Source organism: Phascolarctos cinereus, unplaced genomic scaffold (assembly GCF_003287225.1).
Source record: "Phascolarctos cinereus isolate Bilbo 61053 unplaced genomic scaffold, phaCin_HiC Scaffold_1;HRSCAF=81, whole genome shotgun sequence".
Classification (NCBI taxonomy): domain Eukaryota; kingdom Metazoa; phylum Chordata; class Mammalia; order Diprotodontia; family Phascolarctidae; genus Phascolarctos; species Phascolarctos cinereus.
Window position 1 is genome coordinate 44,703,307 of NW_027555514.1, and position 288,358 is coordinate 44,991,664.

General features: G+C 40.8%; 2 protein-coding genes across 12 annotated transcripts; one reads left to right on the top strand and one right to left on the bottom strand.

Moving 5' to 3' along the window:
- The first annotated feature begins 12,665 nt into the window (after positions 1-12,665).
- TRAK1 (trafficking kinesin protein 1) lies at positions 12,666-152,842 on the top strand. 9 transcript variants are annotated; one of them, XM_020987374.2, is made up of 16 exons: positions 12,666-12,942; positions 50,715-50,909; positions 99,675-99,751; positions 103,117-103,233; positions 104,810-104,910; positions 106,573-106,681; positions 109,460-109,538; positions 111,825-111,955; positions 114,434-114,508; positions 115,094-115,231; positions 119,545-119,621; positions 121,285-121,521; positions 123,380-123,696; positions 131,208-131,546; positions 144,519-144,621; positions 149,627-152,842. In XM_020987374.2, exons 3-16 carry the CDS (start codon positions 99,701-99,703, stop codon positions 150,408-150,410), a joined length of 2,658 nt encoding a protein of 885 aa, XP_020843033.1. In that variant the 5' UTR covers positions 12,666-12,942; positions 50,715-50,909; positions 99,675-99,700; the 3' UTR covers positions 150,411-152,842. The 9 variants fall into 9 exon arrangements, with proteins under 9 accessions (XP_020843033.1, XP_020843025.1, XP_020843027.1 ...); XM_020987366.2 differs by lacking the exon at positions 12,666-12,942 and adding an exon at positions 19,883-20,045; XM_020987368.2 differs by lacking the exon at positions 12,666-12,942 and adding an exon at positions 19,885-20,045 and having other exon boundaries at positions 131,208-131,423.
- Positions 152,843-174,700: 21,858 nt separating this feature from the next.
- CCK (cholecystokinin) lies at positions 174,701-194,221 on the bottom strand. Of its 3 annotated transcripts, XM_020987376.2 has the most exons (4): positions 193,591-193,844; positions 189,899-190,080; positions 187,643-187,900; positions 174,701-175,461 (listed from the first exon to the last, which is right to left on the bottom strand). In XM_020987376.2, the coding sequence occupies exons 3-4, from the start codon at positions 187,896-187,898 to the stop codon at positions 175,328-175,330; spliced, it is 390 nt and encodes a 129-aa protein (XP_020843035.1). In that variant the 5' UTR covers positions 187,899-187,900; positions 189,899-190,080; positions 193,591-193,844; the 3' UTR covers positions 174,701-175,327. The 3 variants fall into 3 exon arrangements, with proteins under 3 accessions (XP_020843035.1, XP_078007853.1, XP_020843036.1); XM_078151727.1 differs by lacking the exons at positions 189,899-190,080; positions 193,591-193,844 and adding an exon at positions 193,897-194,221; XM_020987377.2 differs by lacking the exon at positions 189,899-190,080 and having other exon boundaries at positions 193,591-193,849.
- Positions 194,222-288,358: the final 94,137 nt, after the last annotated feature.

The window sequence follows — 288,358 nt, forward strand, 5'->3', positions numbered from 1 at the left end:
AGCCAGTGGTTTTTTCTACTTCCCCAAAATGACATTTCCACTTGCAAAAAAGAAAAGTTAAAGAAAAGTTTTTTTTTAATTTAAAAAGAGAAATGGGATATCTGTAGGAAGGAATCAGTAGAGAGGGAGAGATTATGCTAGAGAGAGGGGGATAATTGGTGGAGCAAGGTCCTGAAAGAAACAGGAATGGGATAAAGGGAAAGATGGAGGGGTTAACCTGGGCAAGGTAGAAAACCATTGCTTCCCTTGATACAAGAGAGAAGAGTATGGAAGAAGACCCAGAAATTTCACTGTGAGGTGGAGGGATGGATACCTTCTCAGTAAAGCAGAAGGGCAAAGCAGTTGAGGCTTTGAAGAACTGAATGTTTGGAAATCTCTACTTTTTTTCTCCCTTTTTATTCAATTGAACAAATATTTTTTAAGCACTTGTGTGCAACGCATTGAGGGAAATTCCTATCTAATTTACAGGTACATCTTTCCTCTACCTTATCTAGGGGCAAAAGGAAAGCAAACCAGTTCCCCACAAGGAGAGACCTTGGGAAGATATTTTATACTAAATTTTTTTTTAGTGGTTCCTTTGTATTTTGAAAAAACAATTAAAATATCATTTAAGTTAAACTTGCTCTACCCATCATCCTCTACCCAAAACCCATTTCTCCACAAATCTGTAAATTGCTTTTTTTCCATACCCAACAGCTAGCCTTCTCCTGGATATTTTATATCACTTAATCACTTGTCCAGTTATTTCAGGAACTGGCATTACATGTAAGTGAGTGGTTGTCACAGAGGTTAAATGAGGTAGAGAAAGAGAAGAGTGTAGAACAGCCCTGCTAAAGCTGTGTTTCCCTTAGTTGCTACCACAACACTGTCCCTTCCCCACTCTCTCCCCAGCTTTGGCACAAAATGAATGTTAGATGCCTGCTTTGTTTTGTTTTGTTTTTTTCCCAAATTTTATTTATTTTATTCTGAGCATAAGAAATAAAATGAGCATTTCTATAGCATAGTAGAATAGAGGATTACACATGAAACTGCAAATCTATTATGTACAACTTGCTATTCCTTTTAAATATATTATGAAGTTATCATGTAACCTTCCTCGCCTGTCATGGCAACCATTAGACACAAATATGTGTGTATATATATGTGTATGTATGTATATACATACACACACACACACACACACACACATATATATATATATATATAATATGTAAAATCATTCTATGCATACTTCTATTTATCTCTTTTTTCTGGATGCAGACAGCATCTTCATATGTCCTTTGTAGTTAATTTGGGTATTTGTAATACTCAAAATGACTTAGTTGCTCAAAGTTGCTTTTAAAACAATATTGCTATTACTATATACAATATTTTCTTGGTTCTGCTCATTTCACTCTTCATTATTTTGTTCAAATCTGTCTATGTTTTTCTAAGATCATCAAGGTCATCGTTTCTTATAGCACAGTAGTATTCCATCATAATCCTATACCACAACTTGTTTAGCCATTCCACAATTGACAAGCACCCCCCCAATTTCCAGTTCTTTGACACCACAAATAGAGCTACTATAAATATGTTAGAACATATAGACTCTTTTCCTTTTTCTCTAATCATCTTTGGAAACAGATCTAGTAGTGGTATTGCTAGGTCAAAGGGTATATAGGGAGTTTAATAACTCTCTCAGCATAATTCCAGATTGCTCTCCAAAATAGTTGGGTTAAATGCCTTCTTTGTACTGTTCAGTAGAAAGTTATCTTTCATATGTGAAAGTAGTGTTCCTAAACCCATATCAGCTGGCTTTTCACTTTGAGTAGTTTCCTGAAGAATGGCAATTTATGCTGGACCCCCATCATGAAGGAACTTTGGGCCAAAGCTGGGGCAGACTTATAGTTAAGTGTCCATGGACCTCCCGTTGGGACCAAACTTGTCACCAGCTGGGCTAATTGGGACTTAAATAAATAGCCTTGCAGCTATAATAACCCTTCACTTCTCTGGAGGTCACTTACCTGGCAGCCTCAGCTATCTGGGACATATCTGAGAACCCAAAAAATAAGCAAAGAACGCCTCTGAGGTGCCAAGTGTCACAAAGTCTATAATATTTTAAATGAAGCTCTTGCAGGTAACTCAGGAGGACCTTGTAGACCTTTGCTCAGATCTCTTTCACTTTTTTTTTTGGCCCAGTTCTAACAAGCTTGTTAATGTGTATTTCCTTTCCAGAGAAAGATTAAAAAGTTTAAAACAGGCCAGGAAGTTAGAATTGGATGATAGCCATGAAAGGTAGCAACCTGACCTTGAAGAAGGAGGGGGGAAAAGCTTTTTAAAAACAAAAATCAGAATCTAATACCCTTGAATAATAAAAATTTTAAAAAAGCAAAGCAATCTGTGACCATTTAGTAGAGGTGAGTTCAAAAGGCCTCCATAGCTCAGTAGCCCTTGAGTACATCACTAAATATGTTCTATATGATAATGGATGTTAGTGGTAGTGACTAGAAGACATCAAGAAATAGTTAAGCTCTGCTTAATTACTGTGCTTAAGAAGGCAGGGAAGACATAATGCATTTTTGAGGAAAGATTTTCCTCCAGAATGCTTAAAGTGAATCAGGTTTTGGTGTTTAAAGAAGTAAATTTGAATTTGTGGAATAGTGTATTAGCTGATGGTACTGGATGAAGCTGCTTGGTAGCAAGAATTAGGCAGTGAACTTTGTTTGCATGTCCTCTCCTCCATTAGGCTGTAAACTCTTTGACAGAAGTGGGGCAGTTCTGGCTCGACTTTGTGTCCCCAGGATTTAGCATAGTGCCTCCATCATGGTAGGTTCTTAATAAATGCTTACTGACTTTTAGGCATCTAAGGGGATTGTGTCCAGTTTTTTCCCCAGGGCCGCACTAAAAGACCCCTGTTTTATGAATCAGTGGCGGTTGTTTGGTCTGGTTGAGTGCTTGTGTCCATTTTGGGTTGCCATAATTACCCATCTAGACGTCTAGATCACAGGTGCTAGGTGCAAGACTCAAACAGGAGGTTCTGATTTGCTGTAGAATCCAAGTACAAACCCCACAGTGGCTTCCCTCTTCCCAGGTGATGGCTTCTGGTTTATCAAGACGGAGAATACGTTAAAAGCAACAGATTAGAATAAAGAAGGCACATTTCTGTTGGTCATGCAGTCTCCTAAAACGAAGTGGTCTGTGGCCAATAAGACAAGCTGTTCTGCTTGGAGAGGCAACTTGTATGAATTCTAATAGAATGCAAGCTTCTTGATAGCAGGGACTGTTTCTTTTCTTTTTCTCTTTTCTTTTGGTCTTTTTATTCCCTAGCACAGTGCCTGACCTATAGTAGGTGCTTGCCTCAGTTTCCTTACCTGTAAAATGGGGATAATAGCAGCAGATACATCCTATAATTGTTGTGAGGATCAAATAAGGTAATATTTATAAAATATTTAGCACAGTGCCTGGCACATAGTATATGGTATACAGATATTAACTGTTATTAAAAAGTTTGTTAATTGACTGATAGAGGATGCCCTTGGAATGAAGAAGACCTGGGTTCAAGTCCTATCTCAGTCATAGATTGACTGCGGGATCAGGAGCAAGTCTCGTAACCTCTTGATACCCCAAGCAGTTTTCTAAGACCATAAATTGCAGACTCTGGAGCAGCTAGGTTACACAGTGAATAGAGCACTGGGGCTGGAGTAAGGAAGACCTGAGTTCAAATCCAGCTTCAGACACTTATTAGCAGTGTGGTCCTGGACGAGTCACTTAACCCTGTTTACCTCAGTTTTCTCATCTGGAAAATGAGCTGGAGTAGGAAATGGCAAACCACTCGAATATCTTTGCCAAGAAATTCCCAAATGAGGTCAGGAACAGACAGACAGCAACAATAAGTTGTTTATCTGTGTTACTTTGGGACATTTCCACACAAAGAATTACCTGTACTTGTGGAATCACTTACCTTCTCTTCTATCCTTCCCTCAAAAAACAAAGTTTTTTTTTTTTATAAATCTAAGCCCAGGTGGACCTGGAGAATGGTTATTAATTTAAGATCACCTCTCTCCCCTGTTGCTGAAAGGCTTATTAGCCATGGTATTTAAAGCCAAAGTAGGCTGCAATTCTGGCATGTTTTCTTATTCATATTCACTATTGATTCTAGAAGGAGCCATTCATACAAGACTTTTTCTATGTAATTTATCTCTGTGATGAAAACTTAACTTAGCTTGAGGCCAGCAATTAGAGAAGCGAAGATTTTTTCAAAATCATAATATAAATCCATGGCTCCTGCATGTATTGGGGATCTGAGTGGAGATATTCAAATATAAATGTTTTGGAACCTCCTTGGAAACTGAGCAGCAGTCTGGCCACATTATTATTCAGCACACTTGGCCCTGACTCTCTCAATCTTTTTGCTGAGCCCCTCCCTTTGCAGAGGGAATAAGGTCATTCCCTTGGGAAGCCCATGCTTATGTGAAAATGGGAGCTCCTTCCACAAAATGCTGAGCTGAGTGGAAAGGCTGGGAAGGGAGTCTTTTATGGACCGTGCAAGGAATGACGTGCTAAGCTTGGAATTGTGAAGAGGGATCTAGGAGGTTGACAAGAATCATTCCTTCCCACTCCCTCTCCTCTTTGGCTCACATTCCATTTATAGGACCAAAGAGGACAAGCTTGGAGGGTGTTAAGTCCAACCCCTCATTTTTCAAATGAGAAAATAGAAGCTTCCCCTGTAGGAGTGCAGTGATTACTCCATGGTCACGCAGCCTCTTAACTAGTGGGTTAATTTGCAATTATCTTTCAGTTGTTTCAGTCATGTCCGACTCTTTATGACCCCAGTTGGGGTTTTCTTGGCAAACACACTGGAGTCATTTGCCATTTCCTTCTCCAGCTCATTTGACCAATGAGGAAACTGAGGCAAACAGGGTTAAATGACTTACCCAGGGTAGCACAGCTAGTGTCTGATACTGGATTTGAACTCCTGAAGGTGGCAACTAGTTAACTAACTAGATGGTTAACTAGTGACTCCCAGTCCAAGGCTTTTCCCGTCACACCACATGCAGGCTGGAACCTTTCAGGAACCTTTAGGCCTTGTGATTTTTTCCCCCTTTCTTTAACTCAGAATTCTGCCAACCTCGAAGGAGCACTAGCTCTTTTACCAAAAATTTACATGGCCCTTGATGCTCTGCAGAGTCCTTTACATCATTTCATCTGGTCACCATGACAATATGGATTTAAATAAAGATTTCAGCATGTTAAATCTGGGAGTTAAAAAAAGAGAGAGAGAGAGAGAGAGAGAGAGAGAGAGAGAGAGAGAGAGAGAGAGAGAGAGAGAAAGGCAGGTAGCTCTAGTTCTTCCACTGGCTAACCCTGTGACTTTGTATAAGTCACTTCCCCTCCCTTGACTCTCAGTTTATTTTTCTATAAAATGGGAATGATCAATACTTTGGTCTGCCTTCTTCTATATATATGGTGGTTTTATGAGGAACCAAAGTAGTTAAAAGATGTTGAAAGTGCTTTGAAAACTGGAAAGTGGCCAAACTTACTTGACCCCAAATCCTCCATTCAGACTATAATCCGGCATTTTAATTTTTCTTATAGCAAAATAGGGCAGCTTGATGGTACAGTGTATAGAGTGCCCCATCTAGAGTCAGGAAGACCCACCTTCATGAGTTCAAATCTGGCCTCAGACACTAGCTGTGTGACCCTGGGCAAGTCACTTAACCTTGTTTGCCTCAGTTTCATCATCTGCAAAATGAGTTGGAGAAGGGAATGGTAAGCCACTCCAGTATCTTTGCCAAGAAAATCTCAAATGGAGTCGTGGAGAGTTGTACACAACTGAAACAATTAAATAATAACAATCACAAAATACATTTTTCTTTACAATCATGCCCTTTTTATACACTATGGTTTCCCATTTCACCTTGTGGGAGAAAATGGGGACTACACCTATATCCCAATCTTCCTTTCTTTCCTCTTCCCCTCAAAATTGCACTATTATTAATCTTATAGTAAATTTAAAATCCTATTTTCACTTCAAAAATATTACTTTTGAAGTTGCTTTCTTTCATTGAGCTTAGGGCACCCCCCCCACCTGTCTACTTTTTTTGAGTCTCATGGAAAAATAATGTAGCTTTCCAAGCTGTCCTGTTCTTTTTGAGAACCTGTTATCCTTTCTAATTGTAGCAGTTATTGAGAAGAAAATGTAGTGCACTGCAGGACAGGACTAAGTCTTTGAAATATTTTGTATTTTTTCCTGTATCATAGCAACCTCCACAGAAGTGTTACTTTGAAGTCTTATCCTAGTGTAGAGGTGACCCTAGATCCCCCCTCAAGAACTTGACTATAGTCTACAAACTGAGTCAGCATTCCTTTGGATCACAGAGCAGGGCATGGTGTACTCTCAGTTGGAGTGTAAGATGTAATCATCAAATAGCAAACAATAGTTAAGTACCTACTATATACTAGGCATTGTGCAGGTGTTGGGGATTGAAAGAAGATCAAAGCAAAAACAGACCTTAATGTTCATAGGGTCAAAAAACTTACAGTCTAGCCATCTGTCTCTGTGTGTGTATACATACATACATATACATATACATATACATACAAATACGTGTGTATACATATATAAAGATAGATATAGATAGACATATAGATGTATAAAAAATAACCGTAAGATGATTGGTGATGGCGGAGAACAAGCAGAGCTGAACCTTGAAGTAAACTTGAGATTGGAGAGAGGGGAATAAAAGGGAGCCCCCCTTCCAAGCACCGCCAAGCTATCAAGGCGTTGAGTACAATCTGAGCAAAAGACTTTGCCATCTAGACAAATACCAGTCTACCTAAGTTTAGAAGGGCTCATTATCACCTGAGGGTTGGCCACCACGTGTTTTGTTTTGTTTTTTTAATTCTTGCCAGTGACCTATAAGATGGATAGAAACACAAAAATGCATTTCAGTGCTCATTCCCCCCTTTTGTTCCTAGAGGAAGACTGGCAGAAAAGAGAGCAGAGGACAATGAGAATCTTCTAGTTCTTAGTGTCTATGAATAATTTAATTTAACTGTTGACACTTAATGGGGCAGTTAGGTGGAATAGCGGGTAGGGTGCTGGGCCTGGAGTTAGGAAGACTCATCTTCCCGAATTCAAATCTTGCTTCAGATACTAGTTGTATTGACCTTGGGCAAGTCACTTAACCTCAGTTAGGTTTGCCTTAGTTTCCTCATCTATAAGATGAGCTGGAGAAGGAAATGGCAGACCACTCTAGTATCTTTGTCAAATAAACAAATAAATAAAACAAACTCCAAATGTGGTCACGGAGAGTCAGACATGATTGAAATGACTGAATAACAGCAATGGTAGGCAACATGAGATCCTCGTCCAACAGTCAGTGAACTGAACCTCAGCCTAGAAGCTGTTAAGAAATGGATCCATGAAAAGGTAGCCTATGGGTCCTTCCTGGAAGGAAGAAAAAAGAACTGAAATTGTTTTCATCTCATGTCCAGAGGTGACGGTTAGCAGCACTTGGGACACTTGATTCATGTTGAACATGATCAAACAGACCATTATGAAGAACTGTTGTTGATGTACCAACATCCTTTATGTAGGATGAAGTAGAGGCATTCCACAAAGAACTTGACAAGATCCTCTACATTAAGTCAATAATTGTACCTCCTACTTCACAGGCTGCTCTGAGGATCAAATGAGCTAATGTTAAAAAAGTACACCTTCAGATGGTTTAAACATCAACTTCCTTTAGCATTATTACCTTGGTGACTTCAGCAGGAGAGGGTCACAAAGCAGGATTCAGGAGCGAAAAATGAGAATTTCAGCCAAAGGTTAATGATTTCTCAGAAACTTCAGGCCTCAACATCCTGAACAGTCACTTCAAAGCGAGTCAGAAGATGCTAAACATGAAGAATGTAGGATATGGAGTCACTATCAGTCATTGCCTGGGTTTCCTAGGGAAAGCCACTTTGCCTCTGAGGGCTTCAGTCTCCTCATCTTTGGAATGAGGTGGTTGGAGTAGATTGCATCTGAAGTCCCCTCCAGCTACAGATTTATGATCCTATGAAAGCAATGAGGAATGCCATACAAAATTTGCCCTTATTTTAACAGGCAGGAAATATACAGTCACATACATATATAGTTATATATGTAAACATATATACATATACATGCACGTATACACACACACACATATGTTTAGTCGTCGTTTAGTCATTTTTTACTCGTGTTCAACTCTTGGCGACCTCTTTTTGGCGTTTTCTTTGAGAAGATACTGGAGTCATGGAATTTGGCCAAAGAATAGATACTGGAAAGGAGATACACATTGTTATAGCTGCCTTAAAATTCATACCCATAATTTGTTAATCTGATAATTTTTTAATACTTTGAGGTTTACCTCATTATTATTGCCTCTTAGAAATCCGATAATCTGTTAATAGTGTGAAGTGTACTCTTAATTAAAAGGCATTTATTAAGATGTTACTATGTGCTAGGCACCATTTTAAGTATTGAGTATATGAAGAGAAATAAAAAACAGTCCCTGCTCTCAAGAACCTTACATTCTAATAGAGGAGTCATGTAGGTAAATAGACATAAATTAAATACAGAGTAGATAAAAGGTGATTTTTTTTTGATTGGAAGGCAATAGCAGCTAGGAGGATGGGAAGGGGCCTCCTTCCCAAGGTGTGCTTGAGCTGAGTCAAGGCTAGAAGCCAGGGTTTCTAAGAGGTGCAGGTGAGAGAGAAGAGCATTCTGGGAGAAAGAAAGGAAAGAAGGGAAGAAGGGAGAAACAACAAGTAAACCTTGACAGCTAGTAAGGAGCCTTGTCATGATGAGCTTTAAATTCCAAACAAAGGCATTTAATTTATATTTTATCCTGGAGGTAATAGAGAACCTCCAGGATTTAGTGAGTAGAGGCGTGATTTGGTCAGACCTGCATTTAAGAAAGTAATATTGGCGTTGAGTTTAGGATGAATTGGAGTGGATGAGCTAGAGGCCAGTTCAGAAGCTATTTAAATAACAGCACTGACCACTGGGGCAGCTGGTGATGCAGTTGATAAAGTGCTGGGCCTGGAGTCAGGAAGACTTGAGTTCAAATGCAGCTTCACTTACTAGTTGTGTGACCCTGGGCAAGTTGTTTAACCCTGTGTGCCTCCATTTCCTCTTCTGTAAAATGAGCTGGCGAAGGAAACGGCAAAGGACTCCAGTATCTTTGCCAAGCAAACCCAAATGGAATGACAGAGAGTCAGAACATTGAAGGGAAAGTTGGTATGGACAGAAGGAGACAGATGCTGGCTTCCAGAGAAGTCTGTATGCTGCCAAGCAAAGCAGCTCTGAAATTCCTGCAGGTTTCATATTAAAGGGCAACAAGGCATAACTCAGAATAGAAAATGATTGTATCTGTCAGCAATTATGCATAAAGAGTGTACTTTGCCCTTCAGGACTATTATTTCAGCATTATTCACTTCAGGTCATTGCTTCTCTGCTCGGTGCCTGGTTAAGCAGATCTTGTTATGGACAAAACTCCCATAATTTGGATACAAAACACTCCTACAATCCCATATAGAATGCAGTTAAGTCTGTGTTATTATTACTTTAGATCTGCCAGTCCCAGTTGTGGAAAAAGGTCTTCACTTTTGGAATCATAACCTTCATAGAAGGTGGCATGGTATAGTGTGAAGAGAACACTGCAGAACTTGGAAGTCAGCAAACCTGGATTTGAATCCCAACTCTGACATCAATTAGCTCTGTGATCTAAAGTCAAGTTATTTGGTCACTCTGGGCCTCAGTTTTCCTGTTTGTAAAGTGGTGATTATACTTATAATCCATACCTCGTGGGGATGTGATAAGAAAGCACCTTGTAAAACTGAGTAGGTCCAAAGATTTTTTTCCCCATTGTGTCATATTGAATGGAATCTACTCATAGTCAAGTAGAAGTAAGCTGCTTGAGGGCAGGAACTGTTTTAAATTTAGTTGTTGTGCCCTCAGTATCTGGTCTATGGTGGACCTAATAAATGCTTGTTGAGAAAAAGCTTTTACAGTGGAGAGGAAGAGGAGGGAGTGAGAGGGAATGAGTGAATCTTATTCTCATCGGATTTGGCTTAAAGAGGGAGTAACATACACTCAATTGGGTATGGAAATCTATCTTACCCTACAGGAATATGGGGGGAGGGGGGTAAGAAAGCAGGGGAATGATAGAAGGGAGGGCAGATTAGGGGAGGGGATAATCAGAAGCAAACACTTCTGAGGGGAGACAGAGTCAAAAGAGAGAATAGAATAAATGGGGTGGGAGGGGATAGGATGGAGGGAAATATAGTTAGTCTTGGGGTAGTTAAGTGATGCAGTGGATAGAGCACCGGCCCTGAAGTCAGGAGGACCTGAGTTCAAATCTGGCTTCTGACCACACACTTGACACTTACTAGCTGTGTGGCCCTGGGCAAGTCACTTAACTGCAATTGCCTAAAAAAAAAAGAAAAAAGAAAAAAAGAAATATAGTTAGTCTTTCACAATATGACTACTATGGAAGTGTTTTGCATGACTACATATGTATAACCTATATCGAATTGCTTACCTTCTCAGTGAGAGTGGGTGGGGAGAGAGGAAGGGAGAGAATTTGGAACTCAGAGTTTTAAAAATGAATGTTAAAAGTTGTTTTCACTTGCAACTGGGTATTAAGATATACAGGCAATGGGGTATAGACATCTATCCTGCCCCACAGGAAAATAGAAGGGGAAGGGGATAATAGAAGGGGGTGGTGGTGATAGAAGGGAGGGCAGATTAGGGGAAAGGGTAGAATGCACTATGTCTTGGGGTGGGGGGAGAGGAGAGGTGGGGAGAAAATTTGGAACTCAAAATCTTGTGGAAGTGAATGTTGAAAATTAAAATTAATTAATTAATTAAGAAAAAGAGAGAGAGAGAGAGAGAGAGAGAGAGAGAGAGAGAGGGAAAAAAATGCTCGTTGAATTGAATCAAATTAAAAAGGTAGAGATCAGGCATGTTAGAAAGTGCAATCTGTTATCCTTTTGAGCTTGCTCAGTCCATTCTTCACCCTTTTCACTGCTCTTCTCACAAATTAATATGGTTTTAAAATAATGTTAATGGGCGTTACATATGGCCAGCACATTTAAAGGCAACAGATTAAGGAAGAGAATTCTAAGTCTGAGCAAATTCATTGATAAGAAGTAGGAAAGTTCTAATCCCAATTATTTTGAAGTATTTTTTTCAAATCTGGCATCAGACACTTACTAGCTAAGTCTAGTCACTTAACCTTGTTTGCTTCAGTTTCCTCATTTGTAAAATTAGCTGGAGAAGGAAATTGCAAACCACTTTAGTATCTTTGCCAAGAAAACCCCAGAATGGGGACGTGAAGAGTCAGACAGGACTGAGACAGCAAAATTCTTCTCATAATTTGAAGAACTGTGCTGATTATAAAGCTCATAAGTGATAAGGTAATACTTAAGGCAATGAAGTAACCATATTGAAAATTTACATCAAGACTATGTTACATAATGTATCAAAACCAAAACTTCTTCCTGTACCAATTAATTGTAATGCCTAGAAGTGAAGTCATCTTTAAAGGATCCTTGCTTTCTTAAAGACTTTAAAAAAAACCCATATATATTATGTAATATTAATATGCTTTTAGATTAGGTCCTCCTTATTTATGGGCAGAGCTGTTACTATTGGCAGCAAAAGTTCTCTTGAACATTTCAGGAAGACTATTGTATCACAGAATTTTAGAGTTCAAAGGGACCTCAGAAACCATGTAATCTGGTCCATACCCATAGATTGTAGATGTAGTATTTGTCAAATTATAATTTAATAGTTAGATTTTGCTTCTTTGACCCCTTTGAGGGAAAAGTATTAGCTTTCTGGACTTAAATTTCTGTTCACTTGTGTGGTCATCATATTAAATGTTCACTCTTAACAAGTCAAATCAGCAAGCATTCATTGAGGACTTACTCTGTGCCCATTACCTTACAAAGTCCTGGGTGTATTTTTGTTGTTCAGTCTCATCAGTCTTCTCTGACTCTGTGACCCCATTTGGGGTTTTCTTTGCAAGGGTATTGAAGTGTTTTGCCATTTCCTTCTCAGCCCATTTTACAGATGAGGAACTGAGGCAAACAGGGTTGAGTGACTTGACCACTCAGGTTTTCCTGACTCCAGGCCCAGTGTACTATCCATTGAACCACCTAGCTCCTCCTTTAGGGATCAGAAAATTTACTAACTTTAGGATTGTTGATTACCACACCTTTCCTGTAGCCTTAGGCACAATTGAGGGATTGATTTAATTTGGGAACTGGGGAAGGTAGTGTTAGGATGGGGAAGGTGCTGAGGCTTGGGTTGGTAGGAATGGTGGGGAAGCCCAAAGGGTGGGATGTGTGAGCCATGAATGGTTGTAGGTGGTTGATTTCAGTTCTGCCTCTGGTATAGGTGTCATTGGTTTATCACTCATTACTTATTCTGTCCACTTGGGGAGGACAAGTCCCTGAGTCTTGCCAAGAGACTTCACATATTCTCCCTGAGTCTTTCCTGCAGACTCACCTGTTAACTATGAAAGGTCATTTATGTTTCTTATTTACTTGTTTAAGTATCTGTTTCACTAGATATGTTTGTGAATGCCTTAGACACAGCAGAACTTACCTCGTTCCTCTACTGATCTGATACTCTTTTTGCAGACCCTTTTCAAAGAGCTGCTGTGTCTACAAGACTTAGACCTGATCCCTCCAGCTCCCAGCACTGGTCCCCCCATGGCAGTTTGCATATCCCAGTGAAACCTGCCAAGCTGGACGCCACAGCTTTGCCCACCGACATCTTGGCCACCGCTGTGCCCCTTCCTGAGACTTGTGACCATGAGGTCTTAGCCTGCAGCCCGGGCATTCACGAAGAACACTATGTAAGTGAAGCCGTGGAAGATGTGTCCGATTGCAGGAAATACCGAGATGCCTGCACCATTACTGGTAAGTGGCACCTTGAGTGGAGCTGCAGCGGGTGCTGTTACTCGTGCCTGGGGAGGTGTGAGATCTGATATGTTCTGACCTCTCCCTCCATTCTTAAAAATCTTCTAAGTGTTTCTAAGATAAATGCTTGGCTTGGCATCGAAGCCCTCTACTATCTGTCTCCCAAGATTCTCTGAGGCCTTTTTTCAGATTCCTCACCTTCATTCCAGACAGACTAGGCTGCTAGCTGTCCCCTGGACCTCATGCACTACATTGTGTCTCTTGCCTCTTTGCCTCACACAAATGGTCCTCAATGCCTGGAACGCTCTTCTTCCTCCCCTCTGACCCTTCAAATCTCCAACTTCATTCCATGCATAGCTTTGGTGTTGCCATCTCCTACTTAACCAATCTCCATGTCTTCAGTGTTTTTTTCCATTTTGAAATTGTTTTATGCAATTTTGAATATATAAATTGTATCTGTTTGCTCGTTATAGAATCCCTAGTTGTTTTCAAAGCTCAGCTTAAGGCCCACCACCTATGGGAGGCCTTTCCTTCTTATCTCCATATTACTTTGGGCTTCATGTACAGCTTGTTTTCCCTGTAAAATCTCCTCTAGGCTGGTAAATTTTGTTTTTTTTTTGTGCCTCCAGCACTTCAATCAATCAATATTAAGTACCTACTATGTGCCAGGCTTTGTGCTAAGCCCTGAGGATAAAAAAAGAGGCAGAAGACAGTCTCTGCACTCAAGGAGCTGGCTGTGTAACAGGGGAGACAACATGGAAACAAATAAATACAAAGTAAACCATGTACACAGTAAATGGAAATCACTAGCAGAGGGAAGGCACTAGAATTAAGGGGAACTGGGAAAAGCTTGGGAGCAGGGCAGGTATGTGTTACAGTGGATAGAGTGCCAGACCTGGAGTAAGGAAGACCTAAGTGCGAATGTGGTCTCAGACACTTACTAACTGTGTGATTCTGGGCAAGCCACTTTACCCTGTTTGCCTCAGTTTCCTCCTCTGCAAAATGAGTTGAAGAAGGAAATGGCAACCCGCTTATCTTTGCCAATAAAAGCTCAAATGACAAAGAGTCAGATATGATTGAAACAATTGAACAACGACAGGAAAGGCTTCCTATAGAACGTGGGATTTTAGTTTGGACTTAAAGGAAGCTTCTTCTAGTGGAGGGAGAGTTTTCCAGCCAGAGAAATGCTTGGAGCCGAGGAATGAAATGTGATGTCAGTGGATGGAAAAGTATGTGTCAGGGAATAAGGTGTAAGAAGACTGGAAAGGTGGGGGAGTGGGGGGATTAGGTTATGAAGGGCTTTGAATGCCAAGAAGAGAATTTTGTATTTACCCCTAGAGGCAATGGGACGCTCCTAGAGCTTATTGAATTAATGGGGGGTGTGGGGGGGAGTAGAGAAACATAGAATAGAGATAGTGAGTCCAGGATAACTCTTAGGTTGTGAGCCTGAGGGACTGGGAGGATGGTGTTGCCCTCTACAGTAATGGGGTGGGGGAGGTTGGGGTGGGAAGATAATAGTTTTGTGTTGTACATATTGAGTGTAGGATGTCTACTGGATATCTAGTTTGAGATATCTGAAATGTAGTTGGGTGTATGAGATTGGAATTCAGCAGAGAAGTTAGGAGAAGGTGAGTGGATTTAAGAATCATCAGTATAGCAGTGGTAATTAGGTCCATGGGCCTCATGAGGCTGATGAGATCAGCAAATGAAGTTTTTATAAAGGGAGAAGAAGAGAAGGCCCAGGACAGAACTCTGACGGATACCTATGGCAGTTTTTTGGTTGTGTCTGACTCCTCATGGGGATGCAAAGAAAATACAAACATTTCTTCCCTAAGAAAGGGTGTGGGCGCTCTAATGAAATTAGAAATCTAAATTCTTAGTGATTGATTTGCTTAGGTATTATACCCTCCTACCAGAATGTAAACCCCGAGAGGGCAGGGATTATTTTTGTTCTGGTTATACAGTCCTTGCTACTGAGTAGAGGCTTTGTTAAGTGTCTGTTGAACTGAATTAAAGTTACTTCAGGCATAAAGCCAGAGAAGGCAGGGCCAAACATGAAATAGAAAATAATTGAAGGAAGACATTTGGTACATATTAGGCCCTTAATAAATATAACAGATTTTATTGATTGGTTGATTTGTAAATCTATAACATGTCTTGTTTTGTACCCCTTCAATACCCTTCAAAATGATCCTGGACACAGAGCCATTGGAATTGCATATCGGTCAGTCAGTATCATTTATTGATTGCCCATGATGAACCAAGGCATTCATCCATTCTGTGCATTGCAATGCTTGAAGAATCTGCAGAACTCTTGACGTGGGGACTTCCTCTATGGAAGCAAATCATGGCTCAGAAAAGCGGCCTCCATGGGTTGCCAGATGAGTTTCCAAATTCTGTGAGCTAGTTCACAGTAAAATGTTATAGTTTTTATTTTTGTCCTTCATTCTCCAAGAGGCCTGGTGACATCACAGAGTGAAGTCTTGACTTATGTGAATTGTATTTAAGTGAGGCAGAGCTGTGCAAAGTCGTCATCCTTGCTCTCTCTTACTGAGTCATCAAAAGTCAAGACAACTGGTGATGGCCTGGGATGCAGTTTCCTCATTTGAAAAATGAGTGAGTTTTAGCTCCTTAGCTCCTCTGGATGGGGCCCCCTCCTCTTCATTTGGAAATGCTGGTTAGTAGTCATCAGGCTATATTGACTTGTGTGGTCTTAGGTACTGGTATCACCGTGTCTGAGAGACACAAATTCCATGAGTGGGCCAGTATGAAGGCCAGGAGGGGAGTGAATATGTCATAAGGCTGGAAAGGTAGAGGTGCCAGGCTGTGAAGAGATTTAAATATTAAACAGAGGAGTTTATAATCCTACAAGTAACAGGGAGCCATGGAACTTTGGGGTTGGGGTACGACATAGACCTGTTTGGTGGCGGTGTGGAAGGAAGAGGGATTAGAGTCAGTCAGTAAACATTTGTTAAAGAACCTGCTATGTGACAGGCACAAGACTAAGGCTGGGAATGCAAATATGAAAAAAAGATAGTTTCTTCCCTCAAGGAGCTTAGTCCAATGGGGGAAGATAACATCCAAAAGGAATCTAAAAGGGGCAGGGCATGGTAGAGAAGTCCCAAAGTAGTGCAGCCAGATGAGAAATGAAGAGATGTTCTGAGCCGAGCTCCTGCCTTAAATGGAGGGTTTGGAGTTCAGGGTCCCATTCCCTAATCCAAGGGATAGGGGGTTAGCGATGAGGCTGAGTGGGAGTGGGAGAGAAAATCAAGGCAGGAAGCCATGGCAAGTCAAGAGGCTGATGAGGATCTGAAGTGAGAAATGCTCCATATGTGGGATATTGACAAGACTTGGCTATACATTGGATATGGAGGTGATGGTGAGGAAGAGGATGCCAGTGCTTCAAGCCTGGGTAACTGTGAGGACAGTGGTGTGTTTTACAATAACAGAGACATTCAGGAGAGCAGAGGGTTTGGGGGGGGGAGAAAATGAGGTCAGTTTTGGCCATATTGAGTTTGAGACCCATATGGAACATCCAGCTGGAAATGACTAGTTGGTATTTAGTGATGTGAGATTTGCTCAGGAGGCGGATCAGGGCTGGATCTCTCCATCCGAGAGGGAGCTGTCTCCAGATAACTGAACCCAAGGGAGTTTTGTAAAGGGGAGGCACCTAATGAACATTTGTTTAGTCAGACTGAACAACAGACCCATGCTTGACCCCTTTGCAATTTGGAAACTATCAAGGCTTGTACTTCTCTAAAGAGCATAGCCTTAGAAGAGCTGAGGCCACCTTTGCATGACCAACGAAGCACTGGAGCAAGACTTCCCATGGGGGGAAAGCAGCTAGTGGGCACGGTAGAGAGAGTCTTGGACTTAGAGTCAGGAGGACCTGAATTCGAATCCAGCTGTGTGACCTTGGGCAAGTCACTTAACCTCTTTCTGCCTCAGTTTCCTCGCCTATAAAATAGGAATAATAATAGCATCTACTGTCCCGGGGTTGTCATGAAAATCAAGTGAGAAAATGTTTATAAAGCACTTTGCAAACCAGAAAAAGCACAGGTTCCTGTAAAAAGCATGAACATCAGTGGAGTTCATTTTGCCTGGGAAGACTTAAATGGTTGCATTCACATACCAGGCTCTTTTGCAGAACCCCATGACTGAGATTAAATTTTAATTAGAGAGAAAGGATGGTGGATCAGTGATATATTCTCCTCAGCCATTTTTGTTTTTGCCCTTGAGATTGCAAGATTAATATGAGTGGGCTGTCTGCATTGCACGCACACATATGCATACAGAGAGAGATAATATGATAACATTAGTAAAAGTATAATCCAGGAGCGTGTGGGAACTCTTTTTTTTTTCCAGCCATACTTTTTGCTCCATCTTAATAGTGGAAACAGAACATGCCTCCAGTCAGAGTCGTGTTTAATTTCTGACATCAATTGCCTGCGTGCCCCAGACAGTCAGAGACACAGCTCTGATGCCAGCACCGTCTTAGTCCAGGACCATTGGACGAAATAAGGCACTTGCAAGTCATTAAACATTTAACAAGAAGCAGGTTTATTTAGCCCTAACCCAGCGAGAATGTGCAACAACATGCTGGGATGGAAGAACCCTGTCCTGGGCGTCTGGAGATCCAGGTTAAGGGCTGCTTGGTGATGAAGTAATCAGTTCACCCCGCTAGGAGCCCTCAGTTTCCTCATTTGAAAAACGAGAGGGTTTTAGCTCCTTAGCTCCTCTGGATGGGGCCCCCTCCTCTTCATTTGGAAATGCTGGTTAGTAGTCATCAGGCTATATTGACTTGTGCGGTCTTAGGTACTGGTATCACCGTGTCTGAGAGACACAAATTCCGTGAGCCTGGAATTTTTAGGACCTGGAAGCTGCCTCAGGAAAGCCAGGGGTCATTTAGGTCCCAGCTTTGTCCTGGGCCTACCCCTTTTTGGCTGGGAAATAAGGCTATGGCAGGGAAGCTAAGGCTGTATAGGTCCCAGGGGCAGCTTGGCCCTATCACATCTCACAGAGCAGACACTGATCTCTGTTGGTGAAGGGGGTTCCTTATACCAATGACAGGTCTGATCCCCTGAAAATGTGATTGATAATCGGGATGGAATCAAAGAATTTAGACCCGGAAAAGATTTTAGAGTCATCTAGTGCCATCATTTTATGGATGAGGAAGATGAAGACTTGTCTAAAGTGACACAGGGAATAAATAGCAGAGCTGGGGCAAGAACACCGCTCTCTGGCTCCAAATGCTGTGATTTCCTCCACGCACCTCTAAGGAGGAAGATTTCCTGATATGGCAGCCTGGTTAAAATAGTTTTAGTCACTTTGAAAGGGAAAAAAGGCAGCATGGTGTAGTGGGAAAGGCACTAGGGCAGCTAGGTGGCGCCATAGTGCATAGAGCGCTGTGCCTGGAGTCAGGACGACTTGAGCTCAAATCCAGCCTCAGACACTTACTAGCTCTGTGACCCTGGGCAAGTCACTTAAACCTGTTTGCCTCAGTTTCCTCATCTGCAAAATGAACTGGAGAAGGAAATGGCAAATCATTCCAGTATCTCAGCCAAGAAAATCTCAAATGGGGTCATGAAGAGTCGGACATGACTGAAACAACTCAGCAAAGGTCACAAGACCGGGCTCTGCTACTAATTAGTTGTGTCGCCTTGGGCTGGTCAACTAACTGGGCTTCAGTCTCTTTGTGAATAACCCTTCTGTCTCTATAGCAGTGAGTTAGGGTCAGAGTTCAGCTTTTTGTGAAAAGGGGAAGGGGGGAGGCGTTGCAAAGCAGCATGATGTGGTGGAAAGAATGCTAAATTTGGGGGTCAGAACCTGGCAACCTTGGGCAAATCACTCAGTCTCTCTGGGCCTCAGTTTCTCCATCTGTAGAATGGGAAGAATTTGACCTGTCCCGTGAGAAGTCAGCTTCAGGAGAAGGGAGAAACTCAATTTTTTAAAGTAAGAAGTTGAAGAAATAAAGCTTATTTTTATGACGATCTTATATGAAGTTTCCCCTCATTTGTTTTGAAGGGGTGTCTTTTAGCAATATACAGTACGGGTTACTGTCTCGTTTGGTCCTAAATCTGTCTGTGGCTAGAGCCAGTACTGGACTCTCTGTCAGGAAATCCAGTGTCTTGGTTCCAGCCTTTTACCACTCTGCGTTGTGTACCCCCAAGCAATCCTCTCTGAACCTCCTTTTTTCCTCATCTTTAAAAGGAAGAGGTTGAAATAGGTGATCCCTAACTTGCCATAAATAGTGAAGTCCCATTTTTTTCCTTATCTTGGAAATAGGCTAATTGTTTAAAGCTAATAAACCTGTTAGGGGCATAGCTGGGTGGTACAATGGATAGAGCACATCTTCCTGAGTTCAAATCTGCCCTCAGACACTTATTAGCTGTGTGACCCTAGGCAAGTCACTTCACCCTGTTTGTCTCAGTTTCCTCATCTGTAAAATGAGCTGGAGAATGAAATGGCAAACCACTCCAGTTTCTTTGCCAAGAAAACCCCAAATAAGGTCACAAAGGGTCAGACACGACCGAAAATGACTGAACAACGACAAAATCCGATAGAGTATATAAACTTGGACTTTTCCTAATTTCTGCAAAGAACATTTCAGGGGACTATGTTTGTATTTGGCTTTCAGTACAAATAATACTCAGTAAGTTTACAGAGACTCAAATGGTGGAGTGGGCTTGTTCGGGGAGGGGGAAGGATCACCATGGGGAAAAGAAGCAGGGCACCACAAAGACCCTCCCTTGAGCCATATTCTAAGTACATGGTTTTCTGTTAGGGGTGTTTTAGCAGAGTGCTGAGAGGAGAATTTGGGCAGATGGCCCAGAGTTACATAACCAGTTGTGATCTTTGGACAGCTCGAATTCCGAAGACCTGCCCCGGCATATAAACTAAAAGGGACAGGAGTGGGCAGGAGGTAGTTGGGTCTCCGCTGCTGCTGGGCGTGGAGGCTTTGCTCACTTGGTCCTGGGGTTTCATGATCGGTCACCAGGTTCTCTGATTGTGATTTTTGCCCATGGCGTTGGTGGCACAGGAGCCCTTAATCACCCATTCTTTGGTAAGACTTCAGCCCAAACTGATAAGGACAGATAATTTTGGTAAGTAGGACTGACTGCAAGCTTTTTTTTTCTTTTAAAAGTTGTCTTCTGTGTATTCTTAGCACGACAGTGATGGAGACAGAAGTTTCTCCTTTTTATGTCTTATGCTATAGTCTGCTCTTGGACCTGTGGAATGATGTTCTCAGGGGAGGTGCCTATTTTGAGGATGCAAGGTTAGGATCTTCCGGTTCATTTAGGGCTTGGGGGCAGGACGTGTGTGGTGGGAGGAGCTCTAGATTTGAAGTCCGGATAGCTGGATTCTAGGTTCGGTTCCCATCTCTTCCAATGACCGGTGACTTCCTTGTGTGTGGGGAGGCAGTAGAAAGAATCCTGGATTTGCAGCCAAGGTTCTGAGTTCAAATCCCCACTCTGCTACTAAAGCTGCCAGATTTAAAGAGGAATTTTATGGAGTTCAGGGTAATAGATTTTGAAAGTGCTGTGGTTCAAGGGTGATAGGGATTTCAAGTTAGAACTAGAGGGAACCTCAGAGGTCAGCTAGCCAAAGCCTCTCATTTTATGCATAAGGAAATTGATGCTTATAAGGGTCAAGTAACATTGTGATGAAGACGAGAGTAAAAATAACCAAAAAAAATAGAAAGACTAGGATTCAAACCTAGGTCCTTTGACTCCAAATCTAGGGTTCGTGGCCATTCAGTCAAAATAAGGTAGTGGAATGAAATTTCTCTGATATAGAGTGGGGTTACTTAGTTAATTAGTGGTTTGGAGGCTTTCCACTTGCTGAGTTTTTCTGTCTGTTCCAAGTGGACGGCCCTCTTCTTTCCATCTGTGCCTGGTGAAATCTCACCCATTCTTGGAGGCCTGTCTCAAAAGGTCAAGTCTTCTCTGTGTGACAGCCTTCTCTGTCCCGCTGGATGGAAGGGACTTCTCCCCACTCTGAATGGGCAACTGCTTGTTTCGACAAATTAGCACATATTGCCTTTTACTATGGTTATTTGTTTGTGTTATAGTGGGAATCCTGCTGGGGGAGTTAGGAAACCTGGGTTCTGTTCCTGCCCTTGGCCCTGGTGCCAGCTAGTTACCTCACCTCTCTTAGCAGAATGAAGGTTTTGTCTTAGATGATCTCTAAAATCCCCTTTGGCCCTAATGATCCATCTGTGATTACCAGACTTTCTTTCCTTTTAGGTTTTAAGTTCCCTGAGAGTGGAAGAGATCATTCAGGTCATTCAGTGGAGGCAGCTAGGTGGTGCCATGGTGCACAGAGCACAGGACTTTGAGTCAAGAAGACCTGAGTTCACATTCTGCCTCAGACACCTGCTAGTTGTGTGACCACAGCAAGCAAGTCACTTATCTTCTGTTTACCTCGGTCTCCTCAGCTGTAAAATGGGGATAATATAAGCACTTACCTCTCAGGGTTGTTATAAGAATCAAATGAGATAATATTTGTAAAGAACTTAGCACAGTGCCTGGCACACAGTAGGTGCTATATAAATGTGCTATTATTATTATTAGTCAGGATTAGGAGAGTCTGGGCCGGTCACAGGTATGGAGAAGGGGGAACCAGCAGGGAAAGAGTCCAGTCTTTGGTCCTTTCTAAATCATATTTGTATCACCAATACGCCAAGAACAGCTCATTACACACAGTAAGGACTCAATAGTCACTGACAAAAAGGAATGAAAAATAGACTGTGGAATGGAAGTCAGAAAGCAAGAGCCTCTCCATTGCCTTTTCCCCCTCTCCCTTCCAATGAGTGGAGAGAGATTGGCTCTTCTAGTTTCCCAGGGTTTTTCCAATTCTGCCTATGGTGAGAAATCCGAATATGCCAAACTTTCATTTCCTGGGCTCTTCTTGCCCCTCTCTTGGTAAAGTGCTGGTGTCTTTCTGCTTTCCCTTAAGCTATGTTCTGATGTCACAGCAGACCCTTCCAACAATTCCTGCATGGGATGTCTCAGCCCTGGTGGGCACAGGCCAGGACAGGCCTGGATGAATAAAGCAAAATTTATTCCTGGGGATGATTCGAAGGTTCAGGCCTCATGATCTGCCATCCCAAAGTAAGCTAATAAGCATTTTATCTTTAGCTTATAAGTCCCCTATCGATTGGTTGAGAGTATGTGGAGAGGATCTTACACAGAAACCATGACTTTTAAGTGCCTCTTGATAGGAATGATGGAAAAGCCCCCTGATTTGGAATCCCTAACTATTCCTTTAGCCATGGTAGATGCAGCTACCATGCTGGATTTTGCCCCTTTTTGTATTCTCAGAGCTTAGCACAATGTCTGCACATTGTAGGCACTTAATAAATGTTTATTCATTAATTTTTTTCTTGAAAAGTTTCGGGAGTAGAAATGAGTCATTACATATTGTTGCAGTTAACATTAAGTCCTACATGATGATTTTTCAGGGACAATATTGATGCACACAAATACCATTTCAGACTCCAAGCCTTTCCATCCACCCTGCCGCTGAATCCTCTTGTCTTTTTGTGTCGTCTGTTTCTATTAGAATGCTTTCTCCTTGAGACCAAGGACTATCTTATTCTTTCTCTTTGTTTCCCCATCTATTAGCACAGTGCTTGACATTTGGTGCCTAATAAATGCTTGTACATTAATTCTAAGACAAATCTGTTGTCCAGTGGAAGAAAAGAGAACTAGACTGTGGAATATCCAATTCCTTGACAGAATGAAAGAATGTAACCTCTAATCAAGGAAAATAACAAATTCTTCCTTTCCCTTTCCTGATCTTTATTCTGTTCATCACCCGCAAATGATAAGTTTTAGCTGGTTGTTTATGGAAACTCCTGTAGTATCTGAAGTAATTATGTTGGGTTGATGACATATTCTTAGGTTGAGTAATTTTGACCTTGGCAAAAGAAAAAGCAGGCATCAAGAACCAACTCTTTTCCTCAATCTGTTCTTGCTTAAACTAAACTAGACGTTATTAACGTCTTCCTTGAGACGGCTGACAAATGAACAGGATCAGTGTTTTTACTAATATTTTAGTAGCGATTGATTCTTAAGACCAGAGAGTTCAAATGTGGGGAGTTCCCTCTAGATAGGCTTTTGTTCTTTGAGAGTTGCCTGCAGGTACTGAAAGGTTGAGTGATTGGACCATGGTAACCCACATATGTCAATAGAAATTTGAACCAAGGTTATAGGGTTGTAGATTTAGAATTAGAAGGGACCTTTGAGGTCCATCCCCCTTATTTTACAGATGAAGAAACTGAGGCCCAGTGATTTGCCTTAGGCCACATTAGTGATTGAGCTCAAATTTGAACCTAGGTCTTCTGACTCCAAATCAAGAGTTCTTTCCAACGTGCCGCCTGGCTCCAAGGACAGTACCCTATACTCAGAGTACACTTGCATATTACTTTGAAGTTTATGGCCTGTTTTAATACACCATCTCTCCTTTGACTCTTACGATAATACTGTGAGTAGCATTATCCCAGTTTTACACATAAAGAGACTGTGGTTCACGAGGTTAGGGGACTCGCCTATAGTCATAAAAAGAGCAAGTGACCAAGCCAGGACTCAAGGACTTGTGATTTCCAGTCCAGGTTCTTTTGGGCTGTACATATAATAATTATGTCTAGTGTTATTGTGGAAAGTCAGGGAATCATAGGAGCACAGCTTTAGAACTGGGAGGAATCTTGAAGGTCATCAAGGCCAACCTCCTCACTTTACATAGGAGAAAACTTATCCAGGGTCACCCAGATAATTTCCTAAATGAATGAAAAAAAGTTATCAAATGTTTACTATGTATCAAGAACTGAGTTGCAAAGGTGAGATGGAATTAGAACCCTTACACCAGTGGATAGAACTCTTGGCTGTGGAGTCAAGGAAGTCTTACTTCTAATATATCTTTGGCCATGGGAAGAGTGACTTAACTTCTCTCTCCAGGCAATACTCTAAGACCATAATTTATAGACAATAATGAAAGCACTGATCCAGGCCAAAAATCGTGTGATAATCCCTTGAATTTCAATAGAACTTTCCCATCTACCATGTTATGAATTTAATCTGTGCATAAGCCCTTAAAATTAATGGCTAGACAACTGTTCATTTATTTACTCTGTTACTTGAGATCATCAGAACAGTGTTGTCAAACATATCTTCGGTTGCTCTTAGATTAAAATTTAAATGGGAAATATTTAACAAAATAAGTAAGAATACAATAGAACATAGATGATCTTTTTTTTCAGGCATAGAACAGCAATTTATTTCTTTTTTTAAAATTTTATTAATTTATTTTGATTTATCAACAATCACTTCCATATGCTTTTGAGTTTAAAATTTTTCTCCCCCTTCCTCCCCAGCACCCTCCCCAAGACAGCGCACAATCTCATATAGGCTATACATTTACATCCCTATTAAACATATTTTCACATTAGTGAAGTTGTAAGTAAAAATTAAAACCAATAGGAGGAACCATTAGAAAGAGGAAACAAAACTCAACAGATGAGAAAAAAAAATGATAGCGATTCAACTTCCATAGTTCTTTCTTTGGATGTGGACAGCATTTTCCATCACGAGGCCTCTGGAGATGTCTTAGATCCTTGTAGTGCTGAGAAGGGTTCAGTTTATCAATATTAGTCATCGCACAATGTGGCTGTTATTGTGTACAACGTTCTCTTGGTTGGTGATGCTCTTTTCTAAGTTAATATGGCACTGTAGGGATTCTTATGTACAGTTTAATGATCCCATTTCTATTTGAGTTTGATACCAATACATTAGAGTATTTTAGAGTATTGTAGAAGCATGGTGTTAGCTCTCATATTCCTGATCTGTAAGAAAATGGAATATTCATTTAATTAATTAAACTTAGACTCAACTGAGTTGTTAAAGGTAATTGGATCAGGAACCTCATTTGAAAAATAGAGCACTTGATTTCTTCTCTCTCTCTGTCTCTGTCTCTGTCTCTCTCTGTCTCTCTCTGTCTCTCTCTCTCTCTCTCTCTCTCTCTCTCTCTCTCTCTTTCTCTCTCTCTTTCTCTCTTCCCCACCCCCCAATATATATGCCATATAATAAGAGACAAGCTGTTTCATATCTCTGATCCTCTGCTCATCTGTAAAATGGAGATAATACTAATACTCACCCTATCTGCCTCACCAAATTTCTTATTTTATTCTTAATTCTTCTAAGAATTAAATAAGTGATACCGAATCTCTTCTCTCCCCCCTACTTCCTTTTAGCCCTGTTGAGTGTGAGGATGGGAGCAGGTGGCAGAGAGGAGCAGTCCAAGTCCTGAGGGCTCTGAGCCTGCCTCAGATGAACACCCCTGTCCTGCCTCAGGCACCTGGAGCATCCATGGAGGATCCCAGTGGTTCATGAACCATTGACCCCTAGCCAACAGCTGTTATAAACCTGCTTGCTCTGCGCATACAGCTAACTATTCCCACTCATGCACTCCTCATTGCTCTTGCCTCCATGAGCAGTGCCCTTTTCCATTGGCTGGCCCATGACTCCTGAGGGGGGAAAAATCACAGCATGGATATGTGGAATGAGCCTCTGTGCCCTCTTCATCATTTACCCAAAGTCACATTGTTTCATGGAAAAAGTAAGATCTAAAGTAGTTGGGTTCTTTTTTTTTTCCTTCTCTCTAACAATGGTGTTTTCTCCTGCCTTGATATTAACATCAATGATTTGCATTGATGGGCTTCTAGAACTTGCCTGTGGAGGCTTAATTTATGGCTTGGGAGTCATGGTTTTCGAGAGTGATGGCATCATTCTTTTAGCCCATGCCATCTGACACTTTTGTGGCCATAGTGGGGCAGCACATTACTACATTACTTGTAAATACCTATGCCAAGATCCTCCAGATACTTTATGATCAATTCTGCACGAGGTCTCCAAACCATGATTAGTTCAGTTGTGAAATTAGGGGTGGGGTAAAGGAGATGAGGAGGAGAGAGTAGATCATTGCAGAGAAAAAACAGGAGAAAAATGAGCTGCACTGACTTGGCTAGATTTAAAAAAAATACAATAACTGTGAACTGAAATGATATGATTTGTGTTTGGGTTCCTACAATGAAAAAATGAACTACTCTATTAAATGTCCATTCTATTTAATTTTGAGAGTCAATACAGTATCTCACCCCTCATATCTAATCAGTGGTCAAGTTTTTTACCATCATAGCATCTCTTAAATATGCCCCCCTCTCTCTTGTGATACTGCCACCATCTTGGTGCAGGTCCTCATCATCTCATGGTTGTAATCTGCAGGTCTCCCTGCCTCTGTATAGAATTGGCCAGTGGATATTTGCAAATGATGATTTTGTATTTTAATCCTGTTGATTTTACTGCATGGATTTTCTAAATTAATAAGTAAAGATGTAAAAGTTAGTGCTTAAATTATTTTTATTCTTTTAAAGAACTATTTGTACCACTCAATCCATTAGCTTTTTGGAGAATCATGGATATAATTCTGACTACCTTTAAAAAACAACAACAACAACAACAACTTGTCTCATTGTGGCATAACCTGGTTGTTTTTAGCTAAAAACTTTAGGTTTTTCTAAATTTTTAAAATATTTTCTTTGAGAAGACATCTGCACAGTCATTCATTCATTCATTCATTTGGTTGTAAATCTTCACAATTGCACAGTCATTCATTCATTTGGTTGTAAATCTTTACAATCACTGATAGTATATGTCTTCTAGTAGCTTTATTATGTTGAGTAATTGCCAGTTTTTAAAAACTGCAGATTCAAAGCTTTGCCCGCCAACTTATATCTGTACAGTCAATGCAGCTTCAAAACATGAGGTCAAGTGTAGTTTATATGAGATGGAAAAATTATTTTGACCTCATTAACTTTAATAGAGATCCGCCTCTCCCCTCTGCCTTTACCATTACCTCAGGGACCCTGTGGATGATGGATAAAGGGATACCTCTGTATGAAGGGTCAGTATTAATACAGTTAGGACAACCATCTGTTGAAAATGCTTGAAAATTATGAAGAATTAATTGGAATGGTCATTGTCCTCCCCACCCGAAAACAATTAAATAAGATAGAGTTATAGAATGTTGGGTCTGCAAGTATTTTGGTGTTCATCTGGTTAAAATATCTAATGATAGAGAGGAAGAAACTGAGACGCAGAAAGAAGGGTCTTGTCCAAATCCGATCATCAAGTTTGTAGCAGAATTCAAATTTTTATTTCTCCAGGCTCCACAGGGTTTTCTGAGTCAGGGTTCTTTGCGTACTTGGTCCTCACCCTTCTTCAGCTCTTCAGCCTTTCACACTGTTGATCACACTCTTCTTGTTGATACTTTTTTTCTCTCCAGGTTTCCCCTGACAGCTGTTCTCTCTTTGCTTCTCCTCCTATCTGTCGGACTGTTTCTTCTGTTTCCTTTGCTGGATCTTCACGCGTGTCACAACTGCAAATTGTGGGTGCCCCATAAGACGATGTCTGGGCCCTTTGTATTGTTCTCCTGTGTTATTTCAGGGTAGCTAGGTGGCCCAGTGGATAGAGCACTGGGCTTGGAATTAAAAAAACTCATCTTCATGAATTCAAGTCCAGCCTCAAATCCCTACTGTGTGACCCTAGGCAAGTTACCGAATCCTGTTTGCCTCAGTTTCCTTTTCTGTAAAATAAGCTGGAGAAGGAAATGGCAAACCATTCTAGTATCCTTGCCAAGAAAACCCCCAAATGGGGTCAAGCATAGTTGGAGACAACTGAACTCGTTGAACAATAAAAACTATATTATTTCACCTGGTAACCACATCTCCCATGGATTCAATTAGTAACTCTCTGCTGATGACTCTCAGATCTACTTATCCAGCCCTAACCTCTCTGCTGACCTCCAGAGACTACCTGTTATGTATCTCCTGTTGCCTATGTACACTAGCAACTGGATTTGCTATAAACATCTTAAACTTAACATGTCCAGAACTGAACTCATTCTCTTTACCCCCAAACCCTGCCCTCTTCCTAATTTCTTTGTTATTATTAAGAGTACCATCATTTTTTAAGTCACTTAGGCTGATAACTTAGATGTCATTTTTGAGTCTTTACTCTCACCCCTCATGTCTAATCAGTGGTCAAATTTCCTACCTTCTTAACATCTCTTGAATATACCCCTCTGATCTCTGATACTGCCACCACCTTGGTGCACCCTCATCACCTCATGTTTGGACTATTGAAATAGCCTGCTGGTGGGTCTCCTTGCCTCAAGTTTTTTTTTTTTCCCATTTCAGTCCATCTTCCACTCAGCTGTCAAGTTGATCATATTAAAATGCAGATCTGACCATCTCTCTCTTCTTACCCTAGTCAACAAACTCTAGTGGTTCTCTGTCATTTCTAGGATCAAATATAAAATTCTCTGTTTGGCTTTCAAAGCCCTTCATAACCTGACCCCTTCCTGCCTTTCCAGTTTTTTTATGCCTTACTTCGCCTGCCCCCACTCTGGGATCTAATGAAACTAGCTTCCTTGTTATTCCTCACACACAACACTCCATTTTCCACCTCTCCCAATTCAGAGCATTTTCACTGGTTGTCCCTCAGTTCCTGGAACTCTCTCCTTCCCTATCTCTGCCTTCTAGCTTCCCTGGCTTCCTTCACATCTCAGCTAAAGTCCCACCTTTTGCAAGAAGTTTTTCCCAGTCTTCCTTGAATTTATCCTGTATCTATCAAGTTTGTAAATGGCTATTTTCATGCCATCTTCCCCATTAGATTTTAAGTGCCTTGAGAGCAAGAATATCTGTCTATCTATCTATCTATCTGTCTATCTATCTATCTATCTATCTATCTATCTACATATCTATATCCTTTGTATCTTTGGCACTTAGAACACAGTGTCTGGCTTATAGGAGGCAATTAATAAATGCTAATTAACTAACTTCTCTCATTACTCTTGGCTCCAGTTTCATAAATCAGGAATTGAAGTAGTCTTCCTTTTCCGTGTCTAACATGTAGATGAAAGGCCTTTGAAAATGATATTGCTAGTGTAATTATAAGATATTGCTATCCTTAACCTACTGTCATCAGGATAAGGTTCAATTTTTCCTTATGTTTGAAAACATTTTCGTAGGTTTCATTTCATTTTCATAGGTTTAATAAAATATCTGTCCTTATCAAAGGCTTAAGCCTTTAACTCTTCAGGCTTGGATTAAGAGCCCATTCCCTTTTAGGTCATCTGAAGAGAGCTGATTTTTCCCCTTTTTTTCTGAGTATGGAATTTTATCATCTTCACTCTTGCCCTCTCCTTTTCTTCCCTAAACTGGCTCTCTCTTCTGACTTCTTTATTTCTCTTAATATCTAGTCACCCTAGCTTGAAATTTGAGTCATTCTTCAAATTCCCCTCTTCTTTGGCCGACTGTGACCTACTTGGATATGGGTCACCGGGCTCTTTTGATTCAACCTTCTCAGAGGCCCTTGCATCTTCCTTTTCCTTTTCTGTTGCCATAGCTACCATCCTGGTTCATGCCCTTATCACCTCATGTGAATGACTACAGTAGATTCCTCATCGATCTTTCTTCGTATCTCTTCTGTCAACATTCTATCTTGTATTCTATGAACGGATTCATTTTCTTAAAATAGGGCTTTCATTGTAATACTTTTCTCCTCGGGAACTATTAGTTCGTATTCAGAATTGGTATTCAGTGCCCTCTTTAATCTGACGCCCTACTACATCTTCTAGCCTAATGTCCTCTGTGAATTCTTCCCTTCAGCCAAACCAGTCTCTATCCTCTGCCTTCAAACATGCCTTTCCTTTTCCACCATTGTGCTTTGGATCATACTATTCATGGTGCCTAGAATACCCTCCCTCTTCTCTGCCTTCTCCAAGCCTGTCACTTCTTATTGCCTAGCTCAAATACCGTTTCTTCCAAAAGAAGGCATCCTGCCCACAGTAATTTCTCTCTTTCCCTTCCTCTCTCCCCCTCTTTCTCTCTCTCTTCTTCCTTTTCTCTCTCCCTCCTTCTTTCTCTTTCTCTCCCCTCCCACTTTCCCTTCCTCTCTCTTTTTCTCTCTCCCCCCTCTTTCTCTCTCTCTTCCTCCTTCTCTGTCTCTGTCTCTCTCTCTCTCTCTCTCTCTCTCTCTCTCCTCTCTCTCTCTCTCTCTCTCTCTCTCTTCTCTCTCTCCCCCCTCCTTCCTCTCTCTTTTCTTCCCCTTCCCTCCCTTTGGAATTCCTAGAGCTCTTCTCCATTCCTCTCATTTGGCACTTATGTATAGCTTTGGAGTATTAACTATGTTTCCCTGTGTATATCTGATTTCCTTACTTAAACTCTTAGCTCCTTAAAGGCAGGGATCATCCAGGCCTCATACTACTTTGTATCCTTGATACTGGCTAACCCAATAGCCTGCACATAGTAGGCAGCTTGCACATACTAGGTGTTTAATGAATATTCTTTCAGTTTGATAATGTTTTCCACCCACCTCTCCTTGGAGCCTGGGCTGAGAAATACCCAGCAGGCCTCACTGCTTAAAAACTGCATCAGTTGTATAAGCTAGCTCATAATTGAGCTGGGGAATTATCCTAGTTTTTCAAGGGAAGGCCTAAGGCAGAGGTGGGGTGGGGCTTTTTTTTTTCCCCCTGAAGCAGCAAAATATTCCTTTTTCTACCTCAATTAATTTTCTCAAGTGAGATTGAATGTAATATAAAAAGGGCCCTTGTTTCTGCTGGCTTAGTATGCTTGAGTGCTTTTTCAGCATGCTAGTAAAGAAGCACCTCCTTTCTCAGGCCTTTAATTAATGCTGGCTTAGGCTGCCTGCACGGATGTCTCTTCAGCTGTGTGCCTTCTCCTTTTTGCTGCAGCCAAGACTGGTGTCCAGTGTTAATGAAGGGGTTTTAACAAATGCTAATTTGTGATGGGCTACAGATTGCCTGAGAAGGAGCTGGGAACAGGTGAAAAGCAGGTTTTAATCGGTCTGGTGGGGGAGGGTTTGGGAGGCAGGAGCCCATCTCTAAAAATGGGTTTAGCAACATGTGCATGACCTACATATGAAATATGGGTTGTGCAACGGAGTTGTTGTGAGAGGGTAGTTGTCATGCTAATAATAGGAATAGTAGCATTTACATAGCACTTTAAGATTTGCAAAGCACTATACATATGTCATTTTATTTGATCTTCACAACAGCTCTGTGGCAACTGCTGCTATTATTCCCATTTTGCAAATGAGAAAACTGAGACTGCCTCCCTTCTGTGAACAAAATCCTTTAAAATTATTGGGAAAAAAATATGATAGAAACAAGGAGTCAGAAGGAATTGAGTTAAAGTAGGAGTAGGAGATGGGCAATTTTGAATTTGATAAGTGCAAGAAGAGCCACTTACAGAAACCCTTTCTAGCTTGACTATGTTACTTCTGTTCTATAGCCTAACCAAGCTGGGGCTTGGGCAGCTAGATGGTGCAGTGGATAGAGCCTTGGGCTAGAATCAGGAAGACTTATTTAGTTCAAATCTGGCCCCAGATACTTCCTAGCTGTGTTCCCTGGGCAAGTCTCTTAACTCTGCCTAAGCTTCCTCATCTGTAAAAATGAGCTGGAGAAGCAAACGGCAAACCACTTCAATATCTTTGCCAAGAAAACTCCAAATGGAGTCATGAAGAGTTGGACATGACTGAACAATAAAAGCTAAGCTGGCCTTCTTTGCTGTTCCTTACATGTCACACTCTTGTCCCCATGGCTTTGTGCTGCTTGTCCACCATGGTAAGAATGCACTCCTGCCTTGTAAAATCCCCCTCTCTTTTCATCAGATTGCTCTTCACGTGACACCCTCATAAGAGGTCTTTCCTGATCCACCCTCTTCCTTAGTCCTATTCCAACAATTTTTTTCACCTTATAATTATTTTGTATGAATATATTTATGTGCATGTTGTTTTCCCTAATAAGCTCCTTAAGGTCCAGGGCTATGTTTTACATTTGTCTTTATGTCCCTAGCACCTAGTTTAGTGCCTGACATACACAGTAGGCACTTAATAAATGTTTGTTGACTGATTTACTGCCAGGAATAGACGCCAAAAATAAAGGTGTACAAGTGACTGGACATTGCATAGAAGATACATTGGCCAGAACCGATGCTTATGCCTAGGTAACCACCACAGAGAAAGGCTTTATTTTCTAGAGATCAGGTTCTTAGGTACTTTTTAGTGGGTTAGAAGATAGAAATAGAGCAGAACTTTGAAGAGAAGTCAAACTTATTGGGAGGGTAAGGATTGACCAGCAAAAGAAGTAGTAGGCCCAGAAGATGTTAAATTCTATGACTTAGCCCATTTCCCGGTACACAGTAGGTTCTTAATAAATGCTTGTTGACTTGAAGCAGTATTTTATGTCCATAATTTTGCTACTTGTATGTACTTGTACATGGTAAGTGTCATATAAAAGAAGCATAATATGTTGTTGATACAGGATTGATCGACTCAGGAAGTTAGGAGGGAACTGAGTTCAAATTCTTCCTCTTGACCCTTAGCAGCTTTGTGACTTTGGGCATCTGTCTGTCTGTCTATCTATCTATCTATCTATCTATCTATCTATCTATCTATCTATCTATCTATCTATGACACCAGAGAACTTTCAAATTGTACTACCAGACCTTGATTCCTATTCTGCATAAACTCATATTACTTGAGAACATGGAATGAATGGCAAAAATTACCATGCATGGTGGTAGCACCATCTAGTGTACCTGGGAAGTTAGTACCTTATTTTTGGGAATCTTATAATCCTGACTCACTACTGGGTTGTTTTTTTTTTTTACCAGTTTTGAAAAGGGATAATTAAAAAGAGAATTTTTGTTTTTTTTCCTCCAAGAAGTAAGGGCTGAAAAGTGTTGACAAAAGATCAAAGAAAACTATTTAAAATGGGGTGTGTATGTGGGAAAGAGACAAGGACAGGTCATATATAGAACTTAAAAGATTCATTTTTTCCCCTTGTTTTTTATTATTATTAATAGTATTGTTATTATTATTATTATGCCCTTATTCTTTCTCCATCTTTTAAAAAAATCTAAATAGTATTTTATTTTTCCCAATTACATGTAAAGACAATTTTTAATGTTCAATTTTTGCAAGATTTTAAGTTCTAAATTTTTCTCTCTACCTCCCTCTCGTCCCCCCTCCCCAAGATGGCAAGGAATCTGACATAGGTTATACATGCGCAGTCATGTTAAACATATTTCCACTTTAGTCATGTTGTACAAGAAGAAACAGAACAAAAGGAAAAGAAAATGAAAAAAAAAAACCAAAAAATGAAAACAGTATGCTTCACTCTGCATTCAGATTCCGTCAGTTCTTTCTCTGGTTTCTCCATCTTTTTTAAACCATTCTCAGTTACTGAACACAGTTGATTTAAAAAAATAAAAAGTTGCATTGATGTATATTTTGGTACCAGAGCAATTTTCCAATAGAATCACTTGGCTAGAAGCAGCTAGTGGCTCAGTGTATAAAGTCTTGTAAAGTGGGGATAACAGCACCCTACCCTTGCAGGGTCGTTATGAAGGTCAAATGAGATAATATTTGTAAAAACACATAGCATAATGTCCAGCACATAGTAGGTTTGTAATAAATACTTATTCCCTTCCCTCCCTAGAATACTTAGACTTCTTAGCTAGGAAAGGCTTTTTGACCTGGTTTCTACTGTTGGCAATGAGGTTTGAACTCTGTGATCTTTTCATTCAAGAAACCTTATTTAGGCTATAGCATTGTTTTTTTTTTTAACATTTACGCATTTAACTTTTTTATTCAATTGATTTTTTAAAAAAATCTCTTTATTATTAGCTTGTCAAATGTCAACAGACATGATCATTTCTATAGTCACTGAAGAACAGAAAAGATTATATATGAAACTGCTGCTATATAAATTCTTCTTCCTTTCCCTTGTAACAATGAAAAAGAATTGAACAAAACTAACCAATGAAGTAATCCTGTCTAACAAGGTATCCCATATTCCCCACCCAAAATGCCCCCACTCTCTCTACCAAGATGGAGCTTCATGTTGCATGAATTCATACTTAACCTTTTCCCAGATTTATTGTTTTATGGCATCCTAAAATTAATTGTTGTTTGTCCTTTATTTTCAAAGATGAATGATATCATGAGGATGTTGTCTTGACTCATGTGTGAATTGGTTATAAGTGAGGCAGAGATGCACAAAGCCATCAGCCTCACTGTCTCCTCCAGAGTCATCAGAGTCCAGTGGCAAGACAACGGTCAAGATGACTGGTGATGGCCCAGGATGCAGTGGATGGCCTTGGCATCTTTGATGTCTGACCAAGCTCTAAGCATCTGCTTCAGCTGCCTTCATGGCCATTGGAAAAAATTGTTCTCATCCACCCATTCTGTCAAGGGAAGTCTTTACATGCTTGGGGCAGACATCCCCTCCTCCCAACTCACTAATAGGTTTGAGACCCTTTGGTTACTTTCCATCTGGTTTAGCCCATCTGCAGAGATGGTTTACCAGGGTGTGGCCACTGTGCATGCTACAGCTTCTTGGAGCCACAGGTAAGAGTTGGGTGAATCAGGTGGACACAAAGGTGGATGAGCAGTCCTGAGGAGGGCTTTACAAGCCCTCACACCAGAAGGGCTGGTCCTCCTGGACACGCCATATACATATTACTTAGAAGAAGTATGGAGTAATAGATAGAGAGCTGGTTTTGAAGTCAGAAAGCCCTGAGTTCAAAGTGCAGAACTAGTGCCAGTCTATGTAGGAAAGGGAGTTTTCTCACTGGGAGTTTATACTAAGAAATAGTAGGTTCGGTCTAGAGAGAAATTTGATTAAAATAAGGCATATTCTGGAATTAAAGTTTGAGACAGCTAGGTAGGACTGGGCCTGAAGTCAGGAAGACCTGAGTTCAAATCCATCCACATTTATTAGCTGTGTGACCCTGACAAGTCACTAAGCCTCTGATCGCCTCATTTTCCTCATCTTTAAAATGGGAATAATAATAGCACCTACCTCCCAGGGTGGTTGTGAGTATCAAATGAGATAATAATTGTGAAGCACTTAGCACAGTGCCTGGCACACAGTAGTTGCTATCTAAATATTTATTCCCTCCCCTCTACAAAAGGAATCTATTTCAGCCTTACAATGAAAACGTTTACACTTGTAACTTTTGTGACTTGAATCTGGATTCGTATATGCTCTTGAGAGACACCAGATGCGTTTTATAGCACAGCCAACTTCTAAATAAATACCTCTAGGGTTCTGATGACTGGATTTGGAGTCAGAACGCTGGGTTTGGAATCAGAGAGCTGATACTTCCTGTCTGCGATACCACTGATATCTTTTCTGAGCCTCATCTATACAATGGGTATAGTGACCCCGTCTACCTGACGGATCATCTAAGGAAGGTGCCTCGTACATCTTAAAGCTGTATAGAAGCATGTCATGAAGCTGGCAGATCCTTGTCGGTTGGTTGATTGCTGCCCGGTCCATATTCAAAGTCTTTCCAGTTTGGTAGTACCTGCAGAACTGGTGGCAGCCCAGGGCCACTGTGACAATGTAATGAGGAAGCAGAGGGTGCGTAAAGTAACCCAACATCATTAGAGGGTTTCTTCATGATTCAGAGGCATCATTAAATTTTTAAGAACAATAATAACTAGCAATCATATAGTTTTTTAAGGTTTACAAAGTGTTTTATGAATGTATACAAAGGACTTTACCCAGAAAAAAATAGACATTTGATCCTCACAACAACCCCAGAAGGTAGGTGCTGTTATTATCCCCATTTTACAGATGGGGCAGCTAGGTGGTGCAATGGATAGTGAGGGGCCTGGAATCAGGAAGATGAGTCTTCCTGTGTTAAAATCTGGCCTCAGACACTTCCTGGCTGGGTGATCTGTGGGCAAGTCACTTAACCTGTTTGCCTCAGTTTCCTTATCTGTAAAATGAGCCAGAGAAAGAAATGGCAAACCACTCTAGTATCTTTGCCAAGAAAACCCCAAATGGGGTCACAAAGAGTTGGATATGACTGAAAATAATTGAACAACAATATTTTACAGAGGAGGAAACTGAGGTAAACTGAGGTGAAGTGACTTGTTCAGGGTCACATAGCTAATAAGTGTCTGGGGCTGAACTTGAACTCAGGTCTTCCAGACTCCAGGCTCAGGGCTGTATCCATTGTGCCACTTAGCTGCTTCTAAATAATCTAGATAATAGTAGCACCCATCTCACAGACTGAAGATCAGATAAGACTATACATTATATACACACATACATATGTATGTATGTATATATATGTATATATATACACATGTATATGTATACACACACATTTATATACAGAGAGAGAGAGAGAGCTAAAGTACTTCAACCCTCAAAAAAGTTTCATATAAAAAACTGGCTTTTTTTTTACTTAAGTCTTTTAAAAACATTTTTTAGTTTCTTGCCTCTGTGTCCCTTTTTGCTGATTTCCTGCCTCTAACAGTCTGTTTCTCTTCTACCTGTACCTTCCCCAGTTGTTTCTGGTCACACAAACACACAGTCAATTGGAGTTCTCTTCTGTCTGTGTTTGACTGGGCTTTTGAATCCAGCCCCTTGGTGCTCCCTTTTGCTTGGATGGCTGAAGTTGCCTCCTTCTCCTTTAATTAATCTCAGCTGGTTGTTGGATGGTTTAAACCTTTTAAAGTCTTAACTCTGATCAAAGCATTTCCAGCCTTAAAACTTTCAGTGGCTCGTTGTGTGCTGTATAAAAGCGTAAACTTGGATTTGTATTCAAAGCTTTAGCTGATTTGATACTCCACATTTTTGCTTCAGTCAAACCAGACTTGTAAGAGGTGAAACATGTTCACAAATATTGGACTTTCCCTTTGCCACACCCTTTTCCTCTCCTTAAATCCTGTCCTTCAAGGGCTATCCCAATGCCCATCTCCTTCATGAAGCTTTTCCTTCCTCCACCCCAAAACTAGATGATGATGTTTCCCTTATCTGAACTTTGTGTGTATAGTATTTTGTGCTCACCTTTTGATTTTTGCTCTTTGTATCCCCAAAACTTTGCAGAATCCTTAGCACATAGTAGTCAGTAATCATTTATTAAATGCCTACTGTGTGCCAGGAACTGTTAAGCACTGGGGGTTAAGGTAAAAAAGGTAAAAGGCAGGGAGCTCACAGACTAATGGGGGAGACAACGTGAACAACCATGTAGAAACAAACTACATTCAAGATAAATTGGAAACAATCAACAGAAGGAAGACATTAGAATCAAGAGGGAATAAAAGACTTCCTGTAGAAGACAGCATTTTAGTTGGGACTTGGAGGAAGCCAGGGGGCAGAGATGAGGAGGGGAGAGCCTTCCATGCATGGAAGACAGCCAGCTAAAGTGCTTGGGAGTCAAGAGATGGGGAGTCTTATTTGTGGAGCAGCCAGGAGGTCATCATCACTGGATTAGAGTACATAGTAGGGAGAAAGGTTATAAGAAGACTGGAAAGGAAGAGGTGGGGCAGGTTAGGAAGAGCTTTGAATGATAAGAGTATTTTATATTTGGTCCTGGAGGCATGGGAACTGAGTAGGGAGGGACACATTCAGACCTGTGCTTTAAGAAGAGGTTAATAAACCCTTGTTGATCAACTGTTTAAATCCTGGATCCTGAATATTGAAGTTTGATAGTTCAAGCCTCCTTTCCTTGTTTATCTTGTGTATTGCTCAACAGAGTCTATGTGGCCTAGGGGGCAGCCACTAGTTCAGGGAACTTGCTCTATTGCCCAAGGCTGAACTTTTAGCCTTTTTTTGGTTAACTCCTCTTTGAAAAGAAACTCAGTTGAGTGACCATCTTGGATTCAGTCTTTTCCTCAGGTACGTCCTTTATTTTTCATCTTTTTCATCCAGTTAAACTTATTTTTAGCCCAGGTGGTATTATCTTTTAAAGAGCCGGGGTGAGGCACTGGAATATAGATGTCCCTGAGAATGTTCTACCCTGTGTTTTGTCTCCATTTTGTCTGTGTGGCTTTGTGGAAGGAGAGCTGGCTTTGTGGTTAGAATACTGGGGTTCAAATCTCAGCTCTGTTCCTTTCTACCTGGGGAACCTTGGCCAGGTTACTTTATCCCCTCTGGTGTGTCATCTGTAAAATAAGGGAATTGGACCAGATGATATAAAAAGTTTATAAGTGTATAAGTCCTAAAGTCCAACTCTCAATCCCAAGAATGTCAGAAAAAGGCATTTAGCTCTTTGAGTGACAGTCTTCTCTTTCCTTCTTTCCTTCTTCCCTTTCCCACCTCTTTTTATAGCTCTTTTTCTGTCTGCTTTTTTTTTTCCTCTTCTGAATGAGCAACTTGAATGTACTAAAGGAAGGAGGCGGCTAAAAATCCCTCTTTGCTTTTGCTTTTGGAGGCGAGAGGGAAGGAAGAAAGGAAAATGGCAGCATTCGGAGCCACAAGTCAGGTCAAATAGAAAAGGTGTAGGTAAAGCAATCGTATGTGTTAGGTTCAGGTCCTAACTTTACTGACTTTATCGTTGAGTCATTTCTTCATGGGGTTTTCTTGGCAGAGACACTGGAATGGTTTGCCCTTTTCCTCTCCAGCTCATTTTACAGATGAGGAAACTGAGGCAAACAGGGTTAAGTGACTGGCCCAGGGTCACTTGCTAATAAGTGTCTGTGGCTGGATTTAAACTCAGGAAGATGATTTTTCCTGATTCCAAGCCATTTGAATTCAGGTCTTCCTGACTCCAGGTCTGGCGCGCTGACTGCTGTGCCCACGTAGCAATATAGGTCAATGATACCCCAGCAGCTGTAAAAACAGAGTTGAGTGACTTGCCCAGGGTCATATAGCTAGGAAATGTCTGAGGCGAGATTTGAACTCAGAAAGACTCATCTTCTGGACTCCAGGGCCAGTACTCTATCCACTGCGCTACCTAGCTGCCCTGTAAATTATTGTTTGTTGTTTTTCTAGATCATTTCCAAGGGCCCTGCTAGTTAATTTTTTTGGCTATAATTGAGTTGTCATTTATAAAATGATGAAAAATAATTACCTGGGGCATTGTTCCTCGAGGTTATGTCACTTTTGTAGTGAGTCTCAATGGACGCTAGATGGCAGTATCGGCCGCCACGTATTGTTCGTTGAATGACAACTTGGCTTACTTGCAGATAGGTGTGCTGTACAAATAAAGTGAACAAATAAAGGAGAGAAGCTTCTCTTCTGTTTCCATTCTTGGGAAGGGACCCACAAAGTATTTGTGAGAGTCTTATACTGAAGGCAACATGACAGAGTAGTGAGATCCTGTGACTAGGACAAAGTAGCTCTGGGCTCTTGACCAAGTCACTAGGCTTTGTACTTAGAGGATCTGGGTTCAAATTCTGTCTATGCTACTTATTACTTGCTTGTTACCTGTGTGACCTTGGGCAAATCTCCTGACCTCTTTGAGTCTCAGTTTCCTCATCTATAAAATGAGGCAATTGGATTTAGCTATAATGTCTAAGGTCTCTTCCATCTCTAAAGCTAGATCCTACGATCTTATGATTTAAAATGCCTGGGCCTCAGTTTCCTAATTTGTAAAACTGACCTAATCTGGAATCTCCCCTTATTTCCTATAATTCTAAGAACTCTTATAGTAAACTATAATTAATTCTTTTCTACAAGTATTGCTAGAATTCTTTTTTATCAGTAAGTCAGAGACCTCTGATCCTATTGGGTTGGAAACTGCTTCTTTTAGCAGACATTTAAATATGCCTGTAACATATAATAAATATAGTCTTAGTCACCCGAGCATCAGAGAACTTAAGGGACTTGCCCATGGTCACACACCTAGGAAGTGTCAGAGCAGGAACTTGAACCCTGGTCTCCCTAATTCTAACTTTCTCTGTTCTGCCATGCTTCCTCTCCCCCCTTTTTGATCCTATGTGTATGTACATATGTTTATACATATCTTTCCAATTTTCCCACATTAAGAAGTACCCCATACATAAAATAGTATGCTTTTTCTGCAGGAAAAATTCTTAAGACAGAGTACAGGGTTTGATGGAGGAACTAGATTGGAATAATTGATTTATCCATTATCAAATAAATGAGCTCCCCTTGGACTGTGATGATGGTGTTTGTAGGACACGTGTCAGGTTGTTTGTGTGTAGTGGTGACAGAATGCACTGAACCCTCCCCACTGACAGATGGAAGCAGCAGCTTTGCCCTCATTAGCATCTGTTGCCTTTTTTTCTATGTTAGCTGTAATACTCAATGTTTAAAAAAAAATCAAGATCACTAACTCTCTGTAATCGACTTATTAGCATATTTCATCCAGGAAATGGGTAGTTTTTTTCTTATTATTATGCTGTAAAATATCATTTACAAATCCCCAGAGCCATAACGGGTATGGGGCAAAAGGGGCTTTACTCTGGGGCATTGATATCTAGGGCACTGAACTTTACAAAGCATTTCTTTCAAAACAACCCTGTGAGACTCATAATGTCTTATAGATGACAACTTTCAGAATCAGATTATCTGGGCTGGAATGTGATTCTAGGCCTTTTGTATTCTTCCTGTCGTACCATCTTTGTTGCACAGACAATTGATTTTTACCATCTATAAATGAACTGTCAGAGGTAAAATCAGCATAATACTCAGTGCACGAGAACTTTGCTTTGGCATGATCTGTTAGAAAAAAAATTATTGGCTCCCAAAATGCTTCGTGTTGGATCTTATCCTAGGCAGTTTAAAAATACCACGAGAACCTAGTTATGCTGTCTCATTTGTGATGCAGTCAGCATGCACTTGAACATAACTGTCTACAGCAATATTGCTGCATATGGTCATAATTTTAGATCTAAAAGGAGGCTGAGAAGTCAATCAGATTCAACCTCCTCATTTTTTCAGATGAGAAAACTGAGTCCAATAGAGGTTATTTAAGTCAATAAGCATTTTTAAAGCAACAACTGTGTGCCAGTCACTGTGCTCATAAGCCTAGGGATACAAATAAAGGCTAAAAAAGGGCTCCCTCCCCTCAAGAAGCTTATAATCTAACAGGGGAGGCAGTGGAAGCAATATGCAAATCATTTATGTACAAACATATAAATATGAGAGGATAATATGGAGATAATCACAGAGGGAAAGCGCAACAGAATTAAGGGGAAGAGGGAAAGGCTTCTTATGCTGAAAAGTGTCTGACCTGAGTTCAAATCCCACCTCAGACACATAAATACAGTACCCTAATCCATGGAATAGAGGTCCTTCCAAAACCCTGTTTAAAAAAAACCCAACAACACAACTGATCAATGGCTTACTCATCGAGAAGTGAGGAACAGGCATCTGTGTCAGGGCATTTCCCATCCTTCTACAATGTACCTGTTCTTTCTGGTAATGAGGCAACAGGTAATAAGGATGTACAAAAAAAGCCCTTTTTTGGGAACTGTCTCTCAACTATGGGATCATTTTCCTAACATCCTCTTTGGAAATACAAACAGGACACAGCCTTCCATTATAGCTCCTTTGAGAATTATAGAGCGAGTACGACAAAATCAGATCTGGTGTGGTGTTTGCAATTCTTTGTTCAGGTTTAATCTTTTATTGCACTCCCACCCCACCCTTTCTCCCCTCCCTGGCTCATTGCTAAGCTCATGAAAAGATAAAGTTTGCTATTACTCACTTAACATTGCCAGCCTTCCAGACACTGATCACACCCCTGTCTTTAGATGCTCTTCCTATAGGTGATTTGTCCTTTTCCATATTGACCCAACTTAGATCAGGAGAGTATTCTATATTATCCTATTTCTTTCCTTGAGCACAGGCCTCTTAGAATTGTTTCTTCTTCCTCGGAATCTGTCACTCCTGTTCCCATGGCTGTGTCCTTGCTGAGGCTGGTGGTACTGTGAAGCCACATAGGAAGGATCAGATTTCTAGTGCATTTTAAATGATATCCATTTATTCGAACCCTTCCCAGCCTCTCTGCAGCCTCATGCCTCTTCTTTGCATCATGCACTGGATTCTCTGGATTCTGGTTTTTGCAGATTTGCATCAGGGTCTTGGACAGAGAGGCCTGTTCTCTCAACAGAGACTTTGTTGTTTGGGCCCTGCTTTCAGAGATGATTATGCTGCCCTCCCATTTTCAAGCCTTTATCCATTGTCTTGGGGCTATCTTCTAATCTGACTTGCTGGGGAATGATCACAGTCCTTTTCACCCTTATGTCTGGGAGCCCAAGCTCGCTTTCTAGGTAAGCCTAGGTGTTTCTTCAATGCCAAAATCAGACTAATTGTTTTTCTTTTCTTTTAAACTTGGTTTCTCTCTCACAATTGCTCAGGTACTTTGAAATGAAGGAAAATGGCCCAGCAAGGAGCAAAATAAGATACTGATTATGTCTCTGTTTCACTTCCACCTTTCTTCCCTCCCCCACCCTCCAGTTTCTCTGGAGGATTGTTCCTGTTGGGCATGGAGGGGAAGAAAGGCTGGGCATTTTTCTTTACTTAGCTTCCTTTTCATTAGTGACTCTTTGTAAAAATCTCAGGTGAGCAGGAAGTTAAGAGAAGAAGAGAGAAGATTTTTGTAATCTGCTCAAGCTTGAGAATTTTCTTTCTTCCCCTGCTTTTTAGAATACTGATGATAATAATAGCATTTATATAATGTTTTAAGTTTTACAGAGTGCTTTGCTCATGTTGTCATATTATCCTCCTGGTATCCCTGGGAGGTTAGTGCTGTTATTGTTTACCCCCATTTTACAGATGAGTAAACTAAGGCAGACAGATATTAAGTGATTTGCTCAGGAGAACACAGCCACTAAGTGTCCAAGGTCAACTTTCAACTCAGGTCTTCCTGACTCCAGGTCTAGGACTCTATCCATTGTGCCGCCTAGCTGCCAGTACTTTTAATGTGAAGCAGTGGTTGACTTACTTGAAGGATCCAGAAGGAGAAAAAAAATCCTTACATCTGGAATGTTTACTGAATGTGAAGTCTGAGGGATCCAAATTCAAATCTAAGCTCTTCCAACTCTCAGTTTCTTCATCTGGAAATTGAAGAGGATGGACTCAAATAACCTCTAAGGTTTCTTCTATTTCTAAATTTGATCATCCTATGACCGATGATTCCATGATCTTCTTATACCTTCCCCTGCCTTCAAAAGTCTGGCTCTGAAATCATCTTCATCCTTTGAGACCAACTCAAATGCTCCCTTCACTATGAAGCCTTACCTGTTCTCTCCTTTCCCCGTACTCTCATGACATTTGTCCTGGTGTTCTGTGCTTCTCATAGGCACACGTTGCTAACTACCTGTTGGTCATTCCAAACTATATGTCTGAAAGACATTTCAAATTCAACCTGTCCAGAATAGACCTCATTATCCCCCCCATCCCCCATTGTTTGGGTACCACTATCCTAGTAGTCACCTAAGTTTGGAACCTCAGTGTCATCATCAGCTCCCTGTTCTTTCATTCCACATAGCCAATAAGTTGTCAAATCTTGTAATGTCTTTCTCCACAACATCTTTCACATAAATCTCCTCCTGTGCACTCTCACGGACACAACTTTAATTTGGCCCCTCATCACTTCTTGCCTGAGTTATTGCATTAGCCTTCTGACTGTTCTCTACTTCAAGTCTCTCCCTGTTCCAATCCATCTTCTACACAACCACCAAAATGATGCTGTTTAAGTATTGGCTCTGCCTATATTACCCCAACAATAATCTCAATAAACTGCCATAGCTCCCTATTATTACCTCTAGGGTCAAATATGGTATTTAGAGCTCTTCACAACTAGTGCTTTCTACTTTGTCCGTCTTCTATTTTTCTCCCCTCCACACACTTTGTGATCCAGCTGTTGTGGTCTAGGGGTGCTGGGAACCCCGAGATACAAGGGCAAAAGGTGTGGGTCTGCCTCAAAAGAATTAGACTCAAAACTTCTTTCAGTCAGAGACAAGGTTTATTGTATTCCCAATAGAAATGGGCAGGATTTTAAGAATCTGCACATTTGTGACCCTTGTCACAGTACAAGCTGGACAGATTTTAAGAATCTGAGCAATGTAATGAGGGCAAGATGGACGCTTTGATACAGAAAGATTGTGGGAAGATCTGGTTGTGATCTAGGAGTGGCCGATAGCCTGGGGTGACTTGGAGGTAAAAGAGAAAGGGTCTATTTCCAAAGGGTAGGAAATAGGCTGGAGTGGGACCAGGTACAGACAATGAGGGCCACAATGAAAGGGCACTTAAAAGGATGATTGACTGAGAAGGGCCTGGTGTCTCAAGCCCAAAAGGGAAAGTATCGACCTATCACAGCTATACTGACCTACATGCTGATCCTCACTCATGACACTCCATCTTTCATCTCAGAAACTTTGCAATGGCGAATGTCCATGGATGCTTGGTCCACTCCCCATAGCTACTTAGTTAGGCTTCATCTCAAGGCATTTCCTGGTCCTTTCAGCTGCTAATGCCGTCTCTGCCAAGGTTACTTTCTATCTACCCTATATGTATCTTGTATGTATCTACTTATTATTTACATGTTTCCTTCACTAGACCATTTCTAACTTAGTGTTTCCTTTACTACAGAATCTGAGGACAGCTAGTGCTTAGCATAAGGCCGGCCCAGGAAGTATAGGAGGCTACACAGTAAGCAACTAAGAAATACACCTGTAGAAGTTTTGGCCTCTGGAGCTAATTCTTAACTTGGAATTTAATCCCTCTTTATCTATCCTGGAATTGAATCCCCTTTTGTCTGTGGGTGGTGACTGCTCTGGGGATTGGGGGTTGAGAGAGTTTTAGAAGTTAGTTAGTTAGCTTAACTGGTTTTAGCTCTTTTATTTTTTCCTTTTTAGTTTTGGTTATTTAGTTTTTCTGCTGAGATTGCAATATTAGGTCCCTCACTAGTTGCCAAAAACCTCATTTCATGGAAGATGGTTCTTTCCTTGTTTCCCCTAAGTTGGGCACTATCTCTTACCCATCCCTTCCTTTCTTCAAAATCATTATATAAGTCAGGAGGACCTGAGTTCAAATCTGGCCTCAGACCAAACACTTGGCACATACTAGCTGTGTGACCCTGGGCAAGTTATTTAACTGCAATTGCCTAAAAAACCAAAACTACAAACAAACAAAATCATTATATACCAGGCTCTGCTTCCCCCCTTTTCCGCCTTTACTCTGTGTGCCTTCACTGTTTTCCCTGCTTCTTACTCCATTCTGGCGTTTTCCTGAGCCGTTCTTCCTGATGGCTACTTTCCCCTTTTGCCTCCTCATTCCATGAGTGTATATGGTTGTTGTTTTTCTTCTTTCTTTCTCTCCCCTACCAGTCTCTAGGTTCCTCTCTGGCATTCCCAGTTTTGCAGGAATGCTGGGGGACCCTCAGCTTTCTCTTGCCACTACAAATGCCATTCAACCACCACTGAGCTCTGCCACTCCCAATGCCAGCCTCCCCTTCCTTGCAAGCTTGGAGTCTCGGCAGAAGATGATGTTTCCCTGGTAACACAGGCAAGAAGGCCTGGAAGCCCCATCCAGCTGCTGCTTTATGTGCTTAAAAGTCGGCTGAGGAGTAGCAGACATCACAATTCAGCCGCAGTACCTGACAGACCTCATGTTGGAGGCTACTGATTTTATAAAGACTAAATCCTGGCTCGGATTTCTTGACTGTGGCCTGCCGTACTGCCAGGCAAAGTTTCGTGGATTTCTGAGTGAAAGGCATCCCACTTTCCTCCATTTAATTCAGTTCAACCAACGTGTGGTAAGTTCCTACAGTGTGCCTAGGCACTATGCTAAGCACTGGAGATACAAAGATAACAATTGACAATCCTTGTCCTCAAGGAGCTTCCATTTAATGGGGGGACAGAATGTAATCATGATGCTGATGCTGATGATGCTAACTAGCATTTATGCAGCATTTTAAGGACTCCTTTGCATATATTCTTAACCCATTTGATCTTCACAAGTAGGTACATGAATTATTGTTGTTCGTTCATTTCAGTTGTGTCTTCATGATCCCATTTGAGATTTACATGGCTAAGATGCTAGAGTGGTTTGTCATTTCCTTCTGCAGCTCTTTTTTACAGATGAGGAAACTGAGTCACAGAGAGGTGAAGTGACTTGCCTAGGGTCTCAGAGCTAGTAAGTGTTTGAGGCAAGATTTGAACTCAGGTCTTCCTGAAACCATCACAGCAATGCCTGACACAAAATAACCTGAGTTTTATAAGACACTTTTTTCATTTGATCCTTAATAACGTCACTCTGAGGTAAGTACTGCAGGCAATATCCCTGGATGAGGAAATAGGCTTTGACAGGTCAGTAACAATTATAAGAATAACCTTTGCAACCCTGAAAGCTTTAAGTGACTGGTCTGTGGTTACTTGACTGCTAAGTGGTGGAGGTAGGATTCAAACTCGGGCTTCTCTTGACTCCGCTTCCAGAATTCTTTCAAATGAGCCACTGCCTTGCCTGTACAGGGTATGTGAGAAAATGAAGGGTAATAGGAGAAAGAACAGTGGTTGCTGGAAAGATCAGGGAAGGCTTCACAGAGGAGGTAGAACAGAGCAGAGCTCTGAAGGAAGAATAGCGTATTTTGAAAGACTGGGAACCAGATTGTGTGAATGGCCAAAGGCTGAGCTAGACAGTGGAGTTTGATGTCTGGTCTAACTGAAGCATCAAGTGTATAAAGGTGAATAATGAGAGTCTGGAAGTGGAGGTTCTAGTCATAGTGGAGGTAATTAAGTGCCAGGCTGGGGAGCCTGTATTTTATCCTAAACTATAGACAGTTGGTGAGCCTGATAGCGACTTGGGCAGACTGGACCTTAGGCAGATTATTTTGTCAGATCGGAGAGAGTGGAGATTGGAAGTAGAGAGACCAGTGAGGAAGCCATACCAGTAATCTAGGGGAGGGGAGAAGGCCTGAACTGTGGTGGCGGCTGTGTGAATGGAGAAAAGGTGATGTACATATGAGAGATAGCACAGAGACAGAAAAGAACAACCGCCTGGCAACTCTACCTTTTTGGCTGTCTCTAATGCCTGTTACAGTCTACCTTGTATTGTATTTAGCGTATATCCCATCACAATGGAGGGTTAGTACTCTTCTACCTGGGAGGACAATTGGAAAGGCTTTCTGGAGGACATAGCATTTGACCTGGACCTTGAGAAATGAAGGATTGGGGCAGCTAGGTGGTGCAGTAGATAGAGCTCTGGCCTTGAAGTCAGGAGGACCTGAGTTCAAATCCAGTCTTGGACACTTGACACTTACTAGCTGTGTGACCCTGGGCAAGTCACTTAGCACCGATTGCCTCACCAAAAAAAGAAAAAGAAAAAAAGAGAAGTGAAGGATTGCTCATTCTCCTAGGTCAGGTTCCCTGAGTCTTGTCTTGGCATCCCTGGTGCTTTACATGATTCCCTTCTTATTATAAGGACTCAGAATTTGCTGAATGGGGCTTCTGTTCTCTGAGAGCTCTCCCTCTGTGCTGGAAGGAACAGGCACAGAGTTAGAAGAACAAATGTAGAGGGAGCAAGATGCATTTGGACCCTGCCTTGCTCTAGAATTCTTATCCCTGCAGTCAGCCTAGGAGGGTTTGGAGAACGTGATACCTCCTTGGCTGTGCTTTACACTGTAAATAGGTTGACCTTCAGCACAGTGAATGTGAAAGGGGAAATCAAATACCAGCTTGGTTTTTCTTGGTGAATCTGGCACTGTGACAGAGTCTTTGCATGTGACAGTAATACTAGACAAAAGAATCTATCTCTCTCTCTCTCAAACACACACCCATAAAAGCTAATTTTTTATGTCCCATTCCCCCCCCCCAATCAAAGGCAAAGGAAAAAAAAAAGTCCGACTGTTGAGCCCATTTTTGTCCCTGGGAGCTCCCTCCCCATGGGAATGTGTCTGTGTACATTTATTGGTTTCCTGGTGACAGAGGCTGGCACTGCTTTGGAAAGGTTGGGCTTGGGTGGCTTGTGGACATGCTGCAGCTGCCCCATCCTATCACGAGGCTAGCTTTGTTCACTCTTTAGCCAGAAAATTTCGACCTATGGATGGCAGCTTCTTGATCTGAGTGCTCTTTTGGCATTTGATAGGGACTTTCTGGTGCTGGTAACCAGCTAAAGAGCCCTTTAAAAAAAATTTAGAAAGTGTGTCCTTCATATACAAACCAGCTAGGGAAACTAATGAAGCAGTTAAATGTTTCATGTAAAACATTTGGTTTGTTATTCATTCTGAGCATTCTCTTCCCAACCCCACCCTCCATCCTCCCAGTGATGGGAAGAGGTGGGGGAAGAAATAAGAGACATCATCTGCTATTGACTTGGGAGGCTGCCTCACAGGCTTGTGGCTGTGACATAACACCAGAGTCTTAGGCCTTTCCAAAGTTAGGATGCTATTTTACAAATGCCTAATTGTAATAGAATCATTCAGCCTCTCTGGGCCTCAGTTTCTTCATCTGTAAAATGGACAAGGTGACCCAAGATCCCTTCCTGCCCTATGTCTATGGTCCTATAATTTGTATGTCTCTGATGGTTTTTTTCTTTTTTTCTTGAAACCTGGAGGTTGCTTGGATGGCCTGTAGGTGGCTTTCAATGTTAAGCTTCCAGTATATTTAGCAAAGTTTTTTGGGAGGTGATTTACCTTCTATTTAAATACATGTTCTCAGTTAATATAAAGATAAAGAAGCTTTTACTTTTTTTCTCCTTTTATAGGCATTCAGGAACCTTTTAGTTCATTTTATATAGTATGACATTTAACAAATGTCATTAAATACGTGACTGGAAGAGAAGAAAATAAAGCTGCCTTGGGGTGGTGTGACATGGGCTTAGGCTTTTGAAGTTCTCTTATCTGATTATGCCAACACCCTGTACTGGTGACCTAAAACAGCCCTGGCCCTTGTGCCCAAACAGGGTTGGGCCAAGTGGTGTCCAAGGTCTCTCCAGGGTCCTTGTCTGAATCCATGATCCAGTGATTACAGGTGAAGGCAGGATTGCCTGCGAGAAATTGCACTGGATTATTTCAGTTGGATTCTACCTCCTAAAGGTGAACTGCTAGTCGGTAATGTTAATGAGCCTTCTTTCTGTTTGTATGTGTGTGCACTTAGCACACTGGCTGGCATATAATAAGTGCTTAATAAATGCTCATTGATTGTCTTAATAAGAACAACAATAATAGTGATGATAACAGCTAACATATAAAATGTTTTAAGGTTTGCATGTTATCTGACTTCATCTTTACAATGGCCCTGTGAAGTAGGTGTGATCATCTGTCATTGACTTGGAAGGCTACCTCACAGGCTTATGGCTGTGACATAACACCAGAGTCTTAGGCAGGCCTTTCCAGAGTTAGGATACTTTTTTACAAATGCCTGATTGTAATAGAGTTATTGCTATTGCATTATTTCATTTGTATCTGACTCTTCATGACCTCAGTTGGGGTTTTCATGGCAAAGATAGTGGAGTTTTCCATTTCCTTCTCCAGCTCATTTTACAGATGAGGAAACTAAGGCAAACATGTGCCCAGGGTCACATAGCTAGAGGCCAGATTTGAACTCAGGAAGATGAATCTTCTTAATTCCAGGCCCAGGACTCCATCCACTGCACCACCTTGTCCCCATTCAATAGACAAGATGAAATCTGAGAGAGATTAAATGACTTTCCCATGGTCACACAACTAGTAAGTGTCAGAGGCAGGATTAGAACTCAGACCTTCCTGATCCCAAGTCCACCACTAACAATAATAATATTAATTTTAACTTGTTAATAATAATTGTATGTAATAATAATAATATATATAGTATTATATACTAATATAATACTTAATTCTAACTTGTTAATAACATATAATATAAATCATATAAAATAATATCATATATAATTTATTAATTAATCATATAGTACATAAGTGTTAAACACATGCACTTTATATTTAGACACGTAGTAATATTAATAACAATAATAATTAGGCATAGGGACTGCTTATGTGATTGCCTTGGTACAGGGAACTCTCAGGTGAGGAAATTTCTGCTACCAATACAAATTTCTGCTATCAATACAAGCACCGTCTCTGCACCTTACAGTCTTTGAGAATTGCCTACAGGGGCAGCTAGGTGGCACAGTGGATAGAGCACCGGCCCTGCAGTCAGGAGGACCTGAGTTCAAATCCGGTCTCAGACATATAATCTTCCTAGCTGTGTGACTCTGGGCAAGTCACTTAACCCCAATTGCCTCACTAAAAAAAAAAAAAGAGAGAGAGAGAGAGAGCATTGCCTACCACAGAGGTGAGGAAGCTATAGTCTCAAGGCCACATGTGGCCCTCTAGATCCTCAAGTGTGGCCCTTTGACGGAATCCAAACTTCACAGAATAAATCCCCTTAATAAAAAGATTTATTCTATTAAACTTGGACAGAGTCAAAAGGCTGTGCCCAAGGACCTAGAAGGCCACAGATAGCCTTGAGGCCACAGCTTTCCCACCCCTGGCCTAGAGCACTGAGCAGTCAGGTGACTTGGCCAGGGTCACAGGGTCAGAGGCAGAATTCTAACCTAGATTCAAGTGAGAGGTAGCATTGCTTGTGTAAGCTGGAATTGAGATCTAGAAGAAAAATGAAACTTAGGAACTACCTCCAAGGAACTGCAGTCCCCTTAATTAAGAAACATGCCAAAATACCCTGTAGCTCCTAGGTGGGGCTAGCTGGGTGAGTAAGCTGTGTTGATAGGCACATAGCAGAAGCGGAGTAGGAGGGATGTTTATGGATGTGAAAACTTGTAGGGAAAAAGAACACAAAGACCATTTAGCCCAATCCCCACCTCATTTAGTAGATGAGGAAACTGAGTCTCAGAGAGGGTTTCAGGCTCACCCTAGGTCACAAAGCTCCTTATTCCCTAGGTACAAATGGGTCGTCCCTGATGTCTTCAATCTTTTCTTTCAGATGTGTGCAATAGTACCGATCTTCCCGAAGTTGAAATCATCAGTCTGCTGGAGGAACAGCTGCCTCATTACAAGCTGAGAGCAGACACGATCTATGGTTATGTTCACGACGACTGGCTTCACACTCCTCTTATTTCTCCTGACGCTAATATCGACCTAACAACTGAGCAGATAGAAGAGACGCTGAAGTATTTCCGTAAGTGGCCATCCTTTTTAGGCTTGAAAGTATAGTACTGTTCTGTTCTGGTGTCAAAGTTACCATGAAAACTGGCCAAATCCACTTTCAGATGCGATATTGGAGATGCTTTACCAATTAGCACAACCAATTAAAATATTTTATTTTTCAGTCGACAAGCATTTCTTTTCTCTCTTCCCTTTCCAAATTTAGAAGATGAGAAAGAGTAACAAAACTGCTTAAAAATAGTCAATCAAAACAGATTTGTGCATTGGCTGTGTCTGTAAATGTTTATTTCATTCTCCATCTTGAATCTATCACCTCTTTGTTGAGAGGTGGGGTAGCAGAGGTCATCTAGAATTCGAACTGGCTATTGCATTGATCAGAGTGCTTAAGTCTTTCAAAATTATCTGTCTTTACAATGTTGTTATTCTACACATTATTCTCTTGGTTCTGCTCACTTTGCTCTGTATCAGTCCATATAAATCTTCTGAGGTTTCTCTAAAGCCATCCCTTTTTAACATTTCTTACAATACCAAGTATTTCGTCACATTCAGCCCTTCCCCAATCAATGGGCACCCTCTGAGTTTCCAGTTCTTTGTCACTACAAGAACTGCTAGAAGTATTTTTGCACATGTGGCTCCTTTTCCTCTTTGACCTCTTTGGGATCTTGGCCTGGTAAGGGGGACAAAGGGCATGCAAAATTTAGTGACTCTTGGGACATAGTTCCATGTTGCTTTCTGGAATAGGAGTACTAATTCAACAGAATCTCTTTTTTTCACCTATGGTGAAGTTATTAAAGAAACTGTTACAGAGTTGAATTAATCAACCAGTCAACAGTATTTATTAAGTACCTACTATGTCCTAGGAACTAGAAAGACAAACAGGGCATATATTATTCATTTTGCTAAATATTTCCTAATTACATTTTAATCTGGTCCTGGGGGCACTTGGGAGTATTGTGGGCCTCCTGTTTCACATGTATATAGGGCAGCTAGGTGGTGCCATAGTGCATAGAGCACCAGGCCTGGAGTCAGGAAGACTCTTCTTGACCTGAGTTCAAAACCAGCCTCATACACTTACTAGCTGTGTGACCCTGGGCAAGTCACTTAACCCTGTTTGCCTCAGTTTCCTCAACTGTAAGATGAGCTGGAGAAGGAAATGGCAAACCACTCTAGTATCTTTGCCAGGAAAGCTCCAAATGGGGTGATGAAGAGTTGGACATGACTGAAAAACGACTGAATGGGGAAACTCTGTTTTTTATTTTATTAAGGTGGAATTTGAACCCAAGTCTCACACAGTATTAGATTTACTATGCCATGCTGCTCTCTTGATTTCAGTATCAATGTCAATATTAATATAATAATAATAATAATTTTTAAAAAAAGGCAATTGGGGTTAAGTGACTTGCCCAGGGTCACAGAGTTAGTAAGTGTCAAGTGTTGGTCTGAGGCCAGATTTGAACTGAGGTCCTCCTGACTTCAGGGCCCTTGCTCTATCCATTGTGCCACCTAGCTGCCCCTATAATAATAATAATAATAATTATAATTATAATAACAAGTAGTGTATGTGGCATGATATTAGATTGAGGAGCTAGATTTAGAATCAGGAAGACACAGATTCAGGGCCTGGCTTTGACATACACTAACAGCATGCCCCTGGGCAAGTCACCTGTTTTTGCTAATGACAAGTATTCTTTCTTCTGTACAGTCTTCTGTCCCTCCGGAAAACTTGATAATATATGATTTGTCCCTGATGAATTTAATCTTTTGTGGTAAAGGGAGTTTCCACATTGGGAGTTCTCTTATGGTCCTGAGATCTTACAAGTCCAGAGCCCGAACCTTCCCTCTTCCCTCCTCCCCCAAATCATAATAACCAAGTTATAGGATCATAGATACAGACCTGCAACAAACCCAAGAGATGATCTCTTTCCAGTACCTTCATTTTACAGATGAGAAGACTTGAAGCCTAAAAAACCTAAATGAATTGTCTAAGATCCACTAAAAAGTAGGAAGTGAGATTTGAACTCAGGTCTTCTAATGTCAATTTCAGCCATTTCCTGTCCCCCCCACTCTCCCTTCTCTGCTTCCTCCCTCCCCAGTACTATCTCCTATTATAATTATCTTGTTACCTAGTCTCCGGGATGGTGAAATTTGGATTCAGTCAAAGGGCCGCACTTGAGGACCTAGAGGCCTCAAGGCTGCAGGTTCCCTACTTGCCCTAGTTTGTTATATTTCTTCAGATTATGTTCATCTACAATATGTCCTTTCATGATGGTAGGTTAGGTGATGGCTCATCAATCTGGATGTTGCTGACTTGAATTTGGCAATAATTCAGACCACACTGAACTGACAAATAACGTCTGTCCTATCTGATGAAGAAAAGAACAACAAAACATTTCCTAGCCTCTTAAATAATCAACTTCAGTGGTATCTATTTACACATTGAGTATTTAATTACAAATGATTCTTTGGTACTCATTAACATGGGCCCAGGAGCCCTGCCTGTTCTAGGCATAGTTGTCAGTAATTATTTTGCTTGACTGAAATAATGTGGCATTTCTCTTTAAAACAAAACAAAACAACAATTTCTATCCTTCAGTGTGCTTATGAATTCATTCTAAATGCATGTAGCTTTACTTGGTTATTCCCAATTAGCTCTTCTTCTGGCTGTTGGCTTAAAATGACCTGTGTGTTTTGTCCTTAACACACATGCCTCACACACCTTGTGGGGGCAGGAGACCATGGAGGGTGAGTCCATGCTGGAGCTGAGAACAATGTAAATATGATTCTGTAATTTATTAATGATGGAAGGTGACCCCTGTGATATACAGAAAGCACCTTACCAGGTCACTCACTTTGCTTATGCTGTCTGTCACCAGGCAGCTGGGATATTTTGGGCAAAACAGGGAATAAAGTCCTTGTTAGTTGACTTTTACTATTTTCTTTTTGCTTTTGGAATGAAAAAAAATTTGTTCCCTCCCACATTTCTTCTAGACACACTCACTACCCCAACAGGCAGAATGCTTTTGCTTCTGGGGGCTACCTCTGAACTTTCCATGGCTGTATAAAAAGAGACCCCCTGAACTGAATGCAGATCAGAGTAGTGACCATTTTGGAGACTGTATTTATCATCAGAAAGTGTTCAGAGATCTGAAAGTCAGACAGAGATACCTAAAGAGGGACACGAGTATGTCCTCACTTGTATAGTTAAGTAAAAGCTTTCCTTCCTGATGGATTTGGAAGAATTACAACGAGATGCCAATAAGACTTTGGGGACCCGCTCTACGCCCTGTCTTATGCTTCATTTAAATTGAATCCAAGGATAGTTATGCATCTTACTGATGCTCTGTGGTCCTTCACAGTGGAGAGCACATAGTAGGTACCAATTCTTCCAAGATGTGGGCCCTCCCTTCTATCAATGTGGCTCGCAACTTTCCCCTGCTTTTGTCTCATACCAGGGTCTCATACCCTGGCAGTCATCACCCTCTGGGGATGAGGCTTTCATACTTTCTTAGTCTGGAACTCAGACAAAATGCTGTGCCATCTTAAAAACTTTTCCAGTTTAGTAGGCCCTAGCCAAAATCCCACCTTCCACAGGAAGCTTTTCCTAATCCCTTTTACTTTTAGTGCTTCCTTCTGTGGATTATTTCCAGCTTGTCCTGTATATATTTTGTTTATACATAATTGTCTCCTCCATTAGACAGTGAGCACTTTGAGGGCTCCTTTGGCCTTTCTTTGGGGAGGTGAGTGACTCAGGGAATAGATCCTAGACCTAGCTTAGAGAAGTCATTTAAACTCTGCCTCAGTTTCCTCATATGTAAAATGAGGATAATAATGACACCTACTTCAAAGGATTGTTGTGAGGATCAAACGCCATAATGATCATAAAGCTCTTAGCAAAGTGCCTAGCACACAGTAGATGCTTAATGAATGCTTATTGATGGATGAATCTAATTGGCCTTGAACTCTATTACCAAAGCCTTAAAGAAAACAGGGTCACCTCCAAGGCATAAAATTTGACATTTTGTAACGGTCCTGAATTGGCTCAAATATGGGTCATTCTTCTGGAAATCTCATTGTTGAGTCTTCCTGATCCCTTTTGGGGTTTTCTTGGCAGAGATGCTGGAGTGGTTTGCCATTTCCTTCTCCAGCTCATTTGATGGATGAGGGAACTGAGGCAAACAGGGGTAAGTGACTAACCCAGGGTCACATAGCTAAAAAGTATCTGAGGCCAGATTTGAACTCAGGAAAATGAGTCTTCCTGCTTCTAAGCCCAGTGCTCTGTGCACTGTGTCAGTCAACAAACATTTGTTGAGTACCTTCTGTATACCTGACACTATGCTAGGTGCTGGGGGATCCAATATAAAATCTGACTACCTGCTCTTAGTACAATGGGTAGAGAAGCCATATTTTAAGATGAGCTGGAAGAGACCTTAGAGGTGAGTTAGTCCAATTCCCTAATTTTACATTTAAGGAAAGTGAGGCCTAGAGATGTTACATGACTTACCTAAGGTCATACAATAAATATGGAGAGTCGAGTCCTGAACCCAGGGCATATACATAGGATGTTGGTTTTGGAGTCAAGAAGATCCAGGTTCAAATTTAGTCTATCTGTGTAACCCCAGGCAAGTCACACTTATCCCCTCTGGGTCTCAGTTTCCTCATTTGCAAAATGAGGAGTTTGTCCTCACTGACCTTCAAGATCTCTCCCAGCCCCACATCTGTGATCCTGTTTTTTTTTTCTAACTACAAGTATTCTCTCTTCTGTACCACGAGACTTCACACCAGGATATTGAACATAAAAAAAGCTTTCACAATAAATGTCTATTTTTATAGGTAATTTTTTGTAATTGCTTCTTGCTTAGCCTACTGGTATGGCCAGCTTAAATCAATTTACTAGTGATTTAAACTAGACAAAAGGCTTCTTTTTGTCTACCTCCCAATCATGGGAAAGAGGCGATAATTAATCTCCAATGCCTGCCCGATACTTTCCATTTCTAATCTTACATGTTTTACTTTAAAAATAACTTCTCTATCAGTGAAAGGGTTTCACAAGGATTTTGTGACTGCTGCCGGGCAAATCAGAGGAAAATCTGGGTTGTGTGTCAGAACTGATTAAAGAAAAATCTCCTTCTCTCCCTTCTTTTCTCTGTGCCCGAGGCTTTGTTTTTTGTTTTTTTTTTTTGCTTTGATAAAACCAGCTCTCAAATAGCAATAGTTGAGTAGAAAGAAGACTGCCATTTTACTGAATGGTCAAATAACCTTTTCTACAGGGAGAATGATAGATCTCTTTTTTATCTTTTCTTTTTTCTTTTCCATCTTTCCTTCCTTCCTTCCTTCCTTCCTTCCTTCCTTCCTTCCTTCCTTCCTTCCTCCCTTCCTCTCTCCTTCCTCCCTTCCTTCCTCCCTTCCTCCCTTCCTCCTTTCCTCCCTTCCTCCCTCCCTTCTTCCCTCCCTCCTTCCCTCCCTCCCTTCCTTCTTTCCTTCCTTCCTTCCTTCCTCTCTTCCTCCTTCCCTCCCTTCCTCCCTTCCTTCTTTCCTTCTTTCCTTTGCTTCCTTCCTTCCTCCCTTCCTTCCTCCCTTCCTTCCTTCCTCCCTTCCTTCCTTCCTTCCTTCCTTCCTTCCTTCCTTCCTTCCTTCCTTCCTTCCTTCCTTCCTTCCTTCCTTCCTTCCTTCCTTCCTTCCTCCCTTCCTCCCTCCCTTCCTTCCTCCCTTCCTCCCTCCCTCCCTTCCTCCCTTCCTCCCTTCCTTCCTTCCTTCCTTCCTTCCTTTTCCTTCCTTCCTTCCTTCCTTCCTTCCTTCCTTCCTCCCTCCCTCCCTTCCTTCCTCCCTTCCTCCCTTCCTCCCTTCCTCCCTTCCTCCCTTCCTCCCTTCCTCCCTTCCTTCCTCCCTTCCTCCCTTCCTTCCTTCCTTCCTTCCTTCCTTCCTTCCTTCCTTCCTTCCTTCCTTCCTTCCTTCCTTCCTTCCTTCCTTTCTTCCTCCCTCCCTCCCTTCCTCCCTCTGTCCCTCCTTCCATCTCCCTCACTCTTCCCTCCAGTATGCATCATGATTTACAGTGAGCCTGGAGCAGTTTGTAATGATGTAAATAACCAGTGGCATAAATGAATATTTAAGCTTTCCACAATAATTTTGCTCACTTTGGAATATCTCCCTTACCCTGAATGCCTCCTTCTCTCACATATCTAATTAGCTGCCAATTCATGCTGATCCCACCTCCACAATATGCTTGGTACATCTGTCCCCCTTTTGCTACTCATGGCCACCACCCTCATTTAGGCCCTCCTCCTCTCTCACCAGCACCTCCTATTTGCTCTTCTCACCTCCATTTTCTCTCCTTGACAACCCCTCTTCTATACAGATGTCAAATTATTATTCCCAAAGCATTAGTATGGTCATGTTGCTCTGCCCCTCAAGAACCTGTCATAGCTCCCTTTTGCTTCTAAAGATACAATGCAAGCTCCATTGGGCGTTTAAAGTCCTTCACAGGACCTGCCTATCTCTGCTGACTTATCACACACTGCTCCCCTTCATGCTTTTTTAAATAATTAAAGAACAATGCAGAATCTTTTATTTTTTACACCCTTCATTCCATTGTGCAGCACTGAAGATAAGGTTTGATGGAGAAGAGTGGAAAAAGCCTAATTGTTTTCCTTCTCATATTTTCATTAAGGATATCTCTAGCTTGTACATATATCATTTTCATAAGTAAATATGTAAGAGAATATATGTACATAGATACAATACTATTAAGATATATAGAGAATCAATACAGATCTTGGGCCAGTCACTTGACCTTTCACTGCCCACAGGCAGGACTCTAAAATCTTCTAATACTGATGATGAATCACAGGTCTATTACCCAAAAAAAGAAAAAAAAAGGAAAAGAAAGTATAACCGTAGGTTTTTTGTTATTCAGTCATTTCTCAGTTGATTCAGACTCTTCATGACTGCATTTTGGGTTTTCTTGGCAAAGATACTGGAGTGGTTTGCAATTTTCTTCTCCAGCTCATTTCACAGACAAGGAAGCTGAGGCAAACAGGGTTAAGTGACTTGCCCAATAGTCACACAGCTAAGTAAGTATCTGAGGCCGAATTTGAACTCAGGTCTCCTGCCTCCAGGCCCAGCATTCTATCCCCTGTGCCACTTGGCAGCCCTGTAATCGTAGATACATATATACATAAATGTGGGAGGGAAAGGGGAGCGACTTCTCTGTGATGAGAGTCAGGGCTTCAAGGTTATGCTGATTTTTAAAATCAGTATTAGATAGGACACTGGAAGAAAGGACCTACATCTGTGGTACTTAAGTAAACAACTAAAGAGCCTGCAATTCCCAGGAAAAACCAAGCTATCCTTACTGTGTGGGAGTAAGCCTCAGTGGTTTTCTGTACCAGACTCACCTACAACATCTATCAGCTAAAAGGTGACTTCATTTTTTTCCATGCCCCAGGTCCTCTGGTGACCTTGTCAAGAATGCCAAGAGAAAGAAGCGGGTGCTCCTGGAAGGCTTACCAATCCTAACTGGCTGATGAGGGTGCTGGCTTTCTGAATGTCGGCTTCTTAGTGTTTAGCTTTTCTAGGCCGTATTTCACTCACCTAGGGTAAAGAAGATCCCATAGGATGAAAGCAGACAGTCCAACCCTCTCCTGCCCCTCATCTTGCAGGAACCTGAGGCCCAGAGAGGTTGTACCTTCTCCTGGGTCCCACAGCTAGTAAGTATCTGAGATAGGAGATGAACCTGGCTCTTCCTGACTCCAGAGTCCTGCACCACACCGTCTGCAGTTCAACAATTAGTTCACCTTTTATGGCTTACTCTTGAGTCGTTCCCTTTGAAGGGTTCCTGTTCTAGATGACTTCTTTTTTTTTTTTAAATTTAAGAGCAATGGTCAGAAAACATCTGGTGTCTGTCGTGCAGACTGTCTCCTGGGTCCTACTTCCTTTCAATCCAGTTTTTTTCCTGAACGAGCTTTTTGGGTTTGAAATTGCCCGTGGCCTCCTTGGTGGTCTTGGCACGGGGCACTCCCATCTCCCAACTCTGAAGTGTTTTTTTCTAGCTGTCCCCCATGCCCAGAACTCTCTCTTTTCTTGTTTCTGCCTCTTGGCTTCCTTTAAATTCCCAACTAAAGCCTCCCTTTCTACAAGAAGCCTTTCCCTCCCTTGTTTCTCTCCAATTTATCCTGTTTCGATCTTGCCTGCATGTAGCTGTTTGTAAATACGGGTTGCCTCCTGCATTAAACCGGGAGCTCCTTGAAAGCAGGGACTGTCTTTTGTCTTTCTTTGCATCCCTAGCGCTTAGCACACTACCTGGCACACAGTAGGTGCTTAACAATTGCTAGTTGACTCTGACTACAATGAATTCGACTTCCTCTTTCTTGCTGCATCATTGTGATGATGTAGCAAGATCATTGCTCCCAGATTCTTCTTTTACGTGGGCTTTCGCAGTCACAGAGTAACGTAGAATAAATCTGCATTTGCCTCCGTAAATAAGGTGTTCTAGCTCTGGCTAAACATTAGTGGGTATGAGCTTGTTGGATTTGCACTTGCAAGTGTCTCTTGCCTCCCTCCCCCCGTAGTAATTAATATAGGACATTCTATTCCTTCTGCCAAATTCTCCTTTCTCCCCTTCCCTGGCTTACTGGCAGGCATGTTCCTTTCCTCTTCCTCCTCTCCCCCCAACCAATCAATCATTCTCCATACCTCCTTTGTTTACTTTCATTATACAGTCATTAACATTCATCTGCATAAATAACCCCTGCACCTGTGTCTGGGCCAAAGTTAGTATCTTGGTCAGGGGCTGATCATCCCTGGGCTCACATTTAGGCCCTGCTGCCCTTTGGGGCTGCTCCCCATCATTTCCTTTCTTCCTGCTTCAGTTCAGCCCAGACAAACAGGCATCCCTCCATCTTTAGAATGCAGCCATGTCTCCTATCAAACCAGGAGCCAGGTGTGTTACCATGCTGGCTCCTTAGAGGTAAGCCAGACCCTGTCAGCCCCTTGTTGACTATACCAATGAGAGGAATGAGCTCTGAACTTGAGGTCAGGACACCAGAGTTAGAATTCTGGCTTGTGCCTTTTGATAGCAGTGTGACTTCAAGGAAACCAATCAGCCAATCAACAAACACTAGCAGATGCCTCCTTTGGGGGCACCAAGTCAGAATCAAACCATTCCTCCTCTCAAGGAGCTTGCATTTTATTGAGAGACAGTTGCTATCATATTTTTCTCACAACTCTCTTTTTCCTTTCTTCCTGCTTTAATCCAATGCAGACAGACTGGCACCAATCTTTAGGATGCAGCCGTGTCTCTGGGTTTGGGAAATTTGAGAAACTCCAGAAACCTGAATTTCAGCATTCATTGGCTGAATTATTTTACCTCTTTAAGCCTCAATTTCCTCATCTTTGAAATGGAGTTAATAGTACCTTGGATAGCTACTTCTCAGGGTTATTGTAAGGGTCAAGTGAGATCATGGTCGGCACCATGTAAAATGCTTAGTAAACCTAAAAGCATTCTATAAATGTCAGCTGTTATTTGCCTGTTTTTGATATTTAGAGTGAAAACATTAAAAAAATCAATACATTGAAGAATTTACTGTGTTTGTTTTTAAAGATTCAGATGTCAGGCACCATTCAAAGACAGAAACATCTTTATTCTTGTCCTTTGACCAAAGGTCAGAAGCACAAAGCTGTCTCATAATCAGCATATTCTCATCTTCAAAATAGCCTTGTTGCTTATGGATCAAGTGATAGACTTGGATTTGAAGATGATACAGCTGAGATGTTAGAATCTAGGGATGGGAGGCTAGCTGGGAAAATGGGTTCCTGACTAGCAGAGCCTTCCACTGACCGCCATATTTCAAGATGTATGATTTTGTCTGTATGGCTACTCTCCTCCACCAATGCAGATTACAGTTACTCTGTATGGTCTTCATAAGACGTTGTTGCAGAAAAAGCCCACCTATTGGCCTAGCTAATTGTGGTGAGCCTCTCTGTACTTAGCAAGACTGGTCCTCACATCAAGACATCAGGCCATTATTCTCCAGGTTGATAGTTGAAATTATGATAATAGACAGGACTTTTTCTCCATGCTGAAGGAGGATTGGTTGAAGGACTTAGGGTTATTTAGCCAGAGGAAGAGATGATTAGGGGTTACATGCTTGCTGTTACTGAATATCTGATTGTCATTCTGCTTGGCCTTAAAGGGCCAAAACTAATACCAGTGTTTATAAACTACAGGAAGGAAGATTTTAGGTCAACTTAAGTAAATCTAAGGTAGTGGAGTAGATAGAGCACATAGTCAGGAAGATCTGAGTTCAAATCTGGCCTCCGATATTATCTGTAAGATGCTGGGCAAGTCACTTGACTCTGTTTGCCTCATTTTTTCGTGTGTAAAATGAGCTGGAGAAGGATGTGGCAAACCACCCCAGTATCTATGCCAAGAAAACCTCAAATGGGGTAACAGAGAGTCAGGCACAACTGAGTAAAGACTTAACAAAAAAAAAGTAAAAACTTCTAGTTTTATTATTTTTTAGATTTATACCTGTGGTTTCACTGGTATAGGGAACTCCTGCTACAAAAACAGATTGTCACCTGTTCTGAAACTCAAAGGCTCTTGGCCACTTACTGTTACCATAGGCAAGTTACTTCCCTTTTCTGGGCCTTCATGTCCCTATTTGTAAAACAAAGAGGCTGACATACATGATCTCTAAGATCTCTTTCAGCTCTAAAATCCAAGATCCAGAATTTTTCAAGTCATCTGGGGAGAGATCCTCTCACCGATGAGGGGGGTTGTAGTCATGAAGCACATCCCATAAAAGACCCATAAATCTAACCACGCTCACACTGTACTGTCCTTTGGATCGGGATCTGTTATTTCATTGGCCTGAGCACTCATTAATTCATATTGCTGATTAGTATTTATAATTTTGTCTTGGATAGTGACCTGGGGTATTGAGAGATTGAGACTTGCCCAAGGATATGTAGGCATAATGTCAGAGACAGGATTGAACCCAAGTCTTCCTGACTCTTAAGGCAAACACTTTATTTTCATATACTATGCTTCTGTCTTTTCCCATATATATTAAAAATGAATTCTGTGTTCTCCACATTTACTGAAGAATGACAGGAACCTGATAATAGGGAGCAACTGAAAATCTTCGAGTAGGGGAGTGACCCATCAGATTTGTGTTTTAGTGAAGTTATGATTTAAATTTTTTTTATTAATTTATTTTGATTTATCAACAATCACTTCCATAAGCTTTTGAGTTTAACATTTTTCTCCCCTTGCCTCTCCCCCTCCCTCCCCAAGACAGCTCGCAATCTGATGTAGGCTATACATACACATTCTTATTAAATGTATTTTCACATTAGTCATGTTGTAAGGAAGAATTAGAACTGATAGGAGGAACCACCAGAAAGAGGACACAAAACAAAACAGAAGGAAAAAAATAGCAAATAGTATGCTTTGATCTGCATTCAAACTCTGTAGTTCTTTCTTTGGATAGCATTTTCCATCTTGGACCTTTGGAGATGTCTTAGATCCTTGCATTGCTGAGAAGGGTTAAGTCTATCAAAGTCAGTCATCGCACATTGTGACTGTTACTGTGTATAATGTTCTCCTGGTTCTGCTCACTTCACTCAGCATCAGACCATACAAGTCTTTCCAGGTTTTTCTGAAGTCTGCCTGTTCATCATTTCTTATAGCACAGTAATATTCCATTACATTCATATACCACAACTTGCTCAGCCATTCCCCAGTTGATGGGCATCCCTTCAATTTCCAATTCGTTGCCACCACAAAAAGAGCTGCTATAAATATTTTTGTACATGTGGGTCCTTTTCAGGTTATGAGTTTTTTTTTCTTTTGGCTAGGCAATGGGGTTAAGTGACTTGCCCAGGGTCACACAGCTAGTATGTGTTATGTGTCTGAAGCCGGATTTGAGCTCACGTCCTCCTGAATCCAGGGCCAGCGCTCTATCTGCTGTGCCATCTAGCTGCCCCACATGAGCTTTTTAAAAACATAGATTCTAGGTCACTGATTTGACTTGCATGGCGGAAAATTTTGTGAGCTTTCTAATACAAGAAGTTTGCTGGACATGGCACTTTTTGAACTCAAGATTTCCTTTGCTGGCTACCTTGAGAACTGATGCTCTTGTAACTGCAGCTGTGTTGGCTCTGAGACAAATATACACATGCAACATGATCCTGAATAGCTGTAGTTACAGAGGCTAATTTTTCTTTTGTGGTATGTGTGTGTAAAATGATCTTTGTGTATATGACTGCCCATTGTGTGCAGTTAGTTTGTACAGTTCTTTGGTTTCTGAGATTGTCTTCATTCTATTTGTTAACCCTGCTGGCCAATTACAAGTTGTTCAAAATATAATAGCATTTTTCCTGAACTATATGACATGTCAAGAAATCACAAATATTTTCTTTTAAGAAAATTGTCTTTATTTTTATTTTTTTTGCTTACTTTTGGGTTTTTTTTTTTTGGAGGCAATCAGGGTTAAGTGACTTGCCCATGATCACACAGCTAGTAAGTGTCTGAGGCCAGATTTGAACTCATGTCCTTCTGATTTCAGGGCCGGTGCTCTATCTACTGTACCACCTAGCTGCCCCCAAAATTGTCATTATTTTAAAAAAAATAAAATACTTAAAAGAATCAGACAAGAGACTATGTTAATCCATTAGAACTATATGGAAGGCAATAAATAACCTAAGGGATTTTGTTTATTGTGGAAGAGAAATAAAAATATGAGTCATTTTAATTTACTTTAATGTAGACATTATGTATATTATTCTTGAAGTACTTTACTCTGAACTAGTTCATCAAAATCTTCCCATGTTTGTCTAAATTAGTCATTTAAAAATATATCTATACATACACACGTACATATATGTGTATAATTGTTTTTAACAATGCAGTTGTATTGCATCATGTTCATGCGCTACAGTTTGTTCAGCCATTGAACAATCTCTGGGTTCCCACCCTGTTTCTAAGTTTTTTGTTTTTCTGTTTTTTTTGCGATCACATGAAGTATTGCTATAAGTATTTTGGTATGTATAAAATTTTTCTTTCTTTTACCTCCTTGGGGTTTTGTCAGTGGGCATATTTATGCCCAGGGATCCCTTGGGGTCAGAGGGTATGAACAATTCAGTGACTTTTCTTGCCTGTTTCCATATTGTCTTTCACAGTGGTTGGATCAAGGCACGGCTCCACCCGGCATTTATTAGTGTGCCTGTCTATTCATAGTTTATCCAGCATGGATTCCTTTCATCTTTATCTTTGCCAGGTTGGGTGTGATACAAAACCTTATAGTTGTTTTAATTTGCATTTCTTTTATTAGAAAATTGAGGCATCTGATTGTTGATTGTTTGCAGTTCTTCTTTTGCAAACTGTTCATGTTCTTTGACCATTTATGTATTGAAGAATGCCTTTTGTTCTTACATACTTGTATCAATTCTTTCCCAGAGATACTTCATGCAATTTCGTTGTTTCTTCCTCCCAACACCCTCTTCTTATTTACAGATTTAGACTTAGGACTTTCAAGGTCATCTGTTCCAATCCTTCATTTTGCAGATGAGGAAATTGAGGCCCAGAGAGATTAAAATCTGCCCAAGTTTGAATAAGTATTAAGTCACAGAGTCAGAATTAAAACTCAGAGCTTCTGACTCCAGATATGATACTCGTTTCACTTTTCTAGCTGCATTGATTTTGTTCAGTCAAAAGCTTCTCAACTTCATGTAATCCAGAGTGTTTGATCTTTCCTCATCACCCCAGTTCCTGGTTTGGTTAAGGATTTCCCCCTCTAGCTCTAGCTGTGTGTGGGCTCATTGTTCATTCTTTCTGATGATACTGAATTTATCTTCCTTAAGAGGGAAAATGGATAGGAAGGGGGACACAGTGGGATGGAAGGATACTTTGCAGATGAGCAATTTTCCTTTTTCAGCATGTTGCCTAAGGCAAAGCTGGAATGCTGCAGGAAATACATTCATTTACAGCTCAGCACTCTGTGATCTGTCCCACTCCCACATAATCAGCACAGACTTCGGTGGGTTAGGTGGAGGGTTGGGTACTGGAGGATCACAACTGGCTGTGCTTTGAATGTCCAGTTCATCTGTAGTCAATTCTTCATTAGCTGAGTGAGCACCAGGTCACAAGCACCTAGATAGCTAGTTCAGTCACCATTACTCTATTGAAGGTTCTGCTGACATAAGGAAGATCCACAGATGTCTGTGGTTCCCTTTCCCCCTTCCCCTGAGGTTCAGATTACTTTTAATGAGAGTCACAGTCAGAGATGCTGCAGATTTTGGCTGTCCAACTTTTATTGAATTTCATCCTGTGTTTTTGAACCCATTGTACAAAAGCACAACCTTTCTTTTTCCTTTTTGATCTGTGGAGGGAGTGAAAAGTGGAGGGGAACCATACATGTGCAGTGAGGGGTGGTTTTATACCACTCTTGAAAGCAGGTTTAAAAAAAACAGACGGAGAGGGAAGGGTAGTTAAGGATACGGGGTGGCAAGCTGTTCATTAACACCATGCCATCTGCCATCAGTGTAGAATGACTGATGGTGACTGTGCTTAAAAAGAAAAAATCCAAGGTATCCCAAAGGCACCCTGTCTTATTAAACTCATTATTATTTCAAGTCAATCAAGAGAGGAAAAACATTTCTGTAAAACATTATTTCACACTAAGCTTATCTATTGCCTTAGGAGCTGAAGATGAGAAAGAGGTTTTTTTTGTTTCTATTGGGCTTCAGATACAAAGAGTTCCACTACATTGGATAAGCTCAACTGATATGTCCATTTGGGAAGATGATTTTCTCCTTTCCTTTTTAAACTTTGGAATGTGTCAGGCAAAGGCTCTGAACTTTTCATTTTGAGGAGTGAATTGACTTTTTCCTTGAAACTTGTGGTGAACAACTGGTCCTGCCAGCAATGTGGAAGGAGCTGGCTAGGAATGGGTGACCACCAACATTTCTGATTATCTCTATATTTCACCCACTCTGACTCCTCTTAAACTTGCTCTTCATTCTCATTGATTTCTGGTTCCTTAGTTCTTACTTCTACTCCATTTCCATCTTTTCACGGTCTTGACCCTATAGTTAACTGGTATAGCAAAGTGCCAGCCTCCATCATTAAATCCCTTGCTCTCCTGTCTTACTATTGTTTGCCTTATATGCTTCTACTTCCCGGCTACTGAATGCTGATGGAGGAAGCCAGGCAACTGCGCTAACTGGATCTGGGTTGCTCACCTGTGTATTCCCTCCTGCCCAGTCATTCTTGCATCCCTGGTTAACTCTCCATCACACTTATATAACTATTCCAAAACTTCTTCTCTCCTTAAATCCCTAATGCCAGTCATTCAGCAGAGGACCTTGCCTCCAACTTTAAAGAGAAAACAGAGTCCCTTCATTTCCCTTTGTTTTTCACATCAAAACATCTATCTTCTCCCACCCTCCCTTCTTTGCTCCTGTCTTAGTGGGTGAAGTGACCTAATTCATTTCCAAAACCCCTCTGATTTTGTCCTTGATCCCATCTCTTTCTATTTTTCCTTGGTAGTTTATTCTGTTGTTCATTCAAGTATCTTTAGGTAACCCCTCTCCTTGAAATACTTGAGTTAGAGTTAGGGTCAGAGTTGGAGATGGAGGTTTAGGATCAGGGTCAGAATTAGATGAAGGAGGACCCGGGCTTGAATGTCAGCTCTTCCTCCTGTTTTCCTGGGTGATCTTAGAGGAAGTCATACTGCCTTCTGTGGACTTTAGTTTCCATATTTGTAAAATGAAGGGGTTGGACTAGGGAACCTCCAAGCTCCTGTTAGCTCAACATGTATGATTTCCCCTTGATCCTGCCATGGTCTTAAGCCATCATCGTGTGTCCTGTCTCTCTTTCACAACCAGACTTCTGGAAACAATTCTTGCCTCCACTTCCTCACTACTCATTCACTTCTCAATCCTTTATAGTCTGGCTTCCAACCCTTTGCATTGTTTTCTGCCTCTACCAGGCTACCGAAACTGTTCCCTCCAAGGTCAATCAGTCACATCATCTTTTTTTTTTTTCTGCAAAACACTTTACAGATATCTCATTTGATCCTCACAACAACCTTGGGAGGCAGGTCTATTGTTATCTCCACTCTACGAATGAAGGAACTGAGGCCCAGAGTTGAATGCTTTGCTCAGGGGCACAGAGCTAGGAAGCATGTAAGGCAGGATTCAAACTATGGGCTTCCTGACTCCAAATCCCGGGCTGTATTCTCTCAACCCCTTGGCTTGGAGAGTAGTCATTAAACATTTATTAAGCACCTGCTATGTGCCAGGAAGTATGCTAAACATCGAGGCTACAAAGAAAAACAAAAGACAGTTCCTACTCTCCAGCATCTCACAGTCTAATGGAAGTCACCAATGACCTCATGATTGCTGGATTCAGTAGGCTTTTCTCAGTTCTCATCCTATTGCAGTATTGAATGCCTTATCACCTCTTCTTTCTCTTAGCTGCTTTTTCCTGCCTTGGCCTTCATAGCTTTGATTTCTTCTAGACCGCCTCCCACTTGTCTAGTTGCTCCTACTCTGCTTCCCTTAGTTACTCATCTTCCTTCCAACTGCTACTCCATGCTAGAGTCCTTTCATGCTTTGTCTTAGGACCTCTTCTCTTTGTACTCCCTTGCTAGATAATTGTATCTGTTCTTATTGGTTCAGTTATCCCCTTCATGCAGGAGAACCCCTAAATCTATATCTCCATCCCCAATCCTTTTCCGCATCTCTAACTGCCTTTTGGATATCTCTCCTGGGATGTGCTGCTGGCATCTCCATCTGTTCATGTCCAAAACTGAATTTATCATCTCACTTTCTCCTAACTTGCCTATTTCTATTGATGGCACCACCACCCTCTCAGACACCTAGAATTGAAACCCTAGGGTTATTCATCTTTGACTCTTCCCCTTTGTTCCCCCCCCCCAAATTGTCACGTCCTACAGATCCCATTTCTGTCCTCTATCCGCTCCTCTCTTTTCACATTGCCATCATCTCTCATGTAGCCTTCTAACTGATTTCTCTTCCTCCCGTCTTTCCCCTCTCTCCTACATGCTTTACACAGCGACAAAATTCTTTCTTATTATTTCACAGTGTGAAGCATGACTTTCTCAATATCTTCAGAGTCTTTCTGAGAAAATACAAATTCTTCGTTCTAGGACTGAAATCCTTCCATAGGCTGGCTCCAGTCTCTCTTTCTGACCTTATTTCACATCATTTCTCTGTATATGCTTCACATTTCTGTTGTGTTCCACTACTGGATCTTGTCCCATCATCTTCCACCTCTGTGCATTAATGCAGCTCTCCCCGGCTTACAATGTATATTTGCTGTTGTTCAGTTGTGACTTACTCTTCACGATGCCATTTGGGGTCATGGCAGAGACATTTTTCTTGGCAGAGACACTAGGGTCATTTGCCCTTACTCCAGCTCATTTTGCTGGAGGCAAATAGGGTTAAGTGACTTGGCCAAAGGTCACATAGCTAGTAAACACCTGAGGCTGGATTTGAACTCAGAAGATGAGTTTTCATGGTTCCAAGCTCAACACTTTAGCTATTGCACCACCTAGCTGCCCCATATTCTTCTTAATTTATTCCTATTAAAATCCTTCCTCTCAGGCTCACCGGATAAGTACTCTGTCCCCTAGAAAGCCTTCCTTTTCTCTCTTCCTTTCCTTTCACCTTTCCATCTCCCAGCTGAGAGCATTCTTAGTGCATTTTTTCCCCTGGATTTCTCTTTTGCCCTTACCTATGCTCTATCTCATATTAATACTATTTTTATACACATCATATCTTTGTAAACTTGTTGAGGGCAAGTATTGTGTTAGTGCTTTTAGCGCCAATGCAATTTACTACATAGAGTTTGATGATTAACAAATGTTGAGTTGAATTTAATTGAGTTAACGTATACCTGATCTAAGGAACAGTTGAGGAGCCTAATCAGCGGCGTTAATTGAAAAAACAGCAACAGATTCTGTGCTGTTCACTGGGAGGATGATATTGGATGATTTACTGAGCAGCAGAGTTAAGGGTGATTTGTCAGTTCTCAGTACTGGCAAGTGGAGCCCAGTGTTGGGCTTTAGATCACCAACTGACTCTATTTTCCTGTGATACTTTTGTGGGTGCATAGTATGGCTGTTTTTATGTATGGTTGGTAGGAAATCAATGAATGACCATATATTTGTTAATCAGATATTGTGTGTTGGCCACTGCATTCAGTCTTGGGGATAGAAAAATAAAAATGAGAAGGTCGGTGCCTTCAAGGAACTTACATTCTATCATGGAAGACAGCATGGGTATGTATCAGTATTGTAGAAAATCCTCAAAATGAACACATATAACATAATTTGGGAGAAAGGCAGTAGCAGCTGGGGGAGATCAGGAAAGGCCTAATGGAGCAGGTGGTAGGTACCAAGCTGAGCTCTGAAGGAAGCTCTGGGATTCAAAGAGGGAGATCTGAGGAGAAGGGGCTAGGGAATTGAGACTACTACTTGAAGCTGATGGTGACTTTTGCTTTCTTATGTACTTTCCCACCCCCACCCCCCATTATGCTAAAATTAGAGTAAATGCTGATAGCCTCAGAACAGGCTACTAGATGGTATAGTAGAATATTCTTGGAGTAAGGAAGACCTGAGTTCAAATTCAGACACTTACTGGCTTAGCTGGGTTATCCTGAACAAGTCAGCTTTGGTTTCTTCATCTGTAAAATGGGGATGATAAATTTGTGCTTACTCACAGGATTATTGTGAGGATCAAATGAACTGACTTATGTGGAGCTCTTTGCAAATTATTAAGAGCTATATAAGTGCTTATCATCATCATTACCACCACCACCATCATCCTCATCATTACTGTCTACTATATTTACTCTGGATTTTATTATAGTCAAATTGAGGTTTCCCTTGTTTCAGGCCTACTTTTCACTACTCGATGAAATATGTCCCCATAATCTTCATTGCCTCAGTCTAATTTTTTTTTTTTGTAAGGCAATTGGGGTTAAGTGATTTGCCCAGAGTCACATAGCTGGTGAGTGTTATGTGTCTGAGGCCAGATCTGAACTCAGGTCCTCCTGACTCCAGGGCCTAGTTGCCCCCACCTCAGTCTAATTTTCAAGTTAAAGGATTGAGATGGCATTTCTACATCAAAGCCCTAATTCTGGCTTTTGGAATTGAATCTTCTCAATTTTTTATTTCCCTTATCAGGTGCTTTTCTTTTAAGGAAGTCTGTGATCTTCACTCTAGTGAAGCCTTCCTCATTTTAAAATTTGCCCTGTGAAGCATGTGTTTCATATGGTACTCTAGTGAATTGGCATTTTATTCCTTTTTAATCAAATTCCCATTTTTGCAAACTTTCTGTGATGAGCTCTTCAAAACCAGGCAGAAAAGCCCACTTAGCCACCTGACTTTTGAGGAATTCTTATGTATGTGTGTGTATGTGTGTGCATGTATGCTTATACATTTATACATTTATGAGCTCAGCAGTCATCTTTTGAATATATATTATGAGGGAAGAAAAAAAAAGGCAGCTAAGAGCTCCTCCAGTGCCTTTTCACTTATAGACAAGTAATAATTCTTGTCCGGTAGCTTCTTCTAAGGCCATTGCTGGTGCAGTGATACCTCTGTTAATGAAGAGGGCATAATGCAAAGATTCTTCTTCATCAGGAAATTTCATAACCCAAGGTAGAAATAATTGAGGTAGGCAGCCTGAGGAATAGTTTCAGGAATAGGTGGTAGGAGGTGAGGAGGTTGCTATATTTCATCAGTTTTCATGCTAAACAAAATAACACTAAATGTATCAGAAAATTATATATACACACACACACACACACACACGCATACATATATATGTATGAATTTACATATGCATATATAGCAACTGGTGAAAGAAATACAATAAACCTCCTATATAGCACACACGTAACACATATGTATATATATACATATAACACATATGTATATATACACACATGTGTGTATATAATGCCATACATTGAATTTCTGAGTTTTAGATTGTTAGAAGAGAGGGGTGTAGAGATACAGGTTGCTAGGTAAGAAGTCTAGAATGAATAAATACAACAAGCATTTTTTTAAACTCCTATGTGCTGGGCAATTGTACTAGGTGCTGAAAATATGCAGACGAAAGAGAAACAGTCCTGTCCTCAAGGAGATTACAGCCTATCTGAAGGGCTTGCCAGGAAGCAGAGCTTTTAGCATGAGCTTCATGTCTCAAAATAATCTGGTGAAAAAAGGGGTAGGGGGACATACTTTTATAGCCACATTAATAGGCTCCTTACGGGGGCAGGTGCTGTCATGAATTGATTCCCCCCCCCTTTTCTGCTTTGGAATGGGATTTTGTAGCTGTTGATACAACTCAAATGTATTTTTATTTTCCTGGATATGGGCCGTGACCCGTTGCCAACTCTGTAGCCTCTGCAGGAAGGGCAGAGGCCAAAGGGCTGAATAAACCTCCCCGAGAGGGTGGTGAGGTTTTTGTTGTTGTGGTTGGAGACTCAGCAGGACCTGGATGCCTGGCCAAATAAGAGTGAGAGCCACGTGGCTGCAAAGGCCTGAGTGTTAAGTCACTTGGGGAAGGCACTTGCTTAGCTCAGTAAGTATCGCTTATTTCTGTTGTAGGGTCCTGGTTGTGAAACCTTAGTGTTGGTGCTCATTCATTAAAACAAAGAAGCAAAGCGCTCTTGAGCATCTCTATACCATTGTGGTAACGATGGAAAGATTTTTAGCTTTCTTTCTGTAATGAACAAATCTTTATTAAAAATGTGTCCAGTCCACTGGATTGTAGGGTGTGAGAAAGGGCGTATATATTGGGGCCAGGACTTTAATGACAAAAAGTTTAAATTTGAACCTTGAGGTGACAGGGAGCTACTAGAGTTTATGGAGAAAGGGTATGACATTATCTGCCCTGTACTTTGGCTGCTTTGAGGAGGAAGAATTAGAATGGGGAGAGACTTGAGGCAGGGAGGACAATTAGGAAGATATTGTAGTAGTCCAAGTGAACCAGAGTGATAGCCGGGAGTGGACAGGCAGTGAGAAATGTTGTGTAGGGGTAGAAAGGATCAGGGTTTTGATTGATATATGGGAGGTGGAATGAGATGGAGAGTTGAAGTCAAAGTTGATATTGTGGGACTGGAGATCCAGCAAGTAACCAGAGCTGGGGATGTATAATGATGTTTCAGCCACCATAATTGGAGATGGAATGTATTTAAATCTAATAATTAGCTTTATTATAAAGTTCTCCTTGGTTGTGTATTGTATTTCTTAAAACCACGCAAGTGTTTTGTTTCCCTGGGAGCATGGAAAAGGCTCATACAATATGGATATTTGTGAGTAAACCTTTCCTTTGGAGGGAACTTTAGAAAATGATGACTCACTCACTACTCCTCCCTCTGTTCTCTACATTCTCAGCTTTTTTTTTTCTAAAAGGGCTAAGGAAAAGTTAGTGTTCATACAGGTAAGAGTCAAAAGATTCCCTCCCCTTCCCCTATTTTTAAAAAATGTTATTTTTCAGACTTGGAATGTGTGATTACAATAAACCTCCCATACAGCAAGGAAACTTTGAATAGATGCCTTTGTACCCTGGGGCAATATATCAGACAAGGTGCGTGCTTTTGTCCTAGATTATTTTATTAGAAAACTCCTATTTTCTCATTTCATGCACCCAAATATCTCTCAAAGTAAATAGCTTCAGCATCCATGGAAGACATTTCCTGCATCCCTGCATCATTTGCCGAGCCGACCAGTCTCCATGGCAACATGTCTGATTGAAAGATGTGTGGAGAGCAGGGAGGCGAGGATTGAGTTAGGAGCACCAAGTGGTGGTGTGTGTCCCTGACGTCACCTTCTCAGCCTTTTGATAGGATGATTTGGTCTACTCCCATTCGAGGGCTCTGTACAGACCTTCTTTATGAGAGTGAGCATGCAGTGTGAGGGCATTGGCTTTGGAAGTCTGCCTCCTTGGTTTTTCTCCCCCTCACCCCTTCTAGTCCCTTCATTTTTTTTTCTTTTCCTTTTTTCTTTTCCGTTCTGGCTTTCGTCGGTCACTGAGAATGTGTAGCTTGCTTTCAGGCTTTTGGGGGCTATGGTTCAGCTCAGCCAACCATAAAGGCAGAAAGGCATGGCTGCGTTTCACCTGACCTCAGAAACACGGCAAAATCAGTTCTGAGAATACTGACTATGCAGAAATTTATCGAAGCGGATTACTATGAACTCGACTGGTATTATGACGAATGTACAGATGGTAATTATGGGCTTTGCAAGTATGAGGTTGCAGGACGAGTGCATTGTAAGCCTGGTGGATGGATCTGTATCCTTCGGTTGGGAGCTGGGAGGGGCGGGGGCGGTGGCATTGATGCAGCAGGGCTGTGTGACATTATGAATTCCTTTTCCAAAGCATGACCAAGGGTTTTTTGCAGTGGAAGAATCATCCGTCGGTAGGTCTTTCTGAACAGATTCTCAGGAAGAGATGATAGTTTTTGACCTATTAGGCACAGAAATGTTTGTGGTTTGTAAGTTCTGTTGAAATACTGTTTCTGTTGAGGGTGTGTGTGTGTGTGTGTGTGTGTGTGTGTGTGTGTGTGTGTGTGTGTCTGCCTGTGCACGTGTATACATGACAATGTGAATGTGTGCAGGCTAAGATGTGCCCATTATCCTTTGTGCTGTTTGGGCACAAAGATGAGAAGGGTGTCAAGCATTCCATCAGGCATCTCCCTCCACAGACATCCTGGGGGTCAGCTGAAGGCCCAGAAGACTGTCTTTCTCATGGCTCCCAGTGTATTTATTTGGCTTGGGATGATGAGCAGTGAGGAGTATGGGGGTGGGGGACCACTCAAGGAATTATAATACTCCCTTGCCAGAGGACTGAAGAGGCTTCTCTTACTTAGGAGACCTAGATAGGATCTTGGATGACATGTGTAGTTTGAAATGGGATCTTTGGTCATTGCCTCATATGCTCCTTGTTTTAAAAGATGGGTGTGGTGAGAATGGGAGGAGGAAGAAGAAGAAGAGGAGGAGGAAGAGGAGGAGGGTTTGACAACTCTGGGCAGGTCTGGAAGGGAATTTATGGAGTGGTATAAATGGAACTGTCCAGGACTGAGTAGTTCTCAGAAACAGTTTTAGATGGATGGGTCCCAAAGCACTTTAGATTTTGTTGCTATAATGTGAAGCACTGAAATTCTGTATTTGTTTGCTACCTTGAACACCTTGGTTTCTTTTTTTAGAGGTGATTCTCTCAAATCACAGCCCTTCCGGCAAACTTTTTTTAAAAAAATTGCTTGAGTAACACACAGATCTTCAAGAGGATATGCATTTTACCTGCACATATGTGAGGAAAGGCCAAAGGTGGCTATGTTTGTGTTGGCATCCAGGATTCTGTATGACCTTTCCCCTTTGAACGTTTGTCTTCAGAAGATCCTCACATCTGATTAACCTGAATGATGTAACAGACTAGTAAACTGGCCTGGTTCACAGCTGAGGGAAGTAGCACAGTCATGAAGTCTTTCTTATCAGCTGGTTTCTGCTGTGAATATGTGTTAAAGAGGAGTCCTAGGTGTATTTCTTGGGCAGTGGTGTTGGTGGGATGACACACCTTTTAAATTTGCTCAGTAATTCTCTTAGAGGGACCAGAGCAGCCTCAGCTTATGAGAACCTGGTACTATGGGCATGCATGTGCTTAGGAATGATCAGGTGAAGAGGGTGGTCTGAGGGGAGAAGATTAAATTATATTAGAAGTAAACCCATCCTTGCCGAGACTGGCCAGGTATCAATCAGTTGCTGGCGGCTGAAAATTGCTGAAGGAGTTCATTGCCTAATTTCCCCTCTCTTTCTGAGACTAGACCCCAAGTAAGTACAGGGAGCTTTGTGGGAAGGTCATGGGTGTGATTTAAGGAGAGGGAGAAGAACATGGAACTCAGCTCTCAATATATTGGGTTTAGTTGAAGGTTATAAGATCAGAGACCAGAACTGGAAAGGATCAGAGGTCATCAAATATTCCCTTATTTTACAGATGAGAAAACTGAGGTCAAGGTTACTCCATGTCGGTATAACCTTAAAAACATAGTAAATCTCTATATACAAATATTGTATATTTGTGTTTGTGTGTGCATATTTATGTGTGCATGTAAGTGGAATAGCATCATTTTATTTCTATCAGTTTATTTCTATACAGAAGGGCATTACAATAAAGTAGTTAGAATTCTGGATATGACACTGGAGAGAATCAGGTTTTCATCTTATCTCACAAGCTTACCAGCTACGGGACCTTGCTCAAGTCATGAACCTCAGAGTCTCAATTTCCTTATCAGCAAAATGGGGATAATAATAATAGGGGATAAATGGGGATAATAATAGGACACATCAGACTGTTGGGAGGATCCAATGAGAAAATAGAGGTAAATGCTTTGCAGACGTTGAGTACCAGCTGTTACTGTTCTTATTATATGTACCATATGAAGATGTAGGTGTTATAAATGAGACATGAATCTACCTTAGGAACAGACATGAGAACTTTACTTAGTAGCCCAAGGAGAAGCGGTGAATGAGAAGCAAGAGAAGCCTGTGGGTACAGGTCAATACAGTCCAGGAGTTGGAGGTGAGTGGGAGGGAAGGTTTCCTGTTGTCTTGGCCTAATTATTACTTGAGCTTTAGACACACCTGTTGCCTGGTGAAAGCAAATCATTTGCCACAGTGAATCCCGAGGGTAAGAGGAGACTTATTCGGATCCTGTTTGTTGGGGGAAGAATTTCTTACCTTGGATTCTCTCTTCATTTGACTCTTTTTTCTTTCCTGGTTTGATATTTCCTGATCTCTGCCCTGAAACATCAAAAAGGAAAATGGAAGAACTGAGTGATTCTCCAAGGGGTAAATTCTGACTGATGTCAAAGTTTGAATGGGAGTTGAGTCAGATATGTATGAGAAGTTTTCTTCTCACCTAAGTGGACAGAAAGATAGTGGTGATGGGACTTAATCTTTTTGGACAACATCTATCCTTACATTGCCACAGGAATAATTGGGGCAAGATGGGATGGAAAGGAAATACTACTCCTTTGATGTCTCCTGGGTGTGATTTTTATAAAAGTAGTACAGAAAAAATATTTCATAGCACTTGTTTCCTGAAATCAACAAAGGATCTGGGTAAAGACATTCAATTCCACAGAAATATTTTAATGTAACTCATTAACTAGTCATTGCCCATTCTGTTCTGCCAAAAGTTCATAATTTGTAAAGTCTATATGTGTTTTGCATAAGCCTTTAACCCAGAAAGTTGCAAAGCAGAATTCACAGTAGCAGCTTGGTCACTTATCTCCCTGCTCTTCCATTGAAGGACAGTTGAATCCATATGGCTTAGATCCTGAAAGACTTAGGGTACAATTCATTTTTCCCCCATCTGTCTCTCCCACCCCTTCAGATAGTTGAACTTTTTCATCCCTCTAAGTCTTCTGTTGTTTCATTATGTAAACCCCTTGAGGACAGTTTAATTTTTGTCTCTGCAGCTGGTACATAGTAGGCACTTAATAAATGCTTGTTGATTTGATTAACCTTCTAGATCCTTCTGTTCTCCATAGTTTGGGAAGGGAGATATTTTTAGGAACTTGAATGCCTGGCAACACCCATCTATGCTTCCTCTTCACTGTCCTGTACCCTTTGAATGATTAATGAGAAAAACTTTTAGTGCATTCCCCAAGCTGATGGCAAAGACAAGTTCAATTTTATTTCAAGAAGACCTTTGTGGTCAAGTAGAAATGATTGTGTATTTTTCACCAAAGAGGCAGACTTCTGATTGGCTTATAAAGTCAACATCTTATGTGCTCTGGGGTAGGAATAGGAACGTAGGAGTGTCATTTAAGTATTTCACTTGAAATGTTGACTGTGAGAGTTGTTAGCGCCCTAAAAAATGATAGGCTACATTGAATTTTTTCCAATAACTTGGTGGAGTCTTCATTTGATTTTTTCTTTTTAAAGAATATTGCCATTTTGTCTAAAGCTTACTCCCCCCACTCAAGTTTTAGCAGTGGATTTTTTGATAGTTGCCACTGCCACTCCTCAAGAAAAAAAAAAGGAACAAGATATGAATAGAGAAAAAAACAAGATATTTGAAATTGGGCTATAAGAATCTATTTGAGACTTGGGAATAGATCTAGTGCTTTTAAGTGGTTTTCTTTAGGCATTTTAAAAGGCTGGTGGAGTGAACATCTTGTTGAGCCTGTAATTAAAATGATTTTATGGCTAGTACACAGGTTGTGATGCTTACTGTCTGTGTGACCTTGGCCAAGCCACTAATCTCTCTAAGCCTCAGTTTCCCCATCTGTATAATGAGGGATTTGGACTTGATGATTTTTAAAGTGCCCAGCTCAGTGTTTGCTCCCTTCTTGCAGGTTAAGGGCAGATCTCTATCCCTAGAGTTGATTTGTATAATTTGCTGTATATCCCTAGTGTAAACTTATACTGGCCCCATGTAACTGAACTGTTGGGTTGTAGATGGATTTGGATTTTTATAAAAGAAAGCCTGCCAAGGTACAGGTGCAGATTTGGAGGTAAGGAGAATCTGTTTCAAAACATATTCTCTGAAACCGACAAAAAAAGATCTGTGTAAAGTCATGCATTGATAGAGAGGTATCAGTGCAATATATTGGCCAGTTATTACCCATTCTGGTCTCAGATGAGTTCTGGTAGGGTGTCTGTGAAAAAATCCAGGTAAACTCGGGATTTTTAAGTTGTCTCAAGTTTCCTTTCATTTCCTTTCAAAAGCCAAGAGACGGATCCTTTGTCATTTTCAGAGACTTTGATTCAAATTCATGTGTTTAAGTTTTAAACATACTTGGTACCTTTTCAATCAGTCACCCTAGAAATAGATCATAAAGGTTGTCCTTTCTCAGATTTAGTTCAGACATAAAATAGTCTGAGATAAAGAAAATTAAAAAAAAACAGAACTTTTTATTCTTTTTAAAAAATAAGTTTTATGAATTTTTTTTATATCGACATAGTTTTTCCTAGTATTCCTTTTTCTCCAACCATCCCATATAACAAGTGGGGATTTTTTAAAGAAAAAAAAAGAGGGAAAAAATCTGCATAATTGATCAACACATTGAAAAAGTCTCAAAGCGGGTGGGAGGCTCTTCTCATATCTTTTTTTGAGCCAACTTTGTATACTTTGAAAGAATGCTTTGAGCAGTTACAGAGTGCTGCAAATATGTATTTGTTGATATAATTCCTTTTGTAAATTAGATTTGAGATTTGACTTTTCTTGTTTTACTGGAGGGAATATTGAAAAAGAGGCGACTTTTCCTACAAGCCACCATAACACCAATAATTCCTGGCCCCCATATCGATCACCCCCAAATAACATGGGCTTCTTGCTTTTGTTTAGGTTTTTAGTATGGCATGTCAGTGTTCAATAAGTCTGTGAGCTCCCCAACACTTGGCGCAGGGCCTATCATGTTGTAGTCGATTAGTAAATGCTTGTTGACTTGATTGAATAAATACTAAAGATGAGGATGAAAATTTGGGTAGTATAGTAATCTTGTACTCTTAATAATTTTAATTATGGAAATGTGATGCCACAGGTACCACTCTCAGAGTTAATAACGCAAATATATCCATACTTTACTGCTTTGTTTCAAACCTCTTTCAGATGGCAACTGAATGGCATAAACAGTGCAACACCCATATAGCCATTGCCTCTTGTGACAGCCTGCTAGACAGGTGTGTAGCCTTAGCATGGGGGTAACTGTTAAGCTGAGTGGCAGCTAGATGCATCTGGCCTGAAGTCAGGAAGACTCATCTTCCTGAGTTCCAATCTGGCCTCAGTCACTGACTAGCTGGGCAAGTCACTTAACCCTGTTAACAGTTTCCTATCTGTCAAACGAACTGGAGATGGAAATGGCAAACCACTCCAGTATCTTTGCCAAGAAAACCTCAAATGGGCTCATGAAGCGTTGGACTTGACTGAAAACGGCTGAACAACAATAACTGTTAAGATGCATTGGCTTTTTATAAATTATTGTTTTATAGCTTTAGATATAAGTTAGTGTGAAGATGACATCAAAGTCTGTTTTTTGGGGAGTATCCATTGCTAGGTTTTTCTGCCATCTCTTTACTTAATGACTACCACCAATAACAAATAGGGCAGAGAAATGTTTGTAATGAGCTATGAGTGAGATGAAATGAGTCATCTTGGGTCCAGAACCAAGGCTGTTCTAGATACTGTCCTTAGCTTCTAGGATCATAGAGTGTAGACTTATAGGATCGTAGACTTAGGGGGGCCCTTAGGACCCAACGCCTCATTTTAGAGAAGTTCTTGTTTCTATGTTCAGAACCTAGAAAGTGTGACTTATGGTCAGGTCAAATCGACATACATTTATTAAGCACTTACTGTTTGTCAGGCACTGGACTATGCAAGGCAAACATAATCCCTGCCTCCAAACAGCTTACAGACCAGTGGGGGAGAAAATATTTGAAAAAAAAAATCCCGATGTATGATCTTCCTTGCTCCTCCATGGAATCCTTTCGCTAAGCGGATCCATGCTCTTATTGGTGTAGGGACCTTCTGGTGTGCAGTGAAGCTGGTCCAGGTCTCATACTATGTGACTCTTATGCAGGATCTCAAAAGCTTCTGTAGGTCTCCTCAAAGAGATCCTCACTGGAGATGTTCTTCCTTCTGGTTTGAATGGAAGTTCCTTGAGGGTGCAGTTTGTTTAATTTTTTTGTATCTGTATTGTGAGCACCTAGCCCAGGCTCTGTTCACTGTGTTGTTTTAAGGAAAATCCTTGCTGAAGCAGAGCTCTTTTTAGTAAGGATCCAAGAGACGATAGTATTCTAGGCTTGTTAGGAACACCAGGTGTTCCATACCACAGGTATGTGGAAGTACCAGTTAATAAGAGAATACTGGCTAATTAACTGACTACCAGATATATAAGCATGGAATGTTCTTATAGTAGTCCTGGGGCTCATCTTTGCTTCCTTTTCTATCTCAGTTTAAATAATCAACCTCCGAGTTTACTTGGAACGTTTTGTGAATATATTTCCTGGCCCACTTATCTTACTAAACTGGCTTCTTTTCACCCATGCATAACTTGAAATAGTGCTACTTACGTTTTTTTCAGTTGTGACTTTTTTTGTTTTTGTTAATTTGGGGATATATCTGACGAAAGTACTTTATGCTATATTTCTATCATTAAAAAGAACATGAATAAAAATTAAATTGGGCTTGAGAATTACTTCAGAGGTCTAAAGATAGCTCAATCTCAAAAAATATGGTTGATATCAGTTGATTTTGAGACAGACTTAGGACATGGAGTTGTATGCATATGTCATAAAGCATTCTATATTAAACATTTAATAATAATGATAAAATGCTTTAAAATTTGTCGAGTGCTTTTATATACATTATCTTATTTGAACTTCACAATAATCATATCAGATAGACACTACAGGTATTGCATACCATTTTACAGATGAAGAAACTGAGGCTTAGAGAGAAATAATTTGCCTGTAGTCACCAAATAAGTGTCAGAGATGGAATTTGAATCTAGCATTCTATTTGCTATGCCACAGTTCAGTTTATCAAGTTTAAGGAATGAACTTTGAAAGGTGAAAGTTGTCATTAAATAGTAGATTGGGTTGGTCATCATTAGTCAAGGGTAGTCTGAAATTATCTTGAAAGGTGAACATTAACAAAATCGTTATGAATGAAGTAACATTTTAAAAGGCATTTTTAGCTGGATGACAAATAAAGGGAATTGTCTGATGAGTAAATTTGCAGTAATGGCTTGTGCAGTTGCACATAATAGGTATCAATAAATATTTGTGGAATGGATGAGTTCTGCATAGGTTCTTAGGATCTGAGAATCAGAGCTAGAAGGGAAGCTAGAGACCAACCCTCTTATAAAACAGATGAGGAAACTGTGACTCAGAGTTAGTGACTCAGCCAAGGTCACAGAAGCCATAAGGATCAGATACCAGTTTGGAAACCAAGGCCTCTGAGTGACTCTAGATTTAACAGTCTTTCTTCATCCCACCCTGAGATGGAATGGTTTGCTTACCTTTTTTGTTGAACTATTCAGCTACTTTAATGATGATAGCTAACATTTATACAGCCAGGCACTGTGCTTTACTATTATTATCTTATTTGATTCTGACAACATCCCTGGGAGGTTGGGGGGGGGCGCTACTATTATCATCCCCATTTTACAGATGAGGAAACTGAGGCAAGCAGAGGTTAAATAACTTGCCCAGGGTCACACTACTACTGAGTGTCTGGGTTTGGATTGGAATTCAGGTCTTCCTGACTCCAGGCCCAGTGCTGAATTCTCAGAGTCATTTCGCTGCTGGAATTTAAAGTTACCTCTTTAAAGTTGATGCTAGGTATACACGATATTAACGAGCCAATTAATACCTGCATTTTGCTGATATTCCCATGCCCTCTTAATAGGAACACTTAAGAATTTTTGTTATAATGGACAATATTAACTAATACGAGGGGCGGCAAGGTGGTGTAGTGGATAGAGTGTGAGGCCTGGAGTCAGGAAGACTCTTCTTTCTGAGTTCAAATCTGGACTCAGACATTTACTAACTGTGTGACCCTGGGCAAGTCACTTAACCCTATTTTCATCAGTTCCTCATCTGTAAAATGAAGTGGAGAAGGAAATGACAAATCACTCCAGTGTCTTTGCCAAGAAAACCCTAAATGGGGTCACGAAAAGTCAGACATAACTAACAGCAACACTTTATATCACTTTTCTTTTTAACCTATATGGAACCTTTTTACCATTATAGATGTAGGATAGATAGATAGATAGATAGATAGATAGATAGATAGATAGATAGATAGACAGACAGACAGACAGACAGACAGAGAAAACCTTCCCTTTCCATTAAGGTCAGTCTTGCCAAAATTAAAGGAACTCAATGCAGTCTTAATGGCAACTTCCGTCGAGCTAGCTCTATTGCCCTTCTCTCTGTGATCATTTATTTCTTCTGCCTTCTGTAGAATCCTCCCTCTTGGTTACCCACTAGGATTCCAGCAGTCTGCAAGTCTTTAGTGACCCTGAGTTCACTCCTTAGAGAAAGGCAAAATATATTCCCTGATGTAATGCTGTTAGGTGCAGAGAACCCTGGTCGGGTTTGCTCAGGAGAATTGTGAGAAGCAATTTGAAGCTTCTTTCCACAAAGTCTACAGCTAAGGATGCTTTTCAGACCATTTCAGGAAAGCGTTTGCTTTTCTCATTAGAAGCGAAACAACAGATGGGAAACATGGTTGTTATCTGAAGTGGATGTGCAGGAAAACTATGGCTCTCTTGCATTGTCCAGAATCAGCACATATTGGTCCCCCCCTTTTTTTCTTTTATCCAGCTATGGAATGAATAACTTTGCCTTGTTAACCGCAGCGTTCGCATACTGCAGTATTTCTTACAGAGTTACCCTGAGAATTGGCTCTGGGAGGAATATAGAATGCAGAGAAAACTGCAAAGTGCTCTTGGCATAGAGAGGCAGGTATGCAAGTAGGACTTACATCTTTATTGCATCTGTGTTTTGCAGGATATAAAGTTAAAGGCTTCCTTCTCTGCATATTATTGTCATGCAACTGGAATCCCAGTTTTGCCTAATCTCTCGGCCCCCCTCCCCCACCACCCCATTCCTTAATGCAAGGTGTAGGTTTGTGTGTGTGTGTGTCTTCAGCACACCCATACGAAATCTGTCACCCGGAAAAAGTTAGGCAATCATTTACCAAGGTGACTTACCTACAGATTCCCCACCTCTAAACAGGTTTAGCTGTTTAAGTATCGGTCTGCATTTCCCTATGCAGTTGCTATGAAACTTGTAGGAAGCTACCATTATCCAGGGTTCCAGAGGGGAGGGAGGTTATGGGAGAAGAAGATAGGGAGCAAAAAGCTTAAAAATTGACAGTCTCCTCTCCCAATCTACCATTTTGGAATCTTGGTTTAGAAGAAGCCCCAAACCACTGGCTCTTCTGTGCAATAGGAGGTTAGGCATGTTTTAAGAGGGTGATGGCTCTTTGCCAATTCCCCTTCCTCTCCCTCATCCTGATCCTCATCCCCCCAGGCAATCTGCGATTCCCTTTTAGGCGAGAAAGTTGTGGGGCACGACAATATAGCCCTTTGCACAGATAAATCACCCAGGATATTGGCATGGCATGGTCGCTGCCCAGGAGAATTTCCAGGCTGCTGGGAGTGTGCTTAGGTCACTGCACAGATGGCACCTCCACTGAGGTGGCTGGGAGGTATCCCAGTGTCAAAGGCTTAGGACAATGATCCGACTTTAGCAATGTCATTGAAAGAATTGGGAAATGAAGAAGAGTGTTTTGAGTACGACTGTGACAATGAACCGAGGAAGCCTGTCCTCGTTAAGCATGAAAGCCTGGACCTCTTGGAAGAGGGTAAATATGTTACTTTGTCTTAAACTTCTGCTTTTTCCTTTTCCAAGCCTGATGGGCTTGAACATTAGTTTATTCTTCTAGTAGGCGGTTTGCTGCCTCAAGTTAGTTTCTTGTGTCTTCATAGTGTAAGTTGGATTAAGTAGTGGCTATAATGTTTGTGTTATTTTATTTTGAATGGATGGAACATCTCTAAAAAAATGCAGATTAGAGTAAAAATACAAAAGTTTTTTCTCTCTAGTTAACCTTAGGGACTTCTACTTGTAACAGGAGTTTTTAACCAGGGGTCTGTGAACTTTTAAAATATTTTGATAACTGTATTTCAATATAATTGGTTTTCTTTGTAATGTCACGTTTTAAACGCATTGTTCTGCGGAGTCCACAGGCTTCCCCAGACTGTCAGAGAGGTCCATGATACACAAAAGGTTAAGAACTCACTTACAGCCTTGAAACAGGGGCTTTCTGATTAAATTAAGATTTGTAACATAGAAATCATAGAATTCTCTGGGTAGAATGGGAGTTCGAGGAAAATCAATACAGCCTTGACGCTTGTATTCCCAGCCCCTCATGCCTGGACTTAATAATTAATTGTTGATTGCTTTGATCTTTGGAAGTGCTTTCGGCTCCTGTTCTTCAGAATAAATAATAGGGCAGTCTTTCAAAATCCAGATTTATGGGTAATGTGTTTTCAGGTATAGGCATAATTTTTATTTGAAAAGATGTTAATAATTGGGCTCATATTCAGTGTTGTCATAGAAAACAAGGAAGATGACAAGAGAAATCTAGCCAGAGGACTGGACATGGGCTTGAATAAAGTCTGGCTCATTTAAATTGATGGAGAATTGAGCCCATTACGTGCAGAAAGGTGAAAGAAGACACCCATTAGGCAAACTTGAAATTTTACTTGGATGAAGACTTTGCTCTGAGATTGGAAATGATTGAGTAATGTAGAATTATGTAATTAGGTTGTAACTGTAGAATTATGACTGGGTTCAGATTCGTTTACTAACACAAGTAACAAGATAATATTAACAAGTTATTATTATTTATTGATTCTAGCTATATGATACCCTTCTTTAAATTCACTCACTTTGCCCCCCATCCCTCCAAATAAAATGATTTTTCATATACAATGAAAATGTATACTATATACAATAGTATGTGAAAAATATTTTCCACATGCAATGGTATATGAAAAATAATTGTCATATACAATTATGCATATGGAAAAATAAGATTTTATATATGATTATGTATATGAAAAATAAAATATAGACAGAGACTGGTGGGTTTTTGTTTATTTGTTTATTTTTGCTCTACTTTGAGGTCCTAATTGCTTAATAAGTGCTTCCTGTTTGATAGTTGTTGTTTTAATTAAATTGAGTGTGCATTGTTGAAGTGAAATTATTCCTTAGGATTTTTTTTTTGGTGGGGGGGAATAACTCAGTTTTCTTTAAGGCTTTCATTTTCTTTGGAATTTAATTTACTCTCAGTCATTTAGTTCTCCTACCCTCTCTCCCACTCTATTTAGTGACGTTTCCTTTATCAGTAAGTCCCAGTTTCCTCAGACTTTTTTCTTGTGTGGCACTGAAGGACTATTGAGTTTTCCTTGGGGACGGGATCTGAGAGGTCTTTAAACTGGAAGGACCGGTATCTCCTTCATTCTTGTGGTTCACACTGGGTTCCACCTCTACTATCTGCTGAACTTCTCCCAGTGCCATTAGCTGCTAGACCATAAGCTTCCTGAGGGCAGGGACGTCTTTTGGATTTGTCTTTGTCTCCCAATGTCTTGCACAGAGTAGGCACCTAATAAATACTTGGTGGATTGCACAGGATCATAGATAGTCTTTTTTTTTTTTATCATGCCTGGGATCTTGGGTTGTATCATGGTGGGGTAAATCCTTTGTGTTTTCTTTGCTAGTTGTTGGTGATGCCACTAAATTTAAAAACCTGATAGTGATTCAAAAGGAACTTGATTTGATGCCCAGAAAGATGCTGGGGATGCAATCTCAGAGTTGAAAAGGCCAATCTGTGGTTAAGAATTAGGGTTTTCTAATACGAATCTGTTTTTCCTGGAAAAGTAAGTGTGGTGGGTATCTCTTTCGATCACAGAGAGTTTTACACAGTCTAATAAAGCTAAAATTTAAAAATGGTCTCTTAATGACTGAAACTATGGTTTAAAATTTTTTTATTTTATATATATTTTTAATATTGCCTGCATTTTATACTGTTTCCCTCCTTCCTGTCCCACTTAGAGAGCCAATCCTTATAACAGAAAATGAACAGAATAAAAAATAGTTTGGAAAAACTAATCAATACATTGAAAAAGTCTGAACGTCTCTGTAGTTTTGCATATTCATGGTTCCTCCCTGCTTCTGGAAAGCAGGGAGGAAGTGAATTCCCATATCTCTTTATTTGATGCAAGCTTGATTATTATAACTTAAAAGCATTTAGTTTCTGTGGTTCTGTTGTTTTGCCTCTCCATTTACGTTGTTGTAACAGGCTTGTATATGGTTGTGCTGTTTCTGCTTGATTTACTTTTCATCCCACATTTCTCTGCATTCACTGTAATAATAGTTTCTATTAAGAAAAATTTAACCTAAATTTAACACCAGCTAAAATCATCATTTCCATATAAAAATTGGACAAAGGATTATACAAGAAACTGTGAATCTCTTACATACAGTTTGCATTTTATTTGAGGCATGATAGAATTCAACTTGGAACTTTCAGAGCTGTCCTGCTTGTCCCTTTCCTTCTGCTTTCTTTTAAGCATTTAAAAAAAAATTCTTCGATGACCCCCTTGTTTTTTTTTTTTTGTCAATTTTATCACTGGCCCTCTTAACTCCCCCTGCCTCAACTGGGGGGAAAAAGACAAAAACAAAATCCTTGTTACAAATATGCATAGTCAGGCAAAACAAATTCCTATATGATGGCTTTGTCTGAAAATATGTGTCTCCTTCTGTACCTCGAGCCCACCATCATTAGATGGTGGGTAGCATGCATCATGTACCTTCTAGAGTCATTCCACTGATCAGTTCTTGAATTTTTTCAAAATTGTTTTTCTTTACATATTACAGTTATCATACATGTTATTCTGCTTACCTCTATTCATCATCTTTTTTTTTTTGGCTAGGCAATGGGGTTAAGTGACTTGCCCAGGGTCACACAGCTAATACATGTTATGTGTCTGAGACTGGATTTGAACTCAGGTCCTCCTGAATCCAGGGCCGGTGCTCTATCCACTGTGCCACCTAGCTGCCCCATCATTATTTTTTTTTTTATATATAACGCAGTAACGTATCATTAGGCTCATGGGCCTAAATGGTTTAATTATTCCCCAATCTGTCCAGTTCTTTGCTATCACAAAAATAGTGCACTATAAGTAATCTTGTTGTTATATATCTTTTTGGTTTTATGTATTTTTATATGGCATATATAGTTTATTACTATATGCTTTTGGGATTATGACTAGAAGAGAAATCTCTGGATCATAGGGTGTGGACAATTTAGTCACTTTCTTCTCAGAATGACCAAGTGCTTTCTAGAATGATCAAATCAACTCACCACTCCACCAGGAAGAGAGCATTAGTGTGCTTTACACGGTATAGACAGGGGCATTTATTTGTTGGGCAGTGAGTGTATGTAGGTGAGTGACTGGATTGTTGGCTTACCCCTTTCCCTAGAGTAAAAGCAGTCAACCTTTTTGCCTTGGTCTACTCAGGGAGGCTTGGCTGCAGCTAGAAAGGACTAAATGCTGTCACCAAGTACGTTTGCATGAGAAAGGTCCTAGCTTGAGAGAGAGAGTAGGAGAGAGATTTTTGTAACAAGTAGCATATATTCTGATATATCTCAGATTCCCAACTTTCTCCAGGAAAAACTTTTAATGAAGCACAACTTTTGTGGTTTTTCTCACCTTTGCACTTTCTCTGCTGCCACAACATAGCTCCAAAATCACTCATTGAATTGCCAATTAGTGGCATTCAGGATGGCTATCGAGATAGAAGGATTTGCCAGGAACCTGTATTGTGGAGTTTGGTGTCTCAGGTCTTACAGCCTGTCAGAAATTCATACTAGTGGAGGCCAGAGAATGCTGTCTTGGATGAAAGAGAGCTTGGCGTAATGGAGACTGGGCAGCTGCTTGAATCTTTAGGAGGAAGAGGAGTGGGTACTGTGGAAATAGTTTTGGATTCTGTGAGACTGTAGGCAAGTCACATAGCTTTCCAGGCCTCAGTATAGTCATCTGTGAAATGGGAGGGTTGGAGTAGGTAACCTCTAAAGTCTCTTTCATATTTAAATATCTGATACTAGGTCCCCTCTGAAACATACTAGCTATGTGATCCCTGGCAAAGCACAAGCTCTCAGTGACTCAGCAGAGGGGATTCCCACCCCAAGAGTTTCCAAAGTAGATGAAATCATATCCTAAACATCCTGGATATTTTGTTAAAATTTTTTGTAGTATCTATATATAATAGCACGTATGTTCCATCGAAAATTCTGAAAATTTTGTTAATCTCTTTTCCTCATTTCCCCTCAACCACATTTAAAGTGTATAAAAATTACACGAGTCTTAGAGCAGATGCTAGGTGGTGAGGGGTTAGTGTGCAGGGCCTGCAGTCAGGAAGACCTGAATTCAAATCTGACTTCAGAGATTTACTAGCTGTGTGACCCTGGGCAAGTCATTTAACCCTGTTTGCCTCAGTTTCCTCATCTGTAAAATGAGCTGGAGAAGGAAATGGCAAAACCACTCGAGTAGTATCTCTGCCAAGAAAACTCCAAGTGGGGCCATGAAGAGTTGAACACAACTGAAAAAATGACTGAATAGAAAAGACAGTTTTTATGTGAGAGAGCCTTTGTGTCAAAGAACGTTTCTTAGGTTTGGTGGAGTGCTTTAACATCATTAATTATGCTTCAATGAGGAATTAAAAAAACCCCAAAACCCAATATAGGGATAGAGCCTTGAAAGATTTGTCTGAATAGCTTGGCACCCTGGGTAAGCAATGTATTGGGTGTCTGTGTCTGAGCACAGGGGGACATTTCACACAGGAATCTTCTGTTGGTTCCAAGGCTGGGGAATTAAATGAATAAGTAAATTCCTAGAGATTGAGAGGAATTTCCCTGACAACTGATTTTCCCTCTTACAGTATTCAGCGTCTGTGCCAATGCTGTGTTGTACAGTGAAAACGTCCTCAGGTCAGCTTCCAGAAGAAAGGGAAGGATGAGGGCTGGCAAAGACCAGCCACAGGTCCTCTCTGGTAGAGCGCTGGGAGTACTCCAAGTGTGTTCTTATTGTGCAGGCGGGGTGGACCACAGAGCCAGATGTGGGGCGTGGTCATGTAGTTCAAGTCTGGTCCCTAGAGGGGCAAATGCAGAGGGTAAGGCTGGAAATTACCCCTGTTTGGTTCACTGTCTGTTGGGTCACTCTGTTGCTATTGGAAATTTATTAAGCCGTCTCTGTTGACCAAATAGGCATTTGGATGTCAAAGAATCTGGGTTTGAATTCTGGCTGTACTCCTTACTGTGGCCTTGGGCATGTTATTTATTGTCTCTAGGCCATAATTTGTCTGTCAAATGAATGTTTAAAGGTCCCTTCTGGTGCTAACTCTATGATTTATGACATGATGATCCTAGAACTTTCAGGGTGAGTCTCCACATAGTTTCAAAGGTACTGAGTTGGCCTTGTGTGCTATTCTGAACCCACCCCACATTTCAGACATTTAATTTCTCTACTGGCAAAATGCTCAGCTAGGTGGTGCAGTGGCTCAAGTACCAGGCCTGGAATCAGGAAGACTCATCTTCCTGAGTTCAAATCTGGCCTCAGACACTTCCTAGCTGTGGGATCCTGGGCAAATCACTTATCCCTGTTTGCCTCAGTTTCCCCATTTGTAAAATGAGCTGGAAAAGAAAATGGCAAACCATTCCAGTATCTTTGCCAAGAAAGCCCCCAGATGGGGTCATGGAGAGTTGGACATGACTAAACAACAATAATTGGCAAAATATGGCTCTGTTGTAGATTTTCAGTTGTTTTTATTCTCAGTTCTATGTTTAATTTTAAGTAACTATCTTTTTTAACCTTTACTGACTAAACATGTTGTATCTCTAGTTCTTGGTACATAGCAGGTGCCAAATAAATGCTTGTGGATTGAGTGCGCCTCTCTGCCTCAACACCCTCTCCCCTAGTTCTGTGCACCTTCGCGTCTGCCTCCTTGAAGCCTCCATGTTTCAGAGTTACCTTTCGCTCAGCCTTCTTTCAGAGGGGAAAGTGGTTAGCTTCCCAGTGTAGTGTTAATAACTAATGAATGCATAGTAGGTAACCAGCCTCTTTACCACTCTGAGAGGCTAACCTGCCTCTCCCTTGTAGCATGGAGACATCACTAAACAAATATTGTTGGATCTCCAAGTGTAGATAAATTGAGACTGATAATTCTGCTAAGGAATTTACAGCTCACTCGCCTTCCTTTACATTACATTTATTAGAGCTTCTCAGGAGTTCCTGTTAATAAGAAACCAGTACAGACCAAATACTGCCTTGTTACAATGGCAGTGTTTGTGCCAAGAGGATGTTTCCAGTCAGCAGTCCAAGAGAGAAGCCCGACCAGGATATTTGTGTCTAGGCCTAGGGTTTATAACAGTGTATTTAATTTTTTTAAATGTGGTCATAAAACACATCATTCTTTGGCCCGACCTCCTCTTCATCCCATCTAGTCAACATTGAAATTTGCTCTTTATAAACCACTGGACCTTCTTCCTTTCCTGAGAAAATCTCTATTTATGACTGGGCTATCCATGCAATGAACCTCTAACTAGGCTAGACACAGCAGAATGTTTCTCAGGGTGGCCACCCAGAGGTCTTGATGTGAAGCTGGCCTGGTTTGCCCATTCTGCTCAAGGAGTAGAGGAATATTTAATAAGGAAAAACCTTTGAAGAGCTATTTTTTGTAGGACTCATTCGGGACATGTTGGCATCTTTTGCTGTGGTTACTAACTTAGGATTTCACTGGGGCTTGGTTATACGTGTGAACTCCCACTGACAATGCAGATCACAATTTACAGTCACAGAGAGTTGTCTGAAACTCTGGAAGATTAAACCAGTCACACAGCTGGTGAGTGTCAGAACTTAAAAACATTATAGCGATGAGAGTAGCCAAAGGGGGAAACATTACAGGTGAAGAAAAGTGGGGAAAGAGGTCCATGTGCAGGGTGGTAGTCTGGTAGATAATCCTCTATCACTCACCTCCGTTTTTTAATACGAACAGCAAAATATTGACCTGAGAGCCAGCTGCAAGCATCATGGCCAGTGTGGGATAGTCTATTTATTTACAGTTTCTTGTGGATAGTGAAGTGTCCTTGTATTGATGGTCTGGTAAATCTTGATAGGAATTTGAAAAACAAACTAAACCCCTCCCCTCCAAAAAAAAAAGGTTTAAAAAATGCTGCTGAATTAATTATTTTGTAAAGATCTATTGAATGTTTAATCAAGATGAAGGTTGAGTTTTATAGGTGTATTTCAGATTTTAACAAAAACAAAACTGGGATTTTTCTTTTAATGATAAATTATATAAATTATTTTAATGTTCCAGATAGTGTTAGAATCATCACAGGAATCCACTGCCCTTTCTTTCTACTGTGACATATGGAAAGAACAGTGGGTCAGGAGTTGGAGGATCTAGGAAAGTCACTTTACCGTTCCTGGCCTCTGTTTCCCCATTTGCAAAACTGATCTCTTATCCCCTATGATGGCTGATCTCTAGCCTTTCCAGCTTTAAATAGAATATATGATCCTAAGGTACATAGCGCTGGCTCTTGTCCGTGACTTGGGAGTGCTGAGCCAGCAGGAGGGATCTTACTTGTGAACACATTGGTTAAGACTTAGTAAATATGCGGTTTTTTTTTAAACCCCAGACTTAAATAGGGCTTAATTTGGCCCAGTGGATAGAGCACTGGGCCTGGAATTAGGGAGACTTGTCTTCTTGGGTTCAAATGTGGCCTCAGATATTTTCTTGCTGTGTGGCCCTGGGCAAGTCACTTCACCCTGTGTGTCTCAGTTTCCTCATCTGTAAAATGAGCTGGAAAAGGAAATGGCAAACCAATCCTGTGTCTCTGCCAAGAAAACCCCACATGGGAGTGTGAGTAGTCAGCCAGGACTGAAACAACTGAACAGCGTCTTAAGGCTTACAGATCAAGTGACAGGGGAGGACTAATTACCCCATTTTTCACGACGTTCTTCCGCCTACCTTTCTTTTCAAGAGAACTGTTTGTCCAACTCTGATTATAACACTCGACTAGGACTATTACCATAGCAAAATATTTGCTGAGCCTGGTTCCCTAGAGTGAAAAAACAAACAGAAAATGAAGTAGGCCTTCTTCTCATTCCTTACCTTCCGCCCTGCGGCGTTTTGGGAAGGTGGAAGGAACCCCGGGCTTGGTTTTTGAATTCTAGCTTAGTCATTTAGCACTAGCTTTGTTATCTACGGTAACTTTTGGGTCAGAGCCTTACTTCTAGGCTCCTTAATTTTGTGTATGTGTGTGTCATGGACCCCATTTGTCCAGGTGGTGAAACCAAGAATATTTGTTTTAAAATAATTTTTTAAAATGTTAAATTTCATTTTTTGTTGTTGTTGTTCACTTGTTTCATTTGTGTTTGATTCTTTGTGACCTCATTTGAGGTTTTCTTGGCAAAGATACTGGTGTATTTGGCTATTTCCTTCTCCAGCTCATTTTACAGATGAGGAAACTAAGGCGAACAGGGTTAAGTGACTTGCTCAGGGTCACACAGTTAGTAAATATCTGAGGTCAGATTTGAACTCAGATCTTCCTGACTCCAGGCTGGGCGCTCTATCCACGGTGCCACCAGCTGCCTATAAATTTCATTTAGTGATCAGTAAAAATAAAAATGTAATTTCTTCCTCCACATCCCAGTTCACAGACCCTTGACATTTATCCATGGGTCCCTTGGGAGTTTGTGGCCCCTTAGGTTAAGAACCCCTGCCATACAGCTAGAAGCAAACATAGAGTTCATCTAGACCAACCCTTTTATTTTACAGGTCAGGAAGCTGAGGTCCAGTGAGATGAACACCTTACCTAAGGTGGTGTAGGTAGGAAATCTTCAGTCAGTGTCCGAGCCTAGGGTTTAAATCCAAGTTCTCATCTAAATTTAGCAGCCTTACCACTGTATCACATCCCTTTCCTTTACCTGACCCTGGCCTCTTAACTGACACCCCATCTTCACTGGCCCTCTCCTGTACCTGGAATTCTTTCCTTCTTCATCCTCTGTCTCCCAACTTCCTGGCTTCCTTCAAGTCTCAGCTAAAATCTCACCTTCTACAGGAAGCCTTTCCCTGTCCTCCTTAATTCTAGTCCCTTCCCTCTGTTATTTTTTCCCATTTATCCTATCTCTCTTGTATGTACAGCTGTTTTCATGTTGTCTCCACCATTAGACTGAGTGCCTTGAGAACAGAGACTGTCTTTTATGGAAGAACCCAAATCAATCCATCAGCATATGTTTTTTTGAGTTCTGATGGACTTCTCTGTAGTCGACTAGCTCAGTAGTGTCTGAGGTGGGATCTGAGCCCAATTCTTCAACTCTGCTCTCTTCTCCCTACGATATGCTACTTCTAAAGTAGAAATTCCCAAGCAGTAGCAATCATTGATGGTTTCATAAATGGTCCAGGAGGCCTTGAAAGATGGGGAAAAGTTGCATAGGCAGAGCAGGGGTAGGGCATTTCTGGAAAGGGGAAAAAAAAGTTTTGATGCCATGGTTTCACAGAGTGATGAGAAAGCTTATGGTTGAGTTGGGCCAAAACATGGAATTCAGTTCAATTCAACAATTGTTAAGTGGGAATCTTTGAATGCCACTTTAAAGAGGTTGGACTGTTTCCTATAAGAAATTGGCAGTGATTGAAGTCTTTTCAGTAGGACAGCCCTTGGATCTGAGATGAGCTTCTTGTATTCGATTAATTTGACCATAGCGTTGGAGGAGAGATAGGATGGGGTAGAGTCTGGTGCTGGAGCAGTCAACTAGGAAGCATCCAGCAGAATCTCTTCCAGGAATAGCCCTGGCTCCATATTCAATCTGTCTGTGTTGGCAGCTTCTCTTCTAGAAACCTGAATCTCTTTTGCATCTCTGGGGCAAGTGGCTGTCCATCTTCCTTAAGATGTCTTAGAGGCATATGTGGACAAGGGGCTTGAGATTTCCTGAGGCAATCCATCCTACATTTGGACAGTTCAAATATCAAGCAAGGCCATCTGCCCTCATGTAACTTCCACCCAATGGTCCTGGCTTCTGAACAGTCTGAAAGAAGTCTTAAAAAACAGAAAAGGCCAGGATTAAAAAAAAAAAATCTGTGATCTAATCTGGCAAAATGTAGATGGAGCAGAAAAGAGAAAATAATGGGATGAAATGTTTTTGAAGATTCTTACAACAGAACATGATTTCTATGTGTGAGTACGGCTGTGTGCTTTTTACACCGTGCACAGATGAAGACTGTTCTTTGGTCTCTCCTAACACCACTTTCCTATTTTCACAGGTGACTGTTTGTGACTCTGCCTCCTAGACTTGTCTGTCCTCAGCTAAAAAACATTTGCTCAAGTGGAACTCTTTCTGACCTTCCATCTCTCTCTCTCTCTCTCTCTCTCTCTCTCTCTCTCTCTCTCTCTCTCTCTCTCTCTCTCTCTCTCTCTCTCTCTCTCTCTCTCTCTCTGCCCCCCCTCCCCCTTCAGTAAATGTTTGCCATTATTCCTCTCACTGAAAAGCAAATGCCTCTGAAGTCACTTTTGTTCGTATCTCTTGCTTGAAGTCATGAAGCAAAATTAGCATCTTATTCCTTTTTGTGGTTGCAGTTATTTCTAGAAAAGTGTCATGTTGGAAAGGTGCATTACATCATGGGCTGTGTCCTTCAAAAGCCTCCTCTTGCAATGATTTAGGTACCATTGCCTGGTGCTATAAAACTAGGCACTTAAAAAATGGAAGGAGGGGAACTGTTTGAGTGATCCATCACTGATTCTTTCAGTCAGTCATTCCTTTTTCTAGACTGCCAATGACATTGATGGGAACAAGATGGTGCCTCCTCCCTTTTTCCCCTTCCACAAGCCTTATAGAAACATAGACTAGAGGGGCAGCTAGGTGGCACAGTGGATAGAACACCAGCCCTGGAGTCAGGAGGACTTGAGTTCAAATCCGGCCTCAGACACATAACACCTACTAGCTATGTGACCCTGGGCAAGTCACTTAACCCCATTGCCTAGCCAAAAAAAAAAAAGAAATGAAAAAAGAAAAAATAAAGAAAAAATAAATAAAGAAAAAAAGAAACATAGACTAGGAAAAAAAACCTTAGAAAATTATTGAGATAACTTCTGTGCCTTCATCCAAGACTGCATATACTTCTTCTAGATACATGCCTATTTTTCTCTCACCGGAGAAGGGGAATTCACAACCTTATTTGATAATGTCAGCTCATTTAGAATGGAATATTTTAAACTAAGTTTGGAGAAAAGTGGCTGACTAGAAGGTTTTTACTGTTCAGATTAATTTTCTAAATGATTTGAACTTAAAACTTGTTGCTCAAAGTGCTTTGAGATTCCTGTAGCAAAAGTCATTCCGCCCCGCTCCTGATCCTGCAGTTGCTATCGCTATGCGCTACCTCCCAATTCCTTTGTATATATCTTGTGTCCCCCCCCCAATAGAACTTAAGCTTCTTGAGGACAGGGATTATTTCATTCTTGTCCTTGGATTTTTGACATCTAGTCTAGTGCCTACCATGTAGAAGGTGCTTTCAGTTGTTCAGTCATTTTTAGTTGTGTTGAACTCTTCATGGCCCATTTGGGGTTTTCTCGGCAGAGATACTACTCGAGTGGTTTGCCATTTCCTTCTCCAGCTCATTTTGCAGTTGAGAAAACTGAGGCAACAGGGTTAAGCAACTTGCCCAGGGTCACACAGCTAGGAAGTGTCTGAGACTGTATTTGAACTCAGGTCTTGCTGACTCAGCACTTATTCATCATGCCACCTAGCTGCCTTAGAAGATGCTTAGTGCTACTTCATCGCAATATAAACAATCATTTTATTTAAGTCCTTCCTTCATAAAAGGGACTCAATGACTATAATGCAAATGGGGCACATTTTTCTTAGGGTACACATTTTGATTTAGGTATTGATCAATCCTGATAGTTACTGAATCTTCTGAGCAGACTTAGCTAAGCTGTGGTGACTCGTCCTGTTCAACACTTTCCATTTTCCTAGAGTCTGCCATAGTAACAATATCCTCTTCTGAATTTTGAGGACACTTAGCTGACTTTCATTATAAAGCACTCACCTCAATGACTTCTCTTTCATGATTGGAATAATCAGGCTCTGCTTGGAAATGTTACTGGTCTGTGGAGAAACACATATTTATAATGATACCAGGGATTTCATTATTGGCTGTGTATTAATTAGGTCATAGCTCTGGAGCTGGAAGTCAGCCCAGAAGTATCTGATCCTGTCATTTGACACATGAGGAAACTGAGGCCTGAAAAGTTTTAGTGACTTGCCTATGGTCACACAGGTGTCAGATGTGATATTTAAATCTAAGTCTTTTGATTCCATAGCCATGTAACAGACACTGTCAGATGATGGATGGGTAGAGACTTTGTGAGAAGCATAATTTAATACATATAAAATCAAAATACTATTATGTGCCCCTTTTGGGGAGAGCAGTAAGTTAGACTGCTGTCAGCACTTAGCATAGTGCATGGTACACAGCAAGCACTTAATAAATGCTTTTTGATTGACCAACTATCCTGAGATATAGAAACCTTTGCTCTGATTGGCTAACGCTTTGAGAAAAATATAATTCCAGATTCAGGTTTAATGAAGTCACTCTTCAGCTTCTAAAAAGTGGCATCTCCAGTGGTTTACAGATGCCAAAATGTTACCACTTACCCATTTTTCTCATCTCAGTTGTGGACATATGATGCATCGTATGGTGTGCCACAAGTAAAAATCAATGTTCATGAGCCAAACCTTTGCCTGTTGCAATGATCGGGGATGTTTGTTCTTTGCCTGATTGTCCATTAAATCACTAACTCTGAAGCATTTTAGTGTTTCTTGCCATACAGATCATCCATATTCATGAATAAGTTGATGACTTTGGCCATGCTAACTCCCTATGGCTCTGTGCCCTGATAAACTCCCACAATAGGCTCTGTAGAAGTTCCCCAGAAAATAAGGTGTGGTCATCCTTATTCTCTTCCCACACCTCCAAATAAAGGATGTTACTTGACCTGTGGATCTGCTAGACTGTTGGACTATGTACAGTTGGTGTTGTCTTTTCACTAGAAAGGACTATAGGTATTCCATTGATAGATGGTCATTGCCGTTGACCACCAAGACCCACCCTCCGATAAAACTTTAGTTTGATCATTAGCCCTTTGAAAGCCAAGTGAATGTTGAAAATTGGATCCCTGGACTGCATAGATGGGTCAAGTTAAATGGAGGGAATGCTTGCTCAGATGGGAACCTTTTCTTCTATCAAACTCCTCTTCATTTTGATAGGACCTGAGTTCAAAGGCGCACTGCCTCTGCCTTTGTGATTTTAGTCACTTAATCTCTCAGGGCCTCAGTTTCCTTATTTACAAAATAAGGGGGTTGGATGAGATGACCTCCAAGGTCCTTCTCAGAAGCTGCGATCGTCTGATGTTTTCCTTTTTGCAAATTGCTCACTTATTTCTTTCCCAGTTAACATTAAGCTCCTCGACTATACTGAAACACGATCCTGTTTTGCTTATTTGATGAATCTTATTCCTTTTGTTCACTTTGATTCATGGCATTGACATGATTCATTACACTTCCCCCTCATTTATATCTAATAAGAAATCATTGGTCAACAAAATCTTTAGTCTCGATTTGTGATTTGATCTTTGTAAGGAACTTCCAGTATGGAAACTCCCTTTAGCAATACAGATTGGCAACTATCCTGTACCTTGCAGCTTTGAGTCTGGGTCACTGACAGTTTAACTGACTAGACCATAGTCACACAGCCAATATGTGTCAAAGATAGGACTTGAACTCAGGTCCCCTTGTTGACAAGAATAGCTTGCTGTCAACTATATTATACTACCTAAACAGACAAAAAAAAATTGGCCTTTCTGCATTTGAGCAAATGATGCTCCTTAAGAGAAAGATGTGGGCACATTTTGCCATCTGTTATTGGGTTAGTTTTAGTTACTGGTAGGATGGGAGGTAATATATGAATGGCAGCATAAACAAGTGGTATATAGTAAAAATGGCATACAATAAGCTCTTAAATTATGCTTGTTGACTGACTAGGGGTACTAGTTAACTGATTTGCTCAGGGCCACACATTCGATACATGTCAGAGCTGTATCTAACCTAGTTCTTTCTGGTGGTAACTAGTCTCTAGCTGTTACACCATATTGCCTTTCATTTTTCAGGAATGGGAAACCAAATCTCAAAGAACTAGGTGACCTGCTCAAGGTCACCAACCTTGGTAGATATGGGTCTAAATCCAGTGTTTTGGACTTAAAAATTTCAGCAACATTCTCACTAACATGCTCAGTAGCCATGCTCCATCTTGAGCTGTACCAAGGCATAGTATCATGGTTTTACATGATGAATGATTCATCCTTTTCAATGTATGGAAACCTGTTCCCAACTAGAGTGTGACATACTTTCACGGGTAGTGCACAGAGAGTGACAATGTAAAGTAATTTGAACCTGATTCCATTTACACCAAATTAAACACCTTCCACTATCGTCAAGAAGACCCATTGACTTATTCTTAATTGAAACTCTTGTCTGACATTGAGAAATGGGCTGCCTTGAAGCACTATGCTGGAGCAGGCCATTTAATCAGGCAAGCTAACTCCCTTAACACAGTGGTAGGTTTTTAAGCACTAAAAATGCCCAGGAAAAATGAAAATGTGGAAGATATACAAGCAGCTATTGCTTTTCAATTGTTTGCTTTCATTTTCCTTCCGTTAATTAGAAATCTCCCTGGAGGGTCAGATTTAGAATTGGCTTCAAGGTCACTCTGCCTCCTTCAGGTTGAAAAATCATTCCGTCAGCTCTGCTTTCTCCTGGGTTATTTATTAGAATAATATTTCCACTGGCATTTAATAAAATATTTAGAGCCTATCCCATATCAGGCCAATGTTTTGCAGCTAGTAATACCTTTGACACTGACTTTGTGACATGCTCCAATCCTCAGATGTCCCCCATGAGTGATTACTGAATTTAGATTATTTAGAGAAGTGAAACTAAGGCTTAAATTTTTCCAGTTTTAGTTTATCAGTTAGCATATATTAAGTGCCTTCTGTGTGCCAGGCATGATGTGATAGGCAGTGGGATTGCAAAGATAAAAATGAAGGCAGTCCCTCCCTACGAGGAGTTTTCATCTTACTGAGGGAGACAATATGTTTGCATATGTGTGAGTGTGTAATTATATGTGTAAAATATATGAATGTGTAAAGAAGATCAATAAAAGGTAGTTTGGGGAAGATTGGGAAAAGCCTCAAGAAGAAGATGATGCTTATGTCTCAAAAAATTGTGCCCTTGAAGGCCCTGAATGGATCATTTTCCTAATCCTCCTCCCTCTTCTTTCTGCATGCTTTAACAAAAGAAAATTATTTCAATACAAAATAAACTAAAAGCAATGATTAGCATGCTTAACTCTGTAAATTGACAGTTTGTTGAATTTCCCCTCTTTTGGCAGTTTTTTTTTGAGGGAGGGAAAATGGAGAATAATATTTCATCACTAGCTGCCCCGCTCTACTGCCTACATCCATCTCCTCTGGTCCCTTGCCTCTCCTCTCCCCCCCTCTCTTTTGCCGCCTACCTCCTCTTCCACTTGACTGCAGTGATTTCCCGATGCTGAAAACAACAACAAAAAAATAGCTCATCCTCATTGAAAAAAGTTCAAGTCTCTTATAGCTGAAAAGTGGAAAATGATCTTGAGTCTTGATGACTTAATTGAAGACAGGTGGTCCTTTGGGCAGAATCCCCCGGGTACTCTTCAGACCTACTTATGTGTCCTAATTATGGAGGCAGCTGGTGGTACAGTGTATGGAACTCTGGGCTTGGGATCAGGAAGGACTAACTTCAAATATGGCTTCAGCCATTTACTACCTGTGTGACTCTGGGCAAGTCAACCTCTGCCTCAGTCACCTCAGCTGTAAAATGGGTTAATAATAGCACCTACCTCGGAGGGCTGTTGTGAGGATCTAATGAGATAGTATTTGTAAAAGCACTTAACACAGTGCCTGGTATGCAGTAGGTGCTAAATAAATGCTTATTCCCTTCCTCCCTCACTAATTTCTGAAGTCAATGCCCCAGGTAATGGTTTCATGGTCTTTTTTTGTTTGTTTCTTTCAGTTTTATGTGCTGAGAGAGTGGGCCAGATGACTAAAACATACAATGACATAGATGCCGTGACACGTCTTCTTGAGGAGGTAAGCTTGTCTAGGGACCTGGGTAGGAGCCATTTGTCATGAAAACATTATTGTTTGTTATGTCAAATTCTGCATGGGGGGAGGGGAACATTTGTTGCTGCTACTATTGTTGTAGGTGTTCCTTGCCGCCTAGTAAAATGAGATAGAAGTACAGATCTGGGACACAAATTCGGAGATTTTTTTTTAAGATGTCAATTATAAAGGCATGTTTGTAACACTATATGTATTTGTGAGTGTTTTTCTCCATGTTTGAGAGGCAGACATGAGCAGAAGAGGGAAGGATGAGATTGAGGGTCAGCTAGTAGTAATTCATAATCCTTCCTGTGCTCTCTTTCACGCTTATACACATGCTTACACTCTCACCCTCTACATACAGCATTTACTTTCTGAATTGACTGGAGGCTCTCCAAGGCAGCTTTGGAGGGCAGCCCCGGGGCACTGGGAAGAGCACAAGACTTGCTAAGGAAGACCTGGATTTCGGACTACTTGCCAGCAGGGTAGTTATGTACGAGGCAGATCACGTAACCTTTCAGAGCCTCAGTTTCCTCATCTGTAAAGTGGGGATGATGCTAGCACACGCCACTACTTGACAGAGTTTGTGGAGGAAAGTACTTTGTCAGCTTTTTAGCACTCTGTGGGTTTCCCACTCCACTGGGATTCATCACTTTGCTCAGCTACACCAACTTAAAATAAAAGCAACTGCAGGAAGCTATAAATTATAGGCTAATAATATAGCATTTCATGTGTTTCTCAGAATTAAAAAAAATACCTCTTCCCCTTTCTCATAATATCCTATTTTCTCATTCGCATTATAATGTAATACACAAATAATTTCCTGGAAGATCTGTCCTTTCCCCTTTTATTTATTTATTTATTTATGTATGTTAAAGAAATAAGTACTAATCATGTTAGGTAGTTGTCAGAAAGAGGAAAAATTCCTTTTTCTTGTACTTCTTTCTCACTTTCCCCCATATTTGATTAAGGAAGATCAAAGCAGCTTTTTTTTTCTCAGTAGAACTTAAGAGACCATAATGCAACTTTTCTTAGTGATTTATTTCTCATCAGACTTAGGTTCCCCCCCTTTTCAAATTAGATATAACCATTTTTATCATTCATTTAATCTCTATCAACAGATGTCAGAAAGAGGGCTTATTGTAGCTGAGAGCCCAGGGCAAAGCCCACACCATTCCCTTTGGGAATGGGCACTTTGATTTGCTCTCTGAGCCCTTTCCTTGTACTACTCTTCTAAAAAATTCTTTGCCTCTACTTCCCCACTGCTTTTTGCCATTTCTCTTGGGTTGGAGAAGCCATGATTTTTTTTTCCTTCCTGATACAGTTTCATTGCTCTGGCTGAGCTAGGATGTATAGCCTTAAACTCGTTATCATCAATGAACTATATATATTCTCTAAATTAAAGAGAGGACACCTCAAGGAACTTATATTTTAAGACAGATATGTTGATACAGTAGAATGTACTGTACCACAAAGAGGCCAGGGATTTTTTTGTGTTTGTATCCCCCGCACTTGACTCATAGTAGGTGGCAGATCTGCCACTAAGTGGGGCTAATGGATCCTGGGTAAGCTGGTGAATTATGTTAATGCTATTTCCTCATCAAACCAATCAACAAGTATTTATTAAGGACCTACTATGTGCGGTCACTGTGCTATGTGCTGGGGATACTCACCTACAAGGTACTTCCCGTTTCACTCATTAGAGGAACCAGTGAGACAAGCCATATGTATCTACTTTGTGCTTTTTTTATGTCACAGCCCTATCATGCCAAATTCCCAGTGGACTCAGGTAGAAATGTTTGATGTGTTGCTGCCTTGAAGTTGAACTAGGAGGAGCACGTCTGCCTCAGGAAATGGAATTCTGCACCTTAGGCATTCACCAAAGGTTAGCCAGTGCTGGCCTCTTAAATGATACTCAGATCTTTGGTAGGCTAATGGATTGGCCAGAGCTTGAATTCACTCACAGATTCAACTTGGATAGTGTTACTAAGTACAAGATGGCCAGAGGTCTGGACTCTGGAAAGCGACATCAGAAGCAGATGAAGAAACATTTCAGTCAAGGGTCCTTTGTGATAAATAATGCAACCAATAAAGATAAACCTATTAAGACAGATGAGATACAGATGTGCTTGGATCATAAGGAAAAGTCATCCAAAGAGAAGACAGTACCTCAGATGGCCCCCATTTTTGTGACCAAGGACAGAGAGTGATGGACTGTTAAACCTCTGTGCCACATAGACTAAGGAAGTAAAGTTCCCAGGAGCTTTGTTGATTTAACTCTCCTAGTTTACTGCCCTCCAGACTTCTAAGGCCACCAAACATCTTTTCTGTGCTTACTGTGTATTCGCCAATTTATGTATCTGTTGTCTCCACCATTACAATGTAAGAGCCTTGAGGGCAGGGACTGTTTTGCATGTTGTTGTTTCCCTGGTCCTTAGCACTGTGCCTGATATATTATAAGGATTTAGTAAGTGATCATTGATTGATTGATTCCACTGAGTCCAGCCTTTAGAACCCACATTGTTTCCAGAATGCAGATGTGATTTGTGGGACCTGAATTCCCTTCTGTAATGGTATCTGTCAACTGGACATTAGTATCCAGGAGCTGCTTGATTTAATGGCAGCCTGGTGGCTTTATAAAATTAAGTATATTCCTTTGCATTCTCTTGGGCTCCAAATGACCACGTGAATCTCAGAAAAGTAATTGTATATTCTTAACCATTTTGCTTTGAACTGATACTATAGGCTGACCATTTATTGGAAATTGAGATTTTTATGTTCTCCTCATTTTAAATATTTCCCGAAACTCATAAAGTCTAATGACTTGCAGTTGAAAACAAAATTCTTGGGTTCCCTGTAGACATTTCAGTTCCAAAGAATAAAGAGTATAGTAAGAACTGTGGAGACAAAAACCTTGGTATAACATGCTCCTTGTATCCTTATTACCAGAGCTTGGCTCTCTTACTGGAACATTTTGGTTTTGTCTGAGAAAAAAAATGGGGGTGAAAGCTGTCACCCACATAAAAGTTATTAACAGAAATCTGATCCTTAGGAACAAAAATAGATTTTCCAATTGATCTCAAGACCTCCCTTTCATTTTTATGCCTCAGGTAGACAGATGACAGCTTTCCCGTATTATGTGTAAGGATCTATTTGAGGGGTATTAAATAATAGAAATGAACAGTGAATAATCATTCGCTATTTTAATATACGATTCCTTCCCCCCCCCCCGTGCTTTCACAAAAATCTGTTCGGGGGTGGGGAGAGGGAAGGACTTTGGGAAGATTCAGTGTTGGTGACTAAGTGAGGGGAAAGGTGTTGCATCACCTCTCTTTTCCTTTTGTCTCTGACAGAAAGAGCGGGATTTAGAATTAGCTGCTCGGATTGGCCAGTCATTGTTGAAGAAGAACAAAACTCTGACGGAGAGGAATGAGCTGCTTGAGGAACAAGTCGATCATATCCGGGAAGAGGTAAGACCATCAAGAATGGAAGACCCCAGATATATGGCTGGATATTATGATGCTATGGTAGAATGTAAGCTGCTTGAGGGCAGAGACTTTCTCACCATTGTATTCTATATAGTGCCTAAGCAGAATTGCAGTAGCTCTAAAGAAACATGGGATTTGCAAATTTAGAGCCATCTCCACTCCAAGTGTTCATGTGGACTGTTTGTGCCCGATCTGTGGTAGAGCCTTCTGAGCTCGTGTTGGTCTGATCAGCTACAGTCAGACATACTGTACCCTGACCCCAACATAGTGATGTCATTTTGGTCCTCATTGAGACCAAAGGGCAACAGCCAACCAACCGACAGTGCCTAAGGAAATACCTAGGAAAAGTCTCACATATTACGGTCCAATATTATGATACTACCATGCAACATAATCACCTGGAGGCCATAGACCTTTTCAGCTTTGCATGTATATCTACAGCACACCTCTTAGGCAGATATCTAGTACACAGTAGTCACTTAATGAATGCTTATGGATTGCTTGATTAGAGGGTGGTATATTTTCAATCCTGCCCCTCCCCTCATGTGATCATATTATTGAATTTGCCCTCCTTCTTTCCACTGGCCCAGAAATAGTGACCATATTTTACATAATTACAACTTTAGATACAATGAATTCAAACACATCAGCCACTTCAAGGATTAGTTTTTCACACTAATTGGGATCTAACTGTATGTCAAAATCTCCCATTGCCCTTTTATGCCCCTTCCCAATCTTATTAACATAAGCAAGAATAAACTCAGGTGAAAGGCATTTTGGTGTTTCTTAAATAAGATGATCTTTCTCTCTGTGAAATTAGTCAGTTCTTAAAATAGAGATGAGGAGGCATTTGTGGCTTGTCTGTACCCCTGCTGGAGGCCTTTCCTGTTCCCCCCAGGCATTAGAACCTTCCCCTTAGAGGCTACCTTACATTTACTCTGTATCTATCTTGAATATATCTACAGTTACCCCTTCCACATTGCAACTTTACCCATTGTGGTTATGATATATCATGGGTTGGCATAAGACATTTAATGGGAATTTTTGGGGAGTTTTGCGGAAGCCACAGACAACATGGAAGGCTAGCAGATGACAAAGAAAAAGTTTAGAAACTCAGAAATGCAGAAAATATATGTATAGTATCGTGTAATATCAACATATTTTATCTTTTAGTACCAGAATAATTCAGAATTCTTCTCTGATACTAACAGAGAGCCAAAAAATTTTACATGGATTTTCAAAAATCATGAGGACACTGCATTCCTAACCCCCACTACATGGAAGAGATAACTATACTTATACCATAGCTTATGCCATTAGAGTGGAAGCTTCTTGAGGGTAGGGACTGTTTCTGCTTTTTCTGTGTGTCCCAATGCTTATTATAGGGAGGAGCACATATTAAGTAGTGGGTCAGTTGTATGGAGATAAGACTGTTGGTTTTGACCAATGGTAAATGACTGCTGGGGAGGTTTGGGATAATATGGGAAATCTGAGTATCTGTGGGATCTGCACCTCTCCTGCAAACTGAGTGAAACCTGTCATCCTGCTCTCTATTCAGGTGTCTCAACTGCGTCATGAATTGTCAATGAAGGATGAGCTACTTCAGTTTTACACCAGTGCTGCTGAAGAGAGTGAGCCCGAGTCTGTCTGCTCAACGCCGTAAGTTAATATCCTGGCCCTAGAGCACAAAGCTGACAATTTACCTTTGATACTTGGAGGGGAGCAGGGGGTGAAGTCAAGTACCTTAATAAAAGGGTTATTTCGGGGTGAGGGATTAGTGGTGGTCACTTGGTCTAAACATCTGGTCATAGAATCTAGGTTTACATGCTGTACCTGCTGAGCCCCTCTCTCTGGGCCTCAGTTTCCTCATCTGTAAGATGAGGGGACTGGACTAGATGATCTCTGAAAGCCCTATTCATGATTTTGTGCTTTGACTGATTCAATATTGGGGCTAGGGGATATGGAGTCAAGGCTATACAATAGATGTTTGTTTCTTTTTTCTAGGATAATAGAGTATTTTTAAGTAGAAATTTAAAATATGGATTTGGACTTTTGTACTAGATCTGTGATTTCATTACTACAGGAAACTTTAAGTAAAGAAAATGTCTACCTCTGCAGATGAGCTCCTCTTCCTCAACTTACAGTCTTAGGGAGCGTTCTGAGATGTTAATGGACTTGTTGATGGTCACACAGCCAATGCGTATCTTCGGACGCCAAAGCCAGCTCTTTATTCAATGTACAATTCTATGTTTCCTCTCCAATAAAATGAGCAAACCTAGCCCAGGAGTGAATGGCACCCGGCGCTAAACAGTTAGATTCTAGAAATGGCATGTTGTGAGGCAGCATGAAGATGTCATAGTTACCCCCTTGGGACCACAGCCAGGTTTCTCATCTGTCCACCTGATCTCTTGGCATCCAAGCCCTTGCTAACTGCTGAGCCGCTTGCTTCAGATTGTGGGAGTCTCAGGGCATTCGCTATATTGGTGAAGCCCAGTTGAATTATAGCTATAGGAAGGAGGAAAATATTGAGGCTTAAGTATTTACAAACCTGTAAGTAAAGATTGTATTGATTTATGAGGAATAAAGGAATGGTTATTTTTATACCTGAAGATTTCTTGAGATAATATTTGTAAAGGCACAGTGCCTGGTACATAGTAGATTCTTAATAAATGCTTGTCCCCTTCTCCTTTTCATGGGTAGAATGTTCCTTTGCTGTTTTTGCTAAGATAGTGGAAAGAAATGTAGGTGGACAGCAAATTAACACCCCCCACCCCAATAACTTGTCATGATTTCATCTTCAAATAAATTTTGGCTGTTATCTTTTGTATCACTACTTCTCTACCTCACCACCCACAGAACCATTTCCCATAATAAAGAATAAAAAAGAGAGGGAAAAACAGTTCAGCAAAACTAGCAATATGTTTCTTTTTCCCCTTTATTATGTATTTAAGTTTCAGCAATGAAAAAAAGCAAAAAGTTAAAAAATAAAAAACAAAGCAAGAGAGAAAGCTAGGCAATATTTGCCCCCCAAAACCTGGCATATTAACTTGCATACCTCTAGTCCCTCACCTTGGCAAAGAAGTTAGGGGAGGTACCTTCTTCTGTTACTTACCTGAGGCCAACCTTAGTCTTGGTCTGCAGTTGGTCTATAATGAAGCTTCATTGTTTTGTGGTTATATTCGTTATGTAGATTGTTTTCCTGATTTTGCTTTCTTTACTTTGAATCAGTTTGTGTAAATCTTCCATGCTTCTCTGTAGTCATCATTTTCATTGACTATCACAGTACAGTAACATTCCATTATTTCTTTTTTTCCAAACCAGGTTGAAGAGAAATGAATCTTCATCCTCTGTCCAGAATTATTTTCATCTGGATTCTCTTCAAAAGAAACTAAAAGACCTTGAAGAAGAGAATGTTGTACTTAGATCAGAGGTGAAGTCTTCCCTCCCCTTATCTCTTCTTGCAAAGACTATACTTTCCTTATCTTAGGAGAGCAAATACTATACATAGCAACTAAACCAGATCTCAATAAGTCATCTAAAGCTAAGGATAATTAGTCACCTTAAATACGTCACTAATAATGTCATCTGTTATTTGTCTGGTCTATTAATCCCAGAGTCATTGTAGTGTGGAAGTGCTCCCAGGTTCTTGAAAGCTGTGTTGGTAGACCACAAATTCTTGTCAATCCTGTGCAACCAGAAAGGCTCAGAGTTGTGGCTGAGTGATAGATTAGGCCATGTGATTTTTGTTCAGGGAGCAACCTGCTAATAATCCCTGACACTTCTTACGGGAAGCCTTTCCTGATCCCCTAATTTGTTATGGCAATCTCCTTCCTCAGATTCCCTTGTGTGTATGGTACCCTTCCCTCCCATCCCAACCAGTAGAAACTAGGTTCCTTGGTGGCATGGACTGTGGGAATGTTTTGTTTTGTTTTTTTAATTTTTGTCTTCATATCCCCAGTGCCTAATATGGTGCTTTGCTCATTGTTTTTTTTTTTTTAATGGGAGTTCCCAGTGAGGAAATGACTTCCTCATTGGCAGTTATTTTGCAGTTTATAATCTTAGAGTATTTTTTAGGGGTACTGATAGATTGAGTGGTTTTCCCAGGGTCACACAGACAGTATGTATTAGAGAAGGGGCTTAGACTCAAGTCTTCTTGAGTAAGAGGCTGGCTCTTCTACCTACTGTGACAGGATGCCATTCACGTGTGTGCTTCACATGTGGTAGGTGTTCACTAAATGCTGGTTGGATTGTGCTTATTTGATGTTTTACAGTGTATAAGGCACTTTCCACCCATTATCTCTTTTGATACTTAAAACAGTTTTGTGAGACAGCAAAAGCAGGTATTGTTATCTCTATTTTATAGATAACAAATCTGAGATTGAGAGATTGAGACAGTTGCCAGGGTCACCCACGTAAGTTCAGAGGGACTCATCACCACAGGGTTGCTACCAGGTGATGAGTTTTTTCAGCCACAGAAACTAATGAAGTTGGACTCCATGCAAAAGTACAGGAGGATTGTGATATGCACCTCTGGGCAATCAGTTGGTGAAGTACTTATTAAGACCCTACTAGGTGCCAGGTACCGAGTTAGGATTTTTGGATATGAGTACAAAAAAGGAAATTGATCCCTACTCACAATGGGGGAGACAAGAAGTCCATACAAAATTATGCACAACATAAATATGAAATTAATTTATATATATTATATATATATATATATATATATATATATATATACACACACACACAAAATGGCACCCATATAAAAAAAATCATCCTATGAAATATTAATTAAAAACAAATCACATGCAATTCCACGAGAGAGTAACTATAATAGGTTCTGGCATGAGTCATGAACTCAAGGTCACTTTTCTCATCAACTGGTAGAAAGCATATTCATTTCTTAGTGGAGGGAAAGGCCAGTTCTACAAACATTCATTTATTACCTCTTAGATGTTTGGCATCAAAACATTCAAAAATGAATCTTTTAAAAACATCGACTTTTATCAAATTTTAAGGGGTTTAGAATTTAATAGGAGAGAGAAGCACAAATGATTATAACACATAAGTCAAGTTAACATGCATTTATTGAGCAATTACTCTGCTAAATGCTGTGAATCTAAGCAGAAAGAGACCATGGCTATTCTCAAAGAGCTCATGTGCTAATGGGGGAAGGCCATAAAAGGGAGCTGAAAAGTAGAGGTGGAAGGAGGAGGGAGGAAAGGATAGACAAAGAGTAGACAAAGTCCTGTGGAGATGTGTAATAGTACAACCTGGAGAGGAATGAATAATATAATTTGACAGTTACAGAGCTCTATGATATAATTTGATACACTATGTTATCATATTATAGTATGACAAGTATGGAGCAGTAGCAAAACAAAGTATGGTGGAAAAGGTTATGGCCGAAGCCATCAGGGCAAGTTCAGTGGTGGCTTTTCCCTCCCAATGTTTAAGGAGAAATGGCTAGAACTGAGAGCAGATCTCATGTCGATCATGTCACCAAGAATTTTCAATCTAGTCTGCCAGTCAGTAACCATTCATAAACACCTACTATGTGCCAGGCACCATTAGGTGCCAGAGAGGCAAAGACAAAAAAGAAATAGCTCCTGCCTTCAAGGAGAAGTGTTGTGAGACATAGTTTTCCTGCCTATGGATTTTTACAGATCTGAATTGTATCTAATTTCAATAAATGTCTGTATGCGAGATGAGACTATAGAACTAGGTTATCTATCCCATTCCCATGGTACACTGTAATGAGCATTGAATTGGGGGCCAGGAGACCCAGGTTCAAACTGCAGCTCTACCACTTAGTAGGTATATGACCTTGAGAGAGTTGTTCATTGCTCTCCTGGCCTCGGTCCTCTCATCTCTAAACGAAGGGAGTTGGATTCGATGACCTCAGAGCTCCCTTTTAACTTGCACCCTTTTCATCATGGTACTGACTCCTCGTGGTACAATTTCATTATCTGTTTTGTACTCGGTAAAAGTGCCTTTGTGATACATTCACCTTTGGTGAATGGAGAGAGGGACTTTACTGGCTCTTTAATGGAGAGGGATCCATAGGTAGAGACGTGCTAAAGATGGCAGCCGGAGGTTTGCTCAAATAGTCCCTAGACTGCTAGTTCTATACATCTGTGTTTGACAGACTACATAAGAGTGAGCAGCTAAGTCATAACCATGGGATATATGATTCCGTTTTGTACAGGCCTGTCAACTGAAGACCGAAACAATCACTTACGAGGAAAAGGAACAACAGCTTGTTAATGATTGTGTCAAAGAGCTGAGTATGTATTTTTCTCCACCGTATCCCTTCCCCCTTGGCATCTGCCACTGCCCTATTCAGGGACATGCTTAATACATCAAACCAGACATTTTCCCTTTGCGTCTCCTTGTTGCCCTCTGCTTCTGTTCATAAATACCACATTGGTATTTGCCCATTTCCTTGGAGAATGGTCTTAAAAATAATAAGAAAGGAAGTCTGTTAATTTCCTCGTTTCTGATAATTACTAATGGAGAATTTGTGAGAGGTGGATGAGTGAGTATATGTTAGCTGATCAGTTCCACTGCCCTTTATTTCTCTCTTATTTAATTACAGTCTCATCTTTCTTCTGGAAACTTTGAGTGGTCACATGGAATAAGGATATGAGAAGTTGCAAAGGGACCTGCCTATAAAAATGAGTGAAAACTGTCCTTACAAGCGATTTGTTTTGGAATATGTCAGACATTTTACCCTTGAAAAACAAATATCACGTTAACTTCTATTTTCACAAGTTTCCGCAATTAGATAAGAAAGTTAGCAGAGCGCGTAGATCAGCAAGATGCTAAATGAATGTGTAAAAGACCCTACCCCTGTCTGATGACTAGAAAGCATGGCTTTTTATATAGATTTTAAAGACTCCTGGGAAATTTCTTGGTCCCTGTTAGATGTAATAATAATAAAGATGATAATGATAATAGTAATAGCTACTATTGCCAGGCCTTCTGTTGAGTGCTTTACACGTATCTCATTTGATTGTTATCACCATCTGATAGTAAGTACTATTATGTTCCCCATTTTTTGGTTGAGGAAATGAGGCAAACTAGGTTAAACAATTTGTCCAGACTCACATGGCTAGTAAGTTTACCTTCTCCTTCTCTTCCTCCTCCTTTTTTTCTTTCTCTTCCTTCTTTTCTTTCTCTCTTCCCCCTTCTTATTACATTGTGGTTTTAAAGTTAATTTAATAAATGTGGTTCCTCTTGAGGGTCCCATAAATCTTGAAATTCTATGTGGGTGTGTGTCGTTAGAGATATTGATGGTGGAAAGTGAAGTGACTGAAACGAGTTGGCCGGATGCTATCGTTGATGGAGTAAATGGACTTGAAGTTGGGATGAGTTGAATTCAGACACTTAGCTGGGTGACCCTGGGCACATGATTTACCCTTTCTGGTCCTTAGTGTCCTTAGCTATAGGATGAACAGGATGGTTTTGATGACTTGCCAGGTCCGTCCCACTCTTTGATTTTGTAAGAATTGTGGTAGGTTCATTTGGGGCAGAATGGAAAGCTCAGACAGCTGGATGGTGGCAAAATTATAAGGAGAACCATGGATCCCTATTTCACAGACTGGTTTCCTCTCTGTTGCACTGTGCTGGGGTAGCCAAGTGGTGCAGTGGGATAGAGTGCTGGGCCTAGAATCAAGACGACTCATTTTCCCAAGTTCAAATCTGGCCTCAGACACTTAGGCCTGTGACCCTGGGCAAGTCATTTAACCCTGTTTGTCTCAGTTTCCTCATCTGTAAAATGAGCTGGAGAAGGAAATGGCTAACCCCTCCAGTATCTTTACCAAGAAAGTCCTAAATGGAGTCACTAAGAGTCGGATGTGACTAAGAACAGCTGAACGGCAGCAACCTCAATGCACCATGCTGTCTTTCACATATTCTTTATGACACAGCACTGGATTTGAAGTCAGGAAGACCTCAGTTAGAATCCTGTCTCAGATACTAGCCATGTGATCCTGGACAAGCCGGCTAATTGCTGTCTGCCTCAGTTTCCTTATCTGTAAAATGGGGATAATAAGAATAGCTCCTACCTCCCAGGGATGTTGTAGGAGCGAATGAGGTAACATATGTAAAGCACTTCGCAAACTTAAAAGCATAGTGTAAATGCTAGGGGTTATTTGCCTCCTGGCTAAGCATGCTCATCAGTACAAAACCAGTGCCCTGGTTTTCATTTTTACTCTTGGAGGTCATTTGGATGTGTAGAACAGTGGACGAGCACTTGGATTCTTGTCCTTTGGAACATAAACAAACCAGTTAATTTCCCATTCCCATGGGCCAGCTTTCCAACCTGTAACATAAGACGTGTGATCAACATGTTCTTCACCAATCTTCTAAGTGTGCAATGTAAAGATGGTCACTTCTGAAAAGTGCAAAGAAAGGAACGATTAAGATAAAAGTATTATCTTGGTTCTTAGCGAGTAACTTCTGTACTGTGGACTTGTTTGAAAATCCCTTACTGTGGCCAGCACCATCAGGGATCCACAGATATTGCTCTTCTGACCTCTCCGTCTTTATCCTTGTGTGATCTCTCTCAGGGGATGCCAATGTCCAGATCGCCAGCATCTCGGAAGAGTTGGCCAAAAAGACTGAGGACGCGTCCCGGCAGCAAGAAGAGATCACCCATCTTCTCTCTCAAATAGTGGATCTGCAGAAGAAGGCCAAGGCTGTAAGATCTTGGGGTTCCATTTGTTTCTCATAGAGTGATGGCCCTGGGGCACAACTCGATTGTTACCCTTTAGTTTTATGTTTTCTAGATGTCTTCTTAGGATCCTACTTGGAAGGGACCTCACAGAACATCCAATCCAACTCTCTCATTTTTAGCATTGAGGAAACTGAGGCCCCAGGAGATTAAGGGACTTGTCCACAAACTTACACAAGTAGTAAGCATCAGAGGCAGGATCTGAGCCCAGATCTTCTAAGTCCAGGACCAGTGGTCTTTTCATATTGCTTTACTCCTTTGGAGAAAAAGTGACTAAAATTTGAAAATGGCATTGAGCCTTTTGGGGCACCTCTGTAGAAAGCACACAATAAGTCTCAGGATTTAGAACTGGAAGACCACTTAGAGAGTCTTTAGTCCAACACTTCCATTTTACAGATGAAGAACTGAGGCCCAGAGAGTGACTTGCCCAAAGTTACCCAGCTAGTAAGTAGAGCCTAAGATTCAAAACCAGGTCCTCTGACTTCAGAGCCAATGTCCTTTTAAAAAAAGAAGAAAAAAATTATTGATACCTTTTCTCTTTACATTTAATTCATTTCCAGATATCCTCATAGCCACTCAGTGACCTTTTCCTTGTAATTAAGAAATACAGAAGACAGCTGAGCAAAGGCAACCAGTACAGTGACCCCATCTTACACTGTATATGTTATTTTGTACCCCAAATCTCCTGCCTCTGCAGGAGTGGGGTGCTTTTCTTGAGCCAGATTGGGCATTATAATCGCTCAGCGCTTGGCTTTATTTTAACGGTCTTTTTTGTTTACACACGCGTCCCTGGTCCACACTGCCTCCCTTGTCCTGGCGTGCTGAATAGAGACGGTCATGTTGACTAACTCTAGAGATACAAGTGTGTGTTCTGTCTCATTAGAATATTAAGAGAACAAATAATTTGTGAAAGGAGTTGGGCAGAAGGGCAGAGGCTTCAGAGATACACATTTAGGCTTGTTGTGTGGAAAGGTTTTCTAGTAGTTAGAGCTGTCTGAAAGTGGAGTGGGCCAGTTCAGTACAGAGGAGAGCTGACCAAGTAGGATGCCCCTGTAAAGGTCCACATTGTGTTAGACACCATCAGAAGCCTCTTCTGACTAGAATAGCTGGTGTTTCTCTTAAGCCATAGGATTTACCTGAGTGCTCAGGTGACTTGGTAATCTCATTAACAGGCAGGTTTCCTCTGGGAGTACAGGTCCCGGCTCACCCTCACCTTTGTGTTTTGTTCTGTTCTTCTCCATGCCCTCTGACACTTAGATGTGGTCATGGGCAAATTGAAATCTCTGTGGGCTTCATTTTTTCCTCTTTTGCAAAATAAGGGGATTGGACAAGACCTCTGAGGACCCTTCCACCTTTAGGTCAATGAACCCAAGAGCCCTCCCATTGGGTCTCCAAGGAAGATCTAATTACATTCCATTGGAATGAGTGCAGCAAATATAAACTGTCCAAAGGGTAAGATACTATCCTTTGCTTTCAGTATCCTTTTTCTATTATTAACTTGCAGTATTTGATATAGATGCAAGATCTTACAAAAGACGTTGGTTCAATGGGAAGGAATAAACTCAGGGAATGGTACACTGGGTCGTCCTACTCATGCTTCATCCAGAGAACATTTGACCTTTCTACAGTCACTAAGGGACATTTTATAAAAAAAAAAAAAAAAAGACAGCCATTTTTACATTGTCCTCTGATAGAATGTGAGTTTCTCAAGGGCAGGGACTGTGTCATATCATATATATACACACATATTTATATGTGTGTGTGTGTATATATATATATGTGTGTGTGTATATGTATATGTATATGTATGTATATATATATATATCTTAGTATTTCACAGTGTTGGGTACATAGTGAGTGCATAATGCTTATTACTTGATGGAAACTAAATCTGAAGCAACAAAAATAATTAAAGGTTTCTTGTTTTTCAGTTTTTCTTAAAAGGCAATTGAGGTTAAGTGACTTGCCCAGGGTCACACAGCTAGTAAGTGTCAAGTGTTTGGTCTGAGGCTGGATTTGAACTCAGATCCTCCTGGCTTCAGGGCCACTGAGGGTTTCTTATGATTCCCTTGGTGCCTTTGATAGATACACTCTGGTACTACCTAGGAGCAGCTCTTTGTGCTATCTTGAGGGTAGAGGGTATGGATTTTTATTTCATAGAATTAGGAGAGAATGTGCTTTGAATTTCACATTAAGAAAAAAATCCTTAACAAATGAGATAATTTTCCTTTCCTAGAGAAGAGAGTTTGTAAGAGATTTGACAGGAAAATGATGAGTCAGTTACCAATAAGTTCTTTATTAAGCTCTTATAACATATCAGGCACCGTAGAGCTAAGCTTGGGGGTACAAAAAGAGGCAAAAGATGGTGCCTGCCCTCAAGGAGTTCATAGTCTAATAGGAACTGCACTTTAACTTAGAAAATACATTTTCTTTACTGTGTTTCAGTGTGCTGTTGAAAATGAGGAGCTTGTGCAGCACTTGGGGGCTGCTAAAGATGCCCAGAGACAGCTTACAGCCGAGGTACAGACGGTAGCTTTGTGTCATTTGGGGTTGGAGTTTGTTCAGTTTTTTGTGTCTTTGTCTTTCTGTTTATTTTGGCAGCCACTTCTTCCTTAAAAGTTTCTTTTAGGTCATTAAGTAATTTATGACCTTGGTTTGATTTTATGCCCAGCTATAATACCTCTCTCTCTTATTCCATAAGAGCCATTTAAGTCAGGCCTCATTTACAGTAGTGTGACTTGAATTAAGATTAAATTAAAATAAAAAAAATTTAAATTATAAACATTGTCACCCTATCCCCTTTAAAGATAATTCAACCTTATTTGTCGGTGGTAATTTTTTAGGCGATATTTTTGTAATCTTCCTAATTGTTGCAGAAGGCAATAAATGGAAAAATAAAAGGATTTTCAGGGAAGGGAGACTTTGGGGGTAATTGGGCTCAGTTCTGCAGAGGGCCAGTTAGGTGTGTCCCCATCTTTGACCTGTTTATTATGCTGGTCTCCTTCTTGGGGGAATGTAGTTGTAACTTTGGCACATCTGTTTCTGGAATGTTTGCTCTGAGAGGAGCAAATCGAATCATCTGGGATCTTTCTGGATTTCTTACAGCTGCGGGAGCTGGAGGACAAGTATGCAGAGTGCATGGAAATGCTTCACGAGGCGCAGGAAGAGCTGAAAAACCTGCGCAACAAATCCGTACCAAGCACCATCTCCCGACGTTATCACTCCCTGGGGCTCTTTCCCATGGTGAGCAGCATCGGGACTGAACTGGGACATATAGCAGGCTTTTTGTTTTTTTAAACACCACCACACTTCAGGGTTCTCCTAAACAGGCCAAGAGAAATCCCTTTGGTGAACAGAAGGCATTTATGTTGACTCGGGCTCCAGATGGTGTAAAAGTTGCCTGACCTTTGCCAGAGTTTAAATGTCCTTATAGGAGAGGATATTTCCCAAATCTGTTCCCCTGGGGTAAAAAAGCAATTACCAGAACATACAGGATCTGTGATCCTAGGAGGCCTGAGTTAAGCTTTAGCCTGTTTGGACTTCTCCCTGGACTTTGCCACCCAAAGGAAAACAAGTTTATGGAGGCTGGAAATAAAAGTTTGCTGTGTATGAGTCACAGCTGGGCACAGCTGGGGGCTTCTTGTTAATTGGCTTAGAAAGGCTGATTGTACAGAAGTTCTCATCTATAATCTCCACTGTACCACATCTGGTTTAATTAAAAGGGAATGGAAAACCCTTGCAGATTCAGCACTTACTGGTTACTTGGCCTGATGTTAATAGGGTAAAGGGCTTTTGAGTACTTAGAAAAAAGTGTTAGAAGTAGCCTGGAAATTTTTACTACTCTCTTGGGTATTTATCAGTTCTAATAATGATGGTTGTAATTTTCATGCAGGGTCAGGGATCTAGGGAAAGAAAAAACCCCCCATCATGTGTTAGTTTATATTTTTTATTCTTATATAAAATGAACAAAGAGAAGAACATGGCATAGTGGATAGTATTATTTGCCTCAAAGCCAAAGAGATCTGTGTTCAGATTCTGCCTCTGGCATATACTGGCTATCTGACCTTGGGGACAAGTTATTTAACCTCTCTGTGCTCTAGGCAACTCACTAAGACCATACATTAGAGAACAGGTAGCAACCTGCATTGATAGAGGGAATATCCTCACCTGGGAGCTCCCAATACCAGTAAAATCGTGGGTCCAATCCCTACCCCGATGCTTTCAAGCTCAGGGTCCTGAGCTCATGCCAGATGAGACTTGGTTGAAGGAACTTAAGGCTGTTTAGCCGGGAGAAGAGAGGCATGACAGCTCTCTTCACATATTTGAAAAGCCATCAAGTGGAACAGGGCATAGATATGTCATATTTTCCCCCCCGAGAAGACAGAACAAAGTGAAAGTTTCAAGATTTACACTTAGTGTCAGGGGGAAAAAAATCAAAAGAGCCATCTAAAAGTGGAATGTGCCTCCTGGGGAAGTCACACATTCTTCTTCACTAGAGGTCTTCAAGAAATGGTTGGTTGGCTTCTTGTCAGGGGTATTGTCCAGAGAATTCCAGTTCAGGTGTGGTTTAGAGTAAATGGCCGTCCATCTTTGGCTCTCTGAAGTGACTTCTTACCATCTTACTGCTTTTAGTTCTGGTCTCATTTATTTCAGGGCTTGAAATTTGTGGGCCCACACTACTTTGTGTGACTGAAGACAGGTATTTTTCTTCAAGATATTGATAATTTATGGGAACAGTTAATATCTTAAAGCATACATAGGAGAGCATTGACCTTAAGTTGGTTATAGGTAGGCAGGAACACTCCTCAGTCCTGGGGCTGTGACCTGCATTGAATACTGAATATGGGAGATGAAAGGATAGTTGTTGTTTTTCAGTTGTTTCAGTCTTGTATGACTTTTCATGACCCCATTTGGGATTTTCTTGGCAAAGATACTGGAGTAGTTTGCCATTTCCTTTTCTAGCTCATTTTACAGATGAGGAAACTGAGGCAAACAGGATAAAGTGACTTGCCCTGGGTCACACAAGTAGTAAATGTCTGAGGCCAAATTTGAACTCAGGGAGATGAGTCTTCCTGACTCCAGCACTCTCTGCACTATGGTGCTACCTAGCTGCCCCATGGAAGAATAAAGTCACAGCTATTTCTTGGAAACCAGCTCTTTGTATACCATTACACTATTGGATGTACATAAGGGACGTGATATACTCCGTGCTTTGAGAAGCTTACTGTCTCATTAAGTAAAACTAACCTGAAAGCAAGGCAGCTTGGTGGAGTGGAAGGGGAGCTAGCCTTGGAACTAGGAGAACCTTTGGGCAAGTCACTTCACTTGTGACTTGTATGGGAGGATAGCATGAACACAGGCACAGAGGGGAGAAGACATATGTGAAGTCAGCAAATATTAAGTGCCTACTGTGTGCCAGGCACTGTGCCAAGTGCCAGAGATGCAAAGAGAGGCAAATGACAGTCCGTGCTCTCAAGGAGCTCACGGCCTAATGGAGGAGACAACATGCAGACAACCATGTAGAGACAAGATATATCCAAGATAAATTGGAGATAATCAACAGAGGGAAGGCACTAACATTAAGAAGGACTTTCTTACAAAAGGTGCAATTTCAGCTGAGAACTGAAGGAAGCCTGAGGCATAGTTGAGGAAGAAGAGAATTCCAGACATGCAGGGCAGTCATTAGTGAAAGAGGAGAGTCAGGAGATGGAGAGTCTTGTGCAAGGAACAGTAAGGAAGCCACTGGAGAGGAGTGATAAGGGACCATACCAAAATGGCAGCAGGGCCAGAGAGGAGAAGGGGATGTTGTGTATGAGAGATATTCAGAAGTAGAAGAGACAGGACTTAGTAACAGATTGGCTATTGGATAGGTAGAGGGAGTGGGAGATGGTGAGTCCAGAAGGACTCCTAGGTTTCTAGTTTGGGGAGATTGGGAGGATGGTGGTGCCCTCAACCGTAATAAGTTTGGAAGAAGTGGGAAATTTATTGTATTCACTTTTGGACATCATGAGTTGTACAAAGGAACATTCCTCACTCTGGTCAGGTGACAGAGGTGATGATCCTTGTGAGAACACTGATAGCAGATTTAATTAACAGACGGCATTTTGAATCTTTTCCAACATCCTCTTTCAGCATCCAATTCCCTTGTTTATAAGTCACAACATGTTCTTTAAGATAAAACCAAAGAGCCCTTTTGGAAGTAGGAAGAACTTGCCAGGTGCCAAAAGTTAGAGAAATACAGTCTGGGCTAATTATTTTACTGCTTTCTGGCAGAAACCTTTGGCTAGGGAGAATTAGTTTTGGGAGACAGAGCTGCTTCTGCTTCTGGCCGTTCTGGTTCTGAGCAGTCAGGCTAGCTGCTTTATACTTCTCATAAGAACTGACAGCCTGGATATATCTTTTTCATATATTATAAGAAGCTCTGTTCATATGCTGAGACCCTGACTTCCCAGATAATGTGCCAGTGGGCCGCCAGCTTTGGTAGGTGTTTATCAACCTAGAAAGCCTTTCCTTGCAGGCCCAGTGATGATTTGTTGTTTGAGGACTGGCAGAGCAAACTTTGGGAAGAGGCCTATTATGGGAAGGTCTGCCACCAGGTGGGCAGTTTTCTCTTTGGCCTCAGCAACTCATGAGTAAACACCATTTCTGATGTCATGGATGAGTTGTTTTCTGTAGTGGCTGAGTGAGTGCCCCTGCCCAGAAAACTCTAGGTTCTTTTGAGGTTTTAAAGAACTTGTAATATTAGCCAGCATTTATATTGCACTTTAAAGCCAATCAGATGTCCATACCAAGTGCAACATCAGTATGGTGAGCCCATAGGAGCTGGGGGAGTGAGAGGACACCAGGCTGACTAAAGAGGGTGGTGGTGAACCAGCCTAGGTCAGAAATGGAGCAGGTCAAAACATCCATGCCGATTAGTAGTGGTATTGGCCCTGTGAGTGGCTGCTGCTCACCCCAGGCTAGGGAGACCCAGTCTCAAAACAAAACAATAAATAACTTGCTACCAAATTTCTTCTCGTTTCCTGGATACCTCCTCATCGGTGGCTATAAAATCTTGGGGGTTCTTTTCATCTGCTTTGTGAACATGAAGAAGTCACTTGATTTTTTGTTTCTTAAGTTTGCTTAAGAGATGGGAAGAGTAATCTAATAGGTAGAAGACTTGCTTCCAAGTCAGGGTTCCAGCTTTGCCTGGAATGGCTGTTGGGTCTGTGACACTGGACAAGTTATTTCACTACTCAACACCCCATCAAAACTCTCTGACAATGAGTTGCAGAGCAGTTGCTGATCCACTTTGGTAGAAGGAGTTTCATCTCCGAGAGCTCTCTATTCATATGAAATTCTTGGTCCCATCCCCTACCTTCTCCTCTCCCCACCAAAAAAAGTTTTTTTCCTCTTGTATGAGTTCCTCCCAAATCATACTATTCATGTTAATCATATGAGTAGTATCCCAGCTACCCCTCTCTTTGCCAGGGCCATCAAGAGGATAATTAAGTTGCCAGTTACGGGATTGTCTCAAATGAAAAATACTCACTTAGATTTTTTTGGGCTTTGCCTAGGACTCCTTGGCTGCTGAGATAGAAGGATCGATGAGGAAGGAGCTACAGTTGGAAGAACCCGAATCTCCTGACATAACGTAATAGCCTGACAGCTTTCCTTCTAATGCTCACCTTGACCCTCTCATTGACTTTTAGCTGGTAGTAAATAGAAATGGCGACTCAGGAGACCATGCTTGACAACAGTGCTTCCCTCCCAGAGTGAGGGCAGTAAGGAATGCTCATACCTGAAAAATGGAAAGCAAGGTTTTCTAATCTAATATTTTTAAAGAGGAAATGAGAGACAGTTATTTATTTGACCAGAATTGGTTTTCCCGTTACTTTATTGGGTTTCTCTATGAACACTGGCTGGCATAATCCTTTTCTCCTTCACACTACTGAGTTTGCTTCTTTTATAACAGAACTTACAAACATTGATGTGGTATTCATGAAGATCTCCTTCTCAGAGAGGAGGGGTTCTTACCCTGGGTTTCACGAACTTCTTTTTTATTTTGATAACTATTTCAGTGTATTTTGTTTCCTCTGCAATCCTTTTATTTGAAGCATTTAAAAATATTCTTCTGAGAAGGAGGAAGGGGTCCATAGCCTTCACTAGGCTGTCAAAGGGATCTGTGACACACAGAAAAAAAGTGAAGAACCCCTCTTTTTCCCTATGCACTAAAATTTCCAAAATAGCACTTCCTAACTGTGTGACCTTGGCCAAATCCCTTAACATATCTGAGCCTCACTTTCCTAGCATAGAAAAGGGATATGGTAGTAACTTTCAATGCGTGACCTCTGTGATGGAGTTGTCCTAATGCACCAATGAATGTAATGTACGTGAGATGATTTGAAAATTCTAAGTTTACACAAAGAGCGCACCCTCCAAAGCTATTATTATTGGAAAGGAAAGGCATTTAAAGAAGCTTAGATAAACAGGTACACATGAATGCCCAAGCTTTCTTTCATAGGCTTGTTAAAGTCATTTTAATGCAAGTAGTGCTCTTTTTTTCTCCTTTAAAACAAATTAAAAAATGAATAATTCTTCACTTAGAAATACCTGTCCTCGTTTGGCATGGTTCCACTCTTTTGACAAATTGCTCAGTTAAAGCATCTGAGTGTCTTGAAAAGCTGCTCAGCCTAAAAGGAGGAGGGTGACCTATAGCAAATCTCTTCATTTTTTTAATGTATTGATTGAGCTACACTCTAGAAATGCAAGGCATTATTGGATTTTGCAGCATTTCCTTTGGGCACAGACTCACTATTTAGGGCCTTCATTTCAGCAGGAGTGATAGCTAGCATTTGTATAGCACTTTTCAGGTTTGCAAAGTGCTTTACAAATATCCTGTCTGAGCCTCGCAACAACCCATGGAGGTGGAAACTATGTAAGTCCCATTTTACCGATGGAGTAACAGTCAGAGGAGCGACTTGCCTGGGGTCACACAGCTAGTTAGTGCCTGAGGCCAGATTTGAGCTTGGGTCTTCCTAACTCCAGGTTCAACGCTCTATCCACTGTGCCACCAAGGGCTGCACTGTAAATAATTTCATTGGGAAGGATTATAAATGAAAGCAGAGGTTTTTGAGCTTCTTTGTAAATACCGTGCACTCAGAAATATTTGTAGGGCATGGGATTGCTAGTTGTTTGGTATTAATATTTGGAGGTGACTGAGTTAATATTCTCAAATGCCATTTTTCCTGGATTCTGGCCCCCACTGGTGCTTGCTTGTTTGCGCTTTCACACCAGTTGTACTTATTTCTCTCTAGCCATCAGAAGCGCGTCTTTGAGGCTGTGAGGAACATGAATCAAGTGGTCAAGCAGCGCTCCCTGACCCCCTCCCCCATGAACATCCCAGGCTCCAACCAGTCCTCAGCCATGAACTCCATCCTCTCCAGCTGTGTCAGCACACCAAGGTCTAGCCTCTACGGGGGTGACATCACCAACATCGTGATCGACAATAAAACCAACAGTATCATCCTGGAAACGGAGTCATCAGACATGGGGTCAGTGAGGCTTGGTGCTATGGTTTGGGTGCCATTTTGGTCTTTGGAAGGATCTGGGTTATGTGCCTAAGCATGTGAACTGGTCAAATATGGGCACTGCAGTTACCAAATCTCTCTAGCCAGTCAGTTTATGACACCTTTGCTTGAGCCGATCCTAGATCTAGAACTTTTGATGTCATCTTGTCCAACCCCATGATTTTGAAAAGAAGAAACCTGAGGCTCAGAGTGGATCAGGAACTTGTCCGAGGTTATAGAGGTAGCAAGTGGCAGAGTCAGGATTCAAATTAAAATCTTGTTAACTTGAGTTCAGCATTTTCCCCACTGCACCACACTCTCTGCATTTTGAGTGAAATTAGAAGGAGTGGTAACAGGAAGCTGGGAGACCAGCTTTTGTCTATCAAATGGAAGGGCAGGCATATGAGACTATTTTTCCCTTTCTCAGTTTAGCTGTACTCAAATATTTGGCAGACAGTCCTATGGGCAAGCAGGACATGAGCAACTCAGTGGGCCAATCTTGTTTATGGTGTAAGCATGATTTATATTTGCATGTAGCTCAGAGATTGGTGTGATAGAGAACTTAGCCCTTCTAGGTAATTTTGGTTTTCCTTGGTAGAATTCACCATAGGCTACTCATCCCCCTTTTAGAATCCTTTGCCCTGCACACTTTAATAATAAAATATAGTAACTTTAGCTATATTAGGTGAATTTATCTATATCTATATCTATATCTTTGCAAATCTTAAATCACTATATAGCTGACACTGAATAATAATAATAATAATAATAATATAATAATAATAATAATAATAATAATGCTTCCATTGTGCTCTGTGGTATTCAAGACAGTTTCCTTAAAACAATCCAAGATGTAGGTGATGCACATTGGTTCTTTTTTATAGATGAGGTATTAAAGCCCAGAGGAGTGAAAGGATTTTCCCAAGGTCACACTCTAAATAAGAGGGGATTCTTGTTTTTGGTGTGGGTTGGAACAAGATGGTGTCTGATTTCCCTTCTAACTCTGAAATTTTATGAAATGTTGTACTTGGCTTCCTGATGGTGAGATCAGGTCTGGAAGCTACCTCATGTGCCTGCCCACCTCATTTGAGTGAGTAATTGTCCTTTAAAATAGATTTGAACACGGGCAGACTTTTTTTGGGACAAATGATCAGTCAAGGCCCATTGGTCTACAGTGGGTTTTTTTTAAAATGATGAGCAAATCTCTCTGCTCATTTAATTCAGGAAGGAAAAATAAGCGTAGTTCTGTCCATTGACAAGCATTTATAAAGGAGTAATTATGTGCCCCAGGTACTGTGATATCTGCTGGAGATACATAGCCTGAAGTGAAACAGAGCTGCCTTCAAGAGGCTAACATTCCAATGGGAGAAATGATGTGTAGATAACTGGCTAAATACAAGAAACACACAGAGTAGATGAAGGCAGTCTCAGAGAAGAAGGCACCAGATGGGGGCTAGGGAAGGCTTCCAGCAGAAGCTAGGACTTAGCTAAGTTCTTAGAAAATCACAAAGAGCCAGTTAAAACAGTCTGCAGGTTTCCTATCCTGCCAAAAAAGACTTTTCTCCAATTCTACCAAAGGTGGTAAATTTCATAGGTAGGCACATGGTAAATTATTTGCATACGTACCTGAATTTTTTGTGTGCGCTTGTGTTGTGGGCTCATTTCTTTCAGTTAACCTGTTATTCTTTGCAAGTAGCTTTTCTTAATTATAAGCCCCAGTAGTAGAGTTTCCTACAAGATGCAAGAACTGACTGAGTTTATACATTTTGAAGTTCCTTTCCCTAGACATTCTTCTCTCTCTCATCCTCCCATCTCCCTCCCCCTCTATCACCCACTTTTCTAGAAATGAGGACAAGAATAAGAAGCCTGGAACTCCAGGGACCCCCGGCTCCCATGACCTGGAGATAGCGCTTCGGCGACTGTCACTTCGGCGGGAGAATTACCTTTCGGAGAGAAGGTTCTTTGAGGAAGAGCAGGAGCGGAAGCTTAGGGAATTGGCGGAGAAGGGCGAGCTTCAGAGCGGTTCCCTTACCCCGACTGAAAGCATCATGTCCCTGGGCACCCACTCGAGATTCTCGGAGTTCACCGGATTTTCTGGCATGTCATTCAGCAGCCGCTCCTACCTGCCGGAGAAGCTCCAGATTGTGAAACCCTTAGAAGGTGATAACAAAGGGCCTCGGCCTCTGTCCGTCATTCTTGGTGACTCTCTCTGGTCCTTAATCCACCATCGTAAATCAGGAAACCTCTGTAATACATACTCCTTTTACTTTAAAGATAGCCACCCCCGATGCTGGTTTGAAATCCATTGAGGGTGACTTAACATGGAAAACCGTAGCCATTTATTGTTGAAATTTAAAAAGCAAGTTTCCCCTCAAACCCCTTGAACACCAAGTGTACTTTTAAGGGCTGAAAAGCAATTCAGTCCAAACTTAATAATTGTTAATTATGTTTTTCATTAATTCTTTTTTCCCCCTATGTTTCTGAAATGGTAGAGAAATATAACAAGGCTATTTAGGAGTTCATAAATGCATTAGATCATGCTTGGGACTTTGGAAAGAGCAGAAAATTTGTGTCCATGCTTTGATTCCCTGAATATGGGTTTCAAAACCAACTAATTTAGATCAGACTTTCATTGGCCAAATGAAAATGGTCTGTTTGCTCCATTGTCCTGTCTTAGAATGAGCACAGTGAAGTTTAGTTGGGGATACACACATGTGCGCGCACACACACACACACACACACATACACACACAAACACACACACACACACACACACATGCACACACATACATACTCTCTCAAAGATAATGGGTTTCTGTAGCATGGAGAGTATGGAAACATTACAATGGAAATATTTCTTATACTTAATTCCATTGAATCAGTCTCTTCCAGTGCTTACTAATACTTGTTTCAGGAGCACTGCTGGTGACTGAATTTGGAAAAAACTCAACTTTTCTTATTTCTTCTTTTTTTTTTGAGATTGGGTCTCCGTATCTCACCCAGGCTGTAAATGCAGGAACTACTCAAGGTCTTCAACCCACTACCGGTGGGCACAGGAGCCTTGACCAGCTCCATTTAGGTCATGAGTTGGTTTGCCTCTCCTTAGGCAACTTGGTGACCCCCAATTCCAGGGGCTTACCTTGTTGATGTGAACACCCAGTCAGAGAACTCCTGAGCAGAAGAATCCACCATCCTCAGTAGATGGGATTGCAATCATGCCCAGCCTATTTTTTCTTCTTTTGAGATTATGATATCCCAACCTCCACCTCCCTCTGAAGATTTATATGTGTTCTTTTATGACATTTTATGCCATTTTTCCACTGGAACCTTTTATCTTTGTCTTGTAACTTGTCTGCATGTTGTTCTCATCAAAGATGTATAGTACTTTCTCACAGTAATCAACATTTTGGGCCTAAAAGCAGTTTTAGAAAGTGTTCTCCTACCCCCCAAATGCTGCATTAAAAGTGCTCCTTTGGACTGATTCTGCTTTTTTTCACAGTAGAGTCTTCTGTTCTCATTAGAAATTTTTAAGTAATTTTTTTTTCAATTAACAGGCATCTGTTTTCTCTACCCTTCCATCCCTCAGTGAAAAACAAGAAAAAAGAACCCTTGTAACAGACATGCATAGTCAGGCAAAATAAGTTCTCTTTGAATATTATTCCATTAAGTGTCTTCCAGCCCATTTTCATTTAAGTTGTTTGTTACTTGCAAGCATTGTGATTATTTCTGGCCTCCAATCTTGTCTTTCTTTTTTCTTTCAATAAAATCTTCCATTTCTGTAATCTTTCTATCTGCCTTTCTTTTCCTTTCCTTCTCTCAAGAGTTGATTGTGTTATGTTAGCTTTATCATTTCACTTCCCTTTCCCCTTCCTTAGTTGAATTGTTCATCCCTTTAGGGTCGCATAAGGGTATCTCCTTTAGATTTATTGTTCAAACTCAAATACGTAACATTGGGTGGCTTTTTCCTTCTTTGAAATAGGTTAGGTTTTTTTATACCAATTACACAAGTTTGTCTTTACCTTGTTTTCCTCAAAGGCCCCTTCTAGTTCTAAAGCTGTGACCCTCTGACCTCCTTTGATCTCATAATTTAGTTTGGGAGTGAGTGTTGGGCAAGAGTTTTAAGGTAAATTTAACAAAAAAGGAAAGATACATTACAAGATAAATTTTACCTAGAATGTCCTGCCACCTATTCTATCCCCAATTGAAACAGAATTCGTTGGCATCCTAGAAACAAGTATTATCCTGCTAGTCTAGTCTGTGACTTCTCCGATGGTTCCACTATGATCGCCTAACTAATTAGCTTGGCAGTTTTACCAGGTCTATCTAGGCTTTGTGTCCCTCTTTCTTTTTTATATATGAAAAGTTTAATTTGAAAAATCCCCATGATTTCAACTGAGTATCCCAGAAGCCATGTCAGCGTGATGATATCCTGAGTTTTAGATCATTTGTACCTGACCTGCTGTTTGTGGCTAGTTCTGATATCAACAATCTTCAATTCCTCTTTTCCACCCATTTATACCTTTATACTCTTTATACCATGCTCAGGTAGAAAGCTAGAGAACATGGGCTATGATTTAGGGAGCTGAAAGAGTTTGGGTTAGGGCTGTATTAGATAATCTCTCATCATTCTTATCCATGCCTCTCTCACCCGAATGTTTAATTTTGTTTAATTTTCTGTTTGTCGCTCTAAGCTGGACTAGCTGAACTGAATTTTTTTAAAGTTCTGTGTTGGAGAGTCACCATAGACAGACAACAAGTTTGTCAATTTTCTCCTATTTTTTGTTGTGTTGATTAGTCGTGTCCGACTCTCGAGACCCAGTTTCTGGTGTTCTTGGCAAAGATACCAGAGTGATTTGCCATTTCCTTCTCCAGCTCATTTTACAGATGAGGAAACTGAGGCAAACAGGTTAAGTGACTTGCCCAAGCTCACACAGCTAGTAAATGTCTGAGGCTGAATTTAAACTCAGGAAGATGAGTCTTCCTGACTCTAAGCCAGATGCTCTAGCCATTGCACCACCTAGCTGCCCTTTCTTATATTTATCTTGCCCTGGTATCTTGGCTAGATGGAGAATATAGCATTTAGTCTGAAAACATTCACACATTAAGGAGAAAGTATTGTTTTCTGCATTTAGCCCTCCTAAAGGGTTAAAACCCAAATGAAATTTCCAAAGGAAGGAGATTAAGTGATAATTAGCAATAGGGCACATACTTTCAAGCTATTTATTTTAGAACAGATGTATTTCTATGTTTGGGGTATATGCCTTTGGCTTAAATCAATTTTATAAAACCTGTGAGTTGGCTTTCCTCTGTTAAGATGGCAGCTACAATGCAGGTCAGTGTGGAAGGAGGACAAACAAAGGAGGGATTATTGACAAAGACGTTAATTTTTCTTCCCCATTCATGCCTTTGTGTTTAACCTAGCTGTTAGTAGGAAGGGAAAGGAGAGGCTTCCTTTTTTTCCTTTTTCCTTGTTTACCTAGCCCACATATCATCTGACTCATGTTCTTAATCGACTAAGAGGTGAACAAGGCAGACAGGTTGCTGATTTGTTTGTTTGTACAACCTTAGTATCAAGTGCCCCCACTTGCAAGGCTTTTGCCCCCAAGGAGGTATCAACCTAAGGGTGTGTGTGTGTGTGTGTGTGTGTGTGTGTGTGTGTGTGTGTGTGAGAGAGAGAGAGAGAGAGAGAGAAGAGAGAGAGAGAGAGAGAGAGAGAGATATGATGGACACAGTAGAAGAGGAATTCCTCCAGACTCAAAACAGATACAATCCAAGAGGTTAGTAAAGATTCAAAATGGTGGCAGGGCAGGGTGGGATGACATGTTGCCTTCTGGCACAGAAACCAGGATTGCCTGCTGTCCTAAGTGTTGTAGATTCCTTTTAGAGGGCTGTTAGTATCTTCCTGAATTGTAACTCCTAAGAGGTGATACTTAATTTGAGTAATAGCCCATGGTAGTGTGCAGCTAAAATGTTTAAGGTGGATCTTACCATTTTTAATTTAGGACAAATAAAAAGCGACTTTGCATAAAATCAAAAAGCCTTCCTGGGACTTATGACTGGTGGGTATTCGGCCTTTATGCCCTTCTTCCTTGTGTAAACACTGGATGCTTGTGTGCCATTCTGTTGGAAGATCTAGGGACATGGTATACAAAAAATGTCTTTGAAACTTTTGTTAGAAACTGGATTTAAGCTCTTACTAAATTTCCTTTGGTAAGCAGCTTCAAGTGGGCTCACATGCTTTAATGCCTTGAAATGATAGAGCATCTTAAAAAACTTGAAGTACTTTCTGTAGCCTAATTTTTAATTTAGAACCTTCCAGTAAGGTAAAGAGAGGGTTGTTGCACCCATTGTCTAGATGGGCAAACTTGAACATGGGGGCTTGTCAAGGTTACACAATGAGTTAGTTCTGAGTGTAGGGCTCCTCTCTAGTTGAAAGCTCTGTCTATTAAATTGCCTTTTCCCTCATGATTCTCTAAGTCCCCTAGTACCTTTCAAAAGAGTTGGGAAAGTCCAGACTGAGTCCTGTGACCTGACTCCATATTTTTTTTCTGGGCTCTGATGCACACGGGTTTTTGCTTGTTATTTCAATTTTTCTCTCAGTAGAAAGTAATTTATCAGACTCTCCCAAACTCTAGGAAATCCTCTTAAACATTATATCTTTCCATCTTTTAAATGGGATGTTTTTTCAAGAGTTAATTTGTAAGTATGGTCTAGATACAGATCTTTGATTTAATCCGTGTGTGGGAAACTCTCTGTAAGGAAATTCTCTTTACCAATGAAGGTTGGTATCTGCTCTGTAGCTTATTTTAGAGAGTTACCCAGAACTCAGAGAAGCTAATGGTTTGCCCAGTATCAAACCATGTATATACATCAGAAATTCAACTTGACTCATGAATTCATAAATCCAAGGCCAATGTGATATTCAGTATTCACTTCCCCATACTCTAAAAGGATCGAGAAGTTGCATTAAGTGATTTCTGGTAATAGTTTGGATACTCTTGCCAATATAAGATCCTGAGCCAGGTGACTTGAGGTGTACCTGAAGTTTACGCACAAATAAGTTTTGTTGCCAGGAATAAGAAGTTTGGCCTGATGCCAAGGATGTCAGTAGGACCCACTATCGTACAAGTGAGGGGATCCGCAGAAAGGAGTTGGCTTGATCCTCTCAGTTTACACTAGGGAATAAGATTACACTCTGGCAAAGTGTTGCCTCTGTAAGGTCATTCCAGGAGAATCTCCTAAAATAGGGCCAAGTAACCTATAATAGCATGGGTGTCACTGGGTTAGTTGATAAGGACTTATTGTTTCCTACCCTTGGCAACTTTTCTCCATACTTTTCCCCTGTTTTTCTCCTTCTCACCTTTCTCTGTCTCTTTTGCTGTGGCCTTATATTTTTTTCCCTTCTTTGTAGACAAGGTTCTGTCATTGGCAGAATTGCTAATAACTCACAGGTCTTACAAGCCTGCTGCCTTCTGGCCTCCGAGCTTGTCCATTTAATGACAGCAGAGTGATTTATTAGGAGCTTACTAGCCACTCAAGAGTGACTAATCTTTTTGTTTCTTGTGCTTACTAATTACAGAGCGAAATTATTTGGGAGTCAGTCCTGCAGGAGAGACAAACCAAAATGTCTTTCTTTTTTTGGGCTGGACCTACAATTTCACTGATGTATGGAACAGTCCCCTTAAAATATGACAAATAATAAAAGAGTTTGAAAGCAGAAAATCTACTTAAATGCTAGAAATCTCCCCAGCTTCTAAATAGAATAGGTGTTTTTCAATTGTAATTCCTAGGTACGGTCTGGATATAGACCTTTGATTTAATCTGTATGGGCACTCCCAGTAAGGAAACTCCCTTTACCAAGCCATCTTCTCTGTAACTTAAAACATTAGAGAGTTACCCATCACACGGTGAAAACAAGTGGTTTGCTTAGTGTCAGATCACCTGGTTATGTCAGAAATAGAACTTAGGCTCTTAATTTCCTTTGTTAAGTAGCTTCTCGTGGGCTTTCATGCTTTAATGCCTGGAAATTATATTCCTAAATCCAAGGCCAGTGTGATATCAACTATGCCATACTGCCTTGTCTTACTTTTGGGCATAAAATTCATTCTATCAGAAAGCTGTATTTAAAGGTCATGCATTTCTCTTTGGGTAGGAAATAAATATTTGCACCAATGTGATCTGAATGTAGTAATTAGGAAGTTTTTGTTCTCCCTTGGGTTACATGACTTAGCCCAGTGAGGTCCTAGCATTCGTTAATTTTCTCCAGTTAAAAAGTCTCCGGTTTCTTTGTTTTCTGCAAGAGATTCAGGAGATGAGATTAATCAATGACACAAAAGTACAACATACTGTTTTGTTTATGTGTGTGTGTGTGTGTGTGTGTGTGTGTGTGTGTGTGTGTGTACATACATGAGAGAGATGGCGGGGTAGGGAGTTATTACTCTCTCCTTTCCTGGGACCACAAATGACTAATGCATACTGGCTGGTTGGGTTTATCGTCAGGTTCTAATGTTATTACAAACCATATCTAATGTCATCTGACATTAGATTCATGTGTCACCTAATAAATCATCTCTGCTGATTGCTGCCTTGTATAGAATTACCCTCTCTGTATCTATCACGCCTTTTTTTTCCCTGCCCCCCTCTGCCCATGCGCCATCCCTAGAATGTCAGTCACCCAAAGATGGAGCTGACAGGTATAGTAGGGTATGCTTAGCTAATGAAGACTTCAGCCCTTTCTGTTAGTCTGTTATGTAGTCTTTTAATGATTATTTATGTGTGTGTATGTAATATCCTATTTATATACATATAGAACATGCATACATATATACATACATGCATGTATATATATGTTTTATATGTGTGTATATATACATATATGTGTATATATTTTATATATATGCATATATATATATATATATATATATATATATATATATATATATATATATATATATAATGTGCACATAGGTATGTAGATATATAGGCTGATTTTTCTCATTGTTTTCAAACTACCCTTGACTTGAATGACCACCATCTTTTCACTCCCAATGCCCTTGTTTCTGCACAGTTAATCAATAAGCCATGTTTGCTTGAAATTTTCACACTCAGCTTTCTTTACGGATTCTTTTTTTGTTTTTGTTTTTGTCCTTTCTTCTATTGCCTAAAATAGCTGGCTCTGGATTTTTCATGTTTAAAAAAAAAAACCAAAATGCAACACTTGCCACCACAGGGGTTGGCCTACTATTGCATTTATAGTCTGTTTACTTTAAAAAAGAAAATTCCCTAAGAATACAGTACTGTGTGATTATGTTATCCTTTTTGTGCTTAGGAAGAAAGTCTGTGACTAGCCCCTACACATTTATTTCTCACTGGAACACTAGTTTTATTTTTCAAAAGAAATTGCATTTGATTCCCAAAGTTTATGATGCTTCCAAGAATGGTATTAAGAACACCGTTGCATGTTAGGAAATGATAGTACAACCACACCTGCACAAAAACTCAGGTGTGTACATGTGGTCAGGTTGGATCCATCTGGTTTCTCACTAAATGAATTGGGTTTTGGGCAAAAAAGATTATTTGGCAATCTGTACTAACTTTTTCTTCTCCTTCCCTTTCTTTTCCTCTCCATCTTTCTCTTTTTTTCTCCTCCTTCTGATGTTCTCCCTTTGAAGGTTCTGCTACACTTCACCACTGGCAACAGTTGGCCCAGCCACACCTTGGGGGCATCCTGGACCCCCGGCCCGGTGTTGTCACCAAGGGCTTCCGGACCCTGGACGTTGACCTGGATGAAGTGTACTGCCTTAATGATTTTGAAGAAGATGAGACAGGTGACATTTCTTACAAGGGCCTTGCTACCTCCATGCCAGTTCAGCACTCAGAGACCTCAGGTGAGAGGTCGCAAGTACAAATGACTCTTTCAGACCACAAGAATTACCAGAGCCGGTCTCAGGCATTCACAGAGGAGAATCAGGAGCCGACGGCGGCCGATGATGATGATGATGAGGGGTCTGGTGAGGGAACCACATTAAGTCCTGTAAACCCAACACCTTTACAGGATGCTGAATTCTGGGCCATTCTCACATCTTTCCAGGGTGCCATCCATAGCGATGCTTTCTGTGTAGCTTCAGCACGTCTGTTTGGGTGATAACTACAAAGCACTCCCATTTTGTTTTTGAGTTGTTCTTAAAACCAAACTCAGAAATGTCCTGTCTCTTAACAGCTAGATATCTGTGGAGCTTTGGAGGTGCATGCTGTAACAGAGCTGCCTTTAGTGGGACAAGGAAAGGCTGCTAAATGGATGTGCCCATCGTGGGCCTCGAGGTCCCCAGGGCTGCTCTTCCGCATTGTCACATGTTGCTCACTTTGTGTCAGGAAGGAGCTACCAGTGGCCAATGGTGAAGTCTGGCACCTGTTTTCAGTGTAAGGAGAGGCCAGGTTGGGAATTTAGAAATTGAGTAGGAAACATATGCAGTTGTAGACTGTACAGAAGTAATTTCAAAATAAGAAAACTCAACATTACGAATGAACTCTACAGATTCAACTTTTCATTTGATGAATTTTTTTTTGAGGGAAAATGATCATTCAGATCCTGTTCTCTCTCCCCCGGTGATTATGGATTTTTAAGGTTCTAGGATCACCTTTCTATTCAAATGTTGGATTTTTGAAGGGAGGCAGCATGATATAATGAACAAAGAGCCAGCCTCAGAGTCAGAAAGAGCTGGGTCCACATTCAAATCCTACCTCAAAGACACATGGAGTTGTGTGACCCTTGACAAATCACTTAAACTGTATGTGCCTCAATTTACTCATGTATAAAATAAGGGGGTTGGATTTCACTGACCTTTTTATCATCCTGTCTCTGACGTATAATGGCTATGTGACCCTGGGCAAGTCCCTTAATCCCTCAATGCCCCAGGTAGCTAAGATTTCTAAATTGTAGAACACTTGCTAATATACACTGGTGAAATGGAGTTCCCCATACCAGTGAAATCATGGGTTCAGAGCAAAACCCAACAAAGGGAATTATCAAGGTGTCACTATAGGAAATGGTCTATTCTAAGTCATGGCTGCAAGGAAGTGAGGCTCTCTCTCAAACAACATGATGCCAGGTCCTAAGGCTTTCAAGCCATTTGTTCAGTGCTGGCCTTGGCTCAGTCTATTCAGTCATCCATTATAATACTTCCAGCCTAATCTAGCATCGACCTCATGAGCCTGGACCCAGGGTGTAGAAACCATAACATGCAGTATGCCTTCAACAGTGTTATATTCTCTGTTTCTGTATATTAGATCTTGAAAAACGCATGTGCGTGTCTCCCCTCCCCCAAATATGAACTAGCCTCATCCCCATTCCCATCTTCTACTATGCAGAAGCAGTATGGTCAGCCCCTAAGCCCTGAGTTCCAGAATTTCCTTGTTTCGTTCTATAATCCCCTTCCCAGAGCCCAAGGGGATCTCATTTTCCTTTGGTGTTCTAGGAGGTCTACCAGGCTGACTCAGAAAAACGAAGAACTCTGCCTGATGAGCAGCCCTAGGGTAATGTGTTTCAGCCAGGCTATTGGCATGTGGTCAGGAGTTTGAAGCATCATTTTTTTTTTCTGTTCTAGGTAGTCAGACCTCGTGCTCAGAGCCCCTGGGATCATGGATCCACAGTGTTAGCATTATGGTGCTTTGCTTTAAAACTACTCAGCACTCGGCTTTCCCCTGCCGGGAAGGAAGTGAAATTCCCATGATAATGCCTGATTTGGCATGATCATAATGACAATGATATATTATTGCTTGAGTAGCAGAGTATAGTGGAAAAAGGAAAATTGTAGGATCATAGATCTTAACTAGAGGGGACCCCATGGGCCAATTAATTCAATCCCTCTTATTTTACAGATGAAGAAACTGAGGCTCAGGGAAGTTAAGTTAATTTGCCCAAGGTCACAAAGGTGGTGTCAAGAGGAAGGATTTGAACCCAGATCCTTCAGCTAAAGAACCAATATTCTTTCTGCTGTTATTGCTTATTTTTATTAGCAAAGGTGACAAAACATCACTCAGAATCCATGGCGGGAAATCATCCTGAAGTGGTCCCCAAAGGGGCTCCTCCTTTCCTAACCTCCATTCCTGCGTTCTTATAGAACCATTTCTTGGTTCTATATTCAGCACAGATCATCTTATTATTCAAGTTGACTTTAGGACAAGAATTATGGTAGAAATGCTTATCTGATTGGAAACTTTTTTTTTTAAAGCAAGCCTGATGGGACTGAGAATTTATTTCACTGGGGACTTTCCTGACATCTTTAAGAGATGAGATGCCTGTATGACTTATGGAATGCAAGTTTTGGGCTGTCATTATTAGTTTGAGAAGCTGAAATTTATAGCTGAAATTCCTCTAGCTTCTCACATGCAACATTATCCACTGGGCAAGATAGCTTTCTTAGCAGTCACCTGTACTTTCTTCTTCTCTACCCCACATATCCATCAAAGCCATTATCCATGGCTTTGATGAAATAATAGCTGTGTTTGCAAATGCTGTTGTGTGAATGAATCACAAAATGATCCTGCAAAATCTAAGTAAGCAAAGGCAGCGTGCAATTGAGGAGCTGGGAGAAGGTGTAGTACTAATGAATCAAATTACAAAAGGACTTTCCCTGGGGTAAAGAAGGTAGGGCTTGCCTTCCTACCATTAACAAAAATCACATCATTTAATCCCCTCTTCCAAGCTTAAAGCAAAATAATATATACAATTTTATCTTCCATCTGAGACTGTGGTTAGAAACCTATTGTTAAAACTTGGCTGAGGGATCAAGGTAGAGAACTGGGAATAAGAAGGAATTTATCCTCTCTGGAGATCAAACATCAGCCATCACATCAAAGGTAATTCAAGGAAGGGCTATTTAAGTCAGCTGTCCCAAGAGTGCTGATGGTGAATATCCCCTTGAGATACTTCCTGGGTCAGGCCCATCTTTTAAAAAGAAATTTGCCAAGCATAACTTACCTAACTCTACTCTTGTAGTGATGGGACTTTAATAAGTCTTGGAATATGAGAAGTAAGAGATTCTTTAAAAAAAAAATCATTGGATAGACCTTGTACGAATCTCCAACAGTATACGTGGGTTAATGAGTTGTAGCTATGCTCGGCCAATACAGCTTGAGGAGGGTCTGTTTCTGGATTCCTATTGGGTTCCCGTGGGGTTTTTATTATTGTTCCTTCTCTTTACTCTGGAGGCCAGAGGCCCTCAAGAGCAGAACTCAATCATCACTAGTGACTGTCCTTTTTGTCATGCTAAAAGATACCAGTAGCCTCTGCTTGGGAGATTCCACAAGATGAAGTTGACCGGAGTCTTCCCTAGCAACTGACATGTTGTAAGCATGTCTCAAACAGGTTTCCGGAGCCTATGGACTCCAATGGAGTAAAAGTTTTGAGCACTTTTTAGGATTTATTATTTTTACCTGTGTTCTCTTAAATACCACTGCATTTTTTAATATTCTGCTCTTCAAAGGAAGAGTCTGTGTCCTGTGTTTTGACTAATGTGTATTAAAGCAGAAAATTTTAATCTTTAGGTTAAAGTTTTATTTTGTTTCTGTGGGGTGTTTTATGTTTTAATGTTTCTAATGGAGAGTCCAATTTTTTTCTATAAAATGGAGTTGAATGTGCTGGCCTCGGAGGGCCCTTCTCACTCTAAATCTTTGATCCTATGAAAAATACAACATAGTATTAATTTTTGCTGTGCTGACAAGAATATAGTCAATACACATTCATTGTAAGCACCTACTATGTACCAGGCACTATGGTAAGTGCTGGGGATACAAATATGAAAAAAGAAACAGTCCTTGTCTGAAAGGAACTTACAATCTAATGAAGGAAGACAATATCCAAAAAAGGAAGCTGAAGAGGGGTAGGGGAAAGATACCCAGTGCAGGGGCTTTAGGGGGAGGGAGTCAGTCAGAGAAGTCCCATGGGTCAGCCAGCTGAGAAATGAGATCTCTCCTTAAATGGTGGGCTGGAGTTCATGGCCCCCCCTTCCAATCAGAAAGGCAGAGGATTGTGATGAGGTGGAGTCCCAAAACTGATGAGATCTTGGGGGATGATGCAGTCATCCCCCAAATGAGCTTCTTGGGTGTCATGATGGCAGAAGTCAGCCAGAGAAGCCCCAAGGTGGTAGTGCAGCCAGGTGAGAAATGAATTATGTATACACATATGGTATACCTAGATTTCAGCGAAGAGGCTACATTTGAAGGATCATGCCTACAGAATGGAGAACTGAAAGGCCACTCTTATGACATTGCCCAGTATTATTTATGACAGCTTCTTAAAGTAGAGAAGAGCTAGAGGTCAGTCATAGTTTTATAGATTTAGACCTGCAAAGGACCTTAGGGAATATCGAGTCCAACCTCTTTTTTTTTTTTAACAGAGGAGGAAATTGAGGCCAAGAGAGGGTAAGCAACATAGTCTAAGTAAAAGACATCAGAAGAGGAGCATGTATTTTAACCCTCAGATACTTGGGGGTAAAAAAGATTGAAAAATTTTGTGGTATTAAAATGAGTCATATAAAATTTTTTTTTTCGGCTAGTAATCTCAATCTATCTTCCGGTAAACCATTTTTGCTTCATTTGTCCAAGGGCAGTTACATTTGTAGGAACCATGCAGGGAAGGGAGAAGGTGGAGACCCATTGGTGGAGAAGCCAGAAAGGAAATGAGTTCCTCAGCTCTCCTACTTAGGCTAGTAACTGGTACCACCCACTGACTCAGTCATCCTCAGATTCCGTAAGGGAGGCTCAGCTACAGGAAAGGATGATGAGGATTTGCAAGAAACGCTATCATCGTTTACATGAGTCAGAGATAGACCAGGACAGCTTCACACCTCAATCATTTGCCAGGCTATTGGCATGGGTACACCCTCTGCCACCCTGGGCCCTCCATGCCTTCTGGTCTGTATCTTTGCAGTGAGCTGCCTTACCCACTATATAAAGTAGTCAAGGATATAGAGTCCTCGATAATCCCTCCAGGTCTAGAGTTAGCTTCTCCTTTCCATGAAGAATAGAAAAGAAAGGAAATAGGATGTTTTGACCAAGAGTTATCCCAGGATTCTGTAATCTAGGCTTATTTGTCCAGCCGGTCACATACAGAGGAGGGTTCCAGTCATGTGCCACCATCCTTAGGATGTTCTAACATCATGAGATTCTTGAAGGCCAAGAGGAATAGATTAATGGGGATAGCCAATGATTCTTTGATGAAATCACGGGCATATTTCTGAAAAATGACATAAAATAGGGTGAGAATTTGCCAGTGGAATCTGCTTGTAGTCCATGGGCAGGATTCTGTTCTGGATTAGATGGCGTCTTCTAGAGTAAGGGGCATTGTGGGTGAAGATCTGACTTTGTAGTTAGAGAACCTAGTTTTAGATCTTGACTCTGCTAGCTCATCTGTAAAATGAGTGGTTTGGATTAGGTCATCTCTGAAGTTCCTTCCCACTCTAGAATTATAGTCCTAGCATTGGTTATGATCCTACATTAATTCAATCAAGCAAGCAGTGAACATTGATTAAGTACCTATCCTGTGGTAGCCACCAGGTGCTAAGCAGGGGATAAAAAAAAAGGGCAAAAGACGTCTCTGCCCTCAAGGAGCTTACAGTCTAATTGATTTGATGAAGCCATTGCCTATTTCTTATCGAGGAGGTACTAAGCATCATGGTAAGGAAAAGAACACAGAAGCCATTAATATTATGTTATAAATATAAATATGAAAACCCTCTTGAGCCATTATATTATAAATAGTGAAACAAAACAGGCAAATATAATCTGTATAAGCCGCAGGAAAAAAAGACAGACATTGTTTACCAGGACTTTTAAATTTTGTAGCTTCTACCAGTTAAATAGTTTAGTGGTGACCATGCTTAAAACAAAGCGGAAATTATTCTGGTTCTGCACATGCAGAATTAAACCAGGATGGACTCTAATAGTACCTGGCAGTCAGATAGTCAATCAACAAATATTAAGTGTAAATGTTTATGTGCCAAGCATTAGGGATACAAAGAAAGGTAAAATAGAGTCCTTGACCTCAAGGAGCTTTCATTCTAATGGGGGCGATGACATGCAAATAGCTATATACAGATGAGCTCTACTGGTGTCCCAAAAGTCTTTGTGCAGTTTTAAGCTCTTAAAGTTATTTAAACTATTAAAGCCTAAAATTGCATGAAGACTTTTGGAACATCTGGTATACAATGTAAATGGAAAGTAATCTCAGGGAAGGTGCCAGAAGTGAGCCAATTAAAATGATATCTTAGTGTGGTTTATTTTAATGCCCAATGAAGTGATACCTGATATAATTTTATGTACTGTTCTGTAGACCAACCCAGAAAAAACACAAGCCACTTTCAGACCCAGTATCACCTCAAAACTTGATTTCATGAGAATGACGTCTTTGGTGTTTCCCAAAATCCAATAAGCACCTTTGGTGGGTACAGAGCTTGACAATATGAGGTCACCCCTTCCCAGGTCCTTGTCAAAGATACGGTACCTGGAACAGTTACCATAGGTGCAGAGTGAACGAGGGAGCCCCACCACTGCAAACACTCCTCCTATCTGGAGACCCATGTTTTACAGGGAATAGGAAACAAGAGAAGTGACTATAGCCCCAAGCATTTGCAAAGCCCAGGCTTGCTGGCCCAGGTAATAGACCAGTGACTTTAAAACAGTATGCTGTGGCCAACTTCAGAACCATAGACCTCTCCAAGGCATACGCTGGTCTCTGATCATTAATTTCATTACATTCATTTCCCAGAATGGAAGAGGATAACCATCAGTAATCCTTGCTGCATTCATACTGTGCTAGAAAACACCTTAACTATGATTATAGCTATAGGTTAGCTATGCAAGACCCAAGCAGAAGCCTTTGTTCAATGGATCCAAGTCAGTTCAACCAGACCCTTACCCAGCAGAAGTACTAGGAGAAGCTTGTAGATTTGGGGACCAATGTATCAGAACCCCTCACCATACTGAAAGTAGGCCAAACGTTCAGAGTTTTTGAAAAGCGTTCAGACCTGATAAAAGAACCATATTTCAGAAACTACTTAATGCCAAAGAGGACATTAACTTTCATGCCAAAACTAGAGCTTTGACTATTGGCCTGAATGAGTGAGCAAACTCACAGAGTTTCTAGAGATGTTTTCCTCCTTTCACTGTTATTGAACTTGATCTTCACTGAGCAAATTTGGCCAGCGCTCCATAATGAGATGAGGAAAATAAAAAAGTATAAAGGACTTTCTGCTCTCCATTATTTTGAGTACATTTGTTTATTGATTTGGAGATAGCTAGGTGCCACAATGGATAGAGTGCCAGACCTGAAGTCAGGAAGAATCATTTTCCTAAGTTTAAATGCAGCATTAGATATTTCTTACTAGCTGCATGACTCTGGGCAAGTCACTTAACCCTGTTTGCCTCAGTTCCTCGTCTGTAAAGTGAGCTGAAGAAGAAAATACCAGACTACTCCAGTATATTTCCTTAAGGAAACCCCAAATGGGTTCATGAGTTGGACATGACTGAACAACAACAAATTTATTGATTTTTTTTTAATAAGAGACTAGATGACCTAGTGGGTAGAATGTTGGCTTTGGAGCCAGGAAAATCTGATTTTCAAATCTGACACATACTGGTTTGTGACTCTGGGCAAATTGCTTAATTGCTCAGGGCTTTTTTTTTTTTCTAGCAGGGCATTTTCTAAATGTTTTTAGATACTAAGGGTACTTGCAATTTGCAGGTCTAATTCTGTAGCAAATGTAATAAAGATCTCATGTCCATTTGGAATATATATATTTAGACCCATTTTTGTCACAAAGCAAAATGGGCTTTTATGTACCTACCATTTAGGTTTTTCAGACAGTAACATTTTAATGGCTTAGCCCTGTCTGACTACGCTGATGGTGCAATCTTCATTAACCAACTCCCCTGGTGGCAGTAATTGGAATTGCAGCCTTAGTGCCTTGACCAGACTTGCCTTAATCCAGTCTTGGCTTAACCACCGCCATCAGTCTAGCTTCTGCTGTTCTACATCACAGAAAAGTTCACAGTTTCATTAAAGGTGCAAGATAAAGAGGAGGAAGAGGGTCATGAAGCTTGTAGCATTTGCCCACCATGTAACATTTCAACCATTGGGGATTTTTCCATCTGTGTAAAATTGTCCTCTAGTTCAAGTGTGGGGAAGATCTCCATGGGTCTCAAGTAACCGATCCCAGGCCTCATCTTCCTTTTTAAAAATGCAAATTAGTGATATTCATGTCCCCAGAGTTGTTTAGGTGTTTGTGAAGTTCTTTGAAGTCTTAAGAAAAAACAGTATTGTGAATAAAATAATGTTCTAGTCTGTGTGTTTTTGTATGGCTAACTTCTCACCCTCAATCCCACTCCTTCACCTCACTTTATTTTCCCATGAGTTTATTTTAAAAGTTTTGTTAATTAGTCCCTGAAAAATTCTCAGCTTATCCTTCCTTATGGGAGGATGAATGAACTCACTATTCTGTTCATTGGCTATTGGTAACAATTTATGCTATTTCCAAGGCTACTTTAAAGGAAAGAGGTGAAATCACGGAAACAGCCGCATAAGGATCAGAGGACCCAATCTCACAGTGCAGGTGTTTTAGCTTGATTACAGTAATAACATTGACCTTCCTCAATGAAATCAGATCCTCCTCAGTGCCTAAGACACCCTGGTAGAGTTTGTTCTTTTGGGGCCACCTGGGGGAGAGTCCTTATCTTTGGCCTGTTCCATTTATGGGATTGACAGAGGCTGCTAGGGCACAGGCCCTCTCTAGGTAGCTGGGGAAGGAAGAAGAGAACGTCAGGCAGGCCCAGACTGACTCCCCATTTCCAAACCCTGACTTGCTGTGGGTGGTTGAGATAGAGCTGTGACCCAGATGGGTCCTTCTGGGAGCAGAGACAGCTTGGCTATGGTGGAGTTTCTAGCTCAGCAGTGGATTTGGAATTGAGTTATTATGGCTTGCTAAGAGCCTCTTTGTGTCCCGGTGATTGAAAAATATTGTCTACAAGTGTATTACACCAGTTAATGTTTGAGGGGCCCTGGGGAGGGCCTTCTGAAGAGTTTCTCACAAGGCAAGGAGGACAGAAAAATCATTTTGTTGTGCCCTTCTAATGACCTTAGATTATTCTACAGAGAACTACTGGGGTGTGAAATTGGGAAAACTACATATCCAACTAAGTCACTTATAATTTTATCAAAGGGCACAAGTTTGCTAGGGAAATGAATCAGGGAATGAATCAGAGCTGGAAGGGACCCTGAAGATTTCTTTATCATAATTAAAGGACCATATGTAACAAAGAAATAGTCTTTAAAAAAAAGAAAGAAAAGAAAAGGTAGTATTTGGAATAGTAGTAAAAAAAAAACAGCTAGCGGGTTTTAGAGACCTAGGTTTAAGTCACACTTCTGAGGTGTAATGTCTGTGACTCAGCAAATCAACCTCTAGTGCCTCAGGCAACTAACGCTCTTAAGTTAGTATAAACGTCGGAGCAATTGCCATTCTGCACTAATAGAGGGTGTTTCCTCATCATTAGGAATTCCCTGCCCTGCAGATTTGAACCGCTCCTCCTAAACTCCCCAAACTGAGCAAGGTGATATGGTTTAACAGATTGAGTATTGGGCTGCAAGTTAAAAACAAAAACAAAACCAAAAACCAACAAGATCCAGGTTTGAGCATTGCCTCTAATAATGATGAGCTCTGTGACACTGGGTGAGTCACTTCTACTCTATGTGCCTCATGCCAGTCTTTGTAACTGATAAAGAGGCTGTGATCAGCCTTGTTGGAGGGAGTCTCATTGTCAGGATCTTTACCAAAGCCTAAAGGTTGCTATTGGTGGATCAGAATCACACACAAGTGGTGAAAACTGGGGGGTAGAAGGGAAGAGCACGTTTCTCTTCATAAAACTTTAGCGGAATTTCCTAAATAAAATACTCAGTAAAAGCACCTGCCCATGTTTATGCTGCACCCTTTAAACCCAGACCATTAACCATCTCTGATGCGCCTTGAAGTTGGCTCCCTAGCTGGGTTGAAAAAGAGAACATTTTAAGCTATTTAGCCTTTTGGTCCATGACCTCTCTGACAGATAAACCCCTGATCATTACATGTAGGATGCCATCTCTCTCCTTTGTAAAGAAAGTGCCTCTTTACAGTTGAAGGTGGGATTCAGGGAATGGAATGTGAATTTTGGAAATCATCTATTGTTCGAGAGTCTGGCTTCCTTAAAAAAGAAATGTAGACGGCGGGTGTAGATGCCCATGACTCGAAGTTGTATGTCTTATTAACAGCTCTGAACTTAGCTTTTGCTATGTGACAAATCTTAGATGCTTCCTAAGTGTCCAGTGATATGAGATCACTTACTCTCTTTATTGTTAAAGGAAGGAAAGTCCTTCAGCGACATGGCAGCCTCTATTGACTGATGGAGGAAGACCGAGTCCGAGCTTTCCTAGTGGTATTTGGGCTGGGGTTGAATCTTTTGGCTTTGAATCTTGATCTCTTTCACTTGACCTTCTAACTTGTCTCAGTGGCTTTGGGAGAACAATGACCTCTGTACTTTTAGCAGCCTTTTCCCTGTCCCGAATGGGTTTTGCTTCTGCTAATGCAGCTATGTCTTTCAAATGCCCACTTCAAAGGAAATGTTGCAATTCAATTCTAATCCCTAAAGGGTGGAGGATGAAAGTGACCTGGTGCCCCTGTATCCCCCCTCCCCCATCTTTGGCTGTCTGGGCCATGTATTTTAGAAGGTGTACGTTCATGATTTTAAATCCAGCATTGCTTCATTCAATCATGTGTGTCATCTAGCAAAGAACTGTTGTGTCTTGATAATCTCTAATAACTGTATTTTCTTTTCTTCCTTCCAAATAACCTCATGTCTGTTATTTGGGATCCTTTCCTCAGCTTTTCTGTGGCTTTTCTTTTTAGGCCTTATCACAATAAGAGAGTCGTGATTGCTAGGCTACCCTTCCCTTCATAGCTTTTCCCATTTATGTGTGTGTGTGTGTGTGTGTGTGTGTGTGTGTGTGTGTTTGAAGTAGTTTCAAAGTTAGCCAAGTCCATCATACATTACATTTATTGGTTGAGAAATAAGATGAGATGGAGGCTCTTTTTTGGACCTGATTTCTCCCCTACTCCCTACTCTGATGCCATTTGTGGCATGACTTATCATGGCATAGTGGCAAGAGCCCTGGATTTGGAGCGAGAGGTTGTGGGTTCAAATCCCTGCTCTGCCACTTACTGTTTGTGTGACACTGGGCAAGTCACTTAATCTCTCTGGGCCTCAGTTTCCTCATCTGTAAAATGAGAGATGACCTCTAAGGTTCTGTAGTTCAAAGTTTGCTCCAGGAGCATAAACAGCCAGCCCTATGCGCAATAAACTTCAAGTATACAACTATGTGTTGTATTGAAGTGATCAGCAATGTCACATTGACCCTCCATTGACCCACCTTAGTCCTCATGTTCTTAATCTCATCTTCCATTGTGTACCTGGGATATTTTTTGCCTCCATTCCCTGGTTTCCTCATCCATTCAATTTGCAACATATGGTTTTCATTTCTGTTTTCCTTTCATAAATTGAAGAGAAAATGGAGCCCCTCCAGTGAGCTCTAGACCCAAGCCAGACTCTTCTAAAAGAGCCACCACAGCTTTTTAATTTGTGAACTGGGCAAGTGGGCCTATGATACCAAGTTAAAAGTCTGCTTCTCTGAGGAGGTCTCTGAGGGCTGAGTGGGATGGGGATCTCTGTGAACAATATGTTGTGCATGCCATTTGGAACAGTCTTTTTTTTTTAAAAAAAAAAAGAACCTTTAAGTTATGAATGAAGAAATCCTATGCAATCATGATCTCTTTAGTAGAACATAAAATTGATTTCTTAGCAAGCTTCTCAGATGCATGGCGGCTCTTAACCTTTCTGATTTCCTTTGCTGTGGATCCTATTCTGTGGGGCACTTGACAACAACCTTCCAAAAAAACCTTTGAAAGAAAGATAATTGGGCAAATTGGCCAACGTGACTTCCGTTGGTTTCAAAAAAAGATTCATCAGTTCAAAGACCATCCATGAAAGCAATGGTCCTGCCAATGCTTGTCACTACTATGTTGTAGGCAAGGCTTTCTTTCAGCATTCTTGACATTGTTCATCATTGATTGGATGAAGAAACGGTGGCTTTCCGAAGTGAAGTCTTACTGAAGATCACCCAGATAATGAGTGGCAGAGCTGAGATTTCAACCTAGGTCAGCGCTGATCAATGCATGCTCTTGTCAAGTTGTTGTCAAGTCCCACTGAGGGTTGCAATAACAATTACAGATGAGCAGTAGTGGAACCAACTTCTGAGAGCCTCTTTTCATGAATGAAAAAGGGAGCAAAAGGCTTCCCCCCTCCAAAGCCTCCCAACCTCTGTTGGGTGAGCTGCTTAGAGAAATAATGCTTGAAATAACCCTGGCATGCCAATATATCTCCAAATGAATGCTCTCTGTCCTTCCCTGCTTGGAGTTCTGGCATCTGTTTGAGTCTGAGAAACTTTCTGGAGTGCTGAAAGAGGAAAGCAGTCTCCATTATACACAACAAGGAACCAAATTTAAACACAAGGCACATTGGCCTTCCCACCCCCAAGCTGGATCCACTATTGAAAAGAAATATGATGGGATACCTTTACCTGGATCAGGATGAAACCTGGAATCCATCCATGCATGATCAGGGTACTCACCAGCCAAACCTCAGATTTTCGATTGTTTTTGAGGGATCCTCCAACTACCAAGAACGTTTGTGTTTTCACCTTCCTCGCCTAGATCCACCTGAAAGGTATCTCATCACTCTTCTTGCATCTGTTGAAGACTGGAGGATCTCTCTCTCTCTCTCTCTCTCTCTCTCTCTCTCTCTCTCTCTCTCTCTCTCTCTCTCTCTCTCTCTCTCTCTCTCTCATATCTATAGATGTCAAAGAATTTGTTTTGTGTGTGTTTTTCCTTTTCCTTCCAATATAGCGCATCATCCTGGGAAGTGTATGTCACAGACCAACTCCACTTTCACCTTTACCACATGCCGCATCCTACACCCCTCCGATGAGCTCACAAGGGTCACGCCAAGGTAAGGGATGACGGCCCTGCGGTAGAAGGTTGGGTGACTTCAGTAAGTGACTGGCAGTGCTTGGTCTTTCCAGTCAAAGGCACAAACCAAAGTAATTGAGTAAGGAAGAGGACCAACCACCAAGAAATTTGGTAGTTTGGAGGGACTGAGGTTAATATCCTCATCCCAAAGGCCTGTTAAGCTCCTTCATATTCCCCCTCCGGGACTCTGTTTGGAATCAGACAGCTTTCCCTTCTGAAGGCTGTTCAGTGATTCAGCTTGGCATGTGTTGTGGGTAGAATTCTGAATTTGGAGTCTGAAAACTTGGTTTCAAATCATCTTGCCACTTACTAGCTATGTGATCTCTCTGGATCTCAGTTTCCTAATCTGTAAAATGAAGAGTTGGACTTTCTAAGGTTCCTTCCAACTTTATATCTATGTTCTCTCTATCTAGGATGGATTTAAATCATAAGTTCATTAATTTAGAATCGGAAGGGAACTTAGAGGTGATCTAGTCAAACTTCCTCATTTTATAGACAGGGAAAAACTGAGACCCAGCCATGGTCACCTACAAAGTGAGCAGAGCAAAGGTTCGAACCCTGCCTTCTGACTCCTAAACCAGGCCTCCTTCCATCATTCTGTACTGCCTCTCAGACATGCAGAATTTCCTTCTAATTGAGCTCTGTATGGTAGAAAAGATCATATGACCCTAAAATCTTGAGTGACTAAAAGGCCAAGAGAATGCATTCTTAGGCCACTTTTAAATAGACTAGTCTCGAGATTGCCGGGGACTCTCTTGTTGGAGCTCTGCTTTGAAGCTACTCACAGTAGCATGACATTTTTCAGAAGGGCGTAAATTTTCACCGTGTCCTGAACCTTAAGGACCAGTGCTATATCTTGTGCATAGAGCCAAGAAGACCTGAGTTCTAATCCTACCTCAAATGCTAGTTATACGACCCAGGGCATTCTCCCCATCTCAATTTTGTCACCTGTAAAATGATGGAATTGGGATCAGTGGCCTCTGAGGTTCTCTTCTGGCTCTAACTGTACACAGCTGTGAATCTAATGCTTCAGTGTTCATCGATACCCAATAAATTGAGAGCTGAAAGCCCAAGAGCATAGCCCATTCTCAACCCATGGCCTGCTCACCTTGGCCTCAGCTGAGAAGCTGTGCAGTGGGTACTGGTGAGGGGACTTGACTTGAACATTTCTCTCAATATGGCCCTACCAAAGGCTCCCAGAAATCTAGCTAAAGGGAAATTACATTTACACCACAAGAGAACTTTGTCATAGTGGCTACAGGGGCCAAGGAAGATGGCCTGCTCATTTGAGGCTGGGGCCAGAATGGACCTGCAGTGGGCCTGAATGGTAGGGAGGGGAGACACGAGATCCTTCTCACCAAGAAGCTCTTTCACCTATAAATAATTCTTCACAGGTCATGTGAGGAGGAGGAGGAGGATGAAACAGCCTTATGTCACGTTATGCTGAGAGGAGATATAGGGCAAACAGTATGACCCAGTCGGTCAGGGGGTGAGCAGCGCTATTGGCAGTTCCCATTCCAGCAGGGTCTTGTACAATGAGACTGTGTGTGTTTGTGTGTGTGTGTGTGTGTGTGTGTGTGTGTGTGTGTGACAGTGGCTAACCTGAAGAGATTAGATGCTGAAGGCCATTTTGTTGGCATTCCAAGCTAATATTTTAACAGGTCATGGTCCTAACATTTCCTTTAAAGATGCTCCTTCCTCAAACTTCACAGGAAACTGACATTAATACTAATAGATACTCAACCCCACAGCTCCCATTTGGTGGAATTGGGCCAAGGGCTCTTAACTGTTTGGTGTCATGGACCCCTTTGGCGGTCTGGTGAAGTTAATGGATCACTTCTCAAAATATTTTTTTTAAACAATAGAATAAAAGACATAAGATTACAAAGGAAATCAGTTATACTGTAATAGTTATCAAAATAGGGGTTTTTTAAGTTTACAGTCCCCAGGTTAAGAACCTTTGAATTATGAAACTGTTTTTAAATTTATTTTATTCCTTTCTTCCTGTAGTACCTTGCTTTCCTGTCCTATAAGCACAACTACTAGCAAGATTTTTTTCAGTCAATAAAACAGGGCCCACAAAGGCATTCTATCCACAAAGCTGTGGTCATTAATTCTGGTGATACACTAGTAATCACAATTTTTTTTAAAAACCGTGAGTTTAAATAGAGAAGAGCCCCTTGTCTTCAGTCATGAGGTTGGCTTTGTTATTGCTGGGTTTTTTTTTTTGGTTTGTTTTTATTTAGTTGAGTATGTACCTTAGAGTTAGAAATTACATAGAAAAACAGGGAATGATAAGGGTTGGTTTTTTTGTTTAAAACCTTAAAAAAAATTTAATTTTATTTTTTAAAATACTCTGTAGTTTTGGTAGGATGCACTTCATATAATTCCACCTCCATTACTCTTTTTTTAATATGCATTTTAACAAGAATGAGAACCTTCAGCTGTGGTTTCCCATCCTGTGTTTTCCAACCATTTTTCCTCCCCTAGTGTGGTGATGCTTTTGTGTTTATGTGAGGGTGTGCATGTTGGCTGTTCATTCCACTCTCACAGACTAACAACCCAAAGGTGATGCAGCTTTGATCTGAAGTTCTTAAACCTATATTTTGAGGCTTACACATCTTTGAGTTGTAAGCATCTTTCATCCATGTCTTCCTGTCCTCTCCACTCGTTCAGAGCACTTAAGCGAACTTTCTCTCAGATGACACGATTCTTTCTCTCCTCTATTCTGGAGTGCATACAGGGCAGTCAGCAGACTATGACACCTTCCTGCTTCTGGTCAAGAAGCCTTCTTTTTCAAGCATTCACTAAATTGTGGCTGATTCCAGCCACAGTGCTGATCAGCTTTCTTTAGGTAGCTTTGGTAGTTACAGACAAGTCCACCAGGTGGCATAAGGAAATAAATTGTGATTCAATATTCCCAGGTTTGTCAACAGTGTGAACTCCATTGGAAGTGTTTTTGCTTCATTGTCTCCCTTGTTCCACTCCCTTCCTCTTTCCCCCCTTCTTCCCTCTCTTGCTCTTTCTCCTCCCTCCCTTCTTTTCTTCCCTTCCTCTGTTCTTCCTCCCTTCCTCTCCTTTTCCTCCCTCTCTTGCACATCTTCCCTCCTTTCCTCTGTTTTCCCCATCCTCTCTTCTTCCTTCCTCCTTTCTTCTCTTTCTCCCTCTCTCTCTCCCTTCATCCCTTCCTCTCCATCCTTTTTCCTCCTCTTCATCCTTCCTCCCTCCCTCCTCTCCTTTCCTTTCTTTCTATTTATTAAACATCTACCCTGTTCTTCATTACTTGGTTGTTATGTTAACCTTAGTAGTGACCAGACAGAGCTTGTTAAGGGTGGATTTCCTAAAGTGTTTTTTTTTCTTTGCCAGTTGTTCAATGCTCCTATTTAAAAGGGGCCTCTCCCGCTATTGTCAGTAGTCTTGATAGCATTCTTCATTCTCTCTCTGTATATATCTGTATCTACCTATCTATTCTAACATGTGAATAAATGCACATTTGAGTGACTTTCTTGTACCATTTGGACAGCTATCACACACTTTGCTCTGCTGGGTAGGGTTGCTAGTCAGTCTTATCACACAGGTGAGCACAGGCTAAAGTGTGTTTCCTTAACATCCTTTTTTTTTTAATGGACAAAAGAACTGATGTGAAGTGGGTAGGAAATAAGAAAATCAGGCACTGAGTCATGTAGGAAAAGCATTTTGCCTCATGGCTTTCTCCACTCGAGTGATATTGGGAAGAATCTACCCTTATTTTTAGGTTTTTATGTCTTCTATTTTTGGCATGGCTGATCTTTGCATGGGCAGAATAGACAGTGGCCTGTGTGGTTCCAGTAAAGCTAAAAAGACATCTTGCTGCTTTGTGGTATTTCCTCCTTATCTCTTTTCCCCCCTTCCCCCCTTGAAAAACTGCTATGATACAGATCATTTATAATTTGGTGTTAATAGAAGCACTCTGGAACTTTCTTCTGATGCCTCATTGAAATATAAAGATGATTCTGTGTTCTCAAAAGCTATACCAGCAGGGAACCATCTTGGCTAGGCCTTACCCACTGGAAAGGCTTTGAACCCAGGCCTGGTGACAAAACTGTGTGTTTTTGTCTGCCATCCAGGGATCTATCAGTCAGCTAAGGTCAAAAATATTTTTACCCGTAGAAGCTTGGTCACCAAATGATGATTTTAATCACTTCTAAGACCTAGAGGCTTACGCTGTGTCTTTACGAGGGGGAGTGCCCACTCCAGTGAAATCTCATCCTTTTTGGACAATGGAGGGACTTTAAATCAATGTATCACTTTTCTTGGGTGTATTTTCCCTTAAGCTATTGACAGTGTGGTGGCATGTTGGACAGTCAGGAACTCCTGGTAACTATATGACCTTGGGCATACACCTAACATCTCTGAGCTTCAGTTTTCTCACCTGAAAAATGGGGATAATAACTGTAATACTTATCCTATAGTGTTGTTGTGAAATTTAAATTAGATAAGATGTTTTACTTTGCAAACTTCAGAGTAATATTTAAATGCCAGTTGTTATTTCTACTATTATTTTGTTGGGTAGATGAAGATCACTGGACTCCTGTTAAAAGGTTATTGCATAGTGGGGAGAGAGAAGAAAGGAGTGTATAGAGAGATTGTTGGAGGTTTTACAGTTTTGCTCAGGGTTGGCCTTCAGTGCATCCAGTCATCCATTCCAGAAGTAATTATGAAGCGATCACTCTGGGCAAGGCACTGGAGATAAAAATATGAAAATTAAATAGCTCCTTCCTTCAGGGAACTTGCGTTCTGTCTGTAGGTTTATACTGAGAGTCCCAAAAGTCTCAGTGCATTTTTGGCTATTTAGGCTTGCATTTTGCTTCATTGATGCTTGAGACTATACAATTTGGGCTCAACCCAGTATCAACAGATTGGTGTAAATTGACCTACTAATTTCCCCTGGGATTTTGAGGGTGTTTCACGTTGAGTAACTAGGTCTGATTTTCTTTTCCTTTTAGCCTTAACTCAGCACCGACTCCAGCTTGTGGCAATTCTAGCAACTTGAAGTCCACTCCAGTGGGCACGCCATGCACTCCTCGGCGACTGAGTCTGGCCGAGTCTTTCACCAACCTCCGGGAATCCACCACCACAATGAGCACATCCCTCGGGCTGGTGTGGCTGCTGAAGGAGAGGGGCATCTCAGCGGCCGTGTACAATCCCCAGAGCTGGGACCGGGCTGGAAAGGGCTCCCTTTTGAACCCATACTCCCCTAAAATGGCTGTGATCCCTTCCACCCCTCCAAATTCACCTATGCAGACACCGCTGTCTTCCCCACCGTCCTTCGACTTCAAATGTACCAGTCCCCCTTATGACAACTTCTTGGCCTCCAAACCAGCCAGCTCCATCCTGAAGGAGGTGAGGGAGAAAAAGAATATCAGGAACAGTGAAAGCCAGACTGAGGTGTCTGTCTCCAACCTCAATCTGGTGGACAAAGTCAAGCGGTTTGGCATAGCCAAGGTAGTGAACTCAGGGCGCCCTCATGGCCCCGCTTTGGCGGAAGATCAGGGACCTCTTGTCTGCGGGCCCCAGGGGCCAACGAGGGCTCTCGGGCCTGAGGGCCTTCCCCTCGGCTGCCCTGTTGTCACGAGTGCCATTGGAGGCCTTCAGCTGAACACTGGGATTCGAAGGAACCGCAGCTTCCCCACCATGGTGGGGTCCAGCATGCAGATGAAAGCCCCTATGACTCTTACTTCTGGCATCCTGATGGGTGCCAAGCTTCCAAAACAGACAAGCTTGCGATGAGAGGAACTTGGTTCCTTTTCTTTTTTTAAGAAAAAACAAAAACAAAAAAACAATATTTTCCTTTAACCTCCCAGTCCTCTGACCTCCCTCCTCACTCTGTCTCCCCACCCCTACCCCAGCCTCTGTCTCTCTCTCAGTCCCTCCTGAGTAGACAAATCAACCTTGTGCCTAATGGGAGAAGAGTGTAAACTTTGTATAGTATGTAAATATGTATCAGAGACCTTGTATCTAATTTTATTACTCTTCAGATATCATAAGAAATGGCCCAACGCTGCAACTGCTGTATTAAGGATTTAACTTACTGACCTTTGACAGGTCTTTTTTAATTTTTTTCTTTCCTTTAAAGATGCACTGAAAACAAAAACCAGTTATTATGCTGTGGATAGAGGGGAAGTCAATCCTTTGGCTTGCTGACTGTGATTGTAGGCATGGTACAGTCAGGATGGAAGGCTTGTCAGATGACACCAATCACAGTGTGTCTTCATTCTGAGTGAACTAACGTTCGATCTCCTGGATGAACATATCATGAGCCTGATCCTTTACTATATACAAAAAGAAGCAACCAAATTCATATTTATGTTGGGACAGCCTGATTTTATTTTGCTTCTGCCAGTGGTCTAGTTTCTTCAGAGCCCATGGCTTCTCTACCTGGATGAAAGGTTGTGTCTTTGCAGGGAAACGTTTGTGATTTTCCTTATGCAGAAAACTTGAAATCCCATTTCTGTAATCCACAGGTAGGCCAAAAGTCTAGAAAGAATGAGAATGTATGGATTAAAAATAACACCACCTTTTTCCTTTAAACACATTTTGCAAAATACAGGCAAGTCATGGTGCTGGCTGAGCATCGTGTTACCGCATGCTCTTGTGGCACTGAAATACACACGTCACAAGGTTATTTTCATCTTGTATCAGGGAAAATGGCAACTGGTTTCTGGGAACCACAGCCTCTAAGCAAAAATAGTCTAATGATCTGAGCCAAAGATCCTTACTTAAATCAGAGGGCCTAAAGGGGAAATATGGGGATATTCTGGAGAAAGTGTATTATCAGGGAAGGGAAGACCCACAGCAAAATTGAGTAACAGCACAATGCTATGAAAGAGAGGCTATAGAATTTTGATCGTTAGGTTTTACTTGTAGAAAATCAGACTATTTCAAAAAGCAGGGCTGTGGGATTTTCCTATGATCCATATCCTTGCCTTTTCCACAGTAGCCACTTTTGAAATCCAAACACTTGAGCAGCTCCAAGGTGCGACCACTTAATGCCCATGTTTTTTCCTCCTCTCTTCAATAGAGGGCATTGTATCAATGTGATTTTCTAGCCTATGGGCTGTTTTTGTTTTTTTCCATTTTCTGTTTACCTTTGTGTCTTGTGCTTGGAAAAAGATAGAGTCACTTTCAGAAAGAATGAAAAATGAACAAAATGGTAGGTTCTGTTGAATGTTGCAAATGTGGAGTGATTTGGGAGAGTAGTGGTCTTATTTATAAACAAACACATACATATGTATACACATACTGGAGTAAATAACTAAAGTAAAAGTTAAAAGCATCTTCAAGATTCATTTCAGAACCACAAACCAAAGATTCTGTTAACATTAAGTTGAGGAATCTTAGTATTACATGTCCAGACATAGCAACAAGAGTATATTGTAATATGCTCAACCTAGGTAAGTAATGCCTATGAAAATTACCTTTGCTATTGACTCCCTATGTGTATGTCTCTGTACATAAGTTTATCTACTTTTTAAACATCATCTAGTCCAATTCCTTTTCTTAACACCGATTGTATTTCTATAAAATGTTTCCTTCTAGGAAGGTGGTTTATTTATTACAATCAGTTACCACACTTTATGTCACAGCATTGTTGCGTCTTACTTGAAGAATTAGTACTGGTGATCTTTTGCGTAAATAATATTGTCATCTTTGCCCCTCTGATAGAAAGAGTCGTCCATCCCTGAACGGAATCCACATAGTGTTATGGACACTTAGGATGCTTTGATAGAAAGCACACAAGCAAGTGCGGCTCAGATTTTCAAACTCCTATTTATTCTCTAACCCTAAGACATTTTAGTAAAAGTGTGTCCTCAGCTCAATGTGCTGTTGTATGTGGGCACTTACTGCAGATAACTTAACTATCTTTTGTTTTTTAAATTTGAATGTATCTTAAACCTGTAGCTAGATAGGATAACAACAGGAAAACCACAGACTGAATGGACCATTTTAAGTACCCAGAGCGAATAACCAACCATACATTACCATGAGGGAATTAAAAATGTAATAATAAATCATCCACTTGGGAGGCATAACAGACGTTAGCCTACAGAATAAATGGTAGACATTGTACAACCACTCCCATAAGATGTGTTGTAAAATACATCAAATGCTACAATAAAATTTTCTTATCTAATGAGTATCAATAAAATAAGCTTGAGTGATCTGGTGTGTTATTCAGATGCATGTGGTTTTTTAACTTCTTTTCTGAGGACCTCTGTTGAGAATATCAGTTGTATGTGTATTTTTACTTCTCTAAATTTGTAAATGTGTGTGCATTTATATATATGTGTGTGTAATATAATATATGTGACATGTAATATTATATATAAAAAATAATGAACCATGTTGAAATGGGTAGCTAGGTGGTGCTTCAGTGGATAGAACACTGGGTTTGGAATCAGGAAGACTCATCTTCCTGAGTTCAAATCTGGCCTCAGACACTTACTAGCTGTGTGACCCTGGGCAAGACATGTAACTCTCTTTGGCTCAGTTTCCTCATCTGTAAAATGAGCTGGAGAAGGAAATGGCAAACCCTTCTAGTATCTTTGTCAAGAAAATCCCAAATGGGGTCACAAAGAGTCGGATGTGACTCACCAATAGTAACGAACCACATGTTGAAATATTTATTTCCCATCTACTAATATTGTAACTCATCCATTGTTGCTGACCAAAAGACACTGACCATCTTCATTGCAAAATTCTCCTTGTCCCCCTTTGTTCAGGTATGTTACTTCAACACGTTGATGAATATGAGCCCAAGGTGACCCTGCAACCAGGATCACAATATCCCTCTGCTCTGCTTTTAAGCAGCCCCCCGCTTCAGAGGGTAGAGCCTCTGGAGATGGAATGAGTGAAGTAATAGAAGTAGGAACAGTAGTTAACTCTTCCATTATCTTTTTTAAAGTGAAAAGGGTTTTATGTCATATTCATTTCTAAATATTCTCCCTTCCTCTCATGCCCAGAAATCCTTCAATTAACAAAAACCACAACAAAAGTAGTTTAGCAAAACTGCCATATCTAGTATATCTGACTGTTGATGAAGCATTCTATACCCAACAAGTAGAGGGAGGTGCGTTCTTCTCTAGGGCCACACTTAGTTCCGCTTACTTTCTACAAACAGGATTTAAAGTCACTCCCATTCCTCTTTTCCTCAGTTCCTTTTTTTGTTTGTTTGTTTTTGTTAACTGGACCAGATCCGAGGTTCTTGACTGAGGGTCCACAAAAAAATGTTTAGGGGTGTTTTGATAGCTATTTTAATGCAGTTCATTTTCTTTATAATCCTATGTGTTTTGTTTTATGCACACTTAACACCATTATTCTGAGAATAGGTGCATAGGCTTCCCCAGACTGGCTGCCAAAGAGATCTCTGACACAGAGAAGATTAAGAACCTCTGGCCTAGGTGATCTGGAAGATCCCTTCCAGCTCTCCCCTTCTACTCAATGACATCTGGTTATAGCTTCTTCAATCCTCTCAGCAGGCTATCAGTATCTCTGGATATCTGCCACTTACAATTGAAATTCATCAGAAGGTAAATCAGATGAAGAGAAGAAATTTTGAAGGTCCTTCAGATCAGAAGACAGGGAGATATACAAAGGAAATCACCAGTTTTTGAAAATTTGAATAATACCTTTACGTACAAGTCAGTGCTATACTTTGGAAATCAGCTATGGATATGATCCTTAGCTATGAATGTGACATTACCCAGGATCAAATCCCAGGATGTTCTTTTATTGACTTATCTCTTTATTTGTGCTTCCTCCCACCCCCTGCCATGAAATTGAGGACTGGGGAAAGTGGGAAATTTAGAAGTGTTCAATGATGTCAGTGATAAACAGTTTTTGTATCTACCAACCCTATAGAGATGTTGGGCCAAAAGGCTTCCTAAATGGTAAAGCACTGTAGAAATGTGAATTTCTACTGTTGCACAATGGACCTGTGTGCATATGTTCTGGACGCAATGGACAGATGTCTGTTCAATTCAACGAACATGTTGGTGAATGCCCTCTACGTGCAGGGTACCATAGTAGCTACTAGGGGAGATACGATGATTCAAGACATGCTCCCTATGCCCTGAGAGGTATAAGAGATTGACAGTTGATCATACAAAGACCTGGGTTCAAGTCCCACCTCCCCCACACATCAGTTAACTTGTCATTACCCCCAGACAACTGAAGTAGCAGACAGATGCCAGTCTACATTGGCAAGGGGAGTTTCCTCACAAGGAACTCTCTACACTAATAATAGCACAAATCCAGGGGAAAAATACAATATTTAGTCTATTGTGGAGTAAGGTCTGGTAGGAGATAGTTATCACACAACTAGCTATAATATAAACATTAAACAGTTAAGTACACGAGAGACAGTATGTAGTTGCTGCCTGAGGTCTGAGAGAAGAAAGTTAAAATGGCAGCTAGGTGGCGCCATAGTGCATAGAGCGCCAGACCTGGAGTCAGGAAAACCCATCTCCCTGAGTTCAAATCCAGCGTCAGACACTTACTAGCTGTGTGATCTTGGGCAAGTCACTTAACCCTGTTTGCCTCAGTTTCCTCATCTGGGGGAGGGGATGCATTAATCAGGACTTCATTGCAAATTTGACATTTGAGTTGAGTCTTGAGGCAGTGTAACGCAGCGGGAGGTTGCTGAATGGAGAATCTGAGAATGAGAGTTGAATTCCTGGCTACCCGTGAGATTCTGGGCAAGTCCTGGACCTCATTTTCTTCCTCTGTAAAACAGGGCTTGGACTAGGCCACCTCTGAGTTCCCTTCCAGTCCCAGATCTGTGAGGCTATGATAAAATGGGTCAGATGTCACTAAGCAGAGACTTGGACATTGAGGGGTGGGCAGGTCATTCAAGGCATAGGGAACCATGTGGGCAAAGGCATGGTAATAAAGCTCAAAATGGCACGGGGGCGTGGCAGGCCGTTCACTTGCCTGGCCTGAGCATGAGGTGAAGGTGTGGGAATGGCTGGGATATCAGGGTGCCATCAGCTTGTCGAAGGGACAATGCTTCAGGGGAGAGTGTGGCAAATCCTACTGACATTTGGTTTGGTGACGTTGATTATCTCCCATTTGTCCTGCCTGTATCTTGTTTGTACGCAGTTGTTTTCATGTAGTCTCCTCAATCAGACTTTGAGCTTGAGAGCAAGGCCTGTCTGCCTTTCTTTGTTATCTCCAGTGCTTAATAAATGCTTATTCATTAATTGACTAGTATGGTGCCTGGGTTGTACACAGTAGGCACTTCCTAAATGCTTACTGACAGAACTTAAGATCTTGTGCTAGCAGAGACCTCCCAGACCATCTAGTCCAACATTTTGCAAATGAGAAAATGAAGCTCAGCGGGGTTAGTTAGTCAACAGACATTTAGTAACCACTTACCATGTGTGTGGCACTGGTAACACTGGGGAGACGATGAAAGGCAAAAGCATGATCCTCACTCTCAAGGAGCTTATGTCTTAATGCAAGCAACTATGTAGCAGAAGGAATATTTTGTATTTGGTCCCGGAGGTAATAGGGAGCCAATGGAGGTTACTGAGTGTTAGCAGGGGTGGTGGTAACGTGATCAGATCTGCCCTTTAGGAAGCTGACTTTGGCAGCTGAGTGGAGGATGGATTGAAGAAGCGAAAGACTTGAACCAGGGAGACCAGCCAATAGGCTATTGCAGTAATCCAGCTGTGAGGTGATAAGATCCTGAATCAGTACCGGCTGCGAGCCGAGTGACCTGAGATATGGAGCTGGAAGGGACCAACTACTCCGACCATCTCAATTTGTTGTTGTTGAGTTGTGATCCCTTTGGGGTTTTCTTGGCAGAGATACTGGAGTAGTTCGCCATTTCCTGCTCCAGATCAGTTTACAGATGAGGAAACTGAGGCAAACAAGGTTATGGGACTTGCCCAGGGTCACACAGCTGGTAAGTGTCTGAGCCTGGATTTGAGCTCCTGAAGATGAGTCTTCCTGACTCCAGGCCTGGTGCTCTATGCACTATGGCACCACCTAGCTTCCATTTTATACCTTATTTTACAGTCAATCAATAAACATTTATTAAACTTAACCCTGATTGCCTCAGTTTCCTCATTTGTAAACTGATCTGGAGCAGGAAATGGCGAACTACTCCAGTATCTTTGCCAAGAAAACTCCAAAGAGTCAGACACAACTGAAATGACTCAACTGAAACGAGGCTGGGCACTGCGCAGTGGGGATATAAAAAGAGGCAAAAGACAGGCCTTGCCCTCAAGTAGCTCACAATCTGATGAGGAAACTGAGAGCAAGAGAGGTTACGTTACTTAATGCTCCAACTAGTCCAACCATCTCATTTTGCAAATGAGCAAATGGAGGCCAGAGAGGTTAAATTACTTGTCCAGGGTCACACAGGAAGTAAGTAGCAAAGCCAGGATTTGCACTTAGTAGGACAAAGAAAGAGGAGGCTGGAGGTGCTCAGAATCTTTGCCTACTTTGACTGTGAACAGATGAATAAAAGTTGTCTGTGGGGGCATCTGAATTACTTACTGAATCATTCTACAAATGCCTACCAGATGCGAGACATTGACCTACATGCGTGCAGATTGTGGATCCTACGCTTCATGGAGCCTTGGTGTTACAAAGAACTTTTAGAAGGTCTTCTTGTCCAAACTGCCCCTAGCCAAGAATCCTGTCCACATTATTCCTGATTAGTGGTAACACATCCTTCACTGGATGAGAGTCAGAGGATCTGGGTTTTAAACCCATCTCTGCTACTTAATAACTGCATGACCTTGGGCAAGTCAACTTTCTTCACCCTTTACATAATTGTAAAATAGAGATTTAGGATCCCCTCTCTACAATCCCCTCTAGCTTAAAATCTTGTCAATATCACGCCACTCAGGCACAGCTTATAGCACAATGGATGACAAGAAAGGAGCATGGGGTCTTGGGCACCGCTTGCCATTGTCCTGGAGACATCTGCCCCTTCTTGTGGCACCGACCTACTGATTAGAGGTGTGATTCATCCATAAATTCAGAAATGCCTTCATCTTAATTATGACCTGTTTCATTCATTCAAAGTTGTGCTGTGTTGCTAAAAGCAGCTAAAATTATAGTCCCTCTCAACGCAATTAAATTTGAACATCCATGAAGCCACACAGCTTACTATATGCCGGGCACTGTGTTCAGCACTAGAGATACACACTGAAAAGCTATGCAGCTAAATGGAAACATGCAAGATATAGTCAGGATAAAGGCTGAGCTAGCACTGGGCTAGCACTGGATTTTGCTAGTGGAATGATCTCAGTCCTGGGTTTTAGGTGTCCTTGGTCAATTTGGAATGGGAGGAAAAGGACACTCAAACTCTGGCCTAGTGAGACCTCTGTGTCGGTTCTAAGAAAGATGCCCCCTTCTCCCCCAAGTACTCCCCATTTGCAGTCAAAACTACACGGCACCACATTTGAGAGGAAATGCAGCAGAGAGCACCCCATGAAGAGAAGTCTTTCCTCCTGTATCATTCTTCCTCAGGTAACAAAGTTTCTGATGATTCAATGTATCACTGGAAAGCATTTTTACTCATTTACAGACATTACCGCCTTCCAAGGCTGTAGATCCCATCAACTATTGTTTTCTTCTTGCCAGCGGAGGGCACTTGGAGACCAGTGCATGGTTCAAAGAAAACCCATAGAGATCCAATTATGCCAGCAGCTTACATTTTAAATCTGATATTTTCCCATTCCCTTGATGGGCAACCTTGAGCAAATTTACCTGCTTCTCTGAGCCTCCAGGTTACAGAATCACAGATTCCCAAAGTTAGAAGCATCGTAGGAGTGGGACCATCAAGAATGCCTTCAGCCTGAGGGAAATTATTTGACTTGCCTAAGGTCACACAGCTAGGAATATAATAAGCAGAGCAGGTGTGTATTTCTACTGTATCATGTTTCCAATCCCTTGATTTTATAGATGAGGAAAGTGGTGAAATTATTTCCTCAAGGCCATGCCTCTAATAAGAGGCAAATCTGAACTTCTAGTCTCTAAAACAATTCTGTGTTTGGGGATGAGAAGGTAAGAAGGTTAAGATGCTGAAAACTTACAATGAAAGTAAGATGTTCATTTGAGTACCGTATCTTCTAATGTTCTGGAATTATTCTCCTAGAAAAGCAAATCTGGTACTCTGGGGAAAGTTCTGGACTCTGCCTACTAACTTCCCTGACTTCCTTGAAGTCTCAACTAAAATCTTTTGTTCTCCATGAAGCCTTTCCCAACCAATCCCTCACAGTTCTAGTACCTCCCCTCTGTTAATTACTTCCTGTTTATCTTGTGTAAGAGGGTGTAAATAAGTAGAAAAATACAAGATATAGCCAGGATAGAGGCTTCTCAAGGCAAAGCCAAATAAATACATATGTACACATACACATACATACATACATACATACATACATACATACATACATATATCTGTATACATATGTACACACATATATACATGCACATGCATTTTGTATATGTATATGTATACACACATATACATTATATGTGTATTTATATATTTTCTGGCACATTGTCTCTCCCGTTAGATTATAAGCTCCTTGAAGGCACAGAATGTCTTTTGCCTTTTTATATCCCCAGAGTTTAGCATGGTGCCTGACACATGGTAGGCACTTAATAAATGCATATTGATTGACTCTGGGAATAAGGAGAACTTTGCTAATTGGTATTTGCATGACTTTGGGTGAGTAGCTTGACCACCCCAATTCTCAGTTTTCCTCCTCTGTAAAATGAGACAAAAAACCTTTGCTTTCCCCACTTTACAGAGCTGTGAGGAGAGTACTTTGTGAACCCCAAGGTTCTATATGAATGTCAGCAATTAGTATTATTTGTCATAGTTGAATGAGAGGATATGCATGACTCATCTTTTGAACCCTAGGTAATCTGATATTGACTATTTGATTTGTGCCCAGAAATGGAAAGTGAAGGCCAATATCTAGTGATGAGCTGGAGCAGGTATGAACCCCCAGGAACCAACTGTTAAATTTTCAGTGTGTGAATTTACACCTTAGAAATCAGCAAATGCTACACATCAGGGCATGATTTGTTGTTTTGTGGATTGTCTAGATTTAAGAAAGGAATATAACAAATGTTAATAATGCAAATTGAATTTAGAAATGTGTGGAGGAACAATTTTTTTCAGAGCCTAGTTGCTAAGTATTTACCAGCACATCCCTCCCTATGGCCAGTGACAGAATGTCAGAGCTAGCAGAGATGTTATGGCTCCTCTATTGTTGTCTGGGGGGCCTAGTGGGTAGAATATTGGATTTGGAGTAAGGAAGACCTGAGTTCAAATCTGGCTTCAGACACTTATTGGCTGTGTGACCCTGAGCAAGTCACTTAACCTGTAACAACCTTCAGAGGCTATGGTAGTATACTTGCCTCCAGCAAAGATGGGACTGAGTGAAATCCATATGTCCTGCCATGAGCAAACAATTTTCATGCAAAGATGCCACAACCAAAGTAGAGGTATGAAGGACCAAGGCCCTGTAGCCACACCTAAGATTTTTAAGTAGGATGCCAGGAGCTAGAGGCAGAGATGGCAGGAGGTGCCAATACTGGGAAATCTTCTGGCATCTTGCTAACTTATGAAAAGACTCATCAAATCCTTTCAAGAAATGACACTCAAGTAATACCAAAATATCCAAGTCATTTCCCCACTTTCCAGGTACACCGTCTAGAACTGAGTAATTATTTAAAAATGTGAAATATTTCAGCTTCAGCAGATCCATAGAATTGACAAGTCAAGGATTTATACTGCCTCTTGTCACTTTGGGAATTTGCTGCGTAAGAGAATAGAGTTTGTTCAGGGGTAGGGATGGAATTAACTGGCTCAAGCTAGGTTTACACCTGGGGCAGCTAGGTGGCACCATAGTGCAAAGAGTGCTGGGCTTGGAATTAGGAAGACACAACTTCCTGAGTTCAAATCTGACCTTAGACACTTACTAGCTGTGTGACCCTGGGCAAGCCACTTCACCCTGTTTGCCTCAGTTTTCTCATATGTAAAATGAGCTGGAAAAGGAAACAACAAACCACTCTAGTATGAGTGCCAAGAAGACCTCAAATGGGTTCACAAAGAGTTGGATACAGCTGAAATAATTGAACAATAATAAGTTGTATAATACAGTTGGTGTCTACAGGGACTATAGAAATGTGGAGGGATATTTACCTCTATGTTGAATGGTGTCACATAGCTATGAGTTGTGTGTGTGTGTGTGTGTGTTAGGTCCTGTTCTGTTTTTTAGATAGTTTTTCTTTTTTCCTCCATCACTGTCAGGCTTCTGTCACTTCTTCCTGTTCTCGGTTTACCTGTCAGTAGTCCCTCTGCCCAGTTCTACTTCGTTGCTGCTTCTCTGCTGAGGATCTGGGTCCTAAGTTTGTTAGAATTGTGTGTAGAGTAAGAATACAAAGACACTGAGAAGGTGTCTGATGGTCTTTCTTAAATGTTTGCATTTTTGATGCATAGACTTCATGACATCAATTTTGGTTGCTCAGGAGTCTTTACTTTCTTACATTTTGTTCTTGGCCTTTTCCTAAATAGGAAATTTTCTGTACAGCTGAGTTCTGGATAAGTGAGGCACTACTGTAATTGATTTTCATTCTTTTTCCTTCACCTCATATTTAATCCACTGTGTGTTAGGAAACTGAGTCTTATCGGTTGTTCCCTTATAACTTTTCTTTTCTTTTCTTTTCTCTCCATGGTCTTCCCCTATGGTATAGGCCCTTATTACCCCTGCCTGTATTTCATTGGCATCCTCTTCACTGGTCTTCTACCTCTCCTTCCTCCTAAAGCCTCTGGCCAATCCATCCTGGAGGCGTATCACACGATTACAGTGAATCTGATTTTTAGGGTGCAGTACTTATGTGCTGTCACCATCGACCCACCATCAGTGAGGAATGGGGATTATCATTTGGTTTAGCGGGTTATAAATTGGTTTGCCTCTCACTGTAGGCCACCAAGTAAAAGAGAAGTGTATTGTGGGTGGACAGCTAGATGACACAAAGAACTGAGTTTTGGGCCTGGAATCAGATAGACCTGAGTTAAAATCTGACCCCAGACACTTATTGGCTGTGTGACTTTGGACAAGTCACTTAACCTCAGTCTACCCCAGGTTCCTCAACTGTAAAGAGGGGATAATAAGAATACCTACCTCCCAGGATTGTTGTGAGGGTAGAATGAAATGATGTTTGTAAAATGCTTAGCACAGTGCCTGGCACATAGTAAGTGTGATTAATTAATCAGTCAATAAACATTTATTGAGTGCCTGCTATGTGCCAGTTATAGGATAAAGAGACATAAAAGCAGTCTGTGCCCTCAAGGAGCTCACAATCTAATGGGGGAGACAACATGCAAACAAATTCATACAAAGTAAGCTACATACAGGAGGAAGGCACTGGGAATAAGAAGGGTTAGGGAAGGTTGCCTGTAGAAGGTAGAATTTTAGTTGAGACTTAAAGGAAGCCAGAGAGCTCAGTAGTCAAAGCAGAAAAGGGAGACAGGTCCAGGAATAGGGAGAGCCAGAGAGAATGCCTAGAGGCTATTACAATAATCCAGGCATGAGGGGCAGCTAGGTAGTGCAATGGATAGAAGACCTGAGTTGAAATCCGGCCTCAGACACTTGATAGTTACTAGTTGAGTGACTGGGGGCAAGTCACTTAACCCAGATTGCTCATCAAAAAAGCAAAAAAAAAAATCCAGGCATAAAGTGATGGAGGTCTGCACTAGAGGAGCGTCAGTGTCAAAGGAGAGAAGGGGATTCAAGAGATGCTGCAAAGAGGAAATTGATAGACCTTGGCAACAGCTTAGCTGTGGGGGATGAGAGAAAGTGAGGGATCCAGGAGGACTCCTAGCTTGGGAGCCTGAGGAACTGGGCAGATGGTGTTGTAGTCATAGTGAGTAGGGGCAGGGAGGGTTTAGGGGGACAGATGATGACTTCAGCTTTGGATATGTTTGGTTTAAGATGTCTATTGTTCATCGAGTTTGTGACATCCGAAAAACAAAAAGTTGGAGATAGAAGATTGGAGGTCAGCAGAGTCTGGAGATTTGAGAATCATCAGCATAGAGATAGTAATTATGTCTATGGGACCTGATGAGATCACCAACTGAAGTAATAGAGAGGCAGAAGAGCAGAGGGCCCAGGACAGAACCCTGAGGACACTTCTGGGCAGAGATCATGGCTAGATCCTCAATCAAGTCTGTCATATAGGGAAGAAGGGGGGGGGCTGAAAACCTAGAGAGAAGAGAGTATCAAGGAGGAGAGAGTGATCAACAGTGTGAAAGGCTGCAGAAACATCAAGGAGAAGGGGGATTGAGAAAAGGCCATTGGGTTTGGCAACCAAGAGATCAGTAGTAACTTTGGAGAGAGCAATTTCAGTGGAATGATAAGGTGGGAAGCTGAATTGCAAAGGTTTGAGAAGAGAGGTAGGGCAGAGAAAGTGGAGGCACCTATAGTAGATGCCTTTCAAGTTCAGAAACAAAAAATAGAATATTGATCGGGTGATCATTTTTTATTATTCTTCTTATTATTGAAAATTGTATTTATATATGGATTCAGCTAGAAAATCTCTGAAATCCTTTCCAAATGTGAAATTTGGGGATATCATCACCTTTTGTTGCCAGCTTTGTAGCTGTAGAAAGAGGGCTGAAGCTGGAGTCAGAAGACCTGAATTCATAATTTTAGAACATTTTAGCAATTTGGGCCTCAACTGTAGGATGAGTGACTTGGACTCGATGACCTCTAAGGGGGCTTCATACCAGATGCCTACTAAATGTTTACTGATTTATTGAAAAATCCATGATCCTAGATCTTCTGACCCAGTAACACTGGCCTCCTGACTATTCCATGAGTAAGAGATTCCCATATCTCAGCTCTGGGAATTTTCTCTGGCTGTCACCTATGTCTGGAGCATTCTCCTGCTCTGCTCAGACTATTGACCTCTCAACCAAAATCCCATCTTTTATTGGAAGGTTTCCCCAACCTGTCTTAATTCTAGTGTCTTCCCTCTGATAATTATTTCCTATTCAATCTTATATAGCTTGCTTTGTATATATTTGTTTGTATGTTGTCTCCCTTATTAGATTATAAGCTCCTTGAAGGCAGAGAACTCTCACCTCTTTTTGTATCCCCAGTGCTTAATACAGTGCACTAGTAGCACACATAGTAGATACTTAATAGATGTTTATTGCTTGTTTGCTTGACCTACTATAGGACATCCCTCTTCCGTTTGAACCTTAGGTAAGAGGCTTGCACAATAGAATGTAAGCTCCTTGAGGGCAGGGATCATTTAGCTTTGTGTCCTCGGCACTTAGTATAGTTCCTGCCCCACAGTGATTAAAAATGCTTATTGAATTAAATTGAAGTAAAGACACCCTCCATTACCGTGAACAACTTTGAAGAACATACACCTCCCTGTGTTATGCTTTACTTGAAGTTAGTAATCAGAGGATAATGAAACAGAACATCATTGTGGTTGCATTTACCAAAGAAACTTATATGATCTTAACACATACAGGAGAGATTCCTTGTTAAAAGATGACCTCTAAGGCTATGTTTTGCTCCTGGAAGCCAAATGTTTTTTTTTAAATCAAAAAAGAAATGCTATTGTGTCATAAGAAATGATGAAAAGAATGGGTTTAGAGAGACCTGGACTTATACGAACTGATGCAGAGTGAAGTGAGCAGAACCTAGACAATAACAACAACATTGTTAAAACAAATGACTTTGAAAGATCTGAGATCTCCAGTCAATGCAATGACCAACCACAATTCCAGGGGATTGATGATTTTTTTGTTTTAGGCAACTGGGGTTAAGTGACTTGCCCAGGGTCACACAGGTAGTATCATGTGTCTGAGGCCAAATTTGAACTCAGGTCCTCCTGACTCCAGGGCTAGTGCTCTAGCCACTGTCCCACCTAGCTGCCCCAGGATGATGATTTTTGATGCTATGCTGTGACAGTTGATTTCACGTTGCAGAATGAGACCAACATTGCTGGATATGGACAATGAAGACTTAAGTTAGTTTTCTTTTCCTCAATGTAGAAATCAGACTATACATATTTGTTACAAAGGTTTCATTTTGGGAGGTGTGGAGGGACAGAAAACAAATGCGTGTTCATTTAAAAAGCAGCATGAAACAACAACACAGCTAGATCTTACATTCTCTGCATCTCTTGATCAATTGAACTAAAGCTGTGGTCAGCTATTGAGAAAGCCTATCTTTTCTCTCCCTGTGTTTTCATCGAGGACATCTTCAATATTCATGTAGATTATTCTCATAAAGGTTTTATAAAGACCCCTACTCCTTGATAGATGGAAGGCTCAACCTAGGTGCAAGGAGCAGTGTTCCAAAGTCTCTTCTGCACTCAGAGATCTGGGCTGATTAATTCAGGAAACAAGTAGTGGAGTCTGATTCAGTTTCAGCTCCTGGAGGGCACTTTAATAGGGGGTAACTTAATAGGAGCAATATGTTCTTGAAACCTCATTTAAACCACAGATGAATCACTGTACACCTTCTGGGAACCTCTTTCGTTCATTTATCACCAGCTCTGACTGGCTTCAGCATTGCCAAGGAGGGGACATGAGACAGGCTGAAGAACTGGTGAATAGTGGGGAGAGCAGGTAAATGTTTTGGAAGACTGGCACAGAGGTAGGGGCAATGGGAGAAGTAGTGTCAGGCAGAACAAAGGGGGACAATGTCTAGGTTCTTATCCTCTTCCATGCACAACTCACAGATACACCTAAGGGCCTGAACATTTTTCATTTCCTTAAAATTTTTCTTGCTAGCAAACAGCTGGATTTAGTAGAAAGAACCTTGGGTTTACTCCTACCTGCAACCATTCTTTGGACTCTCACCTTTTGTGGCATAATGGAGGGTGGGTTGGATTGGGGAGAGACTGGAGGCATGCTGACTCATCAGCAGCTATTGGATGATCCAAGTGTCAGGTGATGAGGCCCTGGACCAGGGGTATGGCAGGGTCAGAGGAGAGAAGGGAAGAGATATTCTGGAGATGTTGCAAATGTGAAATCAATAGGCCTTGGCAGCAGCTTGGATATGGAGGGATGTCTGTTGCCCTCTCCAATCATAGGGAAGGTAGGAGAGGAGGGTTTAGGGGGAAAGATGAGCTCCGTTTGGGACATACTGAGTTTAAGATGTCTGCTGGACACTTAGTTTGAGGTGTTTGAAAAGCACTTGGAGATGTGAGAGTCAGCCACTAAAGTGATTTCAAAAAAAATTATTTATTTATTTTAGGCAATTGGGGTTAAGTGACTTGCCCAGGGTCACACAGCTAGTAAATGTCAAGTGTTTGGTCTGAGGTTGGATTGGAACTCAGGTCCTCCTGACCGCAAGGCTGGTGCTCTATCCACTGTGCCACCTAGCTGCCCCTAAAGTGATTTTTCTAAAGCGTATGTGCCGTCATGTCACTCTATTCAATGAACACCAGTGATTCTCTGTCCATATGCTAGCTCTCTCCTACCACCCAACTCTTACACCTTCTTCCCTGACACATACTCTTTGGTCCTGTGATACTGGCCTTTTGGCTGTTCCATAAACAAGACACTCCATCTCTAAGCTCCAGGCATGTTCTTTTGCTGAACCCCATTCAGGGAACACTCTCCATCCTCTGCTCTGATTACTGACCTCCCTGGCATCCTTCAGGTCCCATCCCAGCAAAAATCCTACATTATACAGGAAGCCTTTTCCAACCTCTCAATCCCAGTGCCTTCCCTCTGTTAATTACCTTCTATTTATCCTATATATAATTTTCTCTGTATATATGTATTTGCATATTTTCTCCCTCATTAGACTAGATTATAAGCTCCTTGAGGGCAGAAACTGTCTTTTGTCTCCTTTTTCATCCCTACTGCTTAGCACAATGCTTGGCATATAGAAGATGCTTAATAAATATTGATTGATTGAAGAAAGGGTTGGACTTCATGGCCTTTGAAGTACTCCCTATTTCTAAAAGCTCATCTCCTAAGTGTTCTTCATTAGTCGTAAGTCTGTGAAGGTGTATTTGAAAATGAAAATATATCATCTGAGATGGGCAACTCTTTAGGCTATTATCAATCAAACTGGAGGAGGACAATATACAAAAGGAAGTTGGAAGGGTCAAGTGGTGCACTGCAGGGCATGAAGTTCCATAGATTGGAAACCTAGCAGAGTTGCTGATGGAAAATAGAGTTTCCTGGAAAGTTCTGAGTCCTCTATAAAGGAAGATAATAAGTGTCTCAGAGCAGTATTTGAAACTAGGTCTTCCTAATTCCAAGCTCAGCACTTGTATGCCTCTTTCCTCAGCTGTCAGATGAGGGTAAAAATACCCACATTCATTTATTCATTCATTCTGGTAATTCTCAATTTGGTTCACATCTCCCTTGTGGATTGTACCCTGTTACAGGGTGGGGGATACAAGAATGAAAAACAGCACAATTGAGGAACTTAGGTTGTACTAGGGGACCCACAGCACGCACCAGCATAAATACAACACAAAGGAGAACGTGATCGGGGTAAAGGAACAGGGGTGATGTGGTCCAGCAGGATTGGATTTGGAATCAGGTGACTTGGGTATTTACTCTATTTACCCTGTGCCTCACACAGAGGGTGTGTGAGGATCAAATGAAATCATGTCCAGGAGCACACTTCATACCTGGAAAGCACGACACAAAGACAGGTTATGGCTTAAATGCTTATTGGCTGATTGATTATTTCTCCTTGCAGGCTGTTGCTAAAGATTTAACATTGCACTGATACTAAGTTCACTTGGTATAGAACTCGGTACTTGATGAGAAACTTGAAGGGAGAGGGAGAGGGAGAGAGGGAGAGAAAGGAAGAGGGAAAGGGGAAAGGGGGAGGGAGAGAGAGAAAGGAAGAGGGAAAGGGGAAAGGGGGAGGGAGAGAGAGAAAGGAAGAGGGAAAGGGGAAAGGGGGAGAGAGGAGAGAGAAAGGAAGAGGGAAAGGGGAAAGGGGAGGGAGAGAGAGAAAGGAAGAGGGAAAGGGGGAGGGAGAGAGAGAAAGGAAGAGGGAAAGGGGAAAGGGGGAGGGAGAGAGAGAAAGGAAGAGGGAAAGGGGAAAGGGGGAGGGAGAGAGAGAAAGGAAGAGGGAAAGGGGAAAGGGGGAGAGAGGGAGAGAAAGGAAGAGGGAAAGGGGAAAGGGGGAGGGAGAGAGAGAAAGGAAGAGGGAAAGGGGAAAGGGGGAGGGAGAGAGAGAAAGGAAGAGGGAAAGGGGAAAGGGGAGGGAGAGAGAGAAAGGAAGAGGGAAAGGGGAAAGGGGGAGGGAGAGAGAGAAAGGAAGAGGGAAAGGGGAAAGGGGGAGGGAGAGAGAAAGGAAGAGGGAAAGGGGAAAGGGGGAGGGAGGAGAGAAAGGAAGAGGGAAAGGGGAAAGGGGGAGGGAGAGAGAGAAAGGAAGAGGGAAAGGGGAAAGGGGGAGGGAGGGAGAGAAAGGAAGAGGGAAAGGGGAAAGGGGGAGGGGGAGAGAAAGGAGAGGGAAAGGGGAAAGGAGGAGGGAGAGAGAGAAAGGAAGAGGGAAAGGGGAAAGGGGGAGGGAGAGAGAGAAAGGAAGAGGGAAAGGGGAAAGGGGGAGGGAGAGAGAGAAAGGAAGAGGGAAAGGGGAAAGGGGGGGGGAGAGAGAGAAAGGAAGAGGGAAAGGGGAAAGGGGGAGGGAGAGAGAGAAAGGAAGAGGAAAGGGAAAGGGGGAGGGAGAGAGAGAAAGGAAGAGGGAAAGGGGAAAGGGGGAGGGAGGGAGAGAAAGGAAGAGGGAAAGGGGAAAGGGGGAGGGAGAGAGAGAAAGGAAGAGGGAAAGGGGAAAGGGGGAGGGAGAGAGAGAAAGGAAGAGGGAAAGGGGAAAGGGGGAGGGAGAGAGAGACACAGAGACAGGTCAAGAACTGATCTGTTGTTTTGTTGATCATCTAGACTTAAGAAAGCAACAGACAAAATGTTAGTAATACAAATTAAATTTAAAATATGTCTTGCATACATTTTTTTTTTTTGGAGAGCACGCTCCCCAGTGTCGAACTCTGCATACAGGGCTATGAAAGAGGCAGATGCTTGATACACATTCGGTGGTGTTGTTGTACAGGAAAGCAGTGGACTGACCATTCTAGGCCTGCGTGAACTTGGAAGGCATTTTGGAGCAAGCTGAACACAGGCAGGCTGATTGAATTCTCCATCTTTGTTTTTGCCATTTTCTTGGAGGGATGCAGGGTGACACACTGTCACTGGTCATACAGGTAGTAGTGTTTCTGCTGAATTTATCAATGCTCTGAACCATCACTATGGATCTTTGGCCACCTGGGAATTTGAGGGTAGGTGCCTAATATGATAATGAAATTGAGGTTTGTTTTTCTTCTAAGGAGGTAAAAAAAAAGGTTGCTGGTGGGGTGGGGAGGATTCCTTCTCATAATATCATATTTGGAATGTATCTACATTTCAGAATCTAGAAAGCAAGGGGGAAAGGAAGCTACCACTTCCACACATCCTAGATTTAGAGCTGGAAGAGATCTTGGAGGTCATCTAGGTGAACCTACTCATCTTACTAATGAGGAAATTAAAGGCCATAGAGGTCATGGCTTGCCCAGGGTCCCATGGCCCACGTCCAATGGTTTCCCCATGGCATCACGTATCTAAAGTCAACTGAATTCTGTACTTTGTGTTTCCATGGCTAGGAATGGTTTGATGGTTGAAGAGAAGGCCTAGGGGAAACTAGAAACCTAGCTAAGTGAGCAATGTCAAAAAGAATTAAATTCTGCCCTGGAAATCTGAAGTACATGGGGTAGTTCCTGAAAGAAAATACATTTAGGCCTCCATGTTTTTATTTTTGGTCAGTTGGCTTTGCTTTCTCTTATAGTTGGTAAAAGGTCAACAATGGTGACCTTTTGGGGGAAATCGGGTAAATTAACTAGCTAATAATAATAATAGTTGGCATCAGTGTACAGCTGTAAGGTTTGCAAAGAGCTTTTACACACCTTCTCCTACTAGACTGGGAGCTCCTTGAGAGCCGGGCCTGGCTTTTGCCTTCTTTTGTGTCCCCAAAGTCTGGCGCATAATAGGCACTGAAGACATGCTTATTGACTAACTAGTGTGATTCACACAACAAGTAGGTTAAGAGCAATTCATTGAGATTACAGATGTCCTTTGCTTTATGCAATAGATGCAAATCAGCAAAATTCCCTGTAAAGTGAACCTTCATGGATCAAATACTGCTTATTCATTGACTTGTTGGCATTTGGGTTGGGGGCGGGGGTGCAGAACAACGTTGGCCGGAAGGGAGCAGGACTGAGAATTTGGCTAGATAAGAAGATTGTTGTTCAGCTTTCGTTTCAAAGAGGACCGATGGGATCACTGATGACGGCTTGGACTTAAGTGAGGCAAAGTCACACAAAATCATCAGCCTCACTCTCTCTTCCTGAGTCGTCGAATTCCAGTGGCAGGACAAAAGTCAGGGCGACTGGCCAGGGCGCAGTGGGTGACTTTGGCATCTTTGATGTCCAACTAAGCTCTAAGTGCTCTGCAGTGTCTGCTTTAGCTGCCTTCGTGGTTTTGAAAGCAAATTGTTCTCACTGGCCAGTTCTATAGGAGGAAGTCTTCATGTGCTTGGTGTAGACATCCCCCTAATTCACTGACGGGTTTGAGGCCTGTTGGTTACCCTCAACCTGGTTTAGCCCATCTGCCAAGACAATTTACTGGGGTGCAGCCATTGTGCATGCCACAGCTTCTTGGAAAGTTGGGTGACAGGTGGACACCAAAGGTGAACGAGCAGCCCTAAAAAGGCTAATTCACCCCAGAGTTCCTAGTCCTCTTTGAACACCCCATAGACCCCAGGGCTGATATACAAGGTACAGTGAAAAAAATGCTGACTCTGGAGTCAGGAGACCTGGGTTTGAAGCCTGATATTATGATTTACTACCTGTGTGACCTTAGGCAAATCATTTCTCTCTCTCAGGGACGTAGTTTCCTTGTAAAATGAGTGGGAGGGAGCAGCTAGGTGGAGCAGTGGATAGCACACTGGCCCTAAAGTCAGGAGGACCTGAGTTCAAATCCGGTCTCAGACCAAACACTTGACCTGTACTAGCTGTGTGACCTTGGGCAAGTCACTTAACCCCAATTGCCTCACTAAAAAAAAAAAAAAGAAAGAAAGAAAAGTAAAATGAGTGGGGTCAGACAAGATGGCCTCTAAGGACCCTTCTGGCTCTAAGTCAAGAGTATCACAGGTCAAAGGCAGGCCAGAAAATCAGTGTAGTCAAAAGCAACGATCTGGAAGTGAGGAGACCTGGGCCCTTACGCTGCCTCTGCTGCTCACCATCTGCATGACTTTTGGCGAATCATTGGGTTTACTCTCCCTAAAGACCCTCATATCTTAGGCATGTTGGAGCACGGATTCTTTTTTTAGGCAAAGATTGGTTGAATTCTTTCTCTATTTCTAGGCCATTGGTACTAAGTGGCCCTAGCTTTTGGAAACACCTCCTTCCTAGTCTTTGGCTTCCTGCATGCCTGCATCACTGCATACTTTCAGTATCCTGGTCTCCACAGCAATACAACCACATCTTCAAAGCCCAGGGAATGGGGCAGCTGCCCTAATTCACCAACCTTGATTTGGAGTCAGAAGAACTAGGTTCTCCACTCTAATTGAGGGATGGCTGTGCCTCAAGTTAAAATAGACCAAGTCCCTTCATGAATTTCATCAGTTTGAAATGCCATTTATTGTGTTCATTTAAAGTGAGATGTATGTGTAATGAGAATATTCAGGGGACTTGCCCTATCCCTCCTAACCTATTTGAGGGCATTTCCCTTGGAGCTGAGCATGAGCCCTGATCACTTCCAGTGGCTGGGCTCCTTGCTAACTAGAAGATTCTGGTTGGTGCCCATGCGTACTTCCATTTTTTCCCCTCTCTCTCCCTTTACCCTCACCACAAAAAAAAAAAAAGATTGACTGCAAGGTGTGAGGAGCTCAGTGGACTTTCAAGGGAGAGACAGCTTTGACTTTGACTGTTCCTCTTTTCTGAACAAGTGGTTTGGGACTCTGACAGCCTTTCTTTAGACTTCCCATACTGTGTCCAGAAAGGGGAGAGGGATAAGCAGTTATGGCTATTATGAGCAGTGGGGAGTGAGCCATGTGCTTGTCTAGGTGAGATTGGGGCTGAACTTCAAGGCTCAGCCTGTCTCTTCTGTTTTGCGTTTCTTTCCTTGAGTATAGATGACTGCACAAAATCCTGAGAGTCTTTTTGAACCTGATGGCTATCTTGAGGGTTCAGGAATTTCTGGGTTTCTCAGTCAGTGCTGGTTGTCATGCAATTGGTGATCCATTCAGCTACAACTTCTAGGAGGAGAAGATGATATGAGAATGAGCCATGCCTGCTGGACTGGCCAGAAGAACCTTCAATGAGTTAGTTATACAACAGATCTGAAGTGAAAGTGTCATATGTCTATCCATGCTTTAAGAATTTGTATCATGCCGTAAGTAGTTATTAAAGTATGGTTTTGAGTCTTTGTGTTTAAGCATTTCTTTTGTGGTGGAAGAAATAAATAACTGTCCTATATCTGATCTACTTTGTACATTGAAGACCATGTTAGAAGTTAGCCAGTCCTAAGCATGAATCAGACTTAAGCTTTAAGAGATTATTACCAGTGTACCTTGAGGTAAGAGTGTAATTAGCCAGAGACAATGAGAAAAAAAGACCTCTTTAGAAGTCAAGATCCCCTAGGATAGGATCTAGTTCCCGAGTTCAGATGTAGGGTTCTTTAGTGAGGGAGGGGGCCCCCAACCCTTTAGGCCAATACATCTGTTATAGCTGTTAATTTTTTTTTATTTGCTACTTAGGGTATTCTTGGGAAGAAGTGTGGGGTTGGGGAGAAAACTGAGTTTGGGCACAAACCTAAGGGATGAAAAAGGGCATGAGGAAGAAATAAATGTGGTTGGGCTGAAGATTGTCTGTTCTGTTAGTCATCTGCCTTCCAGCTTTCAAGTGTTATAGGTCAGAGAAGAACTGATTTTGTTGATACAGGAAACTCCCTGTACCAACAAAAGATGGCACTTTCTCTGCAATTTATAGTCAGTAAGACTCTCCTGCAGCATTGTGAGGTTTCTAGACCCAGTATCCAGAGTCACACAGTCCATATATGTCAAAGTTGGGATTTGAACCTAGGTCTTCCTGGCCCTGAGGATGTTTCTCTATCCACTAGATTCTTCTGTATATGTGTGTTTATGCACATGTATGTGTATATTATATAAGGGCAGCCAGGTGGCACAGTAGATGGAGTGCCAGGCCTGGAGTCAAGAAGACTTCTTCCTGAGTTCAAATCTGGCCTCATACACTTAGTAGCCATGTCACCCTGGGTAAGTCACTTAACCATGTTTGCCTCAGTTTCTTCATCTGTCAAATGAGCTGCAGAAAGAAATGTCAAACCACTCCAGTGTATTTGCCAAATGGGTTCACAAAGAGTGGGAAATGACTGAAAAATGACTCAACAACAAATGTGTATATTAAGATAGGAATAGCTTTCAGAAAGATAGAGGTTCTGACCTTGTGGGGCTCTGCTGAAACTCTATCTGGAGTGGACTGTGTCAGTAAAGGATAAGAAGTTGATATTTCGTCTACAGGTGCAATGGAAAGATATTTGAAGAATTTTGAGGGAAGGGAGAAGCTTGGAACCTAAAATGGAACCTGAGGTTTACATCTCACAGATTAAACCTCAAGCAATCCAGACATTTAAAGTAATATGCAGCTATTTATTTTTAAATTTTATAACTCATGCATTCAGACCAGAAGTGACACTTCTGAAATTTTAGTTTCTAGGCTCTGGGCCCCTACATGGTTTAAAGGATGTCATCCAATTCATTGACCATCAAAATGTCTTTTCCAGTAGTAGACAAAGAGCCTTTTGAGTGAAGGATATAAAAAGTATCAGTCTGGACTTAAAATAAAACATGGGGATTTATCACTCAAAGGTTTAATGTTGATGGTAAGACACATTACAAAATTATAGAAATTAAACTGGATAAAGATTTCAAGAGAGGCAGTTTGATACGGTAGATTGAAAGTCAGCCTTGACTTTCAGAAAAGACTTGGCAGTCACAAAGATTCAGGTTCAAGTCTCACCAAAGACATTCGCTGTCTGTGTGACTCTAGGCAAGTTACTTACCTCCTCGGGGCCCTAAGCAATACTTAAGATTTAAGTTGCAGAGAAGGTGCCCATCTCCAATAACAGTGGCAGTTTGCTCACTCAGGAGTTCCCTGTTACCAGTGAATTCATTGCTTCAGTCCCAAACCCTAGAGATCATGAATGCTCATAATAAAATATCTCTCAAGGTAGATATGATGTTATAAAATCAGCTTTGCTGATAGCTGAAGCTTTAATAAAGGAAAAAAAGTGGAAGCCCTGGATTGCTCTTCCCTCTTCCTTCCAACTTTTCTAAGGGCGAGATTGCCATCTTCCCTCTTTTGCCTTCATAGTGGAGGAAAATGCTTCTGCCCTAGGTACTAGCTGTGAGACCCTAGGCAGGTCACTTAAATTCTGCCTGCCTTAGTTTCCTCATCTGTCAAGTGGGAATAATAACAGCACCTAGCTCCTGCCAGGGTTGCTGGGATGATCCAATAAGATAATACATTTAAATGATTACATTTGAGTGCTTTATAGATGTTAGCTATCGTTATTATCACTCCCCTCTGGCTACTCAAGAGAAGGACTGATTCGAATAGAGCCAAAGACTCCAACTTGGAATCCTGGGAGACTGTTACCCAGTTTAATCCTTAGAGAAAAACATATCCCCACTACCAGGAAATCAGGCATGAGCCAATGGGTCCAGAGTTTTATTTGGGTTACTTCTTATATAATCCAAGCTTAGAAATCATTAGAGGAAAATGAGCCAGGAACAAAAATAATGTGTGGGTGTTTTAATAAATTCTGGGTTCTTTATTTCAAGGACAATTTAGCAGATCCGTCTTTCAGTTTGTTACCATACATCTCCCACACCTGGTCATTCCCCAAGACTATTTCATAAGACAAAGACATAACTCACCATAAGTCAGAGAATATTCTATTTATTCCATGAATTGCAGCAGTTAGCAGATATCTCATCAGTCAACTTGCAGTTGGAAAGGAAAGGGGAAAGGAGAGCCAGGAATGGCCATGGTCGCCAAGAGCTGTAGACTAGGAATATATGAGTCTAAGTAGAGCTGAATTTTATGGACTCCTGATTCTAGGGCAACATAGCCATGGTGAAGGACAATCATTTTAACCTGGATTTGGGCTGGGCTCCCAAGTGCCCTCTGGAGGTCAATCACTAGAATGATCTTACAGGACCTTAAAATGTGGTTCTGGGACTTGTACTTTAATTACCCTTATAGCTCATTGCCAAACAGCCAAGACTAGGTTTAGAGGAGTGAATGAGATTTTAATATCACATCAACTGTGTAGGACCAGAAATCATAGGGAAAGGAAACATAAGTTGTTTTCTCTCTTTTGGAAAATTCTGTATATATGTATATCACATCATACAATTTTACAGGCAGATTTTTTACATCGAATACTTAAATATATATGATGCATATTTAAAACATCAATTTGTTGAGATGATAAGTGATTAGTCTTGTTAATGTTATTTTTCTGTGGAGAATGGGGAGTTGGATTTCCGGTTGGGCTCTGACCCTCTTCAGGAGGAATATTCATATTCCTCAGCACTGCGGCGCCCAAAATCCATCCAGCCCATGTAATCCCTGTCGTTTATCCTGTGGTTGGGGTCAATGCTCTGGAGGTTTTTGATGACTGGCATTCGAGCAGAAGAACCTAATAGGGTGAGGAAAGGGAAAGAACCAAAACCAAATCAATCCATCAATCAACAGGCATTTTGTTAAGTGCCTACTATGTGCCACGCACAGTACTAGGTGCTGGGAATACAAAGATAAAAAGAAACAGTCCCTGCCTTTAAGTCCCTACATTATACATCAAGCAATCGAACTTATCGACTCTGCAAAAGCAATTTTGAAATTTTCCTTAGGGGCAGCTAGGTGGCGCAGTGGATAGAGCACTGGCCCTGAAGTCAGGAGGACCTGAGTTCAAATCCAACCTCAGACCAAACACTTGACACTAACTGTGTGACCCTGGGCAAGTCACTTAACTCCAATTGCCTAAAAAAAAAAAGAAAAGAAAAAGAAAAGAAATTTTCCTTGTAGGACTCAAGACCTATAGTTAGTGCCTAGTAGTTTCTCCTGAAGCATGCACTCCCACTGAGGCCACGCTAAATAACACCAGGTAAGTTATTGTTGGTGCCTAGAATGAGGTCTTCTATGCCTTCAGGCTCTTTTCCTGAATTAAGACCTTGTATCCCAAGTGTATACATAGCAGACCCAGACTCCTCTCCTTCTCCTTCTCCTCCTTCTCCTCCTCTTCCTTCTCCTCCTCATCTCCCTCCTCTGAGGCAATCAGGGTTAAGTGACTTGCCCAGGGTTACATATCTAGTGTCAAGTGTCTGAGGCCCTTAGTTGAGTAAGGGTTGGGAGTGGTAGAAGACAGAGACCCTAGAACATAGGTGCAACATAGGTTGCTGGTGATCAGAGGAGGATATTTAGTAGATTCTATTTTAACTAATTATTGTTAATTAATCTGCTAAAGAATTATGAATGCTGCCAACAACCTTTAAATGTAGTGCTATCTAAATTCCACACTTTGTGACAAAGCCCTGATTACCCCACCTTGGTTACAGATCTGATACTGGGTTTTTCTTTATTTCTTTCTTAATTTCTTTCTTTGTAGGCCACAGTTTGTCTTCTTTTTTTTTTAAATCAGTAGTCTAAAGTGAACATAAGTTTGCTAAACACAAAGTTCTTTTGATCACCATTTATAGGAACTGCAGCATCTTCTTGGCTCTGTTTCAGAAACTGCATATGGCACAGAACAATCATTTCCCAGTAAGTTAGTTCGGTATGTCATCAAAACACCAACTGTATCTTCTTGATGAGGTGTCAAGCCTCCAACTTCAGAAACTACTCACTCAAAAAAAAGCATCTGATTTTGCCTCTAAATTACATAGATGTCCATCAGCCGGACTAGAGCAGGAGTTCTGAACCTTTATTGGGTCATGGACTCCTTTGGCAGTGTCTGCTCCTTAAATGCTTAAAATAAACTATATAATATTAAAAGATAATTATATTATATATAATATATAGCATATTATATATATTTTATAATTGTATTGAAATGCAATGATCAAAACACTAGAAACAAACAATTAAAAAAAACATGACTCTAAGTTAAGAACCCCTGATCTAGAGGGAAATTTATCTATGCTGGAAGCAAGGTGTGCTGGAGCCAGCTCTAATCAGCTAGGGAAAGCCAATTGTTATATTTTCAGTATGAGGGTTTACACCATGAGTGGGGAACCTGTGGCCTTGAGGCCACACATGGCCCTCTAGGCCCTCAGGTACAGCCCTTTGACTGAATCCAAACTCCATAGAACAAATCCTTTTATTATTATGAATGTTTTAATTAATTAATATTTATGGTATATTATATAGTATTAAATGTAATGTTATATGCTATGATATTAAATGTAATAACTTGTATTTATATTATGTTGGTTATTTTATTAATATCTATAATTAATATACAGTTATTATTCCATCATTACACCTTAGAAATCAGCAAATGCTACAAATCAGGGCTTGATTTATTGTTTTGTTGGTTGTTAAGACTTAAGAAGCTTATGGAGAAAATTTAAATAATGCAGATTAAACTTTAAAATGTTTTGTGGGTTTTCAGAGAGCTGGTTGTTAGACATTCACCAGCACAGATTCTTCCCACTCTCTAACTCCCCACCTAAGATAGCAAGCTTCTACATTCTTTAATTCAGGGACTAATAATCAAATAGAGAGCTGCAAAGTCATCACCCTTGGTAGGGCCATTGTGGACTGCTTCATCTAGCTATAGCTAGCCCACAATTTGGCCCACAGGCCAATTATTAGTAGCAAAATCTTACATTGGAGAAGTGGACAATTTATTGAGAAACATAAAAGTCGTTTGAATGCTTGAATATAACAGTCCATCTTGCCTAGGTTTTTAATAGTGTCTGAGGACCCAGGTTGGAATCCTAGGGATGTATTATGGATGAGTGTGTGTGTGTGTGTGTGTGTGTGTGTGTGTGTGTATACATGACTGTCTGTGTGAACATATATACCTATCTATGTCTATGGTGTCAACTACAATATCTCTTTTTGACACACAAACATTTAAGCTAGTCAAGCTTAAAACTGTACTTAAGACTTTTGTAAAACTCTGTATACATCAGTAATAAAACACTTGATTTGAATCATTAGCAAGATGATTTTGGCTCAACTTTGAAATCACTCAGTCAATCATCCAACAAGCATTTAATAAACACCTACTGTGTGCCAGAGATTGTGCTAAGATGCTGGAGATACAAAGACCAAAATGAAATAGTTCCTGCCCTCAAGGAGATTACATTCTAATGAGGGAGACTGTTTGTTGTTTGTTGTTCACCCTTCATTCCCAAAAAGGACCAATGCCACCATCTCCACATAAATAAGAATACCCTCAACTATATATGTTTATAAATATACTAAATTAAAGGTAATTGGGGGAAGATACTAATATGGGGGGGGAATCGAGAAGGAATTCATGTTAGAGGTGGTGCTTCAAAAGAACTTGGAAGGAAACTAAGAATTCTAAGAAATGAAGGTGAGGACAGGAGGGCATGGGAGAAAGCCTATGCGAAGACACAGAGATGGGACATAGTGTGTCATGTGTGAGAAGCAGAAAGAAGGCTGCTTTGAATTTCTAGAGCTGGAGGAAGTCTCTACGTATATCTCTAGATCTCTGAATCTGCTTATGTGTATCTCTGTAAAAAATGTGCCAGCTCTTGCCCACGAAGTCACTTTTGGGGGTCCCAGAATTTCCAAAATCTGAGATAGGTGGCAATGTGGATGTTACCAACGCTTACGCCAAATGAGAAATGCCCAAAAGATGTTCAAGACTCATGTCTCAAGGCTGGGTCTCTTCAAGAGTGATTTCTATTGCAAGATTTTTAGAGTCTATTAGGAATCAAGCATGGCAGCCTAGATGAATGGTCATCCCTGCCTCAGTGAGGGAGTTGTGCTGTGAAAGTAATTCCGGGGCAAAGCACACCATCATTCCAAGGCCTACAGACACTGGTCTTCAGGTTCATTATTCACCTAAATCTCCATGGGCTATTCCAATAAGATCCCTTGTACCATCGTGCTCAACTGAAAATGTAAGGTGGGGTTAGGAGAAGGACCTATAACTTTTTTCTGTTTTTTTAAAATGGGTCTTAAAAAGCCAAAATAAAATTTTCTAAAGAGGCAAAATAAATAGATGTTTCTTTTTTTTAGGTTTCTTTTTTCTCCGAGTCTTTCTGGTCCTGCCCTGGGCTTTGACATTCCTTATTCCGAACACTTGTAATAGTCTCTTTTTAGCTTTGGCAGATATAACCTCTCCAATCTGCTCCCTACCTAGAGGTAAGCATCATTTTACTCTCTTGGATGTCCTTTAAATCCCATAGTTCTCAAAATCCAGTAGAGGCTCTCTCTCTCTTTTTTTTTTTTGCCTTTAGGGACAAATTAGAAAGTTTCATTTGGGGCTTTCAGACTCTCTTCCTCACTTAGCCCATTTTATTTACCTAAATATCCTCTGATGCTAGATCCCAGTTTATAGGCTTCCTGTCATTTAGTCATCCTTATTATGATTTTAAAAATACTTATTAAATGCTTTGTAAGTACAAGGTCCTAGCTGGAGATAGGCAGCTGAAAAATACAACCTTGGTTCTCCAGTAGGGTACAATCCAATCCAAGCACAAGTTGGGGAAAGGGGGAGGATGAATCAAAAAGGAGGTGGTTACTTCACTAATTAAGCAGCAATTTGTATTGGGAACTGTTGTAGGGATTTCTAATTTAATAGATAGCACTTATATGGCAATACTATTATTAACAGAGGGCAGCTAGATGACATAGTGGAGAGAGTGCCAGGTCTGGAGTCACAGAGACTCATCTTCCCAAGTTCAAATCTAGCCTCAGATACTTACTAGCTGGGTGATCCTGGGCAAGTCACTTGACCGTGTTTGCCTCAGTTTCCTCATCTGTAAAATGAGTTGGAGAAGGAAATGGCAAACTGCTCCAGTATCTCTGCCAAGCAAACCCCAAATGGGGTCACAGAGTTAGACACAATTCAATAATAACAACAACAACCAGTACTTGGTACATTTTTGTCGTTGTGCAGTCCTTTCAGTCCAGTCTAACTCTTCATGACCCCAATTACATAGTAGGCTCTTAATAAATATTTATTGCTATCGTCTCCATTGTACAGATGAGAAAATAGGCTCATGGAGAGGTTGTGACTTATCCAGGGCCATGCAGCTAGTAAGTATCAGGAGTAAGATTTTAATCCAAATCTCCAGACTTTGACTTTGACATCCCTTCTGTTATAATATACTTCTGCAAAGTATAACTATTTCTGGATTTTTAAAGTCACTTGTAGGGGTTGTTCATTATATATGTGTATTATGTAATTGTGTGTATATGTATATATATATATATATATATATATATATATATATATATATATATATATATATATATGCATATATATGGTATATCATAGATGAGGTAGCTCAGTGGCCCAGTGGATAGAACACCTCTCTCTGAATCAGGAACACCTAATTCCAAATCCAGCCTCAGACACTTGGCTAGCTGTGTGACCTTGCACAAGTCTGCCTCAGTTTCCTCATCAGTAGAACAGGAATAATAATAGCACTTACTTCCCAGAATTGTTCTGAGCCTATAAATGAGATAATATTTATAAAGCATTTTGCAAACTTTAAAACACTATAGAAGTGCTGGTTATTGTATTTGTTAAACTATCTACACCTTTGCTTTTATGTGTTTTTGTAGTTCAGCTGGGGTACAGGAACCTGTTTCTTTTTTTTTATTTCTTTCCTCTCTCTCTTTCTCTCTTTCTCTCTTTTGCAATTGGGGTTAAGTGACTTGCCTAGGGTCACACAGCTAGTAAATGTGAAGTGTTTGCTCTGAGTCCGGATTTGAACTCAGGTCCTCCTGACTTTAGGGCCGGTGCTCTATCCATTGCGCCATCTAGCTGCCCCAGGAATCTGTTTCTTAAAGTGTTTTGATAACTATTTCATTACATTTTTTCCCTTGTAATCCTATGTATTTTATTTTATGCATTTAAAAACATTATTCTGAGAACCACAGGCTTCACTAGACTGCCAAAGGGGTCCATGACTCATCTTCAATAAGGTGAAGATCCCCTATTAGTGTTTGTGCTTCTTTGTTCAATTGTTTCTCTAGGACTGGAACCCAGTGGCTCCTAATGGCCCCCTCCCTTCTACTTCTAGTATCCTCAGTAAATTACTGCAAGCCCAGCAAACAAGCAGCTGCTGCTTAATATGAGTTGACTGGTAATTAGGCATTTCTTAGTTTTATCCCTTAAGATTCCTAAACATGCTTGGCTAATCTTAAAAGTCATAATGATTAAGCTAATGTACTTTAAATATTCTGATATTGGAATGATTGCTTCCCAGTGGAATTGAACTCAGTTAGATAAACACCATTAAAAAAATCTTATCATAATGGGTACAATTCTTTTCTGAAGAAAGTAGTTTTTAAAATATAATGTAAGAAGAAAAGCTCAAGAATACTAATAACATTCATAGTAAAGTTGATAGAGAAGTAATACTTTTTTTAAAAAAAATCTACTTTAGACATTAAATTCCACCAGATGATAAAAACTGAAGTGGCAGGCAGGGAAAAAAAATCTTTTTAAGATCTGAGTTAAAGGCTCACAGGAGCAGAGAGATTCCCATATAGAATTCAAAAGACTGAATAGGAAGATGAAAATACAGTTTTTCCAGAGAATATGCAATATTCCTAATTTATATGATGCTTGGTAAAAATGCTTTCCTCTTAGCAACTTTAGAAGGTTCTCAAAGCAAGCATTACTAGCCCCATTTTACAGATGAAGAAACATCCTCAGAGGAATGAACTGATACATTTTTAAATGACTTGTAAAGTGTTAGAGACAAGAATGACCTGGCTCTCCTGATTCCAATTCCAGGCTCTTTCTACTCCAAAACGCTGTAAATGAGATGGTTATAACTTTTTCACCCTCAGATTACCAAGAGGCTCCAATCAGATCTGTGATCTTCTAGAGTTCTTAATAGTGTACTTGGGATATTAAGGGTGTATAACATGAATAATAATTTGCATTTATATAGAACTTTAAGCTTAATAAAATGCTTTATATGTGGTATCTCAATTATTTACTGTTCACAACAGCCCTGGGAGGTAGGTGCTATTATGATCCCCATTTTGCAGATGAAGAAATTGAATCAGACAGAAGGGAATTGACTTGCTCAGGGTCACACAGTCAGTATCTAATGCAGGATTTGAAACTCAGGTATTCCTGACTCCATGTTCATTCCACAATTGTGTCATGGAGTTGCTTTTTTTTTTTTATCAAAATGCCCCTGATTTCATTGCGTTGTTTCTCTTAAATTTTAGTAAAGTGCACACAGAGGGTGTTGATCAGAAGAAAGTAAGCTGCATTTCCTCACATCTACATAGTGATTATTTCTCCAAAGGATGAAAGATATCATTTTGTATTTGAAAATGTCTATATTCTAGTCCAAGTAGTTTTGACTGCAATGAATATATAACTCTTTCTGTTGGTCAACATTAATAGATGCAAGCTGAATAAATTAGCCTGATAGATTTTTGTGGAGCAAATGAGAAGCTATTAATCTTGGGGAGGGGAATAACAGATAATCTTTCCACTATTACTAGCTGTCAACAAACAAATCTCTTCTCAATTAGCCTTGTTAAAAAAAAAAAAAGCAGGGGCAGCTAGGTGGCGTAGTGGATAGAGCACCAGCCTGGTGTCAGGAGGATCTGAGTTCAAATCCAGCCTCAGACACATAACACTTACTAGCTGTGTGACCCTGGGCAAGTCACTTAACCCCATTGCCTAGCCAAAAAAATTTTAAAAAGCAAATTCAAGCATGTTTCATCACATTTAAGCATGCTAGGCCTTTTGTATATAGTTTGTATATGGTTTCATCAGTGGGAGTGGGTCAATCAATGAGCATTTATTAAGTGCTTGCTATATGCCAGGTAATGTGCTAAATGCAGGGGAGACAAAGAAAGAAAAAAGACAGTCTCTGCCCTTGAAGATTTCCATCTAAATCAGTTCAACAAACATTTACTTAAGTGCTTACTATGTGCCAGTGGCAGCTAGGTGGTGCCATAGTGGCTAAAGCGTAGCCTGGAGTCAGGAAGACTCATCTTCCTGAGGTCAAATATAGCCTCAGACACTAGCTGGGTGACCCTGGGCAAGTCATTTAACCCTGTTGCCTCAGTTTCCTCATTTGTAAAATGAGCTGGAGAAGAAATGCCAAGAAAACCTCCTAAAAAGGATTACAAAGAGGCAGACATGACTAAAACAAATGAAACTAATGTGCCAGTGTATAAATGCCTTCCACTATGCAGATCAGCAATGCAATCTTTAATTTTTAGTCTGAGAATTTAAATAGCTTGTCCATGGTCACACATTTCATAGGCAGGACTCAAACCCAGGACTTCTGGACTTAAAGTCAGCTTTTTATCAGCTACTCCATTGCTGCTTCTCTTAGCTATGCCAACAGGTCATAATGTTCATTTGTTCCATAAATAAAACACTAGGTTAGGAACAGATGGTCAACTCAGTCAGACTCTATAAATATGTAGCTCCCTGTCAATATTAGCCAATTTTAAGAATTTAGCTGTAACATATATAAGCTTGAGATTTGCTTTGCAAATATGGTTTTTATAGTTAGGATAAATGCCCCTCCATAGAGGGCTGGCAAATCAAAACATCCCCAGTGACAGAACTGCTGATTCAAGCAAAGAAAATACCTTGAAATAGGAAAATGGGCTCAGCGATTTTGGGGCAGGGCCAGGAAGCCAGTAAGGGAATTTTGATATTGCCATGGTCATGGTGGGAAGGGTCATGGAGGAGTTCCCAAAGGTGCAGTTCATTTAGACTTTACAAAACAGGCTAGGCAAGAACAGATGGGAGACAAAATACTTTCCAGACCCTTTATCTGAGAGATATTTGATAACCTCCAGCAACATACTTTGTTTAATTGTAAACTCATATTTCACTTTACATGCAACTTAAAAGTCTGAAATGTGAACTATCTCAGGAGATACAAAATATCCAAAGGAAGTGGGCAAGAGTTACATATTGATGTTTCATATTAGTTTTGAAGGAGAGCCTAATTTTGTTATTGCGTGCCACCCTTGTAATATGGGCAGCTTGTGTGACAAGGGTGTTCTACATTTTATTTGGTCTTGCAAAATGATCTTACCCTTAAAGCAAATGGGATCAAAAGAGGCTGTAAAAGAAGTTTCATTTTAGGGCAAAGGATTAGGAGGAGAGCAGATTTAGATCTGGAAGGGGTCTCTAGTCCAACTCCTTCATCTCACAGATGGGGAAACTGAGGACCAGGATGACTTGCCCAAAGTCACACGGCTAGGAAGTATCTCAAGCTATTTCTTACAGCTAATTAACCAAAAACTTAGAAAATCATTAAAGAGCTGATGCAACCCTTGCCATAGGATTTCTAACTTCCAAATGGCTTAGTGGGAAGAGAAAATCAGCACCAATTTCCTAAGAGGAAGAAAATCTGCTCAAGTAGTAGTCTAGCTTCACCTTCTGACTCACAGTTGGCTCAAAGGGCTACAATTAATGGGAAATATGAAGAAAACTCTAGGAAGAGCCAATCCTCTACTTTTCCCCTAATGGGGCCATATGATGGGGATGTGGCTGTGATATATATATATAGAGAGAGAGATTCCTCATTGGACTCTGAATCACAGAATCAGAACTGGAAGGGACCTTGGAAATTGGCTAGTTCTACCTATTCCTGAATAAATACACTCTACAACAGGCCCAACAAGTGGTCATCTTGAAGATGACTTGAAGATCTTGACTTGAAGACCTTCGATGAGGGAGAAGTCATGATTTCCAGAGGCAACCCATTCCACTTTTCATTGTCAGGATTTTTTATTTCTTGTATTGAAACTAAATTTGCACATTTATAACTTCCACCAATGACTCTCAGTTCTTCCCTCTGGGGCCCAGAAAAGCATGTCTTACACCTCTTTCACAAGACAGCTCTCTTTAATACTTAAATACTTTAAAATACTTAAATACTTAAAATACTTACATATTTAAAGACTTAATACTTTAAAAAATACTTTAAGTATACTACACATCCCCTAAGTCTTCTATTCTCCAGGTTAAAGATTCCCAGTTCCTCCAATTAATTTTTGTGTGGCATGATCTCAAGGACTTTTTACCATCTGTGCTCCCCTTTTCTGGATGTTTCCTAGGTTATCAAAAGTCTCTCCTAAAATCTGTGCCTCAAGCTGAACACAATACACCAGATATGGCTTGATCAGGGCAGAATTCAGCAAGCAGATCCCCTCCTTATTCTTACGCCTTTCTGAATTTTACCTAAGATTGCATTATACTTTTTTTTCTTCTTTTACTGCTATGACTTGTATTGAGTTTGTGGTCCACTAAAACCTCCAGATCCTTATCAGGTGAAGTGTAGTTTAGCCACATCTTCCCCAATTTTTCCCAGTGAAGAGGTCCTAGGTTTGAATCATTGCTTTTCTACTTCCTACCTATGAGACCATGACTTAATCATGTCATTTCTCTGCCTTAATTTCCTTGCCTGTGAGTCAAGAGGGTTGGATTTAGATAACTTTTATGATCACTTTGACTTTATATGCCATGATCCTATGAATAAAGTCTCAAACTTAGTTCATGACATAGGTAGTATGTATGGATAAAAGGAAAGTCACATGTAACTAGCCCCACTTGAAGCAATTACTAAAACTATTGACCTGAGGCAGCATTGGCCTCCCTAGAAACCAGGAAGACATGGGTTCAAGTTCTGCCTCTGATACATATTGGCTGTGTGACCCTGGGCAAGTCACTTAACCTTTCAGTGGTCTGCTCAACTCTAACTCAAGGGTGCCTACCTGCATTGGTAGAGGAAGCTTCCTCATTCAGGAATTCCCTAACAGTGGTGTCAAGCCCAAATAGAAATGGTAGCCATTATATAAGGATCCCTGTGGGCTGCACATTGGCTCAATTTTAAAATGTAATATTATCTTAATAAATGCTTATTAAGTTGAGAGCCATACAAGTTAGGGGACTGACTTGACCAAAGTCACATAGGTCCTAAGTGCTAGAACCTCTAGATCCTCTGTTCTTTCCACCTTGAGCTAAGTGAGGACAGAGATGGCACTGAAGTCCAGGACTCCTGGATCCCAGTCCACGACTCTTTCTGTGGACCTACTTTATTCCCAGGGAATAACATCAGGTGCTGGAGAGATGATGGTTCACTTGTCTCTTAGGGAATTGGTGAACAATCTGTATTCAACAGTAAGAAATAAATAAGCAGATCATCTCACAGCGGTGATATTCTTTAAAGATTTCTTGTTCAAAGAAACCCAAATATCCCTCTCACTCACGGACGATCCCTGTCAGCTTGGCAGAGAAGCATTCATTTAACATGAAGCGTTTACTCCTTCTGATCTTTGCTTTGGTGAAATCTGACATAGAATAGTTTAATGTTCTAAGGGCCGTTATTTTTTGTCAAATCTTGTAAGCTTATCATAATTCACATCTTGCTCAATGATTTTAAAGTCAAAATGCATAGGAATTGTATGATCATAGGTTTAGGCCTGGAAGGGACATTGGAGGCCATTAGATTAATCCCTTCAATTTTATAGATAAGGAATCAGACATCCAGGAGAGACAACGTGGTTTCTTACATAGGGATCAAGAAGAAAGCCCAACATTCAAACTAGGAACCCCAGCTCGAGCATCCTTTCTACTGTACCACGCTGACCCTCTATATTTGGTTAAAAAAATAGGGATTAGGAGTTTTTTTTATGACTCTACCCTATTTTAATTATCTGAATGAATTAATTCAGTGCTCGGTGTGAAAATATTTATTGAGGAGATATTAACATCTTCAGAGAAATGTCTGAAGCCTCTACCAATAAACAATGTCACTATGAGAAACTGAATTACTGGGTGGCTCTTCTTCTCACAGCCTGGCCCTTTAGTTAGCCACTGAACATCATATAGAACAGGGTTTTAAAAAATTATTTATTTTAGGTTTCCTTCCCTTCCCTTTTATTCATTCATTCATTTTTGTAATTTTTTTTTAAATTGAGTTCCAAATTCTCTCCCTCCCTGCCACCCCTTCTCTACCCATTGAGAAAGCAAGCAATATGCTATCAATTAGAAATAGGGGTTTTCTTAACCTTTTTTTTTGTATCACAGATGGCTTTGGCAATCTGTGAAGAAAATAATGTTTTTAAACACATAAAATAAAATAAATAGGAAACCTAATGAAAATGAAGATGCAATTTTTTCTCCTATTGAACTTCACAGACCCCCTTGAAATCTATCCATATATCCCCAAGGTGTCCATGGACCCCAAGTTAAGAACCACTGCCAAATACCAAAATCTTTGCAGCACTCCAAGCCTCAATTTCTTCATCTGTAATATGGGAATAATAAATAGGACTTACCTCACTGGGTTCACCTTGCAAACCTCAACAATGTCTTCCAGCTTTAAGTTAAGGAACATATGCTTTTGTGAAACCTTAAAGCACTCCATAAACATCAGCTGCCATTATCATTAATTATTATTATTATTTCAGCACTGGGAATACTATTAACGGTTACTGGTTTTGTTGTTGTTTGCAAAATATGTCTTGAGGAAAAGACAAAAAAAAAGAACTTGTTCCTATAACTGCATTTACTTCTGAGTTTTCCTACTGAACACTGCAAAAAAAAAAAACAACTTGTAGAGATATTTGCAAGAGATGGGGGAGAAGAAGGTGGGGGATTCTGTTACCTTTCCTGGCTTGCTGGATGTACCTGGCCAGCAAAGCCCCGAAGTTGCTCCTGGAGTCCCCATTTCCATCAGCTCTCTGTAGAGGCTTCAGTTGACTGGGGGAGGCAGGAGCACGGGCATGCCGGTGCTGGGCAGCAAGGCTCTGCTCCAGCTCAGAAGCCCCTGGGTTGGCATGGCTGGACTCTTTTGGCTGTTGTCCCAAGGAGCTTGCTGACAGGACAGCGAGGAGCACGCAGACACTGAGGCTACTGTACATAGCTGCAGGAGGAGGGAAGGAAATCGGAGGCAGTTAGGAGAGAGAAGACTGCTAAGCTGAATGAGCTGTAGAAAACAGAGGAAGACTGGCCAGAGACTATCCCAGGTAAGAGCTAAGGTGGTGCCTGGTTACACTCTAGAGGAGCTTGTGAGAAAGTACAAATAGTATCCAAAGGACATTTTCAGGTGATGCTATGAGACAGACCCTTTACCTATAAGTGTCTTTCTATTGCTGCCTGATTGATTCCATCAATCCTTTCATCGAATGGTAGAATTTTCTAAGTGGAAGGAATCTCAGAGATAAATGAGATCATCCAGCCTTTTTTTTTTGCTTTGTTTGTTCTTTCTCCAGTGAAATATATGTCTTGGAGGAATGCAAGGAGGCAGATTAAAGTACCTAGCACAGGAGTTCTTAAGCTTTTCTTGTGTGTGTCACTCTAGTGAAACCTATGGGTCCCTTCTCAAAGTAATATATATTTTTAAAAATTCATAATTGAAGGAAGCACTAAACTTCAGTTAGAGGTTAGTGAAAATAAAGATGTGATTTTTTTCCCCCTCATCCAAGTTCATGGACCCTTTGGGAATCTATGAACCTTAGATTAAGAAACCTCGATCTAGACCAAACTCCCCATTTCTCAGATGAAGAAACTGAGGTCCAAAAAGGTTCACTTTCTTGTCAAATGTTATACAGCTAGAACTGGTTGAAGCCAGGACTGACCTTGGAAGCAAAGGACCTGAGTTTAGTTAGCTGGACTGCTAAGTTACCTTTGTGACCTGGGGCAAGCCACGTGACTTCTTTGGGTCTCAGTTCCTCCTCTATAAAATGAGGAGTTTGGATTAGAAAACCTGTGAGTTCCATTTCAGGTAGAACTTCAGTTAGATCTGTGATTTTATAAACCTATGATTTCTCAGCTCAGAACTCCAGCGGTCTTTCATCTATACTCCCTTACTTTCTTATTCCTGACTTTTTGATAAATACACATTATGAAAAGGTAGATGGCATTTCCCCCTGTCCCAATAAAAAGAGCTTCTATCTTTTTCTGTCTTTAGGAGGAAACATTTACTTCAAATGGAACATCCTTAACTAGCTTGGATGCACCAGAATAGATTCGTAGTCAGGGAGAGGCAAAAACAGGACAGCAGAACCTTCGATGAAGGGAAGGAGAACTCTTTTTAAAAAGAAGATTCTATTCATTGGATGAGACTCAGACAAAGAGTTTATTTCCCCCTTAGTTAAGAAGCAATTAGGTTGGATTGAATTGTGAGGAAACGTCTATTTTAAAAAGCAGCCAAGAACCACAAAAAAATCCCATTTACAACAGTTTTTACAAGCAATACACATGATTTAGCACTGAATCATAATCATAATGAAGACCCCATGTGTCTTTATGAGAAATGTGAAAGACTTAGAAGATTTCACTAGAGATGAGAACACATATGAGAAGACATTAATGGTTTATACTGGTTTCCCTGGGCAAACAGGCAATTTTCACTTTCCTAGCACTGGAGTGCTTAAAGGTATTTCCATAGCTACTTCAACCTTTAAAATCTTTCAGCATTTTTATTTGAAAAGATTTTAAAAGCCTTCCCAACCCTGCATTATATTTCTCCAAATGATTTCAGTCCTACTTGAAAGGACAGCTTTTGCAGTATTTGATTATACCTATGAGGGGAGCGGATGCTAATACCTTGGAGGCTAAACTTTTTTTCTTCAAAAACACAAGTCAATTTGACCCCACTAACAGCTTACTAACCACTGTCATTAAAATGCCATTTAAAATAATGTCATAATTTCTCATTTTGACTAAGCCTGAAAGAAGGAATAGTTAAAAATGCAGTTATAAAGAATAATTTTTTTAAAATGCAGTTACAAAGAATAATTTAAAACCACAAGAGACATGGGAAATAGATCACCAGAAATACACACCAAGAAAAATTCCTATGGTAGTGAATGACAATTTGATCCCTCTCATAAAAATAAGCTACTTCAGAATTGCCTACCTTTAAAATATGATAGTACCGTCCTATTTCGACCCAGAGAGATGTGATGAGTGTCCAGGTTAGACAAGTTATGGTGGTTTGGAAAAGCTATCTCTTAAATAGTCCAGCCTGCTGCCGGTAGTAGAGTCATCTATTGACACAGTGCTGACGCAGATAGGGATCGACATGTGCTCAGATAGATGCTATAGGGTCAGAACAAATTAATTTAACTCCCAGAGGAAAATGGCCACAAAAAATACACACACACACACACACACACACATATATATATACCCCATTTAAGAACTGGTTAACTCCTCTCTTGCCAGAATTTATTCCTGTCTTTTTGTTGTCTGTGTTTCTGAGTCTGCCCTTTGCCTTCCTCCCCATCTTCCTTTCTCTATCAAGACCATAAATGCCAACTGGATTTCAGTGGATAAGTTTTAGAGGTGTTTTTTTGTGAATAAATAAGATCTGTAGGCAGTTTTAGTAATGAGTCTATTAGGGATGCAAGTGAATCTTTGGGAGAGAAATATGGGGCATGAGTTTCAGAAAGTTGGGCATTCCAATTTCAGCATCACTCGTTGAGCTTCCTTTCAAATCTTAAGGTCATGGGTCCTACTCTACTAGCCACATTCCTTGAGTCTTGCTAGGACCCAGTCCATGTTAGGCATGGATGACCTTGGCACTCCTGGGTGTCTAGATGGTCTCAGAGAGTGAAGACATTATCCTAAGTTCCTTCTTTATGAAGGTGGAGATTTGAGGGCCGGGTAATAAGAGTGGCTGGTCTTTATATAGTGCTTTAAGATTTGCAAAGCATTTTACATATATTAGCTGCCTAACTCACAACAGTCCTGGGAGGTAGGTGCTAGTGTCACCTCCATTTTACAGATGAGCAAACTCAGGTGATTTGGCCAGGGTTACGCATAGCTAGTGTCTGAGTTGAAACTAGAACTCAGGTCTTCCTAAGTACTTAGCTAGTGCTCTACCCACTTTTCTACCCAGCCATCTAGTAGTTGTCTAGGAGAACTGAAGCAATGTTTTGGAGGATGCTTACCAGGACCACTAAAAAATGTTCTGTACACAATTATCTGTCCTGTCTTTCATTTCCACCATCTATAAAATGGGGCCAATGATATTTGTTTTGTCTTCCCTCAGAGAAATGAATTGAGGATAAAGGAGACAAAGGGCTGGTTTTGTCAGTCCCCAAATCACCACCTTTATGGTAGCAAGGAATTTAGGGCCTTATGTTCACTAACTTAGCCTATGTAGCATACTTTCATCCATTCTTTCTTGTATTTCAAGCATGTATTAAATGTCTGCTTATCATGTGCCACTTACACCCTACGAGGTATTAGAAAAACCCAACCAGTCCCTGCCCTCAAAGAGCTGACATTCTCTAGGAGGGAGGGAAGTGTCTGTGCTAGATAAAATGCCTATCTTCAGCTTGGTAATTAAATCATTTTTGAGTACCTATTGTGTATGTAAAGTATCAGGTTTGACACTTAAAATACTTGCCCTATTGCAACCTTGTATCAGGGATGTCATGTGTCCACAGGTACATAGAGTCCATAAGAACACATGTGTGTATTAACAGTTTATTTGGGCAATATTAGGCATGACACCCAGTATAGATGTTAGCTACAATGGAAGGAGTGCAGACCTGGATTTGAAGTAAGAAGACTGAATGTCAAATCATGCTTTTGTCAAGAGGACAGCTAGGTGGCGCCATTGTTCATTGTGCCTGGAGTCGGGAAGATCCATCTTTCTGAGTTCAAATCCAACCTCAGACATTTACTAACTGGGTGATCCTGGGCAAGTTACTTAATCCTGTTTGCCTCAGTTTCCTCACTTGTAAAATGAGATGAAATGGAAAACCACTCCAGTATCTTTGCTAAGAAAACCCCAACTGGGGTCATGAAGAGGTAGACATGACTGAAAAACGACTGAAGAACAAAAACTTGGGTTGGCAAGTCACTTAACCCTCTCTACACTACAGTTTTCCTCAAACAAAAAATGAGGAGTTAGATTAGATCTTCTGAGGCCCCTTCCAGCTCTAAGTTTGTGACCCATGGTAAGGACTTAATAAATATATTTTTTCAATTCATTCAGCTAACTCAGAGGAATCATCCTGTGAGTACTGGTTTAGAGGAAGTAAATTTGTATTCATATCCTGACTTTGACACTATCCATGTGACTGGACAAATTACTTAAATTTCTCTGGGCCTCAGTTTCCTCATTTGCAAAAGGAAGGAGGTTGAACTATATAGATGATAAGGTCCTGTCTAGCTCTAATTAAATCTATACTTCTTATATACTTATATATGTATATGTATACATATACACACAGATATGTGTGTGTGTGTATAATCTATACTTCAATTATCCCAAGGATTATCCTTGGCCAATGTTTCAGCTTCTAGCCTCCCTCTTACTGGTACTTGGGGGCTGCTCTTGGGTCCTGTGTATAGAGTATTTTTCTTCATTCAGGAACTAACTTTTCTCCCACATCTACCCAGTCAGTTTAGTAATCCCTAGTTTGCCTAGACCAGAGGTTCTCTTGTCCCTTATCAGATTGCTTTCACTTCTCAACCTTAGACATTCCTGAGTCGTACCTGGCTTCTTTATCACTGCATTAAAAGTCTGTCGGAGGAAGGGCTGAGCCTGGAACGTATCTCCATAGAGTAATTTAAATATTGTGGACGAGGATCTGGCCAAGCCCGCTGAAATTCAGTCAATAAAGTCTTGTACTAGGCTGGACTTATGCTTTCCTGAGTTAGACACAGGAAGCAGACTCTCAGAAGCAGGTATCTCAGCCTCCCTTTACGGGTGTAATAGCTAAGATCAGGGTAGCAGGTTCGGCTCCTTGAGGGGGTGTACCCATTTGTTGGTTACTGTGTGTATCGGGGGTGGGGGTGGGGATGAATGGGAAGGGCAGGCTCATGGATGACTTTGGTCCAACTCTCTCCCCTCCACAGGACCTATTGTCAGTTTTGCAGAATACGATCCTGTCCTAAACTTAGCCAGTCTCCCAACCAATCACTTGAACTCGGCAACTTCTCCTATTCCTCGAACCCGGTTGTCTCTGGGTGTTGTTGCAACTCAGTAGGGCAATTTTTCACCTGAGACAAGGAGAGTCACAGATCAGGGCAGGCAGGGTAGTGCGGAGGTGACGCATTCACGTCAATTTCAATCCGGCCTTTGCCCTTTTGAAAGCCTCTTTCTACCTTTCTGCAGTGGAAAGTGTACTGAAATTTGTGACAGAGAAGTGGGCGCGAATTCGAACAGCTATTTGCTCCTGACTCCCTGTGTGACCTTAGCTAAGCCATTAATTACTCTTCCCTGGGCCTCAATTTCTACATTTTTAGAAAGACCAGTCGGCCTATGAGAACTCTTAGGTTCCTTTAATTCTGAAGCAAGATTCCTATAATCCTTTGCCGCCGGCCATCTGCACTTTTAACTCCATTTGCTGACTCTAGATCTCCTTCCCTACCCAGTTCCCTGGGGACACTCCCTCTCTAAGGCCTCTCCAACTCTAAATCCTAGGACTTTGGGCACCTAAAATCCTGAAGATCCTTCCGCCTCTCCCTTCCCCTTTCCGGACTATAGCATATTCCCAGAAGGAGAAGTCTGTGCTTTCTGCCCTCGAACCCCTGGAGGTTGAGAAAAAAAACGACCCCAGCTACCCACTTCCACCATTCTTCATCCCTTACCCCAACGCTGAAGCCACGAACCCCTGATAAAGCAGTGGTACAGCTGGACACAGCTGGTAGAGAAAGTGGGCCAATGGGAAGATGCGAGATCGACAGATCAGGGGTAACAGCAGCGCCCCAAACCTTCATTCCCTCCCCTGAACCCAGGGTGAGTCCCTGGAGTCCTGAATCAACGAGAACGTCTCTCGGTTTGTTCCGCTTGGAGGCGGGGCAGGAGTTGGTGGGGACGTCCACCAGGGCATTCTGGTCCAATAGTTGAGAGGCAAGTGACGAGGGGCGAGGGGGCCACTGTGGAGCAGCTCTCACCCGCCTAACTCCGCAGACGCGTGGGATAGTCCTTTAGCGTTGGCCAGCCGGGTGCACTGCAGTTTCTTGTCACTTAGTTTCTGCGCTCCCCTACTCGGTTCTGGGCTGTTCTCCGCTCCACTCTCCTTCGGTCCCTCTGCTCCCGGTGCAAGAGACCTTTAGTCTTTGCTGCGTTCAGCTCTGTGCTCCACTGTCCGCTCTGCTCCGTGGCAAGGCTCTCGCGCGCCCCTCCTTTTTCCTAAGCTAACCAGCTTAGTTCACTTTTCTTGTCTTTCCTCCCCAACTCACCAGAGGCGGCAAATCTCGGTTGAGAAGATTCTTCGGTAGTTCTGATAAATCTTTCTCTCTCTCTCTCTCTCTCTCTCTCTCTCTCTCTCTCTCTCTCTCTCTCTCTCTCTCTCTCTCTCTCTCTCTCTCTCTCTCTCTCCCTCTCTCTCTCTCCCTCTCTCTCTCCCCCTCCCTCCCTCCCTCCCTCCCTCCCTCCCTCCCTTCCTCCCTTCCTTCCTCCCTCCTCCCTCCCTTCCTTCCTCCCTCCCTCCCTTCCCTCCTTCCTTCCTTCCTTCCTTCCTTCCTTCCTTCCTTCCTTCCTTCCTTCCTTCCTTCCTTCCTTCCTTCCTTCCTTCCTTCCTTCCTTCCTTCCTTCCTTCCTTCCTTCCTTCCTTCCTTCCTTCCTGTTGTGCTCGGTCATCCTCCGCAATTCAGTCCACCTGCTCTGTGACCCTCAGCGCAGCTGGGGTAGCTAGTACCTTTCTCGGCCCGGGAAAGTGCGAAAGATTTCTGCCTCCACAACATTTGGACTAGGGAGGCTCGTACATCTTCCTTTGTCCTTTCCAGAGGGAGACCCAGGTGAAGACAGCATAATCTGATGCCCTCCTCTTCCTTGCATTTTTAAGTCAACCATTTACAGTACTTTTTATTGTAGGGGATGTCACGAGCAGTTAATTAAATTATTTTAATTGGCCGTCCTATAAGGTAGTTATGGTTTGTGTAGATTGGCTGGAGTGACTAGGTGCATTTTTGTTTGTTTGTTTGTTAACTGTAGTAAAGAATTTTGCACTAATTCTATAGAGGTAGAGTACTCTAATGGACAGAGTGCTGGCCTTCAAAGCCAGGAAGCCCTGGATTCAAGTCCAGTTTCTGACCCACATTGGCCGTGAGATTCTGAGCTGTGTGACCCTTAACCTCTCTTTGCCCCAGGCAACTTCCAAAAACTCAGGTGCCATTCTGCAACGGTAGAGGGAGTTTTCTCATAGCAATAAAATCATAGATCCTGTCAAAAACGGAAAGAAAAAAGAAAAAAAAAGCTTCTAAGAAAAAAGAAGCATGTTTAAAGTGGGGAGGTAGATACTGCTCCGGACACTAAGGCTGACATAACCTCATCTCCAAAGGGGAAATCCTTCAAAGATGTCACTCACTAACAAGTCCTTTCATCTCTCTTCGACTCAGTGTTTATCTTTTTGCATTGTGGGCCTCTCAAAGCAAATATTTCAGAAAAAGTCCCCCTTTCTGTTCATCATAAAATCAGCAGACAGATCTCCACTATCTTGTGACCCAGGGACAACATGAATGGGTTGTCATGTTTATGGAGAAAGAAAAAAAGGAAGAAGTTGATAAGAGTTGCTAGTTTGCTCTCCATTTCCCTTTATATTCCAAAACCACCGAAGAATTACTGGGACTCATAGCAAGCTCACCATTAACTGGGTTACAAGCGATTAGCTTATTAAACTCATCACTTTTTATGACCAGAAAGTACCTTAGAGACCATCTTAGCCAACCTCCTCAGTTTTACAGATGGGGAAATTCAGGCCTAGTAAAGTGAAATGACTTGTCTAAGGACTTGCGGCTAGTGGACAGAGTTGCCATGTCTTCTCTTTCCAAGTCTAGGGCTCCTTCTATCCATAAACCTCTGCAAATTTCCCTTGTTGGATTAGCAGAGCCAGAGCCTCCAGTGATTTCATTCTCTGGTCACTTGAGGCCATTAAAAATGATTTTTATTTTGAGTCCCAAATTTTCTCCTTTCCCCTACCTTCTGCCACCCATTGAGAAGGCAAGAAATATGATATCCATTTTATATATGAAGTCATGCAAAACATATTTTTATACTAGCCATGATATGAAAAAAGCAAGAAAAATAAAATGAAGAAAATTTCTGCCTGCACTCAGAGTCCCATCAGTTCTCTCTTTGAAAGTGGATAGCCTTTTTCATCATGAGTCCTTTGGAATCATCATGGATTATTATATTGATCAGAGAAGATAAGCCTTTCAGCTGATTGTCATTACAATATTGCTGTTACTGTGTACAATGTTTTCCTAGCTCTGTTCACTTCACTTTGCATCCGTTCATATAAGTCTTCTCAGGTTTTTCTGAAACCGTCCCATTCATCATTGCTTATAGCACAATAGAATTCCATCACATTCATAAACCATAACTCGTTTAGTCATTCCTCAATTGATGGGCATCTTCTCAGTTTCTAATTCTTTGTCATCACAAAATGAGCTGCCATAAATATTTTTGTACATATCGGTCATTTTCCTTTCTATTTGATCCCTTATTGCTGGTTCCAGGGGTCCACACAGTTTTATAGCTCCTTGGGCATAGTTCCAAATTGTTCTCCAAATGATTAGATTAGTTCATAATTCCACCAACAATGCATTAGTGTTACAATTTTTCCACATCCCTTCCAGCATTTGTCAGTTTCCTTTTCTTTCATGTCAGCCAATCTAATAGGTATGAGGTGGATCTCAGAGTTGTTTTAATTTGTGTTTCTCTAACTATTAGTGATTTTGAGCATTTTTTCCATATGACTATTGATGGTTTTGATTTCTGCTTCTGAAAATTGTCCATTTATATCTTTTGACCATTTATCAACTTGGAAATGGCTCTTACTTTCATAACTTTGGCACAGTTCCCTATGTATTTGAGAAATGAGATCTTTACCAGAGAAACTTGCTGTAAGAATTTCCCCCAGTTTCCTATTTTCCTTCTAATTGTGGCTGCATTGGTTTTGTTTATGCAAACCTTTTAAAATTTAATGTTATCAAAATTATCCATTTTACCTCCCATGAACCTTTCTATCTCTTATTTGGTCATGAACTCTTCCTTTATCCATATACCCAACAAGTAATTTCCCCCCTGCTTTCTTAATATTCTTATTATTTCACCCTTTACATCTAAATCATGTACCCATTTTGATCTTATCTTGGTATCTGGTGTGAGATGTTGGTCAGTGCCTAGTTTCTGCCATACTGCTTTCCAGTTTTCCCAACAGTTTTTGTCAAATAGTGAGCTCAACAACTGGGATCTTTTGTGTTACTGTGGTCATTTACTTCTGTATATTGTGTACCTAATCTATTCCATTGATCAACCTCTCTATTTCTTATCCAGTACCAGATTGTTTGATTGCCACTTTGTATTATAGTTTGAGATTGAGTACTGCTAGGCTGCCTTCTTGCATTTTTTTTCATTGATTCCTTTAATATAATTAATCTTTTGTTCCTCCAGATCCAGATTTTTCTAGCTCTCTAAAATAGTTCTTTGGTAGTTTGTTTGGTATGACACTGAATAAATAAGTTAATCTAGGTAATATTTTCATTTTTATTATATTGGCTTGGTCTACCCATCAGCAATTACTACTTCTTCAATTGTTTACATGGTTTTTTTTATGTGAAAAGTGTTTTGTAATTGTGTTCATATAGTTCTTGCGTGTCTTGGCAGGCAGACTCCCAAATATTTTATCTGTAGTTATTTTAAATGGAATTTCCCTTTCTATCTCTTCCTTCTGGGTTTTGATGGTAATTTATAGAAATGTGGATTTATACTTTGAGCCTTTTCAACTTGAAAGTGCAACCAATTTTTGCTGTGGCCATTGGGACAGTGACTGTATCTCAAGTCATATCATGAAAGGCTGACTAGGAAAAAATGGTTTGTTTCCCCTCTTGACTCTTTGCTCAGTATTCTGCCCTCAACTCCACTGTATCTCAGACATTTCTTCCGGATTCAGTAGCAACATTTGCTTGTCATACCTCTAGGTTAGGGGAGCTAATTAAATGTTTTCATTTCTTAAAAGAAGTCCCAAAAGGTTGCTGGGGGTATGACAAAGTAAAAGTAAATGAGAGATATTAACTCTGGAAACTCAGGATTTTTTATATTAACCTGTTTAATTATGTCGATAGAATCTGGCAGCAAGATTTTTCTGGTTAAATTACCATATGAATAATTAAAAATCGATTGCAATGTAATTTATCTTCCCTAGTACAGTTGTACACTAATTACTTCACATTCATTTCAATACTTCCAAGGGACTATACTTTCATTGTTTAGAGGACTACAAATGCAGATGATGACTCCCTTAGCCGTTCCATGCCTCCACCACCATCTTGAGTAGACAGTTCTCATGAGTTGTAGCCAAAAAATTTGCTGGCAGTCAGTGTTCTGGTGATAAGCTTTTCCTAATAGCTAGGCTGGTTCTCAGAGGAGATGCCATCACCACTGCCAGGCTGTACTTGAAGCCTTTCAAGCTTGGTAGGACTTTGAACAACTTCAAGTCAGAGCCTTGAGAATCAGGGCTCACCTCTAACTTAAAACAGCAAAATAGGGTTCATTAGAAAAATTTGCCAAAGCGGTCATATCTAGAAAGGATTTAATTATGAATTTCACAGAGTACTGGTAGATTGGTAGAGCTGGAATCAGGCATGGGGTCAACTCCACCTTCTGACATTTACTAGTGGATAATCATGGGCAAATCTCAACCTGAGTCTTATTTTCTCACCTGCAAAATAATGATCGCTGAAGCAGCTACTTCACAGGGCGGCTCAGAGGACATACTGTGCACAAAGTACTTTATAAACTTTAAAGGACTACATAAAGTCAACTATTATAATCTGTGCCTGGAGATAATTGCTGGAGACAATCCCTCCCCTCCTCCCCCATAATGTTTGACATGTTAGCTGGATAGTTGTGGTTTGAACACAGGAATAGAAATGGTCCACTTTGCATCTGTTGCTCTGCTTGGTTTCAACTCCACAAAGGAAGCTGCCCCTCCCACCACAAGGGAGGGGCACTTTGAATATTACCACTTTTCATGTAGCTAGCCAAGCATGGATTGACACTACCTCCCTCAGCCTCCTCTCCCCTCCATTTGGAAGGCTGAAGGGCAGAGTACTAACTTTGTAGAGGAAGGAAAGTGGACTTCAGCTGGCTCCACTTTGCACTTGCTGCTCTGCCTGGTTTCAACTCTAGGGAACAAGATGCCCCCAGCCTATCCCCTGGTTCTCCCCTCCCCCAGCTTTCCTGCCTCCTTTTGCGTTTTGTCTCACCCTTTAGATTGTAAGTGCCTTGGAGGTCCGGCACTGTCCTTCTTTTAATTACCTGTATCCCAGCACGCTGTGCTTGGAATGTCACAGGTGCTTAATAAATGATTGGCTTTGTAGGATTGGATTGAAATGTAGTATACTAACAACCTCACTGTGTGTGCCTGTTTTGTGGGTTCATGAGATCAAAGCTCTGGTCACTGGTTCAATCAGGGCAGCTCCAAATTCATTCACATCTCATACTGTGAAATCATGTCTCTGTGAATCCTCCATGGAGGCTCTAGTTTACACACTAGAGGCCTGCCTCAGACTCAGTGGATACTTCTTAGGTCTCAGAGCAGCACTTAGGCCATCTGTTAACCATGGTTTCAGTACTTGCCAGGCTTTCCCCCTTTCTGGTCATACATATGCAAAATCCTTATTCTTAGCTTGCCACAGCCTACTTACATACAACTAAGCTTCTTTTAGAAAACTTAATTTTATTGTTTTCAATGAATAAAAATCAAATTTTCTCCCTCTTATCTCCCTCTACCTCTTGAAAAAAAAATACCCCAAACCCTTGTAAAAAATATGCCCAGGCAAGCAAAACAAATTCCCTCACTGGACATGTTACGCCTCCCTCCCTCCTTCCACCTCCCCAAATAGTCTCTCATTCTGCATTCTGAGTTCATCACCTCTCCATCAGGATGTAGGTTATGTTCTTCATCACTGGGTAAGTTTATTAAGTACTTGCTATGTGCCAGGCCCTGTTCTAAGTGCTTCACAAATATTTGATTCTGACAACAACTCTGTGAAGTAGTGGCTGTTATTTTCTCCATTTTACAGATGAGAAAACTGAGGAAAACAGAGGTGAAGCGATTTGCCCATGATCACATAGCTAGTAAGTGCCCAAGGCCAGATCTGAACTCTGGTCTTCCTGACTCCAGGCCCAATGCTCTACCCATTGCTCCACCTAGTGCCATCTAGCTGCCTCCATTGGCTTTCTGAAATGGTGGTTACTCGTTGCATTGATTAGAGTTCTTAATTCCTTTGAAACTGTTTATATTTACAATACAACCAGGCCTCTTTCCTCTGTGGTTACCTACTATTGAGATCTTGGTTTGCCATGTTTCAGAACCATATGTACTGTTCCAAATGGAATAGTGATGGGATTGGTGTCAAAAGGATGGGCTTTTGTAGGAGTGAGCGAGTAGGATCCTTGAACGTATTGCATAATTTCCAAAATGTAACCCCACCTTGTCTTTTCTCCATGGTTGATTGTCATCCTTCGTTCTCAAATGACATCATTCCAAATTTTTGACAAATCAAATGACAATCCATAATGACATCACTATGTTGGGGTCAAAGTACAGTGTGTCTGACTGGTTGATCAGATCAGTATGAGCTCAGAAGGCTCTACCACAGGTCAGGCACAAATAATCCATGTGAACGTTTGGAGTGGAGATGGCTCTAAATTTGCACATCTCGTATTTCTTTTGAACTACTGTAGTTCTGTTTTTATCACAGAGCAAAGCTGCTAAGTCTTCTGTTATTCCAACTGTAGTTCCACAATATTTGAATGGTTTCTTTCTAGCTGCTTGCAATATTTTCTCCTTGACCTGGGAGCTCTGGAATTTGGTTACAATTTTCCTGGGAGTTTTCATTTCGGGATCTCTTTCAGGTAGTGATCAATGTATTCTTTGAATTTCTATTTTACCTACTTCACATGGTTGTTGTGAGGATCAAATAAGGATCACATAATACATGTAAAGGGCTTTGTGAACCTTAAATGCTCTATGAAGGATGAGCTATTATGATTGCTAAAAAATTTAAAAAGGATACAATGGACCCAGTGAGGAATGTGCTTTGAGTTTGTTTTCCACTCTTTGATATACTAGGTAGTTTTGGACTGATCCAACCAAAACAGCAGCTAATATTTACCTAGTACTTTGCATTTGAATACTGCTTTATCTTAAAAAAAAAAAGCTTTCATTCACATCCTCTCACGGATTCTCACAAATAGCCTTGTCAGGTAAGTAGTGCAAGTAATCTTAATCTCATTTTCCAAGTAAAGCTCCAAAAGGTTTAGTGATTTGACCAGTGTCTGCCAGGGATGGAACTCTCCTTTGGAGCTTCTAACTTCATGTCCAGGGTGCTTTTCATGATGCCATGACCTCACTACAATTGCTATCGCTTGTGAGATGGATTGCCTACGTAGGGTCAGGAAGGGCCATAGTATGTAATTTTGAGAGGAGAAGCTAACTGGCCCAAGTTCAAAGTCATGATCTTGGCCTTCTTAGCAGAGTAGTCTGACTGATCCAAACCTCTGCTAGATGGATCTTGGAGAAATTCTTCATTATTTTGTGACATTATGACAGGATTTTCAGTGAATTTGCAGTTACAAAGCAAATTGTATTCAAGCATTTACAGATTTGAAACTTTTGTCCTATTTTCTCTTTACAATGGTTTTCAGAAAGATAATACCTTATTTCCATATGAGGAAAAAATCAACATATGCCAAATATGCTAATTTGACTTGCATACACAGTATTTCTTTGTGGGCAAGCCTAACTCCCTTTATTACTCTCCTCCAATGTATTCTGCCTTATTCTGTATTCAGGAGCCACCATTCCGAAGAAGGTCCCCAATATAGCTCTCTGCTGTGCCTCCTCCCCAATCAATAACATCTTTCCCCTCCACCAGTCAGCCTTTTAACCTAGAATTCTCACCCACAGTCACTTTTTCAAGGAATTAAAGGCAGCTATTAAAATAAAAAATATTGTCTGGAAAGGGTAATGTACCAATTTTATTGGCCATCAATTCTTTAGTTAAAATTAATTAACCTGGGGACAATTAATTTATTAGCATCTCCCTAGAAGCATCTCAAACTCAGTTTGTCCAAAATAGAACTCATTATCTTTCCCTTCCTAAACCACTTCTCTTCCAAACTTCTCTATTTCTATCAGGACCATCATTCTTCCAGTCACCTAGGGGTAATCTCTTGTATCTATGGCTGCCCTGACTTCTCTCCACCAAAGGCTCCAAGAATTTGATCTTCGACTTTCATTCTAGATGGTGTTTGAGGCAATGACTTCGGTAAAGCACTGGGTTGAGAGAAAGGAAATGCCAAAGTCACCCACCCAGCCAACACCCAAGTTCAGATACTCATCACCTCTCTCACCTGGACTGTTGCAATAGCCTCCTAACTGTTTGCCCAGCTTCAAGACTCTCCCATTCCTTACCCATCCGCCAGGGAGTTACCAAAGTGATTTCCCTCAAGTACTCTGATTATGTCACTCTCTTGCTCAAAAAGTTTCACTGGCTCCTTACTGCCTCACCAATCAAATACACAAACTCTGTTTGGAATTTAAAGCTCTTCCCAACAGTGGTTCTAATCTGCCTTTCAAGACTAATTATTATGGATTACAGCCTCTTAAGCATTTTAACGTCCAGCCACACTGACCTTCTTTTTGTTTCTTATACACATCATTCCATCTCCTGCCCAAACGTCCTCCCTCCTTACTATTACCTCTTAGAATCCCAAGTATTTCTCAAAGCTGTTACTTCCTGCATAGAGACTCTCCTAGTCTCTCCCCAAAATTTGTTGTTGTTGAGTTCTTTTCAGTTGTGTCTGACTCTTTGTGACCCTTTTTGGGGTTTTCTTGGCAAAGATACTGGAGTGGTTTGCCATTTCCTTCACCAGCTCATTTTATAGATGAAGGAAACTGAGGCAAACAGGGTTAAGTGATTTGCCCAGGGTCACACAGCTAGTAAGCAGCTGAGGCTGGATTTGAACTCACAAAGAGGAGTCTTCTTGACTCCAGGCCCATTGCTTTATCCACTGTATCCTGCAAAATTAATCTGTATTTATTTTGGCTGTTTTTATACACACATATATGTATATCTATGCATGTATATATTGTGTATATACACACGTACACATGTGTCTATACACATACACATATACACATGTGTGCACATGTACGTGTGTACACACATATGTACACACATTACACCAAGAAAATGGAAGCTCCTTGAAGTCAGGGACTATTTAATTTCTTCATTTCTGTCTTTGTATCTCTAGTGATGAGGACAATGCCTGGCACATAGTAGGTGCTTGACAAATATTGGTTGGTTGGTCCATATAAGAAAACAGACCATGAAGGAATGAGATATGATAGGTCAGTTTTGATCAGGGTGAGAAAGAGAAAAAAGTTGGAGAATATGGGGAAAACATGGAGTCTTGGGAATCTGAGAGTCAGCTTGAAGGCACTGGGGGGGTTGGCATTAAAAGGGATAAAGGAGCGCTGAATAAAAAGACTGTCTGCTTCACAATTTTACTAAGGCCTAGTACTGTTTAAGTAATCTGTCAACATGATGAACTCTTTCCTTCTAGAATAGTTGCACCATGCTACTATCTTTTGTTTCCTGTATCTATTTTTGTTTTTGTAATGAAGGACTGGCCAGTGAGAGCTATTTCTGGGCTTGAATAATAGAGGACCTCGTGCCTCTTCAGGGCACGTGCCCAGTATTCCATGACTGTTTCCTACCTGTCCACAGGATGATCAAGGGCCTTTTCAATGGCTATTGAGCAGGAACAGAGCATACACACAAAAGGCTCCAATAATTTGATCTCTGTCTTTCATTCTATATGGTGCTTGAGGCAATGATTGCTGTAAGGCACTGGGTTGGAAGAGAGGAAATGCCAAAGTCAGCAGCCTACTGTCCCAAGGTGAGCCCACCTATGATTGTGAATCCATGGCACCTCTGTTCTCTCTCTCTCTCTCTCTCTCTCTCTCTCTCTCTCTCTCTCTCTCTCTCTCTCTCTCTCGCTCTCTCTCTCTGTCTGTCTTTCTCTTTATTTTCTTGCTCTTAAATGAAGCAGCTATAAACTTGTGAGCTTGAAAGATCAGAGGAGTAAGCTGTCAGAGGTCCAGGAACTGGAGTCCGTACCAAAGTTTACCAGCAGCTGAGCCTATGTGGTTGTTAGCTCTGAAAAGGGGACATGATAAGTGAGTCAAGCCCACCTGTTTTTGTAATGTCTGGTTGCCAGGAAAAGTAAATGTCAGCATAATGGAGATGGGAGCATTTGGGCACTGAAGACCAGTCCTTGAAGCATGCGCAGACATTCTCTTCCTGGTTTAAGTATTTTTTTTTGCTTATTTCCAATATAGCCGTTTGGAGACTTTGGTGAGCCTACTTCCCACCACAAGGGGCCAGAATGTTGGAGTTGAGTGATGACAACAAGTCTTCTAATTGGAGGCAGCCAGAAGTTGCTGAATAAAAGATGTGACCAGCCCATCTTAGACTGTCTCCTTGGCAGCTTCCTGTTGGGGGGGGGCTACTTTTAGCTGCCAAGTGGTAAGGAATTCCTCCACTCAGCCACCATGTGTTCATGAGCACATGGCTCCTGTTGCTTTCCTGATATTGGTAGAACAAGTGTTCTGAGGTCTCCTCATCCAGGCTTCAACCTTACTAGTTTGGAGAATCTAGAGACACCATCAGAGGTCTCCTGCGCAACCAGAATTGGGTTTGCAGGAGAAGGTAGTGGTAGTTAGAGGCTTCCAAAGGTGACTGAACAGCATCCTTGAAATGGACATAACTTTGTTGGCATTGAAGGTCTGGAAAGACTTCAGAGCGGCAGCCATGCCTGATAAAGAGCAGCAGCTGAAAGCCCTGTTTGATTCATCGAGCCAAGAAGTTGTTGTAACAGTCCCGCCTATCTCTAGTCTCTCTTTGATTCCATGCATCCTCCATTCAGGCACTAAAGCGATTTTCCCAAAGTGCAGGCCTGACCATATCACACCCTCCCACTCAATAAACTCTAGTGACTTCTCTTCACCTCCAGGATCAAATACAAAATGCTCTGTTTGGTGTTCAAAGACAGTTGGAAGCTTTTCTTGGTTTTTTAAAGCTTTTTGTCTGATTTTCAGTTTCTATTTTGGTGTTTAGTTGGGATTGTTAAAGGATTTCTTTAATATTTCTGCTTTCTTGCATTCGTTTGTGAGGTTTTTAATATCCTAATATAGGACACCACCATGTTCCAGGCCCCCGGGTTCAAGACTTCAGCAACACCCCTGATTCTTCCCTTTCCTTTCCCCCTTCCTCCATCAGCTGCCAAGTTCCTTTGCTTTTACCTCTTTAATCTACCTCTCCAGACCCCTTTTCTCCACTCACACAGAGGACCACCATTCTAGCTCATGTTCCTTCATTTGGACCATTGTAACATCCTCCTACCTACAGCCCTCCCTCCATCTAGTCTCTTCCCTTTACAACCTGTCTCTTAGACAGCTACAGAAATATTCTCCCATCTATACCACTTTTTGGTTCAAATCCCCACAGTATTTCCCTATTATCTATAGCAATGGTTTCTATGTGACACAGTGGATTAGAGTGCTGGGCCTGAAGTCAGAAAGATCTGAATTCAAATCCTACCTCAGACACCAATTGTGACCTTGGGCAAGTCACTTAACTTCCTCCTGCCTCAGTTTGTTCAACTTTAAAATGGGGGTCATAAAAGCACAGGTTTCTTGTGAGGATCAAATAATATATTTGCATAGTACTTAGATATAAATATTTAATAAATAGATATAAAGTATTTGTTATATAGATAATATTTGCAAAGTACCTGGTGTGTGATAGGTACTTAATAAATTCTGATTCTCTTCTAAACTTTTTGATCATGCGTCTCTGTCAACAAAACATTGTTGAGGACACCTCCTTTCACTCCTACTTCTGTACTTCTATTTACAAATTTTCAGGCAGCTAGACACGGATAATGTTGGACTTGGGAGTCAGGAAGAACTGAGTTCAAATCCTGCTTCAGATACTTACCAGCTGTGTTACCTTGGACAAATTACTTAACCTGTCTCAGCCTCAGTTTCTTCAACTGAAAAATGAGGATAATAAAACACCTACCTCAAAGGGTTGTTGGAAAGATCAAATGAGACAATATACATAAAAGCACACCCCTTTGGGATTATGTCATGGCCCCCATTTTGGAGACCACTGGCTCAACAGGTGAAATACAAACTCCTTATTTTGTCACTTAAGAGGCTCCCCAATTGAGCTTCTCTCTACTTTTCCAGCCTTATTTCATATTATTCCCTCCTCACACTCTTTTTGTTGCTGCCAACATGGATTATTGTTTGTTCCTTGAACGTGACGTGTCATCTCCTGACTCTATGTATTTGTGCAAGCTTGAAATGTATTCTCTCCTCATTCCCATGTGTTGAAAACTTTCTCTTCTTCCAAGGTTTAGTTTAGATGACTCCCTTCAAGGAAGCCTTTTCCCCAATACCCATCAATTAAAAGTGATTTCTTCTTTCTCAAATTTTCCTAGAGTATGTTATCTGAAATAGAAGACTAAAAAAATGTTGACTGAATTTAATTGAACTGAACATATAAACCAATCCCAAGGGGAACAGAACCTGAGGAAACTACATTAACTCTTCCAGGTTATCAAATCACAAAGTCTTCACATTTATATGTATATATCCATGCTTCACTACTGAGAGGAGAGTTTAGTGAATTATTCAGTAATTCTTTAGTAAATTATACATGTAGCCTGGGGTCTCCAGACAGACCTCATTTCTCCATTCTATAAAACCCAGTCTCAGTCTCAGCCCATCATGAAAACTTATGATGTTGGGGGGCTTTTGGCAATGTAGTCAATCAAATCCCAATTACTACTCCCCACCTCCCCCTACACTGTCACATATACTTTTGAACAATTGACAAAAAAGGAAGACCTCAGAATGAGCAATATTTCAGTGGTTCCTATTATCCAGAGTTTAATTTGATACGCAGCTCATTCCCCAAAATTTCAAGACATCTTATTCTTCATTCCTCCCCTTCTACTCCCCACCCCCATGCTATTGAGCATAAGCTGTAATGACTCATGGAAGCAGTGGGTGGAGAAGCATGGAGTGGCTTCCTTTAGCAGCTACTCTGGGTTAATGGGCATTTGAGCCAAAACTCCAGGTAGCCCTAAAAGCCTGTCTTCTCTCTAGGATTCTTTGCAATAGGCTTTCTGGGGTGTTTTTGGTTAGCATTAGAAAGATGGACTTGCTTTGCTACTTTGCTGAGGAGAACTCTGAAGATTGTTCTTTGTTTCCTCTAATAAAAAACATCCTGTATTGGTTCATATGATTTTCTTCCAAATTTGGCTTATATAAAACCTGAGAGTAGCTTATAGGGTCGTAGAGTGTTGGACTTGGAGTCAAGGAGACCTGAGTTCAAATCCTGCCTCAGATACTTACTTGCTTTATGAACTTGGACAAATCATTCGACCTCTGCCTGCCTCAGTTTCATCATCTATAAAATGGGAATAACAATAGCACCTATCTTGCAAGGCTGTTATGAGGATCAAATGAGGTAACACGTAAAGACTTAAAGTCATATATCAATGCTCGAAGTTGTTGTTATTGTTAATTAGCTGGACCTTAGCTTTGAGTTGAACAGGTGAGGAAACTGAAAATGAGAGAGGTTAAGGGACATCCCCAGGGTCACATAGCTATTTAGTGTCTGAGGCAGGATTTGAGTTCGTCTTCCAGAACAATATCCACTGAGCCACCTAGCCACCTGTGATTAGTCAATCAACAAACATTATTAAGTGCTTATTGTATGCCAAGTACTATGTTAAGTGCTAGGGATGCCAAAAAGGGCTTCAAGGAACTCACATTCTGTGTGAGCAATGAACTGGGTACAAATTAGATACAATGTAAATGGGGGGTAATTTCAGAGAGAAGACTCTAGCAGTGCAGGGCACTGGGAAAAGACGTCTTTCAGAAGGTGCGATTTTTCAGCTGAGTCTTGAAGAGATCCAGGGAAGCCAGGAGGCAGAGCTGGGGAGGGAAGGCATTCCAGGCATGAGGGATGGCCAATGAAAATGTACAGAGAGAGGAGGTTGGGTGTCAGGCAAGGAGCACCAAGTAAGGCAGTGTAGCTGGATTACAGAGCACTGGAGGGGAGTGAGGTGTAAGAAGACTGGACAGGTAGAAAGGGGCTGAACTGAAAAGAACTTTCAAAACTAATTAAATAATTTCATATGTGATCCTTGAAGTCCTATGGGGAACCATTCAAGTTTATTGAGTCATAGGCATTATTTTTCATTATTTTAACTAAAAAAGTCTTTCTTTCAATGAGCTCTTATGCTGGGGGCGCAGCCTAGATTCAAGACTGATTTTTGGACTGACATGGTATATGATCTTCTACATGGAATATACTGCAAATAGGGTTCATGCTTTAGATAGGTGATGCCATAATGATCTGGCATTTCCTAGAGTTGTTAACATGAGGTTGATGAGAAAAGCATATTAGAAAAAAAGAAACTTGCCTGCTTTCTCTAATCATTGACCAAGGGTACCTGGGTCAGATCTTTTAAAGTATTCACACACATATTTGTAAGTTATCAGAGTTGAGATCTGCTGAGATCCAGTTTCACGTTAACTCTGGGAAGGAACAGCAAATTGGTCCCAGAAGAAAAGCAGCTGTGTACAATGGGCTGAGAATTGCTGGACACGATAAATAATGGAATTTTTCATAATTGCATGGGCATGAATATTTCATGTGCTTGTTGGGATGCTGTAGATAGAGGCTCCCTTTGGGAATCCTTCCAAACCTCTGGGAGAATTGTTCTTCCTTTCTTTCTCTCTATCCCCGTTACTCAGACATGCTTGGCATCCTACTGCATGATTTGGCAACTTTAATTAGGCAAGAATGGGAAAGGGGGGATAAGCAAAACCTGAGTTTTGTTAAACAATATAAACAAGGCTTCTCTTATGAATAAGCATTTACTAGGTAATTCCTCTGTACCAGACACTGTGCTAGGTAGCTAGGGAGACAAAACTAAGAATGGTTCCCATTCTTGAGCAGATTATTTCCTAATAGAAGAGATAAAACACGTTAGGATCACTTAGCATTATAGCAGTGGTAGGGTCGAGCTGAAAACCTTTCTTTTGGATTTCTGCAGTTACACCCAAATTTTGTGCCTCTATAATTAAAAAAAAGAAAAGGCAATCTGAGACAGAGAAATTAAGGGAATTGGCCCCAAGAAACAGGAACTCTAAGGATGTGATTCTCATTAGGTTATAGTCAACTGTCCCATGTGAATAACAAAACAATAATATAATACCTTACATTTGTATAGCATCTTATTATTTGCCAAGTGTTTGAATGAGTGAACAAAAAAGTATTTATTAAACAGTTGCTATGTGCAAAAAACCTGGAGATGCAAGTAGAAAAGGAAGACAATCTAAGCTTTCAATGAACTTACTTTCTAATGATGAAATAACACATAGAATAGAGCATGTGTAAATATTCTGTTTTCACTTTAATGATACGTAGCGGCTTGGTGAACCTATTTATGACCATTGAGTGGGGCTGACATTGTGTGGTGACGAAGAGTCTTCTGATTGTCTGAGGAGACGAGAAGGACAAAGGCTCATGAATTCCTGAGCAGAATTGAGTGTGCAGGTGAGGTTCTGGGTGGGAGATTGGTCAGATGAGGGATGGCCAGTGAAGTACATGGGAAGTACCCTTTGACCCCTTTGGACTCTTCATCTGGTTGGCTTTGTTTGTCCTACAGCCTCCATTTTAGGGAAGAACCATTCCTCTTTATGCTGCACTCCTGCCTCTCATGGACTTTCTCTGCAACGCCCCCGTACTGGTTACCTTCAGCTCTCCCTACTCCCCTTTCTCAGCTCCTTTTTATGTATTGTGCTGTCTTCTGCTGTTAGAGTGTAAGCTTCCTGAGGGCAAAGGCTATCTTTCTTCTGATTGTATTTGTATTCTCAGTGCTTAACACAGTGCCTGGCACAAAGTAAGCACTTAATAATAAGTGCTTGTTGACTTACCCTGACCGAAGATCAACCTTCTGACAAGGCTGTTGACTCTAGGAACTGGATTCCTGACTTGTCCTTGGCAGTCGTCTGGGCCTCTGAGATGATAGAAATTAGCACCCAGTGGTGACCGAGCCAGGTTTGGACAGTGAGTTTATTTAGAGCTTAGCATTTAGAGGCAAGGGGCAGATAAGCCTGGAATCAGGAAGACCTGAGTTCAAATCTGGCCTCAGATACTTACTAGCTATGTGACCCTGAGCCAGTCACTTAACCCTGTTTGCCTCAGTTTCCTCATCTGTAAAATCAGCTGGAGAAGGAAATGGTGAACTACTCTAGTATCTTTGCCAAGAAAACCCAAAATGGGGTCACAAAGAGTGTCTGAACACAATTGAAACAATTCGACAACAACAATGTAGATGCAAGATCAGACTTGTGGTTAGGAAGCTTTTGAAAACCACACGGGTTGGTGAGAAGTGGAGAGGAACCCTTTCTCCCTCTCCTGCATTTGCTGTTATCCCTCAATACAATCTAGACCCAGAGCCGAGTCCTGGTTATTGCCACACACATATAGAAAATCAGAACATAAAGAGAGCTAGAGAGGAAAATGAAGAAAAACAAGAGAGAGAACAGAGGCTTGTTATTTATTGCATTCTTATTTTGTAGAATTTCATGTGCCCCAAACAGCTCAGAAGTCTCCTCTTTGGAAGGCCTCGCACAATGAGAACAACATATTCTCTGTTGATCGATCCTCTTTAGTTAACTAGACAAAAACACGCTCAAGCTGCCAAGGAAAAGTAAAAATTAATAAAACTTCCGTATTAGCTACTAATGAATTTCTGATGATTTCATTGTTAGTTGGCAAGCCTCTCCTAAATGAAATGTTCACAAGTTGCAGGATCATTTCTATGATGATTAGGGTTTATGGTGCTTAAGGCTTTTCAGGTGGTTTTGGATGAGTGGTTTTTCTTGCTTGGTTCCCAATGACAAAGCCCTCTTCTGAGCCCTCTCTTTGTTCTCTCCCCCTCTTTCTTCTCGTTTTTTTTTTCCTATACCTCTCCTCTGTTTCAAAAAGAAATGACATGGAAAACCACTTAATTAGCTTATGCACACACAGCTTGTGTGGAAGAACATAATAAATGGTTTTCTAAGTTAGATCAAATCCAATTGCATTAGGTAATAATGGCTGGAAATCTCCAGAGCTAGAAAAAGCTGACCTCAGTTTGAATCTTCCTTAACTGTGTGGCCATGGCTAATTCACTTGACCTATTTGAGTCTCAATTTTCTCATCTATAAAATGATAGAATCATAGAATTAGAATGGATCTTGTAAATCATCTGTTCTAACCAACAACTACACAGGAATTCCCCCTTCAATGTACCCGACAATTGATCATCTATTCTAGCCTTTGTTTGAAGACTAAAAGTGAGGGAGAATTCAATACTATCCGTGGAAGCCCAGTCAGGTTTCTTTTACTCATCTCTAATTGTTAGGGAAATCTTCTTTACATCAAGGCGTAATTATATCTTTTCAACTTCTACTCATTGCTTCTGGTTATATCCTTTGAGGACAAAAAGAAAAATCCAGACTCTCTTCCGTGTAACAGACCTATAAATCCCTGAAGACAGCTAACATGTTCCCCAACCCTCCTTTTTTGGTTAAATGTTCCTGGTGCCTTCAACCAATCCTTTTATGGGATGAACTCAAAGCCCTTTGCCATCCTGACTGCTCTTATCAGGTTTTGCTACATGTTTGCTCTCGTTTCATTTTATTATTTTTAAAAATTAAAATAAATGTTAATAAATATAAAAAGGAAAAAATACTATATTTTAAATGGGGGGTTATTATGCTACCTATTTCATTGGGCTGTTGTGAGGAAAACACTTTGCAAACTTCAAAGTATTATGGAAATGTGAGTTATTACTCTTTCTTTATGATATAAAAATGAGTGTGGGAAGGATGACATTAGGTGGAGGGAGCGTGCTGGGGGGGGGGCCCATACCTCCAGCTTCCTCTTGCCCTTCAGCAAGTCCCAATTACCAGCAGAGAAATAGAAACCTGAGAGCACAGGGGTCTGAGTGGGGTCAGGGCAGTCCTGACTGCCTAAACAATATGACGTGAGAACTGCCTGGCACAGTTCCTTGCTCCCAAACTTCTCAATTTCTCCATTGTTGATTCATTCTTTAGGGTCCAGAAAGCTTTTTTCTCTTCCAAACGATCTTTAGAGGATGCATCATGGTATAGGGCAGCAGTTCTTAAACATCTCAATTTCAGGACCCCTTTCTATTCTAAAAAATTATTAAGGACCTCAAAAGAGCTTTTGTTTATATGGGTTATATCTATCAATATTTGCCATATTAGAAATAAAATGGGTGCATTTTAAAAAATTATTAATTCATTTAAAATAGCAATGACATGCCTATTACATGTTAACGTAAATGATATATTTTAATAAAATAGTTTTTTCAAATATAAGTATTTTAAAATATTTTCCCCAATAAATATATATTTTCCAAAGCAAAATGGATGAGAAATGTCATTGTTTTACATTTTAAAAATGTAAATTGTAAAATTTTTTGACTTCCCTTGCCCTTCCTCTTTCCTTTTTCCTTTTCCTTTTCCATCTTCTTTCCTTTTTTGGTGGAAGAGGTGAGTGAGGGTAATGAAGTTAGCCTGAGGGATTGTGTGATCATGCCATTGTGGGATGCTGGGCAAGCAGCCATCTCACTATTTCTTAAATGAGCCATCAGGTGTAAGTGATCCACAACAGGGTTAAAAGCCAGGAAACTGAGGCACAATTTCAAGATGCAGATTCAGCTTGTTGTCTCCTTTTCCTTCCAAGGAGAGAGAAGCTGATTAAACTTTCACTCTCCATCTAAAGCACCTGGGATGACAGTGGTCTTCTATCCCATTTGTCTTTTCATTTCATCCACTGTCCAAGCTTAAGTCCATGTTGGACCTAATTAGATCTCTTTCACCCCTTTTAGGGGCTGATTATTGGTCACTGATGGGGCTGAATTGGCCGTGCAGCTCCCTGCTTCTGTGAAAACCTGGAGGTATTATCCAAACAAGTTTTTAAATGGGTTTTGTCCATTTCTTGGGCTGCTGGTGATAAAATATGAGCACCTGCATTTTAAATCTTTGCGTGCTGGACTTGGGTTCTTTTTTGGGAATTGAACACTGTGGAAAAACACTAATTGCTGAATTTTAAGATGAACTTTTTCTCTAATACTTGAATCATGCAGCTGAGCCCTCATTGTTGGGACATACCCACATGCTGGTATATCACTGTTCATTCAAATGGTTCAAAAGTGGATGGGAAGAGGGGATGTGGGGGTATGGAGGTATGGAGGTGGTCAAGGGACATTCTATTTCTTATTCAAAAGATGAAGCACATTTTTTACTTTTTGATTTGTTGGACTTCCTCTGACATTTAATTTTTTTTTTAGGCAATTGGGGTTAAGTGACTTGCCCAGGGTCACACAGCTAGTAAGTGTCAATGTTTGGTCTGAGGCCGGATTTGAACTCAGGTCCTCCTGACTTCAGGACTGGTGCTCTATCCACTGTGCCACCTAGCTGCCCCTTCCTCTGACGTTTAAAAATTCACCCAGAAACTCAGAAAGCTTAAAAAAACCTTGGCCTTGGAAAGTAGGATTTTATACGGTTATGAGTCTTAGACACAGGCACCTTAAAGGCCAACTAGACCAGCTTTCTCATTTTAGAGGGGAGGACAATGAGCTCCAAGTCACTCAACTAGTACACAAGGAATCTGGGTTGTGGACCCAAGTCTTTTAAACCCCAAATCCACTTTTTATTCTTAACTTTTCCAAACCTTGGTGCCTAATTCATAAAAAAGTAAGATATGTGAATGTACTTTCCTATTCTGTTCATGCAAAGACATAAAAATCACACCTCTTGTGTCTATGGCAGTGGGTTGTATGATTAATTTCTTTCATCACAATACAGGCTAGACCTGGTTGTTACCTTGCTCAGGGGTATGGTGGTAAATGTTTAAGACTAGGCTCTTAGGGGGGGAAATATAAGTGCATACACTTTTAAATTTAATCTGCATCATTATTAACATTTTCTTTGATCTAGACAATCAACAGAACAATACGCAAAGCTTTGATTTGTAGCAATTTCTGAGGAGTAAATACTCACACCGAAAACTGAACAGTTTGCAAGCTTACATCTGGCTGAGGCATCCCTGTCTTTGCTCCCTGATCTCAGGGTTATAATGAGGTTCTACTGCCCAAGAGCTTTTCCCTTTATTCTGATAGGACTATTAGAGGTGGAAGGGAATTTAGGGGTTGTTTAATTTAATCTCCTTGAATTACATGGAGGAGGAAACTGTGACCTATAGAGATGAGGTGATACATAGGTAGCAAGTGGCAGAGCAGGGATTCAAACCCGGGTCTTTGGACTCCAAATACAGGCCTTTTTCTTCTGTGTGGCAGGGCTTATCAAACAGAAATCACTGACCCTGAAAAGAAGCATGGAAATTCATGACAGTTTATGCATCACAGCTGAGGGTACATCTGTGATATTAAGGCTGTCTTTCAGGTGGTCCACACTGTAATTACTTCTGTTGTATGAGAAGGGCACTTAAATCACAGTGCTTCACAACAAAATAGGCCAGGCCAAAGGTCAAGCATGATGCCCCAACTTCTGAAACAGGATTATTCTATTAGTTAACTTAGGAGCACTCAATGTGAACATTAAGAGATCCATTGTAAGTATATGATTGCCTTTTATGTAGACATATGGACACACATAAATATAACAATAATAAAGCATATAATGCATATAAAGTTTTCAAATATTTCTCTAAATCAGAGGTTATTAATTTTTGTTTCTTGGACCACTTTGGCAGTCCATAGAAACCTTTTCAGAATGTTTTTAAATGCATAAAATTGGAATACATAAAATTACAAAGGAAACCAACAGGAATACAATTATCAAAATATATGTGTGTGTGTATATATATATATATATATATATATATATATATATATGTAAACCAAATTTGCAGACCCTAGGTTAAGAACCAGAGATAGATCAATGCTTCACTAACTTACCCTTTTAGAGTCAGTTTCTTATGTGGGTTTGGAATCTGCAGATAGAGCAAGTCAAAGCCTCTGTGTCAGTCGGTAGGACTGGTCCTTGAGTGGCAAGACAGGGGAGATAGGGAGACCCAGGATCCCCTCCAAAAGCACTTTGAAACCAGGAAGTACTCTAAGTATTTGAGTTTTTATTACAAAGAATTTTTGTCAAGACATCCTTGTGAGGTACATAGTTCAAGAACCCACTGTCCTCATTTTATAAATGAGACAATTGAGACCCAGAGAGGTGCTATAATGGTATGGCTTATAAGTGTCCATGTCAGCATTTGAACACAGGTCTCCTGACCAGTAAGCACTCTTTTCACCATACTACCCTGTCTCTAGCACCCAGGACCCTGTTTTTGTTTTTAATTTCCATTTATTTATTTTTTCTTTCTTTCTTTCTTTCTTTCTTTCTTTCTTTCTTTCTTTCTTTCTTTCTTTCTTTCTTTCTTTCTTTCTTTCTTTCTTTCTTGGCTAGGCAATGGGATTAAGAGACTTACCCAGGGTCACACAGCTTGTAAGTGTTATGTGTCTGAGGCCGGATTTGAACTCAGGTCCTCCTGAATCCAGGGCAGATGCTTTATTCACTTTGCCACCTAGCTGTCCTAAGGACCCTGTTTTAATTGAGCAAAAGTCCTACATAGGTAAGAACATAAATGATTAGGATTCCTTTTTAAGAGAGAGGAGTTAGTAAGGGGTGATACATTTTTCAAAGGAAGCCAGGTGATGGTGGGAACATATGAGTCAATGATGAGAATGTAGAGCAAAAAGAATAAGGAGAAAATGAAGAGGAAATAATCGAAGTAATAAAGAAAAACCCACCTCTGATCTTGGGGTCAGTAGCCATTTATGTTGTTAGGGCAAATACATTTTGGAAACTATTTTGGGAAATCTGTGCCTGAGCTGGATCAGAAGGGGGGGGTGGAGAGACTGGGAAAGGATTATTTTAACTGCTTTTCTGAAACATCTCACTGACAAGTTTTGTCCCCATTGCTAGGTCTCTTCCTCTCAGAATATGGGAGCTGAGGGTTTGTTTTTGTTGTTTGTTTTTAACTGAGTCTCCTTATCTCATTTGGGCTAGAAGGGCAGCTCCTGAGTCCAACCTCATTGCCAATCAGCACAGAAGCTTTCCATAGCCTGGTGGCCCCTTGCCCCTGTGGGCTCACCACATTGGGGAAGGGACGTAGGTGTGGCTACTGGTTTGGTTTTGCCCAACTTCAGCTGAAGACAGCAAGGAACCTCAGACTCCCCTGAGGCAGCTCATGAGGTACGGCATTCCAGGCTAGATGCTGAGTTTTAATAGGATTAATAGCTTGGTTGATCGGGTCATTATTTTATGATGGCCTTTATCTCCTGGCCTTGGCTTTATCTGGGGTTGTCTTCACTGTGACCCAGTGTCACTGTGTCCTTGCCTGACCACCTTGTTCAAATGGCTGGTATCTTTGAGTGGCTTATTATTCTGTCTCTTTCTAACGTTAGGAAGATGTCTTCCTGAGATGCAGTGTTGTAGAAGAGCTTTTTTGGTGCGGGAATTGGACCTGACCCTGAGATGCTGTAACTCAGTCTGTGTTTGTCAAGATAAAGTAAGAAGTACAACAGTGATGATGAATGTTAAGGATGACAAAAATGGCTTTTTTAGCTGTGTTGAGGCAAAGGAGAAGAGACAACATGGTCTAATGGATAGAGGGCGTGCCACAGAATCTGGAACACCTGGCTTTTATGTCTGCCTCTGACACATAGTAGCTGTATTACTGTGGGTAAGTCACTTAAACTCCGAGTTGAAGGCAACTTTTTCAGAACATAAGTTGCAGAGCAGCTGCTGACCTATGTAGATAGAGGGGTTTCCAGACCAATAATTTCCTACACTGATAAAACATACTTGTTCAGCATTAGGCTAGATCCTTGAAAGCTATGTATTGAGATAGATGATATATAAAGTGCTTTGCATATCTTAAAGCCCTACATAAATGTTACTAGCTATTATTATTATAGAAAGGGGAGAATATCCCAGCATTCTGCTACAGGTGAATTCTCAAAGGAGGATTTCTGGGAAAACATGATAAAAATAAAAAATCACACCACCCAAAAGGCATTGAAAGGTTGTATCCTCCATTGACAGAGGGAGTATCACAGAACTGAGATGAAGGAAGCCTCTCTAATCCAGCCTGTATTTGAGCAAGACCCATTCTCCAACATACCTAGCAGGTCATTCATCTTTTGCTTAAATACTTCTAGTAATGGGGGACTCATTACCTCCCAAGAGATCTTTGATGATGAAATCATAGCTTCACCAATGTACAGAGTACCATTTTATAGATGCAGAAACTAGGTCTCAGAGACAATGGCTTGCCCAGAGTCTACTGGTAAATCACTGAACTAGGAAACAAACTCTTTTCACCATGTCAGACTGGTAGATAGCTATTTCTTCCCTCTTCCCGATGCCCAGTTTCCCATTTAGCCAAGCTATAAATGTGAAGTGCATTTTGTCTCCTCCCCATCTTCCCCCTAAGCAACATCTGTCATCCAACCTTTCAATTATTTGAAGGTCGGCTTTGAATATTAGGCTGTCTGTCTCTGGCTTTCCAGGGTTACATCTCATTTTTTTCCCTCCCTGTTAACCATTTCAAAAGTACTCTGTCCCCTAGCTATTTTAAAAACACTCTTTCAAGCCCTATTTACCTATTAAGAGTCTTTCTTGTTCTTGTTTTTCTGCATGATATCCAGGAACATTTGAGAATATCTCCTACCAAAAGTAACTTTCCTATCATGGGTCTGGATGAATTTTCTGACACAACAGCTTTTTTCCTGATTTATTTAGAAAGGAGAATCCCCAGTGTGTTGGATGGTTTGAAAATGGAAAGCAAGACACACCTGGGAAAGAATTCAGCATGAATGCCCAGCATTAAGGCTATGTCTCTCTCTCTGACCCCCAAATCCAATCTGTCCTGAAATATATGGTATGATGAATCAGATCAGCAGTTTTACTGAATTGGTGAATAACTCCAGTAGGATTAGCAGAAACAATGAGATAAACCCTCCTATATAATGAAAACAATAATTTTAATTTATTTCATCTAATTACGATGTTTTATTAGCCCCCGTCCAATTCCTCTTCTTGTCTAGATAAGTGCCTACTTAAGATTAACTTTAAATATTTTTTAAAAATATGAATTCTAAAATGAACAAACATAAACATTTCAACAGAGTTCAACAAAAGAGGATTGTATATGAAATCATTAAGGTTCACTTAGACAAATAACACTAATAGCTAACATCTATATAGCACCTTAAGGTGCTATATAAGCACTTTAAAGATATTAGCTGGTTTGATTGTCACAACAACTCTAGGAGGTAATTGCTATTATTACTTCCATTTTACAGGTCATACAGCTAGTAATTGTCTGAGTTGGGATTGGAACTCAAATATTTCTGACTCAGTGTCCAGTGCTTTGCTCACTATCCCACCTACCAGCCTCTCAGCTGTAATTATCTATAAGGCAAGAGGGCAAGTATTTATTAAGTGCTTACTATGTGCTAGGCACTGTGCTAAGCACTGGGGATAAAAATACAAGCAAAAAGAAAGACTGCCTGCCTTCAGGATGCTTACTGTCTAATACAGAAATACAATACATAAAAAGGAGTTGAAAATGGGGGATGGGGGTGAGGGACAAATGAAAGTACCCGAGCCAGGGAAAAGTGAAATCCCAGAAAGTCAGAAGCATTTGGAGGAGGGGAAATGAAGGTCCAGAATGGAGACCCTGGGAGGACCTCACCAATGGGAGAAAGGTGGCCGGCATGGCAGATGGATATTTCCAGATGAGGCCCCAGGTGCTGAGGGTATAGTTCCAGGGTGAGAGAAAACTGAGGCATGGAGTGTGTGTGTGTGTGTGTGTGTGTGTGTGTGTGTGTGTGAGAGAGAGAGAGAGAGAGAGAGAGAGAGAGAGAGAGAGAGAGAGAGAGAGAGAGAGAGAGAGAGAGAGAGAGAGAGAGTGTGTGTGTGTAGAGAGAGAGAGAGAGAGAGAGAGAGATGAAAGAGAGGGAAGAAAGGAGAGAGAGGAGAGACAGAGAGGAAATACATAGGGGAAACCCATAAAAGCTTTGTGGGGTATATTGAATCATGGGAATTGGTGAGAGCCACCCAAACTGACGGCTCTCTCTTCTTAACTACAAGTAGCACTTGCTCACTGTCTACACCACCCGCTTGGAATCTATGATAATAATACGACTTATAGTTGATAGCTCATAGATCATGAGCAGGAAGGGATCTCAGAGACCATCTAGTGATAGGGTCATAGAATCATAGATTTAGAGATGGAATTTGTCTAGTGGTCTCATTTTGTAGATTAAGAAAGTGAGACCTAGGGAGACCAGGTGACTTTCCCATGGTCAAACAGGTAGCAGAGGTATGAATGGAACCGTAGATTAAAATGTAACTAGAAAATTTGACACAATAAATAAAAATACAACAAAACAGAGATAACGTTAATTTGTGGTTTTCTAAGTCAATATGTGGCCCACAGGGATCCTTATGTACAGTTCGATAGCCTTCATTTTTATTTGAATTTGATACCACTGCTCTGCTAGGCTGTTTTAAGGTCTGCTAAATACTTTCCTAACACCTGGTCAGCTCCTTCGCTTTCACAAAGGTACCACCATTATCAGTATTTACAGGTGAGAAGTCTGAGGCTCAGAGGATTTAAATGATTTATTTGCCATCAAGTAACTAGTAAGTGTCAGAGCTAGGATTTAATCTTTGTCCCCAGGGCTAGCAGACACTCTTTCCATTTCACCACCATGTTTATATATTGGCACAGTGGAAAGTATGCTTATCTTTGCTCTGCTCTTTAGTACTTGGTGATGGTGGCATGATATGGTAGCATAGGACATTGTACCTAGGGTCAGGAAGACCTAGTTTCAAATCTCACCTTAGATATTTACTAGCTCTGTGATACTGGGCAAGTCACCAAGCCTTTCTCAGCCTCAGTTTCCTCATCTGTAAAATGAAGATGTTTAGCTTAATGACCTCTAAGATCTCTTCCAGCTCTAAATCTGTAATCCTACTAAGTGTCAAACACAGGATTTTTTCACATGTATAAGCATTGGTAGAAGGGAAAGACCCTGTGGCAGTATCAAAAGACCTAGACCTAGAAAAAAGAGTGAAGTGGGAAGAGCTCATTATTTAGTGTTAGAAAACTTGGATTCCAATTCTGACTGTCACTTTGCTTCCTCTGTGACCTTGGGATACTTGGCCTCTCTACATCTCAATTTCTTTATCTGTAATATGTGGGGAGTGGATATAATGCTCTCCATCTCCCCATTTCAATCACAGATCCCTGGAGATTATACACTGTGTCTCATACACTTTTTGTATACAGTTTCCTCAACATAATTTTTTAGTTATTTTCAGTCATGTCCAACTCTTCGTAACTTCATTGGTGGTTTTCTCAACAAACATTCTACAGTGGTTTGCCACTTCTTTCTCTGGCTCATTTTACAGTTGAAGAAATTGAGGCAAACATTTAAGTGACTTGCCCGGGGTCACACAGCAAGGAAGTATCTGAGGCTATATTTGAACTCAGGAAGAGGAAGTCTTCTTGACTCCAGGCCTAGCACTCTTCCTACTGTGCCATCTAGCTGCCCCTTGAACATAATAGAGATTGTTGGATTGGACTGTGTGAAATAGGTGGTGATAAAGCTAGACAGGGAGGTTGGGGCCAGATGGGAGGGCATTGAATGCTAGGCAAAGAAGTTTGTATTTTTATTCTCTAATGAAAGGGAACCATTGAAAGATCTTAAGAGATTTTGATGCAGAATTCAGACCTGAGCAGCTTAGGTTACAAATTTCTCTCTTCCTAATACAGCTGTTGAACAAGGCTGTGAAAGAGCGTCAGTAAACTGAATAACCTGGCAGCAGCTGCCCTGCGGGTGGGAGGGCAAAGAAGAACACTTAGTCATAGTGAGATGCTCCTCCTAATCTCCTAGGGGGCTGATGATATGAGTGGGAGACACACCACCTGGGATCTGGGGGAAGAGTAGTGCAATCAGGGAAAGGTCGCTGTGTGGCTTTTGGAGAGTGAGAGAGACCTGCTTTGACATGCAAAGGGAGAACATTCCTAGAAGCCACCGAAGGCTTCGGGGTGAGGGCTGAAGTTGTGGGGATATGTAGGTGGAAGAAGAATTAAGATGGTAACAAAGCAAGGTGTGGGATATGGAGACAGGGAGACTTGGGTTCAAATCCTGCCTCTGACACTTACTAGCAGTCACTGGGTAATTTACTTCTCTCAATCTCAGTTTCCTCACTGAAATCCCCTAAAATAAGAGAGTTGTCTAGATGACCTCAAAGGTTCCTTGCAACTCTAACCAACTCCTATGAAGAGTGGGGCCATTGACTGTGAGGTAAATTTTTTCCTTTCTCCTTTCCATTCCTCTCCTCTTTGTTCCTCTCCTTTTCTTCCCTTCCTCCCTCCCTTCTTTCCTCCCACTCTCCTTCTCCACCTTCCTTCTTTGACTTCTTCCTCCCTTTCTTCTTCCCTCTCTCCCTTCCTTCCTCCTTTCCTCCTTTCTTCCTCCCCTCCCTTTTTTCCTCTTGTCTCTCACTCCCTCCCTTCTTTCCTCCTATCTTCCTTCCCCTCCTTCCTCCTTTTATTTCTTCCTCTTTCTTTTTCCCTCTCTCTCTTCCTTCCTTCCTTCTTTCCTCCTTTTCTTCCTCCCTCCCTTTCCCTCCTGTCCCTCCCTCCCTACTTTCCTCCTACCTTCCCCTCCTTCTTCCTTTTATTTCTTCCTCTCTTTCTTCTTCCCTCTCTCCCTTCCTTCTTTCCTTCCTTCCTCCCTCCCTCCCTTTCTTTCTCCTTCTCTTCCCTTCTTCCCTTCCTTCTTTCCTTCAGCCTGAGAAGAATGTCATACAAAGGATACCAAACATGACCAGTGATTAAATAACCTCATGCTGGGAAAGGACTTAAGGGCTTGGAGCCAAATGCAGTGCCAGAAGTACATCTATGCTGCTTAAGGGTGAGAACAGTGATTGAGGAAATTTGCTGAGGATGGGGGGAAGGTGAAAGCTGCCAAAAATGAGCAAAGCTGAGAGAAAGGCCCTAAAATGGAGGGCCACATGGGATCAGCCAATCCCAACAAACCAAAGCCCTGTAAGTAATTGGAACTCTAAAGGTCTCTGAAAATTACTCAGTGGTGGGCATCGTTATTTTCTGTGGGCTCAGATTTTAGTCCTATCTGTTCTCATTTATTTGTAAATAAAACTCTTCATGTTTTGACCTCTGTGAGGCAATGTGCTTGCAAGGGGAACTGGTGACTGTCCTTGGGATTAGGTCAGATAACCGAAATTTTCAGATCATTCAGATGGTGTCAAAGAGTCAGAAACATCACAAGTCTCCCAAAATATACTTAGGTTCTCCTTGTCAGGAGGAAGTCTCCAATGCAATGGTTGCATCTGTATATTAGGAAGATAACTCTGGCTGTGGTATGAAGATTTGATTAGGGAGGCAGAAGGAACTTGTCATTGTCATTTTATGTATCTCATGGTATGATTGCTGTAATTAACTGAGAGAACGAAAGGATGATGATAATTGAAGGAATTCTGAACATTCCTAAGTCAGGTAATAACTAGGCAGAGTGATGTGGGGGAAAGGACATTGAAATGGGAATTAGGAGATTAGGCCTGAAATAATGACTCTGCCATAAAGACCTATGTGGTCTTTAGCAAATCACCTCTCTGAAAGTTTTCTGAAAGATAAAGCATTTATTAAGCATTTCATCTGGATTTTAAAGAGATTAGGCAATGTGATTTTTCAGTTTTCTTCTACCTCTAACTTGTAGGATTCTGTGCTGGTTGGCTGTCTATTCTGCCTTGGAGATATGATTCAGTGATTACATCAAGCTTCAAGTGCCCAGAAAATGGCATGACTTAAACATCAGTCACTGACATGATTCACTAGGTCCTTGCACACCACCAGAAGAGTCCTATTAAGCTGAAGCCTTGATTCTCTAAAAAGCCAATTGTTATATGAAGTGCAGATCTGCTCCAGGACACCCAGGGCGAGGCAGTCCTGCCACATAGAATTATTCTGGACAAAAGAGCAAAAGAGAACATTTCAAATAAGACCCTTTGGTCCCTGGCTCCTGATTGCCCTCCATTCTCATTGATGGCTCTAATTCTGGTCAGATTCTTTCTTGGCTTGAAATGTAATAATTCTGGTTGGTGCTTCAGCATGATGTCTTTTTGTTCCAGAGATGATAGCACAGATCATCATTCTGCAAGCATCCTTGCCTCTTTTCAGTGTGTGGTTTGAGCTCTAGACTTTCGGAGACATAGGTGGATGTACAAATGTGTCTCATTGTGGTGCCTCCAGAGAGAGGGGAAATGATGTGTAATTGACGCACACACATCCTTCTCCAAGCCCCAGGTGCTGAGGCATGGAATGTGCGTGCGTGTGCGTGTGTGTGTGTGTGTGTGTAAGAGAGAAAGAGACAGACAGACAGAGACAGAGACAGATAGAGAGGGCTGGTTTGGGGGGTGGGGAATGATAGAAATCAGGGCCTTGAGACTTTGTGTGGATATTTTGAATCGTGGGAATTGGTGGGACCCACCCACACTGATGTCTCTCCCTTCGGCTGTAGCAATACTTGTTCATGTCTACACCACCCATTTGGAATCTATGATGATAATATGACTTCAAGCTGATAGCTCATAGATCAGAAGCTGGAAGGGATCTTAGAGACCATCTAGTGATGGGATCATAGAATCATGGAATCATTGATTTAGAGATGGAACCAGTCTTGTGGTTTCATTTTGCAGATTAAGAAACTGAGTCCTAGGGAGGATAGGGATATGCCCATGGTCATACCAATGGTAAGTGGCATTGACCACTCAACCTGGGACTTGAGCTCAAGTCTTCAAATTCTATATTCAGTGCTCTTTCCACTATAATACAATGACTCACTAGTCCTGGAATCATTTCTTTGATGTAGGTGAGGAGGGGAATGATCTGATTTTTTTTAGATGAGGAAACTAAGGTCTAGAGAAAGGAAATGACTTAGCCCCCTTCTCATCCCCAGTGACTAGAAATTATGCCTCCTCCCTCTCAGTTCAGTTTTATTTCCATTTAATTTTATTGAAATGCCCATCTATTTTGGCCAGTTACGGGCAATAGTTATTAATGAAGATTCTTTGCAATATCCACTATCGAATTTGTTCTCATCCATCTTCTTGCTTTGAAATTGTAAATGATAAGTGATCTCACATTGAAACCCAGAGCAATGAAAATGCCAGATTAATTCACTTATGTTAATGGCAATCCTTTAATAAGCAGGCAGCATTCTTCCGTAGGTTTCTGTGATCACTGATTTTTATAATCTGTAGTCATAGAAGAAATGGATTTGATTCATGCCATGGAAGCCTGAACTTGGCATGTATTTCTGTCTTATTAATGTTGAATGATTGCATCTTTTATGAAACCAAAAGTTATCTCTCTGCTTGGGCTCTACTAAGTAACATGAATATTTCATATTTCCTCTAGTTCTCTCTAACTCCCTGCTGAAAGTTAATCGGTGTAACTCCTGCAGAATATACCATCTGTCCTCTGCCTCTTTATGTTTTATTGACAGTTTTTTTTCTCTTTTAAAAACAGCCTGCCAATCTGGCTATGGATGCAGAAACCTATCATAACAAATGATGATGGATTCCTCAAGTTGAGCTCAAAAGGAAGTGCAGAATAAATATATTTTCACTGCAGATCTTCAACAGAGCAAATGGATAGGTACATAATGAGGTAAAGCCCACAAGAGCATCAACTTAGGAATCAGTAGAGCCACAGACTAATATTGACAATAGCACTCACTTCCTGGGTCAGACAAGTCACTTACCAGCTTTGTGACTCAGTTTCTGCATCTGTAAAGAAGACTAATAAAAATTCTTCTTTACCAATATCACCATGTTGTTGTGAGAATTACATGATACAATAGATATGAACCATTTGGAAAAAGAAGAAACCACTAGATTTAGTAACATTTAGCGATTGTAATTTCTGGTAATCCTTACTCCAACTTCCACTCTGATGTATTAGGTTGCCTATCAAAGTTTCATCTTCCCTCTCAGGATTCCAGGAGTACTTTTGAAAGGTTGGAATTGATTCTCTAATTCTGTCAACTCAAGCTTCTATTCCAGTGTGTTTTCTCCAAAATCAATCACCAGTTATTATTACTTTAGTTTACAAAGGCATATTGACTAGGAAGATATAGTAAAAACAGAAGTACAAACATTTCTCCCCCAGTACTTGGGGTCCATGTTGCCCTATGCCACCTGGGGAGTGTGGGCTCCAACTTAAAGAAGTTTCTGTGACCAAATTCATTTTAAATGTATTATTAAATAATAACTGTATTATTAAATGTTGTTGGATGAATCGCTATAGCTCCCTCTTGGATGCCTTTAATCCATGCTGGGTCAAACTGGTCCTGTGAAAGAGGTTCCTCTTGACCAGTTGGTGCCTTTTTCACTTAGAAGCATTCCTACTTGAATCAATTACTTGAGGCAGCATGGTGAAGCAGATAGAGGGCTGGCCAAGAACACCTGGATTTAAGTCCCTCTGACCTGTATGGGCTGTGTGACACTAGGCAAGTCACTAAACCAGTGTTTACTTGCTTGTCTCTCAGGCAGCTCTCTAAGATTATGAGTTTCAGGGGCAGCTAGGTGGTGCAGTGGATAGAACTCTGGCCTTGGAGGAGTCAGGAGGACCTGAATTCAAATCCGACCTCAAACACTTGACACTTACTAGCTGTGTGACCCTGGGCAAGTCGTTTAACCCCAATCTGCCTCACCAAAAAGCAACAAAACAAAACAAACAAAAAAAGGTTATGAGTTTCAAAGTAGGTGCTGACTTATATTGGTAGACAGAGTTTCCTTACACATATATGAATGCAATCTCAGGCCTAGTCCCTATCCCTATCTCTATTATTGTTAGCCACTGCCATGTGAAAAATCAGTAATGGAGAAATAATCAACCTATCAGCATTTACTAAGTGTGGCAGATACTTCTAGGCACTGAGGACACAGTTACAAAAATGAAACCATTCCTGCCCTCAAGGAGCTTACATTCTATGGTTTTTCCCAGTTCCTAGTCCATTGGTGATTTTTACTGGCTCTCCCTCATGCTCATAAATCTCTCCTTCCTCATCTCCATTTCTGGTCTCCTTTACTTAATTCAATTCCCACCTTTTAAAATGCCACCTTCTACAAGAAGCCTTTCCTGATTTCTCTGTATGCTAGCGTCTTTCCTCTGTTGTAATTTATCCTTTACGTATCTTGGTTGTATACATAGCAGTTGACATTTTGTCTCCCCATCAGACAGTGAGCTCCTTCAGAGCAAAAATTGTCTTTTGCCTTTCTTCATATTCCCAGTGCTTAGCACTGTGCCTGGTACACAGTAGGCACTTAATAAATGCCTATTGCCTGATTGACTGATGGCTTTGACTGTTGCCCACACTTACTTCCAGGAATATTCATTGGCATGTCTACACCAGGGTTGGATTATCATTATCCTTTGTATTCCACATTGATTCTGCTCAGGCATCGCTGTGTAAAAGAAGCTGGTGAATAGCCAACAGCTCCTTCTGAACCATCGGTCTGTAACCATAGCTGATATTTGCATCCTTACCTTGTAGGATTTAGATATGGAAGGGACCTTAGAGATCATCTAGTCTGACCATTTTATAGATGAGAAAACCAAGGCCCAGCAAAGTCAAGTGGCTCATTTACTAAAGGCCATGTAGACAAGTAGTGTCAGGGTTGAGATTCAAACCCGTATCTTCTAACTCTAAATCCTGTGCTCTTCCCACTTGATGGCATCACCTCACTCTCCTGCAAGGCTTCCTGCATGATACATTGGCTCAGAATGAATATCTCTTTGCCTGGTCTCTTCTATGCCAAGTTGATCTTTTTGCTGTCATGGATTCAAGTCATTCCCCAGCTGTGACTCATTGCTTCAAACTGTCTGTTTAAGCAACGGGACTAATCGTAATTTACTTATATTTGGATAGCACTTAACTGTGTTCAAAGTGCCTTCCTATATTTCATCTTATTCCCAAGAACTTTGGGATGTAAAGAAAAGTAAATACTGCTTAGGCATTTTGGAGGGGGGGAGTTAAAAAGAGAAAAAGAGGCACATTCTCTTCTCTCTCTCTCTCTCTCTCTCTCTCTCTCTCTCTCTCTCTCTCTCTCTCTCTCTCTCTCCTCCCTTCCTTTCTCCTCCCCTCCTGTTCCTGCCCCTCCTCTCTCTTTCCCTCCCCTCTTTCTCCCTCTCTCTCTCCTCTTCCCCCTTCAACATTTGTTTTATTGTATAATTCACAAAGAGCAATGAGTCATTTGGTGAATTGTCATGACAGCATCCAAATTTTTAAAAATATTGCTTTGTAAGAAGTCACTTGTCTAGTTGGTCCCTTGTATCAAGACATTTTTGTCCCCTAGAACCTGAGAATCTTTAGTTTCATAGGAAAAAGGATCTGCCCCACTTTTCTTCTTTCTTTTTTTTGAACAATGTTGTCCTCCATTCCTGGACTGCATACCTGCATCCCCTCTGCTCTTAGAACCTCTAAGCTTCCTTCAAGTCTCATCTTAGATACTATCTCTTATAGGAAGTCTTTCCTTCAGTGCCCTCTTCTTCCTGAAGTTATTTTTGCCAGCAGGGACCTCAAAAGTAATTTACCATAAACCTCTCCCCCCATCTTATTTTACAGATGAAAATCATGACCAAGGGAGTTTTAATTGACTTGTCCTTGGTCATACATCGGCTAAAATCTGAGGCAGAATTTGAATCCAGGTTCTCTGACGCCAGCACCAATGCCCTGCCCACTGTACTACACTGTCTCTCTGGAAGTGTGGGGTATCTCCCCACGGGAGATACTTGGATACTTGGAGGTACATGGGAGTTCTTTGAAAGCCAGAGATGTTTTTGTTTTGTCTTCCTGACTCCAGGGCCTAGCACATAGCAGGTATTTAATATACAACTGTTGAATTGTATACTGTTGTTACTAAATGTTATCTCTATTAATAAATAATTAGGATTTTAAGATTTTTAAAGCACTTTATATATGCTATGTCATTTGATTCTCACAATAGCCCTGTGACAAGGTGCTATCCTCATTTTACAGATGAGGAAACTGAGTCTCAGAGAAATTAAATTATTTGCCTAGGGTTGCACAGCCAAGAAGCAGGATTTGAACTCTGATCTTTCAGACTTCAAGTCCAGTACTCTACCCAGCGCCATTTGGCTATAAATTCCTGGATACTATTTTACAACTTCAGCTCTGAAAACTGATTCTGAAGTTGTTTTATTCATACCAATCTTATATGTGGAAAGTTTCTCAGAACAAGACACTCATATTCCCCCTGCCCCTTTTCTCCCGAATATTCCTATAGCAGCAGGGACTCCCTCTTTCTTTACCCAGAGCAGGTAAGAGAAATAACTTTTTGCTTCAGGAATGTTGGAGTCCTCCTGTCTTAATAGGCTCCCCATCCACTGTTGTTTCCACCTCTGGTGTGGCATTAGTGAATCTGCTAAAAGTCATTACTGGCTGTCACTTGGCTTTTGCATGTGAAACTCTTGTATCGTGAAATCATGGAACCTTAGAGGGGGAAAAAGACCTCTGGCAGGAGAGCCACCAGAGAATTCTAATGCATTTCTGTTTCTTTTGAAGCCGAGGAACTGAGGAGGCTGTGGCTCCCAGGGCAGGAGATCTGACGCACTTGAAATCATCCTTGCATCAGAGTATATAACAAACAGAAATTTCTATTCCTGATTTTAGGAAACTTGGAAGAGCTATGAGAAAACAACTATTCTTTTCACCCCAAAATAAATCACAATAATAATAAACATGAATAATATGTATGTATGTATATATATATATATATATATATATTTATGATGCTTTATACTTTAAAAAATATCCTTATGACAACCTTGTGAGGTAGATAGAGATATGGACAGTGGTACTGTAGACCCATTTTAACAGTGAAGAAATTGAGACATAGAGAAGTTAAAGTTTTCTGGATTCTCAGTGGTGGCTGCCATTTTTGTGTGCAACTGTAGAATTTAAGAGTTGGAAGGGACCTAAGGTCACCTAATCCCAGAAATCTCTGAATAAAGAGTTGGACATGACTGAACAGCAGCAAAATTCTTCAGCTCATCCATAGTCAGAAACATAAGGTGGCAGTTCCTCAGTTTAGACTCTAATCTACCATAATTATCCCAACAGGGGAGCACCTTTAAGACCACATTCTGATATGTTCAGACATATTCTGGCCAAATCAAATCTGGGTTTTATAGCTACTAATGGCAACATGTAAAATCTTGAAAATTTCTCTCAGAGCTTCAAGATCAAGAACTGACACATGGTGACATTCCTAGTTCCCTAAAACTTTTCTCTATTCACCTTCAAACTACCCAAAGAGCCTGACCAACTCTCCTGATCACTTACTTGGCAGCCTCATGTTCTCATCTCCCAATTTGGAGCTTGTGAACCTCCAGCTGCCTATCATGAGGAATAACCGCCGTATCCTTTTCCCACATCCTTTCCCTCCAGCCTTAGTTAACAGTTTACAAAAATCCTGGGTTGCTCAATTAACAATTAAGGTGTGTTATGTCACTTACATAAATCAACTCAAAGCATTTTAAAGAATATTTTATTTGTTTCCAATTAAATACAAAAATAAATTTTTAACATTCATTTCAAATTATTTAATTTCCAAATTCTCTCCCTCAATCCCTTTTCTACCTCCTCCCTAAAATGGTAAGCAATTTGATATAGGTTATGAAAATGCAGTCATACAAAACATATTTCCCTATTAGTCACATTGTTAGAGAAGAAATAGAATGACAACAACAGCAAAAAAAAAACAAACCCAGACTCACAAAAAGTGAAAAGTAGTTTGCTTTAATCTGAATTCAAACTTCATCAGTTCTTTCTCTGGATGTGGATAGCGTTTTTCATCATAAGTTCATTAGAATTGTCTTGGATCATTGTATTGCTGAGAATAGCTAAGTCATTCAGAGTTGATCATTGTACAATATTGTTGTCACTGCGTACAACAATTTCCTGATTCTTCTCACTTCACTTTGCATCAATCTGTGCAACTCTTTCCAGGTTTTTCTGAAATCATCTTCCTCAACATTTTTTGTAGCACAAAAGCATTCCATTACAATTATATATCATATATCTTCTACGTCATTTGGTCAAAAAAAAAAGCAATATGCAGAAGGAAAAATTGAATATGATGCAATTTCTGGACAGGGGCAATTAAAGGAAAAGATCATTTATAGCAAGTATACTGACCAGGTTCCCAAAGAAATTATGAATGCAGATGACCCATACCTGCAAAGACTGGATGAAGAAGCTGTTAAAGAGATTACAGAAAAGACATGGTAGCCCTAAAGAAATCTGTATCTCAGAAGGTTGTTGTAGCTATGCCAGTATAAGCTGCAGATAAAAGAGCTCCAGCTCAGTATCCCTGCCCTCAAGGAGCTTACATTCTCTTGGGGGAAATAAAGGGGTGCTGGAAAGGTAATTGAGAGGAAGAAAGAGGAAGGAGGGCACCCAATGTGGCTGCAATGGTCTACCTTTACCCTCTAGGGTTCCTGTTACTCCAGAGGGAAGTATGCTTAGTGAATGAATTGAATCCATAGGGCAGATGGTGACTAGAGCCCAGGAAGCTTTGGATATTTGAATTAAGAATTCAGATGGAGGTCAAAGTCTATTTTTTCTATGAGTAAAAGCAGCTAAAATCTTATTCCAGTTAGGCAGAATAACACTGATCAAAAGAGAAAAGGGAAGGGGAAAGAAAGAAGGTGAAACCATTATGAGACAGCAGTTTCTGAGAAAATGGAATTTCTCAATGCTGGTGTCAGTCTTTGTCCATACCGAATCAGCCTGGGCTTCTCAAAGTAGCTGTCTCAGTCCCATAGAGCAAGTGAAGAATGTAAGCACTATGGAATTTTATTTGTGTGATTTTTGTCAGACTTTTAAAGGGGACTGAACAACAACAAAATCTTTTCACTGATCCATTGTCAGAGAATTTAAACGGCAGGTACTGGATTTAGGCTCTGACCTACCATAATTATCCTAAAGGGGGGCATCTTTAAGACCTTATTCTGGTTTAGTTTCAGGACATATTTTGACCAAATCAGATCTGGGTTTTATAACTGCTAATGACAACATGTAAAATCTCAAAATTTCTGTCAAAGCATCAAGATTGGGAACTGACAGGTGACGACTCTCCTAGTTCCCTATAATAGAGAAATGAGTTTGCATTGAGAGTAACCCTAACTCCAATCTCCTGCTAAGTACCACATAGTGCCCATCGTTAAGTGGGCCAATCAAAATGCCTTTGCCTTTATATGGAAGTCGCTTAACTCCCGGTCTATAGAAAGAAGTTTGAATGAAGGCAGACCTACTCAATGCTTCAAGCTGCCTTGTGTAGAGGCAAAGGCTTTCAACTTTCTTTTGCGCATCATTTCCATCGACATGGATGGAGCCCAGAGACATAGTCCTGTCTCTCAACAACTCCTTCCCAGACTTTGTGGTGGAAGAATTGGTTCAGATGTGTGCCAGTTCTCAAAGTTCTGACTTGGAAGGGAAGAGGGTGTCACAGGACCCAAAGAAGCATCCACTGAGACTTCAGCAACCCACCCTGAAGTGGAAGCCCGTTGTTCTTTCCCTTCTGAAGAGTTTCTTTCACTGCCGCATGACCTCTCAGAACTCTTGGAAGGGATGCAGCCCCAGCTGGAAAGGTTCTGCAGATATGACCATCCTGCCTCAGTGAAGCAAGGCACAACCTTGGATAGAGATGCTGACTTGTCACACTGCCAAACCAGATGCGTTGCCTGCTTCCCTGCCTGCAGCTGAGGAAGAGGTGGAAGACAGAAGGGATGCTGTTGGCCCTTGCAAGGTTAAGAGGAGAGAGTGGATATGCTTTTCTCCTTACCAACAGCAGGCCTTGGTGGATAGTTTCAAGGTGAATAGAAACCCCACATCCAATGGTGTGAAAGCCCTGGCTGCTCAGCTAGAACTGTCCACTAGCCAGTCCATAACTGGTTCCAAAATGAGAGGAAGAAATACAATAAGTGGTTTGCACACTTGCAGGCTGGAGAGACTGCATGTCCTGAGGAAGGGCTGGTCTCTGAGATCAAGTGCCATGGGGGAATATCTTCTGGAGAAGTAGAAAGAAGTTTATCTGGAGAGCCTAAGATACCTTGTATGCAGGCTTAAAATCTTGTATGTCATTTGGTCACATAAAGCAACATGGAACCGTATCCATCGTGAAAAATTAAAAAAAAAAAGATAGGAGGAGTCCCAGGTTGTGAAAAGCTAAAAAGGGCAAAGAACTTTCCTCTCTGGGCCCCAGTTTCCTTAACTATAGTGTTTGGACTAGATGATCTCTGAAGTTCCTTCTGGTCCTAAATCTATAATACTATGACCCATGGGTTTAAATCCCAGCTAACCTGTTGCCAGTTATGCCACTACCTACATGACCTTGGAGAAATCATGTTACTTCTCTGACACTCAGTCTCCTCATTTGTAAAATGAGTCTACTCAGTCTATATCCCAAAGAGATTTAAATAAAAAAGAGGGAAATGGGTCTATTTGAAGAAACATATTTATAGCAGCTCTTTTTGTGGTGGTAAAGAATTAGAAACTGAGAGGAGGCCCATCATTTGGGGAATGGCTAAACAAATTGTGGTGTGTGATTTTAATGGATGATTTCAGAAGAAAACTGGAAAGATTTATGTGAACGGATGCAGAGTGAAGTGAGAAGGACCAAGAGAATGCTGTGCACAGTAACAGCAATATTTATGATGAATAATTGTGAATGATAGCTATTTTTCAGTGATACAATGATCCAAGACAATTCCAAAAGAGCTCATAATGAAAAATGCCTTCTGCCTACAGAGAAAGAGCTGACAGTGTCTAAATACAGACCAAAGCGTACTAGTTTCCTCTTTCTTTCTGTTTTGCCCCCCACAAAATGACTCACATGAGAATATATTTTACATGATTGCACATGCATAAACTATATCAGGTTGCTTGCCCTACTAGGGAAAGAGAAGGAGAGGGATAAAATTTGTAACTCAAAACTTTAAAAAAAGAATGTCAAAAATTGTTTTTACATATAATTGGATTGAAAATAGAATATTACTTTTTTAAAATGAAGTGGTTTACTTGGCAATTTTTAAGGGCCGCTCCAACTCTAAGTCCTGTGATTCCTATGAATTCAATTGCTAATTTGAATTTTAACTGCCTTTCAAGATATTTGGTTTCCTTTATAATTCTGTTTTTTATTTTATGCATTTAAAAACATTACTCTGAGAAGGGGTCCATAGGCTTCTTCAGACTGCCAAGGGGGTTTGTGATATAAAAATGTTAAGCATCTGTGCTAGATCTCTAAGCATTTTTTGAAACAAAATATGAAACTGGTTAATTGGATAGCCTGCCATTTCATTTTCCAGTTAACCAGAGAAACAAAAAATGCTGGAGCTAAAAGGGGCTAGAGACTCTGACCCCAGAGCCCATGTTTTTATACCACAAGCCCCCTTTGCAGTCTGGTGAATGAGGTCACAAAGACAGACATGATTGAAATGACTGAACAACAGTAAGAACAACAGAACCCCAGCCTTCATGCCTGTGGTAAGTGGCTTCATCCATGGCTTCTGACTAACCTCTGGAGAGCTGGGATTTGGAGGTCTTGGGGAATATAGGACAGTAATCTGGGACGGTAAATACCTCATAATTGGGGGCCCAGGACTAGGCTGAACTCACCCTTGCTGGTAACTGTGTCACTTCATTCCAATATGGTGGCACATTGGGGAGTTATCCTGTGTATCTAGTCTAAATGGGACTCCTGGCCTCTGTCGGTTGAGTCCAAAGTTACATGAGCTCTGTAGAGCCTCTGGCTTTCCAAGATTCCCTTGGGGTTCCTTCAGGGTCTTGTTTTTCACTAGGGCTAATCTGAAAAACTGCTTCCAGCACACAGTTTGGTGTGTTACTCTTCCAAGATAACATTTGCATATGAGCAAATACCTCTAAAACTTTGTTCTGGAAGGGGAGAGTAATGTGAGAATTTCAGTTACTGGGCAGGGCTAAGATGGGAGATATTTTCGGAATATGTGGGAAAGGGAAAAGCAATCTCTTCTCCCTGACCTTCCAATCCCACTAGCTGCCTACTCAATCTACAAATAGCACCAGCCTTTGTCGGGTGTAGAAAGTTACATAAGTCTAGGACACATGGAACCACAGTTAGGGTGGACTCTTCTCTTCTCCATCTGGCAAGAGCTGGCAAAAGCCAGGAGCTATCAGACCCTGTAAAGGTCAGAAAACCACATAGCAGCATCTTTATTCTCTCCTGTTGAAGAAGATATGCCCTACTTTTCTCTAAGGCTAAACTCTAAGCCCTTGATCCCATTGACTCCTGACTTATCCAGGACCTTCATCCAGCAGCCATTCCTTCTCTGTTAAGCATCTTCACCTTTTCCTTTTCCATTACTTACAAATGTAGCCAGGTCTTCCAATGTTAAAAAAAAAAGGTCATTCTGTCATCCTTCTACCCCATCCAGCTACCATCCTATTTCTTTCCTCCATTTAACCAAACTTCTGCAAAAAGTTATCTGTTTCTGATGGCTTCACTTTCTCATCTTCTCAGAATAATCCTCTGCTCCAGTCATTGCCTTGAAATTGCTCTCCATTAAGCTATCCATGACTTTCAAATAACTAATGCAATCTCTTTTTTGGGGGTCAATTTTCATTAATTTTTTGGTTGCCTTTTTTTGTAGCCATTCACACTGTTGCCTCCCCTCTGTTTCTGGAACCTTCTTTTGTACAATGATAGATTTGAGGGCAGAAGGGATCTCTGAGGCCACACTGAGTTCCAGGGATATTGAGTAGTGCCTCCAAAGTCATACAATAATCACCAGGGATGGGATTTAGATCTAGATGCTCTGACCCCAGAGCCTATGTTCTTGCCATTGAACCACATCTTCCTAAGCATGGATATATCCAAGGTTCTGACCTGGATCCTTTTTCCTCACCCCTTTTTTTCCCTCCCTCTCTTTTCCTCACCCTTTTTTGTCTCCTTTGATGATCTCGATTCTCTTCCATTCAGATGTGAGATCCTTCAAGGCAAGGACTGTTTTTTGTTTGCTTGTTTATTATTGTTGTTGTTTTGTATCCCCAGTGCTTAGCTGTCGAGGGCCAGCACTGACGAGTCAGAGGATTCAGGCCAGTCCAGGTTTTACCTATTGACTCTCCTCTGTCTGATGGCTGCCTAAGTCAGATACGTGGGCTCTCCAACCCCCCTTACTCTGTCTCTCTTGAGAACAGAAGGACCTTGAAGATTACAGGAGGTGAGGAAACTACTCAGGGGGGACTCCTCCTGGTTACTGTTCCCATGAGAAACATAATTGTTGATACTTTGCCTTTTACTACTCTGGGTTCTGTTCCCATGAATGAGGTATAAAAATCCTAGCCCTCAGATTAATAAATGGAGCTGGTCCTTTACCTGTCTCCCACCTGGCCTGCGTGCATTTCTTTACCTCTCTCATACTTGACCGGCAATTACGCAGGTGTCTGCGACACTTAGCATAGTTCCTGGCATATATAAGCACTTAATAAATGCTTACCGATTGATTAACCACCTGCTCTCATAAATTGATTTATCATTGATACATAGATAGCACCCCACCTTATATCTAGTCCCAATGTCTTTCCTCATCTTCAGCAAAGTTTGAAGATGAGGAAGGTTTGGGAGGTCAGGAGTAAAGTCTTGGACATGTGGAACTCTAGGCATCCACAGAGCATCCAGATGTAGGAGATTCTCTGATTGAAGGTCAAGCCATTGGATGTGGCTGTTTCAGGCATCTTTGGTGAGTGACCCATGAGAGAGAAGTTTAAGGAGAGTGAATGGAGCAGAGACCCATTACAAGGGAATGAAGATAGTGAGAAGTGGGGAAGTAGAGATAACAGAGACTGGCAATTCTTTTTTTGCAAAAGTTTGTCCACGAAAGGAAAAATGATATGGGCTGGAATTCATGGTGTGGGAAGTTTTTGCTTTTGTTTGATTTAGAAAGCTATGAGGTGGATGGGGAAAAACATAATTAATAGGGAAAAATTGAAGAGGCAATGCCAGAGAACAACTATGATGGAGGTAGCAAAAACATTTTCATACCCTTTTTACAGATGAGGAAATCAAGGATCTGAGAGGTTAAGTGATTTGCCCATGCTCTCACTCATAGGATGTGTGGTAGCATGACTGCTAGAGCAAGATCCTGGGCAAGGCAAGGGGTTGATGAGATCAAAGGTACAGAGAGAGGGCTTAACCTTATTGAGAAGTAAGCCATGTCTTCTTCCCCATGAGGGAAGGAAGTGAAAACAGCAAATGATGCAGAGTGGTTGTCTGACCTTTATAGGGTTTGATGGCTCCTGGCTCTTGCCAATTCCTGCCAGATGGAGCACAGAAGGGTCCATCCTAGCTATGGCTCCACATAATCTTCCTTCTGGACTTCTGTGACACTGTATGCCTTACAGAGGTCAGTTCTATTCATAGATTGAGTAGGCAGCTGGTGAGATTTGAGGATCACAAAGAAAAGACCCCTTTCCTACACACACCAAAATATCTCTCCTCTTGGCCTTCACAGTCATTGAAATTCTCACTTTATTCTCTTCTTTAGAGCTTTGGAGTTGTTTGTTAAATTGCAAATGCTATCTGAGTAACATACAAAGCTTTTACCAGTTACCAGCTTGAAGTAGTTCTAGTAGAAAACAGTACCCGAAGAAATCAATAGAGAATGCAGGCTTCTGGGAGCCACAGTCAATAGAGGGTCCATGCTGTTGGGAACTTAAAACCACCAGAAATTTGGAGGCCTAGGAATCCTTGCCGTGCAGGATGTCTTTTTTCTTTTTTTTTTTTTTGCTAGGCAATGGGGTTAAGTGACTTGCCCAGAGTCACACAGGTACTAAGTGTCAAGTGTCTGAGGCTGGATTTGAACTCAGGTCCTCCTGACTCCAGGGCTGGTGCTTTATCCACTGTGCCACCTAGCTTCCCCTAGCAGGATGTCTTCTGAGTGTGTCTCACCATCCTGTGATGTGACATTAAGTATGAGTTTAGCTCAGCCCAAGACCCGGTTACTTCATATTCATCATCTTGCTGTCCTAAATTCTCCACAATCTGTACCACCAGCTCCCTGGTGTTTGGAGCAAAAAAACAGGGAAGTTTATACCACTCAATCAATCATTATAGGACCCTGGAAGTTGGGGACCTTGATCAAATGGTTCTCCATCCATCTGATGGCTGGCAGATTCCTGACTTTTCTTCTTTAGGTACTTGTGATTTGGTCCCCATAAGAGCTGAAAAGTCTTTTTCTCTGCCACCTTTCCTCAAACTCTCATCCCTTTCCAGTTGATCCCTATTTCTCTCCCCTTGACCCCCTTATAAAGATAAATCTATCTTTCTCTACCTTCCTATGCCATTGCCCTTGCTGGGATTCAGACTTCATACTACATCTCTTTATTGAAGGACAAGATTGACTCCAATCTTGACAATCAGAACCAAAATGACAAGCATGTTCTTCTGAAGTCACAAGGTTGCTTGTGAGGCTTTTTTTTTACAATGTAAAACACTGAGAATGTAAACATAGGAACCACAAAATGTTATGACATCCTTGAGATCTTTCCACTAGTTTTTGATCTATTCCCCCCTTAAGCCTATAAAAATCTCAGGCTGTCCCATTTAGAACAGAAGCAGTGTGCAGAATGATCTGACTGTTTCCCTTTGTTTAAACATACAATCTCTTGGTTTATGTGACTTTTACTTGGTTTGATTTTTTAAAACATCAATTCATGCTGTTCCTAGCTTTTGGCCCTCACAGAAATTTGGTTCTCTCCAAAGATCATGTTCCTGGTCACCCTAGCTACCATATATCAATATTTCTCTTGTTTCCCTTGATATACTTGGCCAGAGGAGGAATGGTTTGTTCATTCTTCTTTACTATGACTTCCAGAGACCTCAGCCACCCTCATTCTTCAGCATCTTCTCCTTTCATATTTGTTCTATTCATCTTTACCTTCATCTTTATCACTCTATCCACATCCTTATTCCCTCAGAACATTTTCCTTCCTTTCTAGAAGAGTTAAGGACCCATATTGTAATCCACTCCAACCTCTGCCACAGTCTTTGGATATTTCAACGTACGTATCAATGTGCCTTCAAATGCCATGGCCTCCCAGTTCATCAACCTTCCCAATTCCCAAGACTTTAATCTTGACCTAACCTCAGCTATCCTCAGGGATGGTCATACATTTCAAAATCTCTCTACTTCTATATTTCTGAGAAAGAGGTTTCCCTTCTTTTTATAGAGATCAACCCTTCTGCATGTGGCCTTGATTCTATACCCGCATCTCCTTAAGGTATTTATTTGCCCCACACATCATTCTCTTCCCCTTTCTTCTCTTCAATTTCTCCCTATATACTGGCTCCTTTCTTGCTTCCCACATACGTCTGTTTAGGTCTCCCTCATTGTTAAAAATAAAACAAAAGCCCAAACCTTTCATCTGACCCTTTTATCCTTTCAGGCTATCATACTATATATTTCCTTCTTTCATTTGCAAGTTTCTGGAAAGAGCACCAACACTCTTTTCTCATCACTTACTCAAATTTTTTCAATCACTTACCACCAGGTTTCTGAGTCCACCACTCTAATGAAACTGTATTCTCTAGAGTGATGGCACTCACGGAAACTTAACTCAGTGGTCTCTTACTCTTTTAAAAGTGTTATTCTTTTAAAAAATCAGTTTTTATGGATAGCTTTTGTTTTCATATCACTTATATTTCTCAAAGTATCCCTTCCATCTCCCAGAGAGCTATCCTGTAAAAGACAGAATTTAAGAGGAAAAAAATACAACAAAACCACCCAACATATCAAAAAAGTCTGACATTTTAAGCAGTTTTTTACAGCCATAATCCCCTATCTCCTTTCAAATAATAGGGAGGGAGAAGTGCCATTTCATATCCCTAAGTGGAGCAATGAATTGAGCACTGGGCCTGGAGTCAGGAAGACTTGAGTTCAAATTTGACCTCAGACACTTTTCTAGCCGTGTGACCCTGGCTAAGTCACTTAATCACTATTTGCCTCAGTTTCCTCAAATGTAAAATGGTAATAATAATAGCACATATGTCTCAGGCTTGTTGTAAGGATCAAACAAGATATTATCTGTCAAGCTTTTAGTACAGTGCCTGGCACATGGTAAGAGCTTAATAAATGCTTTTTTTCCTTCCCTCTTTCCCTCCCTTTTTTCCTTTCTTCCTTCCTTCTTTGGGGCCATGGCTGGTCTTTGTAGTTGTACAACATTGTTTCAATTTTTTTAATTGTTGTTGTTCTTTCTATTTATATTATCTATATTATATTATCATAGTCATTGTTTTCTGGGCTTTGCCTAAGTTCATATGAGGCTCCCCATGCTTCTCTCTAATCCTCATATTCATTGTTTCCTATAGCACAATAATTTTCCATTATATTCATGTGCTAGAGCTTGTTTAGCCATTCCCCAGTAGGCTGTTAATGGGGCAAGTCATTCCTGACATTTTAATTCTTAGAGAAATACCAAACACTGATGTGCCATAGGGATTCCCTCTCCCTTCTCTTATCCTTTGCATTGTTTAGCTAATTAGGGGGCCATGGCCATAGCATGATGGCTTGTGCACAAGAAGTGATATAAGAAATAGCATCTAGGAAATAGATAATGGAAAAAGGTTGTGGGGAATCATGTATCAAAAATAAGAGATAATAGTCTATACTAGTATCCAAAGAGTACCAAAAATGACTGATAGAAAGACCAGTGATGTGTTGGGCAGTCTCTAAGGAGAATTTATGGGAGGACATCAACAAATATCCCACATGATGAGAAAACATGGATAGGTTTTGGAGGGTGGGGCAGATAACATTTTTGAGATCACAGTTTCATTGAAGTATAAATATGGGTATTGAGTAGTAGGGAGTGATAGTTCTGTTGCATGATAAATATGTCAATGATAGGTATTAGTGGGATCACCCCTTCTTTACTAATTGTTGTGATCATTAGCACAAACAATACTGATGCCACCCTTTATATTTTGATAATTGTCTCTTAACAGATAGAAGTTTGAAAGCAAATGAAGGCAATTCAGGGATGGAAATGTCAGAAGGGTGGGGCATTATGACTTTGTTGACATCTGTCTCCTTTGTGTGGGCAATCAGCCTTTCTTTGGATTGTGGGAGCCCTGTCCTAAATTAGGCTTCATTACTGTCAGCACTGGGGCTACCTCCCAGATGTCCTTTTTTATTTTCATATTGCATCAGGTGTCTGCCTGAGGGTACAGGGGTGTTTTGTTCTAACAAGGGATATTGCCTGACAACGCTCCATGAAAATACAATATATGGACGTCAAACTCAAGTTTGATGCTGTTACTCAAGAAAACCAACCAACATTCTAGGTAGAAGGCTACAAGTACTGCAAGAAGTGTATCCTTCTCTTCATGAAATTCATGACTCTTAAATAACTACATATAAGTGGAGAACAGTACTCCTTCTGGTTTTATCTCTCTTGGTGGAAACTCAGTTTCCCTGCCTATAAAATATGAGGAGATCGGGCAAGATGGCCCTTCAGGTCCCTTCTACCTCTAGTTCCACAAGTTCAATGTATTACCCCTCTGATCTCATACAATCACATTGAACCCCTGGGTCTCAGTTTCCTTACCTGTAAAATGAGTCAGTTGGATTAGTTGACCTCTCAGATCTCTTCCAGGGACCTTACGTGATTCTCTTTATCTCATTTGATCAAATCTAATGGTTAGATAACTTTGTTTGACAGCCCACTGATAATTTAAAATCTAATTAGGCACAAAACTGGTAGGCATTTGCCATCATGAGGAGATTCAGCATGAAGTATCTTTTGAAGAGGGATTCCATAGAAATGGTAGGGTCCTCTAGAGGCTCCTTCTTGCAGATGATGTTGTGCTAGTTGTGGGAAGCTCTGACACACTGGAGAGCCTCTTCAGTGAGATTCTTAATTACTCAAAATAGTTTGATCTGACTATCCACACAGGGAAAACCCTAGATGAAGACTGTCCACTGTTTGGTCTATGATATGAAGTTGGATGGACAGCTCCCAAAGCTGGTCCATCAGTGTGTATACCTGGAATAAACAGAGTAAGTGAGACCTGGAACTGGCTAAGATACATTTTGGAAATTGCATGATGCTTTTAAAGGTGACCCAAGAATTAGCCCCAAAACAAAACCCTAACTTGTTGACATCAATATTCCTCCAGTGATGCTATGTGACTATGAATAACGGAATAGTAAATTTGCCCCCAAAATCAAAATAATGGGTCATCAAGAGGATAATGGACACGAAGTAGGTTTCAGTAAGTGCTGAAGTGTTTTCAAAAGGTTAGGGTTAAAATTGGAGGGAACTGATAAAGGAACATTGCCTATAATTGTGCTATTTAAACAAAATCTAGGTTACTGAAATCTCTGAATTTTCCCATTTGTGTAGATGCTAGGGCTTATGGAGTGCACAACATATTTGCTACCTCACCGGGTTGTTTTGGGGAAAATTCTTTGAAAATCTTAAAGTGTTATACAAATTTAAGTTATTGTTATTGTTATTAAAAATACATTTTTTTTAGTCCTAGCCAAAAGTCTTTCTCATATATCCCCCTTTTTATTTCTTAAACTGCCAAAGACAGAACCACCCAGCCATGGAGGTTTTGTCAGACTAGGACTACACTTACCTTTACATTATGGATGGATTAGCAACAGAGGGCATTGCTAATCCTAAGCCAACAACACAAAGGAGAGGAAGGTATTGGCAAGGCATCATGATACTGGACTGAAAGTCAGATCTGGGTTCTAGTTTCTCTTCTGCCATCTTGTCACAAGATGACTTTGGGTCTTGGGCTCTTTGAGCCTTGGTTTCCCTAGCTTCCAAGTGAGTGGGTTGGAAGAAATGAACTCCAAGTTCCAAAAATTCCTATGGTTCTGGAGGGCAATGGCCTTATGCCAACTACTGTGACTCAATGTATTTCGTAGGTCAGATAATCTAAGAGAAATGTCTAGAGTTTGGATGGACTTCAGAAAAAGAACAAAGCTTGTCTAGTCTCCCTGTGGCCAGAATACAGCCAATCGGCAGCCAGAGCAGGGTTGTGAACATCAGGGAAAATATGTTATGCATGCTTTTGGCACTTGGAAGCTTGGTGGAATGGAAAGAGAACTGGTCCAAGATCTAGGAGATCTGATTTCAAGTCCCAGCTCTGCCATTCCCTTGCCGTTTGACTTCTGGGGTACAGGTTTTTAACCTCAAAAATGAGGTGGAGTTGGACAAGATGGTCCCTTTCAGCTCAAAATCTAGGGTTCCTTCCATTTCAGTGATCCTATATATACACTGAGGGGCAGCACGGAGTGGAAATTGGAGCTTTAGACTCAGAAAGACACTGGCTTATGTGCTGCCTCTGACATATACTAGCTATGAGACCAGGGACATGTTATTTCATCCTTCAAGGTTCTCCAGTTGTCCATAGACAAATTATCAATCAATACTGTGGAGTTTCTACCTCAGGGGTTCTCCACATAATCAAATGACAATCCAGACCATACGTAGAACAGGATACAGTAGAGAACGTCTTCTCTCATTAGCTCTTGGAAAGGCTAAGAGCAAGCACCCTCTGTGCCATTAAGAAGAGGGTTGAAAGCCATCTCCAGTCATCCTGATCTATACCCCTCCACTGGACCCAGATGGCTCCAGAGGAGAAAGTGAGGCTGGTGACTTTGCGCAGCCTTCCTTCCCTTAAGTCCAATTCACTCACATGTCATGGTATCACCTCCCTGATGTCATGGTCCTTTTTGAGAATGAAGGACAAACATCTAAGAGACAGTCTGTTAAAAACAGTCCCTAGAGATTTCTAAGGACTCTCTTAAGTGTTTCAGCCCAACCTAAGGTGAACTTCCCAACAAGGGCAGGAAGTAGAATGTGAATTCTGCAGTGAGTTGATGCCTGCTCATTGGATCACCTTATCAAGAGAAAAAAAGAAGGAAAGTGGAGTTAATGTGCCAATGACCTGCACTCAGGACTATCATTGTTCTGAAATAATTCTCTTAATTATTAAATAATTTAATTTTTCATTCAATAAACATCCAACTATTTAATTCAATTCAACTCAATGTGCATTTATTAAGCTTTTTGTATGTGCTAGGAACAGTGCTAGGCATCAGGGAAACAAAAACAAAAAAGGAAATCATCCTTGCCTGCAAGGAGATTACATTTTACTGACATTTACAAAAAAAAAATGAAGACCCTTGGTACACACAGTAAAGTAGTGAGGGAGGTGAAATATTGATTGATTGAGAATAAGTCTATTGTGCCCAGGCTAGAAATGTTGAGGCCACTCACAGACCCAATCCCACTGCTGACTGGTCCACAGATTTTGACCTGCTCTATTTTTGACCTGGGCCAGTTCACTCCTCATTAGGCAGCCTGGTAGCTGGGCCCTGAGATACAAAATTTAGATAAGCTCCATTCCTCTGTGTGCTTGATAAATATTTTTTCAACCACTCATTGGTCGAGTTGGCTAATCTGACAGAAATGGAATATGACAAATGTTAGAGGGGATGTGGAAAAATTGAGACACTTATGCACTGTTGGCGGAAATGTGAATCAGTTCAACCATTGTGGAGAACAATTTGGAACTATGCCCAAAGGGCTATAAAACTATGCATACCTTTTGATCTAGTAATAACACAAGTAGATCTGTATCCCAAAGAGATCATAAAAAAAGGGAAAAGACCCACAAAAAGGAAAAGGACCTATTTGTACAGAAATATTTATAACAGCTCTTTTTGTGGTAGTAAAGAATTGAAAATTGAGGGGATGTCCATTAATTGGGGAAAGGCTGAAGAAGTTGTGGCATTATGATGAAATATTATTGTGCTATAAGATATGATGAGAAGGATAGTTTCAGAAAAACCTGGGAGGACTTAGATGAACTAATGCAAAGCAAAGTGAGCAGAACCAGAATATTGTATGCAAAAACAGCAATATTGCGATGATAACCAAGGTGAAAGATTTAGCTTCTCTGATCAATACAGTGATCTGTGACAGTTCCAAAACTCATGATGAAAAATGCTATCCACCTTCAAAGGAAGAACTGATGAACTCTGAGTATATATTGAAGCATATTTTTTTCACTTTACTTTTCTTGCTTAAAAAAATATGGCTAATGTAGAAATGTTTTCGCAGGACTTCACATGTATAATGGGTATCATATTAATTGCCTTCTTAATGGGTGATGGAGAAGTTAATGGGAGGGAGAGAATTTGGAAATAAAAATTTTAAAAATAAATGTAATTTTAAAAAATACTTTTTCATTCATCTCCCCTTGTAAACATCAAGCTTACAACAAAATAATGCATATAAAGTGTCTTGTCAACCCTAAAGTGCCCTTGAAATATCAGCTGCAATTATTATTATTAATTATTGTTATTAAAATCTAGTAGGATAGGACATATAACAAAGAATTGTAAGACGTGGTAGATGCATTGAAGAGGTGAAAACAACTAGGTGGCGTGGTGGATAGAGCTCAGGGCCTGAAGTCAGGAAGACTCATCTTCCTGTGTTCAACTCTGGCCTCAGACACTTACTAGCTAGGTGACCTTGGGCAAATCACTGAACTCTTTTTGCCTCAGTTTCCTCATCTGCAAAGTGAGCTGGAGAAGGAAACGGCAAATTACTCCAGTACCTTTGCCAAGAAAAGCCCAAATGGGGTCATGAAGAGTCAGACGTAATTGAATGACAACAACAACAAAAACAGTGATATGTGAGGTGGGGTGGGGTGAGGGAAGGTCATTACAATTTTGAGTTCTGGACTATAATTTGATTTCAACTAGACCAATAAAAAGTGTTTTTTGTGACTTAACATAAGGTGATTGTTTCAGCCTCTGCAAATTAATACTGTCCAATTTACTCCTCTCTTCTTCACTCAGGGTAATATATACAGTAATCTATTATTGAATTGGCAGCATTTCCCATATCTTGTGTCTCCCATAAGCATGAGGGGGAAAAACCCTTTTGTTCATTTCAAATCAAATTTGTAATTAATAATGCGTGTTAATTAAACTGTGCACAAGACCTTGAGGTTTTGCCTTACCTTTAATGGCTGAACTTTTTGCTATTTCAGTTGAGGAGTTACACAGAGTTACCTTGGCTGAAGCTCATTGTTCAGAATTATCAAAGCACTGGTCAGGGAAATATCTGGGTTTGCAACGTGTTAGGCCAAGGCCCTTCACATTTTCTGGAATGGCAGTATTACTTGGAGGACAGCAGATTCATCCAGATATCAGCATAGATGCATCCTGTGACTGACATCATCCGTGCTGTGTTTGTAGGAAACATTAAAAAAAATTTCCCAGTTAAGACTTCCCATTATAGCCGAGCTTCTCTTTCTCTGGACAATCTAGAAATCCTTAATTGAAAGAATAAACAACAAGTAAGGAGAAGTCATCTGGACAAGATCTATAAATGTTAAATTGAATAAATAATAAGTGTTTTTTAAGCTCAAGGCACTGGGGAATATGAAGATGAATGGGACGAGCCTTTTTGTATTTAATAATAAGAATAATAGCATTTGTATAGCACTTTAGGGTTTGCAAAGAATTTTACATTTATCTCTGCTGATTGTCACAGCACCCCTGCAGGAGAGGTGCTATTATTGTCCAGGCTTTGGAGAAGAGGTGACTGAAGCTGAGATAGATTAAATGACTTCCTCAGGGTCACACAACTAAGTGTCTGAGGTAGGATTTGAACTCAGATCTTCCTGTCTCCAAGTGCTCTATCCACTGTCCCACCTCTATGCCTCTTTTATTTGTATGTATCTTGTATTTATTTACTCCCCAAGTAGAATTTAAATTCCCTGAGGGCAGGGACTTTTCATCTTGGTCTTTTTACCCCCAGTGCTTAACACAGTACCTGACCCATAGATACTTACCAAATCTTTGTTGAATTTCAAGGGAGGAACATACTTATTATTTTGAGGAATCTGCTGCTCCATTAGAATACCCTCTTCAAGGTAGGGTGAGGAGATTCAAATTGAAGCAAAAAGTAAGACAGTCCCTGCCCTCAAAGGGTTTACATTCTAACAAGAGAAGGCAAGGGCAGAGGGAAGTGTCCACACAGGGGTGTGATGTTGACATCCAAAATGTCAGAAGCACAGCCAGGAGGGGAATGAGGGTTGGGCAGCTTGGGCCTCTCACTAAAAATGGAGGCTCCAGGAGGAACTCCCTAATGGGAGAAGGGGGATGGCATGGGGGAGGGATATTCTACTGTGAGAAGGAATAGATGGGGGAGAGGGCCCCAGGAGCTGAGGAAGAATTCAGGTTGAGTACAGCTGAGGCATGAGGCTGACATATATAGCACTTTGAGGTGTGCAAAGCACTTCACTGTTATCTTATTTGATCCACTGATTCAGATTCCGTGCCTTCTATGCCATCTCATTCTGTGTAATTTTTAGCTACATCTTTCTGTATAGCTTCTCAGGTCACTCTGACCACTGCAGACCTTCGACCCCTTAGTCATTGGAGAAAGATTGTGGGATCAAAGTGTCCTAGAAGGTACTTTAGAGATCATCTATTCCAACCCTCTCATTTTTATAAATAAAGAAAATGAATCCCATAGAATGGAGATGCCTATGATCACACAGGTGGTGAGTAGAAGAGCCAGGATTAGAACCTAGGCTTATATGCTTTCCCACTACACCATGAACACATTAAGAGCACCAAGCCAGGACACAAATAATTACAACCCAAAAAGTATATGCACTCCTGTTTAGGGGGTTGGGCAATGAATGATGATCCAACGAAGGAGACTTGGACAGAATGGTTAGACAGGCAGGGGGTCAACTGTAAGAGAGCAATGTCACAGAAGACAAGGAAAGTGAGAATACCCAGAAGAAGGGGGGTGGTGGACAGTGTCAAAAGATGAGGAAGAGTAAAGAAGCAGAATGAGAATGAGGAATGAGAAGAGAACACTGGATTAGCAGTCAAGGGATTATTGAAGACCTTGGAGAGAGGTCACCAACTTCAGGTTGCAAGAAGAAACGATGACTTAGTAAGCTACTAGATACAAAGAGTACACATAACTATTTCTAGGAGTTTGGCAATAAAAGTGAGGAAAGCTACAGGGTGATAGCTTGATGATATGGAAGGGTTAAATGAGTTAAGATTGGGGAACTGAAGACTCAAGTAGAACTGGCCTCAGTGAGGATAAGGTCACCTCTTCCTCAGAGATTGGAACAAGAGTAGTTAAAGATGGTATTTTTATGTAAGAGACTACGCAGCCATACTTGGCTTAACGGTGATCTGGCTTTGCTTGATGACTCTGATGTGAAGCTTTTGTGGTCTTCATTTTCTCATAGTGTATGAACACTTTCAAGAATGATGCTGTGATGATTACATTACTGGGGATGTGATGTTATGATAACTAGCTCAGAAAAGCTAGAATTTGAAAGTTTCCCAGAAAGACTCAACATAACTGCTCCTCTTTTGGAAATGGGATGCCCAGGGTTGTTTTCCCCCTAAAGTGCATGAATCAGATAGATATCAGAGTAATAAGAGTGTGACTAAGAGGGCTAAGTTTCATTATCTTCCGTAAGCATTTTTGAATTACTGAGTTTCCACATTGTTAGCCACTTCCCTCTCCACTGACTAGTGTCAGTTGAAAAAGAGTGGAATCCATTTTCCATTCTATCACTGACGTCACTTAGAAGTCACACTCATCAAACCTAACCCTGAATAACACAGCTGGCTCTATCCCCAGATGGTCATTGACCTAATCAATGAGTTATAACCTTTCTACCTTCTGAATGAAGATGTTCCTGACCTCCTCAGCTTCTAGTGCCTTTTCCCCACTACTACTTTCTATTTTGTGTATACCTGTACGTCATACATGTCTCTACCTAGTAAGTTCTTAGAGAGAAAGGACTATTTTGCCATAGTCTTTGAACTGGTGCAGTTCCTGGTCCATGGGAGGTGCTTAGTAAATGATTGTTGTTTGAAACCACAAAGATTTGCAAGGAGGTGGGCAGGTTATGTGTGTGGGAAAGGGAGATCTGCCCTAGTGTTAGGTTTGATGGGGGAGAATCTTTGTTCTTCATGTAGATCAGACTTAACCCCTGGCCAAATGAATGGAATAGGAAGATGCTACACAAGTACCTCCCAGGGTCATTGTGGCAAAAGTTCTTTATATTAATGGGATAACCTTCTATTTGGTTTTGCCTCAAGTCTTTTCCCACTCCAGTTTATCATTCTTCAGCCACCAAAGTGCAAGTCCAAACATATCACCCTTCTACTTATTAAAGTTCAGTGGCTCCTTATTACCTCCAGAATAAAATATTAATTATTTTTTAAAGGCAATTGGGGTTAAGTGACTTGCCCAGGGTCACACAGCTAGTAAGTGTCAAGTGTTTGGTCTGAGTCTGGATTTGAGCTCAGGTCCTCCTGACTTCAGGGCCGTTGCCCTATCACCGCACCACCTAACTTCCACTCAAATTCTTTTATTTGGCAACTGAAGGTCTTCGTGGACTGGCCCTTTCCTACTTTTCTGCTCTTCTTGTACTTTACTCCCTTCTAAACACTCTATCATCCAGCCACATGACACTCCTCCTAACTTCCTTGAACATGACAGTTCTCCCATCTCTGTTCCTTTGCACTAATTGTCCCCACGTGCCTAGAGTGCGCCCCTTCCTGAACTTCACTTTCTAGCTTCCCTGGCTTCCTTCAAGAGACAACTCAAATCCTGTCTTCTTCAGAAGGACTTTTCTAGTTCCCCCAGCTGCTACTTCATTCTCTTCTTAGATTACCTTCCATCTATGTTGTATCTATCTTGAACATAGCTGGTTATTGTCATATTTGTCTCCTCTCCTCCATTAGACTGTGAGATCCTTGAGGGCAGGACCACTTTCTTGCCTTTCTGCATATTCCCCATGGTAGCACAGTACCTGGTACACAGTAAGTGCTTAGTAAATGCTTGTGGACTGACTGACTGACTGAAAGTTCTGTGGAAGAGAGTTCTTGTTGCAATACATTTGATCCATTGCTGTTTAGTTTCCATGCTATTTCAGTTTTTTCTCTGTTTTGGCAAGATAGAAATGGAATGGAGAAAGGGTTAGTGATCTGGGCACTCACTCAACCTTGTTCAGGGTGAACAAGGTGTGCTTGGGCTCTACCAAAATAAGCTTTTTGAGGGCAGGGACCATTTCATTTTTGTGTTTATATCTTCAGTATCTAGCACAGTGCCCAGAACTTTTTGCGTTTTCTTCTATTTTTTCATTATTTTGATTTTGTTTAACTGATTCTTGACGTCTCATAAAGTCATCAGCTTCCACTTGCCCAATTCTAATTTTTAATGAATTGTTTTCTTCAGTTAGCCTTTGTACCTCCTTTTCCATTTGGCCAATTCTACTTTTTAGAGTTGTTTTCTTCAGTGTACTTTCCCCCCCCCTCCATACTGTCAATTATATTTTTAAAGGAATTGTTCAATTTTTCTTCTGCCTCTCTTATTTGACTTTTAAAATCCTTTTCGAGCTCTTCTAAGAAGGCTTTTGGTGCGTGAGACCAGTTCATATTCTTCTGTGAGGTTTCTGATGTGGGTGTATTGACAACGTCATCCTCTCCTCACTTTGTGTTTTGATCTTCCCTGTCACCAAGATACTTCTCTATGGTCATTGTTTTTCTGTGTTGCTTCTTGCTCGTGTTGTTTGCCTTGTTTTCTGGCTTTTGAAGTTGATCTCTGCTCCTGGGGCAGAGGGGGCACTGATCCATCCTTCTTGTGCTGGGGGCTGGGGCCTGGTTACTGGTTTTGTGTGCTGGGACCTCAGGCAGCTGGAGGCTGGAGGCATCTGGTAGTTTACCTGATGCTGAGCTGGAGCTGGTGGCAGTGGCTGGTGTGTGCCTGATGTGTGCCTGGCATTGGCACTTGCCTGCTCCACCACAGAGGGGCTGAGGATCTCCCACTGGTTTGCTGAAGTGGGAGCTTGCTGCTGGCATGCCAAGATGCCTCCCATCCTGTATTGGTCCCCTTCAGTCACAGCAAGAGGGACCTTTCCCCATTAATCCTCCTAGCCTCTGAGGTAAAAGACCTCATGTTTCTGCTAACTGAGGCAATATTCTCCAGATTTTTCAAAGTCAATAAGGGAGGACGAGAGTGATTTACTGCTTATTCCACCATCTTGGCTCTTGGGAAGTCCCCAGCACTTTTTTAAGGAGGGAGTTGGGCACCTATGACTTCATTGGTATAGGGAACTCTCCTTGAAGAAACTCTCTTTACATCTCTATCAATGTAGATCATCACCTGCTCTACAGTTTAAAGTCTTAGAGTTAGCTGGGGGCATTAAGAGGCTTGACTATGGGCATACAAGCCAGCATGTTGGACTTGAGCCTTCCTGACTCCAAGGCCAGGTGTTCATCCACCGTACTATGCTACCTGTCTTGCCTACTACCCAGCAGGTGCCAGTTGAAACTGAATCAAATACCAACTTTTCTGGTGCTGGGCCATGGTCTCCCAGACTTTAATTTCTTTCCTTGCCTTATACATTGGTACATTTCAATAGGTACCCATGATGTTGCTGAACTAAACTTTTAGCCTTTAATAATAACAGTGGATATTATAAAGAAGGTGGGCATGCAGCATTGTTTCTCTGTTTACCACTCGGGCTCTAACATCTACCATTTTTAATTGTTCCTAAGTAATAAAGTTTTTGGTTTTGTTTTGTTTGCTGCTTAGCTATTTATATAATAGTCCTTATCCAGAGTTTCCATATTTAAGAAGCAAATTCCTAAGTTAATGCAAAAGAGTTATCAAGACAACAGCAACCATAGCAGGAGGAATTAGCTTTCACCTAGAGGTTATACCCAGCAGGCAGGTCTCTCAGCAGCACAAAGCTCTCCTTCCTACTTCTCCTTACTGTAATGATACCCTGAATGAAAACACATGTTCTCTATAGATGGGAAAACAAAGGGATACATTTTGCACCTGCATTTTGGCTAATGTATGAATTTAAACTAAGTTAAGATGTTTTGATACTTAACAAAAGTTGACTAACTTTGCTTGTTGGGTGGGTGCCCTGCTGACATATAGTTACCCCAGCATGTGCCCCATGGAGGTTCCTTACCACCACCAGCACCAGTGACCACCATTGGGCAGGTAAGCCCAGGGACCCCAAGACTGGCAGCATTCCCTGGACCACTAGCCCTGTTTCCAGATCAGTCCCTGGAGGCATCATCTAGGAATACAATCCCTGTACCACTATAATTTAGCAACTACTTCTTCAGGTACTAAAGCTCCTGCTTCCTCAGCAGCCACAAGGGACTGGAAACTTGGAAAATCAAATTCTCACCACCAATGTTCAAATGGCTTAATATCAGAAATGGATATGATTATCAGCAGAAATAACATTAGAGAGTATTCATTACCATCTACTTTACCCTTGCATCCCAAGGACCAAGGGGCCTTTCCCTCTGACTTGCAGCTGAAACTTCCTTTATGCATCATCTGCCCCAATGGAATGTGAACTCCTTAAGAGTTGGGACTGTCTTCCTTATCTATTTTTATGATCTGTGCTTTGTACACAGTAAGCACTAAGTGCTTTTTCATCTACTCATTCATTTCAATTCACCATGGAAGCACTTTGAGTAGTCATTAGTATGAATGATGTGGGTTGTTATTGAGGACATAATAAGTAACATTTATATAGTGCTTTAAAATTTACAAAGTGCTTTATACACAGAGGCCTATGTCTAATAGGGGTAGAGGAGGAGACAGAGCACTTAGCCTAGAGACAGGAAGATCTGAGTTCAAGTTTGCCCTGAGGCACTTACTAGCTGTCTACTACCCTGGGCAAATCACTTAACCTCTGTCTGCTTCACTTTCTTCACCTGCAAAATGGAGAAATAATAACACTTACTGCACAGTGTGGTTACAAGGGAGATATTTGTAAAGTTCTTTGCAAACCTTACGGCATTATGTACATGGTAGCTATTATTATTATTATAATAATACACGTTGCCTTAAGTTTCTCAACAACCTAGGTGGATTCTATAGGTACCACAATCCTGATTCTACAGATGAGGAAACAGGCTCAGTGACCTTAAGTGACTTGCCCAGGGTCACACAGCTAGTAAGCTCAAAGGCAGGATTCAGATTTGAATCTTTCAAACTCCATATCCAACATTCTATATGTTATTGAAGGAATGCCTTTGTCAAGAAGTATTCAGCCTCCAGGAAAGCTTAGGCAGAAATGAAAATTTGTCTTGACACCCTGCTCTAAGAAGGACTTGAAAGGGAGAAATAACAGGCAGTCAAGAAACCAAACCTGTAAACATTTTGCATTATCTCAAAATTTTCCAACCACTGGAGGCTGAATTTGAATTTTCTCTGAGGGAAGGAAGAACCAGGCACAGGGCCATTGAAGTTCGGGCAACAGCTGAGATGGAAATAGGATCCTTTCCACTCTACTTACCCATCTGTGTGTTGGGCCACTAATTATGGACTGATCTCTTTTATTGGAGTCTAATGCAACGTGAAGGTTCAAAGGTCCCTGTTTCGGAGATTCTAAGCTTCTCTCTTTTCTCCATGCAAGAGCCAACTAGGCTCTTGGGAGAAGACCAGGGCTGGCTCTGAATTAAGAAGGCCTTATTCAGAGTATTCATGAAGAGGAGAAGCAGAAAGTCTGACCAGCGATGATGGGCCAAGGGGACAGGCAAACAGCTTTTAGAGAGAAAGATTGGGTCCAACTTCTGGGCTTGGCTGGTGCCAACTCTCAAGCATGAGCACAGACTTTTAAGATTTCAGGCAGTGTGCTTGTGTGTGGAGGGAAGCAGACATTAGTGTAAATAAGGGTAACTGTTCTTCTTTTCCCAGCCTACTCACAACCCCCTCAAAAAAGTGCATGCATTTCCTGAAGGAATTCATGGTTGGAGAACCTGCCCTTCCATTATAGATGGGGCTGATGCCATCTTAAAGTGATTCAAATAGTCTCATAATTGCTTCAGAGTTTTTTGGGACCAAGACTTAGCTTAAACATTACCTTCTATGTGAGGTCATTCCCGAATATCCCCAGCTGCTACTCTCTGCCCTACCCTTGAAAATAACCTTATATCTAATTTGTGTACACACACACACACACGCACACACACACACCCACACACACACACACACACACCCTGCATGTACATGTTGTTTCCCTTCAATAGAACTTAAGTTTCTTGAGGAGGGAGGGACTGTCACTTTTGTCACTGTATCCCCAGCACCTTGGACAGTGCCTAATACAGAGTATGTAGGTGCTTTAATAAATGTTCATTCGTTGATTGATTGACCTAGACATATTTAGGCAGAATTGGGTGCATCATCATCTCAGGAATAAGTGAGGAATGTGCCCTCTCCCAAGTAACAAAGGGAGAAAGGACATCAAGATTTGCAGTTATTATGAGACATCTAAGTAACATAGTGGATAGAGTGTTGGGCTTAAAGACCTGAGTTCAAATTCTGTCTTGGACACTTACTAGCTAGGTAGCAAGTCACTTAATCTCTCTAAACCTCAGTTCCTGCATCTTTAAAATGGGAATAGTAATGGCACCTACCTTACAGGGTTGTTGCCAGGATTCAAAGAGCTATATACATCATAATAATTGTAATTATTATTGTTTTATCTGAACCTGAAATTGACCATGATTCTCTCTGAGCTACAAAATGGTGGGGATCTCACTTTCTAGGCTCAATTTCTGAGAATTTAAGTCAGCAGGAGCAGTAGGAAAGGGGCACGTAACTGAAGTGAGAGGAGGCACTTAGTCTGGCCCTGAATGTCTGGAGCTCTAAGGTAAGGATCTCATTTCACGCCAGACAAGAGAACCATGGAATTGATGACCTATTTTAGGGGAAAAAAATCAGTAACTGTTTAACCTATTTAACATGAGCAGTTTCAAAGAGAGGGAGGGAGAGAGACCCTTTGTTCTGGTTACTGTTTTTCCTGTACTTAGCTCAATAAGTTTGAGCACGATTTGGTATTAATGAGGTCAAGGTCATGAGTTCAATTACCATGTGGACCATTTAAGCTTTGCTCTGTTCTATAGAGTATATTGAAGTGGTAAGGTAGAAAGAGCACTAGATTTGGGGTCAGAATTGTTGGGTTGAATCTTAGCTTTGCTATTTACTGGCTGTGTGACCTTGGGGTGAATCATTTTATCTATTTGGATATCATTTACAAAATAAGGGGGAGGGATGTGTACTAGATCACCGGTGTCAAACCCAAATAGAAACAGGAGCCACTAATGCCCACAGTAGAATAGCATAACCTCTCTGAGCTTTGGTTGTCCCATCTGTGAAATAGGACAATATGCCAACCTACAGTGCTGTTGGGAGGATCTAATAAGATATCATATAGAAAAGAACTTTATTAGTGCAAAATGCTAAAGAAATGTGTCGTCATTGTTTCCTCTATTTCTGCTGCAAATTTCAGAGCAGCATATCCTGCTGATGGTTTGTGGTGTCATTTTTTTTACCTGAAGCAATTTGTAAAGGGAAGAAAATAAGCATTAGGCATCCACTATGTGCTAACACTGTGCTAAGCACTTTACAAGTATTATCTCAATTGGCTTGTAAAGTAATGGAACTGATTTTTGTATGTAGCTAGTATAATCATCCTCATCACTGTGTAGTGATAACTCCTAAAAAGCTTAGCTTATTGTTAGTTGTGGTTATAATCAGTTGAAGTTGCCTAGAATGACCAGAAAAAAATAATAGTAACAACAATAATAATAAAAATAAATATTACTCTAACTCCTATTATTTATATAGTCTATGTCTTGTCTCAATATGGGCCCTAGAAAGCTATATTTAGCTTCAAAGGGCATAGGTTGGTATCTATTTAAAACCATAGTTAATGAGTCACTATCTGATTTTTTTTTTGCTCAAACCAAATTAGAGGATGTGTTAACTCATATCAAAGGTATTTAATCAAAATAAAAAGATAAATAGGTAAATAAAATTAATATTATGCTATATTATTTAATATCCAAAGTTACTATGTAATTCATCCTATTTTACATTTTGGCAAGCCCGTATTTCTCAGTCTAGCTCAAAAGACATTCCCTCAGTCCCAACTATAGGTGTGGCAGAATTGATCACTCCTGGTCCACAGGGCACTTGCTTGCAAACCTGGGACCTTTGCCTTTATTTTTAGCATTTCAGTCAATTTTTCATTCATGTCCTACTCTTCACGAGTTTGAGGTTTTCTTGGAACAGTTACTGGAATAGTTTGCTATTTCCTTCTCCATCTCATTTTACAGATGAAGAACTGAGGCAAACAGGGTTAAGTGACTTGCCCAGGGTCATTTACAGATAAACAAAGAACCAGCTTAGGCTATGCCTCTCCTTGAGGGAAGACTCACTGGTCCTTCTCTTTTCTTGTTAAAATTAGGGTGATCCGGGCTACAAGGGGAAAAATCACCAGAGAGATTCTGATTTTTTAGCCAAGATTACTAGAGGCAGTTGAGGCACATTGAGCAATTAATATTCTTTAATTACCGAAGAGGGACATAATTAGCCACACCAGAAGGCCAACCAACTTTTCCCTTCCATCTCTCAATAAGGAAGTAATAGGAAGGAGTTGAGGTAACTCTTACCCCCCTCTTTATTAAAATGTCTACCAGTTGGAATTGTCTTACCTTTCCCAGGGGAGGTCCACATGATATTCTTCAGGCCAATCAGAAGGAAGACACACCTAAGTTTAAAAGAGCCTGTCAGCCCTCACTCAAGATCTTCGGTCATTGAGAGAGATCATTGACCCAATTTATTGGACTGGAGCCCTGGCCTTTTGGCTGAAATGGCCAGTGTCACCCTATTTACTACCAGTTTATAGGTCACTGTTAATAAGATGTCATCTTGCTGTGGAGAAAACTGTCTTAGCCTGTCTTTGTTGCAATTTTACTTGCCACTTAAGGAAAAATTCCCCACCCATACACAGAGTAGTATACTCTCCCATTGATTATTATGGCACTGGTGGGAGAGAGGAAACTCATGCCCAAGCAGAGCGTACTCCTTAAGATTGCAACCTGGATGGAATACTTGTCTCCAAAGCTGCTATCTATCATCCATAAGCTTGGCAGCAGTTTTGTTGATGGACTGATTTTTCCACTGAGCATTGTTATCTGCCATTTATCTCTGGGAAGATAGCTTCTTTGTGGCTACTTCCCTGCTGGGAACTTCTTCTGACTCTTTGGTGAGTTGACTAATAGCCTCAAGGCTATTATGGCTCTTTCGTGAGTCAGTACCTCAAGATACCCTCAGATCAAATCTGCCTTTTGACCACTTTGCTTCCTCTTTAGGAGCAAATCCAATAGGCAAATGCCAGTTATTTGAGCTGAGATAAGTAAATTCCTTTCGGTTCTCATAATGCCCCTGGGAGTTAGCATTAGTGCCAGGCAGATGACCCTTAGGACTCTGAAAGATGTTAAAGATGGCATGGAACTGGTGACCTTTGTCTTGTGCTCCAACATGAAACACCAAAATTCCTGCCTTTCTTACATTGCATTACCTCTCTAAGGTATACAGACTGCAGAGGATTCCTCTGAAAGGATAGATTTGTCCTGTGATGGGTCACCTTCTGTCACTTGATGGGCACTAATAATGATTTGTCATGCACCTTTAGTTTATTTTATCCTTCAGCACCAACATTAGAATGGACTTCCATAGCAGTCAATTATAGTGTTGAGTACACATTAACAACAATTCAATCTAAGTAGAATTTATTAAATGAATATAGTATATTAGGATGGGGGGAAAGGGGTGTTACAAAGACAAAACCGAAACATTCTTTGCCTTAAAGGCATTTATTTCCTTTTGTGAGGACATCTTGTAAACAGGATGTAAATAGTTCATATAGAAGACATACAAAGTAATGGAGTGGGGGGAGCTAACACTTAGGGAGATCATTGAAGGCTTAGGATAGGAAGTAGCCTGGCGATTTGAAACTTAAAAGGAGCTAGGGATGCCAACAGGTAAAGGAAAGGAGAGAACATCCCAGAAAGGGGGGAAGACTCTGTACAAAGACAAGCTCCTCCATTGATAATAGGCCTGCATGATAAGCTGAGACCAGAAGAGTAGTGGACTCTGTATGATGAATGACTTTTCAGAAGACCTTTGAGAACTGGGTTAATTGCTGAGCTTATATCAAGCAAAATCTGAAAAGGAACCTGTCTGTGAGACAACATAATTGACAAAAAACAGCTTCAGGAGAAGTGATATGTCCAGCTTCAATTGAAAAATTCCACACCAATATTAAGAGGGACTTGGCACATTACCTTGTCAACTTGCCTGCAATGTCTTGTTTTAGTAAGACCATCAGCAGAGCCTCTTGTTAGCTTAGACCTGGCTCATTACGGTTCTTTGGGAGCCAATGTCAGGGTCACCATCTGGCTGCTTTGGAGTCAGGAGAGAGCTACCTCTTGGTTTACGCTAATTAACAAGAGGAAGTGAAAGGACAGAACACAGTAGCTTCTTTTTTCTTCCCTGGTAAAGTTGAGTCAGATGAAACAATTGCTGCCCCTTTGTAGGAGCCTGTGTTTACTGTCCATTTAACTGGACTGCCACTTACAAGCGAAGAGAATTGTAGGGGAAGAAGGGCATATTTTTAAGTGAGTTTCTATATGAAAACACATTTTTTCCCCTCCATTTTTGATGGGAACAAAAAAATAATGGAGCTAATATACTGAACAAATAATTTCTTGTTTTCCTTGTAGGTAGCTAACCCTTAGAGTAACTTTGTTCAAAATGCATTTTGCATTGTCTTGCACCCATTCCCCTCTACATGTGGCTTCTCCCTAGATGCTTCCTCAGTTTTGGTGTGGGTCAGTATCTACTCAAAACCATAAATCTTGAGCCCTAATCAACTTTTTTTTTACTTACTACAAGAAGTCACAGTGATTCAAAGCAAAAACCAACTAAAGAGCAACCCTGACAGATGACAAGATTTCCCTGTATACACATAGGTACCTACCACCCCCACCCCCTCAATCTTTGAGTATTCCTAAATAATTTCTGGCTTGTCCTTGGAGGACAGCATTGAAACTCTAGGATGCACAGATATCCTCTGCCTCCTTCCAGCTATATATAATTTATCATTGGATTGAATCCATCAGATTGGTTGCTAAGCTAGAAAAGTTGATGACGTGGAGTGCCATGCTGGTGGAAGAGATGACTTCCAACTGGTGGTTCTCTTGGAAGAAATACCTTAAAAAGATCAAATCTGATTCCAATTTGGCATAAAAGAAAGGAGGGAACTTCTTTGCTTCAGCATAATGGTGGGGACCTTTGGACCCTGATCTTCCCATGGAGCATGGATTCAACTAGCTGGGCTTTGGCTAGAAGGCCCTGCCTGTCTTGTTTTTCCTTAAGTTTCCTTTCCTCTAGAATTGACCTTGTGAATACCAGAAGGTCCTGGAAAGCTTGTTAGTGTACACAACAAGGGTAGTATCTATTGCAGCAGCTGTGGTTGCAGCTGTAGTAACAGGCTGTGAGACAAGGAAAACATTGATATCAGACATCCTACTTGACTCTTAGAGTGTGATCAGCTGATGCACTGGCTAAAAAGTGTCTATGTGAACGAAAGCATATTTGAAAACCTGTTTGTGCTGCATTTAGGCTCCAATATTAGCCTCCCAACTGGATTCTTTTCTAATAATTCTCTAATTCCTTATTACTTACTATTTCTTTTTCTGTGTGGCAACAAACTAGTTATTCCATTTCTGATTTGTGTTTTGTTACACTAGGCAGGTTTTTTAATTTATCTCTTTCTGTGAAGAACCCTTAGACTTGAGCCCACAACCATTTCAATAACTTCTTGTGTTTGTCCTTCATTCTGGAAGAGGATCATGACATCAGGGAGATGATGATGTGACTTGCAATTCACTTTGATTTGAGTGAGGGAGGGCTGTGCAAGGTCACCAGCTTCACTTTCTCCACCTGAGCCATCTGGGTCTAGTGGCCCTCAGGACGACTGGAGATGGCCCAGCTTTCAATAACTAGCAAATGTATGGATAGCAACTTTCCCAGGAATAGCTGGGGTGGGAGTAAAGAGCAATAACTATAAGAATTGGGGAGCCTCTTTCCCCTATTGAGAAATTAAGCAACCCCAGAGCAATGAACTCAAAGCAAATCATGATGACATGGAAAGGACAGAGATTGGCATGGGTCACCAGCCCCTGTGGCTCCTACTGAGCAGTGCCTAGCCATTATGTTGGAAAAAGAAATATACAAATTTACAAATATACAATATACAAAATATACAAAAATAGAGGTTAATGCCCTTCCTGCTGCCAAGAGATTTGCATGATCCTCAAGAGCACCATGGTTTTGACAGAAGAAAGAACTGAGTTAGTCTGTAATCAGAGACCTGGATTTGAATTCTAATGCTGCCACATATTACCTTCACATTTTACTTCTCTTGGTGAGTCAGTCAATAAACATTTGTTAAGCATGTGCCAGGCACTGTGCTAAGCACAAGGGAAAAAAAGAAAGACAAAAACCAAATAGGCCCTGCTCTCAAGGAACTCATGGTCTAATGGGGAGCAAACATGTAAACACATGAGTACAAACATGTTATAGGCAGGATGATGGCTATCACTTGTAAAATGACTAGAAGACCAAATGAGAAGTATTAGTAAAGCACTTACTAGGTGCTATATCTCTGTCACATAGTAGGTGCTAAAAAAAAAGTGCTTATTCCCTCTCCCTTCCCTTCTCTAAGGTCCCTTCCAGCTCTGACTCATTTTCAATGGCAGAAGAGGGACCAGTAATTAGGGATAAGACACAGTACAGCTCTGAAAGCAGGAACCGAAGTCAGAAGATCTAATTCCTTCACTTGTGTGCTCCCTGACTGGTAAAGCTCCTCAGAGGAGTAAAAGGTATAACCCTTGGCAAAATGGTCATAGCGAAAAGACTAAAGTCCAGGAGAGCTCATGTGTTTCAGAGAGGCCAAGAGCCCAGGTCTGGGATCAGTGACTTCAGGTCAGAGAGCCCAGGTAGGTAAATTCCAATTCCACAGGGGCCTATTCTGGGACAGAAGATGCCTTTCCTATGAAGGGCAGAAGCTAGGAACTCTGGTCTGGAGGAAATTGGGTTGGGGCATACTAGGCCTAAGGAACTGGAGTCAAATGCTATAGCTAATACCAAGGTGCTGGCAGTGATGGGATGCAGACTGAGAGGCCACTGTTCCCAGAAGAACAAGGTTAGAAAAAGATCTTTTATATGGCCTGTCTTAGTGGTACAAAGAAGATTCCACTAGGTGGGAAGTCCTGGAAGACCTGAATTCTAATCCAGCCTCAGATATTTCTTAGCTGTATGATTGGGCCAGTCATTTGGTCTCTGTCTGCCCCAGTTTCCTTAGCTATAAAATGGGGAGCATAAATACCATCTAGGGTTGTTGTGAGGTTTAAGTAAGGTAATATTTGTAAAAGCATTTAGCACAGGGTCTGGCATATAGTAGGTGCTTAATAAATGCTTCTTCCCTTCCTATACCCTCTATATTGAAAGACCATTTTACTCATCTGTAAAATGAGGGTTGAACTCAATGATTTCAAAGGTTGATTTCATATTTCAATCTATGACCCCAAATCTTATCCACTCTATCATGCTGAGCAGCATGTAACAGTTATCTTATGATGTGGTAATGCTCAGTACTCCAGCATCAGGGACTGATTATAAAGTCTTTCTAATATGAATTCTAGAATTCATATAGAATTTCTATTATGCTTACTTCTCACCTTCTTTAGGAAGATATTTTATATTTCATGTCTAGATACTAAGAGTTCTTGCCTTATTGTCTCCATACCTGTGATTTCTGCAAACGTTGGTCCAAGCTGCCATTCCCTTTTACTCTATCAGACTCTTTCTAATCTTGCAGAGAGAAAACTTGGCAGACAGACCTGTGGCTTGTGGGGTGTGAAGTGCCCTACATTGAACATGATTGAATGCAATTCAATTATGCTTATTTTTTGGTGCCAGCATTTTTTCTTGCCTCAATGAGGAGGGCATGATGGCATTTGAATATCATGCCACTTATGCAAAGCATTAGCTAGTCAGCAGGTTGGCTAATTACATACGCATATTAATCAGTGCCTCTATCCTTAGATCTTTCTTTCTTTTTTTTTTTTACAAGTGGTGCTTCCATCTAATTAGCTCTACATTTGTGGTTTCATTCAGCTGATATCAATCAAGAATCAGTACTTTCAGTTTTGACTGCTGAGCTTCTAATGGGTTTTTATCTCACTGGTTCTTAGATACTTTTATGGATCTCTTCTGTGACACACTGAGAATGCAATTGTTTTCTTTCCTTGCAAAAATTGTTATGGGGGTATTTGCAGTATTTTGCTATAATTTGCACCTCACCGTTGTATCATTTCCTTGGAAATTATTCTAAAAGATAGTGAGGGTTTTTTTTCAGGCTAAACAACTTCTCCATGCCAAGGTGACTTCAGATACATGGACTGGTTTGTTTTCTTGCTCTATTCCCACTGCCACCAGCTTCATCTGGGCCCTTATGTCATGCCTGAATTATGGCAACAACTTCCTACTTGTTTCCCGATTTCCTAGGATCTTGGGACTTAGAGTTGGAAGGATCTTAGAAGTCACTAACCCAACTGCATCATTTTTGCAGGTGATGAAATTGAAGTCCACAGAAAGTAAGTGACCAGGTGACACAGAGCCAGAATGTCAACCCAAGTCCTCTGACTCCAAATCCAGTGTTCTTTCCTCAACCCAGGCAGCATCTATAGGGTCTTCCCTCCTGTAACCCATCCTGTTCCCTGCTTCCAGACTCGTCTTTATTAAACATTGTTTCCATCATATCATTCCTTACATGAATACCTTCAGTTACTTCGTAGTTTCCATGACTTTAAACCTGACCTCTTCTGTCTGACTTTGAAGGCCCTCTGTAACAGTTGGGCCAGAGTTGGGGTTAGCAGTAGACACAGCTATGTATCTGTCTAGGGTACAAAAGGAAGGGGGAAATGGCAACACTGAGGGGTATGTAAAAATACAGTATTAATTTTTCAAATGCACATATTTTAATGCCAGAAAATTCTGATCTTCATGACCCATGGTATTTATGATGTGATGTCAAGTTTCATATATTATAATCAAGGGCTCAAAGCATTTGGAAGACAGATGGCACAATTTTCAAATGCAAGAGGGCGCATTTCCCCAACCTTACCTAGGTCACATGGGAGGGCCATCTCCAGTCATCCTGATCAATATCTGGCCCCTGGACCCAGATGGTTCTGGAGGAGAAAGTGAAGCTGGTGACTTTGCATAGGCCTCCCTCCCTCAAATCAAATTCAATTGCAAGTCATATCATCATTTCCTTAGTGTCATGGTGCTCTTCGAGAATGAAAGCCGAATCACACACACAGGTCACATGGCTACCTCCTCTCTGTTTGAATCTGACATATCTTCCTATGTGTCCAATTTTAATTTGTCACCTCCCCAAAACTGACCTCTCTGTGAGAGAAGCAATGACTCATACCATCTCCCTTGTTTAAAAGGTTCTTTCCTCCCACCTGTTCTAAGCTTTACCCATGCTTCATGATGAGGTCAATTCCTATGTCAACTTAACTACTGCAACTTTTATTGAATTCTCTCTCTTGAACCCCTAGTCTCCTTATAGTATATAACAATCACCTTAGCACCAGGTTTATCCTGATGCTCCATTTAATCATTTAAAAAATGTACTCTCAACTATAAGACAATACCCTCCATTGGTGAGAGTGAAACTCCATGAGGACAGGAATTGTTTCTTATCTAAACTTGGTGGCTTTCCCAGCATTTAGAGCTTTTGAGAAATTGATTTTGACTATTATGAAATCATGGTCAGAAATAGCATTACATCTTTCAATTTATACTTTAAGAGGTTCTAATCTTTCTTGTTCATAAATTTTATCAATTCCATTAGTCCATAATGAACCTCTGTCTATTTTTAATTTTTTGGTAAGTAGAGTCTAGACTATAAGAATATATAACAATCTAAAGAAGACTTCTTCAATCTTATGTTAATTCAGATAGATTCTGTGATGTTTAAAAAGTTCAAGAGATATAATTTCTGGGTAATTAGTTATTTTTGTTAATAATGCTAGCATTTTTAAATGAAAGGTCAGTGGCACTCTCAAATGCTAAAGACCATCTTGGCAGTGGGCTCACAGCATATACACCCTTGGAAGAGGGGTGTTCCTGAGCCTGGCAATCTACTCTGATTCATTAACAATTAATGAGAGAATGAATATTACAATTAGGGGCTGGTCATATGCTAAAGAACTTTGATTATGTCATTTACTTCTAAATTACTCCCAACCTTGGGCAATCTATTCAAAGAATTTATCCCCATCCAAACCTGAGTAGAGCACAACGGCTTCCTGACCTGGGTGGGGTCTAAACAAGATTGTTAAGAAACTTAATCCAATCTCATTATTCAGTAATGTCCTTCAGGAGACTGAACTTTGAAGGGAGGACTGTAAAAAAAGGTGGAACTCTGGATCTCCCCAAATCATTGGTTATTAATCATTTCTCTCAATTCTAAATAATTAGCTTCATAAATTATTTTTTGGTTACTTCTAGTCCTACTTTTTCCCTTCCTTCCCCCACTAGACATATTTGAAATCCTCTCCCAAGACAAACTTAACTATTGAATGCAGGAAAGGCTTTATATCTTTAAGTATATTATATAAGTATATTAATGTATAATTATATGTTAAGCATATTATATCACATTCATTTCTTGGGAATCTATATTCCCAAATCCTTTTAGTAGCTCCCTACTGTCCTAGCATAAGATATTAATGTGAATAATGAATCCTGTGAAGTGGTTGCATGTGTTTGAATTCATAATTTTGTAAAATATGGCAAATGGTCTCAGCCCAATGGAAATATGAAGTATGAGTTCAAATAATATGACCACTTCATGGGATGCATTATTTGAACTAATATGGACATACCTAAAAATGCCCCCCTCTGCCTGCAACTTAAGGTGGTCTACTATCTGTTTCATACCTACTTTTCCAGGCTCATTTCACATTGCTCCTTTTCATGCAATCTACAATCAAGCCAAACTAGATTATTAGTTGTTCCCCTGACCTGGATATTCTATTTCCTGCCACTTTCCATCAGCCATTCCAAATACACTTCCTCCTCCTCTCTTCCAGGTCACCTCATATTTACTATGTAGCTGATAATGTCCCCTTAGTAGATTGTTAACTGCAGAAGAACAGGGACTGTACCATCTTAGTCTTCATTTCTTCAGTGCCTAGCACAGTGTCTTGCATGCAGAAAGTGCTTAATAGATAGTTTTTTAATTGAATGCTATTAAATTTCCCTCTCTAATTCACTACTATCAACAGGTACTTATATGTGTATGTATTGTTTGTTCTCAGTAGAATGTAAGATCCTTGAGGGCAGGCATTGTTTCATTTTTGTCTTTATATCACCAGGTCCTAGAAACAAAGTTGGCACTTAATAAATGCCTGTTGATAGATTGATTGACTGTACATGTAACTTACAACCCAGATTTTGTGTCTTTTTTAGTATTCACATTCTATTTGCTAAACAAAAAATTCATCCCTGAATTGATCTCTTTCCTGTTTGACCACTGGGAAGAGCCTCAACACCACCAGTGTCTTCCTAAATAACCACTTTTCTTCAGAGATTTTTTGCTTGCACTAAAATTACATCTAGTTTTTCCTTTTTGACAGTCCCAAGTGTCACAAATCTGCTCAAACTCTATTTGTATTCCAGATTCTTGCTTTTGGATATATTTTCTCCATTTCTACAGAATTTAAATCTCCTTTCCCCTTGAATCCTTATTTTCTAGCTCTTACTTTTATTTCAGGATCCACATATTTAATTCTGTAGATACGCATTTCACCTACTGTGTCTGCCAAGACTTAGGGCTAGAATGGACCTTCCAGACCATCTGATTCAAGAATTCTTAATCAGGGGTCTGTGAGTTTGTTTTTAAAACATATTTTGGTAACTTTCTTTCAATATAATTGATTTCTTTTGTAATCTGTGTATTTTATTTTACACATTTAAGTACATTATTTGGAGAAGGGATCCATAGGCTTCACCAGACTGGCAAAGGGGACCATGAAACAAGAAGGTTAAGAACTCTTGATGTAGTCCAATCTCTCATTTTACAGAGAAAGCAACTGGAAGCTAGAGAAATCATATAGGGAGGGAATGCTAGAGAAGTCCCTGGATGCTAGTTTTTCCTGCTGTACTATACTGCCTAATTTCTCATGTATTCCTCTTCTCATGAGCCTCTTGATATGTTTCCCTTCCCCCCCCCCTTTTCTTTTTCAAGCATGGTCAGGCAAAGCTTTCCACTTGGAAGTGTCCTCAGTCTTCCCTTCTTCTGGCTATTTTCTTACTTCGTCCTCTTCTTGTTCACCCTTAACTACTTTCCTTCCTTCCCCACAACCTGGACAATTCTTATTTATTTCTCTTCCTGCACTCTGTCATTTTTGAGAAACTCCTCTTTTGCTTCTACCCTCTTACAGCCCTGAATTCACTATAAACATGTATCAATACGTACAACTTTTTGGACTGTCATTTTGCTGGAACCCTGGCAAGGACCCTGAAATAGATGAGGTATAACCAACAACCAAATGGGAGATTGCTCAGCTGTAGTTTGTGCTGTTATTGATCTGGTCTATTGCCAATATATCTGATTTAGAAGGCAAGTGAAAAAACACAAGGCAATTTTCAAGGATTTCTGTGAATTTTACAGTAGTGTCATGATTGGCTAGGCCATCATGGGAAGATGTAAATTAACTTTATTCATGCCAAGGAACATTCAAGGACACAAATCAGGTGAGCCAACAAGGACTTAATAGATCTCACTTTATTCTGGCATTTAATTTTTATTGACTTGTTTTTTGTTATTCTATCACTTTCATTAACAAATCTATCCCTTTCCTCCCTACCCCTTCCCATCTCTCCTGGTCATTCCACGTAATCAAGAATAAAAAAGAAAGGGATTTTTAAAAAAATGGTCCAACAAAAGCAGCCAACACATCACCTATGTTGGCTGTAATAAACGATGTTCCATACTCATAGCCCCCTACCTCTGCAAAAAAAGAAGGGAGATATATATATTTATCTTTCCTCTTCTTTGGGGCTATGTGATCATCATAATTATACAACATTCAGGCTTTTTGTTCAATTTACATTGCTGTAGTAATTATAGATGTGTATATAACATATATGCATATCAGTATGCAAACATGTATACATGTGTATATACATATGTATTATGTATATACATGTGCATATGCATATATATGTATATGTACATATATATGTGTGTGTATATATATATATATATATATATATATATATATATATATATATATATGTATGTATGGAGAGAGAGAGAGAGCGCAAGCAAGCATTTCATTTTCCTCTTTCTACTTGGTTCCAATTTGACTTGACACTTGCTAGTTATATAAGCCTGTGAAAGGCACTTGACTTCTCTTAGCCTCAGTTTTTTGTCCTTAAAATGGGGAAAATAATAGTACTTATTGCAGCAGATTTTTTTTTGCCTGTAATAGTATTTTAATTTTTCCACTTACATGTAAAGATAGTTTTAACATTCATTTTTGTAAGATTTTGAGTTCCAAATTTTTCTCCCTCCCTCCCTTCCCTCACCCATCCCTAAGACAAAAAGTAACCTGATGTAGTTTATACATGTACAATCATGTTAAACATATTTACACATTAGTTATGTTGTGAAAGAAGAATCAGAACAAAAGGGAAAAACCATGAGAAAGAAAAAAACAAAAAAAGTGAAAATAGTATGCTTCAATCTGCATTCAGACTTCATAGTTCTGGCCACTATTTACAACATTCAGGAAAATGAATACTGCAATGAAGAGTTCATCATTTAGCAAGGTGACCACCATTTACAACATTCAGGAAAAGCAAGATTGCAATGCAGATTTCATTTGGCATGATGGATACCAACATCTGTCTTTATTTTCACCATTTGGGCAAAATTGGCCAACTCTTACAGCCACAGAGTGTTTCAGACTTTTGACATTTGGATTGGCAAAGCTTCAGTGAATTTGTTGAGGGCAAAGCTTTCTGAATTGGCAGGAAGATGCCCAGGCCTAGTGGATCCTTGCTGACAATATCTCACCGAGATATCAAAAGCAAATTCCAGTTGTTTCCCTTAGGGTGGCATTCTGCACAGATTTACTCCCTAATTACTAAGCAGGAGGATGACCAAAGGGAAGCAGATTGGACTTTAGCTGGATTTTTCTGCTGGACAGTTACCACAATTCCATGGCGTCTCTTTATCAAGGGTAGAACTCCTTCATTATCCTAACCATCTTCTACAGTGACTTATCACCTTGGAGTCAGCAGCAGGTTTTCTACTAAATGAAGACATCTAGAAACCTTGAGCTCTATGTTTGATCTGGAGGACATGGATTCTGAAGGACCCTTGTCCCAGATTGGTTTATCTGACTCTCAACAGAGGCATTGGGGAGGGGGTGGGAGGATATGGAACTGAACTCATCAGAATCAGGGGTAGCTCTTGCCCTCAAGGTAAATGGATGGTTGACACCAATGTGGTGTATGCCTGAGACTTGAAAAGTTTCCTTCTCTGCTTAGTCTTATTGGATGGAGCATGAGAATGAATGCTCTTCCTTTTGCTTAACTTTGTGGTTATGGTTGTGGTTGTGTGGTTTGTCCTTCATTCTTGAAGAAAACCATGACATCAGGAAGATGATGATATGATTTGCAAGTGAATTGGATTTGAGTGAGAGAGGGCTGTGCAAAGTCACCAGTCTCACTTTCTCCTCCAGAACCATCTGGGTCCATTGGCCAGATATCAAGGAGGATGAGAAACCTGTAGAATCAAAACCTCTTGAAGGCAGAGACCGTTTACAGTGCCTTGAACATTTAGGGGAAGGTGTCTGCACTTGTAAGTTACTTTGGTATACAGAAAGCCCAGTGAGTAAACTTCTTACCAAAGCAAGGCAGGATCTTCTCTCCAGTGCAGAGTCTTAAACAGCTGCCTGGGCAACTGAGAAGTTAAGTCACTTGTCTAAGGTCTAGCAGCAGGACAGGATTTGAATTTGCATCTTGGCTCTTGGGAAGAAAATTTGGCATCTTCTTCACTACAAGGCTCATTTTTCTAACACCACCCTATCTTGTTAAATCAATTGAATGGGTGAGAACTTGTATTAGAAATAGACTTTTTTTTTTACAGTTTTTACACAAACTAAATTCATCACCATGCCCCAGCAGAAAGAAGTAGAGCTAGAAAGAGGCAGTGGGCAGAGAAATGAAGTAGAAAGAGCACTGAATTTAGCAGCAGAGGACAAGGATTCAAATCCTGTTTTTACCATTTTGTACTTGTATGTTCTTGGCTTAATCTCTTAACCTCTTTTGGCCTCAGTTTTTTTTACCTGTAAAATAAAGTGGCCAGATTCTATAATTCATTAGGAGGCAGTGTGGCCCCATAGATAAGAGATTCAGCCTTGGAGCCAGGAAGATCTGCATTCGAGTACTGCCTCAGATACATACTAACTGCGGCTTTGAGGAAGTCATTGAATTTCTCAGTGCCTGAAAAAATGATCATCTAGGTTACCTATGGGTTGCTTATCTGCATTGGTGGCAGGAGTGTCCATACTGGGATTTCTTTTCACCAGTGAAATCACTCACAGGTCCAGGCAAAAAAAGGAAGGAGAGGAGAGGAGAGGAGAGGGGAGGGGAGGGGAGGGGAAGGGGGGAGAAAGTAAAGGCAAAAGGAAAGAAGAGATGAGAAAAGAGAAGAGAAAAGAGGAGAGAAGAAAAAGAAGTTTCTTCTAGTTCTACATCTATAATTCTAAATGATAGTTTTGAGAACAAGTTGAATACATATTCTCTTACCTCCTTTTAGGTGGCAGAAATCATCAAGCTTCACAGGGTCAACACTTAATCATTCACTGTTCAGAGGTGTTTCCTTTGTACAATTCTGCTAGCTTACTTTTATAATACTCTTTTTCAATCAGGTCTAGAAGCACTCTTTGAAGGATTTCCTGCTCCTTTAAATTTAGGAGCAAGGGATGTCTCTTAGAATTTTCTCCCCAGTAGCATGAACCTCCTGATCTTTTCCCTGTCTTTGACAGAAGTATTCTTTTTAAAAATTATTTCTATTCTGAATTTGCCAAATAAAAGGAACACTTCCATATATAAAATAGAATAGAAAATTAGTATTATACATGAAACTGTAAATCCCTATTATGTACAGCTTGTATTTCTTTTAAAGTGTGTAACAAATTCTTTTGGTTAATATTCAATAAATTAACATTACAGAAAAATCATGTAATAATTTCATCCTGTAACTTTTGAAACTTTCTTGTTTATCTATGATTCCTTCTGACCTTCCTTCTTTTCCTTTTAAAGCTCTTCAACCACTTTTTTGTTTTGCTTTCTTTGGGGGAGGGGGCAACTTTATCTTTACTCCTTTCTTTTTTCCATCTCCTCTCATCTAATGGGGTAAAAAGGAAAAAAAATGTGTAGTCAAGCAAGACCAACTTTCTCTATTAGCCACGCCTAAAAATTCCTCATTCCAAAATTTGAACCCATTGTCTCTCCATTGATAGGTGGATAACAAGTTATATCAGCGGCTATTCTTCTTTACATTTGTGTAAAGTCTTCCAAAGTTTTTAGTCTTTACATTGTTGCTGTTATTATATAAATCATTCTCTTGGATCTGCTCACTTCATCCTGCATCAGATCATATAAGACTTCACAGAATTCTCTGAAACTTTCATGATTTCTTATAGTATGATAAATTTCATCATTGCATTCATATACCACAATTCATTCAGCTATCCCCCGTTTATGGGCACCCCCTTAATTTCCAATTCTTTGCTCTAACAAAAAAAAGCCTCTGTAAACATTTTTATAATATGAATTCTTTCCCTCTTTCTTTGATCTTTTTGAGGATAAGCACCCACTTATCCCTCTCTCTTTTGTGATAAACCATAGCTTAGCTTGCCTAGTCAGGGTGAATTTTGCAAACTGTATGGGGACTCTTGATTATTTTACAAATGACCTTCTTGTTTCTCAATTCAATTCAATAAACACTTACTAAATACCCACTATGTGATTAAATAAATTAATGGATGTTAAGCTCTTTGCAAACCTTAAATGTACTATATAAATGCTAGATGATGAGGAAGAGGAGGAAGAAGAGAAGGAAGGGGAAGAGGAGGAAGAGGAAGAACAATAGCAGCAGCAGCATCGAGGCATTGCTGAGTTGAGCCTTGAAGTCTTCTGAACCAATGAGGTTTCTTGAGCAGGAGAGAAGCATCACGAGACCTATACTCAGGAACATCAGTTTGCCAGCTATCTTGAGGACAAGAGATGGGCAAGAGATGTAGGGAGACCAATTAGGGAGGCCATTACACTAGTTCAAGAAAGAAGAGCTAAGGGCCTGAACTAGAGTTGTTATTGGCTGAGTGGAGGGAAGGAAATGAATGTGTGAGGCTATGGTTTTGTCCTTCATTCTTGAAAAGGACCATGACATCAGAAAGATGATGCCGTGACTTACAAGTGAATTAGATTTAAGTGAGAGAGGGCTGTGCAAAGTCACCAGCTTTACTTTCTCCTTTGGAGCCATATGGGTCCAGTGACCAGATGTAGATCAAGACAACTGGAGATGGCCCAGGATGCAGTGGGAGACCTTGGCCTTTTTGAGCTGAGGTCTTTTCCAAGTCCTCACTTTGACTGAGGCAAAGCCCCTTCAGTGATTGAGGCTGTTTAAGACATAAGCCAAAGGATGGCCCCTTTAACAACAACAACAAAAAATCAGACCAGGAGGGAATGCCCTAGGTTTTTCTGGCCAAAAGAGAAACAATTACTATTTACATTCACTCTGAGCCATTAGGGCCCAAACAATAACCATTAAATGGTGCTTGGGTAGGGACCTATTTTTGGCCAATCAATGAGAGATGTGAGAGGTGCCATGGAGGTAAAGTAGATAAGACTTGGCTACTGGGTAGGTACTTGGCTGTGGGTGACAGAAGAGATGGAAGAAGCCAAGGGACCAAAAGAGGGTGGTGTCCTTGACAGTACTGAGTGAGGTTGCTGTGCTACTGGCATATTACATCTCACTGCTGGTCTCATCCTGGCTCTTGACTCCCTCCCTTCATGCTGTCATATTGATTCCTTCCTTTCCTTTCTATTCTGACATCCTGTAACAATTCTCATAATTCCCTGGTCTCTTATTTGAGAGCATGGAGCCTCTTCCCTCATTAGCCTAACCACCTTCCTCACTAGTATATCAACTCAGTCAATAAGCAGGTTTTCCATTAGATTGCATTATCTAGAAACCTTGCATTCCCTGGAGGTACATGGAGCACAGAGACTCTTCCCTTGGCATTCTGTATTCCAGAGTTACTTATCTGGCTTTCAAAACTGGAACATTGGCTCTTTTTGAAAAATGCTATTGGCATCTGGAAGAAGCTATACACATATGGTGGAAGTTTTCCATGTTTGACATTGGAAAGGCTTGTGCAGTCATGGCAGTATATTTTCACTCTCTTTGTAAGCCTGGAGCCTTTGAGCATGGAAACTGAAATGCTCTATCAGCCTTAGGACATCTAGGGTTTCCATCTGCTGAAAGGGAAAACACCTGCCTTTTTTCCATAATGGAGAAGAGGGGAAGACACTGTCTGCAAAACATTTTCCCTACTCCCTCCCCTTATTCCCAATTTAATTTTTACAGTGTGCCATCCATCTGTCTAGAATTTCCTTGAGTATAGGGAACTACACAAGGGAAGGCAAACGAGTTGCCCTTACTTAGAATTATAGAATTGAAGACAGAGGAGAATGTAAAAGTGGCCAGGGACTTCTGAGATCATCTAATCTGACTGCCTCATTTTGTAGATGAGGAAATAGAGGCCCTTAAAGGTGGAAGGAAGATTGGAAGTTCACATGAATAAAGCTTCCTCTGTGAAATCTACAGCAACACAAATGAGAACTCAACCAGCCACACTGAAAATTCTGACTGTTTCCCATTCAATCAGAGCTCATACAAGTCCCTTTCTTAGTCCATGACAGAAATAGTTTCCCTATAGAACAAAGTAGCAAAATCAACGTTATTCTAGATCTTAGTGAAATGCCAGAGCTGACATAATCTCCCCACCTCCATGCTCTCAGACATCTCCCACCCACAAGGCAATTTGAGGAAGCAAGGAAAAAAGGACACAAGCATCTATGAAACATTTACTATGTGCCAGAAACTTTACTAAGCACTGGATTACAAATACAAACATAAAAGACCTGCCCTCTTGGAGCTTACATTCTAATGGAAGAAGACAATACACAAAAGGGAGCTGAAAAGTAGAGGGGGATGGGAGAGAAGAAAATGAAGGCATTTGATACAATGGCCTAGGGTGTGAAGTCCAGAAGGGAGGGGCAAATCCAGGGGGACAATGAAGGTTGGCCAGTCTACACCCCTCCACAAAATGAAGACCTCATGAAGAATTCAGTAGTGGGGTAGGGGGACTAGACTAGTGGAGGAATACCACAAGGTGAGAAGGCCAACAAAAGGGTAGATGGATGTTCTGGCCTGAGGAGGAAAGTTCTGAAATGAGATAGCAGAACTTCCCTCCTCATGCTAGACCATCCATTTACCCTTTTGGCCTTCTCACCTTGGAAAGTCAGGAGCAAAGCTTGGGTTGGGGGTGGGGAGGAATGAAGGCTAGGAAAAGTGACCACAGCTACATGGCTGATTGCTGGGGCTGGAAGTCCTTGGATAATACGAGGCTCATTATGGAGCTACTTCCCCCTTCCAGGATGATGCAGTGTATACAGCATCATAGCTGGGGCTTGCGGCTGCTTGTGCCCCCCCCCCCAGCCTCCAGTGTATATCAATCAGTATGGAGGGAGCAAGGATGAAAGCTAGGTCAGTCCTGTCTTCCTACAACTTACATGAATTGAACACCATTAAACTCAACTGTGATGGAAGAAGAGTTCTGGGAGAGGACGATGGGCAACTTAATGGGATCATGGACATTATCATCTATGGAGAGTCTCAACAAGAGGGGAATTCCCCTTTTGGTGGGAACAGTCTCCAAATATTCTCATTCTCAGCTGACATTGTGTTAATTGCATTAAGTTCTAGAATATGACAAAACCTCTTCTATGAAATTTGCAGCAACACAAATGAGAACCAACCCTCTGCACTGAAAATTCCAACTATTTCTTATTCACACTTTCTTTTATTCAGCAAGCATATATCATGCATCTGCTCATTCTAGGTAAGAGACAGTGTGATAGAGCAGACAGGAAGCTGGCCTCAGAGTGAACAAGGCCTGGATTCAGAGACTGGTAACAGAACAGCGAGGCATCTGACCTCCAAATCTTGGATTAGGTATGTGCAGGACTATCTATTCTTTTATATGCCAGTGATAAATATCAACAGGTGTCCAGGATCACCTGGATTATTTTATGAGTAATTAATATTTGGGAGAGGGATGAGGGAGAAATGAGAATTACCATGGCCTAATGGACTTGGAACAGGACTTGAAGTCAAGGAGATCTGGTTTCAAATCCTACCACAGATACTTCCTAGCTGTGTGACCCTGGGCAAGGCACCTCTCTGTGCCTTAGGTTCATCATTTGTACATGAGAGGATTGTACTCGAAAGCCTGTAAGATCCCATGCTACTCTAAATCTATGGTACCTAGAAAGTGTGTCTTGAGGGTGGGAGGAATGTGCATTAATGAGTCTGAAGTCCTTTGTTTCTGGGTGGTTGGAATTTTAGCATTTTGCCATTTCAGGTCCCCCATTAGAGTTACAGAGTATATAGAGTTACTATTATAATAATTTAAGAAATACAGTTTTCCTACTGACTATGGGGCCATGACTGAAGGAGGGTCAAGAAACAACACCAAGCACTCTGTTGTTTTTTTTTAAATTTTTAATTATGGAATAAAACTAATATAACATAGTATAACAAAAAAAAAGATGATTGCACATGAAACTGCATTTCTATTATGTACAACTTGCTATCTCTTTTAAATATACAATCAAGTTATCTGTAACTTCCTTTGTTTCTTCCTTTTTTCCTTCCACTCCCCCATAGAGATGTCCACCATTAGACACAAATAGGTATATATGTATATATGCATGTGTATATGTATATACACACATATATGTATACACACACACATTCTATGTATACTCCTATTTATCAGTTCTTTTTCTGGATGCAGATAGCACCTTTCTTCATGTATTCTTTATAGTTAATTGGGTATTTATAATAGTCAAAATAACTTATTTGCTCAAAGTTATTCTGAAAACAATATTGCTGTTAGTGCATACAATTCTCTTGGTTCTGCTCATTTCACTCTTCATTACTTCGTGCAAGTCTTTCCATATTCTTGTAAGATCACTGAACTTATCATATCTTATTGCACAGTAGTATTCCATCACAATTGTATATCACAACTTGTTCACTCTGTTGACATTAACTAGATATAAACTTACTTAACAGCTCCTTGGAAGCTGGATGTCACAGTGAATAGATTACTGGACACAGAGTCTAGAAGAACTGAGTTCAAATCCTGCCTCTGCTATATAAAAACCCTGGGTAAGTCACTTAAGGTTCCTCCTCTCCAGTTTCCTCATTTATAAAATAAGGATAACAATGGCATCTATCTCCCAGGGTTGTTTGTGAGGCTAAAAATGAGAGATCTGTAAAGCACTTTGCAAACTTTATAAAGCTTTATATAAATATAGTATTAACAAAAATCCTGGTCACACTTACTGCTGTGTGACCCTGGGCAAGTCACTTCCCCCTGTTTGCCTCAGTTTCCTCATCTATAAAATGAGCTGGAGAAGGAAATGGCAAACCACTCCAGTATCTTTGCCAAGAAAACCCTACTGGGGTCAGGAAGAGCCAGATAAGACTGAATGGCTCAGCAGCAGCACCAACAACAGAACCCTGGAGTGGGAAGGCATCTTAGAAGTCAGGTGGTCCAACCTAAGCCTGAATAGAGATTCCTTCTTCAACATTCCCGAGTGTTCATTTGGTCACTGCTCAAAAACTGTTGGTGATGGGGAGCACACTAGCTCGAGACACTCTTTTCCAGACACTTCTGGCTATTGCTTCTTTTTAGTAAGTTCCTCCCCACCCATCGTGCCTAACTTTGCATCTCTGCTGTTGCCAATCGTCATTCCTAGTGTTTCCCTCTGGGGCCAAGCAGAACCTGCGTTCCATCTGCACTCTGGCGAAGGTCTTAGGTTGTCTCAAGTACAGTCTCCACTGCCCTTCACAAAAACCACATGACAATGAACTGCTGGCCATAGGACACTATTGTTCTGGAGTCATTAGACTGTGAGCTACTCGAGAGAAGGGACTGGCTTTTGCCTTTCTTTGTATCCTCAACGATTAGCACAGTGTCTGGCACATAGCAGGTTGATCAGAATTAGCAGCCTTCAGATGCTGCAATGCACCTATTAAAGGGCAATGGTTAGATGCTTTTTTTCTCTTTGGTTTTAGCTTATAAAATTTTTTTTGGCATTTAGAAAATTCTCCCTTTTACTCTGCCTCCCCTCTCCCCCACAAATGAATTCCAAATGAAGAATTAAAAGAAAAAGAAAACTTATGACAATTATGCATATTCTAGCAAAACAAATAGCCACACTGGCCATGTTAAAAAAAAAAAGAATGTCTCATTTTGTATTTTAAGTACTGGTTGACTTTCACAGGCAAACTTCAAGCTATTCCAAGTTGGGCCATAAGGATCAAGTTCAAGTCAGGGTAGACTGGTGTGGTTCTGCCTTTTTAGGCAATTGTGATTCTGTCTGTCTCTCCCAAACTTCCTGAATTATTCCAGTCCTAGATCTTGAGGAACAGAAATACAACCTCACACATAGCTAATCACAAGCTTACGTATAATAGACAAACTACCAGTGGCATACAAATACAAAAAAGGATACAAGAATATATGTGTAAATCAGCTCTTTGGTAGAACATAAGCCAAGTCCAGATGGTCACTTGGGGATGTTGAAGAAAGGCTTTCTGATAAGCTAGAAATCAAACTCAATCTAGTACAATGGTTTTCAAAAGATGTGCTACTGCATACTTAGCTAAGTGTGCCTTGAATTTTATGGAAATTACATTTGCAATCTCATGAACGTGTGTGTGTGTGTGTGTGTGTGTGTGTGTGAGGATGCCTTGATGCTTCAAGGCAAATGATATACAGTTAGCAAAACAAGCATGAGGATCACTGGTATGTTGAATGTAAACTCCTTGAGGGGCAGAGATGGTCTCACATTGGTATTTGGGTCCCTGTTGCCTGGCAAAGGGTCTAACACACAGCTGGGACTTAATAAATATTTAATGCTTGAGGGATTGACTGATGACCTGAGAAGTTACTTCCAACACTGAGATGTAATGATTCTGTAAACTAAGTCAGTTTCTCAGCTGTCTGTCCTGGTCTCTAAGGAGCAAAGCAGCACATATGGTTGGTCTGGGAAAACTAGCTCTGTCTCTGTTTCAGTTAAGGGCACCATCATTCTTCCAGTTACCCAGATTCCCATCCTGGAGTGATTTTTCTTCTCTTCATATTCCCTTACCTCTCTCAGCAAATTATTTGCCAAGTCTTACAGATTATAACTTCATAATAAATTTTGCATTACCTTCTTCCTTCCACTCCTGTGGCCACCATCATAGGCAAGGCCCTCCTCACCTCTTACCTGGACTAGTGCAATAACTTCCCAACCAGTATTCCAGCCACCAGTTTGTTCTTTCTCCAATCCATCCTTCACCCAACTATCAAACTGATAGTCCTACAGAACAGGTCTGTCCATGCCATATCCTGTGCTCCAATGGCTTTCTCTTCCCTCTAGGGTAAAATGCAAGAAGCCACTCGTGCTTTTTGGATATAGGAATTGGGGTGAGGGGATTTAGCTCACTGAATGGGTGTATAAAGTGAAAAGGGCTGAGGGCAAAGCTTTGGGGGACATCCACATGTAGGGAGTGGGAGGATGAAATTCCAGCAAAACATCAGGATCCATCCTTCAGTGGAATTCAAAAAGAAGAAAAATACTTGCTTACTAAATACTTTTTGTTGTTAAAATAAATCTTGTTAGAAAAAAAGAATCAAAATATTTCCCTTGTGCCTTCCCCAGAAATCAAGGCATCCATATACTTTATGATGTGCTTTGTAAGCAGGTTTTTACATTTCCTCAAAAATGTCTTTAACTTAAAGGAAAGGCACACATTCGAAGTAGCTGTTAAGTGAAAATCAACCTAAAATACTACCCGAACATCCTTCAATATCTTAACAATTCTATGAGCTGACGCAAGCAAGCCCTGTCCATCAAAGTCTTTATAAATGGCATGGAAAATAAACACTATGTTACTGTGTCTATTAACAAGACGAGAATTCTGGGCACATTTGCTTCCAACTTTCACTGGCTCCCAGGAGTATAATTAGAGTTGAATTTTTCATGAACACAAACAATATTTTTTTTTGTCCCCGGTTTTGTGCTTTGTGCTTGACTATTTCTAGCCCTGCTCACAGGAAAAGGAGGAAAAGGGAAAATGGGATTGGAGTCTCTGTGGAGTGAAGGTTGATTCATGATGTGATCCAAATGAAAGACACCATGACTTCTTTCTCTGTTCTAGGGTGGCTCTTTGATGAACAGTTCCATTAGATTCTGCAAACTTCAAATCCTCATGAGATCAAAGGATGACTTTTGATTTCACTTGAATCTCTTCCATTCTATTCAAAACATTTATTTAAATATCTGCTATGTTCCAAGGCACACTGCTAGATGTTGGGTTGGGAGTACAAAAATACTTGCTAATATAGCCCCCAAACAATTTGACTGTGAAAAAAGTACGAACAAGTTCAGCACTAACAAAATCTATCATTTCCATTCGTCCCTCCCCTCCATTTCCTTTCTCTCTCCTCTCTCCTCTTTTCTTCTTCTTTCACCTCTGCTGTCCTCTGCTCACCTCCTCTCCCTTACCTCTCCCCTCTAGTTCTTTCCATCCCCTTTCCTCTTTTCTGGTTTCTCATATTCTGATTCTAAAATCTGAATACTCCAATACTCAAGAAATATTGAGATATAAAATGTGGAAAGAACATTGAATTTAGAGTCAGAGGATCTGGATTTAAATCCCTACCTCTGCTACTTCTACTTGTGTGACTTTAGGCAAGTCATCTAACCTCTTCGAGCCTCAGATTCCTAATCTATGAGCCCTCCATTTGATTGTAAGCTCCTTGAGGGCAGGGACTATCTTTTGCCTCTTTTTGTATCCCAGTGCTTAGCACAGTGCCTGGTACATAGTAGACACATGATTATTGACTGACTGGAGGGGATTGGACTAGATGACTTCCAGGGTTCCTTCCAGCCCTAAATCTAGTATTCTAAAATAAATTGATTTCAGTAGTCTTTTTACCTTTGGTGAGATTTGCCACTTGATTAATTAATGATTGGAGCTATTGATTGTGCTATATGAAGCCCACAAGGGCTTTGTTAGGTAAAAACAGGTTTTCTTGAATGGATAGTAGACACTGTATTCATTTAACTAAGCAAATGCTTAATTGTGGTATGAGTTGGTTTGCAGACTACAATTTATTTTGGCTGTCTTTGATGAGTGCTACTGCTACCAAAGGTTTCACTCTGGGAGAGAAGGGGAAGAGAATTCAAATATGGTCAGATGTGCTCAGATTGAAGGCTTACAAAATAAACTATGGGTGACTTCTTTTTAGAAGAGTTGATATAATGGGGGAAGTTCAGGGAGTAGGGGAAGGGATAGCAGCAAGCTTAAAAGAGTAATGAAATTTTTGAACCAAGAAAAAGAAAAAAAAAACCTTTCCTCATCTGTTTATAAAGATAAAAATTTTGGTGAAAATGGAAAAAATACTTTTAATTTTTAGTACCCTTTGAATGCAAAAAATATTTTATGTATAATTTGGTTTGCTCATGAAATAATCATGGTTTACATATTAAGATAGTTGAAAGCCTATGAGAGAAATCTGGAAAAAATAAATTTCTGAGAAAGAATAAGAGCAAATAATCCAGTTCAATACAACAAATATTTATTAAGCTCTCCTCACCTTGCATCACTAAGATGCCTTCTGCCGTTATCTCACCTTCCCTTCTGTCCCAAATGAAGAGATGGCCTTTCTACATGAAGAAGTGATCCAATGGGATTTTCTCACCTTCTATAGCAGATGGATTGCCTCCTCTATCACCTCAACTCTCTCACATCAATATCTTCCTGTCTATTGGCTATTTTCTTACTCTCTACAAATGCAACCATGTCGCCTTATCCTCAAAAAACATTCACTTGGTCCCTCCCTTTCAACTAACTATTGTCCCATATCTCTCCTCCCTGATGTGGCTAAACTCTTTTTGAAGGCCTTCTCAACTGTTGCCTTCACTTTCTCTCCTCTCACTCTCTGCTTAACTCTCAATAGTCCAGCTTCTGACCTCATTATTCAACTGAAACTTTTTTTCCAAAATTTCCAGTGGTGTCTTAACTGGTAAACCTGATGACCTTTCCTCAAACTTCCTTCATACTTCTTGACCTCTATGGAGCTGTTGACATTGTCAACCACTGTCTTCTCCTCTCTAGTCTCTTCTTTCTAAGTTTCCATGACACAACTCTCTCCTGATACCTGTTTTACTACTCCTTTTCAGTCTCCTTTGCTGGATCTTCATCCAAATCACTCCCAGTATTGGTGAAGATCTCTCAGGTTCTGTTCTGGGCCTTCTTCTCTTCTCCCCCTATACTATTTTGCTTGTTAACCTCATTAGCTCCGATGGATTCAATGATGATTCTTCATTATATGCTTTAAGTTCTGGTTAATATTGCTCACTCACTGCTCTCCATTCCTGATTTTCTGTCTCCTATCTCTTTGCCTTCATAAAGACTAACCCCCAAGCCTGGAAATGCTCTCCCTTCTTGCTTTTGCCTCCCTAGAGTACTTAACGTACTCAAGGCTCCAGAAGGTAGCTGGAGATGTGAGTGAGCCCGGAGGTCTAGAAAGAGATCATGGCTAGATAAGTGGATATCCAAGTTCATGGACTCACTGAAATCTATTCCTGGCCTGTGGCCTTTAGGTTAAGGATCCCTGTCCTACCCACATGTGCAAAAATATTTATACTAGCTCTTTCTGTGGGGGCCAAGACTTGGAAATTGAAGGGATGCCCGTCAATTGGGGAATGGCTGAACAAGTTGTGGTATATGAATGTAATGGAATACTATTCTGCTGTAAGAAATGATGAACAGGCTGACTTCAGAAAAACATGGAAAGACTTGTATGGTCTGGTGCTGAGTGAAGTGAGCAGAACCAGGAGAATGTTGTACATGGTAACAGCCATGTTGTGCGATGACTAATACTGATAGACTTAACCCTTCTCAGCAATATAAGGATTAAGACATTCCAAAGGCCTCATGATGGAAAATGCTATCCACATCCAAAGAAAGAACTATGGAGTTTGAATATAGATTGAAACATCCTATTTGTTATTTTTTCCCTTCTGTTGTGTTTTCTTTCCTCTTTCTGGTGGTTCCTCCTATTGGTTCTAATTCTTACTTACAATATCACTAATATGAAAATATGTTTAATAGGAATGTATATATAGCCTATATCAGATTGCGCGCCATCTTGGGGAGGGAGGTGGTAAGGGAGGGGGAGAAAAATTTAAAACTCAAAAGCTTATGGAAGTGATTGTTGATAAATCAAAATAAATTAATTTTAAAAAAAAGAATCCCTGTCCTAGAAGAAATGAGTCCATTGTAGCTTTTTGAGTAGAGGAATGATCAGACCTATGCTTTAGGAATATCAGTTTAACAGCTATGTGGAAGGTAGATTGGAGGGGGGAGAAGACGTAGGCAAGGAGGCCATGAGGGCCTGACCTGGGATGATGACCACGTAAGTGGAGAAAAGGAGGAGATAAGAGATGATGAAGATATAATATACAAGTCGTGGCAACTGATTGGATGCCGTGAGTGAAGGAGACTGAAGAGAAGAAGATAACTTTGATGTTGAAATCCTTAGTGACTGGAAAGAAGAGATGGTACCCTTAACAAGATGAGGAAAGTTAGGAAGAAGGTTGGGTTTTGGGTGGAAGATGATGAGGTCTGTTTTAGATATGTAGAATATGAGGTGCCCGTGGGATATCTAAATGGAGTTCCTTATGTGAGGCTAGAGTGCAGGAGAGAGATGAGGGTCAGATATACAGATTTGGGAATCATCTACTTAGATGATAATTGAACCCATGGCAGCTGATGAGATGAACAAAAGAGCATAGAGAGAAAACAGGGCCATGGGGTACACCCACACAGAGAAGATGAGACAGATGATGATCTAATAATGGAGATTCGGAGGGAATGGTCAAATAGACTGGAGGGAAACCATCAGAGAGCTGCTAATGCTTCCTGAGATTAATGAGATCATATTTGCAAAGCAAAGTACCCCCATTTGGGGTTTTCTGGGCAAAGATATGGAGTGGTTTGCCATTTCCTTCTCCAGCTCATTTTACAGAAGAGGAAACTGAGGCAAACAAGGTTAAGTGACTTGCCCAAGGTCAGATACTCAGCTAGTGTCTGAGACCAGAGCTGGAATATAGTAAGAGTTTAATAAATGCTTGCTTCTTTCCCCCTCCCCCTCCTTTTTCCTTCCCCTTTCAGTTGACCTTCCATCTACTCTAATATATCTTGTACGTACCTGATTATTTACTTCATTTTTCCCATTAAAATTCTCCCCATTAAAATTTGAGCTCCTTGAGGTTAGGGGCCATGTTTTTGCCTTTCTTTGAATCCCTAGACCTAAGCACAGTGCCTGGAACACATTAAGTGCTTAATAATTGTTTGTTGATTGACTACTTGGCTTGCCATTTTCTCCTCCCAGGGAGGAGAGAAGATACAGGTGGATAGTGGGCTTGATGGTGTCAAATGTCTCAAGTATAAAGCTAAGAAGTATGAGGACTGACAAAATGCTAAATGCTGGAATTAGCATTTGAGAACTCATTGTTAAGCTTAGGCAGAAATTACAGTCCACTGGTGAGATCTAAGAGCAGATGGCAAAGGTCTGAGAAGTGAGTGGTGACATAAGGAAATTGAGGTAACTTGGGAAGGCAGATGCATCTGTTAGATTGTTGGTGAAAGGGAGGCTTTGGAGCGATAGTTTGAGCAGAGAGGTTCAAGCAAAGGTTTTTTGGTTTTGTTTTTATGGGGGCTTTGTTTTTGCTGTTGTTTTAGAAAGATAAGAAAGAGATCTGCATCTTTGTGTACCGCAGAGAGAGCCAGCGAATAAGAGATATGCAAGACTGCTCTACGCGTGTGTGTGCGTGTGCACAGATCCGGGAAGGTGTAAACCCTTAGAAAAGGTAAGGGGATTCTAAGAATTGGAAGGGAGGCGTGAGTCCCTTCGAGATATGGTCGACTGTCTATACATAGACATGGCAGGAGAAGATATAATATCATGTATGGAGGACAGCTAACAGGCTAATTTGACAGAAGCAGGAAGGGCGTGAAAAAGAGAGCTAATCAAGGGAAACAATATAAATAATATTGGAAAGGAAGACGAGACTGTTCTGGGCAGGGCTGCACAATGCCAAGCTGTGGATTTTGCATTTTCTCTTAGAGGCGACAGGAAGCTGCTGAAAGTAGCATGTTCAGGTCCATGTTTGAAGATGGTCGCTTTTGCAGTGTGGATGTATTGGAGAGGGAGAGACTAGAAACTCAAAGACTAATTAGAAGGTTATTGCAGTAGTCCAGGTGAAATGTAGTAAGGGCTTGAATTATAGTAGTGACCTTGTTAGTGGAAAGAAGGGAACGGACACTAGATATATTGTGGAGGAGGTAAAACATTTTCCTTCCTTAATTTTCTTTCAGTTTTTTTTTTCTTGAGGAAGGCACATTTTTTTTTTGTCATGGACTGAAAATAACAACTGAGCATTACTGAATTAGGCAGAGGCCTGTTTTCTATTTCTCCCATGTCAGAGTTGGAGATGTAGAAGGTTACTTTCAGAGAAAGCATATCTTTGGGTGTCTGGACCAGACACAATATGGGGAAGAAGACAAGGAAATATAACATTTCCCCCAAACAAACTTTAAATTAGAAGAAAAAGCACTGGGGAATCATGAAGCACATCAATCTTATATCTGATCAGGGTTCCTTTATCAGTAATTGTACAAAGAGTGGATTGAGGACCATTTGGTGGTAAAATAAACTGGTGAGTGGAGAATTTGAAACCCCCAGCTGACATTAGCTAAATCAATCTGCTGAACAGAAAGTGATGAATGACCATCCTGGGAATTCTCTTTCATCTGCTTAATCACATGAAGACTTTTTTTAAGTTGCAAGTTCAATTCTTGGATATTTGAAAGTACTAGAATAGAATTTTAAATGCCCTTGCTTCGCAGAGGCAAACTAGAAGCAGGGGACAATACCTGGGGAGAGAAATGGATGCATTTTTAAGAAGACTGGCCAGCTTGGATTCTATTTCCCTGGTATGCTACAATTTCACTGTGATATCATAATAAATCAGGATTCAGTATTAAGGTCTAGTGGTCTTCAATTCTATACACAGGGCATCATTTAAGTCACACATATGAAAGCAGTCCCATGAAGGGTGGGGGATGGTGGCCTATACCCTAAGGTTAGTGTTATAGAAGGATGGACATGAATATTTATTTATTTTTAAATTTTAATTTAATTATTTTTTTTGCTACATTTTAAGTTCCAAACTGCCTCCCTCCATTCCTCCCTCACTTTCCAACTTGCACTAGAGAAGACCACCATTTGTCACAGATTTATAAATATATGTAAAACCATACTACACATGCTTCTATTTATCAGTTCTTTCTCTGGAGGTAAAGGGATAGCATCTTTCTTCATAGATTTTTTTTGTAGTTGGTTTGAGTATTTATAGTACTCAGAATAACTTGGTCATTCACAGTTGTTCTTTGAACAATATGCTGTTAGTGTATACTTTTATTATAATATATTCACTCCAAACTCTGAAACTGGGAATTTGGGGACCTGAGGCAGATTCATTTGGCATTAGGGTAGGGGAAGCAGCTGCAGAAAGGTAGGAAAATCATTCTATGGCAAAAACCAAACCAACACAAAGCCCTCTCTTCTCCTTTTAGGAATCCCAGTAGTTCAGAGTTTGGGGCCTCTTCGCTGAAGATTCTCTTTCCCTGTTACCATTCCTTCCCCCAACCCCAGGCACCTCATCCCCTGCACCAGTGATTCTGCCTTCTTCTTCCATTCACTCCCTTTGGAAACCCCACTTTTTGTCAACAAGTTTCTCCGTTTCTTAAGCGTTTTACCTTTATGTTCTTCCTGTTTTAAAAGTTCAGAGCTTTGGGCTGGAAGGGTCCTCAGGGATCATCTAGTCTCCCAGATTAGGGAAAGGATCTCAGGGAACCCCTAGTTCAGCCCCCTCATTTTACAGGTGAGAGAACGAAGATCAAAAAGCTCAAGCAACTTGGTCAAAGTCACACTGGCTGTTAGTGTCAGAGATAGGATTTGAACTCAGGACCTCTTCAGAATCAATATTCCATCTATTGTACCACATAGGAGATGGAACAGAATTTGCATGAAGGAAAAGTGACCCAAAAGTTGATTTAGACTTCTGTCATCCCCTTCTCAAAATAGAATATGGGGGATAGACAGAGATGACTGGAGATCCAATTTATTGAGGACTTGGGTTGATTTTGTATTGGTTGATTGAGATTCTACTGTAAGTCAAGTAAACAATAATTTATTAAGCACCTACTATGTACCAGACAGCTAGGAGGTTCAGTGGATAGAGTGCTGGGCCTGAAGTCAGGAAGACTCATCTTCCTGAGTTCAAATCTGGCCTCAGACACTTATTAGTTGTGTGACCCTGGGCAAGTCACTTAATCTTGTTTGTCTCAGTTCCTCATCTGTAAAATGAGCTGGAGGAGGAAATGCCAAACCGCTCCAGTATGTTTGCCAAGAAAACCCCGAATAGTGTCATGAATAATTGGACATGACTGAAACGACTGAACAACAACATGCATCAGGCCCTGTGCTAAGTGCTAGTGATGCAAAGAAAGTTAAAAAACCAGTCCATACTCTCAAGGAATTCACCTTCTAATGGGGGAAACAACATGTAAATAACTATGTACAAAGAGGATAAATTGGAGATCTCGAAGGGAAGGAACTAGGATCAGGGACTGGGAAGGGCTTCTTGCAGAAGGGGGATTTTAATTGAGACTTGAAGGACAGCACCGAAACTAGGAGGCAAATATTGGGGAGGGAGAGAAGTCAGGCATGGTGGACAACGCAGAGTCAGGAGACAAAGTAGTATGTGTGAGGAACACCAAGGAAACCAGTGCCTTTGTAACTATTACTAACAAGTTAGACTCATCAGAGCAGAGTATACATCTTTCAAATGCAAGTCAATAAGGTTAACTAGAACAGAGAATTATAATTTGATTTCGGAATTAAAATTCTGAGAGATTAAAATTCTAATTAGGGGGTGACCCACAAGGACAGATGACATAGTGATCTTTTACTTATTATTAATTCTTTGTTTCTAATTAGAAAGAAAGGCAAAAGATTGTAGCTGCATCCAGGAAAGATGGCAGTGGCTTTAGCAGGCAATTTTTATCATCCAATAAGGTAGATTAGAGGAGAAAACCACTGATGTTTTTAATGTTTTCTCTGACAGAAGTGTTTTTACCTTAGGAAGCTACTTAGTTGGGTACAGCAACTCTCACATGATCTGGGTCAGCTTGGAATGGAATAAAAAATGATGCAGAGGTCCACACTGAAGGAATGTTGAATCTGGATGAGCTTATGAGATCACTTCACAAGTGCAAGTCCCAAGTTAGTTGGCTCAGTTTAACTCATGGAAAGAAAGCCTCCCTTTTGATAGAATGACAATATGACCAGGGAAAACTACTAGACTTGATTTCAGAAGGACTGAGTTCAAGACCTGGTCCTGCCACTTCCTAGATAGGTGACCTTGGGTAGGTCACTTAACTATCCTGAGTGTCAGTTTCCTTATATATAATGGGGGAAACAATACTTAAGATTCTAGGAATAATGTGGTAATGTTTGCATTATAATGTAAGGATTGACTGAAATAATGCATGGGAAGGGCTATGTACCAGAAAGTACTACATAAATGTCAGTTGTTATTAATTGACATTATTCAAATATATGAAGTAATTGTGATATTATTATCATGGAAAACTCGGTGTTGGAATTCCTTCTACCAACATAGATTGCAATCATCTGTAACTTCATAGTGCCTGAAGCTGTAGGGAGTTGATCAATGTACCTAGAAGCTAAGTCCAAGATAACTCAGCTGGCTAAGTATCAGAGGGAAGATTACAGCCTAGCCCTCTATCCACTATACCACATTCCTCAATATCACTATTTTTATAATTTATATATAATTTCAAAATTTATAATAATTATATATACATGTATATATAAGAATTCTAGTTCTAGAAGGTATTTTAAAAGCCATCCAGTATAATTGCTTCATTTTGCAGATGAGAAAACTGGGACCCAGACATGCCCCAAATTTCCCAGTTGTAAAGTATCAGACTTAAGATTTGAATCCAGGTTTTTCTGACTTGGAATCTAGCCCTGCTTAAAAAATTTTTTTTTAACATAACAAACACCAAATAACATGAGCATTTCCACAAGCACATTGTGGAACAGAAGGGAAAAGATTATAGATAAAATTGTGGATCTTTATTATGTAAAGCTTGTTTTTTAAAATGTTTATATGATAAATTCAGCATGAAACTCTTAAAGTTATTCTGCTAGTCTGTGATTCCTTCTGGTCTTCCTTTCTATTCTTTTGTCATTTTTTTTTTGGTGGAAAGAACTTAATTCCTTACCCTGTTCTTCATTATACCTCCTCTCTACCAATATTTGAAAAAGGAAAAAAAATCTTATAACAAATCTGCATAATGAGTCAAAACAAATTCTCACATTGTCAACGTCCTAAAACTGTATGTCTCAAATTGCACTGAGAACGTCACTTCTCTGTCAGGACATGGCTAACTTGCTTCATCATTCATCGTCATTCATCTTCATCATCTCTGGAATCATTGTTATATATTGCACTAATGAGAGTTCTTAAGTCTTTCAGACTTTGTTTTACATACTTGTCATTGTATAAATTATTCTCTTGGTTCTTCTCACTTCAGTCTGCATCAAGTCATCAAAATCTTACAGAGTTTCTTTGAAACTGTCTCTTTCATCTTTTCTTATTGACACAATTATATTCCATTACATTCATGTCCCATAATTTGTTCAACCATTCCCCATTTAATGAGCACCCCCTGACTTTCCAGCTTTTTGCCACTATTAAAAGAGCTGCTGTAAATATTTATGTACCTATGAGTCCTCTTCCTCTTTGTTTGATCTCTTTGAGGTATAGGTTCAATAGTGGTGACTCTAGGTCAAAGGGTATGCACAGTTCAGTGGCTTTTGGGGCATAGGTCCTGCTTACTTTTCAGAATGGCTAGACCAATTTACAGCTCTATCAATAGAGAACTAATGTGCCTAGTTTCCTACAGACCCTCCAACATTTGTCATTTCTCTTTTTGTCAATTTTGCCAATTTTATGGGTAGAGAAGTAATCCCTAAGTTGTTTCAATTAGAATTTTTTCTAATTGTTAACTTTTTACCATGCTGTATGGATGTGATCTCTTTTTTTTTGGGAGAGGGGAAGTAGTGGGGGAAGTCAGACCATGACAACTTCTGTATGATTTCAATTTCTCAAATTGCTAGAAGACTGAAGAAATTATGTAGTTGGGATGCCATGTGAGCATTTTAAAAAAATTGTAGATGGCAAACTTTTTGTGCTGCACAGATGAACCTAATTAAAGTTAGGATTACATATAGTCAGTTAAATTATATTCAAGTTTTATTCAAGTGCTTTTCCTCTCCTTGCCTCAAAAACCCAAAAGATGTTTTGTTTTCCTCCTTTTTAGCAGAGGTTTGAGGAAGCTCAGTGCTCAATCCTGATTTCTTTTCACTATTCCGCTTGGAAACCTCCCTTCCTGATCACCTTTTTTTCCCCCCCCCTCAA

Coding starts and splice junctions, on each gene's coding strand:
- TRAK1 (XM_020987366.2), top strand. CDS start 19,964: ATGGCGTTGGTGGCACAGGAGCCCTTAATCACCCATTCTTTGGTAAGA. Junction 119,622..121,284: donor CCCGAATCTCCTGACATAAC/GTAATAGCCTGA, acceptor ATTTCTCTCTAG/CCATCAGAAGCGCGTCTTTG. Junction 144,622..149,626: donor CTCACAAGGGTCACGCCAAG/GTAAGGGATGAC, acceptor TTTTCCTTTTAG/CCTTAACTCAGCACCGACTC.
- CCK (XM_078151727.1), bottom strand. CDS start 187,898: ATGTACAGTAGCCTCAGTGTCTGCGTGCTCCTCGCTGTCCTGTCAGCA. Junction 175,462..187,642: donor CATCCAGCAAGCCAGGAAAG/GTAACAGAATCC, acceptor TCACCCTATTAG/GTTCTTCTGCTCGAATGCCA.